Source organism: Pseudorca crassidens, chromosome 10, assembly GCF_039906515.1.
Source record: "Pseudorca crassidens isolate mPseCra1 chromosome 10, mPseCra1.hap1, whole genome shotgun sequence".
In the NCBI taxonomy this organism is placed as follows: domain Eukaryota; kingdom Metazoa; phylum Chordata; class Mammalia; order Artiodactyla; family Delphinidae; genus Pseudorca; species Pseudorca crassidens.
The window spans coordinates 103,706,595-103,994,952 of record NC_090305.1 but is presented as its reverse complement, the minus strand read 5'-3'; the positions used below and the strand labels follow the sequence as shown (position 1 = coordinate 103,994,952).

At 50.6% G+C, this 288,358-nt stretch overlaps 2 protein-coding genes, 2 long non-coding RNA genes and 1 other non-coding gene across 13 annotated transcripts; 3 read left to right on the top strand and 2 right to left on the bottom strand.

Annotated features, from left to right (window-relative positions):
- Positions 1–3,736: 3,736 nt before the first annotated feature.
- Positions 3,737–4,908, bottom strand: LOC137233152 (uncharacterized). Its single transcript, XR_010947323.1, has 2 exons — positions 4,432–4,908; positions 3,737–3,881 (listed from the first exon to the last, which is right to left on the bottom strand). It is a non-coding gene; the product is annotated as an uncharacterized lncRNA (long non-coding RNA).
- A 12,699-nt stretch (positions 4,909–17,607) lies between these two features.
- SLC6A6 (solute carrier family 6 member 6) lies at positions 17,608–97,558 on the top strand. Of its 2 annotated transcripts, XM_067755593.1 has the most exons (15): positions 17,608–17,896; positions 30,097–30,134; positions 56,326–56,568; positions 58,501–58,635; positions 59,716–59,950; positions 69,391–69,523; positions 76,075–76,209; positions 77,357–77,460; positions 77,593–77,717; positions 81,429–81,541; positions 86,222–86,359; positions 87,267–87,369; positions 87,950–88,050; positions 90,640–90,810; positions 93,456–97,558. In XM_067755593.1, exons 3-15 carry the CDS (start codon positions 56,340–56,342, stop codon positions 93,594–93,596), a joined length of 1,863 nt encoding a protein of 620 aa, XP_067611694.1. In that variant the 5' UTR covers positions 17,608–17,896; positions 30,097–30,134; positions 56,326–56,339; the 3' UTR covers positions 93,597–97,558. The 2 variants fall into 2 exon arrangements, with proteins under 2 accessions (XP_067611694.1, XP_067611695.1); XM_067755594.1 differs by lacking the exon at positions 30,097–30,134.
- Positions 97,559–125,381: 27,823 nt separating this feature from the next.
- Positions 125,382–282,145, bottom strand: GRIP2 (glutamate receptor interacting protein 2). 8 transcript variants are annotated; one of them, XM_067755585.1, is made up of 24 exons: positions 282,043–282,145; positions 218,364–218,444; positions 217,959–218,097; positions 217,018–217,163; positions 216,241–216,327; positions 215,627–215,702; positions 214,283–214,428; positions 213,284–213,431; positions 213,007–213,176; positions 210,775–210,900; positions 210,298–210,447; positions 207,504–207,690; positions 206,849–206,994; positions 206,033–206,113; positions 204,408–204,474; positions 204,164–204,309; positions 147,363–147,507; positions 145,083–145,222; positions 144,274–144,453; positions 143,088–143,262; positions 141,394–141,499; positions 139,441–139,584; positions 138,468–138,614; positions 125,382–127,497 (listed from the first exon to the last, which is right to left on the bottom strand). In XM_067755585.1, the coding sequence occupies exons 1-24, from the start codon at positions 282,095–282,097 to the stop codon at positions 127,339–127,341; spliced, it is 3,147 nt and encodes a 1,048-aa protein (XP_067611686.1). In that variant the 5' UTR covers positions 282,098–282,145; the 3' UTR covers positions 125,382–127,338. The 8 variants fall into 8 exon arrangements, with proteins under 8 accessions (XP_067611686.1, XP_067611688.1, XP_067611687.1 ...); XM_067755587.1 differs by having other exon boundaries at positions 217,959–218,094; XM_067755586.1 differs by lacking the exon at positions 282,043–282,145 and adding an exon at positions 242,026–242,198 and having other exon boundaries at positions 217,959–218,094.
- On the top strand, positions 127,414–138,314 carry LOC137232796 (uncharacterized). Its single transcript, XR_010947186.1, has 3 exons — positions 127,414–127,552; positions 128,188–128,370; positions 138,004–138,314. It is a non-coding gene; the product is annotated as an uncharacterized lncRNA (long non-coding RNA).
- Positions 274,656–274,762, top strand: LOC137233204 (U6 spliceosomal RNA). The gene has a single exon (XR_010947366.1). It is a non-coding gene; the product is annotated as a U6 spliceosomal RNA (small nuclear RNA).
- Positions 282,146–288,358: the final 6,213 nt, after the last annotated feature.

Here is a 288,358-nt window from a genome sequence, read left to right as displayed (position 1 = left end):
TCTGGCTGTGGCCTGTGTGGTCCTGTGTCATCCTGCCCTTGCCATCCCTGATGTCATCCCCTGTCACTCTCCCCCTCACTCTCCCTGCTCCAGCCACACACGCACACACACACGCACGCGCACACATATGCACACACATGCACACGCACGCACGTGCGCACATATGTACACACATGCGCACACATGCACACACGCACACACACTGGTCCAGAATACACCAAGCTCCCTCCTGCCTGGGCCTTTGCACTGGCTGTTCCCTGTGCCTGCAACACCCTTCCCCTCAATTACCACACGGCTGTCTCTTGTCACTCAGGTCTCAGCTCTGATCCCAGGGGGACTCAGTAGCTCAGTGCTGTCCCAGGGACCCCAGCACTTTCTGACTTCCCACCCTCGGCAATGACACCTTCCTCAGCATGTCAGAGACACCTTCCCTCATGGACACAGATGACGGCTCCAGCTCTGGTTACCAAGTGCCCTCAGCTGGGAGAGACGGGGCAACAACTTCCTCCCCTGAACAGTGAGGTGTCCTTCTCTTCTCCCCATGAGGAAAACCTTTCCCAAAAGCCCCTCAGCAGACTCTCTCTTACGTTTCATTGGCCAGAACCTGGTGGCACACCCACCCCAGACCTGTCACTGGCCATGGGCAATGGGGAGGCTTGTGCTCCCTCCCCCTAAAGCAGAGTCCTCTTGGCCACGGGGGGTGGCTACCGGGGAGACCACGCCGGGGTGGTTCTCCCACGTGTCTGGAACTTGGAGATGACAAAGCTCATTTTGCATCTGTGCCTTCTTTTCATTCTTCCAACAGGCCAAGGGAGCAGCTGGTAGTCTCAAGTTCCATTTTACAGATGGGCAAATGGAGGATCAGAGAGGCAGAATGACTTACTGAGTCTTGGCTGGTCCAACTCCAAATCCCCTGTAAGTACAGAAGCTGCAAGGGCAGGGTGGGAAAAATGTCACGGACGTCCAGGAGCTGGGGGTTCCTTGGGACTGGGAAATGCAGCAGGCTTCCCGGAGGGGGTGGCCCTCGATGGTGCCTGGAGAATGGAGGGTGTTCAGCAGGGACTGGACAAAGTGTCAGATGAAGAGAACAGAGTGACCAGGGCAAGGAGGGGCAGAGCAGAGGGCACATCTGGGCACCAAGGAGGGGGAGACCTGGAAGGAGGGTGTGGCCAGATGTCAAGGCCTCCTGGAGCACCAAAGGAGGGGCTGTTCTCTGTTCTGCAGGTAGCGGGGAGCCACCGAAGGTTCTGGGGGCCGAGCCTTGCAGAGCGAGCTGAGAGAGGAGGACTAGAGGGGTGAGATGGAGGCTAGGAGACTGTGGCAGAGGCTGACACAGAGCTGCGCACGTGGAGAGGACAGTCGGGGGCCACTGCTTTGGGGAGAAAGTCTCGACTTCCGGGGGATTGGGCCTCATCTGTGAAGTGGCATCTGCAGTGCCCCCGCCTCGTGGGGCTCTCACGAGGACTGAAGTTCTAACAGCGCCTGCTCATGGGGGCCTCCCCTGCCTGGGCCCTGTACTGAGAACTGCACTTGCTTCTCGTCGCACTGAATTCCTGCAGCCCCCTGTGAGGGTCGCGTTATTTGAAAAGCCTCCTCCACCACACACAGCTAGGGAAGGGGCCTGGCCGCGGTGTCCTGGAAATCGGGGCCTTTGCCCCAGCTGTCATGTGACCGCGTGCCTGAAGCCCGGCTGAGTCAGGCCAGCCCAGCTCAAGGGACCTGCAGTGGCCTCTGATGACCTCACCCACCTCCAGCCCACCTCTGGGCCACCTCTCGGGTCCCCCATCCCTGTCTCTGTCCCAGCCTCATCTCCCAGCCCCAGCTCCCTTCTAAGAGTGCCTCTTCCCTCTGGCCAGGCAGAGGGATCTGAGCTTCCTGGAGGCCAAGAAGACAGGCTTGGTGCCAGGCGCCTCCTGCCAACCCCAGGGCACACCAATTTTGGTCTCAAGGAAACCTCCCACTTGGAAGAAGTACCTGGAGTCGGCAGTGAGCTGAGGATTTCCTTCCACTGCTGACTGATGCAGTTCTATCAGTCATGGAAATTGGCACAGGGTACAGCTGTTCGCAGCAGAACCACCGTTGGCAACAACGGCCTCAGGTAAGCCTCTGGCTGGCGTCTTCTGAGATGCTTTGGGTGCAGGATGGGGGGGTTGCCGGCTTCTCAGGTTCGCCTAGGTTTGGAGGCCCCTTAGGCCTAGATGCTAAGTCTCTGCTGCCTGATAGTCCCCTGTTAGGACACTGGGACTCCACTGAGGCTTGTCTCCTATGGCTTCTTGGGCTGAGAGCCCACCACTGTTCCATCCTCCCCGTGAGCCTGGGGAGGGGGTGCAGGGGGTACAAAGAGGGCCAGACTCTGCCCCCAGCCTCAAGGAGCACAGGAGTAATTGCACAAAATGCACAATGGTGAGACAAATTACCAAGCTCTGTCCCCTAATTCAGGAGGAGCCCTCTGCTTGGCCTGGGGAATAGGGGGGTGGACCCACAGAGGGGCTGCTGAAGCAAAGGCATAACAGTGGGAAAAGCCTAAAGGAAGGAGAATCCTTTCATGTGGCCGGTCAGAAGAGTTTAGGGGAGGCAGCTGGCAGTCCCGGTGGAGAGGTAGGCTTATGAGAACTTGAGGGCTGGGCTGAGGGATTTGATCATTCGAAGGGCAATAGGGAGCCACTGAAGGTTCTTTAGCAAGAGAGTGACATGTGAGTTGGCTTTTCCCCGGGAGCTCAAGTGGAAGTGAGCCAGTGAGGAGGGTTCTGGCAGAGGCCGGGCAGGAGGCAGGGCCTGAGTCAGGGACAGGCCTTGGGCATTGCATCCCCATGGCCTGGGGACAGGGACTGATGGGGCATTTAAGCCCCAGTGAGGATCAGGAAGAGGCCAAGAGAGGGGACCCTCTAGGAGTTCAAGATGGCTGGGCTTAGCCCCTTTCTGGCACAGGTAGGGTAACCAAGGTCCGAAGAGGGCCAGGGTCCCGCAGCAAGTCTGTGGCAGTTCCGGGCCCCAACCCAAGGCTGCGAGCTCCTCAACCCAGGCTCTGTCTGCTCAGACAGCCACCCCCTGCCCCCACCGCTCTGGAATCAGGCCGCCAGGATTCCAGTCCTGGAATTCCAGTCCTCCCAGGTTCTGTCACACAGGGCGGATTGCTTCATTTCCCTGTTGGCAAAGTGCAGACGATCACAGCACCTGCCTCGCTGGGCTTCCGTGAGGATTAAATGAACTAACGCGGTCGGTCGGAGAGCTGAGAATAGGAGCTGCACTCGGGCAGGGCTCAGGGGCCTTCCCGCCACCGTTACCCTGTCCTGTGTCCCTCGTGCCCCTCACCTTCCTTCCTCCACTCCACAGACAACTCTTCCCCCTTTTTCTTTTCCCCTTCTTAAAAAAAAACAGAAAACAAAAAAAAACAGGTATTCACCTGGTCAGGTGTGTTTCACGAAAACAAAAAGATCAAACTCACAGCTCCCTGGGGGATCCGCCAGCCAAGGGGAGCCTCTCCCACCCACATGCTGATCACTGAGCCCTCCCTCCTCGAGGTCCCCCTGCTCCTTCTGCCCAAAGAGTCTGAAGCTACCACAGCTCCACTGCACAGGGGAAGAGGCCATAGCCCAGAGAGGTGAGGTCATTTGCCCAAGGTCACACAGCTTGGACGTATGAGAGCTGGGGCTGTCCTACCCCAGAGCCTGTGTGCTGGGCCCCAGTGCTATGCTGGGGCGAAAGGCTAGCCCTTGGGGGCATTTACCCAAGAAGATTTCACTCATTCATTGGTTCATTTATTCATTTGTCCATGGTCTCTGTGTCTCTTCATGGATCTCACGTTTCTTGAAGATGTAGACTGTACTGTTTACTTCTGTATCCCCCAGACCGTCGGGGCATAGGAGGTGCTCCTAATAGAACTGAAGAAATGCATACATAAGAGAATATTGGGGAACATAATACGTCCACACTGCATGCCTTCCCTTGCTCACCAGCTCACTCCCTGAGCCACTGTGCTCAGACTTCCATCCCCTGCACTCCACAGAATCCCATCTCCAGGGCCATTGATGGCTGGCCTCCAGGTGGACACATCCAGTTGTCACTGTCAATCCTCTTCCACTGACTCGGTTAACCCCTCCTCCTCCTTCATGATTCCCATGCTCTTCCCTGGGCTCCCAGGACATGCCCTCTTCCCTCAATCGCCCCCACTCGTCTTCAGGCCCCTTTATGAGCTCCTCTTCTGAGGTCCACTCCTTCAAGGCTGGGGTTCCCTTCTCTCTCAACATGCTCTCTCTTGGGTGTTCCCATGGATTCCCTGGGATCTAAAACACTAGTCAAGGAGGGCATGAAGGGTACCTAACCCCAAGCCACCAACAGGAGACCCTCTATAACTAAGACATGGAGAAGGGAACTAATCTCAGGTGAGATGAAATTGGTGGTAAAAATCACCAACCCCACAAGAGGCCTCACCTTCTTTCTTTCACCTTTGACGCAGGAGCAGGAGAAGACCAGCACTTAGTGGGCATCCTCTCTGTGGTAGGCACTGTCCAAAGTGTTCCTTACTCCTCCCCAGCCAAAGAGGATTGGAAGAGGAGGTATTAGTTAGCTCTAGCTGCGTAACAAACATCTGGAAACTAAGTGGCTTAAAATAGTAGCGACTTATTTGGCTCACAATTTCATGGGTTAGCAATTTGGGCTTGGCTCAGCTGGGTGGTTCTCTGTTGGCCTGAGTCTATGGTAAGCTGGTGGGCTTCTCCACATGGTCTCTCATCTGCCAGTGGGCTAGCTGGGCTTTTTCATGTGGCAGGGGAAAGGTTCTGAGACAGCAAGAGCAGAAGCTGTAAGGCCTCTCATGGCCCAGACTTGAAACCGGCACATCGTCACTCCCGCTGCATTCTATTAGCCTGAGCAAGTCACAGGGCAGCCCCGAATCATGGCGGTAGCAGCAGACCCGACCTCTTAATGGGGAGGACTACACAGCATCAGGGTCATCTGCCAATCTGCTGCGGAGACAGTCTTCATTTTACAAAGGAGGCTCGTAGTGACAAAACAGCCGGGTGGACTCCAGCCCACTGACCCTCCCAAAGACACAGACCTGTGGGCCTTTGAGCTCGGAAAGGCAGGCCTCACCGAAGAGGCTGTTCAGAGGGGTCCCAGGCAGGCCGGTGACAAGCAGGCGCTTGACTCAAGAGGAGGATTAAGGACACTAAATCCGTCCCGAGGTTTGAAGGGTGGCCAAAGCAGCAGGGCACCGCTCCAAGTGCAGGCCTCCCTCCAAGGGAGGGGAGCACAGTGGCCTCCCCACCCGACTGCCTGGCTCCAGCCTTGCTGGCCCAGCCCACTGGGAATCTGAGTAGCCAGCATGTGCCAGGCCCAGGCATCTGATGACCGGCAATGGTTCCTGCCCAGACTAGCAGGGCACACAGGTGCCACTGACAAGAGCCCTTGGTGTTTCCCCTGTGGGTGTCCTAAGGGCCAAGCCTGAGAAAAATGAGGCTTTGGAGTCTGCCTGTGTAGAGCCCAGCCTTCCTGCTTCCCAGTAAGGGTCAGGCCTTGGGCAAGCTACTGCTTTCTCTGGGCCTCGGTTTCCTCCTCTGTAAAATGGGATTGAAGATGATGCTTTCCTCACAGGAAGGTGACAAAGATTCAGGAAGACAAGCACATAAAGTGCTTCACTCTGGGCTGGGCAGATGCAACATTGTCCAGAAATGGTAGCCGTCACCAGCTATAGCCTAGGGCCCTCAGTCCTCTCTCCAAGGCCCGAGCCCCAATGTGACTGGGGATTAGAAAAGCGATGTGATGCCTATACCACATAGTACACGTCACCCCTCGGGGCTGGAGCAGCCCGCATCCATCAGACTGATTTTTCTACGGTGGAGCTTGACTATTCAAGGCACCTGGGCTCAAGTTTCCAGACAGCTTCATAGGATTTCAAGTTTTCCCACTAAATCAGTTTTTTTTTTTCTCAATTTCATTTTTCAACAAATTGATGGCTGTGAGAAGCACAGATAAGGGGTCCTTCGGATCATCGTAATTATTCCTCAGCAGTTCTCAGTCCTGGCTGCATGTTAGAATGAGGTGGGGAGCAGGTTAAAATGCAGATTCTCGCACCTGACACCAGACCAAAGGAATCAAGTTTCAGGAAGTGGGTCCCCAGGAACAGCATTTAAAAAACGCTTCCAAGGTGAGTCTGATGCATAGGCAGGGATGAACCATATTCTAGAGATTATAAAACAGGGAAGGGGCTTCGCTGGTTTAGGAGGGTCAGGGAATACTTCTCCGAGGGCGGGACCAAGCTTGAGCAAACTGACTGGGTAAGAAAGGGGAGGAAGAAGGTTCCCAGCAGAGGGGACAGTGGGCACCAACTCCTCAAGGCAGGAAGACACTCAACGGCAACTTAAGGGAACGGAAAGGTCCCGGGTGGGCTGGAGCAAGGGCGAGCTGCCTCCTTGGGTTCTTCTTTGGTGGGGTTCAGGGGGTAGATTTGAGACCGGGACCTTCCTGAGGGCGAAATCTGTGCAAAGAGGCTCTTTCTTCCCAGAGAAAAGGGAGCAGCAAGACCAAGGGAGGGGAATAAATTAAAATCAACACATGGGGACTTCCCTGGTGGCACAGTGGTTAAGAATCCGCCTGCCAACGCAGGGGACACGGGTTCGAGTCCTGGTCCGGGAAGATCCCACATGCCGCAGAGCAACTAAGCCCGTGCACCACAACTACTGAGCCTGCACCCTAGAGCCCATGAGCTGCAACTAGTGAGCCCACGTGCCACAACTACTGAAGCCCACGTGCCTAGAGCCTGTGCTCCGCAACAAGAGAAGCCACCACAATGAGAAGCCCGCTCACTGCAACAAAGAGTAGCCCCCGCTCTCCGCAACTAGAGAAAGCCCGCGCGCAGCGACGAAGACCCAACGCAGCCAAAAATAAGTAAATAAATAAATTTATAAAAAATCAAATCAAATCAAATGAGCATGTGTCGGGCTGGGAGGCGTCCCACAATCCGATAACCCAATGGGTTTTAAGTGTTTTTAAGTTATTTTGGTGGCTTTTTGTCAAACAGAATATTTTGCCACTGTCCCTGTAATGGTTGGAGGCAAGTGATGGTGATGTAGGGGATCTGGGGTCCTGCCCCCTTTGACCTTTGCCACCAACCCTCCCCAGGTCCCCTTGAGACTCTGAGGAACCCAGTTTGAAAACCCCAGGGAACCGAGGCTCAGAGAGGTATGATGGGATTGCCCAAGGTGCCCCCAGTCACGAGGGCAGGGCTGGGGCAGGACCCTGGCCCCCTGGCTCCCTTTCCTGTGCTCCTATGTCCTGGGCAGAGTTCCCCAAATCTTTGTCAAGTAGGTCTCCCTGTACAAGTTTTTCTTTTGCTACAACTCACTTATGGGTTGAACTGTGTCCCCAGAAAAGATATGTTGAAATCCTAACCCCCAGTACCTTATTCAGAAGTAGAGTCTGTGCAGATGTCATCAAGTTTAAGATGAGGACATTAGGGTGGCCTTTATCCAATGTGACCAGGGTCCTTATAAGAAGAGGGAAATTTGGGGACTTCCCTGGTGGTCCAGTGGGTAAGACTCCACACTCCCAATGCAGGGGGCCCAGTTCCATACCTGGTCAAGGAACTAGGTCCCACACGCATGCCACAACTAAAGGTCCCGCACGCTACAACTAAGAAGCCTGCATGCTGCAACTAAGACCCGGTGCAGGCTAAATAAATACATTAAAAAAAAAAAGAAGAAGAAGAAGAAGAGGGATATTTGGCTGCAGAGGAGGGTGGCCATGTGAACTCAGAGACACATGGGAAGAAGGCCAGGTGACCCCCGAAGCAGAGATGGGAGAAATACAGCAGCAAACCAAGAAACGGCAAAGATTGATAGGAACAACCAGAAGCTAGGAAGTGGCAAGGAAGGTTTCTGCCCAGAGCCTCAGAGGGAGCACAGCCCTGCTGACACCTTGATCTCAGACTTCTGGCCTCCAGAAATGTGAAAGAAAACATTTTAGTGGTTTTTAAGCCATCCAGTTTGTGGTACTTTGTTACGGCAACCTTAGGAAACTAATATACCTCCTAAAGCATTACTCATTTAATTTTTTTCCTTCAAACAGACTCGTTTTTAAACAACACATTTTGCTAAAAAGCACACATTTTGCTGAAAAGTAAATCTCCCATCGCTGCTAGAAATGGAAGACCATGATCCTTTCCATAAATAGTAGGTGCTTTAAAAGTAAAGACAATGAAAACTGGCTAATCTAGCTGGAGGAAGTTGCCTGACGGCTCTGATCTGGGGATGTCTTTGTTGGAAAAGAAGACGAACAGTTGACAGAGGGCATTGAAGACACACAAGCCCCCAGCAGAGACGTCTCCACATATCAGAGGGAGGAAATGAGAATTGAAGAGAGAAAACTCCCTTATTACCCGAAAATGTCTCATCCTGAGATGTGTCCAATGATTAGAATTTCAGGGGTGGCCATCCCCCACCAAGCCCATCCTCCTCTTATGTTTGAGGAAACTGAGGCCCAGAGAACTTCAGTGATTTGTCCAAGGTCACACAGTGTTGGTGGCCAAGGTTGGATTTGAACCGAACTCCTATGTGCTTTCCAGGAAATTACATGTGAGAGACTTCTTGGTCCCATCCAGCAGCCCTGGGTCATGCTCGGGTGGCCATTGACCAAGCACAGGGACACAGAGTAGGGGCAATAAGCTCTGAAGGCCAAGCAAACAGACTCAGCCTGTGTGTCCTAATCCCATAGCAGTTGTAGCCAAGTGAAGGCCATGCAGAATTATTACTATACTTCAAGGCAGTTGGACCTGAGCAAAACTTGGCTCACACCGAGGGTTATAATTCACGTGATGATCACAAGATTTTTTTACTTCTTGCTTCATTAGACTGTCCGTATTGAAAATCAGGGTCGATGCAGGCAGCCGTCCTTGTCCTGTTACATATAGTCACATGCTAAACAATGGAGGTCATGGGGCCCATCCCCAAACCAGGCATCTCTTTCCCCCTCGTCTGACCAGGTGGCCACCCTCTTCCCTCTCCCTCTGCTTCTCTCTCTTCATCTCTTAGCTTCCATTGCCTGCTATGGCCCCTGTGAAGGAGCAAGGCTTAGAACGTAGAATCTGATACACTTGAGTTCAAATCCCAGCTCCACTGTGTGGCCTTGGGCGGGTGGCTCATTATCTCTGAGCCTCAGTTTCCTCATCTGTGAAATGGGTCCCTTCCTCTGAGGTCATGTCTGTGAGCATTTGACTCAGTGCCTGGCACATGGCAGAAGCTCAGTAAACACTGATTTTCTCCATCTGCCAGGCTGCAAGCTCCTGGTTTCTCTGCCAAACCTCAACTGCCATGGGAGTTTTCAACATCACCAGCCATAATACTAATTGTGCCTCTTCATGAGCGAGTCCTGTTCCTGCATTAACCCATTTCATCTTCCCATCAACTGTGTGCAGGCCATACTGTTACTGCCCCAGACAGAGGGGCACACACCTCAGAGGACCTCTCTGGGACCCTCCCCTGCTGCACACCTTCCCCCAGAATGAGGGTTCTGCAGGGTCAAAGGGAGGTGTACATACGGAGCCGGCACGCTACAGTACCCCAGCCCCGAGTGCTCCAGTGTCAGCCCCTCCCCCATCCATCCACTTGAGGGTGGAGAGGTCCACGGTGTGCACCAGGCCCGAGGGTGGACAAGCGGGGCTCCGCGAGGGAGTGCGGGTGTGGCTGAGGTGGAATGGGAGTCCGGGTTGTCCATATAGGTGAGTGTGCCAAGCTGCTCAAGGGTGAGGGCAGAGCCAGGGGTGGCAGGAGAGGGGTGAGGGGGGCCACCAGCCATGGCCACAGGCGGAGGATGGGTTCTCCCCTGCCCCCACTTGAGGTATAGAACTCCAAGGAGACTGAGAAATTTTTATTCAAACCTGGCCCCTGGGTCGCCATGAAAATACACCTGCCAAGGTGAGAGAGCAGGATAGCTTCTAGTTAAGAGCGCAGTTGCTTGATGTGTAATTTGTCAATATCAAGACAGATACATGTGGGTCTCTTTGAAGCCTGGGGGCAGCCCCACCAGTGTGAGGAATGGCCTGGTGTCATCTCTGTTTTCTCAACTGCCGACCCATAGAGGACAATGCATTTGTCAAATTAAGGAATGTGCTGGGCCCAAGGCTTTCTATACACAAGTGGAGAAGACCAGGCTTAAAAATAGCAAATAGCGTCTAAGCACAAGCGATGATAACACCCCTGGAGACCAGGTTCAGGGCCCATGTGGCAGCCACCTCCGCCCTCACTGCCTCGGTTCCCCCCCTTGCACAAGAAGGGCATTGGCTTCTCTCCTACCCCAGGGCCTGACTAGGATCCCCCTTGGCAATCTAGACCTAGACCTGTCTCTTCCCTTCCCGTCCTCTAAAACGAGCCTCCTACCCCAGGTCAGGCATCTGAGATCTGACAGATAACCTCCTATATCTCCCTTTCCCACCGTCCTCCACATGGGCTTCTCACTTGCTCATGCCAGCTGGCTTTGCCAACTTGGCAAAAAGAATCAGAATGATGAAATCATAAGGACTCACCTTGTACAAGCCCTGACCTTCCCAGTAGCCCTGGAAGGGGCTCTAGTGCCATCCTCATTTTACAGATGGACAAACTGAGGTTCAGTTAGGGACTGGTCCCTTGCCTAAGGTCACAGCTGGTAAGGGGCAGAGCCTAGAACCAAACACACGTCTCTCTGACCCCTAGAGCCCACACATCTGCCCTACAGCCAGAAATCACAGAGAAGAGGGGCCTTCTCGGCACTGCTGTGTGTCCTGGGACAAATCACTTGTCCTTTCTGAGCCTCCATTTCCCCGGAGAAGTGGCCACGGAGGGCGCCTGGGGTCACCTAGAGCTGATGGATTCTGGGATTCCAGGAGTGGAGCTGGGGCGGCTGGCATGCCAGGGGCCCACCCTGTCTGGCTCAGATGACCAGTCCTGAGGGCCCAATCAAGCCAGTCTTGGATCAGGCCATAAGTGGGAACAAAACAGTCAGGGAGCTTGCCTCCTCAGCTTTGTTTATTGTCTGGGAGCTGGGAATATTTTGAATTGTTGTGTTTGGGGAGGGAGGGAAAAATAACCAAATATAAGAAGGCAGCCAGCGAGAGGCCTAGGCAGGAATGCAGAGGAATTAGGCCTGCCTGGGTATGTCTGGGAGACGGTGATGCTCCCAGAGGCCCAGCACCCTCTGGATCAAGGATCCTCCACTCTGACGAGACATTCAGATTGCCTGGAGAACGTCATTAAAAAAAAAAAAGCCTCATTTCCTATTAAATTAGGATTTTGGAGGGAGGGTGGGACCCGGATAGAAAGATTTTTTAAGCTTCCCGGGTGATGGGGTTGGGCACCGAGATTGAGAACCAGTTCTGCTCTCGGCAGTGCCCGGCAGACGGCTGGGGAGACACAATTGCTGGCCCTGACCCAGAATTCCAGATTCGGGAGGGCGGGGCGTGGCCTGGGACTGGGCTTTCCTCACAGGTTCCCAGGCACTGCTGCTGGTCTGGGGGCCACACTTTGAGAGCCTCCCCTCTGTACTCTCACGATTCAAAGCGTGGTCTGGGGAGCAGGGGCATCTGAGCACATCAGAAATTCAGAACGTCAGACCCCATGCAGGACGGTGCCGTCGAATCTGCCTGTGAACCCGTGCCCAGGAGACTGTATGCACTTCACAGTTGAGGATCCGACCTAGGTCGCCTTGGCTAGCCATTCATGCCACAGATGGGGAGACCAAGGCACTGAGAAGCAGAGGCCCTCAGGGCTACAGAGCCATTAAAGATCGCTGGTGCTTTGATCCAGCTCTCTCCGGGGAGGGGCTTCCATGTGGGGTTGAATGCACAGCCCTGAAGATGGGGGAGGGAGGGGCTTTAACCCCAGCTACACAAACGGTTAGTTTGTGGACCTAAGTGTGTAGGAGGGGGTACCCGGCACAGGGGTGGCGAGGCATCTGTAGGCGGCTACGGTCCCATTCATTTGTTCAGCAGAGGTCTGGGGGCACCTACCAAGGGCCAGGCACTGCTCTAGGCCCTGGGACCCAGCTAACTCAGCCCTGCTGTGCGAAGCAGGCAGCCCAGATGTGGAAGCAGATATGAACAGGTGGACATAAAAGCGATCAAGGTACATTGACATGGTTCTCTGAGTCAGGGTGAAAATATAACCAGGGAGGAGACATTGGCCTAAATGAGGGGAAGGGGCCAGCCCGGGAAGGGCTGGGGGGAAAGTATTCCGGGAGGGGGAGCAGCCAGCAAAGACCCTGAGCGAAGGAGTCTGGGGTTTGAGGGAGGCCTGAAGGGCTGTGTGTGTGGCTGGAGGGGAGGAAGAGGTGAGTGACAGAGCTGGGGGGCGGGTCTCAGAGGCTGTGAGGAGTGTGGGCATGGGGCCAGCGGGCAGGGCATGGGCTGGTTCAAAGCAGGAAAAACTCAGGGGCTCTGGGGCTCTTCCATTTGATTTTTCCTGAGGTATTCATCGCATTGAGTGATGCGTTCAGATCTAACGTGTGTGGGTGTTTGCAGATGTACACACCTGAGGGGGCTTCACCAGATCAGGAGATGGCACCATTCCAACGCAGAAGGTGGTCCTTCCAGCCAGCCCCTCTGCCGCCCCAGGGGCAACCACTGCTCCTATTTCCAAGACCATAGTTTCGCGCTCCTGATTTAGAGTCCATATAAATGGCCATTTAAACGGTGGTGTGTGGTGCCTGGTGTTTCGGCGATCGCCCCTGCTTTGGGGCCTCTCAGGAGTCCATCTGTTTGTCTATTTTGCACAGCCCTCCTATGGATGTTCCGTCTTTAGGCCCTTGCGAATAGTGCTGCCATTCACATGCTTGTACAGTCCTGCGTGGGCGTCTGTTTTCATTTCTCTTCGGTCAATGCCGAGGCATAGAATTGCTGGCAGATCGTTTAAGTGGATTTTTAACCTTATGAGAAATTGCTGAACTGTTTTCTGCAGTCTCTGTGCCATTCCTGCCTCACCAGCCATGGAGGAGAGTCCTGGATCCCTCCAGCTGCCGAGTGGAGATGGGCCGGGTGGGAGGGGACACAGGGAGGAGGCCTGCAGTCACCAGAGGGAGATGAGGGTGGCCTGGCCTGGGGAGCTGAGAACCTGGACAGCTGAGCTGCGTGGTGAGTGAATACACAGGCGCACGTGTTCCCTCCCCACAGGTTTGTCTCCTGCACTGACACTGTCCCCTTCCCTGGGGCAGATTTGCTGTTCCCACCAAGGGAGAGGGGGAAGGGCACCCTGGAGGCCTGCCACCCACAGACCGCATCCAGGCAAGGGCTTCCTGGGATCCTCTGTGCTCCGGCCTTGTGCTGGGCACTGCCAGGGACCCCTGCCTACTGGGTGCTCCCAGTCGGGCTGAGATCCAGGCTGCTGGAGGGCAATGGGCAAAGCGCTTTGGGGGAAGGAACAGCATGGGGGAGGGAAAGGTGTGGGCGAAGGCCGGGAGGTAGAAAAGCCCAAGACACGCAGGCGGGAGGGTAGGCAAGCGCCTGGTTAACCAAAGGCTAGACTGTGTGCAGCGCCCTGTGTGAGCCTCCACTTACTCCTCACAGCAACATGGCATAGGGGTTGTGACCAGTCTGGTTTGACAAATGGGGAAACTGAGGCACAGGGTTACACGATTCCCTCTGGGTCCCACAGCCCCTGAGAGATGAAGCCGGGATTTGGCAGCAGATAGGAGGAGGGTGGGTGGGCGGGAAGCAGATTGCTGAGGCTAGATGTGCCAATAAGGCCTCTATGGTGCCACCGTCTGTCCGTCCACATCCAGAGATGTCGACACGGCCGTGCCCGGGAGAAAGTGACCAGGATGGGGACCACTCGGCCACTCCATCACCATCCCTTCCTCTCTTCAGGGAATGAGGTTCTGAGAGGCATGGAGGCGCCAGATGACCCTCGGCAGGGCTGGTGCCAGGGCCTCCCTGCACTGGCCGGATGGCCCAGCATGGCTGGACCCTAGCAGTATTTCAGCAACTCTTGTTGATCGCCTGATAGACGGATGAGACGGACTATTCCCTGGCAAGGGACGAAGGGTTTTGTTCAAAGCCCTGGATCGATTTTACTTTATTATTGCCAGCTGCTGAGAAAAGCATCATCGAGCAGCTTTTTCAAAATCTCATTCACTGCCTTTGAGTCCAGGGCCTTCCGTGAGCTCTCCCCGCAATCGATTTCGGTTCTTGGAATGGGAGGAGTTTAGTCCCCAAGGAATTTCAGGCCAGGATGTGGCTTCTGAAGTAAACCTCTGCCTGGGTTTCCTTGAAGGTCCCTCCTCCTGCCAACATGTTCACTTCCTTGGTGCTCACAGCCTTGTCCTGGAGCTTCAGACACCCAACTCTGGCAGGGGGACAGGGACGTGCACAAAGGACACCCGGGTCTCACACTCAGCCCTTCGCAGGGAACTGGCCGGGTGGGGGCTGGCCCCTGGGGAGCCGCATCCCCATGTGAGGGGGTGGTTGATGCCTCTCGGCTCCAAGTGACAGTAGGTAAGTGCCCTGAGGTGGCTTCATCTTGCCACCTTTTCCAGAGAAAGCAGACATTCAAGTTTGTAAAATGTCAACTCTTCCAAACTTTCATTCACGGCAATTAACTCAAAATATTTTAAAGCTCAGTGGAGGCCAAAGAAGTACATCTGGGAGCCGGACTCAGTGCAGAAGCACCAGCCCCGGCAAGTTTGAGACCTCTTGTCACAATGGCTCAGTGATGCCGGACTAGATCTCCTATTATGGGTGAGGAAACTGAGGCCCAGCGGGCATGCAGGCCCAAGTCCCAGCAGAAGGGGGCTGGAACCTGGGGGTTTCTGGCCTCCATGCTGGCTCTCCCCACCTCGCCCGGCCCTTCTCTGCCTCTTGCTGCTTCGCCTTGGGGTGGAGGTTGGAGCATTTCCTGGTGCCTTTCCTCCTCCTCCTCTCTCTCTCCCTCTCCTGCCCTCTGGGGTTGGGTTGCGGTCTGGCAACCACTAAAGGCCCCAGAATCCCTTCAGTTAAGAGTGTGGCCTCTGGAACTAGATGGCCTGCTGAGTGGCCTTGGGCAAGTTACTTAATTTCTCTGTGGCTCAGCTTTCCTTTCTGTAAAATGGGGGAGATTAATAGTACCAACCTCACAGGGTGGTTGCAAGGACTCGGCAGGTTAAGGTAGTTAAATGCGTCGTACAGCGCCCGGCATGTAGCTAAGTGCCGTACAAGCGTTCGTTAAAATAAATGCAGCGAACATTTGCTGAGCACCTGCTGTGTGCCAGGCCCAGGTCTCCATGGAGGCACAAAGGGCAAGGCCCTGTCCCTCGTGGAGGTGATGGTCTAGAGGAAGAAGGCAGGTGGTTGAAAGGGCCTCATCCGTGGTCCTGCACCGATAGCGTCTGCACTGCACCGGCCCACCTGGAGGTCAGCCGATTCAACAGGCCTTTCCAAATGGCAGCCGTGGACATGCCGCTCCCCATCACAGGTCCAGTGGCCTCCACTGCCCTTGCAGTGGCCCTCAGGCCCACGTTTCCTTTGCTTAGGGCCCCCCACTCCTGCCAGCAGGCCTACGCACAGCAGATTCCTCTGCCTGGAACACGCCCCCTCTCCCTTCCCCTCAACCCTCTGGCTTAGTCACAGCCTCCTCGTGGTTCAAACCTCAACGCCAGGGTCACTTCCCTGCGCTGTGACCTGCCACTTTGCGCTGTGTGCAGTGACACACAGGGGGTCTGGGGAGTTTTTGCTTGCCATCTGCTCCTTCAGCTCACGGGGGAGCCTCACACACATCAGGAGAAGGGGACAGGTGTGGGGACTCAGTCGCTCGATCTCCAGCTTTGCTTTCCTCACCTATAAAAGGGGGGGCGGGTACTCTGAACTCAAAGGAGAGAGCTGAGTGCCCAGAGTAGATGCCACCCGGGGTGGCTGGGGTGCTAGAGGCACTGCCGGTCCCTCGGTGCTTCCTGGAGGAAGGGGCACCCGGGCCAGCAGAGAAGGGCAGGGAAGGCTCTGGAGAAAGTTGCAGGAGGGTATGTGCCAGTGTCTGGCTTGGCTGGAGCTGCCATGGGGGCAGCCTCTAGAAAGTCAAGATGGAGCCAGAGAGCAGGAGCCTCAGTGAGGAAACCAGGGAGGGATGAAGGGTCACCCCCGAAATCCTGCTCCTCGCATCCCTGTGTGCCGCTTCTGGGGCCGCTCCAAAGAGGGGGTTACACAGCGCTTTCAGGAGGTGGATACAGGCGGGGCCAGGTCTGGCAATGGGATGGCACTCTATGGGGCCTGTTTGGTATTTCTTCTTTCAACCTCTATCTAAAAGGTTCTCTGCACACAGCCTCCCAGGTGCAGGGACGGAGTGAGAGAAAGTGAGAGACCAGCACTGGGCTCAGAGAGGGGAAGGGCATGCTGGAAGTCACAAAGCACTTCCCTCAGGTCTGGCCAGGGCGTGGATGTGGAACGTGGTCTCTGAGGACCTGCTCATGCAAATAAGGACAAGAATAATGGCACTTTCCCCATTTTAAAAAATTTTTATTTATTTTTGGCTGTGTTGGGTCTTCCTTGCTGCGCGCTGGCTTTCTTTAGTTGCGACGAGCGGGGGCTACACTTCATCGCGGTGCACGGGCTCTTCACTGTGGTGGCTTCTCTTGTTGCGGAGCACCGGCTCTAGGCATGCGGGCTTTAGTAGTTGTGGCACTTGGGCTCGGTAGCTGTGGCTCGCGGGCTCCAGAGCATAGGCTCAGTAGTTGTGATGCACGGGCTCAGTTGCTCCGTGGTATGTGGGATCTTCCCGGACCAGGGCTCGAACCCATGGCCCCTGCATTGGCAGGCGGATTCTTAAGCACTGTGCCACCAGGGAAGTCCCACATTCCCCATTTTCATTTAAAAATAGACACTCACTTGGCACTTCTGTGCCGGGAGCTCTTCTGAGCTCTTTGCACTGTTAACCTTGGGTCTTCATAGAAGCCAGAGAAGATAAATTCCATTATTCATATTTCCATTTTACAGATGAGGAAACTGAGGTAAGGAAGAGAGCCTGAGTAGTCCCCCAAGGTCAGCCAGCCAGGGCAAAGCCAAGAAGCCGGGGTGGTTTCACATCACTTTCTCAGGCCACCCTCCGGCCTGGGTGAGGCGGGAGGGTGGAGTGGCTGTGCCTGGTTTTGGGGGGGGAGGGGGGGTTGGGGGGTGCATACAGAGGCTCAGAGAACCTGGATGCCGCCCAGGAAGACGCAGTGGAGTGCTTCAGACCTCACCACTCAAGGAGCCCTGGCCCCACCCCATGAGCCAGGTGGGTGGCGAGTGGTGAGCTTGGTGGCTCGTGTTGGGAGGGAGCGAGTAGGTGTCGTGGGCTCTCTCGTTCCTAATCGGAAGACAGGAGGGGGCTGAGGACCCGCTGCACTCACTCCTCGGCTCCAGGGTTTGGAGTAAACGGTTTCCTCGGAAAGAGCGCTCTTAAGGGGGTAGGCAGGGGACCGAGTGCTCGCCCGCCGCATGAGGGTGTGTGCACGCGCGCTCGGCGAGCCCGGGCTCTTTGTGTCCGAGCCCGAGCGCGCGTGCGTGTGCGGTGTGTGTGCGTGCGTGTGTGTGCGTGTGTGTGCGTGTGTATGTGTGTGTCCGCGTGTGGGGCGGGGCTGGCGCCCGGCCCCGCCCCCGCCCCGCCCCCGCCCCGGCCAAGCTGGTATTTTTCCACCCAGCAGGATGGGTGATGCTGAGAGCTGCCTGCTCAGACAACAGACACGCGAGGTCAGGAAGAAGCCGCTTATAAATTACCGCTTCCTCCGCGCCGCCGCCAGCGCCGAGCTTCGGGTCCTGGCTGCAGCACCGCTCGCTGGCCGGCGCCGAGTCCCGAGGACCACGAGCTCAGAGGCCGAGCCCAGCCTACAGGGAGCGCCGAGCGCGGACCCCGCGGGCCAGAGATCGAGCCGGCTGGCAGCCCTCGGTGAGCGGAACCGAGCGCAGACGAGTGCAGCGACGCGGCCGCCCCAGGTACCGAGGGAGAGGGAGCCGGGCGCGCGGAGCCCCCTCCCCATCCCCGCGCCCCAGCTAGCCCCGACCTCCTCCCCGCCCAGGGACCCCGTTCCGGCGCCCCTTTCACCACCCAGGGAGGGACGGAGGGTCGCCCGCTCAGTCCCCCTGCGGGGCTGTTATTGTTTCCCGGGCGAAGAGGCTCGGGCTTCTCGTGCAGGAGCCAGGTGTGTGTGTTTGTGTGTGTCTCTTTTGGTGTCTCGATCTCACTGGGGGTCTACATGTATCTCCGTGTGTGTCTGTGTGTTTCTGAGGGTGGCTGTTTCTCCATGTTCCCAGCAGCATGCACTTGTGTGTCCCAATGTGTGCCTGCTGTTCTGTGACCTGAGTTGTACATGTGTGTGTTCTAGTGTGTGTCTGTGATACCTGTGTGGCTGTGTCTTCAGATGTTTGCTCTTGTGTGTCCTGGAGTGTGTCTGTGTGAACCTGTGTGTGTGTGGCTGTATCTCCGAGTACGTGGCTGTGCACGTGTGTGTCCCAGAGTGTGGCTCTGTCTCTGGGTCCCTGGTTTCGGACACTCATGTGCTCTCGACTGTACCCGAGGGAGTGTCCCCGGTGCCTAGAGGGCCACACAGCCAGAGCTGGTTCTCCAGGGCAGGCGCTGAGTGGGTAGAGGTGACAGGGCGGCATGGCTCCAAGGGTGCTGCCTGTGTGCAGCGTGCAGGTGGCAGTGCCAACGTCCAGCAGCCTTCAGTGGCAGGATCCAGGCCCCGAGGGACAGCTGGGAGCCAAGTGGACAGCGGGCAGGGAGAGCAGGACACATCCATCTCTAGACCTTTCCCTTCCTTCTGGGGGTTCCTCTTTTGAGCTGGAGGTTCTGGTCCCCCTCCCACTAGGAAAGCCAGAGAGAGGATCTCAGAGATTTCATCCTCCAGCCGCTGAGGTTTCGTCCTGGACTGGAGGGGGACCTCTGGGCTACCCTCCCTGGCACTCAGAGGGAGGTGTGTGCTGGGCAGGGCCACCGGCCTGGCTATTTTGGTCACTGCCCAGCCTCTGCCAGATCCTGGCCTCCCCCAAGACCAGCCCCAAAAGCTTGGGAGGCAGCCTGGACCCCCATTTCCTGCCTGGAGAAATAAATCAGCTCAGTAACCCCCCGGACACTTGAACAGAGGGTCTCGGGGCTGAGGTTAAGAGGCACGTGGCTCCATTTGGACTTGGGTGAATTGGCCCATGCTTTGGCACCGCTGATGTTCAAATAAATGTCATGGGGGAGATCTTTTTTAAATTTCTTTTTAATTTTTTCTTGGCTGGAAAGGAGGGGATCTCATCCAGAGTCTCCCAGCCAGAAGGAGTTTATTTTTATGGGAAAGAGCGGGTGAGCGCTTAGCAACCGCCTGCCTCCCTCTCGACCAGGGAGTCATCCGGGGAGTGTGGGGTGGGCACAAGGGAGGTGAGGTGTGGGGGCGGAGTGGGGGGAGGAATTTCATCAGGATGGTTTTGGGGGCGTTTGGACGGGGCCCGAGGGCACTGGCTGAGAACCCATCATAGCGTAGGAGTGGGGGACTGGCTAGAGGTCTTGGGCCTGGCTCAGCCCCCTGTTGACCTTGGGCAAACTTTTTTTGTCCTCTGTTTCCTCATCTGTAAAATGGGTGGAGTAAAGTGGTTATGGGGTAAGCTGAGAACGAAAGGCAGGAGCTCTTCCCCAGGGAGCTGAGTCCAAGTACTGTGCCTCTGTCTTAGTCGGCAGGCGACCTTGGGTGATTCCCTCAGCCACTTTGAACCTCAGCTTCGCTGTCTGGGCAGCAAGGACGCCAAAGCCGGCCTCACTGCGTCCTTGAGGGGATTGAGGGAGATGAGGCTGAATAAGCCTGTGGTAAGCTGTAAAGCCGGGCTCGGCTTCGGAGCTGCCGATTAGAGGGTGTCACGAGGTCCTAGGTCACTGTGGTATGTGGCAAGGGCCAAGGCTCACTCTCGAGCTCTTGTCCTTCGGGGATGTCCTTGTACTGACCTGTGGCGCAGCCACAGTCACCTCCCCTGCCCCTTCCCTCCCAGCTCATCCTGTGGACATGTGGTCCCATCCGCTTTGTGGAGTCGGGAGGCCCTGGCGAGCGGGTAGTGCCCCTTTTACAGATGGGCAAACTGAGAGCCGCCCAGAGGACTTTGCCTTTATTGCACAGCAGCAGGATTGGGCTTCAAAGGCTTTCCCTGGGCCAGCCGCGAGTTTGGGCTCTGTGGGGCTTTAGTCCCTGATGTCCTGGGGAGTTGAAATTGGACCAGAACCTGGGGAGAACAAGGGACAAAGGCTCCAGGTCTTCGGGGTTGGAGGGTGAGGGCGTGGGCCCCATTGGCACCTGGATTCTACCCCTGGTTACTCATTCTCCCTTCTCTGTGCCTCTCAGGGAGCCCTGCCACTCTTCCTACTCAAGTGTCAGCCCCCCACGAGGCAGTGTGGGCTCTGGGGATGGTGTTTTCTATCACCTGTCAGCCTATCAGCTTGTCAAAGGATTTGGGAGCTTGTGAGACTTCATCTGGAAGTCTTTCCAAAGGTCCCGAAATGATAAGACACTTGTGAGTCATTCAACACATTCCTGTGTATAGGAAAGAGGTGAAAAATAAATTACAAGGAACACCTGGGATGCAGCCTGGTCACAGCTGGAAGGGGTCTGGGTGGGAATTCGGGCTGGCCTTGGAACCCCAGGGCCACCCGCCAGGTGTGGGCTGACCACCGCCCCCCACTCCCCGAACTTCTGCCGAAGGTCATAAGTGAGGGTCGGATTCTTCGGGGCTACATCTCCGAAGAATGCAATCCCATGCTGCAATCCTGTCTCCAATCTCCATGTTGGCTAACTTATCTTGGCCAAAGTGTTCGTTTGAATTTACGGGTTCTGGGGAGGAGCCCTGGGTGTGGAAATGCCCAGGGTGGCCTTCAAGTGTGAATGGGAGCTCTTTTATAACATGCCTTGTTTCTTTGCTGTTGTCAGTTCTGGCCAGGCACTGGATTTGGGGTAGAATATTGGCTTTCGAGGATCTCATAGCCCAGAGGGAGACGGGCAGCACGGCAGCCGCTGTGACCACGCTGTGCGTGGGTGCCGGTGCTAAGCGTGCCTAGGTGGCAGGGTCGCAGGCAGAAGGCATTTCCGCTTCTTAGAGGAGGTGATGCTGCAGCTGGCAGCTTCTGTGGGCAGAGGAGCAGGGTGGGCTGGCATTCCGGGATGGGGGCATAACAGGTACAAAGGGACAGGGCATGAAACAGCCAAGCGTGTTTGTAGAACAAGCCTCGCAGGGACCCAGCTGGAGAGAGGAATAAGCCAGGTGTGGCGGGCCTTGAGCGCTGGGTAAATGGGGTTAGGCTTTATTCTGAAGGCAGCAGAGATAGAAATAGCATCAGGCTGGGTTTGGGGACAGCAGTGTCGAAGCCAGTTAAACCCGGGAGTCCGGGAGACCCTCATGGTGAGTGAGGAATTAGGCTGAGGTCCAGGACCGAAGGTGGCCGGGCCACTGCTAGTCAGGGCACAAAGCATTTTCCATGCCAGCGAATCTTGCCCTGAGCTCTTTTTGTAAACATGGGGTGAAGGCCCGGACATGCTGTCTAACAAGTACACAGGCCATTAACTGTGCCTCTGACCTCCCCGGAGCACACAGCCCTGGGGCCTTGGGTGAATTACATCTGTCCTGGACAAGGCTTCTTTTGGGGTTTCCCTGCCCACCTCACCTGCTCAGAGGCTCCTTTTGGAAACCTAAGCTGAGGGGCAGGGATTAGGGGTGCTGGGGAGAGGGCAGAGAGAATGGAAATTGCTCTTCTGTTTCTAAAAACCAACATAGAAACAACAAATCACCCAACACAATCAAAGGGGGAGGGGGGGTGTGGGGGAGGGGCAGGTCGCCTTAACTCTAGTCAGGCATCAGAATTACCTGAGTGACTTTGTACAGATTCAGGTTCCCAGGCCTGGACATATGGAATCTGAATCCCCAGTGGGTGGAGGCTAGGAATCTATATGTTTAAGTTTTCAACTGTGACTGTTAGAAATATGAATATGAAAATTGAGATATAATTTGCATTCAGTGAAATGCAAATATTCTGTTACAGTTTGTTGAGTCTTGATACACCCGTGTAACTACCATCCAGATCAAGATATAGAAAATTTCCAGCTCCCCTGGAAAGTTGACTTGTGCCCTTCCCCTCCCAGAGGCAACCAGTTTCTGATTTCTATCACCATTAGTTTTGCCAAGCCTAGAACTGGATGGATTTGTATGGTATATACCCTTTTGTGTCTGGCTTCTTTCTGCTTGATGATTTTAAGATGCATTCATGCTGTTGAGTATATCAGTAGTTCAGTCCTCTTATTGCTGAGGAGTAAACCATCATATGGATGCCTCACAGTGTGTTTATCCACTCTCCTGTGGATGGACATGTGGCTTGTTTCCAGTTTGGGGTGATGATGAACGAAGCTTCTGTGAGCCTTCGTGTACAAGTCTCTTTGTGGGCGTATATTTTCATTTTTCTAGGAGTGGAAGTGCTGGGGTGTAGGGTAGATGTTTGTTAACTTTATGAGAAACTGCCAAAAGGGTCTCTTTTAATTACGAAAACAGTAGATCTCAAGCAGTACAGCACTGTACAAACAAAAGGTGATTCTTAAAGATCATTTTTTTTTAAAATGCAATCTAGTCTTCAGTCATCTGTCCATCATCTCTATCTTCCTATAATAACAATAAAAGCCTTTAAGATTATACATTTTCCTCTGCATACAGCTTTGACTGTACCCCTCAGATATCTAGATGGACATATATATTCCTTTTTATTCTTTTCAGATCAGTTTTCATTTCAGTTTTGATTTCCTCTTTGACCCAGGGTTATTTAGGATCATCTGTTCAGCAAGCTAGCTGTAGTTCTGTTTTGTTGTTAACGAAAATGACATCATACTGTTCTTGGTTCTGCCACTTAACACTATTCAAACAACAGACCATTGTGGAACGGTCGCTTGTCAGAACATACAGATCTCCAGGCCATTCTGAACAGCTAGTCTGCATGTGGGAATCACTGACCGAGTCTGGCTTGTCTTAATCACCCCGAGTACTGCCACCTTAGTGAATGAAACGCTTCCACCCAATGGCTTTGAACTTACTCTGAAGGTGGGCAGAGAAGCAGCCCAAGGCAGCTCAGTATTCTGAGATGGGAAGGAACCAATACTTTTTCAGCACCACTAGGTCCTATCTCCCTTCCTGCATTTAAGCCCTGTGCCTGACTTGGGGGTTCTTATCTCCATCTTCTGGAAGAGTTCATCCAGTCTCAGAAAAGTGACTTACCGCCCCTCACACAGCTGGGACCTGGGAAGGAGAACCAGAACCCCTGCCCATCCTCGTTCCACTGCACATGCTTTTTACTGAGCACCTACAAGGTGTCTGGCATAGGGCCAAAGCCAGAGGGAGGGATAAAGAGACAGAACAGCCCCTGGGCTCAAGTAGCTCACAGTCTCACAGGAGGGGAGAAGATCTGTATCAGGAAGAGGTTAATGAACAATCCCAGCGGATTATGCCAAGGGCAGGCAACCCAGGCAAGGTGTCAGGGAGGGTGCGCCGTCCACTGGCTGGGAGTGTGGGGACTTTGGGGTCATGGAGTTAAGCCTCCCTGCCCACCCACTTAATGGATGAGGAGACTGAGGTCTGAATGAGGCCTAGATCAACAAGAGGGCCATTATTCACAGACTTAAGGTTCTCCCCCCGCCCCCCCCACTCCGGCCCACCTGCCATTCAGTGCTGATGAAGTTACGGACAGTGTTTTTACTTCTGTCTCACGCTTTCGATGACTCTTCACAGCTCTCCGATCCTGATTGTGTCACAGCAGTGGGAAGGGGGATGGAAGGGCTAAGCCATACTGATCCGAACGATTCCTTGGGCTTGGCTGTGCACGAGACACCTGCAGCATCTGGAACAGGGCTTCCTGGGCAGCGGGACCACCTGCTCAGGGCAGAGTGGAGAGCCTGGCTCTGGTGGGCAGCTCTGGCCACTGTGTGGGACAGAATGGAGGCAGTTGTGAGAGGGCTGGCGAGTGTCCCTGCTGGAGGGCGGGGCAGCTGCCTTCTGGTTCCGCTCACCTTGGGTCCTCACTGGACAGACACCGGCCCCCAGCTTTGCCCCCGCCCTCCTCCACTGAGCGGAGGCTGGGACCACATCTCTGTGGGGTCCCTAGTGTGGACATTCTGAGAGTTTTTTCCTTCCCACCGCTCTGCTTTGCACACGATGAGGGAATTCTACCATCCACTTTCCTGCAGAAAGTCCTTAACACAGCCAGGTTGCTGTCACCTGGTGGCGGTGGAGGGGTGTGGTTGGCCTTGGGTTTCAGCAGAGTCATGCTTCCTGGGGGAGGGGCTTCAGAAGGGGGCGGTCCTGAAGGCTCTGCCCTTTTGCCCCATGGCCATTTGGCACCTGGAGACAGTCAGCCCTGATGGCGGACTCAGGCCATGATTTTAAGAACATTCATTCTATCACCAGATGGCACCTGGTGTCTCCTCTCTGGGCGGATGCCACCACAGCTCAAGACAGCAACCTCCTCACCAGCCTCCATGCCTCCTGGGCTCTGTAGCGTCGGGGGCCAGCTCTCAGCATGTCACTCTCCTGCTCCCAAGCCTTCTGTAGCTCCCTAGTGCTTTGTGAAATCAAGTCCAAACTCCTTAGCCTGGCATTCAGCGCCCTTCATGATCTGGCTCCTGGCCAATGTTTATTGTCATCTGCCACCACTTCTCTCTGTTCCCTGTGATCTGGCTGGCTTCTGCCCTTAGTCCGAGCCTCAGGCTCTCAGCCCTGCCCAGACCTCAGCCCGAAAGGCTCTTCCTCCCTTCCCTCCTAATTCCCACTCTTCGAGGGCCAGCGTGAGGCCACCTGCTTCGTGAAGGCTTCCTGGAACCCCTTAATGGTGCGTGGCACATCGTAAGCACCCAGCAAAGATCCTCTGAGTCAAAGTGGACTTAACCTCGCCCTGCTCTGAGCCCTGTGGACCTTCTGGCTGGAACCCAGACCTGTGTGGTCTTACCTTTTTTCCAGCCACCTGACCAGAGGCATATCAGGGGAGTGACAGTTGCCCCAGCAGCCAGCCAGCACGGGGCCTGGCACACAGTAGGTGCCCAGCACAGAAATAGAGGCCGTCTGATTCCCTCTTTCCGGAAATGAGAGCCTATGATTTGAACATCTGAGTGGGTCCAAGCTTGGAAATTATATCCACCCATCACTATCTATCCTTCCAACAAATGTTTTTTCTGGACCCTGTCGTAGTCCCTGGGGATGTGGCAGGTAAACAGGATGGACCAACTCATGCTGTCAGGGAGCTGACCACAAGAGTTAAGTGAATTGTTACAGGAACACTGTGACACCAGGATTTGGATGTCCTTGGCCACTGACTTGCTGTGTGACCTGGGAAAGTCCTTTCCCTGCTCTGTCCTAACCTGTAAGGAAGCTTCATGTTTGAGGGAAATACCTGCTGGGTGAAGGGGGGAAAGACCCTTGTTTCTCTCTGTTGGGGAGCACGTGTCACTACATGGGTGATGGTCCTGTGGGATTTGATTGTAGTCCCATTGGTTTTCAGGATGTTTTAGCCCTCGCTCTGAAAGCGGGTACCCGATTTGGGGACTGGAGTTCAGAGATGCTCTGAGCAGAGCTGTAGCAACAGGATTTTAGTGGAAAACACTTCCTTGGAGAAGAAAGTGGGGTTTCTTTTAAAAATATTTATTTATTTATTTATTTGGTTGTGCTGAGTCTTAGTTGCGGCAGGCAGGCTCCTTAGTTGCGGCACGTGGGCTCCTTAGCTGCAACAGGTGAACTCTTAGTTGTGGCATGCACGTGGGATCTAGTTCCCTGACCAGGGATGGAACCCGTGTCCCCTGCATTGGGAGCATGGAGTCTTAAGCACTGCACTACCAGGGAAGTCCCAGAAAGTGGGGTTTTATTCCATCATTGGTAGAAGAGTATAGATCAGAATAGACCTTTAAAAAAAAAAAAAAAAAAGACCCAACCTGCCAGCCTCTGTTGCCGGGACTGAGCAGAATCTGTTTCTGCTTCCACTTCTCACCAATGCAAGGTGTGGGCTGTTTGCAAACGATTGCATCCCAGGCCTGAGACAACAGTACTAGTCGCTGCAAAATCGTCCGCCACGGGCAGCTCCAGGCCTCCTGTATGGTTTGTGTTGTCCACTCAGAGTTTTATAAAATCGAGACAGTGTTTTTTCAATGTGGGTTTTTTTTTTTTTTTTTTTTTTGCATCTGCCTCTGGCCATTTGGTTTCTCTGAACGGCCCTCCGTTGCTTGGGACCCGGCTGCCTTGAGGCAGGGACATGCTGCCTGTGGATCCTGGGCAGGTGGGAGCCTTCCTGCTGTGTTCCTTCAGCAGGACTGATGGTGCAGCGTAGGGAAGAGGGATTCCTACCCCTTTCAGGGGACCCGTAGTGCTTTCAAGGGGCATTTCAGGGCTGGAGCAGGAGAAATCCAGCCACCTCTACCTGCGCACTGCTCTGTGGGGGGCTGGGGGGTGGCCTGGCTGCAGCACGCACCTCCCAGGGCAGCCCCCTCTGCCAACCTCTGCTGGGAGTTCCGGGTGGCGCTGCAGGTGGAGAGGTGATTTGCCTCCTTGAATGTAAAGCGTTCAGCCTTCTGGAGAGCAGACCAGGCAGCCGGTCTCCGCCAAAACCCGCACATCTGAGATCTGTCATTTTTTCGGTGTATTTTGTTGCCGTGGCTGAACCGTGAGTTAAGTCCGATGGTCCTCACCTACTCGCTAAGCCCTGTGTCCCCTCCCCTCTCCTGAGCCGTCTGGGGGGCTTGTTAGTTGGGAGGCCGGGGAAGCTGGAGAATTTTTCTTCCCTCTCTCAACATTTCATTACCTTTGACCCCTGCCTGCCATTCCCCCAGGCCTAGGGGTTGTGAGTGCATCTTGGCTCTGCCCTGGGATGTTGCAAGAATGACAGTAGTAATTATAATGTATACCAGCACTCCTCAGACTTGGAAGATGTAGGCCTCACTCGCGATCTTGTTAAAATGCCCCTTCCCCGGCAGGAGGGCTAAGGTGGGGCTGAGATTCTGCATTTCTAACCAGCTCTCAGGTGCTGTGATGACGGTCTGTGCGGGTAGGGCACACACTGAGTAAAGGAGGCTAATCATGGCTTTTGCCACACTCTGTAAGCCAGGCCCTGTGCCTTATAAGCATCATCTTCCTAACCATCACAAAAGGTACCATCGTTCCCATTTTGCATGTGAAAAGCTGAGGCCCCAGAGAGAGCAGGTAACTCGCCCGAGGTCACACAGCTGGGAGGCGGCTGAGCCAGGCCAAGCTCTCTGGGCCAGTGCCACCTTGGAAAGGCTGCTGGTGGGGAAGCCCTTTTCTGCTGAATGGTGTCCATGGTCCAAAAGCCACAGGAGGCTTTTCAAGGCAGCCAAGTCGGATGTAAATCAAGGAGAGCCAGGGGCCAGCCAGGCCGCGCTGACAGCAGGGTGGCCCAAGGCAGTGTATCAGGACCAGGCCCGCTGCGGGATTTGGTGCTGGCGTGCGGCCTGGTTGGGGGAGCAGCTGGGGGATGCTCACAGCTCCTGTACGACCGGCGTGGGGCCTGCCTGGAGCCCAGAGGCACCAAGTCACACTTACTGCCTCCCCAGTATTTAGATAACTCCCAGGATGCAGGGCTGGCTGGAAGGGTCAGCAATGGGACAGGCGGAAGCTGGGACCTGTACTTTAGTTGTTTAAAGGCTGGCTCATCCTTGGAATCACAGGGGCACTTTCCCTTAATTGGCGGTCTGCTATGGGGACTGAGGGGCTGTGGTCTGCCTGGCTGGGCCTTCATTTTTACACTAGACACCTGCCCCAAGCAACTGGGAAGAGTAGAATAGGTTTAGAGTCTGGGTCCTCAAAATGTGGTCACTGGACGAGCAGTCTCAGCATCACTGGGAGTTTGTTAGAATGCAGTATCTCTGTCCCTACCCCAGCCCTGCTGGCTCAGACCCTGGGTAGTACCCAGTCCTCTGTGTTTTAACAAACCCTCCAGGCTTAACTTTGAGAAGGGCTGATTTCTCCATCTCCAGCCAAATGCCCAGGGCTAGGGGAAGATCAATCCTAACCTTTGCAATTGGCTAGAGTGGCAGGGCTGCAGGAGGACCGCAGATGTCATTTCATCTGTGCCTCCCTTTTCTGATGGCCTGAGTGTCAGAGAGATAAAGAGACATGCATAAACTTACACCGCAAATTCAAGGCAGACTTGGGTCTGGGTTCTTAGGGTTGCAAGTGGCAATAATCAGTTCAAACATTTACTGACTCCTTTAACAGAAAAGCCCAGAGTCGTACTTCAGGTATGGCTGGATCCAGATGCTGAGAGATGTCACTGGGGCTCAGTTTCTTTCTCTCCCTTTCTGGCTCCATGTCCCTCCTCTGTTGGCCCCATTCTTCTTGGGGTGCCCCCAGCTGCACAGGGTGTTGCCCGCCCGCACCCCCAGCAAAGCCATCCCAGCCTAGAAATAGCTTTCTTTTTTCCCAATATTTTCAGCCCAAGTCCCTGTTGTCACTCTCAGTGTCCAGTCTTGGTCATGTGCCTGTCCTGGAGCCAATCATGACAGCCCTCTGATTGGCTCAGCCTGGCTCATACACCCAACCCTGGAAATAGGAGGTGGGCTCAGCCCACCCAGAACCCCATGGGCTGAGAGTGGCATGTGGGGGTCTCCAGGGGGAATAGATGCAGGCTGTCCCCAGAAAAAAGGGTCCAGGTGCCAGCACAGTAGCTAGAGATACAGGGACTTGGTGCCACTTTTATTCTCCTCTGAGTTGGACTCATGCAACTGCTAATGTCTCACCTCAGATAAAATTATACTCTCGTTCCTCTGGTTCCTTTAACATTGTGCCTGTAATTGTGCAATGAACATGCTACCTTCATTTCCCCTTTGTCCCTCTTCCCTTGGTATGGTCCTGGATAACCAGGAACACATCGCCACTTCCACCACCCACACCTGCTGCAGACATTACTAATCCACCCAGACTTCACAGAGCCGTGCCTCCACCCAGAGAATGAAGCCTCGATGGCATCCGTGTCAGCCCCTGCTATGTGATTCCAGGCTCCAGGAGAGTGGCAGCCTCAGCTGTTTTGTTCACTGCCGGGTTCCAGTGCCTAGAACAGTACCTGGCATATAGTAGATGCTCAATAAATAATTGACTCAGCATTCCTACACGCAGTGCCTCAGACACAGTGGGTGCCCGTGTGAGCCTGGTGAATGTGGAAGCCCAAACACGGCAATGAGATTGTCTAATTTTGGGGACAGGGGGCTCTGTAGACTGCTGGACCCCAGTTCTGAGTCTGGGGAAGAGGCTCCAAGGGCAGGGCTGCAGGTACAAAGAGGAAAGAAGTGAGCAGCCCTGGAGGCCTCTCTGCTCTTCCACCACAACCCCCTTCCTTCCCTGCTAATCTGTTTAACTTGTTCATTGAAGTGTAAGCTCTTCCTTGATAAGGAAGCATTTCCTGGTTTTCTGCATTTTTTATTCCAGGAAACCAGGAGAGCCTTCCAGCACAGCTCTGCCGGTGGAATGAGGCAGAGGTGATCTGCCCCCACTTGCGTTGTTTCCCAACCAAGTCCAAAAGAACAGAGGTGGTCTATTTAAAAGAAAAAAAAAAAAAAAAGCTTCAGGGGTCAGTCACACTTGGGGAGTGCTTGGCTCAGCACGGTTCAGCAGGCTTCCTTGGCGCAGCGATGCTCAACCTCTAACCAGGTGATGAGTATCAGGTTCTCCATCTGGCTTCGGTGCATCCCTGTGCTCACAGGGGACGGTCACTCACAGACCTAGGCAAGTGGCTGAGCTCGTGGGGGGCTTGGGGGAGCGCAGACTTTTGGGTTAGGGCTGGGGAGCTGCTTACCTGTTCTCAGCCAGCAAGAAGAGCCTTTCCCCTCCTGAGTGCAGGCTGGGCCACCCACCCCTCCCAGCTCTGGTTCTTGCCACTGACAATTTCAGGGATGCTGGCGAGAGGTGTGTGAGCGTGTGCCTGTGTGTGAACACGTGGTGTGTGTGTGTGTGCATGCATGTGCGAGTGTGTGCAGGAACACCCGGACGCCTGGCTTTCCCCCGCCCCAGCCCCACTGGGTGTGGACGGGGCCCCTCCCAGTTGTGTGTGCTGGGTGGTCACGCGGAATAGAGTCTGGGTCCTGAGTACATCGCACCCTGACCAGATCTCTTCTTTCCTTCTCTGCCTTCTGTCCTTGCAATAGGTCCAGAGCGACAGCGCTTTGTGAGGAGCCTCCAAAACGTAAGTGGCATTTGACCTCCCCCTGGTCTCGGTGTCTCGCCACGGGTGGCAGTGACCCACGGTGGGCGCTCAGGAGCCCAGAGGAAGAGACAGAAGCCCCGAGGCCCCAGGACCTTGTCCACAGGTCACCTCTGGGTGGCGGGTCCACGGCCCGGCTTGGCCACCTGTGCACATCGGTGGCAGGGAGGTAGCCCTGCAAATGGGCTGAGCACTGATTTCGGAGTCCTGGCCTGGACCCCAGACTGGCTCTGCACCAGGCGGTGAGGAGGCCTTCGTGGACTTGATTCTAAGGTTCGGGGTCAGAAGCGTGTGAAAGGGTGAGCTGCTTGGCTCCCAGCAGACAGGATGCTCTAGGAATCGGGCTGCTGTCCCAACTATCTCTTTATTGAACGTTTTATTTTTAAAAAATTGAAAACCTTCAAGAAAGTTGCACGAATGTTACAATGAACTCCTCTAAGTCCTTCACTTAGATTTTCCCATTGTTAACATTTGCCTCCTTTGCTTCCTTGCTTTAATATATGCTATGAAAACAGTCACATTGATATCCTGGATCACTGGGGAGTTTCAGGCACGCTGCCCCTCTACCTCTAATCCTTCAGCATGCATTTTGTAAGAGCAAGGCCATTCATTCTCTTATATAAGTACACAACGATCAGCCCTGGAACATTTAACATTGACACAATTCTGTTATCTAATCTAAGAACTTAATGACGTTTTGCTGATTGTCTAGTATTTATAGAACCTCCCGCACCTCCACCCCAGTTCAGGATCACAGTAGCGTTTTTAAAAGGGGTTTAATGGAGCAGGAACCTGACTCAGTCACTTTTCTGCAGCTGCCTTCTACACCTTGATTTAAACATCCTCACTGTAGGGGCTTTCAAAGAAGTCTTTGACTCGTGACATTCAGTAAGAAGTATACTTTACAGCAGGATGCTGCGTGTACTTAACACACGCGTGAAACTGAAACGAAAGTTTCACGAAATAAAACTCGTAGCCTCACCGTCTGCAGGGCTCTCTGTTCTGTTCTGTTCTCTTTTATGAAAACGATAGCCCTGACCCTCTAAGTCAATAGATTGCGCGACCCACTAGTACACCCTGCTCTGGAATTTGGAAAACCTGGCTTCCTGGGCAGAAACTTCTCGGGATCCAGCTCCCCCAGGTCCGGGGCCGGGTTTGGTTGATTGGGGTCCCCTAGGAAGCCAGGACTGGGAGGAAAGCCTGGAGACCCTTGGCCTCTTGCTGCTGGTGGTGGACCCGATTCCACCCCAGTCATCAAGCTCCCAGCCCTGGGTCTCTGTCAGCGGCAGCTGCAGGCCTCCGGCACCACCCAAGACCTGCTCTTCATGCTGTGACATCAGATGCGGAGAATCAGGCTGGCGTATCCCTGGTGGTCAGGAGATGCCCCGCTCCGGGTCAGCCTCCAGAGTCACCACTGTCATAAATAGCAAGAGGAATAATCGCGAACATTTACGGAACTCTTTAACAACGTTCACCATGCTGCCGAGGGTTTAATGACAGCAGCAGATCTTATCCTGCACCCGTCCTGTGCTGGGCGCTGTGGTTCCACCATTTATTGAGCGCTTGCTCTGCCTTAGGCAGTGCTAGCACCTTAGTCGCCTGCAGTCCTCACAGTAGCCCTGTCAGGTGGGCACTGTACAATGGTGGTCCCCATTGTACAGATGGGGATACTGAGGCTCAGAGGTGGTGACCTGCCCGCCCCCTCACCCCCAGGTCACACAGGATTTGAACCTGGTTGATCTGACCCTGGTGCCAACACCATCCAGCATGGCCCTCCCCTCCCCCTCCCCCAGGCTGGAGCAGACTCTGGTCCAGCCCCTTCCTGAGGCCTCTCACTGGTTAATGAGTAGCCCAGGGCAGCCAGGAAGCCAGGTGCCTGCTGCTGTGAAGCTGGAATGTGAGTTCTGCTTCCAGATAAAGAGAATCTTGTGCAAGGGGCTTGGCCTTTAGAGGCAATAAACAGAGGCCGGCCACGGTTCCTCTCCCTGAGGCTTGCTGATCCGTCCATACTTGGTGGGAGCCCATTTTACAAGAGAGGCCGCTGAGGCTGAGAGGCCTGTGTGACGCCTCCTCCAAGCAGCCCTTTTGGTTTAGTCTTGCCAGAAGTGCTCACTGCCGCCTGACATGGCAGGCAGTGGGATTTGGAAGGAGGTGTCTTTAGAGAACAGTTGTCATCTCTGAAGTCTGAGCCCTGCTGGGTGTGCGGCCTTCACTTCCCACCTGCGAAAGGGGATGGTGATCGCTCTGGAGCCCCCGCAGGGTCAAAGAGCTGACAGATGTGTGCATGTCCGTTGGGTGTTCAGCAGACCCTGGGGTATTAATGAACCCGCCAAAAATAGTATTCCTGAGCTGGGGGCAACCGGGTAGTAGAAAGTCCTTGGAGCTGGAGAGTCAGACAGCCCAGGTTCAAATCCTGGCTCCATCCCTGGCCAGCTGTACAACCTTGAGAGGGCAGTCAGAGCCTCTCGGAGCCTCCTCTTCCCCACCTGTGAAATGGAACAGTAACAGCCCCGGGAGGAGCAGAAAGTGAGTATGGGATCAGGGGTAACGATCAGTCATCACAGTGGGGTTTAGAAGCGCGCAAGGGGCCTAACAAAGTCAGTGCCCCGCACCCAATAGCATTTCTTTTATTTATTTATTTTTTTATAAATTTATTTATTTTATTTATTTATTTTTGGCTGCATTGGGTCTTCATTGCTGCGCGCGGGCTTTTTCTAATTGTGGTGAGCGGGGGCTACTCTTTGTTGCAGTGTGTGGGCTTCTCATTGTGGTGGCTTCTCTTGCTGCGGAGCACGGGCTCTAGGCGCACAGGCTTCAGTAGTTGTGGCTTGCGGGCTCAGTAGTTGTGGTGCATGGGCTCAGTAGTTGTGGCGTGCGGGCTCAGTAGTTGTGGCGCACGGGCTTAGTTGCTCCGCGGCATGTGGGATCTTCCCAGACCAGGGATCGAACCCGTATCCCCTGCACTGGCAGGCGCATTCTTAACCACTGTACCACCAGGGAAGTCCCCCCAGTAGCATTTCTTATCTCATCTCTCACGTGGGATCCCCTGAGCAACTCCCCCCCACCTGAAAATCAGATCCACCCTCTTGGGTGCCCAGGAATTTTAGGGAGGGGCTTGTCGTGAGAATTCCAGCGGGGCCTTCTCCACCTGTGCCTCCCCCGACCTCACCGCCCTCCCTCCGCAGCTTGTAAACTCTGGCAAGGGAGGGGGTGTCGGTACGACCTCTGACCATCCACCAAAGCACTCGCTGCCTAGAAGGGCCAAGACAGTGAGAAAATGGTATTTATTGTTTGTTTACCCTGATTATAAAAGTCATACAATTTTTCAAAAATTGAGAGAGGGTTGGCATACGTCGATGTACATTTAAGGTGTACAGTGTGTTGATTTGGTCCATTGCGATTGCGGTATGAGTGTCACCGTAGCATTAGTTAACACCGCCATCCAGTCACTTAATGATTTCTTCTAGTGTTGAGAAGTAATATGTTTTTCATACAGAAAATTTGGAGAGCACAGAAAAGTCAAAACAAGAAAATAAAATTCATCTCTATTCCTACCATCCAGAGATAAGCACCTAATGGTACATTTATCCACGTTTGGGTAATATACCCTATTTAAAATTTTCCTTTCCAAATTGAACTTGTAGCATGGCTCTTTGGGAGCCAATTTCTCCCAGCACACCCTCCAACCTATTTCTGATAGCGTTTTGGGGTCTTGGGTCTTCCAAGTCCAGGTTTGGCAAACTTCTTAAAGGGTTGGATAGTATGTATTTTGGGCTTGTGGGCCATGGGCTCTCACCTCTGCTATTGCAGCTAGAACCCAGTCCAAGACAATAGGCAAATGATGGATGGAGCTATGGGCCAATAAAACTTTATTTACAAAAACAGTGCTGAACCTAGCCCAGGGGCCACAGTTTGCTGACCCCCTGTTCTAGTTTGTTTTGATTTGTTTGGGTAAACCATCATTTATTTAAGTAATCCCCTAGTGAGGAGAGATTGGCTGTGTATAGTTTCTCTTTTTTGAAAACCACTCTGCTGTGAACATTTTTTTTTCTATTTTTAATTATGGTAAAATACACATAACATAAAATTTGCTGTCCTGACCATTTTTAAGTCTACAGTTTAGTGGTGTTAAGTGTCTTCACATTGTCGTGCAGTCCATCTCCAGAACTTTTTCATCTTGCAAAACCGTGTGCAGTAAATTACACATTGGTCTGGTCAGGAAACTGGGATCGCTAGCATGAAGGGAGCGTGCATTTTTAAGATGCTCGCACTTGTTGCCAAATTACTGACCCTCCAGAAATTGCTCTAATGTCATCATTGACAGCCCTCAGTCCTTGAGAGAGAGAGGTGGCACGTTCCTGGTGAATGTGCTTTCAGGGTCTTAGGGGGCAGAAAATTTAAAACAATCCATCCTAGAGGAGCTGCTCCCAGTCTGCCAGCCTTCCTTTTTTGGGAAGAACATAAAAACTCAGGAAATATAAAATGCTATGAATCCTAGGCCTCCTCCGAGGCTGATAAATACACCCTTTAGAGGGAGGAGAGGTGTGTTTAAGACCTAATCTCACCATGAGCCTGGGTGTAAATGTCTTTTGGCCTCTACCTTGCTGTGTGACCCAGGGCATGTCACTTAACCTCTCTGGGCCCCAGGGTCTTCTGTCAAAATAAACATGGTGTAGAATCTCCCTTCTGTGGTTGTGGTGAGGATCAGGGAAGAAAAACTATGAACCTTCTCAGTACAGTGACTAGCCCATAGCAATTACTGAAAGTGGTACTTATCACTGTAATTGGTCTTCCTATTGCTACTGTTACTGTTAATACTTTTGATACCTCTATCAGGGTAGGCTGAACATATGGACAATAGCGTGCGCAGCTCTTTGCAATTCTCAAAAAGGTCTCCCATCTTTCATACTTGCATTATCGTATAGCGTAGTTATTACTGTCGCCACATAACAGGTGAGAGATGTGAGGCTCAGGAAGGCAGTGGCCAGCTTGAGGTCAGCCGTGTTTCAGGTCGGGACCTGGGGTGAGCCACGTCTTTGGCTTCTTAGTCTTGAAGTCAAAGGTGCTGGGAGACGGGGCCTCTGGACCACCAGGCCAAGCAGGAGCCGCGTCTTCTGGCCTAACCTGTGGCGGGAAAGCTTGGGCCTCAGGTGGAGAGAAGATTCCTTGGCTGTATCTTCCTGTCTTGGCTCTTACCCCAACGGGGGTCACACAGGGATTTCTTCAAGGAGAGAGATTATTATTTTAATGTGTGTGGTTCTTTCCCCACACCACCAATCAATCCTCCAGCACCAGCTGGGCATCCTACGACTTAAGTCAGTGTTGACGATACTGACGCTGTTGGTGTGGAGGTAGTCTCAGGTTCCCCAGGTGAAGGGCTCAGTCCCACAAGACTGCCCCCACCCCCGACTTTAGCCCGAATGGCTGTGAATCGGAGGGTCCCACGACCCGCTCCTCGGGTTGGATTAATTTGCTAGAGCAGCTCACAGAACTCAGAGAAACATTTTACTTACTAGATCACCGGTTTATGACGGAACGATATAACTCAGAAACCAGATGGCAGAGACACACAGGGCCAGGTGTGGGGAAAGCGAGGAGTTTTCATGCCCTCTTCAGGCGCCCTTGTCCCTGAATCTCCACGTGTTCACCAACTGGAACCTCCCCAAACCCTGTCCTTTTGGGATTTTACGGAGGCTTCATTACCTAGGCGTGATCCATTCAACCTCCAGCCCCTCTCCCCTCCGCAGGGCTGGGGGGTAGTGGGACTGAAAGTTCCAGCCCTCTAATCACTGGTGGGTTCTCCTGGCAACCAGTCTCCTTCCTTAGCTCCCTCCTAAGTCGCCTCATTAACATAACAAAAGACACCTTGATCCCTCTCGCCACTTAGGAAATTCCAAGGGTTTTAGGAAGTCTGTGCTGGAAACGCGGATGAAGACCAACTTTATCTTTTTTATCGTAAATCACAATATCACAGTCCCCCACCCACCCAGTTTTTGAAACTGACAGGGCCTTTCAAAAAGAAGAGCGTCCCACAGTGGTGAAGCCTGAGGGGTTTCTGAAGGATGCTGCTAACTGCTAGCCTGTGCTCAGCCACCAGACAGCAAGTCCAGAACCTGGGCTCCTAAAGCAAAGCAGGCACCTCCCAACCCCTGGGGCTGCAGTTGGCCTCTGGCCTCGGAGGGCCTGGCTCCCTGGGGCAGTTCCCTCTAGCACCTCCATTATGTACCCATTTGCTGGGGGACCTTGGACAAGTCACTTCCCTTCTCTGGGCCCTAGGGCTTCCCCACGTGTAAAACAAGGGTCTGGAATCACCTCCCTGGGGTGGCTGCTGGCGTGGCAGTGCCGAGCTTTGGCTATGAGTGTCAGCTCTGCCATTTCAGAGTCCGGTGCCCTAGCGTAAGGGGTCTCCCTTTCCGAGCTGGGTGTTCTCTGTAAAAGGGGCGAACGTGCCTGTGCCCCCCCGGGGTCTGCAGGCTTAGGAAAGAGGCCGCCTCCACCACAGCCTGGCCGCTGCTGGCACACCCTCCGTGGGGCCTTACACGGGGACCCCTGGCATCCCCTCACTGCTCCTCCCCCCAGAGGGAGTTTGGGGTTGGCCTGCCCTCCTGCCCCTCATTCCCACCCTCCTCACCCCCGAGTCCCCCTCCTCACTCCTCTCCTCCCCGAGCTCCTGCTCTGTGGGTCCACGAGGGCCCACGCCTCCCTCCCTCCCTCCTGCCACAGTGAGGGGGACGTGGCTTTTCTTTCTGTTTTGGGGGTCCAGTGCTGGGAGCTTCTGCTTGTCTTGCTGCCCCCCTAGTCTTTTCTGGGCATCTTGCCTGCCCCTGACCATCTCCCTCATGTGAGTGCATTCTCTTGTCCGTTAAGTTCCTGAGGTCCAGAGAGACGGGGTTCTGATGAGGAATCTAAGGCTGAGTCCTGATGATCGGTGGGAAGGATGCCATGATCGATTAGCGATGTCTGTTGGGGGCGCGGGATAGGAGAAGGTGGCCTGTGGGTGGTACACGACCCCCTTGGTAGCAGACACCTGCTTTGGAAAAAAGGAGGAGCTGAGAGGACTGTGAAAGTTCTGTGCAGCCACCAGGCAAGAGTCTTCTTCTGGGTGGGAAGAAAGAAAGGGACACGACTATGAGATAGGGTGACCCTCAAATCCTAAGTTACTTAATTCATATTTAGGTGGAGGTTTTCGGACTAGGCACCCAGAGTATTTGATTCCTTTTATTTTCTGGGTCTATTTTTGCTAGATGTGGGATGGTGGGGTGAGAACACATCAAGACCCTCTGGATGAGGTTGCCAGATAAAATGCAGGTGCACCTGAGAGGTGCAGCGACCTGCCCAAGGTCACACAGCACCTTGACGTTGGGCACCTCTCCTCTGCTGCTTCCTGGCTGTGTGACCTCAGGTGAGTCCCATCCACTGCCTGGGCCTCAGTTGCCCCATCTGTTAAATGAGGACCGAGATCAAGATGCCCAGCGGGTGAACTGGCGCACGTAGGAGAAAGCAGCTTGGTGTATTGAAAAGTTGATGAGCTGATTTCTTATATATGTGGCTTATGAATAATAGCTGTAATAAAGTGCTTTCAGGGAAGGGTTAGTCACACTAAACAGACCAGACATTGAGTGAAGTCTCTCGCCCTAAAAGAGACAAAACTAGAAAAGCTTGGAAGGTGGCAGGTGGCTGTGCTTCTGGGCAGTGATTCCTGACACCTCGGACCCCTGGGCTAGCTGATCCCCATGTGGCCAGCCCTGAGAGTGCCACGGCTGGGCACCTGGCCTGAAGTGCTTCTGGGGAGAAGGGTCCCCCCAACTTTATTAAATTAATTTTATTTCATATTCATAAATATTATGACAGGTGCTGGTGATACAAATATAAGCAAGATAGTGTCAGTTTTTTAGAATTTTACAGTCTAGTAGGTGAGACTGTGTGAAAGTGTAAATTACGTTAAATTTTGGTGATTTCTTTTCCAGTTTTATTGAGAATAAATGACATACATCACTGTATGAATTTCAGAAGTACAGCGTGATGGCTTGATTTGCATATATTGTGAAAACGATTACCACAGTAGGTTCTGTTAACGTCCATCACCTTGTGTAGATACAACAGCCCCCAACTTAAGGTCATGGGGCCAGACCTTTGACTTCCCTTGGGCCTTTCCAGTCCATTGAGAAATTCGCATGTTTTCAAACCCTTTCCAGCTCTGCTGAGTGGGGGAAAGGCCCAGGCAAGAACATTTGATGTCAGGGGAAGTTTGGGGAAAACCTGTAAGCATCTGAAAACCGAGAATTGAAAGTCTGCTCATTCAGTCATCAGGGAGTTATGGACTTGTCCTGTGGCTCAGGCCCCCGCTGGGCCCTGGGGACCCAGAGATGAGCCTCACCCTGTCCAGCCTGGGAACTGCCTGGCCTGCAAATCGGGCGTCCATTGGCGGGGTCTCTTGAAGATGCTTGGGCACCCAAAGTTCAAAGAACTTTCCCAGAGGCCTTGAATGACAAAGCATGCCAGCTGGGCACAAAAGGGGAAGGGCATTACTGGTGAGGAAGCAGCCTGTGGAAGGGCTGGCAGAGCGTGAAAGAGTGGAGCGAGGACCCCGGGGCCGAAGGAGCCTGGAGTGCTAGGGGGCTGTGTTCTGGGGTGGGAGGAGGAGCCGGATGGGTGTTGGTGTAGCCTGGTGACCCCCAGTGCCCTGCTGAGTGCTTGGTCTTGATTCACTTTGGGGAACCAGCCTGGAATCAGAGTCCTTATTTAATGCTTCCAGGTGTCCCTTAAAGGTAGTAACTGTTTAGTTGTTCTGACAACTGGCTTCTGCTCAGGAAGAAAAACAAACAAGCCCAGCCCTCACCACCGAGACCGCTTGTAGGGGAATCACAGGCGCGGCCAGAGGTCCCAAGAGGAAACCCACTCTAATGAGATGTCTAACCTAGTTTTGCTGATTCACGTGGTTTGGGGAGCACACGAAGTGCCTTGGGAGGGGATGGCGGTGCCAGCGGACTTGGCTGCTGGTTTGACACAGAACGCCGGATGGAGAAACTGTTTATTTGGTATTTTCCCTGCTTGACAGATCAGCCCTGGGTGTTTGCTTCTGCCTCTCCCAGCACTTAGCTGGATGATGCTAACAACGGGTGGAGTCCGTGTTTGTTGATTTAACTGCATGAAATGCAAGGTGGCTGATCTCTCTGGTTCAGGGCCAAACTGTTTCTCCTGAGAGCAAAACCAGGCTTGTATTGAGGCCCTCCCTTGTACCTTCCCTTGTGTTATGTGAGGTGGCCCATTTTACAGATGGTGCAACTGAGGCCCCAAGGGGAAGAGACATGCCTGAGGTTACTATTTGCCGCTGACAAGTGGCAGAGTTAGGTTCCAAATAAAATCTCTGATGGTGACGCAGAACAGGCAAAAGCGGAACCAGGCAAAGGGTATTTGGGGAACAGAGTCTCACTGGCGGGGTTGGGAGCGGGAGGCTCACTCTTGGGGAATTCAGAGAACAAAGCTGGAGAGGCGAGGAGGGTCTTTCCTCTCCACTGACATTACGCGGGGGAGGGAATTTTGTACAACTCAGCCATCTGGGGGTCAGCCGTAACTGACTGACCAAAGAAAGAGATGAGTCAGTTAAAAAGGACAACGGATTTCTCGACTATTTATAGTTGTGGCCTAGATCTCAGGTATCCTTGCCCCCAAGGAGTAAAAGCAGACTTTTTCAGATGGCCCAGGCTCTGCACAGGGTGAATAAGCTGATTAAGTCCCAGGCTGCAGTGGATGGGACACTTTGAGGGGGGTCAGGGTGAGAAAGGTCAGAGGAGGTAGGGGTGGGGGGATGCTTCTGGGGCTGAGAGGGTGCAGACAGGCAGGTACACCATTTCCAAAAGCAGTGCAGGCTATCAGACCCCACCCCTCCCTTCCTTTCATCAGTTCACTGAGATTAGCCGCATCCCTGGACATTAGCTCTGGGCAGGCTGAATTTAAAGGGTTAAAAGCTCTTGCTGGCCTAAGGGGCCAGTATTTAGCCATCCCAGCAGGTGTACAGAATTAAATGGGAAGGTCCTGTAGAGCACACAGCCTCAGTGAGGTGGATTCTTTTTGTTGCTGCTGTTCTGTGGTTGAGGCCGCTGGGTCCTAGTCCATGAAGATACGTGTGATGTGGGCCCACTCAGGAGATTCTAATCCTAGCTGGTGAATTTTCCAAATGACACCCCTACCTCCTGCTGGCCTCAGTTTCCTCCTGTGTCAGGTGAAGAGGGGGACCTCCTGGTATCCAAGGTCATAGCCAGGAGATGCCCCAGAACCCTGTGGTCGAAGACCCAGGACCCTCGAGTCTTGCCTCTTCCTGGCTGTGCAACCCTGGTTAAGTCGATTGATCTCTCTGAGCCACAGATGGGTAAAATCCGTCATCTCATAGGGTGGTTGGAAAGGACTGGGTAAAATAGGGAACCCAGGTGCCAGGTGGTGCCCCAGACACACTTGGGCGCTCAGCCTAGGGAGCTGGTATTCCTCTCTGGAACTGACTGTGCAGCTGGAGGATTTTTCCATACATTTAAGGCATTTCAAGTGTGCTTTTTCTCCTATCAGACTCTCTGAAAATGCTATAAGTCTCATTACCTTTGGACTGGTTATAGGAAAAAAGTGAACAGCCATAGTCAGTGAAAAGTGATTTAAGGAAATAAAAATATTTAGCATATTTTTAAAAAGTTACTATTAGCTAGAATCATATCAAGTGGCCAACACAGTGCCAGGTACATAATGTCAGCCGCAATTATTATTGTTTCCAGGATGTAAGAACAGCTGGAATTAGAACAAAGGGTTGCTATGACAGTGGTAGACCAGGCTCCTCATTCACTGCCGCCTGGGAGGAAGCTGGGACCCTTGCACTAGAGCCCCCAGACCAGGGGAGGAAGAAGACACGAGGATCACAGCTGAGGAATGAGCACCTCGTTCCGCTGGGAGATGGGCGGGTGCGGGGGATGGTCAGGGAAGTCTTCCTGGAGGAGGTGGCATTCGAGGATGGAGAAGAGTGGAGATGTGCATTCCAGGGCCTGGAATGGCCTGTAAAATGCACCAGGCTGTGACAGGCTAGGGTCTTGAAGGCAATGGTGTGTAGTGACGGTAAGCTCTGTGATCAAGGAACCCTCTCTCTGGCTTTAGTTCTGCTAAGGGATGTTCCTAACTGGTGGCATTTTTCTGGAGAACGAAGTCTCTGGGCACCTGGGCTGTGTTGGAAGGGGCATTGTGACCTCATGAGCAAATATTCTGAGACCCAGAGCCGAGGTGCTGGGCATCTTCTGTACTCTCTCTGGCCTCCGATGGCGTCCCATTTCCCAGTGCCTGGGGTAAGTCACATTTGCTTGTCCACCTGTGTCTCTGTTTGCACACAGAGCCCCTGTCCCCTTAGAGAACCACCCTGGGCTGTCTTCTATGATTCAAGCTTGTGAGGTCTCCGACAGCTGCAGTCGCCTAGGAGATGGTGTTCAGGGAGACTGCCCCAAAGTGGGAGCAGGAGACAAATATGGGAGCCCTTCAGTGCTTACAAGTTCTGACCCAGTGGTCCCGCTGGGGGCCTGGTGGGAGGAAGGTCTTCCTCAGAGGCATCCAGCTCGGAGCAGGCCATGGCTCCCCTGGCTGGAACTGCTCCACCAGGTCACCCACCCCAGACCAGCAGTGGGACCCTCTGTTTACCCACCTCCTCAGCCCAAATGCTTGCGTGATGGAGCCTCTCAGCCCCTGAGCTGACTGCAAGTAGGTCGCCGGGTGAAGAGACACGGCAGTCCCTTGGGGTCAGGGGCCTCGCCTCCATGGCACTTGGGGCTCTGGATTTCCTAAGCCTGGGAAAGGGTCCTCAAATAAGTAAGGAGTCGATCTGGTCCAAGGCATCCAAACAGCAGCAGCTGGCGGGAAGGGGCACTGGCTGTGGAGAGCTCAGAGCTGAAACCTTGGAGACTGAAGCTCGTGCACCTGGGCCTCAGTTTTCCCACCTGTAAAATGGGCAGATTAGGCCAGATGATGGTGCTGAATTTCATGAACTAGTGCCTGTTCAAAAATCATATTGGGGTTGAGGAGCGGAGTGGCCCACCCTCGGGCCGTACACCTGTCATTTTACCCCTTCACAGCAGTTCTATAAAAGTGACCATCTGGTCTCACTCCGATGCTGTGAAAGAAAGACAATTTTAACCTCCCCTCCAAACAGGAAGGCTGCAGTTTCAGAAGGTGGGGGCACATGTGTCTAAGAAAGAGCCCTGGCAGCCTCCAGGCTTAGCCTCTCACTGCACCAAGGGCTGGAGGAGGTTTCGGCCCAGTTGGCCCCGCCTGGTGTTGGGCAGCTCGGAGTAGAAGCTCTGAGAACCACCCCAGCCCTCGCTGTGACTCGCCTTCCTGCTGCTCGGCCCTTCCCCAAGACCAGCCTCAGTGTGAACAGACGCTCGTCCTCACGCAGGACATGGTGATATCACCTGTCTGTGTGCCCGCCCCATGCGGAGCAGCCCGCCTGCATCAGCTCACACGGGGGTCCTTCCACCCTGGGAGGTCGAGGCTGCTCTTGGCCGTGACTTACAGCTCAGGAAGCAGGGTCACCCTGAGCCTCCTGGCAAGCCCCCTTCCCTTTCAGGCCTCAGTTTCCTCATCTGTAAACTCTGGGCATTGGGCTCCTGGGTTGATCTGTCACTCCGTGATGGCCAGGAGAGGGGTCTCACATACCCAGGGACCTCCAGCTAGGATCCTTGGGCTTTCGAGGCTGCCAGGAGTTGAGGGGTCACAGAATCTGATTTCTGCAGCTTCAACCATCCTGGGGGACACCAGCGAGACCACCTTCCCCTCATGAAGGTTTTCTTGACTGCCGCCCAGGGTCTCTGGCTGTGACCAGGGGGATGGAGGGAGGCTGCTTGGCCACTCTTCGATTAGCTGGTCTGTAGTTCACGCCATGGGTTGTCACGGCCACTCTGTAGCCCCGTTTCCCAGCAGCAAAGCCTTTGTCTGCTCTCAAGTTCAGGTCCAGCCCCTGTAACTTCCACCTCCCCTGCTTGGCAGGTGCCACCGCCCAGGGGCCCAAAGGGTACCAGCACCTTGTATGGGGAGCTGCCTGAAGTGCTCTCTAATCCCACCCCAAGACTAGGCCAGGGAGGTGAGGAAGGTTTCCATATCCAAGCTCAGATCCCCAGGGAGTACCAACCCAGGAGACCCCAGGGTCCACCAGTCCCACCCACTGTGGAAGAGGACAGGAAGTTGGAATAAGAGGGAGCAGGGGTGTTAGGGTGACGCCCCGAGTCTCATAGCTGGTTGACCCTGGTCCTGGCTCTTTGGGGTATCTGTCAGGTTCCCAGTAGGCCTGGCACACAGGAGATGCCCAGTAGGGCCTTGGCTGTGAGTCCAGGCTGCCGCTGGTCTCAGGGAGAACATGCGTGAGTTTGTTCGCCATCCTGATGCTGATAGCACACACGTTGTCCGGGTGCTGTTCTAAGTGGTCTGTACATACTCGCTTATCTAATCTCAGCAGCCCTAAGAGGCAGGTCCCCATTCACTATTACTGTCCCCATTCTACATTTGAGGAAACTGAGGCACACAGGGTTTATTGATGACGTACGTTTTCTTCTGCTGGGGAGACTGCCTTCGCTGAGGGAGAGAGGGCTGTGTGTACACGTGTGTGAGGAGGGACAGGACACTGCACCTCCAGGCTTGGGGTCTCCTGGTTGGAGGGTCTAAGCCATAGCCCAGAGAGAGCAGGCCTTGCCTTGGTCAAGCAGCTGTCACTGGCAGAGCTGACCCCACCAGGGCCTTGTGCTTGGGTGGCTGGCATTTAAAGGACAGGGGTTTCTTTTGGGAAGACCCCACCTTCTGCCTCCACCTTAGAAAAAAGTGACTGCCAGGATGACAACCAAGGGGTCCCTGAGTCCCAGGCGGTGTGCCGTGCACCTCGTCCCTGTCCTTGGAGAAGCTGCCTGAGGTCTGCTCAGCTGGACTCTGCCCTTTACCAGGCTTCAAAACCAGGTCCTGGCTTCCTTTGTGTGTCCCACTCCCAGGGTAGGGGGCTCTCTCTGATGCTTGTCCCTCGAGGATCACATATACCCACTCAACTCCCTGCCCCAGAGGCCACAGGTAATGCACCTGCCAGCCCTCACCTTCAGTTCTCAGCCCCCTTTTCACTTTAGTAAGTGGATATAAAGGCGCGCTGGCCTTGTCCTGGGTTCAGTCCTGGCTGTCACTCACTCACTGGGTAACCTTGGGCCAGGTCCTGTCTCCTCTCAGAGCCTCAGTTTCCTTATCTGTAGAACGGGGCAAAAGTGCCCGTGCCCCGGGGTGCTGCAAAGAGCAGCGGCAACAGGGAAGATCAAGTGTGGGGTGGCCCTGGGCCCACCAGGGCTGGCAGAGGTGAAACCCAGCCGGCCCAGCCTCCAGCTGCTCACAATCTGGCGGAGGAGACCACGCACGTGCGCTCACACACACACACACACTCACGTGCTCAGGTGCACTGTCATCACCAACAAGAGTCCTTTTCATTGGTTGGTTTTCTTTTGCATTTTACCAAGAGTCTCCCAGTCCATTGGCACCACTGTCCCTGGCCTCACCTGATGCTGAGAGTCGCTTGGGGGCTCATTTAACAGCTTTGAAGATTCAGTCAGGAGAGGTGGGTGTTGGGGGGAGCCGTCTGCATGTTCAGCCAGAGCCCCAGGTGATGCTGGTGTTGAGGCCTGTGTGAGGGTCTTGGGCATCTACTAGCTCTGCCCGAGAGCCCAGAGACTTCAGCCAGGGATGGCTTTATAGATTAGGAGGCCCATTTTACAGGAGGAAAAACTGAGGTTTCCCAAAAAGAACTTTGAACTTTGTCCAAAGTTGCACAGTTCTGAACAAGAGCCCAGCACCTGGGAGCTGGGGGTGGGAGAGTGACACTGGCCAGAGGAGGTGAGGGAAAGAGTGGGGTGGGCAGGAAGGGCTTCCTGGAGGAGGCGACACTTGGGCCAGGTCTTCAAGGTGGGTGGGATCCACCTAAATATAAGGGAGCCCACAAGCGAAGCACAGGGCGGAAGGGGATAATGCTGGGGAGAATGAGGAGGGCCCAGGATTCATGCAGGACAAGAGGAGAAATAAGGCGGCAGGGACTGCGGACAGGGCCAGACATGTAGAGTGAGCCTTGGTTTCCAGGTGGGGAAATTGAGATGATTAGTCTCCAAGCAGCTGGGATAGTTCCACTGATAGTTCTTGAGCTAAGGGCGACATGGCAGGCAGTGGGGTCTGCCAGAAACAAGCTTGGCTAAGCTGGTGGGAGCAGAGTTCAGGGCGCGCCTCTGGGGAGTTTCCAGTGGCTGGGTCCGCCTCGTCTTGCGGCGCTGCGTGAGTGGCAAATCCCCCACACCGTGCTCTTGGCAGGCACCACGGAGGCATAAGTGGATCACAGTGAAAGGTTAGGGGTCATGGAGGCTATGTGGGGCTGCCTGGGAGGTGGTCTGCACGTGTAGGAAGACCACAGTTGAGGAATGTCAGCCACCCCTGGAGCCCGCCCCGCACCCCTGGGGTGGATTTTAATGATGAGTTTTTCTTCTAGCCAAGCAGTAGCTGCTGTTAGGCACCATCTTGTAGCCCTGGAAGTCGCCGCTGCTGCTGCACCAACATTCACCAACCTGACGGAGTTAGATATGAATCCGGTCCACTCAGGTTTGGAATAAGACCTGTACTTTCCGCCTCTGGCACCCACTGTGCTCCACTGGGTGGGGGGTGTCGGGAGCATCCCCACCCTCCATCAGCTCCTTCCAGCCTCAGTTTCCCCTCCAGCTCTGATGGTCTGTCTGTGAAAGAGGCTGATCCTCTTTGTTGATCCGCCGTGGGTCCAGGGCCTCGGTTTTTCTATCTAGAAAGTGGGCTTGCGTTCACACATGCCAAGACCTCTAAGGCCCCAGCTGGAGCTTTCAACGTTTGTGCAGGATCCACTGGGATCTCCAGCACTGGGCAAACCTTTAGGGAACCAGAGAGAATTCACTTCAAACTCATTTTTGGAAGATGCTCGGGGAACACATTTAATGAAAATTGATTTCCTAAAGATTTGGGGCTCATCTCTCAATAAAAGGCAAAGCTTTGTGGAGTTTTGACCCTTTGGGGGGAACTGTGCTCACATGCCAGGGATACATGTAATAGAGTTACATCTATAGCTCTTTGCTCCATCACCCTCATCGAGGGGCCTCACAGTTGCAAAGTGGAAGAGACTTGCTCCTGCACTGAGTGTCCCCAGAGTCCTGAGCCCTAAATGTTCCCTCTGACAAATACTCATAGTGCCAGGCCTTGTACTGGGTGTTGGGAAGCAGGCCTGGGGAGTATGGGGCAGAGGTGGAGGTGGTGTGGCCTGCGGAGCCCAGGGGAGGCACTAGAGGGTCCTCGGGGCCACCATCCTGGGGGGTTGCCTGTGAGTTACTCGGGGAGCAGCGTGCTGGGCTAAGGCAACAGCAGGAGCCGAGGTGTGGAGGGAGGCGTGGGAAAGCACGGGCTGTGTGGGTTCAGAGGCCCCTGGGCATCTTGGGTGGGCTCTGGATGGTGGAGGATGCTTGAAACTTGACTTCCAGACAAATGGAGTAAAAGCCCAGGCAACAAGCCCCTCTGCTCTGCGGTGGGCGCAGTGGCAGCCCGTGCCAGTGGATCACCCCCTCTTCCTTGCTGAATGAATCCCAGGCTGTTTCACTCCACAGGCACCAAACTCTCCTTGAGCTAAATTTCTAAGTGAGGGAGAGGTAAGCGTGGAGCTGGGCAGGAAAAAGAAAGTCCTTCCTCTTTGAGAAGAGACATGATTAAAAGAGGAACAGTGAGAACGGGGAGCTTGTTTACAAACACTAATGAGCTACGAGTTGTCACAGTGTAGACAGGATGTGACGCCCATTTTACGGAAGGTGACACCGAGGCTGAGAGCAGTGACTTGCTCAAGGCCCTACTGCAAAAGCTGCCCTGGCTGGTTTCCCTGGAGCTGTAACTTCCAGCGGAGCCCTGGTGACAGAGTGGGGGATGGCCGGCTCTGAGCGAGCACTGGGCCACGCGTGCCCTTAGCTGGCCTTGCCCCCAGGGCCTTTCTCTCTCCAGTTTCTGTAGAGGGAGGGAGGGGCCTGCCCTCTGTTTGCTTTTTACAGCCAGCTAGAGAGGAGTGAGGAGGTTAGGGTTCTTACAGCTTGAAAGGGGAAGTTTGAGGAAACAGAAACCGAGCCTTTCTTTTTTCTCATGTCTCTTTTTTTTGTGGCCTCCAGAAATAATCCTGGGCTCTGCAGAGCCTGTCTCAGGGTCCTGGTTGACCTACTCTACCCACACTTCCGGCAGAGCCCGGCTGGGGCCCGGGCGGTGGGGAAGCAGGCGGGGAGAAGAGTGACAGGCTTGCGGCTGGTGAGTCAGTGGCAGGAGGCCGTTGCCTGCTGACTCACCGCCCTGTGCGTGAAAACAGGCCCCCTGAGTCCCCCGCAGCCACGGCGCCCTCCCGGCTCCCTGCTTCCTCTCTTTCACCTGATTGGTGGTTATAGCGCGTGCTGGCAATCTCAGTGGCATTTGGGGTCCAAGCCCCCTCAAACGGATTCGTGCAGCCTGACTGTTCCTGGACCTCCGCCTTCCCTCAGGGACCAGGTCCAGCCTGGCCGCGGGCCCAGCCCAGGGGGTGTCACGGGACCTGCTCCTTGAAGCCTCACTCCAACCAGACGCGTGACTCCTGTCCTCCTCCTGAACTGAGAACCATTTTTGTGATATTGTGACAAAATGAGGCCCCCACCCCCTGGGTATTAGCACCCTGAGGGCAGGAAGGCGGTAGGTGCTCGGTCCAGGTAGGGCAGGTGGGGCTTCTCCTGGAACCAGTCCGAGGGAAGTGACGTGTCCCAGATCATATAGCGTCAAAGACTGACCCTGTTCTTTCCAAAACCCATGGGTTTTATCCACGGAGGGGCCAGGGGGCTAGACTCACAAGGACATTGTCTTCTCTCGGTCACCCATGTCACGGTCCTTGGCCGAGGGACAGCAGTTCTGGCCGCGATCCTTGGCGGGTCCCTCTTTGCGAAAGATGGCGGTCACTTCAGCCTGTCCCACAGGTGCTCGGCTCACGGTGAGGAGGCCGGCGGCTCTGAGGTGTCGGGGTTCAGGACTTGGGCTCTGCAGGCCCCAGTAGAAAGTCCCTACTGGCAACAGCTTACAGAGGAAAGCCCAGCATGGGCCCTCGAATCCCTTCAGGGTGGGAGGGAGCCAGGTGGTCAGGGACAGCCTGAGTTGAGCACTCCTTGGGGCAGCACAAAGCTCTCCAGGGTCCCTCACCACCCGCTAGATAAATCCAGGTTCTGACCTGGCCTCCAGGCCTGGCTTCCTCTCCGGGTCGCCCCATGCCCTGTCCCCCTTGCCCTGTCCCACACCGGCCTTCCCTCTGTTCCTTTGCCGTGCCCAGTGTGGCCTTCTTCACACACGCTGTCCCTGCTCTGAGAACACTGTTCCCCCAGATGTTTGCCATGCAGATCCCAGCTTCAAGGTGGTTGAAAGCACAGACCCTGAAGCCCATTGATTGCTGTGTGACTTTGGGCGAGCGACTTCACCTCTCTGGGCCTCATTCCTTCATCCAGGCTAGTGAGAGGAATAGATGAATTGGTACCTGCAAGGGCTTAGCACAGGGCCTGCCCAGAACCAGTCTTTAGTGAGCGTCTCCACTATGAAACGTCACCTCCTCAGGGGGTCCTCTGACTCCCTGTGCCCTCGTCTTGCTTGGTTGTCTTCTGCTCACCGGTCCCAGTCGTAAATATTTATTCATGTATGTATTTAGTGTCTGTCTTCCCTTCTGGAATGTCAGCTCCAGGGCTCACCTCCGAGTCCCCAGTCCCTACCGCAGGGCCTGGCACCTAGTAGAGGATGCTCTCAGTAAATATTTATTCGGTACTCACTGCTCGCCGGAGCTGCCCTCTCTCCGTCTTATCCCCAAATATCCAAGAGGCACAGGGGAAGTGCTTGGCCTGCAGGACTGGAACTGGAACCAGACCCAGTTTTCTGACTCTTCACCTACTGCCCTGTCCCCTGACTCGGTGGCCTACTGGGCCAGTGCCTGGGGCACCTCTGTTTTGGGTGTGTTGTGTGCCCAGCTTGCGTTCCCCTCGAGGGCAGCGCCGGCCTTCCTGCACCTGCTGCCCGCCCATCCCCGGGCCACCCGGCCACAGAGCAGCCTGCTCGCGCCTTCCTCCCCCAGCCCGCCTGCAGGGTTGGTGCCGGAGAGAGGAGAAGGCTGTACATTGGGCCCACATCCTGCCCCCCGCCCCGGCGTTGTCCTAGAGGCCAGTTCTTTGGAAAACCTGCCCACCTTCACCCACTTTTTCCTCTGCGAACCATAGATCAAGAAGTACAATCTGCTCTATTAGGTCCCTGTACAGAGGCCACCTTACCCTGGGGTGTCACCAACCACGTGGAGTCAGGATCTAGGTGCAAATCTTGGCCTCGCCTGGTGGCTGTGTGACCTGAGCCAGACCCTCCCCTTCTTTGAGCCTCAGCTTCCTGATCTGTGAAAAGGAAGGCTCCGTGAGGCTTGGGGCGAAGTCAACGCTCCTGTAGGTTGAAGGCCGAGCCTGAGCCAGGCAGGGTGCTCTCAGCAGAATGGGGGTAGACATGAGCCTTCGTGGGGGGAGGGGAGGGCCTTGCCCACAGACGCTGAGCCCAGGAGATAACAGACCCTGTCCCCAGAGCTGCCGTGCTGAAAACAATTCCCCAAACAGAACTCACTTTCACTAGGACCACAGAATTGTCGCTCATTGTTTCGACTTTGTTCCTGGCAAAACAATGCCGGGCTTCCTGGATGACCTCACTGGGGCGAGCCATCGGACCTTGGAGGCTGGGCTGGTCAGCATCTCCAGCCGAGCCTGTCCTGCCCTTTGCTGCGACTGCCTTGGGTGAACTGAGACAATGGTCTGACCAAAGAGGACAAACTGGGTGTGTGGCCCACACGACGTTGTAGAAATTGGAAGTTGTATGTGCACATACGTCTCAGATTTCAACACCTCTCCAGAAATTGGAGGATCTGGCCTCAGTGGCCTCGATCCCAAAGGCAACCACAGTAGCTGGAGCTGAGGAGAGCTGCCCGTGGCATATTCTGCAGGCCCTTCCCCACTGGCCTCCATTCTTTGCCTGCCAGGTCCCTGGAGGCCTTTGAGCTTGTCATGCTTGAGTTAGCCTGAGTTAGGAATAGATAACCAAGACAGAAGGATACAGACCTTCTGATTGAAGGTCAATCAAATGATCAAATGATTCAATCAAATGATCAAATCTTTTAAAGGTGTACCTTTTCATGAAAAAGAATAAAAAACCCTTTTTTAAAATTAATTCCTGCTTTCTTTTCAAAGTCAGCTACCCTAGGAAGTGAAATAGTGCTCTTAATACACGTTTTTTTTTTTTTCCCTTTGGTGCTTAACCGTTAAATACTCTCTAGGGCCAGGATTGTATGTAAGCAGCGTGCCTGAGGCAGACATTACTAATTGATCCTGGCCCTCCTCCTTACTGAGCCTGTCCCCCACCTGCAGTCTGTGGGGACAGTGCTCGAAGGAGCCCCTCCAGGGCTATCAGAGAAGTTTGGGAGAGACTCTTCCTGTTTGCTAGAGGAAGCCTCGGGTCCATGGCTCCATCCGTCCTGCCCCAGTCAGTGCGTTCCATCGGCCTGCTCAGCCCACCCCTGTGGCCCTGGGCGCTGACTGCCGCACGGGTCCCCAGGCCCTGCCCTGTCTGTCTCCGTCACGTGGCCCCTCACTTCCCTGTTTGCCTTCACCTACTTCCCTAATTTTTCAGCATAGCCCAGTAGCTTGAAGCTGGCGTAAAGGCGCCAGACCTGATTTCACTTTGTGACATATCTAGAGCAAGTGATCCAAAACAGCCGCGTGGTTGAGAACATGGAATTGAGAGGCCGAAATAGCCCTGGGAGCCCTTCGAAGCTTCAGCGGCCTTTTGCTTGCTTTGTGACCCTGGGCAAGTAACTTCACCACTCTGGGCCTTGTCAGCAGAAGGCAGATGGTAATGGCCACCCATGGACAGGGTTAATTGAGAAAATGCTTGCAAAGCGCTTAGCACGGTGCTGAATAAGTGTGCGTGCAGCCAGTGCCCAACAAATGCAGCTTGCTTTCTCAGGATACGATGCCTGCCACATAATGTAGTAAATCCCAGTGTGATCAGATGTTTTCTTCAATAACAGCTAATATTTATTAATCACTTGTATGTACCAGGCACTGTGCTCAATATTTTACAGGCATCATCCTAGTTGATCCCTATAAGGCGAGTTTTATTTTTACCCCCATTTTTTTAACCAGTGAGGAAACTGAGGCACAGAGAGGGTTGTTGCTTGGACAGGTCACTCAGCTTAGTTGTGGCCTCTGTGAGCCCAGAACACTGGGTCTGGAGTGGAGACGGGGGACAAGGAAAGGAGAGAGGAGGAGGGACCCTGCTCTGGAAAGGGCAGACAAGGGGTCCAGCCGCTTGCTTGTTTCCATAGCAGGCCCAGCGGGCTGCAGGCTCCCTACCTGTGAAATGAATGGATCTGTCGTCCAGCTGTCCTCCTGCCCCAGTTTGGGGATTCTGGGAGTCGCTTGCCAAACCCCAGATGTCAGGCCCAGAGATTGATCCTATAGCCCAGCTGTGGGCTACGCCCTTTTGGGGTGGGGAAAGTATTCCAAAAAGGAAACAGAAGTACCTGCCCTCTTATTTAAAAACCCTGTAGGGACTCCTGAATGACAACAGGGGACTTGAGTCATTGTTCTTGACAGGAGAGAGCCACATGGGAAACTGTTTACTTGAGAAAGTTCAAGTTCTGCAGGGGAGGGCAAGGCAGAGAGCTCCCCAGCTTCTGGGCTTGGTTCCCCCAAAGCCTTGGGCTGAGGTGGCAGGTGTGGGGGAGGGGCCTCAGTAGCATCTCAATTTCAAGACCCAGATGGCTGGTGCGTGGGCCCCCGGGGTCCCCAGCACTGCCCTGCTGCTGGCTCTGTACCTCTGCAGTCCTTTCCCTCTGAACTCAGTGTCCCCGTCTGCAAACCCTGCAGAGGCTGCTCTCTAACCTTCTCTCCAGTGCTTTCAGCGTTGGGCAGACCAGCTGGGAATTCTGCCTCTAGTCTCCTTCCCACCTGTGTATCCTCAGCCAGGCCACTCTCTTCCCTGCTTGAGCCTCAACTCCCCCCATCCGTAAGACGGTCCTAAAAATCCCGTCTGCAGTGTCGAGGGTGTTTGAAGAGTGCATAGAAAATTGTGTATAGACAGCTCAGCACAGAATTAAAGTACTCAAAAATTTGGTAGTTTTACATTGGGAGGAAGCAAAGGAACATCTTGTCAACCCACGGCATCTCTGGCACTAGGTTGACTCTGTCTGAGTATGTGTCACAAGCCAACCCGGTGATCTGCACGTTGGTCTTCAGGCACCGGAACCAGGCCCTGGCTGTGATGTCCACCCCAGGAACAGAGTAGGAGTTTCAGCTGGACAAGAAGGGAGCCTTCGTCGTGGAACCTCTGTATTGGAGCCGATTCTAATCACTTGTAGCTGTAATAAGCAAATAGGAAGCTCTTAAAATGGGGAATAATGTATCACGGTTGCTAGAAAATAGCCCTGGGCCTGGCGCCAAGGAAAACAGCGCTCAGCGGCGGCCTGCAAGGCAGCGAGCGTCTGGGACACCTCGGAGGGGGCTCGTTCCCAAGTGCTAGCTGCACTGGGGGCGCGATGTTGCTGTGTGACAGGCGAGAGAGAGTTAGTGAGTCTCTTGGGGGTCTGCAGAGTTGGACGGGCTGGACTGGCCAAGGGACAGAGGCGGAGCTGGGGGTTCCAGAACGTCATGGTCGCTGTCACTCCCAGCTTCGTGACCTCAGCAGTGTCACTTGGCCTCTCTGGGTCTTGCTGATCTCACCCTGAGTAGGACTGAGGCCTTCCATACCTCATGGTCAGTGTGGACCCCAGAATAATTAGTGCAATAACAGAGTAGTACTGGCAGATACTAGTTCAGGAGCACTTGCCATGGGCACCCCCTCGTTCAGTCCTCGTAACATCCCTATGAGGCGGCCACAGTTATCCCTCTTTACACAGGAGAACACTGAGGGCCAGAGGGTGGAGTAACTTGCCTGAGGTCCCTCAGCCAGGAAGTGGCTCTCAGCTTCTAGGCCGGGTCTCACCCTTTGATTCCTGCAGGGGCCAGGCTGCCACCAGGGGGCCTAGAGCAGCCATGCGGGAAGCCCGAGCCTGAGGGGTGGGCTGAATGAACTAAAGCGGTAATGTGGGACCAGTGTCCCAAGGAGAAGGGGCCTGTGCTGAGACCCAGTAGCTGTGGTGAGGCGCGTGTGTTTTCTTCCGGGAGTGACGGAGGGTTGCGGTGGGAGGGCATTATGATCTGAGTCTGCTTCGTAAGTTGCCTTCAGCTGCTGTTTTGAGAACAGATTGTAGGGGTGGGGTGGGCAGAGTAGCAGCAGGGAGACCCAGGAGGAGGCTGCAGGGGATGCCCATGGAGGGCTGTCAAGCCTGGAGCCGGTAGTTGCCATGGTGATGGAGAAGTGGGTGGATGCCAGGAATGTACAGGAGGCGGAATCCACGGATCTTGCTGCTGGGGCTTCCTCGGACACCCCAGAGGAGCTTGGAAGGAGCCCCCCTGACAGGGAGTTGGGGTGTCTGCACCTGGGTCAGACCACATCCAGGCGTGAGTCTTGGGCGAGTCCATGGACATCCCTAGGCTATGTGTTCTCAACGGCCAGGTGAGCCTGTGATGGCAGCAGCCACAGGTGGGACAGGTGGCAGTGATGCAGGAACACATCTGCAGGTACACCTTGGCAGTGAGGAGTGAGGAGACCACTACAACACCAGGACATGACAGGCCTCACCCCCGATCCTGGTTCAGGTACAGGCGTCGGGAAGATGGGGTCCTGAGTGCGGAAAAGGGGGCCGGAGGTCTCATCTTATATGGAACCAGAACCTGGAGCCAAGGGTCTTAGGGAGCTTGTTGCTGCTCCCTGCCTCATGTTTCTAGAGGGTTCTCTGAGGGCCAGAGTGGCAAGTGGGCCTGGGGCCCAGAGGGCAGAGCCAGGACTCAGGGTAGCTTTCGCCAGTGCCCCCAGCCCATGTGAGCAGAAGCCGGACACCTCCCCCCTCCGTCTGGCTGACCTGGTGAAGTGCCTTCCGGCCCCGCGATCCAAGGAGGGCCCTGAAGGGCGGCACCGGCCCTTCTTGGAGGAGGCTCAGGGGTCATTCCCTGGAAAACATCCCCACTAGGAGGGAGTGGAGTCCCACATCCTCCAATTATGCTCCCATCCAGCCGGCCCACAATGGGCTGCTCAGATAACTATCGGGGGCTGCACGGATCAGCGCTGGAACAATGCTGGCCGCCCGGGCTATTTTTACAGCAGCCGTGCGCTCGGCAGAACCCCGCGTCGCCCCGAGGGAGCGGGCAAAGAAAGGCCTGCGGATGCCGTCGCCGGGAGACAGAGGAAGGCCCAGTGAGCCGCCCGGCGGCTCCAGGAAGCCTTTTCTTGGTCTGCTCACCGCCAGATAGCGAAACAATCGGGGTCCCCCACCCCCAGCCAGGAGAGGAAGGAGGCGTGGGGGAACGGGGGTTCTGTTGTGCTGCGTGCCTCTTCTCCTCAGAGCACGGCCCTGGAGGGCCCACTGCTGGGGCCAGGCCAGCGCGTCCCCTCGGCAGCCCTCGCCCTGCCCTGCCCCAGTGCCTCTGGGCCACACGCCGAGGACCTGCCAGTGTCATGGGGCTGGGAAGCGGCAGAGCTGGGGCTGGTACTTGGCCCCAGCTGCTTGCAGACACACTCTGGGAACCAGCTACCCAGCAGTCCTTGCCTGACGACCTACTGTGCGCCAGCTCGGGGCACCGAGCCGTGGACAAGGCAGGTCCCTGTGCCACGGAGCCTCTGTTCTAGTTGTGGAGGAGACCGCTAACAAGGAAGCAAGGAAGGGATTTTCAGCTAGTGCCACTGTGACGGGAGGACTCAGACGCCCCTGGACAGGTCCAGTGAGCCGGGGTGATGGCCGCCTCTGGTCCAGCTGGAGGTCACTGTAGGGATCGTGAACCCAACGTGGCCCACCTTCCAATTTTGTAAGAAAACCTAGAAATCTCGCCTTTTCTCTGGAATCTGGTATTTCAGTGTTGGCCACTGATTTGGATCACGAAAACAAGCAGGTTGTGTTCAGAGCTGCTTAGCTATGAGTCGGTCACCTCTGCCATCATCCTTTTCATTCTGCAGGTGGGGAAACTAAGGCTCATCTGTCCTCGTGGTCCTCTGCCACGTGGGGGTAGAAAGCACCCTCTCCCACTGCGCTGGGACTTGGGATGCTCTTGCCCTCAAGGTCGAGCTGCCAGGCCGGCGAGGACTCGGGGACCTGAAGAAGTACAGAGAGCAGGGGCGCTGCGCTGGCCAGTGGCCGACCTCCTCCAAAATGGGGTCCCAGCAGGGGTGGGCTGAGGGTGACTGTGAACGGCTCCTGGGGGCTTAGAGATTTGATATCCCCTGGGGCCTCCCCTCGCGAAACCCACAGGGTAGTCAGAGGGCCAGGGCCCTGGATGATACAGGGGTCAGAGCAGGCCAGAGCATGGAGAGAGAGGGCTGGACACGTGGGGATTAACCCGCATTCTTCCATAATCCTGACCAGTGCAAATCCCTTATTTCTTATGCCGCAGAGATGTGACTGGTTAATAAGTTGCAAATCTATTTTATAAGCATCCATTTTCTGTATGTGATGGAAACTCTGTTTTCAAATATCGTTTCCATTCCAGCCTGAAACCCCATTCCTCACTTGTCTGTGTTTATCCATTCTTTAAACAGTGAGGAACGAGCACCTCCTGTGGGCCAGGTCCTGTGCTGAGCTGTGAGTGAAATGGGAGGCGTCGCTCTCTGTGCAAATCTGAAATTTGGAGATCATTTCTAGAAAATGCAGGCAGGCTGTTATTCGGAAGCTGCCCTAGACCTGCCTGGAGGGTGCTGTATTCTGCAGAGATGCTGCCAGGGCTGGGTGGCTTCATGCTTATCTCCCTGCAGGTGGAGGGTGCGGTGTGACATTCGGGGATGCCGGGCGTGGGCCCCGCTACTTCTGTTGGGAATGGCACCTGTCAGTCCCCGGATCACTAGGTCCCCCAATCACCTAGGAGGTCAGAGGAGTGGACAGACGAGGCGGCAGCAGGCCAGAGCCGGCCAGCCGGGTTGTGTTAAGACAAACAGGGTGTCCCTTACCGACGCACGTTGCACTCTGTTCTGTCCCCCACAGAAAGCGAGGAGAACATGGCCACCAAGGAGAAGCTGCAGTGTCTCAAAGACTTCCACAAGGATATCCTGAAGCCATCCCCAGGGAAGAGCCCAGGCACACGGCCTGAGGATGAGGCTGAGGGGAAGCCCCCGCAGAGGGAGAAGTGGGCCAGCAAGATTGACTTTGTGCTGTCCGTGGCTGGCGGCTTCGTCGGCTTGGGCAACGTCTGGCGCTTCCCGTACCTCTGCTACAAAAATGGTGGAGGTGAGCCTGGGCTGGGCAGAGAGTGGCATTGGAGGAGAAGGGTTGAGCCAGAGCGTGGGTGGCCTCCCCATGCCTGGCTTTCCAGGCTCCCACCTTCACCTCCCCCGGGTCAGCCTGCTTAGCCCCCAGCCCACTCCTCAGAAGCAGGAGATGAGCATGACTAGGAATCAGGTGGTGTTCTGTCAGGGTCTTACTGTGTTACCTTGAGCAGATCCCTCACCCTCTCTGATCCTCCAGTTTACCATCTCTGAAGAGTGCCATGAGGCCAGGCCGGAGTCTCCCAAGCCTCAGATATTCACACGCCCCCTTTGTAAATTCCCTCACAGCTCTGCACCTCCCCACTCTTCCTTCCTTACTTTATAACTTTTTAAACCTTTGCTTTTCTAACTTAAACCAAATGTAGTTCAAAAGCAAGCTTGGTTTCCCACCTTAAATGTAAAAAGCCAGTATCATTTGCCGTAATGGAAAGGTGGTATCCAGGAAGAAAAAATACAGTGAAGATTTTTAAAATTTGTGATTTTCACTTTTTTCCAGTTTTATTGAGATAGAATTGACATAAAACCCTGTTTTAATTTAAGGGATACAATATGATTTATGTCTATATTGAGAAATGATCACCACAGTAAGTCTAGTTAACATCCATCACCTCACATAGTTACAGATTTTTTTTTTCTTGTGATGAGAACTGTTAAGATTTTGCTGTCTTAGCAGCTTCCATTTTTTGTTTTGTTTTTTTCTGGCCACGCCGTGCGGCATGCGGAATCTTAGTTCCCTGACCAGGGATCAAACCCGTGCCCCCTGCGTTGGGAGTATGGAGTCTCAACCACTGGACCGCCAGGAAGTCCCTTAGCAACTTTCAAGTGCGTAGTCCAGTATGTTGTTACTGGAATCACGATGCTATACATGACACGCCCAGGACCAATTTATCTTATAACTGGAAGTTTGTCCCTTTAGACCCCTTCACTTAGGTGAAGGTGTTTTTTAAGTGTACATTCTCTGTTTGGTCAGCTGGTTAGTTGGTTGGTCTGAGTTTTTTGGGTTTTGTTTTTTTACCTGTTGAAGGCTCTGAGCTAGAATCCTCTCCTGTTGGAGAAGTTCAAGTTGGTCAGACACGATGGAGACTTTCTTGCTGACACAGTAAGAACTGGTAGTAAGAACTCACTCCCAGCTCCTCGTGGCGGCCCATGGCCAAGGGCTGGCGCTCCGGCAGAGCCGGGCATGCGCGAGCTGCTCCCGTCAGGAGAACCACCTTTCGGGAAATTCTGCCTTCGAGCCTGATTACTTAACCTTTTGTAGGTCTCAGGTGCCTCTGGGACTCTGATGAGTACCCTACACGCTCCCCAGAACAAAGTACATACACATAGACCCAAGTTGCCCACAGTTTCAAAGGGTTTATGGACCCGCTGAAGCCATTAGTGGACACCAGGTAGGAACCCTTGCCCAATTCTTTGCCCCTCCCTCGTCCCCTGGCTCCCACCCCCGGCTGGAGAGGCCCACCTCTCGCTTCCCATCACCCTTCCTAACAAGTTCTTCTCAGCTTCCTGCCCTGGGGGCCGGGGAAGGCTAGCTGAAGGCGTCAACGAGGCCCGTTTGACACGGGTGTTAAGGGCTGAGCATTCCTTCTTCGGGTGGACGGATGTGGGGAAGGCAGGCAGGTGGGCAGGCACCGCAGCTTAAACAAAGGCTCAGGGACTTCAAGCACCTGGTAGATTTGCAGAAGGCAAGAGGGCACCCGGGAAGGGTGATACCGGCTGGACAGGTGGGCAGGACCCGGAGAGGTTTCAGCCAGGTCCAGGAGTTTGGCCTTTACCCTCATGTCCCTCACCCATGCCCTCTGATTCCATTGGCCGGGAGGGCTTGGGAAGGAGACCTACAGCCTCGGCCCCGTGACAGCCGCCGCCTGAGCCTCACCCCACTCTTCTCTCTCTGCAGGTGCATTTCTCATACCATATTTCATTTTCCTGTTTGGGGGCGGCCTGCCTGTGTTTTTCCTGGAGGTAATCATAGGCCAGTACACCTCTGAAGGGGGCATCACCTGCTGGGAAAAGATCTGCCCCTTGTTTGCCGGTGAGTGTGGGACATAGGTCACCTGGGGCCTGGTGTTCATCGGTTCAGCAAATTTTTATTGAACACCTACTGTTTGCCAGGTACAATGGAGCCTCATGCAGGCCGCGTGGCACCGTGCCTGACGCAGGTCACGCCAGCACCTTGTACACGTGATGCTGCTGCTCGTTCCACACTGCTGTTCCCGCCTCTCTGGGTTGTTAAAGGATAAGGGAGCCAGTAGCTTCTAAGCAGCAGAGGGTAGAAGAGAAGCCTTTCAGGAACCGTTCTGTCTGGCTTCAAGTCCCAATTCCTCGTTTTGCTAATTCTCGTGACTTTGGGAAAGTCACTTAATCTCTTTGTGCCTCAGTTTCCACAACTGTAACATGGAAATAATATGCTTACTTCAAGGATTGCTATGAAGACAAAACGACATAGCCATGTAAAAGTGCTTTGTACACATAGTAAGCCCCAAACCAGTGGTAGCTTTATTATTATTATAACATTTAGTCCTGTGCCTAGTTCCTAGTATGCCCTCATAAGATAATACTGTCATGATTATAATTGGCAGGGGTGGGAGAATGTGTGAGTCTGTTCACTCAGTCATCCGTGTAAATCTACCCATCCATCTATCCATTAAACCTTTCTTTCATTAAACTAGTCAATAGTTAGGCAATCCATCTATCCATCCAACCATCCTCCATCTACCCATCCACTCGTTCATCCGTCCGTTCACCTACCTAACCTTCCCTTCAACCACCATCCATACATCCATCCAACCAAGTGAATATCCATCATTCCAACATCCATCCATTCATCTATGCATCCATCTAACCGTCCATCCGTCCATCCATCCATCTATCCATCCATCTATCCCTCTTTCATACATCCTTCGATTCATCCAACTATCTGATTTATCTAAGCACCCATTCCTTTACCTATCCATCCATCCAGTCATCCATTCATCCTACAGATATTTGCTGGTCCCTGTTGAAGGGCCCCTTCTGGCCCCAGGCCTGCAGGTTCCAGGGTTTTCTGGTTGAGGGTGTGGCTGTGGTGGGTCTGGCCTCCCTCTGATGCTCGTCTCGCTTATCACACTTGCAGGCATCGGCTATGCCTCCATTGTGATTGTGTCCCTCCTGAACATATACTACATCATCATCCTGGCCTGGGCCATGTACTACCTGTTCCAGTCCTTCCAGTCGGAGCTCCCCTGGGCAAACTGCAACCACAGCTGGAACACGCCCCAGTGCTTGGAAGACACCTTGCGCAGGAACAAGAGCCTGTGGATCTCCCTCAGCACCACCAACTTCACCTCCCCCGTCACCGAGTTCTGGGAGTAAGGCTGGCCTCGCGGAGGACGGAGGGGGCAGGGGAGGAGGCAGTGGACAGCCCACTCCCTCGTCTTCTCCCCAGGGATGTGGGAGCCACTCTCTTGGGGCGGGGTGGGCGGAAGGAGGGGTACAGATCTGGAGATAAATCCATGCCTTTGGTCTCAGACAGGCCTGGACTCGAACCTCAGTTCTGCCATTTTACTGGCTGTTTGACCTCCAGCAAGTCACTGCCCCTTTCTGAGCCTCAGTTTCTTTAACTGTCAAATGAGGGGAATGAATCGTTCCTACACCCATGGGATCTCTGTGAGGATTGTTTCCCAAAGGCAGGTATATGTTCTTATGTTGTCTGAAAATGATATAGTTTTCTTAATGTATTTTAGAAAAAATATAGTTAGCACATCAAACCTGTTTTTGCACAGAGAAAAATGCATATATGAAGCTGAAGTAGTTACTCAAGTCAAGAGGTGAGTAGCTAGCGTGAAAAATATGTTCAGTTAGCATTTGCCGGGTAACACCCATCCCCACATTCAAGCAGCCATTTATTTTACTTGGCTCACGGCTCTGCTGTTTGGCAGTTTGGGCTGAGCTTGGCTGGGCAGTTCTGGTCTTTGCTGGGTTTCCTCGCTAGTAGGTCAGCTGTAGGGCACCAGGGTAGCTCTTCTGGAAGTTGGCTGGCTATTGGCTGGGGTGCCACAGGCAACTGGTCCCTATGGTCTCATTACCCTGCAGGCTAGCCTGGGCTTGTTCCTAGGTGGCTCAGCATTCCAAAAACAACAGATGGGGAAGTCCCAGTGCAGGAGCACTTTTCAAGCCTCTGTTTGCACCATTTTTGTTAATGTCTCCTTGGCCAAAAACAACCACAAGACTCAGACTCAAGAGGTGGGGCAATAGGCTCTGTCTCTTTATGAGAGGAATGGAGAATTATGGGCACTTTTGCAGTTTTCCACAATAGAGTCAGTAACTGCTGAAGTATACGCATAGACCAAACATCAGAAAGGCAGGACGTGGAGGCCTGAAGTTTGGGTAGCTCTTAGCTGACATACCGGGAAGTCCTTCTAACACAGTGCTTGGAGATGAATCAAAAATGTATTAGTGCATTGCTTTTCCTGCCCTCCATGAGCTATTAAATTGACTGCTCAGTAGTCCCTTCGATCCTGGAAATAACAGGTGAGGCCTTGCGTGGGGTTGAGAGCCAGGGGCAGGGGACGGTGTTAAGGAAGGGGGCGGCCCCTCATGATCGCAAGATGAGACTCCCTCTCTTTTGTGTGTGGATTTGCTGCTTCAAGGTGTCTCTCCCCCTCTTAGAACCTGGCCCAGGAGCAGGCCCACAGAAGAGGGAGTTCACTGCTGGCTGGTCCCAGCCAAGCGTTAGGACCAGGGCTGGGGAATCTTAGGCCAGAAAGGTCCAGTCGGCCTCACCCAGGTGGTCCACGTCCGTCTCCTGACACGCGGGCCTTCAGTATGTGCTCACGAGTACCCGGGCTCCTGGAACTGGGGCTCTTTTCCATGGACATATTTCCCTCTTGCAGACAAAAACCATTACAGACACATCCCCCCCCTTGCTCCCCACCCTCTGGACAGCTGAGTTTATAGACAAAGAAATGCAGGTACTTCATTCTTCTCACTTGAATGGGGCCCGAGACCACAGCCCTGTCCGTTCTTTGCCGTGCCTGGCACAGCCTGACCACCTAGGGCCCTGGCACTCGCCCGGCTACTCAGGTGCCCACCGGGGCCTCGTTGCCTCAGGCATGGTTTGGCTACCTGGGTTGAAACCCTTGTTCTGCCATTTCTAACTCAGGCAGGTGCCTTTTCCTCTCTGGGCCTCAGGGTCCTCAGCTATACTTGGGGAGATCATAACCCTGCCCTCCTAGGGTTGTAGGGCCGCCCTAATGGAACAAGTTCATGTATGGCCAGCCCTGAGAGCCTGCTTGATAAATGTGGGCCATTACTCCTAATTTAGTGTCCTCATTGTGGATAAAACTGCCCCCTGGGGACATTTGAAACTCAACTTCAGAGGGACTAAGAATGGCCCATTCTCAGGTGCCCGTATGGTCCCGCTATTACAAAGGGGCTGTGCCCTGTATCTCAGGCCCGAGGGCTCTTGGGAAGGAGCTCACGTGAGCCGGGAGGTCCATACCTGTGCCTCCTCTCCTGCCTGTCCCCCAGCCTGGGCCCTCCTGGGGGGTTCTAGGCCTCCTGCCTTCCAGAACCCCCGTTCTGAGTGCCCGAGCTCCCTTTCCTGAGCCAGAAGACATGGACAGGATTTATCTTTGGAAACATCCTGGTCCTGCAGTCACCTTCCCAATCCTCACATGGTCCACATAGACTCGCCCAGTCCAGAGAATGTCGGCCGCCCGCCTGGCCGCCCCTCCCGCTCTAGCCTTCGCACCCTCCCCTGGGCCCCGGCAGGGTTCTGTGAGCCCACCTGAACATTCACGCATAACCTTCCCTCTTTAGAAGCCTAGGGAGGACTGGGGTCCACAGAGGAGAGGAGAGGACCTTCCTGCCACCCGTGAGAGTGGAGAGGCTGAGGCCACCTGCCTTCAAGGGCCTTCCCTTCTCTTGGGCATGAAAGAGGGGGAGGGAACGAGAACTCGTGTGGAATAACTGACTCCCGTGAGCATCGTCCCAGGGACTTGCCCCTGTCATTTCGTCCCATCTTTGCAGAGGCCCTTTAAGTAGGGAACATATCTAAGAATCATCCCAAACTCCTTTCTGCCTCAAACCCCACATCCAATTCGCCGGTCCTCTTGGCTCTCCGTTTAAAGCATATCCAGAGCCTAGCCCCCCTCCCCACTTGCACTGCCGCCCTTCCCCCACAGGACCCCCTCATCCCTCTCCCGGACCCAGCATGGCCTCTTATTGCTCTCTCCACCTTACCTTTGCATCTCTGCAGTCAGCTGTGAATCCAAACACGTCATTTCTCGGCTTAGAACCCTCTCGTGGCTTTTTCCATGATCATCATCTTGCCCAGCCAGGGAGGATTAAGTGAGTGTTTCAGCACTGAGTAAGTGCTCACTGAGTGCTGATTCTTATTCATTCCATGTTTGCATCCACCTGGCTGTGTAGCTTGGAGCAACAAGTCACTACCCTTCTGGCCTCATTTCCCAATCTGCAAACGGAGGGGCCATGTGCGCTGGGCTTTGGGGGATGAGTAGGAGGTCACTAGGCTGGAAAAGAGAGAGGGAAAGACATCCTGGACAGAAGGAACAGCCATGCTGAGGCTCAGCGTTCGTAAAACACATGAGTAGCAGTGAGTCATTGGTTTGGCCGGAGGATAGGACACATGGGGCCAGGGAGAAGGATGGAGGCCTTGGATGTTAGGCAGATAAATTTGGGCTTTGTTCTCTACGAGGGGGAGCCACGGAAGCTAAGGAGGAGGGAAGGGGAGTCATGGGATTGAATTTGTGTTTTCTAGACTTACTCAAGGAACACACTGGTGAGAGAGAGGCTGGGACATATATTAAGTGCCTACTGTATACAGAGCCTCAGAGGGCTCAGCCCTCAGTATGTGGGTTCCCTTTAAGGTGACACTTAGCTTATATGATTTCCCCTGAAAATAGCCACCAGCCCAGCAGTGACTAACTGTGGGATCTCCACTGAGGGAGAATTGCTGGGAATTGACTGAGGTGTCGCTGGCCGGTACCCACTGGGCTGCTGAGCAGTAAGCATCCTCTCCAGGCTGGTCTCCGGGCCCCTCGAGCCAAAGCCCAGCCCCGGCCATCACTGGCTTCACCTCTCTCATCTGCACCAGACACGCGGGCCCCTGAGCTGGCCCTTCTTTCGGCAAAAGAGGCCTGACAGTGCTCGGGAGCTACCTGGGGTTCCAGATAACAAGACACCACAGAGCTAAGCCTTCCTCCTGGCTCTGGACAGGAAAGGCCCTGGTCGACCATCCCTACCAGCCCCTCTGCCCGCTCTGGTTTTACAAGAGGAGCTGCTGGAGAGCCACGGGCCATGCTCCTGTCTCCCAGAGCAGGGACAGTGACTCTGGCCCGGGGTCCCTGCTGCTTGGCCTCCGTGCAGTCACCACCTCTCCAGAGCTCAGAGGTAGCGTGGTCCTAACACCTCACAGCCTGGCTCAGTGTTAAAGAGCTAGAACAAGCGGTATGCTGACGATGGAGCCTCTGGGCGTGGCTTATTAGGTGGAACGCTGAGGACCAGAATGGTTAAGTGACTTACCCAAGGTTACACAGGCAGCTACACATAGCAGAGAGCTCAGCCCTGGTCTCCAGTACTGGACGCCACCTCCAGGGTCTGTGTCCCCACCGGCCGTAAGTCCAGGGCAAGTCCACGGTCACAGGTAACATTGTGCCATGTGTGTGTGACCCCACTGTCAGGTTGCGCGTGGGGTCTTCTCTTGGCCTGGGTCCCCACGCCTACCCCGTCTGCAGCACTAAAGCACTATCAGCGGGAGCTGGTGAGATGCCCTTCTCCCTTGAAAGCCACCTGGGCCCCTGAGACAGTCATTTCACACTGGCTTTATAATTTAACTCTGAATCGCTCTGTGAGGGGGAAGCAGAGCTTCTGCCCCCAGTCAGCCTCATCCTTGCTCGCCCCTGCTCTGAGGTCACCTCAGTCCCGAGGGTCCTGCTTCGCCCCCAGCCCTGGAAGACGGGTGGGGCCAGATCTGGCTAAATGCCCTCCATCATCCTGGAGCCATGCCTTCCTCCCCGGTTCCTCCAGAGCCCCCTGGGAGCTCAGCACATATCATTAGACTTTATTAGAATCAAAGAAATGAGTCATATTTGCAAACAAGCCCTGCTCAGCCAATCTTCCCCTGCAGCTATCGGAAGGGAGAGACGGCGGAGAGAGCCCTGTGCGGCCCCATGCTTGGGGCGGATGGGCTCTTTTATAATTGTTGCCTCCGCCAGTCTCCAGGGAAGAGCCATCGCCAATAAATGGCTGGCCGGCAGTCAAAAGGAAACGATTTGGCCCACTCGGAGGACGTATTTACATCTCTGAGTGCCGGCTGGACGGCAGCGGGGCGGCCGACTCAAAACAGACGTCCAGGCGATTCTTTTTTGGATCCCACCCTGGAATGAATCATTACTATTCTTGGACAAGAATGCAGCTCACCTCTAGGTCTCCTCCTCTCTGTATGAGAGATGCAGGGAAGCCTGGGATGCTGGGGCCCCTGTCGAAGGGAAGCATGGTACCCAGTGCATGGGTGGCTGCTCCCCAGGGTGGGATCAGAAAAAGGAACCAGGCCTAGGGTTGATTTTTTTTTTTTTTTAATCTGGGTAATTTCAGATGAATTACTGCACCTCTCTGAGCCTCAGTTTCCCCATCAACCAAATGGGTATAATTAATTTACTCAACTAATGTCTATTGAGCATTCACTGTGTGCCAGGCACTGTTCTGAATCCAGCAGTGGTCAAGAGAGACACAGGTCCTGCCTCCATGGAGATGACATTCTAGTAGGACAGACAGACATTAAACAGATGATACCAGTAAAATTGTAATATACAAGCGATGATAAGTGATGTAAAATAAAGCCAGGGCTGGGGAAGGAGAGTGACCAGGGATGCTTTTTACAGTGGGTGGCCAGGAAAGGCTGCCCTGGTGAAGTGGCATTTGAACAGAGACCTGAAGGTGGTGGGGTGGCATGTCATGTAATGAGTGGCCAAGGGAACAGCCAGTTCAAAGGTCCTGAGGCAGGAGCGTGCTGGACCTGTTCAGGAAACATTCCAGAAGCCAGTGTGGCTAAAGGAGGAGGGGAAGGGGCCACGAGGATGAGCATTGAAATGGGACCGCTACACACGGAGCTTGTCCTGGACAGGTCCCATTTATGCCTATGGTCCCAGCCTCTTATTAATAGGCACCACCCTCGCTCTTTAAGATGTCTGGGTCTGAATGATAGAGTATTTGGTCACCTTATTCAGGGAGGCAAAAAGGAATGGGGCAGGTAGGTGGGAGCCATGGGGGTTGTGGAGCAGAAGTGGGGTGTCACCTGACTTGGGTATTGCCAGATTCTGTCTTAATCAGAACAGACTGGGGGTGAGAGTGGGGGCAGGAAGACCAGTGAGGAGGCTGCTGAAACAGCCCTGGGGAGCAATGGGGCCTGGACAGGGGTGGTGGCAATGTTGGGGCGATGTGGCCAGATTTGGGGTAACTTGTGCAGCCTCCAGGCGAGGTTAGGAGGCATTGGTGAGGGGCAGTGCACCATGGCAGTCCCTCTGGGGCACAGTACTCTACAGAGTACTGAGCACTCCCATGCACCAGAGGGAGAAGGGTCAACAGATCCTGGTCTGTGCCTCGTGGCTGAGCCTGTGCGGGCCCGACAGGGAAGGGTCCTTCAAACTGGGTCCCTTCAAGAAAGGGTTCAGATGGACTCACACAGTCTCCGGCCTCCTCGGCTATCCCTGAGATGACTTTGGAAAGGATGTCGGTTACTTTGGCCCCGAGCCTACAGCGGGCTCTGTTACGACAACTGCTGTTTGATGAGACAAGTTCACTCCATTCCTAGAATGTCTGCATGGCCCCATGCAAGCATTTTTAAGAATTTAAAGTAATTTTTATAAAGGTGATATGAGCACGTTGAAAACATTCAAATAGTTTAAAAAACATATTCACTGCCAAGTGAGTCCCCGCACCACCCCCGCCCCTGCATCCCCCGGGGCAGCGACTGCACCATTGTCTTGTGTGTCCGCCAGAGTCTGCGAATCTGAGCACGTGTGCCCGCCTTCCGCACAGTGAGGCAGCCTCAGCACTGTTCTCTGTTCACTTATCTCGCCCCTGGGACGTCACCCCTTATCAGCACACAGGGAGAGTCCCGAGGTCTTAAGGGCTGCGCAACATTTCGCCAGGAGCCTGCTCAGTGCCTGCTGGGCCCCGACCCATGGCCATCTGGATGGTTTCCAGTCATTTGCTCCCTCCGACAGAGTGGAGATGAATCGCTGGGGGTGGACCCTGTCGTTGGCCACACCTGCAGATGTAACTGTAGGAGAGTCTTAGGATAGAACCCCTGGGTCACAGAAAACGTGCCTTAAACTGTCGCAGGAGGGCACCGCAAAGGGGACTGCCACCAGCAGTGGAGAAGCAAGTGCGTGACTCAGTTTCCCTCTTGTGGCCTCCGTGGCTGGTCAGCTGCCCAGAGCAAGGCCGTGTGGCAGCCTCCCGTCCATAGTGGGCACCACAGGTTTGCCCAGCACGGTGGTGGGAGAACGCAGAAGGGCACCAGTGACCTGGCGCGGGCTGGGTGTGGTCAGAATTGGGGCTCTGGGGCTTCAAGCTCTTGGCCAACTTGCCCTAAAGGAGAAAAGGAAAGGCCGTCTTGTGACTGGGCACCCCCTCGGCATTGGCTGAGCCCCTGCTGTGTGCCTGCCGTGGTGTGTCTAGAGTCTGGTAGGCAAGACAGACTCTCACCTGAGGGCGACGTCCAGTGTGAGAGGGCGGCCTGGGAGACAGAAGGACGCTGGTCGTCCGGAGCATCATGGGAAGCCTCCCTGGAAGCACGGGGATGGTGTGCCTGGCGGTGGAGCGGTGCCTACCCGACGCAGCCCATTCACAAGGAGTCCTTGGCTGCTGCCCAGCAGGCCCTGGGCTTTCATTGAAGGCGCCGAGCTCTGGAGGCTGCACAGGGAAGGGCTTTTTGTTCTAAAGCTGCTGTAGCCGCCAAACCCACGTGCTTGGCAGGGCCCCAGCCGGGACACGGTTGGCCCACAGCCTGCCTTGTGAGGATGCCCCCTGCCCTGAGGCTCCAGTGACCCCTGTTGAAGCAAGGCCTGGAGAGATTCTTTTCAAAGTTTAGCCTCTGTTTTCTCTCTTAACCAGAGGGGCAAGGTAGTGGAGTCCAGAGAACACTGGCGTTGGGAATCAAGACAGCCCGGGTGTAGGGTGGCAGTTCTGCCACCTGGTGGCTGTGTGTCCGTGGATGATTGGTTCTCCAAACCTCAGTTTTCCCCATCTGTAAAATGGGGCAAGTGACTTCTAATCCTTGGACCAGATGAGGTAAATTAGAAAAGCTCGTTGATGGAGCCCCTTGATGTCGGTGTGACCAGAAGAAAGGCCTCACTTGAATGCCAGTTGAGGTGGGAATCTTGGATTTATTCAAGGTCCTTGTGTTGAAGCTTCTTTGGGAAAAAAGGAAAAAGCAATGAGAAAGTGTCCTGGGCCAGTGGGCCTTCCGAGCCCTGACCGTGGGGGTCATCCCACAGACTAACTGAGAGCTGGGGATGGTCTGGGGGCAGGAGCTAGTATTCGTGTTTTACAAAAGAGGAAACTGAGGGCGAGGTCGCACGCCCCTCCTGCCTCTCGTCCCTGAGACTGTGGCCCTCGAACCGGGAGCTGACTCGTTAGAGGGAACCCAGCTTCTCCCCAGGGAGCACGAGCCCCCATCTCCTGTGACTCCTGTGACGGTGGCAGTGGCCCTTGTGGACCGATGTCCCTGTGCTCGGCGTGGCTGCCCTTGGTCACTGCCACAGCAGTCGGAGCTCTGGGACCGTGGGGACACTTTCTGGGCATTAGGTCTCGTGGTCTCTCGGCTGCCAGCGTCCTGCGTCATCCCACCCCAGCTTCAGAAGGCTCCTGCCCCTCGGGGGTGTGTCTGAGTAGGTGTTGCGTGTGTCTGCCTTGGTCAGCAAATTTCTTGGACTCCGAAGAGCCAGGCTCTGCCATGTGATGCTGGTCGGGGTTGGTGGCTGCCTCGTGCTGCTTATCCTTCAGACCGTCCACTCACCTCCTTCTGAGCCCTTCACAACCCTGGCAGGGAGCAGGGGAGGAAACGGCACTACTTAGGTAGGTGTCTGGAGCTGCACTGGGGTCTCTGCGCCACGACAGTAACAACCGCTGAGGTTTACCGACTGCTGGCTGCATCCCAGGCCAGTATCTGATACTTCGAGTGAGCTTTCTCCTAACCCTGTAAAAAGGTGTGTGAGTGGCCTACAGCCACAGATAGAACAAACACTCTGCCCCCTTGAGGCTTACCTTTTAGTGAGAGATCCAGGTAAGAAACAGGGGCGAGTACAGTAAAAGAGGGACAGGACAGAGAATGTTGGGGGAGGGTAGTTGTTCCCATTTTAGAGATGAGGAGACTGAGGTCGGGCAGTTGGATAACTAGCCCCAAGTCAGTGGTTGCATGGTGGAGCCCCGTGGGAACCCAGTGTTTGGCCCACAGTGGGCACTGAGGAAGGGTCTGCGAGAATCAATCACACATGAATCAGCACTCGATTCACAGATGAGGAAACTGAGGCTTAGGGGTTTAACTTAACTTGCCCGAGGCCTGGCTGGGTAGAACCCAGGTTCGCCTGACTCAGGAGTCCAAAGCTATACCCTCGTTGGCCTCTCCCACGACTCTGTGACACAGGTGTTAACTATTTCCCTAGACCAATGGGATTCCACAGCTCGGAGGCAGGATTTGAGCCCCAGCCTGTTGGAATCCAGGCATCAGCTCTCTCGGCCCCTGACCGGGCCCCGTCTGACTTGTGGCTCTGTTTGCTTGAAGGCGCAATGTGCTGAGCTTGTCTTCTGGAATTGACGAACTGGGCGCTCTGAAGTGGGACCTTGCTCTCTGCCTTCTCCTCGTCTGGCTGGTCTGTTTCTTCTGCATCTGGAAGGGCGTCAAGTCCACGGGCAAAGTGAGTTGTGCTCCTGTCCCTCCCCTGCCTCATGGAGACCGGCCCCCATCTCCTGCGCCCCCAGGCCTTCCTGCTCGAAACTGGTCCTGATCAACCAGTCCTCCCAGCAAGTACAGAGCCCTGGTGTGTGGCATCTGCCCACCTCATGATGTAAATATCCCCACCAGGTCCAATTACAAGTTATTGATGGTTCAACGACCAGCTAAAAAAGTTCCTGCAACTGAGCTGTCAGCTCTCCTGAGCCTGCACAGGCTCCCACACACCCCTGGTTCCCCATCAGGGAGTGGGCAGCAGCTTGAATGTTAGCAGGTAGCAAACCTTGGAGATGCCACTGATAAGGTAGCTGGTAACTGCATTGTTAATTACCAGCTTCTCTAGGACCCCATGCACCCTTGTAGCCTCAACATCCCCTGGGGGCTCGTTAGAAATGCAGACCTGTGGGCTGACCCCAGGCCAACAGAATCAGAAGCTGCCTTTGAACACTTTCCCCAGATAATCCAAATGCACACTGAGGTTTGAGAAGCACCAACTGGGATTTTTGCTGCTAAATCAGATTAACTGAATTATCTTACGATTTGCATTTCAGCTGGTAGCTAAGATGTTAGTTATTAAGGAAAGCTTTCACTGATGATTAAGTCGTTCGCTCATAACCAAAGTGTTAGTTGTAACTGAAGTATCTGCTGCTGTTTAATATATTACATGATGACCAAGATGTTAGCTATTAGCAAAGGTGGTAGCTGATAATTAAAATGTTACCTTATAATTCAGGTTTTAGGTGTAGCGGTATATTGTCAATAAGAAAATGTTAGCCTGTAACAAAAATGTTACCTGTTAGCAGAGCACAGCAATTACCTGATAACCAAGACACTGGCTGATATGACACCATAGTTTTTCTGATGACAGAAATCCGTGCAGAGGGTTCTGTTGGGATCACAGGTGTGAACCCAGGGCACTAACTAAGCCACAGCAAAGGTGTTGGCTGATCTGCCCTACGTGCCCCCCGTCTGTCATGCCCCGACCCCCGTCATTTGCATCTCTATAGGGGGAAAATCTCTTTAAGATCAAAAAGCCCTCAAAGGTCAAAAGAGTAAGTTAAGGTGGCATTTGAGGGACATCGATGGGCAGTGGGTGAAGTCATTTGGAGAAGGGGCCTTTGCTGTACACATTCACCCCAGACAAAGAGGCCCTTAGGCAAAGTCATGGATCTGAAGAGACCCCAACAGTACTCTGGGACACGCCGGGTAAGAGGTGGGTCCCTGGTGGTGGAGGCAGAATGAGCATGGAGGCCTGCGCGCCCACGCCCTCCGCCAGTTTCTCTGAATAGAGCCACCTGCGTGCGACCCTAAAACCCAATCTGGAAAGGAAGCGGGCCAGGCTTCAGAAATCTGCACGGGCACACCCCCGCTGACATCACCCACCCCGAGAGGCAGGAAGAGGGGACGTGGCGTATTCCCGCCGCTCCTTGGGACGCACGTCCTCCAGTCTTGTTCCATGTCCTCCACCGTCTTGTGTGCGAGCGGTTTCCTTACCACCTCTCTTTAAACAGTGAGGGAACTGGGCTGGGATTCCTTAATGACTTGTCCAAGGTCGCCCCTCCCTCTGAGCTTCAGTTTCCTCATCCAGAGATGGGTGAGGGTTAAAGCAAGCTGTGTCAGCACCCGGCACAGTGCTCGGCACAGACTGTGCAGTAGGCGCCAGTCCCCGCTCCCCACGTGGAGGCGAGCCCATCAGGAAGCTCTGTGGACCCTGGTCCCGAGCAGTACTGCGGACACACTTACGCACGTGTGCTTAGAGCCTCTGCCATCTGCCGGGCGCTGCCGTGGGCATGGGGCCCGGGGTGCACAGAACAGACAAAAATCCCTACTGTCCAGGAACTGACAGACTTGTTGGTTGCAACAAGGGGAAGGTGTAAACCATACAGGAGTCAGTTGGCCACAAGAGCTATGGAGGAAAACAGGAGTGTCAGGTGCAGTTTCAAGGGGGTTGGCCAGACAAGGCTCTCCGAGAAGGGCACTTCGAGGCAAGGATCTGAAGGAAGTGAGGGTGAGCCGTGCAGAGGCCCGGAGGTGTGAATGACCAGACCCTCGGGGAGCCCCCAGTCTGATGGAGGAGCTGATGTCCCCTAGGAACGGTGAGCAGTGCTTGAGACACTTGCTGGGGCCGGAGAGTAGAGTCAAAGCGGGTGTAGGGCTGCATCGGGGGCGGGCTGAGGGACGTGACTTGCTAGAGGTCCCCCTGCCCGCCCCCAGAGACGAGGCTCCAGGCCCCCAGGGGCGGGTGTGGTTCCCAGAACAATAGCAGGGCCTGGGCCAGCCGGGAGAAGCCAAGACAAACACAGTGAGGCTCAGTGGACTTCCTCAAGCCCCTCCGCCTGCCTATCCGCCCATCGCCAGCCGGGACTTCCAGCCCTGGCCACAGACCAGGCTCGCAGCCGCCATGGGGGCTGGGCCCACGGGCAGCAGGACGGCCTCATCCTGGCCAGGGCCTCGCTCCAGGGGCTGACCCTGGTGTGGCAGGGGGTGGAAGGAGGGAGCACCGGGTCCTGGGAGGCTCAGGACCTGAGTTCAATCACTTCGCCTCTCTGGGTCTCAGTTCCCTTTTTTGTAATATTCAGCCTTCTGAGGGTCTGACACTTGGCCCCGAATTTGCTGCTGCTTCATTCATTCAAGAAATGGAGATAATGGCGGCAGATGCTCTGTGGCACGTGTGTGCCAGGCACTGTTCTCAGTGCTGATTATTACTTACTAGTTCATTTAATCTCCTGATGCCTGAGGTATGTGTGGCTCTTACGGCCATTTTACAGATGCGGAAACAGAGGTGCAGAGAGGTTAATGAACTTGCCCAAGGCCACACAGGTTGTCGTGGCCACACAGGTGGGATTTGAACTCGGGCAGCCCAGCTCCTAGCCTCAGTGCCCGTCGCCTGCTCTCCGCCCTCAGCCCTGTGCTGGCCTGACGGTCGTGTCCGATGCGAGTCCCAGCACGTAAGGTCCAGGGAGGTGACACAGAGGCCCAGATCCTCACACAGGAAGTGCAGCTCTGTGGACCCAAATGGCAGTTTGGTCCCAGACATGAGCACAGGCGCTGGCCTCTCCATCACCAGCCTCCACGGCAGCTCTTCTGTCCAGTGCTTAGAAACAGGCAGGGGCGGCCGGCAGAGCCAGACCTGGTTTGGGGTTTCAGCTCTGCCCCTATAGCCTACATGACTGGAGGCCAGTCCTTTTCCCCCTCTGAGTCTCGGTTTCCCCTTGTGTGAAATGAGTAGCGGTACCCACCCCCCAACAGGAGTGCTGTGAGGACCCTCAGGACCTGCCCAGGCGCTGGTTCCAGACCCTCGGCCTCAGGTCTCTGGACTGAGTGACCCACGCTGCCCAGGCCTTCTTCTCAAAGGAAGCTCAGGGCAGCAGGAAACAAGCCCATCTCCCCCCTGCCTGGCCAGCCACCCTCTCCCGACCGTCCCTAAGGAATGAGGAAACGTTGTCCTTGTAAGTTTCCAGGGCAGTTGGGCCACAGGGCTTTTGGGTCGAGGGCTCAGAGGAGCCACGGAGGTTTGCCAGCAAGAGTGGAGAAGTACCACATCCCGTGGCAAGGCCTGCTGGGCCCCCCCCAGAGGCCCATTGGTGGTGGCTGGCACCAGCATCTCCCACGAGCATCCCTGGAGAGTCACGGAGAAGTTGAGAGAATGGCTCCCAGGGGCTTGTCCTCAGCAACAAATTCTGCAAAATAAGGGTGTCTTTCCAAAGAGGCGGCTGGGTGGCATAACCAGGTGGGCTGTTGTGTTCTGGGTTTGGGGAAGACAGCGGACACACACACACACACACACAAGCCAGCTGGCCTGGACCACATCCCACCTCTGCCACCTACTGGCCCTGGGCCCCCGAGCAGCTGACGTGACCTCACTGGGCCTCCGTGTCCTCATCTAGAAAATGCAGGTGATAATAGTCCTACTTCTTCCAGTTGTGAGTTAACACGCATAAAGCTCTGGCATAGCGCCCGGCACACAGCAAGCGCTATATAAGTGCTTGTGAAATGAATTAAATACGTGGAAATGAGGGAAGCCACCCCCACCCCGGGAGGTGTCCTGTGTCCCTGACACAAAGCCCTCTGGCCACAGCCCGCACACCCGCCCAGCCCAGGGGGCCCTCAGGCTTTGAAGCAGCTGCCCTCCGCCCCGCCGCTGTCAGCAGCCATTGTTCTCCGGGCCCTGAGCTAGGGGCCGTGGGCCTGTCGGCAGGAAGGGAGGAACGGCCTGCGGGCTGGTCTTCTTTCTTCTCTCACCCCTTCCGTGGCTTCCTGACCTGCCTCCACCCTCCACGTCTGCCTTCCGGTCCCTGGGAAATGGAGGGCTCTCTGCCTCGGGAGAAGACAGTAAGGTGGCTGGGGAAACTGAGGCCCGGGGGAGAGGGGCGTCCAGGGAGGGTGTGGCAGAGGCGGAAGGAGGGTGGCCCTTTCAGCCTGGGATCCTCAGGAGGACCTGCTGCTAGGGTGAGTGGGGAAGCCACCCGCTGGGAGGGTGCAGAGGTGCATACGGACCCCAGTCTGTGCAACCCCAGCTGACCCTCTCAGCCACTCCACCCCTCCCGCTGGCAGAGCTGGAGGAAACCTTAGAGCCCAGCTGGTTTGAGCCCCCCAACTTGGCAGGTGGGGAAATGGAGCCCAGAGAGGGGCAGTAACTTGCCCAAGGTCTCACAGCAAGCTTGTCACTGAGCCTGAATTCTGACCTGAGCCGTAGAGCCCTTGGGGAGTCCAGCTTCCCTCTGGTCTTTGGGAGGATTGAATGAACTCTCTGGGCCTCAGTTTCCTTGCTTTCAAGATGGGGTTAGGGCAGGACCAGGTGAGTGTAGAAGTCACTGCACTTGGATTAGCACTAGGTACACAGTAAGCACTCAATAAATGCTGGCTGGTGATATTGACTGAAGGCAGCTGAGCCCGACAGGCCCTGAAAGCTTCCTTCTTTCCTTTTTCCAAAGCCCCCTGCTAGTTGTTTCTACTCAAAGGGATGGCAGCTGTCTGAGAACTGGGCTCCATTATGGCAGCTAGGCGAGGTTCAGGGCTCTATCACCCCCCCGTCGGTGTCTGTTACCTGCCTGAGTCCAGAAGTGCCTGGCAGTGTTCTGGCACTGCCCCCTCCCCCAACGCCACGGGCCTTTCATCCTGTTCTCGGTCTCAGTTTCCTCACCTGTAAAATGGGTGCATTGGCCATGCAGTGGTCCCTCCCTGGGCCCCTGGCCTCAAGGCCCTTAGAGGGGGTCAGGGGCTCTGTGAGCTAGTCTTAGCATTTCCACTGGTCACCACGGACTTTTGCATGTCCTGCACCGTGCAGTAAGATGCCTCATGCCTTGGCTCGGGGCTGACCCTCTGCCTGCTGGGTGCAGGCCTTGAGCACAGTGGTGGCTTGGAGAAGTCTGGGAGCCCTGCCCAGTCTCAGTTCCTTCTCCAGCAGCAGGTTAGCCAACGTACCGATTTGGGGGTGTGGTGAGCATGAAGTGGGCTGGTGCTGGGGAGGCCTGGCTCAGCCGGTGCCCTGCTGAAATAGCAGGATTTCACTGTCCATTCAGCCAGGCATCTTCGAGCTCCTCTCAGGTGTAAACCCTGCCTGGGAACTTCTTGTGTTGAAGAAGAAGTTGGGAAAATCCATCCACGAACTGAGGCTACAGGAGGTATGAAGGCTGGTGCTTTCGGGACAAGAGGAGTAGAGAAAGTAGGGCGGGGCCCTTGGAGATGGAAAGGCCTGGCCCGGGTCATCTCTGGTCCCCACCTCGATTGACCTAGGCCTGCCTGGGACGTGCTGCGTGACCCAGGGAAGGCTGTGGCCTCCTGCACCCCCAAGGAAGTGGAGGCCTTCCCCATCCTTGTTTCCCCTCTCCAGAAGTTCCTGTTAGCTTCCTGCACAATCACATGGCCAACGACAGGCCCCATTTCTTGCTCAAGCACCTAAGCGGCCACCTAGGTGCCATGCACTGTTTTGACCACGTTGTGAGCCTCGTTCCATTGAATCCTTGCCTAATCCCTTAATGAGGGCCTTCTATTACTCTTACCTCCGTTTTACACGTGAGGCCACAGGCCCAGAGAGGTTAAGCATCATGCCCAAGTTCACACAGCATGTGAGGGGACAGCGGGGATTTGAACCTACACTTACCTGGTTCTGAACCATGAGTCATACTAATGGTTGTAATGTTAGCTGATCTGTGCTACGTCCTGTGGGCCAACCACTGGGCATACACACTTAATAGTTTACTGTCGTATTGTGCATTTTCCTTCTTCACCTGCTAGAATGTCGGTTCCATGAGGGCAGGGATTGGTTCCCTGTATTTCCCGGGCCTAGTAAATATTTATAGATTTTTTTTTCATTGAATCTCAGTACATCTATGAGGTAGGTACTTGTATTATACCCAGGTTACAGGTGAGGCACGTGAGGCCCAGAGAAGGTAGGCAGCATGCCCAGAGTCACCCAGCAAGGGAAGTATCAAGCTCCGCTCCAGAGTGCCTGCCTCGGAGAGGATGTTCGAATTTAATAGCAGCAGGCCCCCTCATCGCTCTCGTCCCTTGCAGGTCGTCTACTTCACCGCCACTTTCCCGTTCGCTATGCTCCTCGTGCTGCTGGTCCGGGGACTGACGCTGCCCGGTGCAGGTGCAGGCATCAAGTTCTATCTGTACCCCGACATCAGCCGCCTGGAGGACCCACAGGTACTGCAGGGCAGCCTGGCCCCCCTCCTACCCGGGGCCGGTGTGGGGAAAGGAAGCTGAAGCAGTGTCTGTGGTTCTGGGCACACAGATCTAGCCGGGCCGTCAGCCCTGGTGCTTTTCCACTGGGCTGTGGCGGGCTGTTCACGGTGCTCGTGGGCCATTCCGGCTGTGTGTATCTTTTCACATCGAGGACTCTGGAGGCAGGCCCATTATAAAGTTTCTTTAGGTATTGTGCCAGGTAAGGGAGAGAAGTCGCTATGAGCTGTTCTCCTCTGCCACAGCGGCCTTGAGGGCTGCATCGTGGGGGTGGGAGAGTTGGGCTTCCTTGTCTGAGGATGGAATTCGGAGTTGGTAACCACTTAGAAGGTCGGGCCGGGGGGGCAAATACTAAACGTCCACCTCCAGGCACTCAGCCACATGACCGCAGGCAGTTGAAGAGTTTATTGGCCCATCTGGGGTTCTGGGGACCTTCTGTCCCCAGGGTCCTCAGCCTTTAGGTTGCCTCCAAGGGCCTGTGATGCTTCGGGTCTCTTCCCCACTGTCCTCTCGCCCTGGGCAGGAGGTAGTTGGGAAGGGCTTGGCCATCGTCAGAGGACAGCTGGGGAGGCAGCTCTCCTGGCCGTCAGGAGCCACTTGATGAAGGTTCTGGAGAACAGCTTTGCCTGCATAATCCATTCAGGAATTCCTCCCCCTTCCAACTCGGGGGCCCCAGACAATAACAAGTACAATAATGGTAGCAGCCTTGACTTACAGGCTTACCATGTGTCTGACACTGGGCTAGATCTTAACTCTTTGAACCTGCAAAATAGCGCTGTGGGGCAGGGCAGTGGAGCCCATTTTACAGATGTGAAAACTGAGGCTCCAGGAGTCATATTTACATCATTCCACAGTTGAAATCCAGGTCCCTCTGCTTCAAAAGCCAGCCTCTTAACCCTGATGCTGAGTGACTGGGGGGCTTCTTAGACTTCTGGGATTCCTTGCAGCTTGGATTCCAGCGCAAACGCTCTAATTGCATCAAGAACCTGCATACTTCGAGGCGCTGTCCTCGGGGCCCGGTGGCCAGGGACCCGCACCACCTCCTCCAGGCAGCCGGCTCTAAAGTCTCCTTTTCTCTCTCCTTGCCACCCTCCCCCAACACCCTTCCCAGGTATGGATCGATGCTGGGACCCAAATATTCTTTTCCTACGCCATCTGCCTGGGGGCCATGACCTCGCTGGGGAGCTACAACAAGTACAAGTACAACTCGTACAGGCAAGTGTCGCACCAGCGGGCCTGGTGGGCCTTAGAAATGATGATGATGTTTAAAGAAAAAAGAGAAGAAGTAGGGAGCGTGGCTTCCTTGTGTTGTGAATTAACTTGCTCCCTGACATATGTGTAACATAGGGACTGTATGCTGCTGGGATGCCTGAACAGTGGTACCAGTTTTGTGTCTGGCTTCGCAATTTTTTCCATCCTGGGCTTCATGGCACAAGAGCAAGGGGTGGACATTGCTGATGTGGCTGAGTCAGGTATGGTGGTATCGGTGGCAGTGGTGGTGGGCACTGCCACCTAGTGTGTAAGCCGAGTACTGCAGGCATGAAGCCAGACCCCCCAGGGGGCTTTGTGGGGGGGATGAGCCTGGTTTCTGAAATGGACCCCCCCCACCAAGACGTCCCCCAAGTATCAAAGAGTATAAAAGCTAAATTTTAGACACTTCCAGTTGCAATTTTGCCCAAGGGGCGGCAGAAACATTGGGGTTGGTTAAGTTGGGGAATATTCAGCTATTCTCATGTGGTCTTTCCCCCTCCCTGTCCTTCTCCAGCAAACTCCTGGTTTCAGCAACAGAAACCACTTCCTAACTCAGGCCCAAGGCAGCCACCAATCGGCATTCCATCACCACCTTCTCAGCTTTGGTTTCTGTATTTTGCACTTTGCTCCCAGCACGCCCCCCTCTAAGCGAACCCATTCATTCATTCCACCGCTGTTTCTTGATTTGCTGAGTCTCTGCCCTGTGTCAGGCACCACCGTAGGCCCAGGTGGGGGAGGGACAGGGGGTGTGGCAGGCCACCCTCTGGGACGGTGACAGGTCCAGTTTGGGGGAAGGTTGTTGGGGACACCATCACCCCCCTGGGGTGTGGGCCCCATTGGTGGGGCACTTCCTGCAAGACACCTGCCAGTGGAGAGACAGTCTTAGAATCAGAGTCTTCAAAGCCTGGGGTCTTAGGCTGGGATCCTGGGGTTCCAGCGAGATGGTTCTGGAACCCGAGAATTGCGAGGGCTTCAGCTGCTAGAATCCTAGAGCGTCAGAAGCACAGGTGTCCCAGTTCTAAGACGTGCCTGTGGGCGCTCCCAGTCCTGGACCCCAGCTCTGCGGCTGCAGGGGCTTCGAGGTGGGAGTGAGAACCTTATTCCCAGGGTCCCCAAGGTCCGCCTTTCCGGCCTCTGCGGCCTCCCCTCATCCTGCCCAGGTCACTTGGAGGGTGGTTGTTGCTGTTTCACAGCCTGACCACCTGACTTCCCACAACCTCTCAGGGGCCACTTGGAAGCAGGTGAGGGCCCTAGGCTGAGGCCCCTCCCAGGCCCAGGGGAGAGCGTGAGGTCCTAATTCCAGGGATCACAGACCAGGATCAGGCACAGCTGGAGTCCCCACATGGCGCTACCCTTGCCCTTGTTGGAAACAAGGGCTGGTGTCCTGGTTCCCCAGCCAGGGACCCTAGTGTTGGGGGTTGGGCGCCCCAGCATCATGCATTCACATGTCACCACGGCCGATGAGGTCAACGGCTTGAGACCTAGGGCCGTGCTTGGGCTGGTCAGGGTCAGAGCTGGGGTCTCCTGGACAGGTCCCTCTGACACAAGGATATCCCCCTGCAGCCTCCCCATCCCACCGTGCACACATGCGACCTCAGGGCTCCTCCGGCCTCTCAGAGCCGCAGGCCCCGCTTCCCCCCTTACTCGGTGAAGATGCTCACTGCCCTGCCCCCTCCTCCCACGCCCAGTGCTGCAAGACAGGCCTGACAAGCCCACGCCTCAGCCCCACAGCTGTCTCCACTGCCCCCGCTCCCAGATCGGACCTTCAGACATAGTTTTCCTTCCCTGAGAGCCCCCAGAGGCAGGCCAGAGACTGAGGACACAAAGTATTTCCAGAAGTGAAATAACCACACGCGTGTGGGACTTTGGCAGAGTGACGAAGGGGAGACAGTTGACATCTCCTTTGCAAATGGCTTTTTTTTCCGCTTGAGGGCTTGCAAACCAATTCTGATTGATGGGGAATCGCCAGGAGCATGGAGGGAATTTGGCAGTGGGAGATTATGAAATATGTGAAATAGATCTTTCAATAGATCTGTCAGTATATGAAATAGATCTTTCTCTGTGGACAGCTAGATACTTTTATATACGTATTCATCGTCAAGATAAGTTGTTTCTTATTCCCGTCCACTTCAAAGACCTTGTCATTTATTCCCCACGGTGATGTCTGAACAGCCGACACATCAAGGGTGATTATTTCGCTAATAAGCTTTTAACAAGCACCATATTGAGCGAAGTGCATTGGAACAAGATAATTATTTAGCCGAACGGAGTGCAAATTGCAAATGAAGCCTAGAGCGGGGCATCTCTGCTGCCCCAGGGGCTCCAGCGGCTGCCGTGTCTCCCCGACTTCTCTCTCTAGTTCCCGTGCTTTCAGAGAAGGATGCTCAGACCCTCCCCCGGAGGCTGGCTTGAAAAAGGCAAAACTGAAATACAGAAACAGCCGTTGAGAAGCTTCAGGGCCCAGCGGGCGGGCGGGGGAGAGGTGGGGCGAGGGCCCCATTTTACATCTGTCTCGCAGCGGCTGGATTGATTCCTCCCGGTGCCGCCTACCAGTCGGGCCGGAGCTGACCTGGGGGGCCCAGGGGGCCCCAGCCAGGTGGAAATGCGGGTACTACTCCAGCTGGGGCTTTGGGGTTGGGACGAGCACCCTTCCACCTCTTCCGGGGGTTTTCCACCATCGCCTCCGAGGACATGGTCACAGTCACCGTTGGGCTTTCCTCACGTTGGGGGACTCTGGCTGTATAGGGTCTCGCCCTCGCCACCACGCGTGTGGTCAACGCCGTACGATGTGGTTTCTGGCTCCAATTTATATCAAAGTTTTTTTTTTCATTCTCAGACCATTCATTTGGTTCCTGATACCTGTTTCAAATATCCTGCCCTCCAGCCCTCCTCGTTTCACATTTCTTGCCTTTTTTTAATTGTTTTTGAGTTGTGGATTTTGCTCTATTTTTTTTCAGCCCAGGCCCTCCCTGTCTCCTTTCTTTGGCGGCTCCCGACCTTCTGGTGGACCCACAGGTCTCGGTTACAACTCCGTCTTTCCCCCGGTGTCTTCTCTCAGGCCGACTGGAGGCGAGAGGGGACGTTTCCAGTTGGAGGCACCCCCAGAGCCGGTGGGGCTCCTGCCTCCAAATAGTCACGGCCCTCCCTAGAGACCAGAGCCCTTTACCAGGGAAATGGCACCAGCACCCAAGAATCTGAGCAGGAGAAGCCTCGTTGGGGTTCACGTATGGGAACCTGCCCCTCACTTCTGTGGGGAGCCTGAGGCCCCGAGAGGGCGTATGGTGACGTGATGCGGAGGTGGTGGGCCGAGGACTGGACTGCAGCCTGGGGGGCTCTCCGCCTGGGGTCTTGCCCTGCACTCGCCTCCCTCCAGCTTTGGGCCTTGGCTGTGACGGTGCTCCAGTGGGTGCACAGATGCACCCGCAAGAGACATCGGCCCCGCGGGGCGTGGTTCTGTGTTCTTTTTTCTGGCCCCTCATTTAGTGTTTCAGTAGAAAGCTTTTCTTTGCAAACAGGGCGTTAGTAGTCAGATAACTCTAGTAGTCAGGACGCTCCCTGTTTTTGCTTCCTTCCAGCAAACGTTGGTGTGATTCTCTGGTTTGGGGGAGGTCCTCCTTTCCCAAGCCGGCAGACCGAGTCCCAGGCTTGGTCCTATTTCCTACCCCATAACCGGTGTCCGCTCGGAACCTGGCGTGTGAGGAGGCCACCTGTGCTGCTGCATAGGAGACAGATGCTAAAACGGGGCCCCGCCTGAGCCCCGGCGCGTCCCACCCCACAGTGAGACAGGCCTGGCCTCTTACCCCAGGCAGGACCCTGCATCTGGGGCTTGGGAGACCCGCCTCAGACCTGAGTGTCTTGTGTGGCTCCGGGGCTCGGGGCGGCTTGGGCGCTGATGTCTCCCCTCTGCCCCTCCCCATCTTCTCTTCCGTTAGGTCCTGGCCTGGCCTTCATTGCCTACCCGAAAGCTGTGACAATGATGCCGCTGCCCACGTTTTGGTCCATCCTTTTTTTTATTATGCTTCTCTTGCTTGGACTGGATAGCCAGGTATGTACAGAGCGAGGGGATGGCCCCTGGGTGGGACCGCCTCCGCCCCCCTCCACCCCCCCGAACCTGGTTCTGGAAGAGCCGCCCTCTTTGTGCTGTGAGTGAGCTGCTGACACCCCTTCACACCCCTCTGCAGACCTGCAGCAGCTTCGGCCAGCGAAGGTTCCTCTGGGACCCCAGGAGTGGAAACAGCCCCAGGGCAGCAGCAGGATGTTGTCTGCCCCAAAGCTCGAGCCTTTGACCTCGGCACGGGGAAACGGACAGCCACAGGCTGTGGCCCACAGAGAGCCATGAGTGCGACTAGAAGGGCTAGGCCTTAAAGTAGTGGCGTGTGCCGTGGAGCATGGGGCGCCCAGGCAGGCCAAGGGGGGACGTGGCACACAGGCCGTTCGGGCAAGGGGCCAACACCTCTGTCTAGGGCATGAGGTGGTCACTGGCCAGGCCATCACTGGCAGTCCTAAGTGTGGCCACAGCAGCTGGAACCACGGCTGTATTCGCTGCTTCCTGGGGCACATGGGTCCGCGATCTTGGCCCCCACGGGGAAACTGATCCTCCGGAGCCTTGCCAACACCCATCCTGCCCTCTGGCCTTCCCAGCTTTCTGCCCCCTCTCCACAACAGGCAGGACTCCACGTACACCATGGTCATTTCCTGTGCTTCTTAACCCCCACGTCCCATCCCTCCAGGACTCAGGCCTCCCCCCGACCCCCTGGGGATGTCAATGAGAGCCAGCTGGGGTCTGCATCTGGCTTTGGAGTAACACTGTTCCCAGCCCCCATGCTGCTCTGTGTCATGGAACACGTTTCCTCCCCCACTCTGAGCCTCAGTTTCCTCATCTGATAAATGGGTATGATTATACCTACATTGCCTTGTGGGAAATGCCAGGCACAGTGCCTGGTAGGGAGCAGTCAGTGGTGCTCGGAGGACCGTACAGTGAGCCCCTGGGACACCTTCCCTGGAGATAGGTGTGTTTTCTCTGAGGCCTTCTCGAGAGCACAGGTGTGGCTCCAGGGGTGGACAGTTAAGGTGTGCAGGGCGGGCTGGCCCTGTGCCCATGGCCACATGGGCCTTCATCTGAGGTCAGGCACTGGAAGGCAGCCTCGTCTGCAGGCTGGGCTCCGGCTGCCTCACAGAGGTCTGGTCTCACCCCGTGAGAGGTGGGGGCCTGCTCCTGTTCAGGAGAGGGCTTTGCCACTGCCCCCTGGGCAGCAGCCTCAAGGCCCGTGCCCGGATGGTCCCCGGGGATTCAGAACCGGGTAGGAAGAAAGTCTTAGAAGGTCAGGCAGCGGAGGGGAGGTGGTCCGCTAGCAAGGTCAAGAGAAGAGTGGAGGATTTGGCGGAAAGAGGACCAGGATTATCAGAGAAGACGGAAGGAAAACATTTGGGAGACTGTAAACAAAATACTTGTGCAGTTGTTGATGGGCTTGAGCTGTGTAAACAGCAGGAGGGCTCCATCCGTCATTCCTAGTTAATGAGTTTGGCCTTCAGAGGCCCCAAGCAAATGGCTTTTATCACTTCTTCCAGAGCTCTCAGTGAAAGCCAAAGACAAAAACAGAAAGAGGTTAATAAATGACAAAGCGTGACATCTCCATGGGCCCAAAATTGGCCTCTTGGGATACGGAACTGCTTCGTGAACAGGCGGAGGGGGTTATTCATTAGATTTCCCCTGGTTGAGGGTGTGCACCTCTGAGCCAGGCCCACTGCGGCTGTTTGCTTAGGGAATCTCAAAGCTCTCAAAGCCAGCCTCGCAGGGAGCCGGTGTTCTTCTGCTTCAGAGCATGGAACTCATGGCACTGAACGACCTGCCTAATTGATGTGCCAGGAAAGGGCATGGTGGGATTCGAACCCTGGCATCCCTCCCCTGCATCTGTGTGCTCTGTGAAGTCAGGGACGTGGGGGAAGGTTTCGCAGATGCCAGCGACCACCTCGTACAGCACCAGCAGTGATAGGGGCCCTGCCCTGCGAGCTGTCCACTCGGACCGGGCTTCACGTGTCATAACACAGAATCAACCATCGTAACCATTTTTAAGCGCCCAGCTCAGGGCGTTAAGTACGCTCACGTTGTTGTGCAGCCGTCACCACCATCCATCTCCAGAACTTTCTCATGTTCCCAAACTGAGACTCTGTCCCCACTAAACACGAACCCTCCCTCCTAACCTAGCTTTTATGCATCCGCTCCTTAATCCACACAGTGTCCCGATGCCTGGGAACAACTGTTCCCCGGAGCCGAGAAAACTGAGGCTCAGAGGGAACCGGCCCCGGGCTGAGGCCACACCCAGTGGGTTAAGGACTGGAGTCATGGCTGCCTGTCCCCAGACCTGCCAGTTCGTCCCTGCTAGTTGGCCTTTCCTTTGAGTTCCCCCCAAAGAACTCCGTTCTTCGGACATGCAGGGATCCACAGCCAGTCTCAGGCAGGGGGAGCGTGAGCCTCGCTCATTAGAGGAGGGGGTGTTCCTAGCATTTGGGGAGAGCACTGTGTTTGCCTGAGGGGCCATCGTACCGCTATGTGTTTCCCAGGGAGAGGGAGTCGGACTGTCACCCATGTGGAGGCAGATGCTCGCTAGCTGGCCCGCCCGAGGGGGACACAGTCTGTGAACAAACAGCACAAGGAGAAGAGAGCTGGATTCCCTCTCGCCCAGGAGCTCACCCATTCAGCCCCTGATGTGCGTTAGCAGGAATCACCCCATTGCCAGTCTACTCTGATGATTTCCCATCTTTCCCATCACCCCTGTTGAGTACGCAAGATGCTCCCATTTTACAGAGTAGGAAGCTGAGGCTCAGAGAAGTCAGGGTCACACCACTATTAAGTGAGGGAGGTCTCGAGAGGCTGGTGGAGCGGGTGAGGGCTGGGGTTGGTGTCCCCCAGAGGTGCAGTGAACTTGGAAACAAGGAGCTTGTGCTGCTGTTGGCCCTGACTCTCAGTGACACTGGATCTTCCTGTCTTTAATTTTCCAATCTCAAAAAAGGAAAGAACCTTTGTTTTTTTTGTTTTGTTCTGTTTTTAATTAATTCATTTATTTTTTATTTTTGGCTGCGTTGGGTCTCCGTTGCTGCGCGCAGGCTTTCTCTAGTTGCGGCGAGCAGGGGCTACTCTTCGTTGTGGTGCGCGGGCTTCTTATTGCGGTGGCTTCTCTTGTTGCAGAGCACGGGCCCTAGGCGCGAGGGCTTCAGTAGTTGTGGCGTGCGGGCTCAGTAGTTCTGGCTCGAGGGCTCTAGAGCTTAGTAGTTGTGGCGCACAGGCTTAGTTGCTCCGCGGCATGTGGGATCTTCTCGGCCCAGGGATCGAACCCGTGTCCCCTGCATTGGTAGGCGGATTCTTAACCACTGCACCACGAGGGAAGTCCCAGAACCTTTGTTTTTAACTGCTTTTCAAGCTTAATGTTTGAGCTGCAGGTCTGCTCTAATCCAGTGACAATTTAGACTCAGAACCCCTTTGGCTGACACATCAATCAGAGGTCAAATCATCAGCCCCCTGTTCTCTTTGGACCCCTTTCAAGAGCCTCTTGATCATCTTTTCCCTGAATTTCCAGCCCCTTTGGGCACATGAAAGGGACTTGCTCCTTGTGTATGTTCCTCGATCGTCCCATGATGCTTCCCAAAGGAGCCAGCGGTTGGCCGTGTCTTGTAGGAAGGCTGGGGAAACCTCCTTCCCCAAAGCCTCTCCCAGATGAGAGAGCAGACAGGTCGAGGTTTTAGCTTGTTAACGTTTAAAGGAATCAGATGGCCTCAGAGGGTGTGTTGGTGGGCAGAGCAGTTTGGCTGCAGCCACCCCAATTATAAGTGCATCTGCGTGCCTTTAACTCTGAAGTGTACGTCTAGACTGTGCTACAGATACTTGTGCACACATGTCTAAAGACAGACGGACTCGGGGGAAGAGTCCTGCCCAGGTCAGCAGCCGTGGAGGCTGGACACCGTCTGCAGGGCACTGGTTAGATCCATGATGGTAAGCGTCCACAGGACGGAGTTTTACGCCACCATTTAAGAACCGAGGCAGCTGCATGGACTGATGTGGGATGACCTCCGGGATAAATCATTAGGTGCAAAGATGAGATGATTTAGAAAGATTGAGGGTCACCCTAGAAAGTTACTCATGGACTGGCGTTTTCGATCAGCTGTTTTACCTTTGGGAGCCCAGGGATGGGTTCCCGGGGTCACAGGCTGCATTTGGCTCACACACATGGGCCTTTGGGCGCGCACGCACGTGTGCAAAATCCCCCCACGGGCCCACGATCCCCACAGGGTTAAAAACCACCATGTGAACTGGATGGGGAGCTAAGGCCCAGACTTGCCTGGGTTACCACCCATTGGTCACGTGCTGCCGCGCTGCCCTTTGCGCCAGGCCCGGCCGGGCGCTCAAGGCCCAGAAATGATGGGGCACCGCCCTTGGCTTCAAAGATGACCCAGACCAAAGTGGGAGGTTGCCGCGTCGATGCACGCGTGCCAGCGGGCATGCCCGGCGGAGGGTCAGCACGGACCTCAGAGAAGCGCTCAGGGCCGCAGAGGTGTGGAGTATTTGGACAGCTGCGCGTGGCCCGCCAGGCCTGGCTCAGCAGGCAGGACTACTCACCACACGGAGCCCAACGGTGTGGACTCCACCCCACAGCCGACCTCGCTGGGGCCTTGTCTCTGAGCTGAGGGGCTGCTGGACCTCTGCCACTCACCCCTCTCCTTTCCTCCCCAGTTTGTGGAAGTGGAAGGACAGATCACGTCCTTGGTCGACCTTCACCCATCCTTCCTAAGGAAGGGTTTCCGCCGGGAAATCTTCATCGCCTCCATATGTTGTGTCAGCTACCTGCTGGGGCTGACCATGGTGACGGAGGTAGGTGGCTCTCTCCCCTGGCATGAGGGCCTCCCCTGGCGGGGCCCTTGTTGGTCTAAATATGTTTCAAAGGCCAGTTCAAGGCCACGCCACCTCCCCGCTCCCCCCGTGGAGGCAGCTGGGTGAGAGCTGAGCTCCTGGCCACCCTACTTCAGGAGTCCTGCCCCATCCAGGACTCCCTGCCCCACTTCCCTGTTACCCTGGCAGCACAGTGGCCACCCTCTGCCCTCTGTCCTATCTCATCCGCAGAAGACTGAGAAAGGGGTACTTCAGCCGAAATCCATTTTAACCACAGCTCTGTCCCTGCCCCCCCGGCCCCCCCCACCCCCACCGCACTGTGTGCAGTGGCCCTTCTCAGGCCTGCAGGGGAGGCGTGTGAGCATGAGAGCCTAAGCCCGGGCCCGGGCTGATCCCTCCTGTGCCCCTCACCCATCTCTCCATACTCTCCAGCAGAGGGTTGCATTTGCCCCCAAATTTGGGGTTTCACATCACCGATTTTCCTTACCAGAAGGAAAAATAAATGCTTTTCTCGAAGTGTCTGTAAGAAACACCCCCTGAAAGGCAGGCCACAGGTTCATACACTGAGCAACAGGGTCTCACTGAAGTCTTCTGTGTTGACCACAGTGAGTGTTAAGCCCCTCCTTTGGAAACAGGCTTCAGAGAACCCATCATTTTTCGCTAAGAAAGACATGTTTTGCTTTCTTTTCTGTGTGTGTGTATCTTTTTAATTAAATTTGTCAAACATGAAGTTAAGCATCTGTTTAGACATGTATCTGGTCCTTACACCCTCTGCACTTTTTTTTTCCTTGGATTTTCTATTTCTTATTGACAGGCCAGATCTCTTTATATATTGAGGGAATGAGATGCCAAATAACAAACCCACCTTCTCTGGTTTTTTTCTTCACAGGGTGGCATGTATGTGTTTCAGCTCTTTGACTACTATGCAGCTAGCGGTGTATGCCTTTTGTGGGTTGCATTCTTTGAATGTTTTGCTATTGCCTGGATATATGGTGAGTAGAGATGTTTGCATATCTTACTCAAGTCTCTCCTTTGGGCTTCTCTATCTAGAAGCTTCAGAAACAGAATTCTAGTGGGAATTTCATTTTGAGTCAGACACAGAGTCGCTCCCTGCCTGGACTTTTCCTCTCAAGGCCGCCCCTTCCAGCACAAATAATATGACCGTAGCCACACCGAAGATTCTCCCCATGCTGAAGGTGCAAGGTGTGAGTGGATGCTTTGACAAACACAGAATTCGGCCATGCCAGGGGTCTGTCTTTGATGAACCACTCTAGGGTCCAGGAATGGTCCATTCTGACTTCCTCGAGACCTTGGAATGGCCACACCGGGTTTTGGGGGTCTGCGTAAAGTTACCAGAAAAATACCGGATGCCCAGAGACATGTGAATTTTAGATCATTTCAGATAAACGTCTGCCAACACTTGGGATTTGTGATGCAGGACCTGGATGAGGCCCTGGAGACACCCCCTCCCCGCCACCCCCCCCAGGGCCCTTGAGCCCCTGCTGTGCTGTTCCCGGGGCGGATGCTGCATCGGACACCGGGTCAACATCTGTCTGCCTCTGTCTCTTGCAGGCAGTGATAACTTTTATGACGGTATTGAGGACATGATCGGCTATCGGCCTGGGCCCTGGATGAAGTACAGCTGGGCCGTGGTCACTCCGCTTCTCTGTCTTGTGAGTGTCCTTCCGCGCGGCCGCGGGCAGTAGCCGTTCCTCCCCGGGGCTTGACAGTTTCACCCGCTAACGCATCGTTCACTCAGCATCTGCTTAGTGCTGGCCTCTGACAAGCCTAGTGACAGCTGTGCTGGGGAGGGGCCAGGCTGCTCCGGAGGGTTCCCTGTGCAGCATGAGTAGGAGCTTGTCAGGAGGAGGGAGCCGGAACGGCAGTGCTGGCAGAGGGGCGCGAGTCGGGCGCGCCAAGAAATTGCAGGGTTCCATCACTGAGTATATGACCTTTCCTCAAACGCTTCCAGAGTTCATGGGCACAGTCAGGGTCACTGATTAAGTTGAGGGGCCTTGGGGAATGTCGAATGGAGACGTCATAGACCCTGGAAATGCAGTGTTTCCCATGGAGGGCGGGGCTCGTGCCTGGAGAGGGGAGGTCCCAGCAGAGAGGAACCCTGGCCTCTCCCAGGAACAAGGAAGCTTAGTAGCCACCAGGACCCAAGGGCAGTGGTGTGCACGTCCCCCTTCGCACCAGGGTTCCTGCACCTGCCATCTGGGGATGCGGCCTTGGGGCCCAGGCACCCGTTAGGCTCCGCTAGGAGGCTCTGGCCAAAGGGAGGTCCTCTGCAGCAAAAGCTGCTTCCTTGCCGGTGTTTGAAACCTATCATGAGCTTGGAGCTAATTGCAAGGAAAGACGTCTGCTATGCTGCTCTCAGCTCAGACCGTGGGGAGCACAGATGGCAGAAATGTTCCTTGTGTTTAGGAACCAGGTGCCGGGAGATAAATGGGCTCTCCCCTCTGTGACCTCTGTTTCCAGGCCTTTCCTCACAGGGCCCAAGTTCCTGCATTTGTAAAACAAGGAGACCAACTGATGCGGGGCTCAGTGGCAGCGACCGTCTTAGGTTGTCACTTTATTACTGAACACGGTCTCGGCCTTTTCATCTGAGATGCAGATTTTCCCCACAATATAAGGAAGCTGTAGCAGCCAGTAACCATGATCGGGGAGTGCATTGTTGGTGGTGAATTTAGGTGGGTGCAAAGCCCGTGTTCTCATCCTCACTTAATGATTTATTTGTGGGCAACTCCCCTCACCACTCTGACCATGGGATTCCTCCTCCCTCCCTCCCTCCCTCGGGGATTGGATAGGTGAGAGGCTGCATTCTGAGGTGGCGGGAAGAGTGACACAGGCGGACACGCTGCTTCCCGGGTTGGGTTGGGAGGGCAGAGCTGCCCTCCCTTGGGACCCTCCCCCTCTAAGCGTCACCCCACACGTAGGACAGCAACAACAGGGCCAGGCATACAGTAGGTGCCTAATGAAGAGCATTCCCCCCACCCCCTCACCAATTCTGGTTTAGATAGGTTTGTCTTCCCTTCAAACCCCCCTTATTAGATAATGAAGGTTTAAGTCATTTTCACTGGGTTCTACACGGAGAGGCTGTAGTTCTGACCGGAAGCAGCCCTCCAGCCAGCCTAGCGTGCAGGCTTTGGGGCGCAGAGCTGACTCCACCCCACCCCTATGTTCCTTAAGAATTAAAAGCCACTTCTGTTTTTCCTTTTGACACCACCATTTTGAAGTATCACTGATCATTGGTGAGTCTGACCCTCCCAGAGGAAAAGACAGTCCTAGGGAGGATCGCAGGCCCGGGCAGGCAAGGCCACACTGAGAGTGCAGGGGAAAGAGCCTGTTTGGCTGGAAATAGGTCTGTCAGTCAGTGATGTGGACATGCTTAAGGGACAGAGCCCTATGCTGTGTTCTGATAATGGACCCCTGGGCGCAAAGGTGGTTAAAAACCAACCTTCAAGATAAAGACAAGCTGATCCTAAAATATAGTTCACTTGAAGTTTTTGGATGCTTATTTTTAAGATTAAAAAATGCTTAGGATTATTATAAATCAATATTTATCAAAAAGTAAACGTTTTTGATAAATGGCTTGGGCGTGGCTTAAGCTGGACCCCCCAACAGGGCAGCAAGGCCCAGGTCCACACCCTGCCTTGGGGGCTGGGCCTGGGGCTCAGAGAGGGAGGTGGAGGGGTGGCAGTGGCCGAAGGGAAGCTGTGTGCCCCCAGAGCTACACCACATGTCAGGGAAACGGGGGAATGAGACAGACACACCTTCCGCTCTCATTGACTCAGGCTGGGTGGGGAACGAGTAATTGTGATCATGAAGAATTGAAAAATCGAGCTTTCTGGGAAGGGAAGTGTGGGCACCTGACTGAGCCTGGGCGGGGCCTGGGCAGGACCATTAGTGCAAATTTAGGATGAGGAGAAGGTGATCAAGAGAGAGGTTCCCAGTGAGTGGGAACAGCCTGCCCAGAGACCCCAGGGCAAGCGGCTGAGAAGCTGAAAGGAATTCTAGGTAGCTGGAGTATAGTGGCAGAGAAAGAGGCAGTGGGTAGGTGACAGGGAATTGCCGGCCAGACAAGGAGTTTGCATCCCGAAGGTCCTGGGGAACCGCAGAAGGGTTTTGAGCAAGGAGGCGGCTTGATCAGGTTTACCCTGGGGGCGGCCCTCCTGCACCAGAGGGAGAAGGGTGTGAGCCTCTTGGGTGGAGCCTGCCCTGGTCCCAGAAGCCCCCTGACCGCCCCCGTCTCTCCACAGGGATGTTTTATCTTCTCTCTCGTCAAGTATGTACCCCTGACCTACAACAAAGTCTACGTGTACCCCAACTGGGCCATCGGGCTGGGCTGGAGCCTGGCCCTGTCCTCCATTGTGTGCGTCCCCTTGGTCATGGTCATCCGCCTCTGCCAGACGGAAGGGCCGTTCCTCGTGGTAAGCACACAGGGCCCCGAGTCTGGATTTGGGGTGGGGGCAGGTTGCTGAAGGCCAGCCAGCTGTCAGTTTGCTGTGTGACCTTGGGCAGGTCACTTGCCCTCTCTGAGCGCCAGACCTCTCACCTGCCCTGTGGAGTGGTTGAGATTGTGGGCAGGAGAGTGTATAGTGGGAAAATGGGCAACAGTGACACATTCAAGGGCCGGGCCGGGGGCCGGAGAGGTGGTGGCAGCTTTGGATTCCAAGATAAGAGCCGGGGCTTCACCCGGGAGCAGTGGGGGCCAGGTTTCCCAAGTGGTGAGACGGGAGACAGGAGCTCACGAGCAAGGCTGAGCTTCAGCCAGAGGCCTTCCCTGGCCCTGGAGCCAAGTTTCAGACGAGCCCAGCCCGTGCTGGTGTTCCCCTCGCCAGACATGTGGCCCCATCTGCTGCCCGACCCTCAGAAGCCACCTGTGCACCGAACAGACCCTCCAGCTCCCAGGCCCCTGTGCCCACCAGTCTCCTCCCTGCGCCTCCCTCCCGCCACCATCCTCTCAGAAATTCCTCCAACAATCCTGGAGATTCCAGGCCCTGGCAAAAGTCGGGGCTCTTTCCAAGAAATCCTTTTCTTAGACTCTCCCTTAACCTTTGGGCTTGGGCCGGCTCCAAGACGGCACTGTTTTGTTCTGGGCTGTTTTTATTGTTATTCTCTTAAAAATCTGGAGCCAGGATGTCCTGGGGCCCTGGCTCCCTCTTGGGCTGGGCTGGTTTCCTTGTGGGCAGGGGATTGACCTGGGGGTGTTGTTGGTGGGGAAAGATGCCGGGCCGGGCAGAAGAAGACCAGACCAGCCTTCCCGAGACAGAGGAAGTAGGCAGGGGTATGTATGCCAGGAGGAAACCATGAGGCTGGGGTCTGTCTGAGCCAGGAGGACGCTTGGGGTGTTCCTGCAGCACTGGACCCATTGTGTTTTCTCAGAGGACACAGGGAAGGACCCCAGTATTCAGCCAGAATGCTGATTGGCCCTATCGTGTGTCAAAATACTGAAATACTGGGCCTGGGACAGACCCAGCCCCTCCCCCAGGAATTTCCAGAATGTCCCTACCACCCAGAAACCAAAGGGTTAATGGAGGGCACAACAGGGGGTGTTGGATGTCTGTCCTGATTACTCAGTGCCCACAGCTACACCCAACAGGTCACTGACTTGTGTCTCTTTGAAGCCTAATTTTAAAATATTGTTCCATCCCAAGTTTAGAGGTTTGGGCAGAGTGGGGTTGGTGCGGGGGAAGGATTCGAGTCCACCCCAAATTCACAACCGGTCCTCACCCCCAAACCTGACCGTTAACCAAAGCCCCCTCCTCTGAAGGCACCTGGCCACCATCCACCTGTCTTCACCACATGCCCCTCGACCACCTACCTGCACAGGTTGCCAAGGGGTCCTCCCAGCCATGAACTTCTCTCTGAGCTCCATCCCGGGAGGATTCCAATTATGTCTGCACCTCCTGCATAAACGGGGCCCCAGGTAGCTGCCCGGGGGTGTTTGCCTCGTGTCCCCAGTTCGGGGCGCACACCCATTGTACAGATGTCAGGAGAGGCAAAGCGATGAAGGGGGGGCAGGGCCCTCCCCTCCTGCTGGGTTCCACCTTCGCCCTGTACCTGGGGCCTCTGGTCTGTTTCCTCCAGGGCCCAGGCAGCCAACCCAGGTGGGGAGGGGGACTGGGGAGCTGGGGCTCGGGAAGTCGAGGACCATCGCAGGATGCAGTGATGCTCTCAGCTCTGGCTCCCGTTTTCAAGGAGATGTGGGCCTGGGGTGGCCAGACCTGTGGTTTTTAAAGAGTAGATGGAAGTCTGGATTTTCACATGAAATATCGTAGCTTTTAACAAGCAGCTTTTGAAAATTGTTCTATACCTAAATTGAACGTAAATGCCGAGATAGAGGGTTTCTTGTTAGCACCTGCTTCCTACTTAAGCCGCTGAGTGGACGCTTGGCGGGAGGTGGGCTGGGAGGCGGGAGCTCTGAGTTCAAGTCCCAGCTCTGCTGTTGCTTTTCTGGGTGCCCTGGGGAGGGCTCCTTCCCTTACTGATCCTATCATCTGGCAACCTGGGGAGGACAAACTGCTGTGTGCCTGGCAGTGGTCCAGCCTCTGTCCCCTCTGTTGGGAGGGGCAGCACAGACCCAGGCAGTGGTCTCCAGACCCTCAGTGGGGAAATGGAGAAGGCAGGACATGCAGCTTGTGGGAGACGGAGGTTCTCCTCGGGGAAAGTGGGAGCCATGGGAGGCTCAAGACAGTTACCCAACCTCGGGCATACAAATTGCAGGAACTCAGCTGCTTTGCAAGTCAGAGAAATAGGGGAACGAGAATCACAAGGAGCTGTATTTCAGCTCCATGGGACAGAGAAGGGGGAAAGAGTTTGGAGGCGTGAGTCTCCTGTCCCTGAGGTGTGTAAGCAGGGCTTGGCCAAGGAAACTACCGGCGGGCACTCTGCCCTCATTCAGGGCCTGGAGGGACCTTAGTTCAAGTCCTCTATTTGCCAGTGGATGAAATGGGTGGTCCAGAGAGGGTACTAGTTTGGCAAAGGCCACAGAGCACACTGGCAGGACCCGAGGTGAAGAGGGAAACCGGGCCCGCTGACCTGCCTCCCCGTGCCTGTCCCCTTCTTCCTCCAGAGACTCAAGTACCTGCTGACACCGAGGGAACCCAACCGTTGGGCCGTGGAGCGAGAGGGGGCGATGCCCTACAGCTCCCGCATGTCCGTTAACAGCACGCTCAGGAAACCAACCCACATCATAGTGGAGACCATGATGTGAGCTCTCTCCCAGTCGACGGGCTGCTTTCCTGCTGTTTACTAACATTAGATTCTTATAGGACCAGGTTTACAGAGCTTTATATTTGCACTAGGATTTTTTTTAATTGTCACAGAAAATGTTTGTGTGTGCGTGCGTGTGCGTGTGTGTGTGTGTGTGTGGTGTCGTGTCGTGTGTATGTGTATTTTGTTTTGATTTGGGGGTATTTTGTACAAAAAGAATACCCACGGGCAGCTGCCCGGGCTGAGGCAGAGCTTTCGTATGGAATTAGGTGTATTTTATGGGAACTGGTCAATTTTTCTTTGTATTTTTTTAACATATAACTGTGTATACACGTAGAGATTGCCCTGCACTTTTGCCACTTGAATTGATCTTGCCAGCAATAGATCTTGTTTTCAAAAGCAATTCTTCGGTGCTGTGTAGCTGGCAGAAAGTTCTGCCCCCAAAACGCAGGGTGGAATTTTCCTGGGACAGCAGACCCATTTTAAAGGGCTAGTACCTTACCAGCCTGGTTCAAGTGAAGCAAACAGCCATCGGGCCAGACCCCGAGGGGCTGGAGAAGGGAAGGCTGTCGGGAGGCGCCTCACGACACTTGTCTTAGCCAACAAGAGAGATGCCAAAATAATGAACCAACCTCTCAAATATAAAGGGACTCAAAGCCCACAGATGAGGCCCAACAGGAAAAGTGTGATGCTGAGAGCACTGGGAACCGTTGCATCAAGAGCAGAGTCCCTTTTATTTCGAGACTGAGGCGGGGATAGTCAGAAGGGCTGTCAGAACCGTCCGTGTGCGAGGGAGCGGCGTCCTTCCTGGCGCGTCCCAGGGAGGGAGTGGAGGCTACCCAGCAGGAGCGGGGGTCTCAGGGCTGCAGACCTCACGCAGATGGGGCTGTGGCCTGGATGGGGATTCCGATCAGCTTCTGGTTGTTCCCTCAGCCGACATCTCTCGCAGCTGCTTGTAGGGGAAGCGTGGTGTACGTATTTGGTGAGGGGCGAGGGGTGAGCAAGTGGACCAAAGGACGTGGCCCCAGGCGCCCGGGACCCCGGGGAGGGGGCGGTGCTCTTCTTTCCTCAGCTCTCCACCCTCAGCTCTCCACCCTCAGCTCTGTATTCATCTCAGAGGCTCTTGTTGAAGACCCCAGCCCGGGGCGGCCCTGGCGCCTAGCAGGGAGTGCCAGGAGCGAGCTTTCATTGGGGTGAGGTGATCCCCAAACTTTCCTGCAAATTCAGGCACAAGTACAACCCACGCTGGTAACCTGGGAGATAAGGAAACTCTTTATTCCCCCTTCACCGCAAAAGCTGGGGTCGGGTACGCACTATGTGGGGATCGAGGTCAGGAGGTGAGTCAGGGTTGTTCGGGGGCAGGCACCCCAGAACTGGCATTCCTCCCTGAACCAGGACGGAAGGCACTCCACCTTTAAAATCCCAAGTACGGACACCCCTCCACCCAGCCCGCATTTGGATCTAAACTGTGCCATTTAAACAGAAACTTCCAAGTTCAGGGTGTAAAGTAAACGGAAACGTTGTCACGCGGAAACGGCAGTGACTGCCTCGGGGGTGTGGAGAGCAGGATCCGGCTCTGGCGTTCAGAGCAGGGGCTCTCTGAATCCTGGGACCCCCTCCCCAAATCCGGGCAGGGGAAGAGTCTCGGGTGTCCCCCTCCCAAGGGGCAGAGACGATTCTGAACCTCTCGTCTTTAGCAAGCATTCACAGTCCGCTGTCTCCAAAACATACACCCTGCTAAACAGCACCCAATCCTATTCCAAACCGTCAGCAAGTCTGTGTGCCTGTTTTACGATGCATTTATGGTTGCTACTGTATCTGATTGATTGTATTGTTTTGGGGTTTTTTCCTGATTTTATCAAGTAGGAATGTGACCTGTTCTCCTTTGTCTTATGGAACATTAGTAAACTAACCACTGTCGATGACTGGGGACAGGTTACGTGCGGGGGCGAGGAGGGCCACAGTGTTTCGGGTTCGTAGGCAGATTGCAACATTCTGGAAATAGCCCGAACAAGGCCTCTTCTTATAAGATTCTCAGACCAAATTCTAGACCAAAGACACATGCAGACCAAGTCCCCAGGCCCTGCCTGGAAGGAAGGTCAGCCACTTTCCCAAGCCTGACCCTCGCCCATCTCCCGAGCACCTGTCTCCACTTGTGACCCTCCTGTCTGATACCCTAGCTCTTGTGTATCAGCAGAACTCTGCTCTGTGAGTACAATGTGTAATGGTGTGTGACTTCTATGTCTCCACATAAAGGAAACTTGTCATTGGAGCTCACGACTCTGGTCCGCCTGTCTCTGGGCAGTCCGCCATCCATGCTCTGCCTGGGATGGGTTGGAAATTCTGATGCTTGCAGCCAGATCTGGAAGGGATGCAAGAGAGAGGTTTAAAGGATGTTTTTAGCATGCACAAATGGGTAATGGCCCCAGGATAATCTCACCTGGGGAGATGCTCTGTCCAGCTGGGCCTGGGCCCGGTTAGTCCCTATGGTGGAACCGTACGGTCACTGATAGAGAGGCTTCCTGGGCCCCCCGGTCAGCACCCTCGTTGTCAAAGGGGCATGTTCTCCCTGAAGACCAAAGACCAGCCTTTATGAAAAAGGACATGCTCCGTCCCCAGAGTTCAGGGACGCGGTGAACTGCAACCCACCCTGTGACCATGCTCATGGGCCAGCTGGATCCCAAGCTATGGCTTAGTGGGATGGGAGCTGGTCCACCCGGCACCCTCCCCTCAGCAGCCATCTGGAAGTGAGGCACTGAGACGTCTGTTGCACCACAGGAAACTGAGGGGTCCAGACAGAGCCCCTCAGACAGGATTTAGCCTGAGGTCACGTGGGAAATTCCCAGGTGGCCGGAAGTGGCCTTGGATGATTTCTGGGCCATACACAGCTTCCTCTCTGTAGCTCCAGTGCCACATTCTCACCCCAGATCCCCAGCACACCCCAAGACAGTGGGGAGACAGAGGGGAGAGGGAGCCCCCCTCAGCCTAGCCCAGAGTGTTCTTGTGTCCCCAGGTGCCAGCACACGGCGGTCAGGGCCCCAGCCAACGTCTCCCAGCACTACCCCTCCAGCTGGGGCAGCCAGTGCTCTGGCAGGCGTGCCTCCCTTCCACACCAAGCCTCAGACACAGTCTGGGAAAGGACCCAAGAGAAACCCCCTCAAGGGGGCTAGAGGTCCCATCCAGCCCTCAAACCCAAGGTCAGGTGGGCCAGGCAAGGCTGTCCACGTGGATGCTATGAATATCACTGTGCAAAACTCCAGCAAGCACAAACCCACAAAACAACAAAGCTCAGACATCAAAACTTGGAGAGGAGTGTAGGTACCCAGAGGCCAGGAAATAGCATTCCCCCCCTCCTCTGTGCCCCCTCTCAGTGCCAGGCTTTCAGACTGCAGCTCGGAAGCTGGGTTTCATTGTTCTCTTACGGGTGTCACTACAGGCTATTCCGCCGTGTTCCCTGAGGGATTGGAGCATCTTGTTATATACTTGGCTTCAAATCGAGATGTTGGCTTAATTTTTTTTTTTAAACCCAATTAATTTTTGAATCCCTAGCAACTGTGACTGTATTTAGCACAAGAGAATGCCGAGAATGTGGGTCTTGCTTCCTTCCAGAAATATGTCTGGCTCACCAGAACTTTTTTTGAAACTTCAAAATATTTTTAAGATATTTTAAACTTTTGTAAAAAAAAAAAAAAAATCAACCAACAAGAGACTCTTCTGAGGAGGAGCATTTGTATTTGAATAAAATCCTTGGTGTGTAACTCAGTCTTGCAGTATACAAGCTTTTATGTATAAATGTTTTCTGATATGAATTCCTGTATTTTGCAGGGGTTTTCTTTTCTTCTTTGGCTTTTTAGATAAATATGTATACCTATATTTTAAATTCATCTTTGCTTTTTTTTTTTTAGAGGAGTTTGTAATCACCTTATAACATGAAAATAAACATTTCCTTTTTAAAATCCAAAACGTGTGGGTTCTGTTCTGATACAGCTGTTTCTCTTTACATTTGGCAAGCACTTTACTGTTTACAAAGGGCTTTCATTTCTGCCCCGGGACATTCCTCAGAGCGGGGTGTTATTCTCTGAGGTTGGAGACATTGAGGTAGAGGTTCAGGAGGGGACAGTTTGCCTCAGGGCGCATGAGTCCCTGAAAGAGTGGGGAATCTCCCCAGATTCCGGCTCCGCTCCAGCTGCTTCTACTGATGTCCTGCGACTGGGAGGTCTCATCACCTGAGCCCGCGGCTGTCATCTGGAGTGAAGCACCGCCCCCTTCATGCTGATTGGAGGCGGTACTCACCACGCACCAGCACCAGGTGGTATCACTTACACCCAAACCAGGGCTCTGACCTTCCGGCCAGGAGAGCGCAGGCTGCTGGGGGGCTGGTAAGTGACCAGCCCTGGAGGATGGTGCCGCGGACACTGGGACCTCAGAAGCGAGGGCAGTCAGGACCCCAGAGGTCAGTGGTTGGCACAGACGTGGTTGGCCTTGGGAGTCATGAGCCCAGCCCGCTGTTACAAATGGGGAAACGGAGGCTGGGAGAGGGGCCTGGCTTGCCTGGGTTCACAGAGCAGGTCCACGTTTGAGGCAGCCTTTGGGCCCGCTGGCCCAGCCACCTTTGTGAGTGTGCGAGGTCAGGGGGATTTGCAGGGTCTTTTCCCCAAATCCCCAGACCAAAAAACCTTTCTCGGTAACTCATTCTACATAGACAATGCTAGAGTGAAATCTCCCTCCCCACTCTTTCTGTCTGTCTCCCTCCCTCCCTTCTTCCCTGAGTGTCTTGGTCACCTGGCCTGTGTTCACATCCTGGTTCCATCCCTGACTACCTGTGTAAAGTACTTAACCTCTTGCCTCCTTCACTCCTCTCTGATGTTGAGATCATAATACAGCTCCCTCCGAGGCTGTTGGGGAGGATCTATAAGGGGATTGCTTTTTTTATTGAAGTATAGTTAATTTGCAAAGTTGTGTTAGTTTCAAGTGTACAGCAATGTGATTCAGTTGTACACACATATATACTTTTTCAGATTATTTTCCGTTATAGGTTATTATAAGATATTGAGTAGAGTTCCCTCTGCTATACAGTAGGTCCTTGTTGTTTATCTATTTTACGTAGTGTGTATGTTAATCCCAAACTGCTAATTTATCCCCTCCATCCCTTTTTGTAATTATAAGTTTGTTTTCTATGTCTGTGGGTTGATTTCTGTTTTGTAAATAAGTTCATTTGTATCATTTTTCTATACTCCACAAATAAGTGGTGTCATATGGTATTTGTCGTTCCCTGATTTACTTCGCTTAGTATGGTAATCTCTAGGTCCATCCATGTTGCTGCCAACTGCTTTATTTTATTCTTTCTAAAGCTGAGTAATAGTCCATTAAATATATGTACCACATCTTCTTTATCCATTCATCTGTCAGTGGACACTTAGGTTGCTTCCATGTCTTGGCCATTGTAAATGGTAATGCTGTGAACATTGGGGTGCATGTGTCTTTTTGAATTATGGTTTTCTCTGGATATATGCCCAGGAGTGGGATTGCTGGATCATATGGTAACTCTGTTTTTAGTTTTTTAAGGAACCTCCATACTGTTCTCCAAAGTGGTTGCATCAATTTACATTCCCACCAACAGTGTAGGAGAGTTCCCTTTTCTCCGCACCCTCTCCAGCATTTATTGTTTGTAGATTTTTTGATGATGGCCATTCTGACTGGTGTGAGGTGATACCTCATTGTAGTTTTGATTTTCATTTCTCTAGTAATTAGCAATGTTGAGCATCTTTTCATGTGCCTGTTGGCCATCTGTATATCTTCTTCGGAGAAATGACTATTTAGGTCTTCTGCCCATTTTGTGATTGGATTGTTTTTCAATATTAAGCTGTATGAGCCGTTTGTATATTTTAGAAATTAATTCTTTGTCAGTCACATCGTTTGCAAATATTTTCTCCCAATCCGTAGGTTGTCTTTTGTTTGTTTGTTTATTGTTTCCTTTGCTGTGCAAAAGCTTTTAAGTTTAATTAGGTCCCATTTGTTTATTTTTCTTTTTATTTCCACTACTCTAGGAGACAGACCCAAAAAAATATTGCTGCGATTCATGTCAAAGAGTGTTCTGCCGATGTTTTCCTCTAGGAGCTTTATAGTATCTGGTCTTACATTTAGGTCTCGAATCCATTTTGAGTTTATTTTTGTGTATGGTGTTAGGGCGTGTTCTAATTTCATTCTTTTACATGGAGCTGTCCAGTTTTCCCAGCACCACTTATTGAACAGACTGTCTTTTCTCCATTGTATATCCTTGCCTCCTTTGTCATAGATTAATTGATCATAAGTGTGTGGGTTTATTTCTGGGCTTTCTATCCTGTTCCATTGATCATTATGTTTGTTTTCTGTGCCAGTACCATATTGTTTTTAATAAATTTATTTTTGGCTGCATTGGGTCTCCGTTGCTGCGTGCGGGCTTTCTCTAGTTGCAACGAGCAGAGGCTCCTCTTCGTTGCGGTGCACAGGCTTCTCATCGCGGTGGCTTCTCCTGTTGTGGAGCGTGGGCTTCAGTAGTTGTGGCTCGCGGGCTCTAGAGCACAGACTCAGTAGTTGTGGCGCACAGGCTTAGTTGCTCTGTGGCATGTGGGATCTTCCTGGACCAGTAATCGAACCCATGTCCCCTGCATTGGCAGGGGGATTCTTAACCAATTTGCCACCAGGGAAGCCCACTATGTAGCTTTGTAGTATAGTCTGAAGTCAGGGAGCCTGATTCCTCCAGCACTGTTCTCTCTCAAGATAGTTTTGGCTCTTTGGAGTCTTTTGTGTTTCCATACATATTTTTAAAAATTTTGTTCTAGTGCTGTGAAAAATGCCATTGGTAACTTGAGAGGGATTGCATTGAATCTGTAGATTGCATTGAACAGTATGGTCATCTTAACAGTATTGAGTCTTGCAATCCAAGAACACAGTATATCTTTCTGTTTGTTACAGGGAATTCTTGCAAAGCACTCAGAACAGTGCTTGGCCTGCAGCCAGGCTGTAGGACCAGTGCCGCCTCTCTGTCTTGCCTGGCCTGGCCCACACCTCCGTCCTGTTGCAGAAGAGCCCCAAGCCTGTCCCCCTCCCAGCGCTAGGGAGAGCAGCAGTGCCCTGTGCACAGCTCTGGCCCCCAGCGACTCTGGCCCAGCCACATAAATGCACCCGGTGTGACCTGGAGCCTGCCTGCACACCCTCCAAGACAAGGTGCTCACTCCCTCCTGCATAACTGATGGCGAGAGGCTCTTCCTCTGCTCACAGAGCTGTGGTTCTTCCAGCCAGACCCAGCCCTGCGCTCTGGGCTCATCCTGCCCTGGAGCCCATTTGGAGACTCAGCGTCATCGCTGGGCCCCGACCCAAGCTAAAGGGACTCCATACAGCAGACCCAGCTCTCACCTGCCTCAGTGGCTTCCCCTGCACACAGAACAAAATCCGTAGTCCCCACTCAAGCCTCACGCCTGGGCCCTGCAACCTGGAGCCCCACACCCCTTCCTGGCCTCCTTTCTCTTCCTGAGCCCACCAACCTCATTCCACCTCAGGGCCCTTGCACTTGCTGTGCCCTCTGCCTGGGACACTCTACCTCTAGATATCAGCACAAATGTCACCCCGACCCCTGAACTAAAGCCCCCGGTCACTCTGTCCCATGACTCTCTGGTTCTCTCCGCTGCACTGTCTACCTCTTAGAATAATTCCTTATGACTCACTCACTGTTTCACTGTCTTGCACAAGAATATAGCACTCCTGTATGCAGACAGGTCCTCATCTGTCTTGTTCATGAAGTTTGCCAAGGCGGTAGAATGATGCATACTATATTAGTGCTTTTTGAATTAATGCATTAATCAAAAGCAGGTGAGATGTGACAAGATCCAGAAGAAAGATGACTCTTGCCAACCTCTGATTTTCTTCTTTATTTTAAATTGACGAATAGTTCATTTAAAATACTGTTAGGTTCTGAAATACCCCGGAGTGATTCAGATATATATGTATATATAAATTTAAATATAGGGCTTCCTTGGTGGCACAGTGGTTAAGAATGCACCTGCCAGTGCAGGGGACACGGGTTTGAGCCCTGGTCCCAGAAGATCCCACATGCCGTGGAGCAACTAAGCCCAGGAGCTACAACTGCTGAGCCTGCACTCTAGACCCCGTGAGCCACAACTACTGAAGCCCGTGCGCCTACAGCCTGTGCTCCGCAGCAAGAGAAGCCACTGCAATGAGAAGCCCGTGCACCACAACGAAGACTAGCCCCCGCTCGCCGCAACTAGAGAAAGCCCGCACGCAGCAACGAAGACCCAACGCAGCCAAAAATAAATAGACAAATTTTAAAAAATTAAAAAAATTAAAAATAAACTAAATTTAAATATATATTCTTTTTCAGATTCGTTTCCATTATAGGTAATTAGAAGATATTGAATCTAATTCCCGGTGTGTATACTAGGACACTGTTGATTATGCATTATGTGTATAGCAGTCTGGATCCCTTAAACCCAACCTCCTATTTATCCTTCCCCCACACATGTCTCCTTTGGTAACCGTAAGTTTCTTGTCTATTTCTGTTTTGTAAATAAGTTCATGAGTATCATTCTTCTAAATTCCACATGTAGGTGATATTATAAATATTTCTTTTCTCTGACGTCTGTCACTTAGTATGAATATCACTAGGTCTATCCATCTTGCCAAAAATGGCATTATTTTATTCTTTTTGATGGTTGAGTATTCTATTTTGTGTGTATGTGTATATATATACACACACATGCCACATCTTCTGTGCAATTTGTCTCTCACTAGACACTTAGGTTGCTTCCATGTCCTGGCTATTTTAAATAGCATTCCTATGAACGCTGGGGTGCATGTGTCTTTTCGAACTATGGTTTTCTCCAGATACATGCCCAGGACTAAGATTTCTGGATCGCTAGGTAGCGCATGTTTTGGATTTTTAAAAATCCTACATACTTTTCTCCATAGTGGCTGTTCCCAGTGTGCATTACAACCAGCGGCCGAAGAGGTTCCCACTTTATCCATATCCTCTCCAAAATTTATACTTTGTACTCATTTTGATGATACACATTCTGACTAGTGCAAAGTTATCTCAATGTAGTTTTCATTTGCATTTCTGTAATAATTACTAATATTGAGCAGCATGTCATATACGTTTGTATTATTACAGTGTGAGTAAACTATCCCTTTTGAAATTTGGCTTCATGAAACTCTGTGTGTTTCGTTTTTTTTCGATTACCTAACCCAGGTCATTTTTGAGGACACGTGTCATTAAAATCCCCACAGGCTTTGTGAATATTAGGTGCCCTGAATCACCGGTTGTAAAGTTGTTGTTACGTTAAATGTCCACAAGGCGGCAGCATTTCTTCGCCCCCAAATGCTTCCTGGGCAACTAAAAGCTTTAGGAAGAGTCATCTTACTGGGCTGTGAATTAGAGGGCAAGGTGCCAGGGGCAACACCCAAGGGCTTGTGTGTCACTACTTCTTCCCCCGTTCAGATTCAGGCCCCCGAATATTCCGAACCCTTGCCAAACCAACCTGCTGGTGGTGCTGGGGTGTGTAGGTGGGGTGACTGCTGGCAAGGAGGCTGGATGTGGGGACCCCACCAACCAGCAGCCGTGGAGGCTCGGTCACTTTTTGAAGCTCCTGCAGCCCAGACGGTCCACCAGGGTTTGGGTGCACTTGGCTTCCTTTTAGCTGTATGAAGGCCCACCTAGATTCTGAAATTTTGGTTCCACCCAGAAAGGAAGGGACACGACAGCTTTAAGGGGCTGCATTTGCAGGCACACCCTCCTCAGGTGTCTCCGCTCCACCTCAGTGCACCCTTGGGACCCCAGGCTGCTGAGGCTGCGGGGATGTGACACCAGCGCATATCACTGAGGCAGGAGGCGAAAAGTGTACTCACTTCTGTCCTTCGGCGTTCATTTTTAGTTTAATTCTTATGGTATGTTGCGTTAGGGGTAATTTACAGTGTGGTGTTTGGTGTAGGTGTACAGCAAGCTGATTCAGTTACACATGTAATATAGCTGCTCTTTTCCAGATTCCTTTTCCATATAGGTTATTGGAGAACGTTGAGTAGAGGTTCTGGTGTTGTACAGTAGTCCTTGTCGAGTGCGTGTTTTATATATATGTTTATAGGAATTTTACTGTGTATGTGTTCATGTGAACCGCCTAACTTATATCTCCTACCCCACTTTCTTTTTGGTAACCCTAGGTTTATTTTGAAAGTCGGTGAGGCTGTTTCTCTTTTGTAAACTAGTTCAGTTGTATGTACATTTCCATTCCTCCTATAAGTGATATTATATACTATGGGTCCTCCTCTATCTGGCTGGCTTCACTCAGTGTTTGGGCATCCCAGGTCAACCCATGTCCCTGCTAATGGCATTATTTCATTCTTTTTCCTGCCTGAGTAACAGTCCCTTGTATACACGTAGGACCTCCTGTTTATGTATTCATCACTCGCTGGACTATTTTGTAGTTTTTGTGCCTTCGCGATCGCAAATACTGCGGCAGTGAACGTTGGGGTGCATGTATCTTGTTGAATTCAGGATTTTCCCGGGTAACGCACAGGAGTGGGACAGCAGAAATATATGGTTGTATTCTCCTTTGTTTTCTAGCAACTGGTATACAGTGCTTTCTAGTGGCGGTTATCAATGTACATTTCCACTCAACGAGTGGGAAGGTTCCTTTTTCTCCACACTCACTCCCCCATCGATTGTTTGGAGACTTTTTCGTACTGGTCATTTTGCATGCCGCGAGGCGATGCCTCGCTGCACGGTGGGTTTGCATTTCTTCAATATTGAGCGATGTTCTGCATCGTGTCGTGGTGTGAATTTTTTTTTAAACAGTGTGAGTAAACTTTCCCTCTTGAAATTTGGCTTCCTGAAAGTCTGTGTTTTTGGAATTATTTTTCGGTTACCTAAATCAGCTCACTTTTGAGAACACGTGTCATTAAAAGCCCCACAGGCTTTGTGAATATGAGGTGCCCTGAAGCACCGGGTGTAAAGTTGTTGTTACGGAAAACGTCCACAAGGCGGCAGCATTTCTTCGTGCCCAACTCTTTCCTGGGCAACCGAAAGCTTTAGGTAGAGTCATCTTACTGGGTGTGAATTAGAGGGAGAGGTGCCAGGGGGAACACCCAAGGGCTAGTGTGTCACTACCTCTTCCCCGTTAAGATTCTCGGCCTGGAAAATTCCGAACCCTGGCTAAACAACCCTGCTGGGGGTGAGCGGTGTGTAGGTGGGGTGACTCCTGGCAAGGAGGCTGGATGCGGGAACCTCACCACCAGCAGCCGTGGAGGCTCGGTCACTTTTTGAATCTCCTGCAGCCCAGATGATCCCCCATGGTTCTGGTGCACTTGGCTTCTTTTTATCTGTATGAAGGTGCACCTAGATTCTGAAATTTTGGTTGCACCCAGAAAGGAAGGGACACGACAGCTTTAAGGGGCTGCATTTGCAGGCACATCCTCCTCAGGTCTCTCCGCTCCACCTCAGTGCACCCTTGGGACCCCAGGCTGCTGAGGCTGCGGGGATGTGACACCAGCGCATATCACCGAGGCAGGAGGCGAAAAGTGTACTCACTTCTGTCCTTCGGCGTTCATTTTTAGTTTAATTCTTATGGTATGTTGCGTTAGGGGTAAATTACAGTGTGGTGTTTGGTGTAGGTGTACAGCAAGCTGATTCAGTTACACATGTAATATAGCTGCTCTTTTCCAGATTCCTTTTCCCTATAGGTTATTGCAGAACGTTGAGTAGAGGTCCTGGTGTTGTACAGTAGTCCTTGTCGAGTGCGTGTTTTATATATATGTTTATAGGAATTTTACTGTGTATGTGTTCATGTGAACCGCCTAACTTATATCTCCTACCCCACTTTCTTTTTGGTAACCCTAGGTTTATTTTGAAAGTCGGTGAGGCTGTTTCTCTTTTGTAAACTAGTTCAGTTGTATGTACATTTCCATTCCTCCTATAAGTGATATTATATACTATGGGTCCTCCTCTATCTGGCTGGCTTCACTCAGTGTTTGGGCATCCCAGGTCAACCCATGTCCCTGCTAATGGCATTATTTCATTCTTTTTCCTGCCTGAGTAACAGTCCCTTGTATACACGTAGGACCTCCTGTTTATGTATTCATCACTCGCTGGACTATTTTGTAGTTTTTGTGCCTTCGCGATCGCAAATACTGCGGCAGTGAACGTTGGGGTGCATGTATCTTGTTGAATTCAGGATTTTCCCGGGTAACGCACAGGAGTGGGACAGCAGAAATATATGGTTGTATTCTCCTTTGTTTTCTAGCAACTGGTATACAGTGCTTTCTAGTGGCGGTTATCAATGTACATTTCCACTCAACGAGTGGGAAGGTTCCCTTTTCTCCACACTCACTCCCCCATCGCTTGTTTGGAGACTTTTTCGTGCTGGCCATTTTGCATGCCGCGAGGCGATGCCTCGCTGCACGGTGGGTTTGCATTTCTTCAATATTGAGCGATGTTCTGCATCGTGTCGTGGTGTGAATTTTTTTTTTAAACAGTGTGAGTAAACTTTCCCTCTTGAAATTTGGCTTCCTGAAAGTCTGTGTTTTTGGAATTATTTTTCGGTTACCTAAATCAGCTCACTTTTGAGAACACGTGTCATTAAAAGCCCCACAGGCTTTGTGAATATGAGGTGCCCTGAAGCACCGGGTGTAAAGTTGTTGTTACGGAAAACGTCCACAAGGCGGCAGCATTTCCTCGTGCCCAACTCTTTCCTTGGCAACCAACAGCTTCAGGTAGAGTAAACTTCCTGGGTGTGAATTAGAGGGGAAGGTGCCAGAGGGAACACCCAAGGACGTGTGTGTCACTACCTCTTCCCCCGTTGAGCTTCACGCCCCGGAAAATTCCGAAGCCTGGCTATAGCACCCTGCTGGGGCTGCTGCGCTGTGTAGGTGGGGTGACTCCTGGCAAGGAGGCTGGATGTGGGAACCCCACCACCAGCAGCCTTGGAGGCTCGGTCACTTTTTGAATCTCCTGCAGCCCAGATGATCCCCCATGGTTCGGGTGCACTTGGCTTCCTTTTAGGTCTAGGAAGGCCCACCCAGCTTCTGAAGTTTTGGTTCCACCCATAAAGGAAGAGACACGACAGCTCTAAGGGGCTGCATTTGCAGGCACATGGTTCTCAGGTCTCTCTGCTCCACCTCAGTGCACCCTTGGGACCGCAGGCTGCTCAGGCTGCGGGGATGTGACACCAGCGCATATCACCGAGGCCGGAGGTGAAAAGCGTGCCCATTTCTGGCCTTTTGTATTCATTTTTAGTTTAATTCTTATGCTATGTTGCGTTAGGGGTAATTTACAGTGTGGTGATTGGTGTAGGTGTACTGCAATCTGATTCATTTAAACATATAATATATCTAGTGTTTTTTGGATTCCTTTTCCCTATAGGTTATTGCAGAACGTTGAGTAGAGGTCCTGGTGTTGTACAGTAGTCCTTGTCGAGTGCGTGTTTTATGCATATGTTTATAGGTATTTTACTGTGTGTGTGTTCATGTGAACCGCCTAACTTATATCTCCTCGCCACCTATGTTTTTTGGTAACCCTAGGCTTATTTTGAAAGTCTGTGAGTCTGTTTCTGTTTTGTAAACTAGTTCAGTGGTATGTATGTTTCCATTCCTCCTATAAGTGATATTATATGCTATGGGTCCTCCTCTGTCTGACTGTGTTCACTCAGTGTTTTGGAATCCCAGGTCCATCCATGTTCTTTCCAGTGGCATTATTTCTTTCTTTTTCCTGGCTGAGTAACAGTCCCTTGTATACACGTAGGACCTCCCCTTTCTCTATTCATCACTCGCTGGACTATTTGTTTTTGTGTCTTGGCGATTGTAAATAGTGCCGCAATGAAAGTTGGGGTGCTTGTGTCTTTTTGAATTATGGATTTTCCCGAGTAACGCCCGGAATTGGGACTGCAGATGATAGGTTCACTCTCTCTTTAGTTTTCTAGGAACTCGGATACGGTGCTTTCTAGTGGCGGTTATCAATGTACATTTCCACTCAACGAGTGGGAAGGTTCCCTTTTCTCCAGACTCACTCCCCCATCGATTGTTTGGAGACTTTTTCGTGCTGGCCATTTTGCATGCCGTGAGGCGATGCCGCGCTCTACGTTGGGTTTGCGTTTCTCCAATACGGAGCGATGATCTGCATCGTGTCGTGGTGTGAATTTTTTTTTTTAAACAGTGTGAGTAAACTTTCCCTCTTGAAATTTGGCTTCTTGATAGTCTGTGTTTTGGGAAATATTTTTCGGTTACCTACGTCAGCTCACTTTTGAGAACACGTGTCATTAAAAGCCCCACAGGCTTTGTGAATATGAGGTGCCCTGAAGCACCGGGTGTAAAGTTGTTGTTACGGAAAACGTCCACAAGGCGGCAGCATTTCTTCGTGCCCAACTCTTTTCCCTGGGCAACCGAAAGCTTTAGGTAGAGTCATCTTACTGGGTGTGAATTAGAGGGAGAGGTGCCCGGGGGAACACCCAAGGGCTAGTGTGTCACTACCTCTTCCCCGTTAAGATTCTCGGCCTGGAAAATTCCGAACCCTGGCTAAACAACCCTGCTGGGGGTGCTGCGGTGAGTAGGTGGGGTGACTCCTGGCAAGGAGGCTGGATGCGGGAACCTCACCACCAGCAGCCGTGGAGGCTCGGTCACTTTTTGAATCTCCTGCAGCCCAGATGATCCCCCATGGTTCTGGTGCACTTGGCTTCTTTTTATCTGTATGAAGGTGCACCTAGATTCTGAAATTTTGGTTGCACCCAGAAAGGAAGGGACACGACAGCTTTAAGGGGCTGCATTTGCAGGCACATCCTCCTCAGGTCTCTCTGCTCCACCTCAGTGCACCCTTGGGACCCCAGGCTGCTGAGGTTGCGGGGATGTGACACCAGCGCACATCACCGAGGCCGGAGGCGAAAAGCAAACCCATTTCTTTCCTTTTACTTTCTTTTTCAGCTTAATTCTGATGGTATGTTGCACTAGAGTTGATTTCCAAAGTGGGGTTTGGTGTAGGTGTACAGCAAGCTGATTCAACTACACATAGAATACATCTAGTGGTTTTCGGATTCCTTTTCCATATAGGTTATTTGCGAACGTTGAGTAGAAGTCCTGGTGTTGTACAGTAGTCCTTGTCGAGTGCGTGTTTTGTATATATGTTTATAGGTATTTTACTGTGTATGTGTTCATGTGAACCGCTTAACTTATATCTCCTCGCCACCTATGTTTTCTAGTAACCCTAGGTTTGTTTTGAAAGTCGGTGAGTCTGTTTCTGTTTTGTAAACTAGTTCAGTGGTACGTGTGTTTCCATTCCTCCTATACGTGATATCATATGCTATGGGTCCTCCTCTGTCTGACTGAGTTCACTCAGTGTTTGGGCATCCCAGGTCCACCCACGTTGCTTCTAATGGCATTATTTCATTCTTTTTCCTGGCTGAGTAACAGCCCCTCCTATACACATAGGGCCTCCTCTTTATGTATTCATCACTCGCTGGACTCTTTGTTTCTGTGTCTTGGCGATTGTAAATAGTGCCGCAATGAACGTTGGGTGCTTGTGTCTTTTTGAATTATGCATTTTCCCGAATAACGCCCGGAAGTTGGACTGCCGAAGTATAGGTTCACTCTCTCTTTAGTTTTTCAGGAATTGGGATACAGTGCTTTTTTCTAGTGGCAGTTACCAGTGTACAGTTCCACTCACCGAGTGGGAAGGTTCCCTTTTCTCCACTATCAGTCCCCATCGATTGTTTGTAGAGTTTTTGATGCTGGCCGTACCGCCTGCTGCGAGATGATACCACTTTATACTCTTGATATGCATTTCTAGAATAATCAGCGATTTTCCACTTCCTGTCGTGGTCGGGTTTTTTTTTTTTTTTTTAAACAGTGTGAGTAAGCTTTCCCTTTTGAAATTTGGCTTCCTGAAAGTCTGTGTGTTTCGAATTTTTTTTCGGTTACCTATCCCAGGTCATTTCTGAGGACACGTGTCATTAAAATCCCCACAGGCTTTGTGAATATTAGGTGCCCTGAAGCACCGGTTGTAAAGTTGTTGTTACGTTAAACGTCCACAAGGCGGCAGCATTTCTTCGTGCCCAACTCTGCTTCCTGGGCAACTAAAAGCTTTAGGAAGAGTCATCTTACTGGGCTGTGAATTAGAGGGCAAGGTGCCAGGGGCAACACCCAAGGGCTTGTGTGTCACTACTTCTTCCCCCGTTCAGATTCAGGCCCCCGAATATTCCGAACCCTTGCCAAACCAACCTGCTGGTGGTGCTGGGGTGTGTAGGTGGGGTGACTGCTGGCAAGGAGGCTGGATGTGGGGACCCCACCAACCAGCAGCCGTGGAGGCTCGGTCACTTTTTGAAGCTCCTGCAGCCCAGACGGTCCACCAGGGTTTGGGTGCACTTGGCTTCCTTTTAGCTGTATGAAGGCCCACCTAGATTCTGAAATTTTGGTTCCACCCAGAAAGGAAGGGACACGACAGCTTTAAGGGGCTGCATTTGCAGGCACACCCTCCTCAGGTGTCTCCGCTCCACCTCAGTGCACCCTTGGGACCCCAGGCTGCTGAGGCTGCGGGGATGTGACACCAGGGCATATCACCGAGGCAGGAGGCGAAAAGTGTTCTCACTTCTGTCCTTCGGCGTTCATTTTTAGTTTAATTCTTATGGTATGTTGCGTTAGGGGTAAATTACAGTGTGGTGTTTGGTGTAGGTGTACAGCAAGCTGATTCAGTTACACATGTAATATAGCTGCTCTTTTCCAGATTCCTTTTCCGTATAGGTTATTGCAGAACGTTGAGTAGAGGTCCTGGTGTTGTACAGTAGTCCTTGTCGAGTGCGTGTTTTATATATATGTTTATAGGAATTTTACTGTGTATGTGTTCATGTGAACCGCCTAACTTATATCTCCTACCCCACTTTCTTTTTGGTAACCCTAGGTTTATTTTGAAAGTCGGTGAGGCTGTTTCTCTTTTGTAAACTAGTTCAGTTGTATGTACATTTCCATTCCTCCTATAAGTGATATTATATACTATGGGTCCTCCTCTATCTGGCTGGCTTCACTCAGTGTTTGGGCATCCCAGGTCAACCCATGTCCCTGCTAATGGCATTATTTCATTCTTTTTCCTGCCTGAGTAACAGTCCCTTGTATACACGTAGGACCTCCTGTTTATGTATTCATCACTCGCTGGACTATTTTGTAGTTTTTGTGCCTTCGCGATCGCAAATACTGCGGCAGTGAACGTTGGGGTGCATGTATCTTGTTGAATTCAGGATTTTCCCGGGTAACGCACAGGAGTGGGACAGCAGAAATATATGGTTGTATTCTCCTTTGTTTTCTAGCAACTGGTATACAGTGCTTTCTAGTGGCGGTTATCAATGTACATTTCCACTCAACGAGTGGGAAGGTTCCCTTTTCTCCACACTCACTCCCCCATCGCTTGTTTGGAGACTTTTTCGTGCTGGCCATTTTGCATGCCGCGAGGCGATGCCTCGCTGCACGGTGGGTTTGCATTTCTTCAATATTGAGCGATGTTCTGCATCGTGTCGTGGTGTGAATTTTTTTTTTAAACAGTGTGAGTAAACTTTCCCTCTTGAAATTTGGCTTCCTGAAAGTCTGTGTTTTTGGAATTATTTTTCGGTTACCTAAATCAGCTCACTTTTGAGAACACGTGTCATTAAAAGCCCCACAGGCTTTGTGAATATGAGGTGCCCTGAAGCACCGGGTGTAAAGTTGTTGTTACGGAAAACGTCCACAAGGCGGCAGCATTTCCTCGTGCCCAACTCTTTCCTCGGCAACCAACAGCTTCAGGTAGAGTAAACTTCCTGGGTGTGAATTAGAGGGGAAGGTGCCAGAGGGAACACCCAAGGACGTGTGTGTCACTACCTCTTCCCCCGTTGAGCTTCACGCCCCGGAAAATTCCGAAGCCTGGCTATAGCACCCTGCTGGGGCTGCTGCGCTGTGTAGGTGGGGTGACTCCTGGCAAGGAGGCTGGATGTGGGAACCCCACCACCAGCAGCCTTGGAGGCTCGGTCACTTTTTGAATCTCCTGCAGCCCAGATGATCCCCCATGGTTCGGGTGCACTTGGCTTCCTTTTAGGTCTAGGAAGGCCCACCCAGCTTCTGAAGTTTTGGTTCCACCCATAAAGGAAGAGACACGACAGCTCTAAGGGGCTGCATTTGCAGGCACATGGTTCTCAGGTCTCTCTGCTCCACCTCAGTGCACCCTTGGGACCCCAGGCTGCTGAGGCTGCGGGGATGTGACACCAGCGCATATCACCGAGGCCGGAGGTGAAAAGTGTACCCATTTCTGGCCTTTTGTATTCATTTTTAGTTTAATTCTTGTGCTATGTTGCATTAGGGGTAATTTACAGTGTGGTGATTGCTGTAGGTGTGCTGCAATCTGATTCATTTAAACATATAATATATCTAGTGTTTTTTGGATTCCTTTTCCATATAGGTTATTGCAGAACGTTGAGTAGAGGTCCTGGTGTTGTACAGTAGTCCTTGTCGAGTGCGTGTTTTATGCATATGTTTATAGGTATTTTACTGTGTGTGTGTTCATGTGAACCGCCTAACTTATATCTCCTCGCCACCTATGTTTTTTAGTAACCCTAGGTTTATTTTGAAAGTCGGTGAGTCTGTTTCTGTTTTGTAAACTAGTTCAGTTGTATGTATGTTTCCATTCCTCCTATAAGTGAAATATATGCTATGGGTCCTCCTCTGTCTGACTGTGTTCACTCAGTGTTTTGGAATCCCAGGTCCATCCATGTTCTTTCCAGTGGCATTATTTCTTTCTTTTTCCTGGCTGAGTAACAGTCCCTTGTATACACGTAGGACCTCCCCTTTCTCTATTCATCACTCGCTGGACTATTTGTTTTTGTGTCTTGGCGATTATAAATAGTGCCGCAATGAAAGTTGGGGTGCTTGTGTCTTTTTGAATTATGGATTTTCCCGAGTAACGCCCGGAATTGGGACTGCAGAAGGATAGGTTCACTCTCTCTTTAGTTTTCTAGGAACTCGGATACGGTGCTTTCTAGTGGCGGTTATCAATGTACATTTCCACTCAACGAGTGGGAAGGTTCCCTTTTCTCCAGACTCACTCCCCCATCGATTGTTTGGAGACTTTTTCGTGCTGGCCATTTTGCATGCCGTGAGGCGATGCCGCGCTCTACGTTGGGTTTGCGTTTCTCCAATACGGAGCGATGTTCTGCATCGTGTCGTGGTGTGAATTTTTTTTTTTTAAACAGTGTGAGTAAACTTTCCCTCTTGAAATTTGGCTTCTTGATAGTCTGTGTTTTGGGAAATATTTTTCGGTTACCTACGTCAGCTCACTTTTGAGGACACGTGTCATTAAAAGCCCCACAGGCTTTGTGAATATGAGGTGCCCTGAAGCACCGGGTGTAAAGTTGTTGTTACGGAAAACGTCCACAAGGCGGCAGCATTTCTTCGTGCCCAACTCTTTTCCCTGGGCAACCGAAAGCTTTAGGTAGAGTCATCTTACTGGGTGTGAATTAGAGGGAGAGGTGCCCGGGGGAACACCCAAGGGCTAGTGTGCCACTACCTCTTCCCCGTTAAGATTCTCGGCCTGGAAAATTCCGAACCCTGGCTAAACAACCCTGCTGGGGGTGCTGCGGTGAGTAGGTGGGGTGACTCCTGGCAAGGAGGCTGGATGCGGGAACCTCACCACCAGCAGCCGTGGAGGCTCGGTCACTTTTTGAATCTCCTGCAGCCCAGATGATCCCCCATGGTTCTGGTGCACTTGGCTTCTTTTTATCTGTATGAAGGTGCACCTAGATTCTGAAATTTTGGTTGCACCCAGAAAGGAAGGGACACGACAGCTTTAAGGGGCTGCATTTGCAGGCACATCCTCCTCAGGTCTCTCTGCTCCACCTCAGTGCACCCTTGGGACCCCAGGCTGCTGAGGTTGCGGGGATGTGACACCAGCGCACATCACCGAGGCCGGAGGCGAAAAGCAAACCCATTTCTTTCCTTTTACTTTCTTTTTCAGCTTAATTCTGATGGTATGTTGCACTAGAGTTGATTTCCAAAGTGGGGTTTGGTGTAGGTGTACAGCAAGCTGATTCAACTACACATAGAATACATCTAGTGGTTTTCGGATTCCTTTTCCATATAGGTTATTTGCGAACGTTGAGTAGAAGTCCTGGTGTTGTACAGTAGTCCTTGTCGAGTGCGTGTTTTGTATATATGTTTATAGGTATTTTACTGTGTATGTGTTCATGTGAACCGCTTAACTTATATCTCCTCGCCACCTATGTTTTCTAGTAACCCTAGGTTTGTTTTGAAAGTCGGTGAGTCTGTTTCTGTTTTGTAAACTAGTTCAGTGGTACGTGTGTTTCCATTCCTCCTATACGTGATATCATATGCTATGGGTCCTCCTCTGTCTGACTGAGTTCACTCAGTGTTTGGGCATCCCAGGTCCACCCACGTTGCTTCTAATGGCATTATTTCATTCTTTTTCCTGGCTGAGTAACAGCCCCTCCTATACACATAGGGCCTCCTCTTTATGTATTCATCACTCGCTGGACTCTTTGTTTCTGTGTCTTGGCGATTGTAAATAGTGCCGCAATGAACGTTGGGTGCTTGTGTCTTTTTGAATTATGCATTTTCCCGAATAACGCCCGGAAGTTGGACTGCCGATGTGTAGGTTCACTCTCTCTTTAGTTTTTCAGGAATTGGGATACAGTGCTTTTTTCTAGTGGCAGTTACCAGTGTACAGTTCCACTCACCGAGTGGGAAGGTTCCCTTTTCTCCACTATCAGTCCCCATCGATTGTTTGTAGAGTTTTTGATGCTGGCCGTACCGCCTGCTGCGAGATGATACCACTTTATACTCTTGATATGCATTTCTAGAATAATCAGCGATTTTCCACTTCCTGTCGTGGTCGGGTTTTTTTTTTTTTTTTAAACAGTGTGAGTAAGCTTTCCCTTTTGAAATTTGGCTTCCTGAAAGTCTGTGTGTTTCGAATTTTTTTTTCGGTTACCTATCCCAGGTCATTTCTGAGGACACGTGTCATTAAAATCCCCACAGGCTTTGTGAATATTAGGTGCCCTGAAGCACCGGTTGTAAAGTTGTTGTTACGTTAAACGTCCACAAGGCGGCAGCATTTCTTCGTGCCCAACTCTGCTTCCTGGGCAACTAAAAGCTTTAGGAAGAGTCATCTTACTGGGCTGTGAATTAGAGGGCAAGGTGCCAGGGGCAACACCCAAGGGCTTGTGTGTCACTACTTCTTCCCCCGTTCAGATTCAGGCCCCCGAATATTCCGAACCCTTGCCAAACCAACCTGCTGGTGGTGCTGGGGTGTGTAGGTGGGGTGACTGCTGGCAAGGAGGCTGGATGTGGGGACCCCACCAACCAGCAGCCGTGGAGGCTCGGTCACTTTTTGAAGCTCCTGCAGCCCAGACGGTCCACCAGGGTTTGGGTGCACTTGGCTTCCTTTTAGCTGTATGAAGGCCCACCTAGATTCTGAAATTTTGGTTCCACCCAGAAAGGAAGGGACACGACAGCTTTAAGGGGCTGCATTTGCAGGCACACCCTCCTCAGGTGTCTCCGCTCCACCTCAGGGCACCCTTGGGACCCCAGGCTGCTGAGGCTGCGGGGATGTGACACCAGGGCATATCACCGAGGCAGGAGGCGAAAAGTGTTCTCACTTCTGTCCTTCGGCGTTCATTTTTAGTTTAATTCTTATGGTATGTTGCGTTAGGGGTAAATTACAGTGTGGTGTTTGGTGTAGGTGTACAGCAAGCTGATTCAGTTACACATGTAATATAGCTGCTCTTTTCCAGATTCCTTTTCCGTATAGGTTATTGCAGAACGTTGAGTAGAGGTCCTGGTGTTGTACAGTAGTCCTTGTCGAGTGCGTGTTTTATATATATGTTTATAGGAATTTTACTGTGTATGTGTTCATGTGAACCGCCTAACTTATATCTCCTACCCCACTTTCTTTTTGGTAACCCTAGGTTTATTTTGAAAGTCGGTGAGGCTGTTTCTCTTTTGTAAACTAGTTCAGTTGTATGTACATTTCCATTCCTCCTATAAGTGATATTATATACTATGGGTCCTCCTCTATCTGGCTGGCTTCACTCAGTGTTTGGGCATCCCAGGTCAACCCATGTCCCTGCTAATGGCATTATTTCATTCTTTTTCCTGCCTGAGTAACAGTCCCTTGTATACACGTAGGACCTCCTGTTTATGTATTCATCACTCGCTGGACTATTTTGTAGTTTTTGTGCCTTCGCGATCGCAAATACTGCGGCAGTGAACGTTGGGGTGCATGTATCTTGTTGAATTCAGGATTTTCCCGGGTAACGCACAGGAGTGGGACAGCAGAAATATATGGTTGTATTCTCCTTTGTTTTCTAGCAACTGGTATACAGTGCTTTCTAGTGGCGGTTATCAATGTACATTTCCACTCAACGAGTGGGAAGGTTCCCTTTTCTCCACACTCACTCCCCCATCGCTTGTTTGGAGACTTTTTCGTGCTGGCCATTTTGCATGCCGCGAGGCGATGCCTCGCTGCACGGTGGGTTTGCATTTCTTCAATATTGAGCGATGTTCTGCATCGTGTCGTGGTGTGAATTTTTTTTTTAAACAGTGTGAGTAAACTTTCCCTCTTGAAATTTGGCTTCCTGAAAGTCTGTGTTTTTGGAATTATTTTTCGGTTACCTAAATCAGCTCACTTTTGAGAACACGTGTCATTAAAAGCCCCACAGGCTTTGTGAATATGAGGTGCCCTGAAGCACCGGGTGTAAAGTTGTTGTTACGGAAAACGTCCACAAGGCGGCAGCATTTCCTCGTGCCCAACTCTTTCCTCGGCAACCAACAGCTTCAGGTAGAGTAAACTTCCTGGGTGTGAATTAGAGGGGAAGGTGCCAGAGGGAACACCCAAGGACGTGTGTGTCACTACCTCTTCCCCCGTTGAGCTTCACGCCCCGGAAAATTCCGAAGCCTGGCTATAGCACCCTGCTGGGGCTGCTGCGCTGTGTAGGTGGGGTGACTCCTGGCAAGGAGGCTGGATGTGGGAACCCCACCACCAGCAGCCTTGGAGGCTCGGTCACTTTTTGAATCTCCTGCAGCCCAGATGATCCCCCATGGTTCGGGTGCACTTGGCTTCCTTTTAGGTCTAGGAAGGCCCACCCAGCTTCTGAAGTTTTGGTTCCACCCATAAAGGAAGAGACACGACAGCTCTAAGGGGCTGCATTTGCAGGCACATGGTTCTCAGGTCTCTCTGCTCCACCTCAGTGCACCCTTGGGACCGCAGGCTGCTCAGGCTGCGGGGATGTGACACCAGCGCATATCACCGAGGCCGGAGGTGAAAAGCGTGCCCATTTCTGGCCTTTTGTATTCATTTTTAGTTTAATTCTTATGCTATGTTGCGTTAGGGGTAATTTACAGTGTGGTGATTGGTGTAGGTGTACTGCAATCTGATTCATTTAAACATATAATATATCTAGTGTTTTTTGGATTCCTTTTCCATATAGGTTATTGCAGAACGTTGAGTAGAGGTCCTGGTGTTGTACAGTAGTCCTTGTCGAGTGCGTGTTTTATGCATATGTTTATAGGTATTTTACTGTGTGTGTGTTCATGTGAACCGCCTAACTTATATCTCCTCGCCACCTATGTTTTTTGGTAACCCTAGGCTTATTTTGAAAGTCTGTGAGTCTGTTTCTGTTTTGTAAACTAGTTCAGTGGTATGTATGTTTCCATTCCTCCTATAAGTGATATTATATGCTATGGGTCCTCCTCTGTCTGACTGTGTTCACTCAGTGTTTTGGAATCCCAGGTCCATCCATGTTCTTTCCAGTGGCATTATTTCTTTCTTTTTCCTGGCTGAGTAACAGTCCCTTGTATACACGTAGGACCTCCCCTTTCTCTATTCATCACTCGCTGGACTATTTGTTTTTGTGTCTTGGCGATTGTAAATAGTGCCGCAATGAAAGTTGGGGTGCTTGTGTCTTTTTGAATTATGGATTTTCCCGAGTAACGCCCGGAATTGGGACTGCAGAGGATAGGTTCACTCTCTCTTTAGTTTTCTAGGAACTCGGATACGGTGCTTTCTAGTGGCGGTTATCAATGTACATTTCCACTCAACGAGTGGGAAGCTTCCCTTTTCTCCAGACTCACTCCCCCATCGATTGTTTGGAGACTTTTTCGTGCTGGCCATTTTGCATGCCGTGAGGCGATGCCGCGCTGTACGTTGGGTTTGCGTTTCTCCAATACGGAGCGATGATCTGCATCGTGTCGTGGTGTGAATTTTTTTTTTTAAACAGTGTGAGTAAACTTTCCCTCTTGAAATTTGGCTTCTTGATAGTCTGTGTTTTGGGAAATATTTTTCGGTTACCTACGTCAGCTCACTTTTGAGAACACGTGTCATTAAAAGCCCCACAGGCTTTGTGAATATGAGGTGCCCTGAAGCACCGGGTGTAAAGTTGTTGTTACGGAAAACGTCCACAAGGCGGCAGCATTTCTTCGTGCCCAACTCTTTTCCCTGGGCAACCGAAAGCTTTAGGTAGAGTCATCTTACTGGGTGTGAATTAGAGGGAGAGGTGCCCGGGGGAACACCCAAGGGCTAGTGTGCCACTACCTCTTCCCCGTTAAGATTCTCGGCCTGGAAAATTCCGAACCCTGGCTAAACAACCCTGCTGGGGGTGCTGCGGTGAGTAGGTGGGGTGACTCCTGGCAAGGAGGCTGGATGCGGGAACCTCACCACCAGCAGCCGTGGAGGCTCGGTCACTTTTTGAATCTCCTGCAGCCCAGATGATCCCCCATGGTTCTGGTGCACTTGGCTTCTTTTTATCTGTATGAAGGTGCACCTAGATTCTGAAATTTTGGTTGCACCCAGAAAGGAAGGGACACGACAGCTTTAAGGGGCTGCATTTGCAGGCACATCCTCCTCAGGTCTCTCTGCTCCACCTCAGTGCACCCTTGGGACCCCAGGCTGCTGAGGTTGCGGGGATGTGACACCAGCGCACATCACCGAGGCCGGAGGCGAAAAGCAAACCCATTTCTTTCCTTTTACTTTCTTTTTCAGCTTAATTCTGATGGTATGTTGCACTAGAGTTGATTTCCAAAGTGGGGTTTGGTGTAGGTGTACAGCAAGCTGATTCAACTACACATAGAATACATCTAGTGGTTTTCGGATTCCTTTTCCATATAGGTTATTTGCGAACGTTGAGTAGAAGTCCTGGTGTTGTACAGTAGTCCTTGTCGAGTGCGTGTTTTGTATATATGTTTATAGGTATTTTACTGTGTATGTGTTCATGTGAACCGCTTAACTTATATCTCCTCGCCACCTATGTTTTCTAGTAACCCTAGGTTTGTTTTGAAAGTCGGTGAGTCTGTTTCTGTTTTGTAAACTAGTTCAGTGGTACGTGTGTTTCCATTCCTCCTATACGTGATATCATATGCTATGGGTCCTCCTCTGTCTGACTGAGTTCACTCAGTGTTTGGGCATCCCAGGTCCACCCACGTTGCTTCTAATGGCATTATTTCATTCTTTTTCCTGGCTGAGTAACAGCCCCTCCTATACACATAGGGCCTCCTCTTTATGTATTCATCACTCGCTGGACTCTTTGTTTCTGTGTCTTGGCGATTGTAAATAGTGCCGCAATGAACGTTGGGTGCTTGTGTCTTTTTGAATTATGCATTTTCCCGAATAACGCCCGGAAGTTGGACTGCCGATGTGTAGGTTCACTCTCTCTTTAGTTTTTCAGGAATTGGGATACAGTGCTTTTTTCTAGTGGCAGTTACCAGTGTACAGTTCCACTCACCGAGTGGGAAGGTTCCCTTTTCTCCACTATCAGTCCCCATCGATTGTTTGTAGAGTTTTTGATGCTGGCCGTACCGCCTGCTGCGAGATGATACCACTTTATACTCTTGATATGCATTTCTAGAATAATCAGCGATTTTCCACTTCCTGTCGTGGTCGGGTTTTTTTTTTTTTTTTAAACAGTGTGAGTAAGCTTTCCCTTTTGAAATTTGGCTTCCTGAAAGTCTGTGTGTTTCGAATTTTTTTTTCGGTTACCTATCCCAGGTCATTTCTGAGGACACGTGTCATTAAAATCCCCACAGGCTTTGTGAATATTAGGTGCCCTGAAGCACCGGTTGTAAAGTTGTTGTTACGTTAAACGTCCACAAGGCGGCAGCATTTCTTCGTGCCCAACTCTGCTTCCTGGGCAACTAAAAGCTTTAGGAAGAGTCATCTTACTGGGCTGTGAATTAGAGGGCAAGGTGCCAGGGGCAACACCCAAGGGCTTGTGTGTCACTACTTCTTCCCCCGTTCAGATTCAGGCCCCCGAATATTCCGAACCCTTGCCAAACCAACCTGCTGGTGGTGCTGGGGTGTGTAGGTGGGGTGACTGCTGGCAAGGAGGCTGGATGTGGGGACCCCACCAACCAGCAGCCGTGGAGGCTCGGTCACTTTTTGAAGCTCCTGCAGCCCAGACGGTCCACCAGGGTTTGGGTGCACTTGGCTTCCTTTTAGCTGTATGAAGGCCCACCTAGATTCTGAAATTTTGGTTCCACCCAGAAAGGAAGGGACACGACAGCTTTAAGGGGCTGCATTTGCAGGCACACCCTCCTCAGGTGTCTCCGCTCCACCTCAGTGCACCCTTGGGACCCCAGGCTGCTGAGGCTGCGGGGATGTGACACCAGGGCATATCACCGAGGCAGGAGGCGAAAAGTGTACTCACTTCTGTCCTTCGGCGTTCATTTTTAGTTTAATTCTTATGGTATGTTGCGTTAGGGGTAAATTACAGTGTGGTGTTTGGTGTAGGTGTACAGCAAGCTGATTCAGTTACACATGTAATATAGCTGCTCTTTTCCAGATTCCTTTTCCGTATAGGTTATTGCAGAACGTTGAGTAGAGGTCCTGGTGTTGTACAGTAGTCCTTGTCGAGTGCGTGTTTTATATATATGTTTATAGGAATTTTACTGTGTATGTGTTCATGTGAACCGCCTAACTTATATCTCCTACCCCACTTTCTTTTTGGTAACCCTCGGTTTATTTTGAAAGTCGGTGAGTCTGTTTCTCTTTTGTAAACTAGTTCAGTTGTATGTACATTTCCATTCCTCCTATAAGTGATATTATATACTATGGGTCCTCCTCTATCTGGCTGGCTTCACTCAGTGTTTGGGCATCCCAGGTCAACCCATGTCCCTGCTAATGGCATTATTTCATTCTTTTTCCTGGCTGAGTAACAGTCCCTTGTATACACGTAGGACCTCCTGTTTATGTATTCATCACTCGCTGGACTATTTTGTAGTTTTTGTGCCTTTGCGATTGCAAATACTGCGGCAGTGAACGTTGGGGTGCATGTATCTTGTTGAATTCAGGATTTTCCCGGGTAACGCACAGGAGTGGGACAGCAGAAATATATGGTTGTATTCTCCTTTGTTTTCTAGCAACTGGTATACAGTGCTTTCTAGTGGCAGTTATCAATGTACATTTCCACTCAACGAGTGGGAAGGTTCCCTTTTCTCCACACTCACTCCCCCATCGCTTGTTTGGAGACTTTTTCGTGCTGGCCATTTTGCATGCCGCGAGGCGATGCCTCGCTGCACGGTGGGTTTGCATTTCTTCAATATTGAGCGATGTTCTGCATCGTGTCGTGGTGTGAATTTTTTTTTAAACAGTGTGAGTAAACTTTCCCTCTTGAAATTTGGCTTCCTGAAAGTCTGTGTTTTTGGAATTATTTTTCGGTTACCTAAATCAGCTCACTTTTGAGAACACGTGTCATTAAAAGCCCCACAGGCTTTGTGAATATGAGGTGCCCTGAAGCACCGGGTGTAAAGTTGTTGTTACGGAAAACGTCCACAAGGCGGCAGCATTTCCTCGTGCCCAACTCTTTCCTCGGCAACCAACAGCTTCAGGTAGAGTAAACTTCCTGGGTGTGAATTAGAGGGGAAGGTGCCAGAGGGAACACCCAAGGACGTGTGTGTCACTACCTCTTCCGCCGTTGAGCTTCACGCCCCGGAAAATTCCAAAGCCTGGCTATAGCACCCTGCTGGGGCTGCTGCGCTGTGTAGGTGGGGTGACTCCTGGCAAGGAGGCTGGATGTGGGAACCCCACCACCAGCAGCCTTGGAGGCTCGGTCACTTTTTGAATCTCCTGCAGCCCAGATGATCCCCCATGGTTCGGGTGCACTTGGCTTCCTTTTAGGTCTAGGAAGGCCCACCCAGCTTCTGAAGTTTTGGTTCCACCCATAAAGGAAGAGACACGACAGCTCTAAGGGGCTGCATTTGCAGGCACATGGTTCTCAGGTCTCTCTGCTCCACCTCAGTGCACCCTTGGGACCGCAGGCTGCTCAGGCTGCGGGGATGTGACACCAGCGCATATCACCGAGGCCGGAGGTGAAAAGCGTGCCCATTTCTGGCCTTTTGTATTCATTTTTAGTTTAATTCTTATGCTATGTTGCGTTAGGGGTAATTTACAGTGTGGTGATTGGTGTAGGTGTACTGCAATCTGATTCATTTAAACATATAATATATCTAGTGTTTTTTGGATTCCTTTTCCATATAGGTTATTGCAGAACGTTGAGTAGAGGTCCTGGTGTTGTACAGTAGTCCTTGTCGAGTGCGTGTTTTATGCATATGTTTATAGGTATTTTACTGTGTGTGTGTTCATGTGAACCGCCTAACTTATATCTCCTCACCACCTATGTTTTTTGGTAACCCTAGGCTTATTTTGAAAGTCGGTGATTCTGTTTCTGTTTTGTAAACTAGTTCAGTTGTATGTATGTTTCCATTCCTCCTATAAGTGATATTATATGCTATGGGTCCTCCTCCGTCTGACTGTGTTCACTCAGTGTTTGGGCATCCCAGGTCCATCCATGTTCTTTCCAGTGGCATTATTTCATTCTTTTTCCTGGCTGAGTAACAGCCCCTTCTATACACGTAGGGCCTCCCCTGTCTCTATTCATCACTCGCTGGACTATTTGTTTTTGTGTCTTGGCGATTCTAAATAGTGCCACAAATGAAAGTTGGGGTGGTTGTGTCTTTGTGAATTATGGATTTTCCTGAGTAGTGCCCAGGAGTGGGCCTGCAGTAGTATAGGGTTGCTCTCTCCTTAGTTTTCTAGGAACTCGGATACGGTGCTTTCTAGTGGCGGTTACCAATGTACATTTCCACTCACCGAGTGGGAAGGTTCCCTCTTCTCCACACTCACAGCCCCATCGATTGTAGACTTTTTGATACTGGCAATTTTGCCTGCTGGGAGGCGATGCGTCGTTACACTTTGGATTTTTATTTCTCCAATAATGAGCGATGTTCTGCATCTTGTTGTGGTGTGTGTTTTTTTAAGTGTGTGTAAAGTTTCCCTCTTGAAATTTGGGTTCGTGAAAGTCTGTGTATTTCGAATCCTTTTTCGGTTACCTACCCCAGGTCATTTTTGAGGACACGCGTCATTAAAAGCCTCATAGGCTTCGTGAATATGAGGTGCCCTGAAGCACAGGTTGTAAAGTTGTTGTTCCGGGAGTCGTCCACAAGGTGGCAGCATTTCTTCGTGGCCAACTCTAGTTCGTTGGCAACCAAAAGCTTTAGGAAGAGTCATCTTACTGGGCTATGAATTAGAGGGGAAGGTGCCAGAGGCAACACCCAAGGACTTGTGTGTCTCTACCTCTTCTCCGTTAAGTTTCACGCCCCCGAAAATTCCGAACCCTGGCTAAACCACCCTGCTGCGTGTGCTGCGGTGTGTAGGTGGGGTGACTCCTGGCAAGGAGGCTGGATGTGGGAACCCCACCACCAGCAGCCGTGGAGGCTCGGTCACTTTTTGAAGCTCCTGCATCCCCGACGGTCCCCCATGGTTTGGCTTCACTCAGCTTCGTTTACCTGTCGGAGGGCCCACCTGCAGCTGGTGATTGTGGTTCCATGGAGAAGTGACAGAAAGTACAGCTCTTTGGGATTCTCCTTTGTGGGCACATCCTCTCCTGCTCTCCCACCTCCACTTCAGTCCAGCTTTGGGTCCGAAGGCTCCTCATGCTTAGGGTATATGATACCAGCCTAGATCACCCTGGCCGGAGGGGAATGTAGTAGGCATTTCTTTTCTTTTCTTTTTTAATTTAATATTTATGGTATATTGGTATACAGTTGATTTACAATGTGGTGTTTGTTGTAGGTGTACAGTAACCTGATTCATTTATATGTATAGTTATATCCTTTTTTGTTTTGTTTTCCATATAGGTTTTTGCAGAACGTTGAGTAGACTTCCTTTTGCTGTACAGTAAGTCCTTGTTCATTATTTTTTGTATATTATTGTGTATATATTAATCTAAATGTCCTTATTTATTTCTGCCCCTGAGCTTTCCTGTTTGGGAATCCTAAGTTTGTTTTCTAAATCTGTGAGTCTGTTGTGTAAATAAGTTCATTTGTATCATTTTTTTAGGTTCCAGCTATAAGTGATATCATATGCTATTTGTCTTTCTCTGACTGACTTCACTTAGTCTATGATCATCCTTGTTCCATCCATGTTTCTTCCTTTGGCATTATTTAGTTCTTGTTTATGGCTAAGAGTCCATTGTACACAGGTACCATATCTTCTTTATCCATTCATCTATATGTGGGTATTTTGGTTGTTTTTGTGTCTGGGCTATTGTAAATAGTGCTGCAATCAACAGTGGGGTACATGGGTCTTCTTCAATCATGGATTTCTCCAGAAATACACCCCCATGTGGGACTGCTGGAACGTAGGGTAGCTCTCTTTTTAGTTTTATAGTAATTTCGATACTGCCCTTTATAGTGGCTGTTACCAATGTACATCCCCACGAACAGTTTAGGAGGATTCTTATTTCTCCACACCGTCTGCAGCATTTAGTATTTGTGGACTCTTTGATGATGGCCATTGTGACTGCAGTGAAGTGGTAGTTCCTTGTAGTTTTGACTTGCATTTCTCTAATAACTAGTGATGTTGAGCATCTTTTCTCGTGTCTGTGGACCATCTGTACGTGTTCTTTATGAAATGTTTATTCTTCCTATTTTTTATTGGTTTTTTTGGTTGTTGTTGTTTTTTATAAGCTGTTTGTGTATTTTGGAAATTAAGCCTTTGTCATGAGATCACTTCCAAATATTTTCTCCCCATCTCAGGTTGTCTTTTCGTTTTGTGTATGTTTTCCTTTGCTGCACAAATGCTTTCAAGTTTTGTTTAGGTCCTATTTCTTTGCTCCTCCTTTTATTTCTATTGCTTTGGGAGACTGGCCTATGAAAACATTGTTATGTTGTATGTCAGACAATATTTTGCCTATGTTCTCTTCTAGGAGTTGCGTAGTGTCGTGTCTCATATTTAAGCCAATCTGAGTTTATTTTTGTGCATGGCATAAGGGAGTGTTCTAATGTCATTGATCGATCGATTTACATGCAGCTGTCCGACTTTCCCAGTACCACTTGCTGAATAGACTGTCTTTCTCCATCGTATATTCTTACCTCCTCTGTCGAAAATTAATTGACCATAAGTGAGTGGGTTTTTTTCTGGGTTTTCTATTTCTGTTCCATTGATCCATATGTCCATTTTGTGCCAATACCATGCTGCTTTGATTACTGTAACTTTGTAGTATTGTGTAAAGTTTGGGAGGATTACTCCTCCAGCTTTGTTCTTTTTCCTCAGAATTACTTTGGCAATTCTGGGTCTTTTGTGGTTCGATAGAAATTTTAGGATTATTTGTCCTAGTTTTGTGAAAACTGTCATGGGTAATTAGATAGGTATCACCAGCCTATGTTTTTTTTGTTTTAAAAAGAAGACACACTAATCCAAGTGCTTTTAAATAATTTTATTTAAAAAGATCATCCCAACAGCACCCCCCGCCCCCCACTCCCACGTCACTGCAAGTCGGTAGGGCAAATGTACACGTGGGCCCCAAGGAGACCCCAAGTGGCCTTTACAGTGCCACCCCTTGGCATGTTGTGCTTCCCGAGAGCCCTAAGAAAACCCCATATAGAAAAATACAAGGAATATGCTCCAATCTCAGCCAGAGAAAAATACATCTTTTAGGGGGTGGAAGGGGCATGTCCCAGGGGCTGTACCCAAAATGCATAGGCAGGCAGGACGCTCACTGGGGGACAGGTGTCAGGAGGTGTCAATTCTGGGGGGGTGAACAATCCCCATGAGAAGACAGAGGAATATTGCATATGAGAAGGCCGGCGTGGCCAGGAGATCCACCCGCCGGGCCTGGTTGCATACGTCTGGGGGAACCGCAGAGGCCTCAGCCCGAGGAGGGCAGAAAACTGTTCAGGGTCGCTGCATCGTCCTCGGCTGCTGTTGAGCGTAGCTTTCCCAAGCCCAGCGGGCAGACATGGTTCTGCCCTGACAGGCAGGCCAGTACCTACTCAGAGACTGTCAACCCCTTAATTGTCCAGAGGGGGTCAGACCAGAGGGGTTCAGACAGCAACGAGAAGGGACCCAGGGTGAAAGGAAGAGATGTCTTGACTCCCTATCGAGTCCCTTGAGTGGAAGAGCCTTTTTCAGGCCTCCAGGGGATTCAGGGGTAGAGGAGGATGAAGGTGGGAGTGGGCACCCCGTTTTCCTGAGACACTGTTAAGAGCTGGGCAGGGGCAGAACAGGTCCCAAGACCTGGCTGAATCCTTTCTGCCCACCTCCATCTCAGGGGCCACAGCCCAGACCACCAGGTGGAGACCCCGGGCCCTTCTCAAAACCAGAAGGGTTTCTGGACTGCAGAAAATGAGGAAAGCGATGTTAAGGGATACTGGTGCTTCCAGATTTCAAGTGAGAATCAACTTCCTTGAATGACCACTTTGATCACTGTCACTGCTGGGTGTGAGAAAGGATGGCCTGTCTCCCCTGCCTGTCTGTCTGTCTGGCTCTGCTTCTCTCTCCTCCTTCACTGATTTATTAGGCTAGGAGCTCTATCATCTTACATATCCTACTTATTTCCATGGTTTTCCCATCTTCACTGTAATAGCAGCTGAATGGAACCCCCTGGGTCTTTTGTCCTGAAATGACTCCCACCCACCCTGAGGGGCCTGGGCTAAGACGGGTGTATTCATATGGTCCAGTGGCCACACGTCCTACTAAAGCAGCAGGAGGGGCTGACAGCCCAAAGCCTGACACCAAGCTCGCCCAATGGGCCCAGAACTGAGGTCTCAAACTACAGAGGCTTCGACCAGAGTCTCAGAAATGAAAGAACCCCTCAAAGGGCCAGTGCTTCCTGGGAATCCAGACACCCCAGTTCAGAGTCTCCTAAGTGGGGATGCTGGTGAGCCCTGAACACCAGACTCTGGAGAAGGGAAGTGGCTGGACTCTTCCGCTGAGCAGCCTCCTTCCTGGTGGGAGGCTGTCCAGATGAAGTAGCCCCCACCCTCCCGCGACCGCACAGGTGGGATCAGGTCCCGCCTTGCTCACCTCCTGAGACAGGGCGCTCACTCCTCCCTCACAGCACTCAGGCTCCATGGCTCTTCTGGGAGAACACTCCTTACGTGGAGCTGAGCTGTCCCCGCACTAGACGCTCTTCCCAGGGGTTCTGGAGGTACCTGGGGCAGCCCCTGTACGCCCAGCTGAGCAGCCTGCCTTGACCCCTACTGGGCAGGCCCCACACTGGGCATCTTGGAGGTCCAACTGGAGAAAGACCTCGATATCACCGCAACTGGGCCCGGCCCCCTGTTGCCGCAGACATGGAGAAGAGTCTGGTCAGAGCCTGCCAGATGACAGATGGACGAGTGGGTGGCCACTTCTTCAGCCTGGCTGCATGTGTGGGCGCCAGGATCTTCCAACGTGTCCAGACCATGTGCTGACTTCAAAGCATCCGTGGGCCTCTGGGGCCTGGTGCTCGTGGGGCCCGGCTGCTCTGGGCCAGCGGGTTGCGGCTGATGACCAGCTCCACGACATCGCCCGCCTCGGCCAGGAGCGGCACCGTCAGGCAGCAGTCAAGGTCCCGCGTGTGAACGTGGTTGACCTGCACATGCACAGCCATGGGGCAGATGGCGTCAGCTCAGCATGCACTGAAGTAGGTGAGAATTTCCTCAAATACAGACCCTGCCCAGCCCAGACACAGGGTGAATCTTAACACTCACACAGAGGAAGGCACTCTCATTTCAAGTCTTTCAACCCTTCCATGCATCCTTCACCCTCCAGCACCTGCATGTCTCCATTTTTTTTTCTCATCTGAAAAATCTTATTTATTTTTTGTGGTACACGGGCCTCTCACTGTTGTGGCCTCTCCCGTTGCGGAGCACAGGCTCCGGATGCGCAGGCTCAGCAGCCATGGCTCACGGGCCCAGCCGCTCCGCGGCATGTGGGATCTTCCGGGACCGAGGCACGAACCCGTGTCCCCTGCATTGGCAGGCGGACTCTCAACCACTGCGCTGCCAGGGAAGCCCCTTATTTATTTATTTTTTAAATGTTTCTTTATTGTGGTAAAAGTCACATAAAACACTATTTTAACCATATTTAACTGTACAGTTCAGTGGCACTAAGTGCATTCACATTGTTATGCAACTCTCACCATCATCCATCTCCTGAATTTTTCACCTTCCTAAACTGAAACTCTGTCCCCATTAAATACTAACTCTGAAATCCGCCCCCAACCACTGGCCCCTGGCATCTACCAGTGTACTTTCTGACTATATGAATTTGGCTATTCTAGGTACCTCATATAAGTGGAGTCAAACAGTATTTGTCGGGGACTTCCGGGAAGATGGCGGAAGAGTAAGACGCGGAGATCACCTTCCTCCCCACAGATAGATACACCAGAAATACATCTACGCGTGGAACAACTCCTACGGTGCACCTACTGAACGCTGGCAGAAGACCTCAGACCTCCCAAAAGGCAAGGAACCCCCCACGTACCTGGTTAGGGCAAAAGAAAAAACTAAACAGAGACAAAAGGATAGGGACGGGTCCTGCACCAGCGGGAGAGAGCTGTGACGGAGGAAAAGTGTCCACACACTAGGCAGCCCCTTCGCGGGCGGAGACTTCGGGTGGCGGAGTGGGGGAGCTTGGGAGCCGCGGAGGAGAGCACAGCAACAGGGGTGCGGAGGGCAAAGCAGAGAGATTCCAGCGCAGAGGATCGGGCTGACCGGCACTCACCAGCCGAGAGGCCTGTCTGCTCCCCCGCCGGGGCGGCCGGGGCTGGGAGCTGAGGCTCCGGCTTCTGTCGGAGCGCTGGGAGAGGACTGAGGTTGGCGGCGTGAACACAGCCTGCAGGGCGTTAGTGCACCGCGGCTAGCCGGGAGGGAGTCTGGGGAAAAGTCTGGACCTGCCGAAGAGGCAAGAGACTTTTTCTTCCCTCTTTGTTTCCTGGTGCACGAGGAGAGGGGATTAAGAACGCTGCTTAAGAGAGCTCCAGAGACGGGCGCGAGCCACGGCTAAAAGTGCGGAGCCCAGAGACAGACATGAGACGCTAAGGCCGCTGCTGCCGCCACCAAGAAGCCTGTGTGCGAACACAGGTCACTATCCACACCCCCTTCCGGGGAGCCTGTGCAGCCCGCCACCGCCACTGCCAGGGTCCCGGGATCCAGGGACAACTCCCCCGGGAGAACGCAGGGCGCGCCTCAGGCTAGCAATGTCATGCTGGCCTCTGCCACCGCAGGCCCGCCCCACACTCCGTGACCCTCCCTACCCCCCCCCCCCCCCCCCCCGCCCCGGCCTGAGTGAGCCAGAGCCTCCGAATCAGCGGCTCCTTTAACCCCGTCCTGTCTGAGCAAAGAACAGACGCCCTCCGGTGACCTACACGCACAGGCAGGGCCAAATCCAAAGCTGAGCCCCTGGGAGCTGTGAGAACAAAGAAGAGAAAGGGAAATCTCTCCCAGCAGCCTCAGAAGCAGCGGATTAAAGCTCCACAATCAACTTGATGTACCCTGCATCTGTGGAATACATGAATAGACAACGAATCATCCCAAATTAAGGAGCCCTGTGGATGAAAGGCTCTTGGTGCTGCAGCCAGGAGTCAGTGCTGTGCCTCTGAGGTGGGAGAGCCAACTTCAGGACACTGGTCCACAAGAGGCCTCCCAGCTGCACATAATATCAAACAGCGAAAATCTCCCAGAGATCTCCATCTCAACGCCAGCACCCAGCTTCACTCAACGACCAGCAAGCTACAGTGCTGGACATCCTATGCCAAACTAGCAACACAGGAACACAACCTCACCCATTAGCAGAGAGGCTGCCCAAAATCATAATAAGTCTACAGACACCCCAAAACACACCACCAGACGTGGACCTGCCCACCAGAAAGACAAGATCCAGCCTCATCCACCAGAACACAGGCACTAGTACCCTCCACCAGGAAGCCTACACAACCCACTGAACCAACCTTAGCCACTGGGGACAGACACAAAAAACAACAGGAACTACGAACCTTCAGCCTGCAAAAAGGAGACCCCACACAGTAAGATAAGCAAAATGAAAAGACAGAAAAACACACAGCAGATGAAGGAGCAAGATAAAAACCCACCAGACCTAACAAATGAAGAGGAAATAGGCAGTCTACCTGAAAAAGAATTCAGAATAATGATAGTAAAGATGATCCAAAATCTTGGAAATAGAATACACAAAATACAAGAATCAGTTAACAAGGACCTAGAAGAACTAAAGATGAAACAAACAATGATGAACAACACAATAAATGAAATTAAAAATACTCTAGATGGGATCAATAGCAGAATAACTGAGGCAGAAGAACGGATAAGTGACCTGGAAGATAAAATAGTAGAAATAACTACTGCAGAGCAGGATAAAGAAAAAAGAATGAAAAGAACTGAGGACAGTCTCAGAGACCTCTGGGACAACATTAAACGCACCAACATTCGAATTATAGGGGTTCCAGAAGAAGAAGAGAAAAAGAAAGGGACTGAGAAAATATTTGAAGAGATTATAGTTGAAAACTTCCCTAAAATGGGAAAGGAAATAGTTAATCAAGTCCAGGAAGCACAGAGAGTCCCATACAGGATAAATCCAAGGAGAAATACACCAAGACACATATTAATCAAACTTTCAAAAATTAAATACAAAGAAAATATATTAAAAGCGCAAGGGAAAAACAACAAATAACACACAAGGGAATCCCCATAAGGTTAACAGCTGATCTTTCAGCAGAAACTCTGCAAGCCAGAAGGGAGTGGCAGGACATATTGAAAGTGTTGAAGGAGAAAAACCTGCAACCAAGATTACTCTACCCAGCAAGGATCTCTTTCAGATATGATGGAGAAATTAAAACCTTTACAGACAAGCGAAAGCTGAGAGAGTTCAGCACCACCAAACCAGCTCTACGACAACTGCTAAAGGAACTTCTCTAGGCAAGAAACACAAAAGAAGGAAAAGACCTACAATAACGAACCCAAAACAATTAAGAAAATGGGAATGGGAACACACATATCGATAATTACCTTAAATGTAAATGGACTAAATGCTCCCACCAAAAGACACAGATTGGCTGAATGGATACAAAAACAAGACGCATATATTTGCTGTCTACAAGAGACCCACTTCAGACCTAGAGACACATACAGACTGAAAGTAAGGGGATGGAGAAAGGTATTTCATACAAATGGAAACCAAAAGAAAGCTGGAGTAGCAATTCTCATATCAGACAAAATAGACTTTAAAACAAAGACTATTAGAAGAGACAAAGAAGGACACTACATAATGATCAAGGGATCGATCCAAGAAGAAGATATAACAATTGTAAATATTTATGCACCCAACATAGGAGCACCTCAATACATAAGGCAAATACTGACAGCCATAAAAGGGGAAATCGACAGTAACACATTCATAGTAGGGGACTTTAACACCCCACTTTCACCAATGGACAGATCATCCAAAATGAAAATAAATAAGGAAACACAAGCTTTAAATGATACATTAAACGAGATGGACTTAATTGATATTTATAGGACATTCCATCCAAAAACAACAGAATACACATTTTTCTCAAGTGCTCATGGAACATTCTCCAGGATAGATCATATCTTGGGTCACAAATCAAGCCTTGGTAAATTTAAGAAAATTGAAATTGTATCAAGTATCTTTTCCAACCACAACACTATGAGACTAGATATCAATTACAGGAAAAGATCTGTAAAAAATGCAAACACATGGAGGCTAAACACTACTTAATAACGAAGTGATCACTGAAGAAATCAAAGAGGAAATCAAAAAATACCTAGAAATAAATGACAATGGAGACACGACGACTCAAAATCTATGGGATGCAGCGAAAGCAGTTCTAAGAGGGAAGTTTATAGCAATACAATCCTACCTTAAGAAACAGGAAACATCTCGAATAAACAACCTAACCTTGCACCTAAAGCAATTAGAGAAAGAAGAACAAAAAACCCCCAAAGTTAGCAGAAGGAAAGAAATCATAAAAATCAGATCAGAAATAAATGAAAAAGAAAGGAAGGAAACGATAGCAAAGATCAATAAAACTAAAAGCTGGTTCTTTGAAAGGATAAACAAAATTGATAAACCATTAGCCAGACTCATCAAGAAAAAAAGGGAGAAGACTCAAATTAATAGAATTAGAAATGAAAAAGGAGAAGTAACAACTGACACTGCAGAAATACAAAAGATCATGAGAGATTACTACAAGCAGCTCTATGCCAATAAAATGGACAACCTGGAAGAAATGGACAAATTCTTAGAAAGGCACAACCTGACAAGACTGAATCAGGAAGAAATAGAAAATATGAACAGACCAATCACAAGCACTGAAATTGAAACTGTGATTAAAAATCTTCCAACAAGCAAAAGCCCAGGACCAGATGGCTTCACAGGCGAATTCTATCAAACATTTAGAGAAGAGCTATCACCTATCCTTCTCAAACTCTTCCAAAATATAGCAGAGGGAGGAACACTCCCCAACTCATTCTACGAGGCCACCATCACCCTGATACCAAAACCAGACAAGGATGTCACAAAGAAAGAAAACTACAGGCCAATATCACTGATGAACATTGATGCAAAAATCCTCAACAAAATACTAGCAAACAGAATCCAACAGCACATTAAACGGATCATACACCATGATCAAGTGGGGTTTATTCCAGGAATGCAAGGATTCTTCAATATACACAAATCAATCAACGTGATACACCATATTAACAAATTGAAGGAGAAAAACCATATGATCATCTCAATAGATGCAGAGAAAGCTTTTGACAAAATTCAACACCCATTTATGATAAAAACCCTGCAGAAAGTAGGCATAGAGGGAACTTTCCTCAACATAATAAAGGCCATATATGACAAACCCACAGCCAACATCGTCCTCAATGGTGAAAAACTGAAAGCATTTCCACTAAGATCAGGAACAAGACAAGGTTGCCCACTCTCACCACTCTTATTCAACATAGTTTTGGAAGTTTTAGCCACGGCAATCAGAGAAGAAAAGGAAATAAAAGGAATCCAAATCGGAAAAGAAGAAGTAAAGCTGTCACTCTTTGCAGATGACATGATACTCTACATAGAGAATCCTAAAGATGCTACCAGAAAACTACTAGAGCTAATCAATGAATTTGGTAAAGTAGCAGGATACAAAATTAATGCACAGAAATCTCTGGCATTCCTATACACTAAGGACGAAAAATCTGAAAGTGAAATCAAGAAAACACTCCCATTTACCATTGCAACAAAAAGAATAAAATATCTAGGAATAAACCTACCTAAGGAGACAAAAGACATGTATGCAGAAAATTATAAGACACTGATGAAAGAAATTAAAGATGATACAAATAGATGGAGAGATATACCATGTTCTTGGATTGGAAGAATCAACATTGTGAAAATGACTCTACTACCCAAAGCAATCTACAGATTCAATGCAATCCCTATCAAACTACCACTGGCATTTTTCACAGAACTAGAACAAAAAATTTCACAATTTGTATGGAAACACAAAAGACCCCGAATAGCCAAAGCAATCTTGAGAACGAAAAACGGAGCTGGAGGAATCAGGCTTCCTGACTTCAGACTGTACTACAAAGCTACAGTAATCAAGACAGTATGGTACTGGCACAAAAACAGAAATATAGATCAATGGAACAGGATAGAAAGCCCAGAGATAAATCCACGCACCTATGGTCACCTTACTTTTGATAAAGGAGGCAGGAATGTACAGTGGAGAAAGGACAGCCTATTCAATAAGTGGTGCTGGGAAAACTGGACAGGTACATGTAAAAGTATGAGATTAGATCACTCCCTAACACCATACACAAAAATAAGCTCAAAATGGATTAAAGACCTAAATATAAGGCCAGAAACTATCAAACTCTTAGAGGAAAACATAGGCAGGACACTCTATGACATAAATCACAGCAAGGTCCTTTTTGACCCACCTCCTAGAGAAATGGAAATAAAAACAAAAGTAAACAAATGGGACCTAATGAAACTTAAAAGCTTTTGCACAGCAAAGAAAACCATAAAGAAGACCAAAAGACAACCCTCAGTATGGGAGAAAATATTTGCAAATGAAGCAACTGACAAAGGATTAATCTCCAAAATTTATAAGCAGCTCATGCAGCTTAATAACAAAAAAACAAACAACCCAATCCAAAAATGGGCAGAAGAACTAAATAGACATTTCTCCAAAGAAGATATACAGAGTGCCAACAAACACATGAAAGAATGCTCAACATCACTAATCATTAGAGAAATGCAAATCAAAACTACAATGAGATATCATCTCACACCAGTCAGAATGGCCATCATCAAAAAATCTAGAAACAATAAATGCTGGAGAGGGTGTGGAGAAAAGGGAACCCTCTTACACTGTTGGTGGGAATGTAAATTGATACAGCCACTGTGGAGAACAGTATGGAGGTTCCTTAAAAAACTACAAACAGAACTACCATATGACCCAGCAATCCCACTACTGGGCATATACCCTGAGAAAACCATAATTCAAAAAGAGTCATGTACCAAAATGTTCATTGCAGCTCTATTTACAATAGCCAGGAGATGGAAACAACCTAAGTGTCCATCATCGGATGAATGGATAAAGAAGATATGGCACATATATACAATGGAATATTACTCAGCCATAAAAAGAAACGAAATTGAGCTATTTGTAATGAGGTGGATAGACCTAGAGTCTGTCATACAGAGCGAAGTAAGTCAGAAAGAGAGAGACAAATACCATATACTAACACATATATATGGAATTTAAGAAAAAAAATGTCATGAAAAACCTAGGGGTGAAACAGGAATAAAGACACAGACTTACTAGAGAATGGACTTGAGGCTATGGGGAGGGGGAAGGGTAAACGGTGACAAAGCAAGAGAGAGGCATGGACATATATACACTACCAAACGTAAGGTAGATAGCTAGTGGGAAGCAGCCGCATAGCACAGGGAGATCAGCTCGGTGCTTTGTGACCGCCTGGAGGGGTGGGATAGGGAGGGTGGGAGGGAGGGAGACGCAAGCGGGAAGAGATATGGGAACATATGTATATATATAACTGATTCATTTTGTTGTGAAGCTGAAACTAACATACCATTGTAAAGTAATTATACTCCAATAAAGATGTTAAAATGAAAAAAAAATAACCCATCTTCCACATCCTTCAAGGACTAGAAGTGAATACAGACCAAAAAAACAAAACAAAACAAAAAAAAAACGGTATTTGTCTGCACATCATGTATATTGGAATGCATTTTTAAGGTTAACTTAATATATGTCTTGCAAACAGACTGGACCTTTTTTTCCCCCCGTGCTATACAGTAGGCCCTCACCAGCCATCTACTTCATATATAGTAGTGTACACACATCAATCCCAATCTCCCAATCCATCCCACCACCACCCCCACTTGGTGTCCATATGTTTGTTTTGTACATCTGTGTCTCTATTTCTGTTTTGCAAACAGGTTCATCTCTACCTTTTTTTCTAAATTCCACATATATGTGTTAATATATGATATTTGTTTTTTCCTTTCTGACTTACTTCACTCTATATGACAGTCTCTAGGAATAAACCTACTAAGGAGGCAAAAGACCTGTACTCACAAAACTATAAAACACTGATGAAAGAAATCAAAGACAACACAAACAGATGGAGAGATATACCATGTTTTGGATTGAAAGAATATTGTGAAAATGACTATACTACCCAAAGCAATCTACAGATTCAATGCAATTCCTGTCAAATTACCAATAGCATTTTTCACAGAATTAGAACAAAAAATTTTACAACTTGTATGGAAACACAAAAGACCACAAATAGCCAAAGCAATCTTGAGAAAGAAAATGGAGCTGAAGGAATCAGGCTCCCTGACTATACTACAAAGCTACAATAATCAAGACAGTCTGGTACTGGCACCAAAACAGAAATATAGACCAATGGAACAGGATAGAAAGCCCAGAGATAAACCCATGCACCTATGGTCAACTAATCTATGACAAAGGGGGCAAGAATATACAATGGAGAAAAGACAGCCTCTCCAGTAAGTGGTGCTGGGAAAACTGGACAGCTCCATGTAAAAGAATGAAATTAGAACACTCCCTAACACCATACACAAAAATAAACTCCAAATGGATTAAGGACCCAAATGTAAGGCTGGACACTATAAAACTCTTAGACGAAAGCATAGGCAGCACACTCTTTGACATAAATCACAGGAAGATCTTTTTTGATTCACCTCCTAGAGTAATGAAAATAAAAACAAAAATAAACAAATGGGACCTAATGAAACTTAAAAGCTTTTGCACAGCAAAGGAAACCATAAATAAGACGAAAAGACAACCCTCAGATTGGGAGAAAATATTTTCAAACGAATCAACAAAGGATTAATCTCCAAAATATATAAACAGCTCATGCAGCTCAGTATTAGAAAAACAAACAACCCAATCCAAAAATGGGCAGAAGACCTAAATTGACATTTCTCCAAAGACAACATACAGATGGCCAAGAAGCACATGAAAAGCTGCTCAACATCACTAATTATTAGAGAAATGCAAATCAAAACTACAATGAGGTATCACCTCACCAGTTAGAATGGGCATCATCAGAAAATCTACAAACAACAAATGCTGGAGAGGGTGTGGAGAAAAGGGAACCCTCTTGCACTGTTGGTGGGAATGTAAATTGATACAGCTACTATGGAGAACAGTATGGAGGTTCCTTAAAAAACTACAAATAGAACTACCATATGACCCAGCAATTCCACTACTGAGCATATACCCAGAGAAAACCGTAATTCAAAAAGACACATGCAACCCAATGTTTATTGCAGCACTATTTACAATAGCCAGGTCATGGAAGCAACCTAAATGCCCATTGACAGACGAATGGATAAAGAAGATGTGGTACATATATACAATGGAATATTACTCAGCCAAAAAAGGAACGAAACTGGGTCATTTGCTGAGATGTGGATGAACCTAGAGACTGTCATACAGAGTGAAGTAAGTCAGAAAGAGAAAAATAAATATCTTATATTAACACATATATGTGGAACCTAGAAAAATGGTACAGATGAACTGGTTTGCAGGACAGAAATTGAGACAGAGACGTAGAGAACAAACGTATGGACACCAAGGGGGGGAAAGCAGCAGGAGGGTGGTGGTGGTGGTGGGATGAATTGTGTGATTGGGATTGACACATATTCAGTGATGTGTGTAAAATTCATGACTAATAAGAACCTGCTGTATATATATTAAAAAAAAAAACTACAATGAGGTACCACCTCACACCAGTCGGAATGGGCATCATCAGAAAATCTACAAACAACAAATGCTGGAGAGGGTGTGGAGAAAAGGGAACCCTTTTACACTGTTGGTTGGAATGTAAATTGATACAGCCAATATGGAGAACAGTATGGAGGTTCCTTAAAGAACTAAAAATAGAGTTACCATATGACCCAGCAATCCCACTCTTGCGCATATACCCAGAGAAGACCATGATTCCGAAAGACACATGCACCCCAATGTTCACTGCAGCACTATTTACAATAGGCAGGTCATGGAAGCAACCTAAATGTCCACCAACAGAGGAATGGATAAAGAAGATGTAGTACATATATACAATGGAATATTACTCAGCCATAAAAAGGAAAGAAATTGTGCCATTTGCAGAGACGTGGATGGACCTAGAGACTGTCTCCATTTTTTAACATCACAAGCAGACCACACGCTGAGCCTCCTGCCTAGAATGTGGGGCATGGGAAAGGGTGTGCCAGGGATGCCCCACAGCTTCTATCTGCCCACTCACATTTCCCAGGCTCCCTTGCTGTTAGTGAGATCACATGACTTAGTTGCCATGAAGTCCGAGGCATTTACTAGAGGGTGGAGCCTCCACCAATCCAGGTGGAGCAAGGCCCACACTGGCCCACAGTGGACATATCATATAAGTGATAAATAAATGTTCATGTGTATTAAACCACTGAGATTTGGGATTGTTTGTTCCTGCAGCATAATTTAGCCTAACCTCACCAATACAACTGTGTTGTCATTCCCTTTTTTCAGATAAGAAACCTGGGGCTCAGAGCTTCCCTGGTGGTGCAGTGGTTAAGAATCTGCCTGCCAATGCAGGGGACACGGGTTTGAGCCCTGGTCCAGGAAGATCCCACATGCCATGGAGCAGCTAAGCCCGTGCGCCACAACTACTGAGCCTGCACTCTAGAGCCCGTGAGCCACAACTACTGAAGCCCACGCACCACAACGAAGAGTAGCCCCAGCTCACCACAACGGGAGAAGGCCCGTGCACAGCAACGAAGACTCAACACAGCCAAAAACAAACAAACTAATTAATTAATTAATTAAATCTATAAAAAATACAGGATTATTTTTTTTTAAAAAAAAGAAACCTGGGGCTCAGAGAGAGGAGGCAACCTGCTCAAGGCCACTCAGCCAACGTAGAAGTCAGGCTTTCTCCCCACTATGGGGCTAGGAACGGCCACTCCATCGATAGTGCCACCACCCAGCATTACCTGGAGGACCCTGTCAAAGGGCCGGAGACCCCCACGTTGAGCTGGCCCATCAGGGCGCACAGTGTGGACATAGACGCCCTTCTCCAGGAGGCCATCTGAGACACTAAAACCGAAGTCACTCCGTACAGGGTCCTTGTGCAGTGTCACCTGGGAACAGGAGGAGGAGACCTCTGGAGCCCCGATCTTTCCCCCAGCCTCCCACAGCTGCCTAAGCCCCTTGGTCTGGCATCTGATGCCTCCGGGACCCAGCCCTAGCCCACCTGGCTGCTCTTCCATGTGTGTTACTGCCTCGGCATCGTGCCCAAGCTTTGGCTTCTGGAGCACCCCCTCCCCTCCACCTCCACTGACCCTCCATCTACAGCACTCAGTCACAGTGGAAGCTGTAGGAAAAGGAGTTCCTTTCAGTTCTTTTTCAATCTTCCTGCTTCCATTCCAGGAGAAAGTCTCAGTGGGGTGGACGTGTGTTTTCACCACCCTTTGACACGTCCCATCTCCCCATCCACCAAAGAGCTGGCTTCAGGCTCAGAGCCTTCTGAAGGTTATTATGGGCTGAGAGGGCTTTTTTCTCTTCTGTGTTTTGTTTTCCTAGACAGTAGCCTATAGATGGCAAAAACACTGGCCTCTCATTTAAGGTACTGATATGCACGCACACACACATATATATATATACACACACATATAGAAGCCTTTATATTATACATGCACACGATAACTTAAGTGGGGAAAAAGTGAGTCTACTTAAAGTATCACAAGTGAGTGTGAGTGTGAGTGTGAGTGTGAGTGTGTGTGTGTGTGTGTGTGTGTGTATCGCCCAAATGGCAGGAGTTTTGGAAAACTCTACCTTCTATAAAATCTGTGTTTTATTGGTGGAGGAGAATGAAGCCCAGAGAGGGGCGGGGCCCACCTGGAGCTATGCGAATACCCACGGCATCAGGACATGCATCCAGGCCTCCTGTGCTCCCCCAGCACCCACCTTGTGCATCTCCAAGGGTGTCGGCAGCAGCACCTCCTGCATTTCTTCTGGGGAAGCTCGTATCTCCTGGTTCCTCCTCCAGGGCCGGTGGCCAGGCCTGCCCTCGAGGGCCACGTTCTGCACGGTGCCTGTCATGATGGATGCCTGTAGGGACACAGCTCTTCACTCAGATGCTTCCTGCTCTGTGTGCGGTCAACATCTATGGACACCTACTGTGTGCCAGCCTTCAAGGTCACAATGGTGAACAGAATAGATGAGGTCCCTGCCCTCCTAGGACTCTCAGCCCAATGATGAGCAATCAGAATAATAATCATTGGCATTGAATTATTAGCACTTATACTGCGTTGGACTCAGTTCCAAGCACTTGACACACAGAACTCATTTTATGCTCTACAATATTATAAGCCAGGCAAATAACATCCCCCCCCCCCCGCCCATTTTACGGAAGAGGAAACTGAGGCTTAGAAAGATTAACATTTGAACTCAGAGTCTGGCTCCAGGGTCGAGGGTCTTGACCACTCTGCTAACTTGCTAATCACAAAAATAAAGAAGATGAAATTACACATGGCAGTAAATGTCACAGAGGCCAAGGTACACAGAATGTGAGAGGCTGGAACAGTGAAACTGGTCAGTATGAGGGATCGGGAAAGCTTCTAGAGCCGAGATCTGAACGATGAGCAAGAAATTGGGAGGAAGGAGAGTCCCCGGCAGGAAGAGGAAACAGCATGTGCAAAACCCCAGCAATGGACAGATGTGGACGGAGGCCCTGCATTTGAGAGAGTGCACAGGATGGGGCTGGGAGGGCAGAAGCTTAACCCTGCAGCACGTCCTCAGTGGCAGTGCTGGGGCCCCAGGGCAGTGGCTGGTGCCACGGAATGGGGGGAAGACGCAGTTAGGGGCAAGTGGGACTGTCAGTGGCCAGCTAGAACAGGGGCAGATGACATGGGGTGGAGAGTGGTGACACAGGACGCCTGGGAAGAGAGACAGATGGAGAGACAGGCGGGGGGGGCGGGGGGGAGATCCATGGTGCAGCCCCAGAGGACAGTGTTAGGAATTGCATAGACCATAAAAGTACAACTTAATCCCTGTGGGAGGCAGGTAAGTGCTTACAGGTAAATTCCTATCTTTAAATGCACGATGTTAGGGAGCAAGAAAGACTGAAGACTAAGGAGTTAAGAAACCAGGAAAAGTATCAAGATTTAAAGACAAAGTCGAAGGAAGGGACTATGGAAGCTAGACATACAAAAGAGTAAGATAGGAAACAATGAAATATGAGACATAGTTAACAAAAACAAAACTTGGTTCCTTGATGAGCCTAGTAATTGGCAAGGCTGATAGAGAAAAAAAAAGGCTCAATCAATAATTTTAGGAACAAAAATAGGGCAAAAGCACAGATAAACAGAGTGTAGATTACTGCTCTCAGAATATGAAGGAGCTTCAGAATTGACCCAATGAGATCCTCCCTAGGTCTCCCCAGGCAGCCTTTTCCATCGTGGGCAAGGCTGACCTCACAGAAAGCCGCACGCACCTCTCGGCCTCTCACGTCCCATGCTGTTACTGATGTTGACATCCACAAGCTTCCACTGGGCATGCTAACGACATGCACACACAGACCCCAAAACTGCCCTTATGCAAATGTGCACACTGACACACGTGTTCTGACAATACTCAGCACTGTGCATGCGTGAGCGTGCTCACCTGCATGCACACACACATGCTCCCAGTGCGCACACACACGTTTTATGCCAAACGTGCTCACATGTGCACACACCCCAATTAATGTGCCACACCACGGTGCTCACACTTGCACACGGGTCCATCCACAGTCTGTATGCACGTGAAGGCACCTTTACACAGAGGGTGCCAGGAGAGTACCCTTGTACGTGTTACACAAGAGCACAATGCCATCAACGTGCCACCTCCCACGGGGGCCTGGGGGGGGGCAGGGCGTACCTCCAGCTCCCTCAGCAGCTCCGACTGACCGCATGACTCCAGGTCTTCAAGGGCTTCCCCGAACATGCGCCAGAAGCCCTCCTCGCAGGTGGGGCCAGGGGCGGGGCTGTAACGTAGGAACCAGAGAGCGTCAGCTCCTGGCGGGTGGGCTGGGGCCTGAGGAGTCTTCCGGGCCCTGGGGCCCTGCGTTGGGCTCAAGGGGCCATTGGGTGGGCGGGCAGGAAGGCAGGCGTCCTCGGTGGCAGTGCCGGGGGCCCGGGGTGGTGGTTGGTGACACGGAATGGGGGGAAGACGCAGTTAGGGGCAACCAGGACTGTCGATGGCCAGCTAGAACAGGGGCAGATGAGACGGGGTGGAGAGCGGTGACACAGGACGCCTGGGAAGAGAGACAGACGGACGGACAGACAGACAGGAGATCCATGGTGCAGCCCCAGAGGGCAACCCCAGGCCCCACCCAGACACAAGGCATTGCAGGACAGTGACAGGGACAGAGCTGGAGCTGTCAAGGACACAGATGGATGGAGACGATGGAGTATTAGGGCTGGGGAAAGGGCTGTGCCACCCTATAACTTCCATCACGGGAGGTATGGCCCGTTACCAGCTCTAAAATCGGGTCTCATCAGAATGGTAACAAGCCACGTTTTCACGTTCACCGTTTACAAAGCCCTTTGCCGTCTACAAAGCCCTGGACGTTATCAAGTGTGCTTTGGTGTGCAAAGCACTCTCTCTCACGAAGGCATGCAGGCTTTCCTCTCAAAGGGAGCGGCCAGGACAGTGACGCAAATTAGGTGCCTCCTTCCCTTCCCGTTTCAGAGATGAGAAGACAGACTGAAGGCCATCTGCTCCATTCAAGTCAGTTCTACAAACGTTTTGAGCCAGGCCCTCTCCTGGGCACAGGGCTATGGAGGGGAATAAGGTGAAGGCCCTGTTCTTAAGGATCTGAGGGTCCCTCATGGAGCGTGTGTGAGCAGCTACTGGATGCCTGGCTGAGCTCGGGATGCCAAGTAGAAGACACGACAGCCAGGTGATTAACAGGTAGACCACCAGTGCCACCAGGAGGCTCACGTGAGCAGCTGTGGGTACCAGCAGAGGGAGGGAGGATCAGGGAAGCCTCCCAGAGGCAGGTCTAAAGGATGAGTAGGCATCGGCCAGGAGAGGGGAGGGGACAGCATTCTAGGCAGAAGGAACTGCCCGACCAAAGCAGAGCCGTGGGAAGCTGGTGGCTGGGGCTGCATGAGGACCAGCATTTCTCCACCGGGTGTGCTCCCCGCAGGAGCATCGAATTCACCACAGAAACCACCACGTCCCCAGCCCAGGGCTGGCGCTCATAACCATGACCCGAGGGCCACTGCAGGAGGCCATGACCATCTGGGCCGAGTCGGGAGGGTGTGGGTCCGAGCCCTCAGTGTCTCTGGGAACAGCTGAACACCAGGTGTGGGGAGGGCCGGCCAGGCTGCCTCTCCAGCCTCACACCTTTGCCCCTGCTGTGCCCTCCGGCCAGCGTGCCCTTCCCCCGCCTCAGCCTTCTGAGATGGCTCTGCTCCACACTTCCTCTCCTCTCCCAGGAGGTGCCCTCCTGAGGCCAGACAAGACTTGCCCATCGCCCCCATCGCCTTGGCACAGGGACTGGCTCCCCGCGCCTGTCCTGGCCAAGAGGGTGAGCCGGTGTCCCCCGTGGAGTCCCCACCACAGACCTAGCTGGTGGCCCCCAGTCCTCTTCCTCTTCCTCCTCGGGGAAGCTCTCGTTGGCAGGGGCTGGGGTGTAGCTCGTCCTCCGGGGCTCGGTGGGTGGGGGACTGCTTCTCAGCCGGCTGCACCGCCACTCATGGGGGGTCACGCCCCGGGCTGCCGCCTGTGGAGTGTAGGAACCTGGCAGGTGGACAGAGCGGGCGCCTATATCCTCTCTGTGCCCTTAGCTTGCCCTCCTTCCTGCCCCATCTCTAGCTGTGCTGGGTGGCCCAGGAGAGGTCTTTGCCCTCTCTGGGCCTGCCTGACTACCCAGAGTCCCCTGAGGACCCCTGCCACCCGGACTCCTACCCCAGAACCCCCTTGATCTCCTGATCAACAGCAGACTTAATGCTGGGGCTCCAGGATCCTGTCCCAGCTCCACGGGGCTCGGCCTGGCCGATCCCTGCCTGAGAGGGAGGTCCACTGTGTTAACCATCCCCTTCTCCCTGCCAGCTCTGAAGGTCTTGCCCCAGGGGGTGATGCTGAGAGATGCTCACCCACTTCTGGAGATGGAGAAGCTGAGACTGAGATCGGGCAGATATCCAGTGAGTGAGGACCAGGGCCGAGGGCCACCTGAGGCTACCTAGAGGCCTCACTCCACTACTCCCTGAGCTGGGCCTTGGGGAGTCCCTGTGGTTCTGGGTCCCAGAGGCCAGAAGGCCAGCCACCAGATTCAGATGCCCCCCAAGGGCACCCATGGGTCTCAACATGCATGGGCAGGGGAGCTCCCCCAGGGGGAGCCCTGGGGGTGTCCACCTAAGAGGGTCTCATAGGATGGGGTGCGAGGGGCTTTCTGCCTTCCCGCCTTCAACGGGATGCAATCAACACTGAGCACTTGCTGTGTGCTGGCCATCGGGCTGGGAACGAAGGAGGCAGAAGTAAGACCACTTGGTCCCAGGCCTCGTGGGGGGATCTGAATGGGCAGCTGCAGTGCTGTGGCTGCCGATCAAAGCCCAGGAAGGCCTGCAGTCCACACTCTCAGGAGTGAGCGGCCCTCAGAATGGCTAATGGGGCCCAATCAGGTCTGCCTTCAGGAAGTGTCCCTAAAGGATGAGGCCAGCAGAAGGGGAGCAAGAAGGGTTAGGCGGAGGGAACAGCCCCTACAAGGGCCCACGGAGAACACGGTGCTTGTCCAAGGGCCTGAGGTGTTACCTGGGCCCCCAAAGCCACCCTCAGTGGCCAAGCTGCCCCAGGACTCCACTGCGCTGTCCACACTGGGCACAGTGGACGAGGATCGGGCTGCCAGCAGGCCGCCTTTCAGCGCCTCTGGCGGGTCCTCATCCGCATCGCTGGCTTCGCTAAGGCTGCCCGATTTGCGGGGTAGGAGGGGGCCTGGGAGGAAAAGCGGGTGTCACTGCCACTGGCTTCTGACCTTGGAGACAAAGGTGCTCAACGAGCCTCAGTTTCCCCACTTCGCCCTGGTTTGGGAACTCACAGGCCCTGGGCTCCCTGAGCCTCCTGCTGGGCAAGCTGACAGGTGAGATGGGAGGCACGCCAATAGGCAAACCCGTTTCAGAGATGTGAAAACTGAGGCTCAGAAAGGCTGCACAGCATGCCCAAGGTCACACGGTGAGCAACAGTGGAGCCCAGATTAGAAGGAAGGCTTTAAAGCTCAGGCTCCATCCACTCCCTACCAAAGCATGGGAGACAGATTCAGGGGAACCTGAGGAATGTATGAGTGATGGCCACAGGCAAAACAAGCAGGCACCTCAAGAGGCAGGAGGTGATGAAGAGCATGGTTCAGGCCCAGAGGGCCCCGCACTGGCTGGATGACCCCAGGCCCATTGCTCCCATCACTCTGAGCCTTGTCTCCTCTGTCTCCACTGCCCCAGGTACCCTCCCACCTCCACGGGGTGAGCAACAATTCAGTGAGGTTGGGCCTCACAAAGCTTGGCACAGAGGCTGAGGGATCTCTCTTCCTAAATGGGCTGGACGGCGCCCAGGTGTGGGGTGAGGCTCACGGTCTAGCTGCTTCTTGATCTTCAGGGTGACGGTCTCACCGGCCACCTGCAAGAGGTGGATGGCCTCACTCAGTGGCCGGCCCTTGAGGCTAACACTGTTGATGGCCAGGATACGGTCCCCAACGTGGATAGCGCCAGTCCTGGAGAGGGGGCACAGGGTAGAGGATGGGAGTTAGGGCCTTGAAGTGGGGGTCTGCCCTGGGGGAACTCAGGAACCCCAAAGCACAAGCCTGGCTGACCCCAGTTAAACCCACCCTGGGTGGGGGGGAAAGCAAGTGTGATTGTATTAACAGAAGTATGAAGTCTAGCATCTGGGAGGGGATTTTCCTGCTCAAGTGTAAAAGTTAGGTTCTGGAACCAGTGTCCAGCATGAGTTTTGAGGATGGTTTGAATGCCACATACTAGCTGACAACTACTATGTGGTCTTAGGCCAGTTCTTTAACTTCCCTGAGTCTCAGTTCTTTCATCTGTAAAGTAAGGGTGATAATACGTATTTTATCAAATTATAATTGAAGGATGGATGGGTGGAATGAATTCACGTTTCCCTCCAGCTGAAATCCATGTGTAGCCTTTCCCTCTCCTTGGGTCTGTTTCCCCACCTAGAGAATAAGCCTAAGCCCCAGGGTCCAGCTGACTTCAGAGAGGGCTATGGGCGGGGGGATGAAAAGGCCAAGCAGTAGCAGTGGACTAGCCCAATGGTTTTCTACCTGGATACTATTAGAATTACCTAAGGAGCTTTTTAAAAAGTGCAGATGCCTGGCCCCTCCCCCTGACCAATGAAATCGTAACTCTGGGAGCAGGGCCAGGGAAGATAATTCTGAGAAGCAGCCAGGGCTGAGGGTGGGGAAGGGTGGTTGCAGCAGGTGCTGAGAATGCACCTGACCTGGGTGGGGGAGAAGGAAGCAGTGGACTGGAGTGGGGGGTCTTAAACTCTAAATGTAGATTTTGCCCCCAGGTGGGAGCTCACGGAGGGTCAAGCCCCTCCACGCCCAGCATTGCCCAGCAAGCTCCCTGAGGGCCTAGGGGAGTGACTGAGTCAGAATATGGTGGATTTGGGGGGAAGGCCAGAGCTGTGCCATCCAGTACGATGGCCACCAGCCACATGTGGCTATTGGGCTTCTGAATTGTGGCTGGCCTGAACGGAGACATGCTGGACGTGTAAAATACACACCAGATTCTGAAGACATAATATGAAAGAAGAATGTAAAATACTTTGTTAATTATTTTTATATTGATTACATGTTGAAATAAGTACATATTTAAGATCTAAAAAATTTCTTTTTACTTTTCTAATGTGGCTGCTAAAAAGTTTATAAATAAATTTGTGGCTCACATTATACTTCAGTTAGACAGCGCTGACCTGGATCGGCCAGGCAAAGGCAGACAGGTTGTCTACTGTGCCCTGTAGGGCTGGCGCACAGTAGGTACTCAGAAAATGCCAGAGTGGATGAAGACATTTGAGGTCAGAACCGGTCCCACTGGCCTCTGCAGTCTGCTGGACACCCAGCAGGGGGCGATCCAGGAGCACAGACGCCAACAGGTTGACGCCTCAGCCCCAGAATCCCTCCCATCCTCCTGCACCACCCCACCATGGTTTCGCCCCTTGTGCTGTGTCCTCCTCCAAGGGGCCATTCTGCCTGCCAGGCTGGGCGAGGCTTCCCTTTTACAGAAAGCTCTTCTCAGTGCCTGGAGCTCACTGCAAAGCTGTCCAGAGAAAGGCTGTCTCACCCACACTGGGGTTGCCTCCCTGTGACCCTCGTGGGGACCAGTTCCACTTCTGGGCCCAGATCCACCTGCTTCCCCCTCCAAACTGGACAGCCTGGACACCCCTCTTCTCACATCTCTCCCTTCTGCCACAATTTCAGGGAAACTTTGTAGGGGAGAGGATAGCAGGGACCCCTGCCCCAATGCCTCGAGAGGTGCCAGGCTGCGCTGGGACCCAGGTACCAGGGACATGGCCCCTGTACTATGAAGGCACATAGCAGGTGCTCCAGAAAGACTCACATGCTGACTTTCCAGAAATGGGGTGATCTCCAGGTTTGGGGGAGCAGAGGGATGAGCATACATTTATCCAGCAGTTACCTGAAGTCAGGAGGTCTGCCAGGGGCTGGCCCGCATCTGAGGAACTGAGGCGCAGAGAGGGATGGGACAGGCCCCAGGTCACCCAGGCCATCGATGTTGGAACAAAGGTAAGATCCAGTTTGGCTGATCCCAAAGCCCAGCTCCTGCCCCATGGGGTCCCTGGGCTCACCTGTGTGTCCCCACAGAGCCCCGGCTCACCTCTCAGCCAAGCCACGCTTGGTGAGTCCTGAGATGACAATGGGATCGAAAGGCTCCTCTGTGCCTGAGATGGTGATGCCCAGGGGGCCCCCGTAGCGTTTCAACTCCACCGTGTAGCTGATGGCACCTGTGGTCTCCTGTTCATCTGCAGGGGGGGTAAGCATCAGGGCTGGGGGACACCCATCAGGGGTAGGCCGTAGGAATGGGCACTCCCAGAGCCCCACCAAGCTTTAATGCACTTACACTCATCATACTCATCCATTAATTCACCCACTCCCTCAGACATTAATTCACTGATTTACGCAGCCACTAATACACCGATTCCCTAGGCCACTAATACACCCATTCCCTCAGCCGTTAGTTCAACCATTCTCTCAGATTTAATTCAGCCATTCCCTCAGCCATTAATTCACCTATATCCCTCTGCCAGTAATACACCCATTGCCTGAGCTATTAGTTCACCCATTCCATTATGCCAATAATACACCCATTCCGTCACCCATTAATTCATTCATTTCCTAAGCCACTAACAAATCCATTCCCTCAGCCAATAGTTCACTCTTTCCTTCATGCCATTAATACACCCATTCCCTTAGCCTTAATACACACATTTTCTCAGCCATTACTTCACCTATTTCTTCACCATTAAGCCTCCATTTCCTCTTACATTAAATCACTGATTCCCTCATCCAACAATATGTGTTGGATACCCACATTCCCTCAGCCATTAATATACCCATTCCCTCATGCCATGAATACACCCATTCCCTTAGCCATTAATTCACCCATTCCCTCAGCCAATAATTCACCCATTTTATTAGCCATTAATACACCCATTCCCTCAGGCATTAATTTACCCATTCCCTCATCCAGTAATTGACCCATTCCCGCATGCCATTAATACATGCACTCCCTCAGCCATTAAATCACCTAATCCCTCAGCTATTAACACACTCATTCCCTCATGCCATTGATTCACTCATTCACTCACCTATTAATACACACATTTCCACATCCATTACTTCACACACTCTCTCCCATTAATTCACCTATTTCCTCAGCCATTAATACACCCAATTCCTCATACTGTTAATTCACCCATTTCCCTCAGCTCTAATACACATACTGCATAGCCATTAATTCACCCCTTCCCTCAGCCATTAATTCATCCATTCCTACAGGCATCAATACACCCATTCCATCAGGCCATTAATACAACCATTCCCTCGGCAACTAATACACCTGTTCCCTAAGCCATTAATTCACCCATTCCCTCAATCATTAGTTCACCCATTCACTCATGGTAGTACCGCATCCAATCCCAAAGGCACTGTCATACCCATTACCACAGCCATTAATTCACCCATTCCTTCATGGATTTAATACACCAATTCCCTCAGCCATTAATTCATCCATTCCCTCAGTTATTGATTCTCCATTCTCTCAGCCGTCAATTCACCCATTCCATCACCCATTAATTCCCCCATTCCCCCAGCCATTAATTTACTCATTTCGTCAGCCATTAATTCACCCATCAACCAGGCATAATACACTAATTCCCTCATGGCATTAATACACCCATTCCCTCAGCGGATTAGTTCACACATTCATTCATGCCATTAATAGTCCCATTCCCTCAGTCATAGTTCATCCATTCCCTCAGCCATTCATTCAGTCATTCACTCTGCAATTAATTCACCTCTTCCCTCAGCCACTAATTCCCTCAGCCATTAATACAACTCCCTCACGACATTAACACCCATTCCCTCACCAATTAGTTGACCCATTCATTCATTCATGCCATTAACAGACCATTCCCTCTGCCATTAACATACCCATTCCCTCAGCCGTAATTAATCCACTCCATTATTTCACCAGTTACTTCAGCCATTAATTCACCCATTTAATCAGGCATTAATTCACCTACTCCTGCAGCCATTAACACACCCATTCCCTTTTCCTTTAATATATCCATTCCCTCATGCCGTTAATACATCCATTTCCTCATGCCATTAATTCACACCTCTCCTAGCCATTAATTCACCTCTTCCCTCAGCCATTAATTCACCCATTCCCCAGCCATTAATTCACCCATTCCCTCAGTCATTAATACACACATTGCCTCATGCCATCATTTCACCCATTCCCTCGGCCTTTATTCAGCCATTCCCCCAGCCAACAATTCACCTATTTCCTCAGCCATTAATTCACCATTCCCTCAGCCTTTAGTTCACCCTTTCCTTCATGCCATTAATACACCCATTCACTCAGCATTTTTAATTCATCGATTCCCTCAGCTATTAATTCACTCATTCCCTCAGCCAGTATTTCAAACATTCTGTCAGCCATTATTTCAGGCTTTCCCTCAGCCATTAAGTCACATTCCCTCAGCCACTAAAACACCCATTCTCTCAATGATTTTTTTCCAAAGCACTTTACTTCTATTAAACTCACATAACTCTCATAACAACTTTAGATACAGGTGTTATTTTAACCTTCATTTTGCAGATGAAGAAACTGAAACACTGAGGTAAGTTGTTCACAGTGACAACTTAGTAAATGGTGCAGTTACAAGCAATCTGGCTCTAGATTCTGTGCTCTGAAATAGAAGACTCTTGCCTTTCTAGAATATATGTAATCTGGGAGCTCTTACATTAGGTGAAAATGTCAAGTTATGTCATTATTGGGGTAAAATTGAGTTTTTTTGTTTTTAAAGTTTCTAAGGATCAGATTTATCAAAGCTGCATTGAATATCTACTGATATCCATTGTTCCTGCTCTTACAGAGACAAAAAAGCAACTGTCCCCTGGGATACAGAGCCAGGAACAGCAGTGAGAAGACACCTAACCAAACAAACACAAATCAGCAGAGTAACACAAGAAAACTGCTGGGTCCAGCCCTGCCTAACAGCCTCATTAGTGCCCCTACCTAAATATGTCTTATTTTCACTAATAACTTAGAAAATATCTGGTCAGACAGAATGGCTTGCCTTTCAGAGCAGTAAATAGGTATATCTACCAATTACATATACTGGGAGAAACAAGAACATTTCCAAACACATCACTTTTGAAAATCTCAACAGTAATATTCCCTTGTCAAATAGAAATAATCTAATATTCACTTCTATTTTTTTTCATGGAAAGGCACTTTTTAAAAATTTATTTAATTTATTTTTGGCTGCATTGGGTCTTCACTGCTGCGTGTGGGCTTTTTCTAGTTGTGGTGAGCGGGGGCTACTCTTTGTTGCAGTGCACGGGCTTCTCACTGCAGCGGCTTCTCTTGTTGCAGACCACAGACTCTAGGCGTGTGGGCTACAGTAGTTGTGGCACGCAGACTCAGTAGTTGTGGCTCGTGGGCTCTAGAGCTCAGGCTCAGTAGTTGTGGCACACAGGCTTAGTTGCTCTGCAGCATGTGGGATCTTCCCGGACCAGGGCTCGAACCCGTGTCCCCTGAATTGGCAGGCGGATTCTTAGCCACTGTGCCACCAGGGAAGCCGGGAAAGGCACTTTATTTTAAATATAGCAGTGTGTACATGTCAATCCCAAACTCCCAATCTATCCCTTCCTGCCCACCATCCCCCTTGGTAACCATAATTTCGTTCTCTTAAGTCTGTCAGTCCATTTCTGTTTTGTAAATAAGTTTATTTGTATCTTTTTTTGTATTCTGCATATAAGCAATATCATATGATATTTGTTTTTCTCTGCCTGACTTACTTCACTTAGTATAATACTCTCCAGGTCCATCCATGTTGCTGCAAGTGGCTTTATGTCATTCTTTTTAATAGCTGAGAAATATTCCATTGTATATATGTACATCTTCTTTAACCATTCTTCTGCTGATGGACATTTAGGTTGCTTCCATGTCTTGGCTATTGTAAACAGTGCTACAGTGAACACTGGGGTGTATGTATCCTTTCGAACCATGTTTTTCACTGGATGTATGCCAAAGAGTGGAATTGCTGGATCAGATGGTAGCTCTATTTTTAGGGTTTTTTTTTTTTTTTTTTTTTTTGGCGGTACGCGGGCCTCTCACTGTTGTGGCCTCTCCCGTTGCGGAGCACAGGCTCCGGACGCGCAGGCTCAGTGGCCATGGCTCACAGGCCTAGCCGCTCCGCGGCATGTGGGATCTTCCCTGACCGGGGCGCGAACCCATATCCCCTACATCGTCAGGCGTACTCTCAACCACTGCGCCACCAGGGAAGCCCTATTTTTAGTTTTTTTAAGGAACCTCCATACTGTTCTCCATAGTGGCTGCACCAATTTACATTCCCACCAACAGTGTAGCAGTGTTCCCTTTTCTCCACACCCTCTCCACCATTTACTGTTTGCAGATATTTTGGTGATGGCCATTCTGACTGGTCTGAGGTGATACCTCATTGTAGTTTTGATTTGCATTTCTCTAATAATTAGCGACCTCGAGCATCTTTTCATGTGCCTGTTGGCCATCTGTATGTCTTCTTTGGAGAAATGTCTCTTTAGGTCTTCCGCCCATTTTTTGATTGGGTTGCTTGTTTTTTTGATATTGAGCTACATGAGCTGTTTGTAAATTTTAGAGATTAATCCTTTGTCAGTCGCATCGTTAGCAAATATTTTCTCCCATTCTCTGGGTTGTCTTTTTGTTCTGTTTATGGTTTCCTTTGCTGTGCAAAAGCTTTTCAGTTTAAGTAGTCCCATTTGTTTTTGTTTTTACTTCCATTACTCTGGGAGATGGATCGAAAAAGATATTGCTGCAATTTATGTCAGAGTGTTCCACCTATGTTTTCCTCGAAGAGTTTTATGGTATCTGGTCTTACATTTAGGTCTTTAATCCATTTTGAGTTAGTCTTGTGTGTGGTGTTAAAGAATGTTCTAATTCCATTTTTGCACATGTAGCAGTCCAGTGTTTCCAGCACCATTTATTGAAGAGATTGTCTTTCCTCCATTTTATAGTCTTGCCTCTTTTGTTGTAGATAATTGACCATAGGTGCGTGGGTTTATTTCTGAGCTTTTTAACCTGTTCCCTAAACGATTAATTCACCTATTCCCTCAGCCATTAATACACCAAGTTCCTCATCCCAATACATCCATTGCCTCAGCCATTAGTTCACCCATTCTCTCGTGCCATTAATGAACCATTCCCTAATGGGTCACCAATTCCCCCATGCTATTAATGATTCCCTAAGCCATCAATTCATCTATTCCCTCAGCCATTAATACACCCATTAATTCACCCCTTCCCTCAGCCATTAATTCACTCATTCCCACAGCCACCAATATACCCATTTCCCCAGCCATTAATGATTCCATTTACTCCACCACTAAAACACCATTACCTCAGCCATTAATTCAGCCATTCCGCCAGCCATTAATTCAGCCATTCCCTCAGCCATTAACTCACCTATTCCCTCAGCCATTAACTCACCTATTCCCTCATGAAATTGTTATATCCAGCTGTCAGCCATTAGTTCACCCATTCATTCATGCCATTAATAGACCCATTCCCTCTGCCATTAATGCACCCATTCCCTTAGGCATTAATTCACCCATTCCCTCAGCCATATTTAAAACATTGGCTCAGGCATTAATATAGCCATTCCCTCTTCCTTTAATATATCCATTAGCTCATGCCATTAATACATCCATTTCCTCATGCCATTAATTCACCCATTATTACACACATTCCCTCAGCCATTAATTCACCCATGTCACCAACATTGAGTCACTATATCCCTAAGCCATTAATTCACCCATTCCCTTAGTCATTAATTCACCTATTCCGTCAGCCATTGGTTAACCTTTCCTTTGTTATTAAAACACCCGTTCCCTCAGCCATTAATTCAGCCATTCCAACAGCCATTGATTCACCTTTTCCCTAAGCTACTGATTGAGCCATTCCCTCAGTCATTATTTCAAACATTCCCTCAGGCATTAATTCAGCCATTCCCTCAAGTATTAACACACCTATTCCCTCAGTCATTAGTTCACCCATTCATTCAGGAAATTAAACCCATTCCCTCAGCCATAGTTCACCCATTCCCTTTGCCATTAGTTCACCCATTCCCTTAGCCATGAAAAACCCATCCCCTCAGCCATGAAAAACCCATTCCCTCAGCCATAGTTCACCCATTCCCTTTGCCATTAGTTCACCCATTCCCTTAGCCATGAAAAACCCATCCCCTCAGCCATGAAAAACCCATTCCCTCAGCCATAGTTCATCCATTCCCTTTGCCATTAGTTCACCCATTCCCTTAGCCAGGTAAACCCATCCCCTCAGCCATTAATACACCCATTCCTTCATCCATTAGTTCACCCTTTCCTTCATGGCATTAATACACCCACATCGTCAACCTTTAATTCATCCAGTCAGGCATTAATTCACCCATTCCTTCAGCCATTATGCCATTAATTCACCCATTCCGTCAGCCATTAATTCACCCATTCCCTCATGACATTGATACACCTATTGCTCGGCCATCGTTCATTTATTCCCTCAAAAACTAATGCATGCATTTCCTCAGCCATTAATTCACCCATTGCCTCAGCCGTTAAACCGCACATTCCCTCAGCCCTTAATACACCCATTCCATCTGAATTTAAATCACCAATTCCTTTAGCTATCATTATACTCATTCCCTCAGCCACTGATTCTCCCTTCCCTTTAACCATTACTCAACCATTCCCTCAGCCTTTGAAACACCAGTTCCCACAACTGTTAATACACATATCCCCTCCAACCATTAATTTACCCATTCCCTCAGATATTAATTCAGACACTCCCAGAAGCCAATAATTCAGCCAGTCCTGAATCCATTAATTCAGCCATTCCCACAGCCACTAATCCACTTATACCCTCAATCAGTAATTCACCTATACCCTCAGCTATTTTTCCACCGATTTCTCATGCCTAATACACACATCCCCTCATGATTATTTCACACATTCTCTCAGCCATTAATACACCCTTTCCTTCATCCATTAATATACCCATTCCCTCATGCCGTTAATACACTCATTCCCTCAGTCATTAATTCATCTATTCCTCAGCCATTACACATTTCCTCATGCCATTAATTCGCCAGTCCTCTCAGCCATTAATTCACCCATTCCCTCAGCCACTAATACACCTATTCCCTCAGCAATTCCCCCATTCCATCAGCCATTGATACACCCATTCCTTCATCAATTAATACACCTATCCCTCATGCCATTAATACACCCATACCCTCAGGCATTAAATCGTCTATTCCCTCAGTCATTAATACACACATTTCCTCATGCCATTAATTTACCTATTCCCTCAGCCCTATACACACATTCCCTCACCCTTTAATTCACTCATTCCCTCTCCATTAATTCATCCATTCCATCACACATTAATATACCCATTGCCTCATGCCATTAATACACCCATCCTCTCAGCCATTAATTCACCCTTTCCCTTAGCCATTAATTCAGCCAGTCCCTCAGCCATTGATTCACTCTTTCCCTGCATCATTAACTCACCTATTACCTCAGCCATTAATACACTCATTCCCTTAGCCATTAATTCACCTATTCCATCAGCCATTAATACACCAATTCCCTCAGGCCTAATAAACCCATTCCTTTAGTGATTAGTTCACCCATTCCCTCATGACATTAATACTCCCATTCCCTCATGTCATTAATAAACCCAATCCTTAAGCCATTTGTTCACCATTCCCTCAATCATTAATTCACAGATTCCCTGAGCCATTAGTTTATCCATTGCCTCAGCCCTTACTACACACATTCCTTCACCATTAATTCATCCATTCCCTCACCTACAAATACACCCATTTCTTCAGGCCATTAATTTACCCATTTCTTCAGCCATAATACCCACATTCCCTTAGCCTTTAATTCATCCATTCAGTCCTTATTTCACTCATTCCCTCAGCCATTAATTCACCCATTCCCTAAGCCACTAATTCACCCATTCCATAAGTCATTAATTTACCCATTTTCGGCTGTTATTCAACTATTTCCTCAGCCACTTATTCAACCATTCCTTCAGACTTTGATACACCAGTACCTTCAGGCATTAATACACACAATGCCCACATCCATTAATTCACTCTTACCCTCAGCCATTAATTGTGGTATTCTCTCAGCCATTTATTCAGCCAACGCTTAAGCCATTAATTCACCCATTCCCTCAGTCATTAACTCACCTATTCCCTCAGTCATTAATACACTCATTCCCTCAGCCATTACTTCACACATTCCCTCAGCCATGAATTCACCCATTCTCTCAGCCATTAATATACCCATTTCCTCATGTCATTAATTCACACAAGCTGTCAATCCTAATACAAACTTTTCGTCAGCTATTAATACATCCATTCTCCCAGCCATTAGTTCTCCCATTCTCTCAGCCATCAATACACCATTTCCTGAAGTCATTAATTCACCCATTACTTCTGCCATTAATTCACCCATTCTTTCTGCCATTAGTTTACTTATTGTCCAAACCACTAATGCACCCAGTTCCTCAGGCATTAATTCATCTATTCCCTCAGCCATTAGTTCACCCATTCTGACAGCCATATTCACCCATTTCCTAAGGCATTAGTTCACCCATCCCTTAACCACTAATACACCAATTTTTCAGCCACTATGCAGCCATTCTCTCAGCCATTTATTCACCCATTCCCTCAGCCATCAATTCATCCATTCCCTAAGCGATTAATACATTCATTTCCTCAGCCATTACTTCACACATCCCCTCAGTCATGAAATCACTCATTTCTCAGCCATTAATATACCCATTTCCTCATGCCATTAATTCATGCAATCCATCAGTCCTAATGCCTTTTCGTCAGCTATTAATACATACAATCTCTCAGCCATTAGTTTACCCGGTTCTCTCAGCCACCAATATACCATTTGAGGAAGTCATTAATTCACCCATTACCCCTGACATTAATTCACACATTCTTTCTGCCATTAGTTCACTCACTGTCTAAGCCACTAATGCACCTAGTTCCTCAGGGATTGATTCACCCATTCTCTCAGCCATTAGTGCACCCATTCTGACAGCCATATTCACCCATTTCCTGACATTAGTTCACCCATTCCCTCAACCACTAATATACCAATTTTTCAGCCACTATTGCAACCGTTCTCTCAGTCACTTATTCACCCATTCCCTCAGTCATTAATTCAGCCAATCCCTCTGCCATTATTACACCCATTCCCTCAGTCATTAATACACCAATACTTTTATGCCTCATATACCTACCCATTCGGTCACTGATTAGTTCACCCATATCCTCAGCTATTAATTCAGCTAATCCCTCAGCCATTAATACACCCATTCCGTCTGCATTTACATCACCAATTCCTTCAGCTGTTAATTCACTCATTCCATCAGCCACTGATTCTCCCTTCCCTTTAACCATTACTCAACCACTCCCTCAGCCTTTGAAACACCAGTTCCCACAACCACTAATACACACATCCTCCATCCCTTAATTTACCCATTCCCTCAGACATTAATTCAGACATTCCCTCAGCCAATAATTTATCCAATCCCGAATTCATTAATTCAGCCATTCTCTCAGCCATTAATTCACTTAGAACCTCAGCCATTTTTACACCAATTTCCTTATGCCTAATACACCCATCCCCTCAGGAATTGATTCACACATTCTCTCAACCATTGATACACCCATTTCTTCATCCATTAATATACCCATCCCCTCATACCATTAATACAGCAATTCCCTCTGTCATTAATGCATCTATTGCCTCGGCCATTAATACACACATTTCCTCATGCCCTAATTCACCACTCCTCTCAGCCATTAATTCACCCATTCCTTAGTCATTAATACACCTATTCCCTCAGTGATTTGTTCACCCATTCCCTCATTAATAGTCATTAGCTCGGCCATTAATTCACCCATTTCCTCAGCCATTAATACACCCATTTCTGCATGCTATTAATTTACCCATTCCCTCAGCCCTATACACACATTCCCTCTGCCTTTAATTCACCCTTTCCCGTAGACATTAATTCAGCCCACCCCTCAGCCATTAATTCACCCATTACCTGAGTCATTAAATCACCTATTCCTTTAGGCATTAATACATATATCCCATCCATTATTTTACTCATTCTCTCAGACATTAATTTACTCGTTCCTTCAGACATTAATTCAGACATTCCCTCAGCCAATAATTCAGCCATACTCATCACCATTAAGTAAGCCATTTTCTCTTCCATTATTTCACCCATTCTTTCAGCCACTAATACACTTATTCTGCAGCTATTCATTTATCCATTCCTTCAGCCATTAATTCACTAATTCTGTTAGGAGTAGTTCACCCACTCCCTCAGCCAAAATTCACCCATTCCCTCAGCCTTTAGTTCATCCATTTCCTCAGCCATTAATTCTCCCATACCCTCAGGCAATAATTCACCCATTAACTCAACTATTAATTCACTTTATCCCTCAGCCATTAATACACCTATTGCCTTACCTATAATACACCCATTCCTTCAGTCATTATTCATCAATTCCCTCAGCCGTAAATACACCCATTTCCTCATGGAATTAATTAACAAATACCCTCAGCCCTAATACCAACTTTCTATCAGGCTATTTTTAAAAACTAATTAATTAATTAGTTTTATTTTTGGCTGCTTTGTGTCTTTGTTGCTGCACACAGGCTTTCTGTAGTTGCGGCGAGTGGGGGCCACTCTTCGCTGTGGTGAGTGGGCTTCTCATCGCCGTGGTTCCTCTTGTTGGGGAGCTCGGGCTCCAGGCGCACGGGCCTCAGTAGGTGTGGCGCTTAGGCCTCAGTGGTTGTGGCGTTTGGGCTCTAGAGTGCAGGCTCAGCAGCTGTGGTGCACGGGCATCGTAGCTCCGCGGCATGTGGGATCTTCCCGGACCAGGGCTCGAACCCACGTGTCCCACACTGGCAGGCGGATTCTTAACCACTGCGCCACCAGCGAAGTCCTAATTCACCCATTCTTTCTGCCGTTAGTTCAGTCATTCTCTAAGCCACTAATGCACCCAGTCCTTCTGGCATTAATTCACCTATTACCTCAGCCATTAGTTCACCCAGTCCATCAGCCACATTCACACACTTCCTAAAAAATTAGTTCACCCATCCCCTCAAATTGTAATACACCCATTTTCTAGGCGACTAGTGCACCCATTCTCTCAATTGTTAATTCACCCATTCTGTCACCCACTAATTCAGCCAATGTCTGAGACATTCTCTCGGCCATTAATTATACTATTTCTTCAGCCTTTCCCCCATTCTCTCAGCCATTAATACACCCATCCCTTCAGCGATTAGTTCACTCATTAGCTCAGCCATTATTTTACCCCAACCTAATGCCGTGAGTTCACCCATTCCTTCAGTTATTATTTCAACCATTCCTTCAGCCATTCTTTCAGCCATTAATTCAGCCAATCCCTCGGCATTATTTCGGTCATTCACAAAGCATTTGATATACCAATTCCCTCAACCATTAATACCACACTCCCCCATCCATTACTTATCCATTTCCTTAGCCATTAATTCAGGCAATCCCTCAGCCATTAATTCACCCATTCCATCAGCCAATAATACACCAATTCTTTCTTTCCTAATACACCCATTCCCTCAGCAATTACTTCACCCAACCTCAGCCATTACTTCAGCCATTCCCCCCAGCCTTCAATACACCAATTCCCTCAACCATTAAAACACACATTATTTCATCTGTTAATTCACCCATCCCTCAGCCATGAATTCAGGCAATCCCTTAGCTTTTCATTCACCCTTCCCTTCAGCCATGAATTCACCAAGTCTCTTTCCGCCATTAATTCACCTATACCTTCAGCCATTTATACACCAATTCCCACAGGTCTAATACATCCATCCCCTCAGCGATTAGTTCACCCATTCCTTCAGCCATTAACACATCCATTCCCTCATGCCATTACTTCATCTGTTAATTCAGCGATTATTTCACCCTTTGCCTCAGCTATTATTCAATCATTCCCTCAGCCATTAATACACCCATTCCATCCACATTTAAATCACCAATTCCTTCAGCTGTCATTACACTCATTGCCTCAGCCAGATTGCCCCTTTCCTTTAGCCATTACTCAACCATTCCCTCAGCCTTTGAAACACCAGTTACCGCAACCATTAATACACACATCCTCCCATCCATTAATTTACCCATTTCCTCAGTCATAACTCACCTATTCCCTCAGGCATTATTTCACCCATTCCCTCAGTCATTTATACACCAATACTTTTAAGCCTAATATACCCATTCAGTCACTGATTAGTTCACCCATATCCTCAGCCAGTAATTCAGCTAATCCCTCAGTCATTAATACACCCATTCCATCTGCATTTAAATCACCAATCCCTTCAGTTGTCAAGTCACTCATTCCCTTAGCCACTGATTCTCCCTTCCCTTTAGCCAGTATTCAACCATTCCCTCAGCCTTTGAAACACCTGTTCCCGCAATCATTAATACACACATCCCCAACATCCATTAATTTACCCATTCCCTCAGCCATTATTTCACCCATTCCCTCAGCCATTAATACACCCATTTCCTCATGCCATTAATTCATGCAATCCTTCAGTCCTAATACAACCTTTCTGTCATCTATCAATACTTCCATTCTCTCAGCCATTAGTTCACCATTCTCTCCATTATTACTTCACAGATTCCCTCAGACATTAGTTTATGGATACCCTCAGTGTTTAAAACACGCATTCCCCCAGCCATTAATTCATCCATATCCTCAGCTATTAATACACCCATTACCCCAGGGACTAATATACCCACTTCCTCAGTCATTATTTCTCCCTTTCCCTCAGCCATAGTTCACCTATTCCCTCAGCCATTAAGTCATCCAACCTCTTCACCATAAATTCACCTACTATCTCAGCTATTCCCTGAGCCATTAAAACACCCTTTCCCTCAGCCATGATTCCCCCATTTCTCAGCCATTAATATACCCATTTCATGCCATTAATTCACACAATCTGTCAGCCCTAATACAAATTTTCTGTCAGCTATTAATACATCCATCCACTCAGCCATTAGTTCACCCGTTCTCTCAGCCACCAATACACCATTTCTGGAAGTCATTAATTCACCCATTCTTTCCGTCATTAGTTTACTCATTGTCCAAGGCATTAATGCAACCAGATCCTTAGGCATTAATTCAGACATTCCCTCAGCCCATAATTCAGCCAATCCTGAAATCATTAATCCAGTCATTCCCTCAGCCATTAATTCACTTATACCCTCAACCATTAATTCATCTATACCCTCAGCCATTTTTACACCAATTTCTCATGCCTAATACACCCCTCCCCTCACCGATGAGTTCACACATTCTATCAGCCATTGATACACCCTTTCCTTCATCCATTAATATACCCATTCCCACATGCCATTAATACACCCATTCCCTCAGTCGTTAATTCATCTATTGTCTCAGCCATTAATATACACATTTCCTCATGCCCTAATTCATCCCTCCTCTCAGCCATTAATTCACCCATTCCCACAGCCATTATATATCCATTCCCTCACGACAATAATACACCCATTCCTTCAACCATTAGTTTACCCCTTCCCTCATCCATTAGTACACCCATTCTCTCAGGCATTAATTCACCCACTCCCTCAGTCATTAATACACACATTGCCTCCTGCCATCCTTTCACCCATTCCCTCAACCATTAATACACCCTTGCACTCAGACGTTAATTCACCCATTCCTTAGCCACTAATACACCTATTCCCTCAGCAATTTGTTCTTCCATTCCCTCATGCCATTAATAGAGTCATTAGCTTGGCCATTAGTTTACCCATTTCCTATGTCATTATTTCACTCATTCCCTCAGCCACTAATTCACCCATTCCCTCAGCCAATAATTCACCCATTCCTTTAGTTGTTACTCAGTTATTCCCTCAGTCATTCCTTCAGCCTTGGATACACCAATTCCATCAGCCATTAACACACAACCCCCACATCCATTTATTCGCCCATTCCTGCATCCATTAATTCACTCTTTCCATCAGCCATTAATTCTGGTATTCTCTCAGACATTAAATCAGCCAATCTCTCAGCCATTAATTTGCCCATTCCCTCAGTCATTAACTCACCTATTCCCTCAGCCATTAATACACTCATTCCCTCAGCCATTACTTCACACATTCCCTCAGCCATTAATATACCCATTTCCTCATGTCATTAATTCACACAAGCCATCAGTCCTAATACAAACTTTTTGTCAGCTATTAATACATCCATTCTCTCAGCCATTAGTTCTCCCATTCTCTCAGCCATCAATACACCATTTCCTGAAGTCATTAATTCACCCATTACTTCTGCCATTAATTCACCCATTCTTTCTGCCATTAGTTTACTTATTGTCCAAACCACTAATGCACCCAGTTCCTCAGGCATTAATTCATCTATTCCCTCAGCCATTAGTTCACCCATTCTGACGGCCACATTCACCCATTTCCTAAGACATTAGTTCACCCATCCCTCAACCACTAATACACCAATTTTTCAGCCACTAATGCAACCATTCTCTCAGCCATTTATTCACCCATTCCCTAAGCCATCAATTCATCCATTCCCTCAGCCATTAATACACCATTCCCTCGTGATAATGATACACCCAACACTCAGCCATTGTTTATTTATTTCCTAAAAAAATAATACATGCCTTCACACAGCCATAAATTCACACGTTGCCTCAGCCATTAATTTATCTATTCCCACAGGCATTAAAACAGCCATTTCCTATTGCCGTTAATTCACCCATTCTCGAGTCCCTCCCATCAGGAAGGTTGCACGAGCTTCTTAGATAGCCTCATCCACCAGAGGGCAGACAGGAGAAGCAAGAAGAACTACAATTCTGCAGCGTGTGGAACGAAAACCACATTCACAGAAAGATAGACATAAGGAAAAGGCAGAGGACTTTGTACCAGATGAAGGAACAAGATAAAACCCGCAGAAAAACAACTAAATGAAGTGGAGATAGGCAACCTTCCAGGAAAAGAATTCAGAATGATGATAGTGAAGATGATCCAGGACCTCAGAAAAGGAATGGAGCAAAGATTCAGAAGATGCAAGAAATGTTTAACAAAGACCTAGAAGAATTAAAGAACAAACACCTAGAAGAATTAAAGAACAAACAAACAGAGATGAACAATACAATAACTGAAATGAAAAATACACTAGAAGGAATCAATAGCAGAATAACTGAGGCAGAACGGATAAGTGACCTGGAAGACAGAATGGTGAAATTCACTGCTGTGGAACAGAATAAAGAAAAAAGAATGAAAAGAAATGAAGACAGCCTAAGAGACTTCCGGGACAACATTAAACGCAACAACGTTCGCATTATAAGTGTCCCAGAAGGAGAAGAGAGAGAGAAAGGACCCGAGAAAACATTTGAAGAGATTATAGTTGAAAACTTCCCTAACATGGGAAAGGAAATAGCCACCCAAGTCCAGGAAATGCAGAGAATCCCAGGCAGGATAAACCCAAGGAGAAACATGCTGAGACACATAGTAATCAAATTGACAAAAATTAAAGACAAAGAAAAATTATTGAAAGAAACAAGGGAAAAATGACAAATAACATACAAGGGAACTCCCATAAGGTTAACAGCTGATTTCTCAGCAGAAACTCTAGAAGCCAGAAGGGAGTGGCATGATATATTTAAAGTGATGAAAGGGAAGAACCTACAACCAAGATTACTCTACCTGGCAAGGATTTCATTCAGATTCGATGGAGAAATCAAAAGTTTTACAGACAAGAAAAGCTAAGAGAATTCAGCACCATCAAACCACCTCTACAACAAATGCTAAAGGAACTTCTCTAAGTGGGAAACACAAGATAAGAAAAGGACCTACAAAAACAAACCCATAACAATTAAGAAAATGGTAATAGGAACATACATATCAATAATTACCTTAAACGTGAATGGATTAAATGCTCCAACCAAAAGACAAAGACTCGCTGAATGGATACAAAAACAAGACCCATATATATGCTGTCTACAAGAGACCCACTTCAGACCTAGGGACACATACAGACTGAAAGTGAGGGGATGGAAAAAGATACTCCATGCAAATGGAAGGCAAAAGAAAGCTGGAGTAGCAATACTCATTATCAGATAAAATAGACTTTAAAATAAAGAATGTTACAAGAGACAAGGAAAGACACTACATAATGATCAAGGGATCAATCCAAGAAGAAGATATAACAATTATAAATATATATGCACCCAACACAGGAGCACCTCAATACATAAGGCAACTGTTAACAGTTATAAAAGAGGAACGACAGTAACACAATAATAGTGGGGGACATTAACACCTCTCTTACACGAACGGACAGATCATCCAGACAAAAAATTAATAGGAAACACAAGCTTTAAATGACACAATAGACCAGATACATTTAACTGATATTTATAGAACATTCCATTCAAAAACAGCAGATTACACTTTCTTCTCAAGTGCACACAGAACATTCTCCAGGATAGATCACATCCTGGATCACAAATCAAACCTCAGTAAATTTAAGAAAATTGAAATCATATCAAGCATCTTTTCTGACCACAATGCTATGAGATTAGAAATCAATTACAGGGGAAAAAAGGTAAAAAACACAAACACAAGGAGGCTAAACAATACATTACTAAATAACCAAGAGATCACTGAAGAAATCAAAAAGGAAATCAAAAAATACCTAGAGACAAATTACAACGAAAACATGACAATCCAAAACCTATGGGATGCAGCAAAAGCAGTTCTAAGAGGGACGTTTAGAGCGATACAAGCCTACCTCAAGAAACAAGAAAAATCTCAAATAAACAATCTAACCTTACACCTAAAGGAACTAGAGAAAGAACAACAAACAAAACCCAAAGTTAGCAGAAGGAAAGAAATCATAAAGATCAGAGCAGAAATAAATGAAATAAAAACAAAGAAAACAATAGCAAAAATCAATAAAACTAAAAGCTGGTTCTTTGAGAAGATAAACAAGATTGATAAACCATTAGCCAGACTCATCAAGAAAAAGAGGGAGAGGACTCATATCAATAAAAATAGAAAAGAAAAAGGAGAAGTTACAACAGACACTGCAGAAATACAAAGCATCCTAAGAGACTACTACAAGCAACTCTATGCCAATAAAATGGACAACCTGGAAGAAACGGACAAATTCTTAGAAAGGTATAACCTTCCAAGACTGAATCAGGAAGAAATAGAAAATATGAACAGACCAATCACAAGTTATGAAATTGAAACTGTGATTAAAAATCTTCCAACAAACAGAAGTCTAGGACCAGATGGCTTCACAGGTGAATTCTATCAAACATTTAGAGAAGAGCTAACACCCATCCTTCTCAAACTGTTCCAAAAAAGTGCAGAGGAAGGAACATTCCCAAACTCATTCCACAAGGCCACCATCACTCTGATACCAAAATCAGACAAAGGTACTGCAAAAAAGGAAAATTACAAACCAATATCACTAATGGATATAGATGCAAAAATCCTCAACAAAATACTAGCAAACAGAATCCAACAACACATTAAAAGGATCATACACCATGATCAAGTGGGATTTATCCCAGGGATGCAAGGATTCTTCAATATACACAAATCAATCAATGTGATACACCTTATTAACAAATTGAAGAATAAAATCCATATGATCATCTCAATACATGCAGAAAAAGTTTTGACAAAATTCAACACCCGTTTATGATAAAAACTCTCCAGAAACTGGGCATAGAAAGGCCATATACGACATAATAAAGGCCATATATGACAAACCCATAGCAAACATCATTCTCAATGGTGAAAAACTGAAAGCATTTCCTCTAAGATCAGGAATAAGACAAGGATGTCCATTCTCACCACTATTATTCAACATAGTTTTGGAAGTCCTAGCCACGGCAATCAGAGAAGAAAAAGAAATAAAAGGAATACAAAGTGGAAAAGAAGAAGTAAAACTGTCACTGTTTTCAGATGACATGACATGATACTATACACAGAGAATCCTAAAGATGCCACCAGAAAACTACTAGAGCTAATCAATGAATTTGGTAAAGTTGCAGGATACAAAGTTAATGCACAGAAATCTCTTGCATTGCTATACACTAACAACGAAAGATCAGAAAGAGAAATTAAGGAAACAATCCCATTCACCACTGCAACAAAAAGAATAAAATACCTAGGCATAAACCTACCTAAGGAGGTAAAAGACCTGTTCTCAGAAAACTATAAGATACTGATGAAAGAAATCAAAGATGACACAAACAGATGGAGAGATATACCATGTTCTTGGATTGGAAGAATCAATATTATGGAAATGACTATACTACCCAAAGCAATCTACAGATTCAGTGCAACCCCTATCAAATTACCAACCTCATTTTTCACAGAAGAAGAACAAAAAATTTTACAACTTGTATGGAAACAAAAAAGACCCTGAATACCCAAAGCAATCTTGCGAAAGAAAAATGGAGCTGGAGGAATCAGGCTCCCTGACTTCAGACTATACTATAAAGCTACAGTAATCAAGACAATACGGTACAGGCACAAAAACAGAAATATAGATCAATGGAACAGGATAGAAAGCCCAGAGATAAACCCACACACCTAGGGTCAGCTAATCTATGACAAAGGAGGCAAGGATATACAATGGAGAAAAGACAGTCTCTTCAATAAGTGGTGCTGGGAAAACTGGACAGCTCCATATAAAAGAATGAAATTAGAACACTCCCTAACACCATACACAAAAATAAACTCAAAATGGATTCGAGACCTAAATGTAAGACCGGACACTATAAAACTCTTAGAGGAAAACATAGGAAGAACACTCTTTGACATAGATCACAGCAAGATCTTTTTTTTCCCCCAGTTTTAGCTGCTTTAATTGTTTAAACTCATTGTTTGGCATTCTTCCATGTTTTTTTTTTTAACATCTTTATTGGAGTATAATTGCTTTACAATAGTGTGTTAGTTTCTGCTTTATAACAAAGTGAATCAGTTATACATATACATATGTTCCCATATCTCTTCCCTCTTGTGTCTCCCTCCCTCCCACCCTCCCTACCCCACCCCTCTAGGTGGTCACAAAGCACCGAGCTGATCTCCCTGTGCTATGCGGCTGCTTCCCACTAGCGATCTATTTTACGTTTGGTAGTGTATATATGTCCATGCCTCTCTCTCACTTTATCACAGCTTACCCTTCCCCCTCCCCATATCCTCAAGTCCATTCTCTAGTAGGTCTGTGTCTTTATTCCTGTCTTACCTCTAGGTTCTTCATGACATTTTTTCCCCCTTAGATTCCATATATATGTGTTAGCATACGGTATTTGTCTTTCTCTTTCTGACTTACTTCACTCTGTATGACAGATTCTAGGTCCATCCACCTCACTACAAATAACTCAATTTCGTTTCTTTTTATGGCTGAGTAATATTCCATTGTATATATGTGCCACATCTTCTTTATCCATTCATCCGATGATGGACACTTAGGTTGTTTCCATCTCTTGGCTATTGTAAATAGAGCTGCAATGAACATTGGGATGCATATGTCTTTTTGAATTATGGTTTTCTCAGGGTATATGCCCAGTAGTGGGATTGCTGGGTCATATGGTAGCTCTATTTGTAGTTTTTTAAGGAACCTCCATACTGTTCTCCATAGTGGCTGTACCAATTCACATTCCCACCAGCAGTGCAAGAGGGTTCCCTTTTCTCCAACCCTCTCCAGCATTTATTGTTTCTAGAGTTTTTGATGATGGCCATTCTGACTGGTGTGAGATGATACCTCATTATAGTTTTGATTTGCATTTCTCTAATGATTAATGATGTTGAGCATTCTTTCATGTGTTTGTTGGCCATCTGTATATCTTCTTTGGAGAAATGTCTATTTAGTTCTTCTGCCCATTTTTGGATTGGGTTGTTTGTTTTTTTGATACTGAGCTGCATGAGCTCCTTGTAAATTTTGGAGATTAGTCCTTTGTCAGTTTCTTCATTTGCAAATATTTTCTCCCATTCTGAGGGTTGTCTTTTGGTCTTGTTTATGGTTTCCTTTGCTGTGCAAAAGCTTTGAAGTTTCATTAGGTCCCATTTGTTTATTTTTGTTTTTATTTCCATTTCTCTAGAAGGTGAGTCAACAAAGGATCTTGCTGTGATTTATGTCATAGAGTGTTCTGCCTATGTTTTCCTCTAAGAGTTTGATAGTTTCTGGCCTTACATTTAGGTCTTTAATCCATTTTGAGCTTATTTTTGTGTATGGTATTAGGGAGTGCTCTAATCTCATACTTTTACATGTACCTGTCCAGTTTTCCCAGCACCACTTATTGAAGAGGCTGTCCTTTCTCCACTGTACATTCCTGCCTCCTTTATCAAAGATAAGGTAACCATATGTGCATGGGTTTATCTCTGGGCTCTCTATCCTGTTCCATTGATCTATATTTCTGTTTTTGTGCCAGTACCATACCGTCTTGATTACTGTAGCTTTGTAGTATAGTCTGAAGTCAGGAAGCCTGATTCCTCCAGCTCCGTTTTTCGTTCTCGAGATCAGCAAGAACTTTTTTGATCCACCTCCTAGAGTAATGGAAATAGAAACAAAAATAAACAAATGGGACCTAATGAAACTTAAAAGCTTTTGCACAGCAAAGGAAACCATAAACAAGACCAAAAGACAACCCTCAGAACAGGAGAAAATATTTGCAAACGAATCAACAAAGGATTAATCTCCAAAATATATAAACAGCTCATGCAGCTCAATATTAGAAAAACAAACAACCCAATCCAAAAATGGGCCAGAAATCCTAACCAGACATTTGTCCAAAGAAGACATACAGATGGCCAAGAAGCACATGAAAAGCTGCTCAGCCTCACTAATTATTAGAGAAATGCAAATCAAAACTACAATGAGGTATCACCTCACACCAGTTAGAATAGGCATCATCAGAAAATCTACAAACAACAAATGCTGGAGAGGGTGTGGAGAAAAGGGAACCCTCTTGCACTGTTGGTGGGAATGTAAATTGATACAGCCACTATGGAGAACAGTATGGAGGTTCCTTAAAAAACTAAAAATAGAATTACCTTATGACCCAGCAAACCCACTACTGGGCATATACCCAGAGAAAACCATAATTCAAAAACACACATGCATCCCAATGTTCACTGCAGCTCTATTTACAACAGCCAGGTCATGGAAGCAACATAAATGCCCATCGATATTTAGGATATTTAGACGAATGGATAAGGAAGATGTGGCACATATACACAATGGGATATTACTCAGCCATAAAACGGAACGAAACTGGGTCATTTGTAGAGATGTGGGTGGATCTAGAGACTGTCATACAGAGTGAAGTAAGTCAGAAAGAGAAAAACAAATATCGTATATTAACTCATATATGTGGAACCTAGAAAAATGGTACAGATGAACCGGTTTGCAAGGCAGAAATACAGACACAGATGTAGGGAACAAACGTATGGACACCAAGCAGGGGAAAGTGGCGGGTGGTGGTGGTATGAATTGGGAGATTGGGATTGACATATATACACTAATATGTATAAAATAGATAACTAATAAGAACCTGCTGTATAAAAAATTAAATTCGGAAATTCCAAAAAACAAATTCACCCATTCCCTAAACATTAATTGACCTCTTCCCACAGACATTAATTCATCCATTCCCTCAGCCATTAATACACCTTTCCCTCATGATACTGATACACCCATCCCTCGGCCATTGTTCATTTATTTCCTCAAAAACGAATACATGCATTCACGTAGCCATAAATTCAACCATTGCCTCAGCTATTAATTTATCTATTCCCACAGGCATTAATATAGCCATTTCCTTATGCCATCATCCACCCATTCCCTTGCCATTAACTCACCGATTACTTCAGCCATTAATTTACATATACCCTCAGCCAAAGTTCACCCAATCCCTAAGCCATTAATTCACCTATTCCTTCCACCATTAATACACCGATTCCCTCAGTCTAATACACCCATTCCCTTAGTCATTAGGTCACTCATTCCCTCATGACATTTACCCCTTCCTTCAGCTCTTATACACACATTCCCTCAGCCCTTAATTCATCCATTGCCTCTCCATTAATTCACCACTCCTCTCAGCCATTAATTCATCCATTCCATCTCCCATTAATATACCCGTGCTTCATGCCATTAATACACTCATTCTCCCAGCCATTAATTCATCTATTTCCTCAGCATTAATACAACCATTGTTTCCTGCCATTAATTTACCCGTTCCCTCAACCATTAATACACCCTTTCCTTCAGTCGTTATTACTCATTCCCTTAGCCACTAATACACCCATTCCATAGCCACTAATTCACTCATTCCCTTGGCCATTAATTCACCCATTTCCTCATGCCACTGATACATCCATTCCCTCATGACATTGATACACCCGTCGCTCAGCCATTGTTCATTTATTCCCTCAAAAACTAATACATGCATTTCCTCAGCCTTTAATTCACCCACCACCTCAGCCCTTAATTCACTTATTCCTTCAAGCCATTACTTGAACTATTCCCTCAGCCATTAGTTCAGCCATCCTCTCAGCCTTTGATACACCAATTCCATCAGCCTTTAATACACACATTCCCACACCCATTAATTCACCCATTCTCTCAGCTATTAATTCACCCATTCCCTCTGCTGTTGATAAACCTCAGCCACTGACATACCTATTCCTTCATGCCATTATTCACCATTCCCTTGTCCCTAATAATGATTCCCTCAGCCAGTAATACACCCATTATTTAGGCGAATAATGCACCCATTCTCTCACCCATTAATTCAGCCAATCCCTGAGACATTCTCTCGGCCATTAATTAAACTATTTCTTCAGCCATTCCCCCATTCTCTCAGCCACAAATACACCCACATCTTCGGCCATTAATGCACCCATTTTCTCAGGTATTAATTTACCCGCTGTGTCAGTCATTAATACAGCCAATGCCTCAGCCATTATTTCAGCCATTCCCATAGCCTCGATACAGCAATTCCCTTAACCATTAATACACACTCCTCCATCCATTAATTCACCCATACCCGTCTGTTAATTCACCCATCCCTAGCCATTAATTCATCCATTTCCTCAGCCATTAATTTACCCATTCCCTCTACCATTAATTCACCCATTCTTTCCACCTTAGTTCACCCATACTGTAATCCACTAATCCACCCAGTCCTTCAGGCATTAATTCACACATTCCCTCTGCCATTAGTTCACTCATTCCCTCAACCACTAATACACCCATTTACTAGGCCTTCAATGCACCCATTCTCTCGGCCATTAATTCAGCCATTCCCTTAGCCATTAATACACACATTTCTCCATTTCATTTTTTTATTTTATTGTTTAAAAATTTTTTTTTGATGATGACCATTTTTAAGGTCTTTTTAAGTTGCTCCAATATTGCTTCTGTTTTATGTTTTGGTTTTTGGCCACGAGGCATGTGGGATCTTAGCTCCCCGACCAGGTTTCAAACCCGCACCCCCTGCATTGGAAGGCGAAGTCTTAAACACTGGACTGTCAGGCAAGTCCCTCTCCATTTCACTTAAATCATACACTCCGGCACCCATTCCCTCAGCCACTCATACACCCATAACCTAGGTCACTAATGCACCCATTCCTCCAGCCATTACTTCAGCTAGTCCCTCAGCCATTAATACAGCCATTCTCTCAGCCATTAATTCACCCATCTCTAAGTCATTAACTCACCTATTCCCTCAGCCACTAATATACTCATTCCTTTAGTCATTACTTCACACATTCCCTCAGCCATAATTCACCTATTCCGGCAACCATTAACACACCGATTCCCTAATGCCTAATACACCCATTCTTTTGGCAATTAGTCCACCCATGCCCTCATGCCATTAATACACCCGTTCCCTGTCTCATTTATAAACCCATTTGCTCAACCATTAGTTCACTGTTACCTCAATCATTAGTTCACAGGTCCCTGAGCCATTAGTTTATCCATTGCCTCATCCCTTAATATACCCATTCCTTCAGGCACTCAATCACACTTTCCTTTAGCCACTAATCCTCAGCCATTATTTAAGCCATTCCCTCAGCCTTTGATACACCAGTTCCCTCAGGCACTAATACATACATTCCCACATCCATTAGTTCACCCATTTCCTCAGCCATTAATTGAGACAATCCCTGAGACATTAATTCAGGCATTCTCTCCACCATTAATTCAGCCAATCCCTCAGCCATTAATTCACCCATAACCTGAGTCGTTAACTCACTTATTCCTTCAGCCATGAATACACTCATTCCCTCAGTCATTACTTTACACATTCACTCAGCCATTAATTCACCTCTTCCCTCTGCCATTAATACACCAATTCCCTCATGCCTAAAAAACCCATTCTCTTAGCCATTAGTTCATCCATTCCCTCATGCCATTATGGAGCCACTGCCTTGACCATTATGTAACCCATTCCCTAAGCCATTAATTCATCTATTTCCTCATGCCATTCATTTACCCATTCCCTGAGCCATAATACACAGATTCCTGCAGCCTTTAATTCACCCATTCCGTCTCCATTAATTCACCACTCCCCTCAGCCATTAGCTCATCCATTCCTGAACTCATTAATATACCCAATGCCTCAACCAATAATATACCCATTCCGGGCTTCCCTGGTGGCGCAGTGGTTAAGAATCCACCTGCCAATGCAGGGGACACAGGTTGGAGCCCTGGTCCGGGAAGATCCCACATGCCGCGGAGCAACTTAGCCCGTGCGCCACAACCACTGAGCCTGTGCTCTAGAGCCTGTATGCCACAACTACTGAAGCCCATGTGCCTAGAGCCCATGCTCCACAACAAGAGAAGCCACCGCAATGAGAAGCCCGTGCACCGCAACAAAGAGTATCTCCCGCTCACCTCAACTAGAGAAAGCCTGCGTGCAGCAACGAAGACCCAACGCAGCCAAAACTAAATAAATTAAATAAATTAAAAAAAAAATATATATATATATATATATATACCCATTCCATCATGCCATTAAAACACCTATTCCCTCAGCCTGTAGTTTACTCATTCCCTTAGCCCGGTAATCAACCATTCCCTCATGCCATTAATTCACCCTTTCCCTCAGCTCTAATCCAAAGATTCCCTCAGCCATTAATTCACCCATTCCCTCAGCCATTAATACACCCATTCCATCCTGCCATTTAAACACCTATTCTCTCCACCTTTAGTTCACCCCTTCCCTCAGCCTTCAATTCACCCATTCCCTCAGCCCTAATATAGATTCCCTCAGCCATTAATTCAGCCTTTCCCTAAGCCATTAACTCACCCATGCCTTCATGCCATTAATTCACCCATTCCTTCATGCCATTAATACACCCATTCCCTAAGCCATTAATTCACCCATTCCCTCTCCATTAATTCACCACTCTTCTCAGCCGTTATTTCATCCATTCCCTCAGCCATTAATACACCTTTCCCTCATGATACTGATACACCCATCCCTCGGCCATTGTTCATTTATTTCCTCAAAAACGAATACATGCATTCACGTAGCCATAAATTCAACCATTGCCTCAGCTATTAATTTATTTATTCCCACAGGCATTAATATAGCCATTTCCTTATGCCATCATCCACCCATTCCCTTGCCATTAACTCACCGATTACTTCAGCCATTAATTTACATATACCCTCAGCCAAAGTTCACCCAATCCCTAAGCCATTAATTCACCTATTCCTTCCACCATTAATACACCGATTCCCTCAGTCTAATACACCCATTCCCTTAGTCATTAGGTCACTCATTCCCTCATGACATTTACCCCTTCCTTCAGCTCTTATACACACATTCCCTCAGCCCTTAATTCATCCATTGCCTCTCCATTAATTCACCACTCCTCTCAGCCACTAATTCATCCATTCCATCACCCATTAATATACCCGTGCTTCATGCCATTAATACACTCATTCTCCCAGCCATTAATTCATCTATTTCCTCAGCATTAATACAACCATTGTTTCCTGCCATTAATTTACCCATTCCCTCAACCATTAATACACCCTTTCCTTCAGTCGTTATTACTCATTCCCTTAGCCACTAATACACCCATTCCATAGCCACTAATTCACTCATTCCCTTGGCCATTAATTCACCCATTTCCTCATGCCACTGATACATCCATTCCCTCATGACATTGATACACCCGTCGCTCAGCCATTGTTCATTTATTCCCTCAAAAACTAATACATGCATTTCCTCAGCCTTTAATTCACCCACCACCTCAGCCCTTAATTCACTTATTCCTTCAGCCATTACTTGAACTATTCCCTCAGCCATTAATTCAGCCATCCTCTCAGCCTTTGATACACCAATTCCATCAGCCTTTAATACACACATTCCCACACCCATTAATTCACCCATTCTCTCAGCTATTAATTCAGCCAATCCCTCAGCCATTACTTCACACATTCCCTCAGCAATAATTCACCCATTCCTTCAGCTATTAATTCACCCATTCCCTCTGCTGTTGATAAACCTCAGCCACTGACATACCTATTCCTTCATGCCATTATTCACCATTCCCTTGTCCCTAATAATGATTCCCTCAGCCAGTAATTCACCCATTCCCTCAGCCCTAATATTGACTCCCTCAGCTATTCAGCCATTTCCTCAGCCATTAATATATCCACTCCCTCAGCCATTAATATACCCATTCTCTCAGCCATTAACTCACCCATTCCCTCGGCCCTCAAGCAAGCTTTCCGCTACCTATTAATTCATCCGTTCTCTCAGCCGTTACTTCACTCACGCTCTCAGCCACAAATACACGATTTCCGTAAATCATTAATTCACCTATTCCCTCTGCCATATTTCACTCATTCTATCCACCGTTTGTCTTTCCACTCATTCTCTAAGGCACTAATGCACCCAGTCCCTCAGGCATTAATTCACCTATTCCCCAGCCGTTAGTTCACCCATTCCATCAGCTACATTCACCCATTTCCTAAGACATTAATTCACCCATTCCCTCAGCCACTAATATACCCATTTCCTAGCCCACTAATACATCCATTCTCTCAGTCGTTAATTCAGTACCCCCTCAGCCTTTAATTAACCTATACCCTCAGGTGTTAATTCAACCATTCCCTCAGGCATTAATTCACCTATTCCCTCAGCTATTAGTTCAGCCATTTCATCAACCACATTCACCCATTTCCTAAGACATTGGTTCACCCATTCCATTAGACTCAAATACATCCATTCACTCAGCTATTAACTCACCCTTTCCCTCCGCTATTCCCTCATCCATTAATACACCTATTCTTCAATCCATTAATATACCCATTCCCTCATGCCACTAGATCACCCATTCCCTCATCCACTAATACAGCCATTCCCTCCACATTAATTCACCCATTCCCTCAGCTGTTATGACTCATTCCGTCAGCCACTAATTCATCCATTCTGTCCACCATTAAGTCAGCCATTTTATCACCCATTATTTCACCCATTCTTTCAGCCACTAATACATCTCTTCCGGCAGCTATTCATTCATCCATCCCCTCATCCATTAGTTTACTGATTACCGTAGGAATTAGTTCACCCATTCCCTCAGGCAATAATTCACCCATTAACTCAACTATTAATTCACCTTATCCCTCAGCCCTTAATACACCCATTCCCTGAGCCATTGATACACCTATTCCTTCATCTATAATATACCCATTGTCTCATGCCATTAATACAACCATTCCCTCAACCACTAATACACCCATTTTCTAGGCCACTAATGCACCCATTCTTTCAACCATTAATTCACCCATTCCATCAGCCATTAATACACCAATTGTTTTATTCCTATACACCCATTCACTCAGCAGTTAGTTCACCCATATCCCCGCCATTAATTCAGCCAGTCCCTCAGCCATTATTTCATCCATTCTCAAAGCCTTTGATACACCAATTCCCTCAACCATTAATACACACATTCCCCCATCCACTAATTCACTCATTCACACCTCCATTAATTCACCCATTCCCTCAGCCATTTATTCAGTTTTCTCTCAGCCATTAAGTCAGCCAATCCTTCACCCACTAAATCTCCCATTCCTCACCATTAATTCACCCATTCTCTCCAACATTAAGCCGGCCATATTCTCATCCAGTTTCACCCATTCTTGCAGCCACTAATACACCTCCTGCAGCCATTCATTCATTCATTCCCTCAGCCATTAATTCACTAGTTAACTTAGGAATTAGTTCACTTACTACCTCAGCCATTAGTTTATCCATTCTCTCAGCTATTAGTTTACCCATCCCCTCAACCATTAATTCACCTATTCCCTGAGCCTTTAATACACCCATTCCCTGAGCCATTAATACATCTATCCCCTTATCTATAATATACCCATTCCTTCATGCCATTAACACACCCATTCCTTCAGCCATTAATTCATCTATTCCCTCAGCCATTAATACACTCACTTCCTCTTGGCATTAATTAATGCATACCCTCAGGCCTAACACAAACTTTCCTTCAGCTATTAATTCATCCATCTACTCAGCCACTAACCCACCATTCCCGTAAGTCATTAATTCACCCATTTTTTTCTGCCACAAGTTCAGTCATTCTCTAAGCCACTAATGAACCTAGTTCCTCCAAGCATTAATTCACCTATTACATCAGCCATTAGTTCACCCATTCCATAAGCTACATTCGCCCATTTCTTAAGAAATTAGTTCATCCATTCCCTCAAACAGTAATACACCCATTATTCAGGCGAATAATGCACCCATTCTCTCACCCATTAATTCAGCCAATCCCTGAGACATTCTCTCGGCCATTAATTAAACTATTTCTTCAGCCATTCCCCCATTCTCTCAGCCACAAATACACCCACATCTTCGGCCATTAATGCACCCATTTTCTCAGGTATTAATTTACCCGCTGTGTCAGTCATTAATACAGCCAATGCCTCAGCCATTATTTCAGCCATTCCCATAGCCTCGATACAGCAATTCCCTTAACCATTAATACACACTCCTCCATCCATTAATTCACCCATACCCATCTGTTAATTCACCCATCCCTAGCCATTAATTCATCCATTTCCTCAGCCATTAATTTACCCATTCCCTCTACCATTAATTCACCCATTCTTTCCACCTTAGTTCACCCATACTGTAATCCACTAATCCACCCAGTCCTTCAGGCATTAATTCACACATTGCCTCTGCCATTAGTTCACTCATTCCCTCAACCACTAATACACCCATTTACTAGGCCTTCAATGCACCCATTCTCTCGGCCATTAATTCAGCCATTCCCTTAGCCATTAATACACACATTTCTCCATTTCATTTTTTTATTTTATTGTTTAAAAATTTTTTTTTGATGATGACCATTTTTAAGGTCTTTTTAAGTTGCTCCAATATTGCTTCTGTTTTATGTTTTGGTTTTTGGCCACGAGGCATGTGGGATCTTAGCTCCCCGACCAGGTTTCAAACCCGCACCCCCTGCATTGGAAGGCGAAGTCTTAAACACTGGACTGTCAGGCAAGTCCCTCTCCATTTCACTTAAATCATACACTCCGGCACCCATTCCCTCAGCCACTCATACACCCATAACCTAGGTCACTAATGCACCCATTCCTCCAGCCATTACTTCAGCTAGTCCCTCAGCCATTAATACAGCCATTCTCTCAGCCATTAATTCACCCATCTCTAAGTCATTAACTCACCTATTCCCTCAGCCACTAATATACTCATTCCTTTAGTCATTACTTCACACATTCCCTCAGCCATAATTCACCTATTCCGGCAACCATTAACACACCGATTCCCTAATGCCTAATACACCCATTCTTTTGGCAATTAGTCCACCCATGCCCTCATGCCATTAATACACCCGTTCCCTGTCTCATTTATAAACCCATTTGCTCAACCATTAGTTCACTGTTACCTCAATCATTAGTTCACAGGTCCCTGAGCCATTAGTTTATCCATTGCCTCATCCCTTAATATACCCATTCCTTCAGGCACTCAATCACACTTTCCTTTAGCCACTAATCCTCAGCCATTATTTAAGCCATTCCCTCAGCCTTTGATACACCAGTTCCCTCAGGCACTAATACATACATTCCCACATCCATTAGTTCACCCATTTCCTCAGCCATTAATTGAGACAATCCCTGAGACATTAATTCAGGCATTCTCTCCACCATTAATTCAGCCAATCCCTCAGCCATTAATTCACCCATAACCTGAGTCGTTAACTCACTTATTCCTTCAGCCATGAATACACTCATTCCCTCAGTCATTACTTTACACATTCACTCAGCCATTAATTCACCTCTTCCCTCTGCCATTAATACACCAATTCCCTCATGCCTAAAAAACCCATTCTCTTAGCCATTAGTTCATCCATTCCCTCATGCCATTATGGAGCCACTGCCTTGACCATTATGTAACCCATTCCCTAAGCCATTAATTCATCTATTTCCTCATGCCATTCATTTACCCATTCCCTGAGCCATAATACACAGATTCCTGCAGCCTTTAATTCACCCATTCCGTCTCCATTAATTCACCACTCCCCTCAGCCATTAGCTCATCCATTCCTGAACTCATTAATATACCCAATGCCTCAACCAATAATATACCCATTCCGGGCTTCCCTGGTGGCGCAGTGGTTAAGAATCCACCTGCCAATGCAGGGGACACAGGTTGGAGCCCTGGTCCGGGAAGATCCCACATGCCGCGGAGCAACTTAGCCCGTGCGCCACAACCACTGAGCCTGTGCTCTAGAGCCTGTATGCCACAACTACTGAAGCCCATGTGCCTAGAGCCCATGCTCCACAACAAGAGAAGCCACCGCAATGAGAAGCCCGTGCACCGCAACAAAGAGTATCTCCCGCTCACCTCAACTAGAGAAAGCCTGCGTGCAGCAACGAAGACCCAACGCAGCCAAAACTAAATAAATTAAATAAATTTAAATATATATATATATATATATATATATATATATATACCCATTCCATCATGCCATTAAAACACCTATTCCCTCAGCCTGTAGTTTACTCATTCCCTTAGCCCGGTAATCAACCATTCCCTCATGCCATTAATTCACCCTTTCCCTCAGCTCTAATCCAAAGATTCCCTCAGCCATTAATTCACCCATTCCCTCAGCCATTAATACACCCATTCCATCCTGCCATTTAAACACCTATTCTCTCCACCTTTAGTTCACCCCTTCCCTCAGCCTTCAATTCACCCATTCCCTCAGCCCTAATATAGATTCCCTCAGCCATTAATTCAGCCTTTCCCTAAGCCATTAACTCACCCATGCCTTCATGCCATTAATTCACCCATTCCTTCATGCCATTAATACACCCATTCCCTAAGCCATTAATTCACCCATTCCCTCTCCATTAATTCACCACTCTTCTCAGCCGTTATTTCATCCATTCCCTCAGCCATTAATACACCTTTCCCTCATGATACTGATACACCCATCCCTCGGCCATTGTTCATTTATTTCCTCAAAAACGAATACATGCATTCACGTAGCCATAAATTCAACCATTGCCTCAGCTATTAATTTATCTATTCCCACAGGCATTAATATAGCCATTTCCTTATGCCATCATCCACCCATTCCCTTGCCATTAACTCACCGATTACTTCAGCCATTAATTTACATATACCCTCAGCCAAAGTTCACCCAATCCCTAAGCCATTAATTCACCTATTCCTTCCACCATTAATACACCGATTCCCTCAGTCTAATACACCCATTCCCTTAGTCATTAGGTCACTCATTCCCTCATGACATTTACCCCTTCCTTCAGCTCTTATACACACATTCCCTCAGCCCTTAATTCATCCATTGCCTCTCCATTAATTCACCACTCCTCTCAGCCACTAATTCATCCATTCCATCACCCATTAATATACCCGTGCTTCATGCCATTAATACACTCATTCTCCCAGCCATTAATTCATCTATTTCCTCAGCATTAATACAACCATTGTTTCCTGCCATTAATTTACCCATTCCCTCAACCATTAATACACCCTTTCCTTCAGTCGTTATTACTCATTCCCTTAGCCACTAATACACCCATTCCATAGCCACTAATTCACTCATTCCCTTGGCCATTAATTCACCCATTTCCTCATGCCACTGATACATCCATTCCCTCATGACATTGATACACCCGTCGCTCAGCCATTGTTCATTTATTCCCTCAAAAACTAATACATGCATTTCCTCAGCCTTTAATTCACCCACCACCTCAGCCCTTAATTCACTTATTCCTTCAGCCATTACTTGAACTATTCCCTCAGCCATTAATTCAGCCATCCTCTCAGCCTTTGATACACCAATTCCATCAGCCTTTAATACACACATTCCCACACCCATTAATTCACCCATTCTCTCAGCTATTAATTCAGCCAATCCCTCAGCCATTACTTCACACATTCCCTCAGCAATAATTCACCCATTCCTTCAGCTATTAATTCACCCATTCCCTCTGCTGTTGATAAACCTCAGCCACTGACATACCTATTCCTTCATGCCATTATTCACCATTCCCTTGTCCCTAATAATGATTCCCTCAGCCAGTAATTCACCCATTCCCTCAGCCCTAATATTGACTCCCTCAGCTATTCAGCCATTTCCTCAGCCATTAATATATCCACTCCCTCAGCCATTAATATACCCATTCTCTCAGCCATTAACTCACCCATTCCCTCGGCCCTCAAGCAAGCTTTCCGCTACCTATTAATTCATCCGTTCTCTCAGCCGTTACTTCACTCACGCTCTCAGCCACAAATACACGATTTCCGTAAATCATTAATTCACCTATTCCCTCTGCCATATTTCACTCATTCTATCCACCGTTTGTCTTTCCACTCATTCTCTAAGGCACTAATGCACCCAGTCCCTCAGGCATTAATTCACCTATTCCCCAGCCGTTAGTTCACCCATTCCATCAGCTACATTCACCCATTTCCTAAGACATTAATTCACCCATTCCCTCAGCCACTAATATACCCATTTCCTAGCCCACTAATACATCCATTCTCTCAGTCGTTAATTCAGTACTCCCTCAGCCTTTAATTAACCTATACCCTCAGGTGTTAATTCAACCATTCCCTCAGGCATTAATTCACCTATTCCCTCAGCTATTAGTTCAGCCATTTCATCAACCACATTCACCCATTTCCTAAGACATTGGTTCACCCATTCCATTAGACTCAAATACATCCATTCACTCAGCTATTAACTCACCCTTTCCCTCCGCTATTCCCTCATCCATTAATACACCTATTCTTCAATCCATTAATATACCCATTCCCTCATGCCACTAGATCACCCATTCCCTCATCCACTAATACAGCCATTCCCTCCACATTAATTCACCCATTCCCTCAGCTGTTATGACTCATTCCGTCAGCCACTAATTCATCCATTCTGTCCACCATTAAGTCAGCCATTTTATCACCCATTATTTCACCCATTCTTTCAGCCACTAATACATCTCTTCCGGCAGCTATTCATTCATCCATCCCCTCATCCATTAGTTTACTGATTACCGTAGGAATTAGTTCACCCATTCCCTCAGGCAATAATTCACCCATTAACTCAACTATTAATTCACCTTATCCCTCAGCCCTTAATACACCCATTCCCTGAGCCATTGATACACCTATTCCTTCATCTATAATATACCCATTGTCTCATGCCATTAATACAACCATTCCCTCAACCACTAATACACCCATTTTCTAGGCCACTAATGCACCCATTCTTTCAACCATTAATTCACCCATTCCATCAGCCATTAATACACCAATTGTTTTATTCCTATACACCCATTCACTCAGCAGTTAGTTCACCCATATCCCCGCCATTAATTCAGCCAGTCCCTCAGCCATTATTTCATCCATTCTCAAAGCCTTTGATACACCAATTCCCTCAACCATTAATACACACATTCCCCCATCCACTAATTCACTCATTCACACCTCCATTAATTCACCCATTCCCTCAGCCATTTATTCAGTTTTCTCTCAGCCATTAAGTCAGCCAATCCTTCACCCACTAAATCTCCCATTCCTCACCATTAATTCACCCATTCTCTCCAACATTAAGCCGGCCATATTCTCATCCAGTTTCACCCATTCTTGCAGCCACTAATACACCTCCTGCAGCCATTCATTCATTCATTCCCTCAGCCATTAATTCACTAGTTAACTTAGGAATTAGTTCACTTACTACCTCAGCCATTAGTTTATCCATTCTCTCAGCTATTAGTTTACCCATCCCCTCAACCATTAATTCACCTATTCCCTGAGCCTTTAATACACCCATTCCCTGAGCCATTAATACATCTATCCCCTTATCTATAATATACCCATTCCTTCATGCCATTAACACACCCATTCCTTCAGCCATTAATTCATCTATTCCCTCAGCCATTAATACACTCACTTCCTCTTGGCATTAATTAATGCATACCCTCAGGCCTAACACAAACTTTCCTTCAGCTATTAATTCATCCATCTACTCAGCCACTAACCCACCATTCCCGTAAGTCATTAATTCACCCATTTTTTTCTGCCACAAGTTCAGTCATTCTCTAAGCCACTAATGAACCTAGTTCCTCCAAGCATTAATTCACCTATTACATCAGCCATTAGTTCACCCATTCCATAAGCTACATTCGCCCATTTCTTAAGAAATTAGTTCATCCATTCCCTCAAACAGTAATACACCCATTATTCAGGCGAATAATGCACCCATTCTCTCACCCATTAATTCAGCCAATCCCTGAGACATTCTCTCGGCCATTAATTAAACTATTTCTTCAGCCATTCCCCCATTCTCTCAGCCACAAATACACCCACATCTTCGGCCATTAATGCACCCATTTTCTCAGGTATTAATTTACCCGCTGTGTCAGTCATTAATACAGCCAATGCCTCAGCCATTATTTCAGCCATTCCCATAGCCTCGATACAGCAATTCCCTTAACCATTAATACACACTCCTCCATCCATTAATTCACCCATACCCGTCTGTTAATTCACCCATCCCTAGCCATTAATTCATCCATTTCCTCAGCCATTAATTTACCCATTCCCTCTACCATTAATTCACCCATTCTTTCCACCTTAGTTCACCCATACTGTAATCCACTAATCCACCCAGTCCTTCAGGCATTAATTCACACATTCCCTCTGCCATTAGTTCACTCATTCCCTCAACCACTAATACACCCATTTACTAGGCCTTCAATGCACCCATTCTCTCGGCCATTAATTCAGCCATTCCCTTAGCCATTAATACACACATTTCTCCATTTCATTTTTTTATTTTATTGTTTAAAAATTTTTTTTTGATGATGACCATTTTTAAGGTCTTTTTAAGTTGCTCCAATATTGCTTCTGTTTTATGTTTTGGTTTTTGGCCACGAGGCATGTGGGATCTTAGCTCCCCGACCAGGTTTCAAACCCGCACCCCCTGCATTGGAAGGCGAAGTCTTAAACACTGGACTGTCAGGCAAGTCCCTCTCCATTTCACTTAAATCATACACTCCGGCACCCATTCCCTCAGCCACTCATACACCCATAACCTAGGTCACTAATGCACCCATTCCTCCAGCCATTACTTCAGCTAGTCCCTCAGCCATTAATACAGCCATTCTCTCAGCCATTAATTCACCCATCTCTAAGTCATTAACTCACCTATTCCCTCAGCCACTAATATACTCATTCCTTTAGTCATTACTTCACACATTCCCTCAGCCATAATTCACCTATTCCGGCAACCATTAACACACCGATTCCCTAATGCCTAATACACCCATTCTTTTGGCAATTAGTCCACCCATGCCCTCATGCCATTAATACACCCGTTCCCTGTCTCATTTATAAACCCATTTGCTCAACCATTAGTTCACTGTTACCTCAATCATTAGTTCACAGGTCCCTGAGCCATTAGTTTATCCATTGCCTCATCCCTTAATATACCCATTCCTTCAGGCACTCAATCACACTTTCCTTTAGCCACTAATCCTCAGCCATTATTTAAGCCATTCCCTCAGCCTTTGATACACCAGTTCCCTCAGGCACTAATACATACATTCCCACATCCATTAGTTCACCCATTTCCTCAGCCATTAATTGAGACAATCCCTGAGACATTAATTCAGGCATTCTCTCCACCATTAATTCAGCCAATCCCTCAGCCATTAATTCACCCATAACCTGAGTCGTTAACTCACTTATTCCTTCAGCCATGAATACACTCATTCCCTCAGTCATTACTTTACACATTCACTCAGCCATTAATTCACCTCTTCCCTCTGCCATTAATACACCAATTCCCTCATGCCTAAAAAACCCATTCTCTTAGCCATTAGTTCATCCATTCCCTCATGCCATTATGGAGCCACTGCCTTGACCATTATGTAACCCATTCCCTAAGCCATTAATTCATCTATTTCCTCATGCCATTCATTTACCCATTCCCTGAGCCATAATACACAGATTCCTGCAGCCTTTAATTCACCCATTCCGTCTCCATTAATTCACCACTCCCCTCAGCCATTAGCTCATCCATTCCTGAACTCATTAATATACCCAATGCCTCAACCAATAATATACCCATTCCGGGCTTCCCTGGTGGCGCAGTGGTTAAGAATCCACCTGCCAATGCAGGGGACACAGGTTGGAGCCCTGGTCCGGGAAGATCCCACATGCCGCGGAGCAACTTAGCCCGTGCGCCACAACCACTGAGCCTGTGCTCTAGAGCCTGTATGCCACAACTACTGAAGCCCATGTGCCTAGAGCCCATGCTCCACAACAAGAGAAGCCACCGCAATGAGAAGCCCGTGCACCGCAACAAAGAGTATCTCCCGCTCACCTCAACTAGAGAAAGCCTGCGTGCAGCAACGAAGACCCAACGCAGCCAAAACTAAATAAATTAAATAAATTTAAATATATATATATATATATATATATATATATATACCCATTCCATCATGCCATTAAAACACCTATTCCCTCAGCCTGTAGTTTACTCATTCCCTTAGCCCGGTAATCAACCATTCCCTCATGCCATTAATTCACCCTTTCCCTCAGCTCTAATCCAAAGATTCCCTCAGCCATTAATTCACCCATTCCCTCAGCCATTAATACACCCATTCCATCCTGCCATTTAAACACCTATTCTCTCCACCTTTAGTTCACCCCTTCCCTCAGCCTTCAATTCACCCATTCCCTCAGCCCTAATATAGATTCCCTCAGCCATTAATTCAGCCTTTCCCTAAGCCATTAACTCACCCATGCCTTCATGCCATTAATTCACCCATTCCTTCATGCCATTAATACACCCATTCCCTAAGCCATTAATTCACCCATTCCCTCTCCATTAATTCACCACTCTTCTCAGCCGTTATTTCATCCATTCCCTCAGCCATTAATACACCTTTCCCTCATGATACTGATACACCCATCCCTCGGCCATTGTTCATTTATTTCCTCAAAAACGAATACATGCATTCACGTAGCCATAAATTCAACCATTGCCTCAGCTATTAATTTATCTATTCCCACAGGCATTAATATAGCCATTTCCTTATGCCATCATCCACCCATTCCCTTGCCATTAACTCACCGATTACTTCAGCCATTAATTTACATATACCCTCAGCCAAAGTTCACCCAATCCCTAAGCCATTAATTCACCTATTCCTTCCACCATTAATACACCGATTCCCTCAGTCTAATACACCCATTCCCTTAGTCATTAGGTCACTCATTCCCTCATGACATTTACCCCTTCCTTCAGCTCTTATACACACATTCCCTCAGCCCTTAATTCATCCATTGCCTCTCCATTAATTCACCACTCCTCTCAGCCACTAATTCATCCATTCCATCACCCATTAATATACCCGTGCTTCATGCCATTAATACACTCATTCTCCCAGCCATTAATTCATCTATTTCCTCAGCATTAATACAACCATTGTTTCCTGCCATTAATTTACCCATTCCCTCAACCATTAATACACCCTTTCCTTCAGTCGTTATTACTCATTCCCTTAGCCACTAATACACCCATTCCATAGCCACTAATTCACTCATTCCCTTGGCCATTAATTCACCCATTTCCTCATGCCACTGATACATCCATTCCCTCATGACATTGATACACCCGTCGCTCAGCCATTGTTCATTTATTCCCTCAAAAACTAATACATGCATTTCCTCAGCCTTTAATTCACCCACCACCTCAGCCCTTAATTCACTTATTCCTTCAGCCATTACTTGAACTATTCCCTCAGCCATTAATTCAGCCATCCTCTCAGCCTTTGATACACCAATTCCATCAGCCTTTAATACACACATTCCCACACCCATTAATTCACCCATTCTCTCAGCTATTAATTCAGCCAATCCCTCAGCCATTACTTCACACATTCCCTCAGCAATAATTCACCCATTCCTTCAGCTATTAATTCACCCATTCCCTCTGCTGTTGATAAACCTCAGCCACTGACATACCTATTCCTTCATGCCATTATTCACCATTCCCTTGTCCCTAATAATGATTCCCTCAGCCAGTAATTCACCCATTCCCTCAGCCCTAATATTGACTCCCTCAGCTATTCAGCCATTTCCTCAGCCATTAATATATCCACTCCCTCAGCCATTAATATACCCATTCTCTCAGCCATTAACTCACCCATTCCCTCGGCCCTCAAGCAAGCTTTCCGCTACCTATTAATTCATCCGTTCTCTCAGCCGTTACTTCACTCACACTCTCAGCCACAAATACACGATTTCCGTAAATCATTAATTCACCTATTCCCTCTGCCATATTTCACTCATTCTATCCACCGTTTGTCTTTCCACTCATTCTCTAAGGCACTAATGCACCCAGTCCCTCAGGCATTAATTCACCTATTCCCCAGCCGTTAGTTCACCCATTCCATCAGCTACATTCACCCATTTCCTAAGACATTAATTCACCCATTCCCTCAGCCACTAATATACCCATTTCCTAGCCCACTAATACATCCATTCTCTCAGTCGTTAATTCAGTACTCCCTCAGCCTTTAATTAACCTATACCCTCAGGTGTTAATTCAACCATTCCCTCAGGCATTAATTCACCTATTCCCTCAGCTATTAGTTCAGCCATTTCATCAACCACATTCACCCATTTCCTAAGACATTGGTTCACCCATTCCATTAGACTCAAATACATCCATTCACTCAGCTATTAACTCACCCTTTCCCTCCGCTATTCCCTCATCCATTAATACACCTATTCTTCAATCCATTAATATACCCATTCCCTCATGCCACTAGATCACCCATTCCCTCATCCACTAATACAGCCATTCCCTCCACATTAATTCACCCATTCCCTCAGCTGTTATGACTCATTCCGTCAGCCACTAATTCATCCATTCTGTCCACCATTAAGTCAGCCATTTTATCACCCATTATTTCACCCATTCTTTCAGCCACTAATACATCTCTTCCGGCAGCTATTCATTCATCCATCCCCTCATCCATTAGTTTACTGATTACCGTAGGAATTAGTTCACCCATTCCCTCAGGCAATAATTCACCCATTAACTCAACTATTAATTCACCTTATCCCTCAGCCCTTAATACACCCATTCCCTGAGCCATTGATACACCTATTCCTTCATCTATAATATACCCATTGTCTCATGCCATTAATACAACCATTCCCTCAACCACTAATACACCCATTTTCTAGGCCACTAATGCACCCATTCTTTCAACCATTAATTCACCCATTCCATCAGCCATTAATACACCAATTGTTTTATTCCTATACACCCATTCACTCAGCAGTTAGTTCACCCATATCCCCGCCATTAATTCAGCCAGTCCCTCAGCCATTATTTCATCCATTCTCAAAGCCTTTGATACACCAATTCCCTCAACCATTAATACACACATTCCCCCATCCACTAATTCACTCATTCACACCTCCATTAATTCACCCATTCCCTCAGCCATTTATTCAGTTTTCTCTCAGCCATTAAGTCAGCCAATCCTTCACCCACTAAATCTCCCATTCCTCACCATTAATTCACCCATTCTCTCCAACATTAAGCCGGCCATATTCTCATCCAGTTTCACCCATTCTTGCAGCCACTAATACACCTCCTGCAGCCATTCATTCATTCATTCCCTCAGCCATTAATTCACTAGTTAACTTAGGAATTAGTTCACTTACTACCTCAGCCATTAGTTTATCCATTCTCTCAGCTATTAGTTTACCCATCCCCTCAACCATTAATTCACCTATTCCCTGAGCCTTTAATACACCCATTCCCTGAGCCATTAATACATCTATCCCCTTATCTATAATATACCCATTCCTTCATGCCATTAACACACCCATTCCTTCAGCCATTAATTCATCTATTCCCTCAGCCATTAATACACTCACTTCCTCTTGGCATTAATTAATGCATACCCTCAGGCCTAACACAAACTTTCCTTCAGCTATTAATTCATCCATCTACTCAGCCACTAACCCACCATTCCCGTAAGTCATTAATTCACCCATTTTTTTCTGCCACAAGTTCAGTCATTCTCTAAGCCACTAATGAACCTAGTTCCTCCAAGCATTAATTCACCTATTACATCAGCCATTAGTTCACCCATTCCATAAGCTACATTCGCCCATTTCTTAAGAAATTAGTTCATCCATTCCCTCAAACAGTAATACACCCATTATTCAGGCGAATAATGCACCCATTCTCTCACCCATTAATTCAGCCAATCCCTGAGACATTCTCTCGGCCATTAATTAAACTATTTCTTCAGCCATTCCCCCATTCTCTCAGCCACAAATACACCCACATCTTCGGCCATTAATGCACCCATTTTCTCAGGTATTAATTTACCCGCTGTGTCAGTCATTAATACAGCCAATGCCTCAGCCATTATTTCAGCCATTCCCATAGCCTCGATACAGCAATTCCCTTAACCATTAATACACACTCCTCCATCCATTAATTCACCCATACCCGTCTGTTAATTCACCCATCCCTAGCCATTAATTCATCCATTTCCTCAGCCATTAATTTACCCATTCCCTCTACCATTAATTCACCCATTCTTTCCACCTTAGTTCACCCATACTGTAATCCACTAATCCACCCAGTCCTTCAGGCATTAATTCACACATTCCCTCTGCCATTAGTTCACTCATTCCCTCAACCACTAATACACCCATTTACTAGGCCTTCAATGCACCCATTCTCTCGGCCATTAATTCAGCCATTCCCTTAGCCATTAATACACACATTTCTCCATTTCATTTTTTTATTTTATTGTTTAAAAATTTTTTTTTGATGATGACCATTTTTAAGGTCTTTTTAAGTTGCTCCAATATTGCTTCTGTTTTATGTTTTGGTTTTTGGCCACGAGGCATGTGGGATCTTAGCTCCCCGACCAGGTTTCAAACCCGCACCCCCTGCATTGGAAGGCGAAGTCTTAAACACTGGACTGTCAGGCAAGTCCCTCTCCATTTCACTTAAATCATACACTCCGGCACCCATTCCCTCAGCCACTCATACACCCATAACCTAGGTCACTAATGCACCCATTCCTCCAGCCATTACTTCAGCTAGTCCCTCAGCCATTAATACAGCCATTCTCTCAGCCATTAATTCACCCATCTCTAAGTCATTAACTCACCTATTCCCTCAGCCACTAATATACTCATTCCTTTAGTCATTACTTCACACATTCCCTCAGCCATAATTCACCTATTCCGGCAACCATTAACACACCGATTCCCTAATGCCTAATACACCCATTCTTTTGGCAATTAGTCCACCCATGCCCTCATGCCATTAATACACCCGTTCCCTGTCTCATTTATAAACCCATTTGCTCAACCATTAGTTCACTGTTACCTCAATCATTAGTTCACAGGTCCCTGAGCCATTAGTTTATCCATTGCCTCATCCCTTAATATACCCATTCCTTCAGGCACTCAATCACACTTTCCTTTAGCCACTAATCCTCAGCCATTATTTAAGCCATTCCCTCAGCCTTTGATACACCAGTTCCCTCAGGCACTAATACATACATTCCCACATCCATTAGTTCACCCATTTCCTCAGCCATTAATTGAGACAATCCCTGAGACATTAATTCAGGCATTCTCTCCACCATTAATTCAGCCAATCCCTCAGCCATTAATTCACCCATAACCTGAGTCGTTAACTCACTTATTCCTTCAGCCATGAATACACTCATTCCCTCAGTCATTACTTTACACATTCACTCAGCCATTAATTCACCTCTTCCCTCTGCCATTAATACACCAATTCCCTCATGCCTAAAAAACCCATTCTCTTAGCCATTAGTTCATCCATTCCCTCATGCCATTATGGAGCCACTGCCTTGACCATTATGTAACCCATTCCCTAAGCCATTAATTCATCTATTTCCTCATGCCATTCATTTACCCATTCCCTGAGCCATAATACACAGATTCCTGCAGCCTTTAATTCACCCATTCCGTCTCCATTAATTCACCACTCCCCTCAGCCATTAGCTCATCCATTCCTGAACTCATTAATATACCCAATGCCTCAACCAATAATATACCCATTCCGGGCTTCCCTGGTGGCGCAGTGGTTAAGAATCCACCTGCCAATGCAGGGGACACAGGTTGGAGCCCTGGTCCGGGAAGATCCCACATGCCGCGGAGCAACTTAGCCCGTGCGCCACAACCACTGAGCCTGTGCTCTAGAGCCTGTATGCCACAACTACTGAAGCCCATGTGCCTAGAGCCCATGCTCCACAACAAGAGAAGCCACCGCAATGAGAAGCCCGTGCACCGCAACAAAGAGTATCTCCCGCTCACCTCAACTAGAGAAAGCCTGCGTGCAGCAACGAAGACCCAACGCAGCCAAAACTAAATAAATTAAATAAATTTAAATATATATATATATATATATATATATATATATACCCATTCCATCATGCCATTAAAACACCTATTCCCTCAGCCTGTAGTTTACTCATTCCCTTAGCCCGGTAATCAACCATTCCCTCATGCCATTAATTCACCCTTTCCCTCAGCTCTAATCCAAAGATTCCCTCAGCCATTAATTCACCCATTCCCTCAGCCATTAATACACCCATTCCATCCTGCCATTTAAACACCTATTCTCTCCACCTTTAGTTCACCCCTTCCCTCAGCCTTCAATTCACCCATTCCCTCAGCCCTAATATAGATTCCCTCAGCCATTAATTCAGCCTTTCCCTAAGCCATTAACTCACCCATGCCTTCATGCCATTAATTCACCCATTCCTTCATGCCATTAATACACCCATTCCCTAAGCCATTAATTCACCCATTCCCTCTCCATTAATTCACCACTCTTCTCAGCCGTTATTTCATCCATTCCCTCAGCCATTAATACACCTTTCCCTCATGATACTGATACACCCATCCCTCGGCCATTGTTCATTTATTTCCTCAAAAACGAATACATGCATTCACGTAGCCATAAATTCAACCATTGCCTCAGCTATTAATTTATCTATTCCCACAGGCATTAATATAGCCATTTCCTTATGCCATCATCCACCCATTCCCTTGCCATTAACTCACCGATTACTTCAGCCATTAATTTACATATACCCTCAGCCAAAGTTCACCCAATCCCTAAGCCATTAATTCACCTATTCCTTCCACCATTAATACACCGATTCCCTCAGTCTAATACACCCATTCCCTTAGTCATTAGGTCACTCATTCCCTCATGACATTTACCCCTTCCTTCAGCTCTTATACACACATTCCCTCAGCCCTTAATTCATCCATTGCCTCTCCATTAATTCACCACTCCTCTCAGCCACTAATTCATCCATTCCATCACCCATTAATATACCCGTGCTTCATGCCATTAATACACTCATTCTCCCAGCCATTAATTCATCTATTTCCTCAGCATTAATACAACCATTGTTTCCTGCCATTAATTTACCCATTCCCTCAACCATTAATACACCCTTTCCTTCAGTCGTTATTACTCATTCCCTTAGCCACTAATACACCCATTCCATAGCCACTAATTCACTCATTCCCTTGGCCATTAATTCACCCATTTCCTCATGCCACTGATACATCCATTCCCTCATGACATTGATACACCCGTCGCTCAGCCATTGTTCATTTATTCCCTCAAAAACTAATACATGCATTTCCTCAGCCTTTAATTCACCCACCACCTCAGCCCTTAATTCACTTATTCCTTCAGCCATTACTTGAACTATTCCCTCAGCCATTAATTCAGCCATCCTCTCAGCCTTTGATACACCAATTCCATCAGCCTTTAATACACACATTCCCACACCCATTAATTCACCCATTCTCTCAGCTATTAATTCAGCCAATCCCTCAGCCATTACTTCACACATTCCCTCAGCAATAATTCACCCATTCCTTCAGCTATTAATTCACCCATTCCCTCTGCTGTTGATAAACCTCAGCCACTGACATACCTATTCCTTCATGCCATTATTCACCATTCCCTTGTCCCTAATAATGATTCCCTCAGCCAGTAATTCACCCATTCCCTCAGCCCTAATATTGACTCCCTCAGCTATTCAGCCATTTCCTCAGCCATTAATATATCCACTCCCTCAGCCATTAATATACCCATTCTCTCAGCCATTAACTCACCCATTCCCTCGGCCCTCAAGCAAGCTTTCCGCTACCTATTAATTCATCCGTTCTCTCAGCCGTTACTTCACTCACACTCTCAGCCACAAATACACGATTTCCGTAAATCATTAATTCACCTATTCCCTCTGCCATATTTCACTCATTCTATCCACCGTTTGTCTTTCCACTCATTCTCTAAGGCACTAATGCACCCAGTCCCTCAGGCATTAATTCACCTATTCCCCAGCCGTTAGTTCACCCATTCCATCAGCTACATTCACCCATTTCCTAAGACATTAATTCACCCATTCCCTCAGCCACTAATATACCCATTTCCTAGCCCACTAATACATCCATTCTCTCAGTCGTTAATTCAGTACTCCCTCAGCCTTTAATTAACCTATACCCTCAGGTGTTAATTCAACCATTCCCTCAGGCATTAATTCACCTATTCCCTCAGCTATTAGTTCAGCCATTTCATCAACCACATTCACCCATTTCCTAAGACATTGGTTCACCCATTCCATTAGACTCAAATACATCCATTCACTCAGCTATTAACTCACCCTTTCCCTCCGCTATTCCCTCATCCATTAATACACCTATTCTTCAATCCATTAATATACCCATTCCCTCATGCCACTAGATCACCCATTCCCTCATCCACTAATACAGCCATTCCCTCCACATTAATTCACCCATTCCCTCAGCTGTTATGACTCATTCCGTCAGCCACTAATTCATCCATTCTGTCCACCATTAAGTCAGCCATTTTATCACCCATTATTTCACCCATTCTTTCAGCCACTAATACATCTCTTCCGGCAGCTATTCATTCATCCATCCCCTCATCCATTAGTTTACTGATTACCGTAGGAATTAGTTCACCCATTCCCTCAGGCAATAATTCACCCATTAACTCAACTATTAATTCACCTTATCCCTCAGCCCTTAATACACCCATTCCCTGAGCCATTGATACACCTATTCCTTCATCTATAATATACCCATTGTCTCATGCCATTAATACAACCATTCCCTCAACCACTAATACACCCATTTTCTAGGCCACTAATGCACCCATTCTTTCAACCATTAATTCACCCATTCCATCAGCCATTAATACACCAATTGTTTTATTCCTATACACCCATTCACTCAGCAGTTAGTTCACCCATATCCCCGCCATTAATTCAGCCAGTCCCTCAGCCATTATTTCATCCATTCTCAAAGCCTTTGATACACCAATTCCCTCAACCATTAATACACACATTCCCCCATCCACTAATTCACTCATTCACACCTCCATTAATTCACCCATTCCCTCAGCCATTTATTCAGTTTTCTCTCAGCCATTAAGTCAGCCAATCCTTCACCCACTAAATCTCCCATTCCTCACCATTAATTCACCCATTCTCTCCAACATTAAGCCGGCCATATTCTCATCCAGTTTCACCCATTCTTGCAGCCACTAATACACCTCCTGCAGCCATTCATTCATTCATTCCCTCAGCCATTAATTCACTAGTTAACTTAGGAATTAGTTCACTTACTACCTCAGCCATTAGTTTATCCATTCTCTCAGCTATTAGTTTACCCATCCCCTCAACCATTAATTCACCTATTCCCTGAGCCTTTAATACACCCATTCCCTGAGCCATTAATACATCTATCCCCTTATCTATAATATACCCATTCCTTCATGCCATTAACACACCCATTCCTTCAGCCATTAATTCATCTATTCCCTCAGCCATTAATACACTCACTTCCTCTTGGCATTAATTAATGCATACCCTCAGGCCTAACACAAACTTTCCTTCAGCTATTAATTCATCCATCTACTCAGCCACTAACCCACCATTCCCGTAAGTCATTAATTCACCCATTTTTTTCTGCCACAAGTTCAGTCATTCTCTAAGCCACTAATGAACCTAGTTCCTCCAAGCATTAATTCACCTATTACATCAGCCATTAGTTCACCCATTCCATAAGCTACATTCGCCCATTTCTTAAGAAATTAGTTCATCCATTCCCTCAAACAGTAATACACCCATTATTCAGGCGAATAATGCACCCATTCTCTCACCCATTAATTCAGCCAATCCCTGAGACATTCTCTCGGCCATTAATTAAACTATTTCTTCAGCCATTCCCCCATTCTCTCAGCCACAAATACACCCACATCTTCGGCCATTAATGCACCCATTTTCTCAGGTATTAATTTACCCGCTGTGTCAGTCATTAATACAGCCAATGCCTCAGCCATTATTTCAGCCATTCCCATAGCCTCGATACAGCAATTCCCTTAACCATTAATACACACTCCTCCATCCATTAATTCACCCATACCCGTCTGTTAATTCACCCATCCCTAGCCATTAATTCATCCATTTCCTCAGCCATTAATTTACCCATTCCCTCTACCATTAATTCACCCATTCTTTCCACCTTAGTTCACCCATACTGTAATCCACTAATCCACCCAGTCCTTCAGGCATTAATTCACACATTCCCTCTGCCATTAGTTCACTCATTCCCTCAACCACTAATACACCCATTTACTAGGCCTTCAATGCACCCATTCTCTCGGCCATTAATTCAGCCATTCCCTTAGCCATTAATACACACATTTCTCCATTTCATTTTTTTATTTTATTGTTTAAAAATTTTTTTTTGATGATGACCATTTTTAAGGTCTTTTTAAGTTGCTCCAATATTGCTTCTGTTTTATGTTTTGGTTTTTGGCCACGAGGCATGTGGGATCTTAGCTCCCCGACCAGGTTTCAAACCCGCACCCCCTGCATTGGAAGGCGAAGTCTTAAACACTGGACTGTCAGGCAAGTCCCTCTCCATTTCACTTAAATCATACACTCCGGCACCCATTCCCTCAGCCACTCATACACCCATAACCTAGGTCACTAATGCACCCATTCCTCCAGCCATTACTTCAGCTAGTCCCTCAGCCATTAATACAGCCATTCTCTCAGCCATTAATTCACCCATCTCTAAGTCATTAACTCACCTATTCCCTCAGCCACTAATATACTCATTCCTTTAGTCATTACTTCACACATTCCCTCAGCCATAATTCACCTATTCCGGCAACCATTAACACACCGATTCCCTAATGCCTAATACACCCATTCTTTTGGCAATTAGTCCACCCATGCCCTCATGCCATTAATACACCCGTTCCCTGTCTCATTTATAAACCCATTTGCTCAACCATTAGTTCACTGTTACCTCAATCATTAGTTCACAGGTCCCTGAGCCATTAGTTTATCCATTGCCTCATCCCTTAATATACCCATTCCTTCAGGCACTCAATCACACTTTCCTTTAGCCACTAATCCTCAGCCATTATTTAAGCCATTCCCTCAGCCTTTGATACACCAGTTCCCTCAGGCACTAATACATACATTCCCACATCCATTAGTTCACCCATTTCCTCAGCCATTAATTGAGACAATCCCTGAGACATTAATTCAGGCATTCTCTCCACCATTAATTCAGCCAATCCCTCAGCCATTAATTCACCCATAACCTGAGTCGTTAACTCACTTATTCCTTCAGCCATGAATACACTCATTCCCTCAGTCATTACTTTACACATTCACTCAGCCATTAATTCACCTCTTCCCTCTGCCATTAATACACCAATTCCCTCATGCCTAAAAAACCCATTCTCTTAGCCATTAGTTCATCCATTCCCTCATGCCATTATGGAGCCACTGCCTTGACCATTATGTAACCCATTCCCTAAGCCATTAATTCATCTATTTCCTCATGCCATTCATTTACCCATTCCCTGAGCCATAATACACAGATTCCTGCAGCCTTTAATTCACCCATTCCGTCTCCATTAATTCACCACTCCCCTCAGCCATTAGCTCATCCATTCCTGAACTCATTAATATACCCAATGCCTCAACCAATAATATACCCATTCCGGGCTTCCCTGGTGGCGCAGTGGTTAAGAATCCACCTGCCAATGCAGGGGACACAGGTTGGAGCCCTGGTCCGGGAAGATCCCACATGCCGCGGAGCAACTTAGCCCGTGCGCCACAACCACTGAGCCTGTGCTCTAGAGCCTGTATGCCACAACTACTGAAGCCCATGTGCCTAGAGCCCATGCTCCACAACAAGAGAAGCCACCGCAATGAGAAGCCCGTGCACCGCAACAAAGAGTATCTCCCGCTCACCTCAACTAGAGAAAGCCTGCGTGCAGCAACGAAGACCCAACGCAGCCAAAACTAAATAAATTAAATAAATTTAAATATATATATATATATATATATATATATATATACCCATTCCATCATGCCATTAAAACACCTATTCCCTCAGCCTGTAGTTTACTCATTCCCTTAGCCCGGTAATCAACCATTCCCTCATGCCATTAATTCACCCTTTCCCTCAGCTCTAATCCAAAGATTCCCTCAGCCATTAATTCACCCATTCCCTCAGCCATTAATACACCCATTCCATCCTGCCATTTAAACACCTATTCTCTCCACCTTTAGTTCACCCCTTCCCTCAGCCTTCAATTCACCCATTCCCTCAGCCCTAATATAGATTCCCTCAGCCATTAATTCAGCCTTTCCCTAAGCCATTAACTCACCCATGCCTTCATGCCATTAATTCACCCATTCCTTCATGCCATTAATACACCCATTCCCTAAGCCATTAATTCACCCATTCCCTCTCCATTAATTCACCACTCTTCTCAGCCGTTATTTCATCCATTCCCTCAGCCATTAATACACCTTTCCCTCATGATACTGATACACCCATCCCTCGGCCATTGTTCATTTATTTCCTCAAAAACGAATACATGCATTCACGTAGCCATAAATTCAACCATTGCCTCAGCTATTAATTTATCTATTCCCACAGGCATTAATATAGCCATTTCCTTATGCCATCATCCACCCATTCCCTTGCCATTAACTCACCGATTACTTCAGCCATTAATTTACATATACCCTCAGCCAAAGTTCACCCAATCCCTAAGCCATTAATTCACTTATTCCTTCCACCATTAATACACCGATTCCCTCAGTCTAATACACCCATTCCCTTAGTCATTAGGTCACTCATTCCCTCATGACATTTACCCCTTCCTTCAGCTCTTATACACACATTCCCTCAGCCCTTAATTCATCCATTGCCTCTCCATTAATTCACCACTCCTCTCAGCCACTAATTCATCCATTCCATCACCCATTAATATACCCGTGCTTCATGCCATTAATACACTCATTCTCCCAGCCATTAATTCATCTATTTCCTCAGCATTAATACAACCATTGTTTCCTGCCATTAATTTACCCATTCCCTCAACCATTAATACACCCTTTCCTTCAGTCGTTATTACTCATTCCCTTAGCCACTAATACACCCATTCCATAGCCACTAATTCACTCATTCCCTTGGCCATTAATTCACCCATTTCCTCATGCCACTGATACATCCATTCCCTCATGACATTGATACACCCGTCGCTCAGCCATTGTTCATTTATTCCCTCAAAAACTAATACATGCATTTCCTCAGCCTTTAATTCACCCACCACCTCAGCCCTTAATTCACTTATTCCTTCAGCCATTACTTGAACTATTCCCTCAGCCATTAATTCAGCCATCCTCTCAGCCTTTGATACACCAATTCCATCAGCCTTTAATACACACATTCCCACACCCATTAATTCACCCATTCTCTCAGCTATTAATTCAGCCAATCCCTCAGCCATTACTTCACACATTCCCTCAGCAATAATTCACCCATTCCTTCAGCTATTAATTCACCCATTCCCTCTGCTGTTGATAAACCTCAGCCACTGACATACCTATTCCTTCATGCCATTATTCACCATTCCCTTGTCCCTAATAATGATTCCCTCAGCCAGTAATTCACCCATTCCCTCAGCCCTAATATTGACTCCCTCAGCTATTCAGCCATTTCCTCAGCCATTAATATATCCACTCCCTCAGCCATTAATATACCCATTCTCTCAGCCATTAACTCACCCATTCCCTCGGCCCTCAAGCAAGCTTTCCGCTACCTATTAATTCATCCGTTCTCTCAGCCGTTACTTCACTCACGCTCTCAGCCACAAATACACGATTTCCGTAAATCATTAATTCACCTATTCCCTCTGCCATATTTCACTCATTCTATCCACCGTTTGTCTTTCCACTCATTCTCTAAGGCACTAATGCACCCAGTCCCTCAGGCATTAATTCACCTATTCCCCAGCCGTTAGTTCACCCATTCCATCAGCTACATTCACCCATTTCCTAAGACATTAATTCACCCATTCCCTCAGCCACTAATATACCCATTTCCTAGCCCACTAATACATCCATTCTCTCAGTCGTTAATTCAGTACTCCCTCAGCCTTTAATTAACCTATACCCTCAGGTGTTAATTCAACCATTCCCTCAGGCATTAATTCACCTATTCCCTCAGCTATTAGTTCAGCCATTTCATCAACCACATTCACCCATTTCCTAAGACATTGGTTCACCCATTCCATTAGACTCAAATACATCCATTCACTCAGCTATTAACTCACCCTTTCCCTCCGCTATTCCCTCATCCATTAATACACCTATTCTTCAATCCATTAATATACCCATTCCCTCATGCCACTAGATCACCCATTCCCTCATCCACTAATACAGCCATTCCCTCCACATTAATTCACCCATTCCCTCAGCTGTTATGACTCATTCCGTCAGCCACTAATTCATCCATTCTGTCCACCATTAAGTCAGCCATTTTATCACCCATTATTTCACCCATTCTTTCAGCCACTAATACATCTCTTCCGGCAGCTATTCATTCATCCATCCCCTCATCCATTAGTTTACTGATTACCGTAGGAATTAGTTCACCCATTCCCTCAGGCAATAATTCACCCATTAACTCAACTATTAATTCACCTTATCCCTCAGCCCTTAATACACCCATTCCCTGAGCCATTGATACACCTATTCCTTCATCTATAATATACCCATTGTCTCATGCCATTAATACAACCATTCCCTCAACCACTAATACACCCATTTTCTAGGCCACTAATGCACCCATTCTTTCAACCATTAATTCACCCATTCCATCAGCCATTAATACACCAATTGTTTTATTCCTATACACCCATTCACTCAGCAGTTAGTTCACCCATATCCCCGCCATTAATTCAGCCAGTCCCTCAGCCATTATTTCATCCATTCTCAAAGCCTTTGATACACCAATTCCCTCAACCATTATTCCCCCATCCACTAATTCACTCATTCACACCTCCATTAATTCACCCATTCCCTCAGCCATTTATTCAGTTTTCTCTCAGCCATTAAGTCAGCCAATCCTTCACCCACTAAATCTCCCATTCCTCACCATTAATTCACCCATTCTCTCCAACATTAAGCCGGCCATATTCTCATCCAGTTTCACCCATTCTTGCAGCCACTAATACACCTCCTGCAGCCATTCATTCATTCATTCCCTCAGCCATTAATTCACTAGTTAACTTAGGAATTAGTTCACTTACTACCTCAGCCATTAGTTTATCCATTCTCTCAGCTATTAGTTTACCCATCCCCTCAACCATTAATTCACCTATTCCCTGAGCCTTTAATACACCCATTCCCTGAGCCATTAATACATCTATCCCCTTATCTATAATATACCCATTCCTTCATGCCATTAACACACCCATTCCTTCAGCCATTAATTCATCTATTCCCTCAGCCATTAATACACTCACTTCCTCTTGGCATTAATTAATGCATACCCTCAGGCCTAACACAAACTTTCCTTCAGCTATTAATTCATCCATCTACTCAGCCACTAACCCACCATTCCCGTAAGTCATTAATTCACCCATTTTTTTCTGCCACAAGTTCAGTCATTCTCTAAGCCACTAATGAACCTAGTTCCTCCAAGCATTAATTCACCTATTACATCAGCCATTAGTTCACCCATTCCATAAGCTACATTCGCCCATTTCTTAAGAAATTAGTTCATCCATTCCCTCAAACAGTAATACACCCATTATTCAGGCGAATAATGCACCCATTCTCTCACCCATTAATTCAGCCAATCCCTGAGACATTCTCTCGGCCATTAATTAAACTATTTCTTCAGCCATTCCCCCATTCTCTCAGCCACAAATACACCCACATCTTCGGCCATTAATGCACCCATTTTCTCAGGTATTAATTTACCCGCTGTGTCAGTCATTAATACAGCCAATGCCTCAGCCATTATTTCAGCCATTCCCATAGCCTCGATACAGCAATTCCCTTAACCATTAATACACACTCCTCCATCCATTAATTCACCCATACCCGTCTGTTAATTCACCCATCCCTAGCCATTAATTCATCCATTTCCTCAGCCATTAATTTACCCATTCCCTCTACCATTAATTCACCCATTCTTTCCACCTTAGTTCACCCATACTGTAATCCACTAATCCACCCAGTCCTTCAGGCATTAATTCACACATTCCCTCTGCCATTAGTTCACTCATTCCCTCAACCACTAATACACCCATTTACTAGGCCTTCAATGCACCCATTCTCTCGGCCATTAATTCAGCCATTCCCTTAGCCATTAATACACACATTTCTCCATTTCATTTTTTTATTTTATTGTTTAAAAATTTTTTTTTGATGATGACCATTTTTAAGGTCTTTTTAAGTTGCTCCAATATTGCTTCTGTTTTATGTTTTGGTTTTTGGCCACGAGGCATGTGGGATCTTAGCTCCCCGACCAGGTTTCAAACCCGCACCCCCTGCATTGGAAGGCGAAGTCTTAAACACTGGACTGTCAGGCAAGTCCCTCTCCATTTCACTTAAATCATACACTCCGGCACCCATTCCCTCAGCCACTCATACACCCATAACCTAGGTCACTAATGCACCCATTCCTCCAGCCATTACTTCAGCTAGTCCCTCAGCCATTAATACAGCCATTCTCTCAGCCATTAATTCACCCATCTCTAAGTCATTAACTCACCTATTCCCTCAGCCACTAATATACTCATTCCTTTAGTCATTACTTCACACATTCCCTCAGCCATAATTCACCTATTCCGGCAACCATTAACACACCGATTCCCTAATGCCTAATACACCCATTCTTTTGGCAATTAGTCCACCCATGCCCTCATGCCATTAATACACCCGTTCCCTGTCTCATTTATAAACCCATTTGCTCAACCATTAGTTCACTGTTACCTCAATCATTAGTTCACAGGTCCCTGAGCCATTAGTTTATCCATTGCCTCATCCCTTAATATACCCATTCCTTCAGGCACTCAATCACACTTTCCTTTAGCCACTAATCCTCAGCCATTATTTAAGCCATTCCCTCAGCCTTTGATACACCAGTTCCCTCAGGCACTAATACATACATTCCCACATCCATTAATTCACCCATTTCCTCAGCCATTAATTGAGACAATCCCTGAGACATTAATTCAGGCATTCTCTCCACCATTAATTCAGCCAATCCCTCAGCCATTAATTCACCCATACCCTGAGTCGTTAACTCACTTATTCCTTCAGCCATGAATACACTCATTCCCTCAGTCATTACTTTACACATTCACTCAGCCATTAATTCACCTCTTCCCTCTGCCATTAATACACCAATTCCCTCATGCCTAAAAAACCCATTCTCTTAGCCATTAGTTCATCCATTCCCTCATGCCATTATGGAGCCACTGCCTTGACCATTATGTAACCCATTCCCTAAGCCATTAATTCATCTATTTCCTCATGCCATTCATTTACCCATTCCCTGAGCCATAATACACAGATTCCTGCAGCCTTTAATTCACCCATTCCGTCTCCATTAATTCACCACTCCCCTCAGCCATTAGCTCATCCATTCCTGAACTCATTAATATACCCAATGCCTCAACCAATAATATACCCATTCCGGGCTTCCCTGGTGGCGCAGTGGTTAAGAATCCACCTGCCAATGCAGGGGACACAGGTTGGAGCCCTGGTCCGGGAAGATCCCACATGCCGCGGAGGAACTTAGCCCGTGCGCCACAACTACTGAGCCTGTGCTCTAGAGCCTGTATGCCACAACTACTGAAGCCCATGTGCCTAGAGCCCATGCTCCACAACAAGAGAAGCCACCGCAATGAGAAGCCCGCGCACCGCAACAAAGAGTATCTCCCGCTCACCTCAACTAGAGAAAGCCTGCGTGCAGCAACGAAGACCCAACGCAGCCAAAAATAAATAAATTAAATAAATTAAAAAAAAATATATATATATATATACCCATTCCATCATGCCATTAAAACACCTATTCCCTCAGCCTGTAGTTTACTCATTCCCTTAGCCCGGTAATCAACCATTCCCTCATGCCATTAATTCACCCTTTCCCTCAGCTCTAATCCAAAGATTCCCTCAGCCATTAATTCACCCATTCCCTCAGCCATTAATACACCCATTCCATCCTGCCATTTAAACACCTATTCTCTCCACCTTTAGTTCACCCCTTCCCTCAGCCTTCAATTCACCCGTTCCCTCAGCCCTAATATAGATTCCCTCAGCCATTAATTCAGCCTTTCCCTAAGCCATTAACTCACCCATGCCTTCATGCCATTAATTCACCCATTCCTTCATGCCATTAATACACCCATTCCCTAAGCCATTAATTCACCCATTCCCTCTCCATTAATACACCACTCTGCTCAGCCATTATTTCATCCATTCCTTCAGCCATTAATACACCCATTGTCTCAGCCATTAATACACCCGTTGCCTCCTGCCATTAATTTACCCATTCCCTCAACCATTAATGCACCCATTTTATCTACCATTAGTTCAACCATTTCCTGATGCCATTAATACACCCTTTCCATCAGCCTAATTCATGTACTCTCTCAGCCACTAATATACACATTCCCTCAGCCACTCATACACCTATTCCTCCATCCATTAATACAGCTATTCCCTGTGCCATTAATTCACCCATTACCTCAGCCATTAATTCACCCATTCTCTCAGCCATTAATTCAGCCATTCCCTCATGCCCTTACTCCACCCTTTCCCTCAGCCATTATATCATCCATTCCTTTTGCCACTAATACACCCATTCTTTCATGCCATTAATACACCTATTTCCTCAGCCATTAGTTCAAACATTCCATCAGTCATTAATTCACCCATTCCTCCCGCATTAACACATCCATTCCCCCATGCCAGGACTTCAGATAGCACCAACTGAGGCCATCTTCTGCTTCCAGAAATGTCTCCTTCCACTCAAACAGCTATTCTAAAAAGGACAGAAATGTGGAAGCAGCATTTAATAATAAAGATTTCACACACCACACAAAATAACAAGGATATGGTGGTGATGATAATATCGACGGTAAGAAAACCCCAGATTTCCAGTTTTTCTTAAAAAAATTTGAAAGCTGCCCACAAGTGATCCTCTTTCCCAGGGTAGGAGCTGGCAGCAGCTGCCCGTCTGAACAAGAGATTCTCTCCCCTTCCTTCTGTCTACCCAAACTGTATTGTTTTTCTTACCTTCAGCCCAATTCACTCACTCCTGTCAGCTGTCCAGCCTCAGATGTGTCTGAGTTTGCAGCCTCGGCTTACTCACAGCCACCCATGGAGCGGTACATCTCCCACCCACACCCATTCACCATCCCATCCAATCATTTGCCCACAGTGGCTTTGCGCAGGGCTTGTTGGATCCAAGCTGCCATCAAACTCCAGCCAACCTCGCAAGGGCCCTTGGAGAAGCCCAGACCCGGGGGTAGGGAGGAATCTGCCATCCACCCCACTGCATCCTCATTCAAGGGGTCTCCACCAGCAGCCCCTGGGTGGCACCCACCACGCTCCCTCCTTGGCTGCAGGGAGCCCCGGACTGCCAGCTGGGCACTGTCTGGTCTGCGCGGGCAGGGTCGGGGGCTGGCGGTGGAGCGGTCAGGGCCCTCACCGGAGTTGTCCTCATCCTTGCGGATCTTCAGCTTCACCAGGTCCTCACACTGGCGCAGGATTTGTACAGCGTCCTCCATGGGGCAGTTGTCCAGGCGGATGTTGTCGATGGCCAGCAGCTTGTCACCCGGCTCAAGGGTGCCCGTCCTGCAGAAGCAGGGTGAGGACAGGAAGGAGCCTGGCACACGCAGGCCCCGAGCCCATCCTCGTGGGCCAGCCCCCCGCCCTGCCAGGGGCTCCCCTACCTGTGCGCCACGCTGCCTTTCTTGATGTCGGAGATGACCAGGGGCTCCCCTCGCTTCCTGCTGGCCGCTGGAGGGAAGGAGCCATGAAGCCCACCTTTGGTCACTTCAGCCTTGGGGGGCCCAGGAGCTGGGCGTAGACTTGGAGCCACGCGCCCTGCTCCCACAGCTCCCTGGCTGGCTGACTGTGGGCAAATCAGCTCCTCTCTCTGTGCCTCAATTTCCCCTCTGTAAAATGGGGATGAGGCCACAGAGTTCACGGGGACATCAGAGATTAACTAGACAAAGTGCGACAACACCTCCCACGCTCAGCCCATCTCCCAGCAAACGGAGCTCCCTGAGGGGCTGTGTCTAGCTGGTGTCTGTGTCCCCAGCACCTGGCACAGGGCCAGGTCCCAGAACTAGGTGACTTCAACAATTGAGTTCTTCCTTCCCCTGCTGCAGGGAATGCTGGCTGCCACGGCTCACAGCAGGATCCCGCTGGGGAATGGCTTTTGGCTGAGGGAGCAGCCTCACCCAATAAAATGCCTGCACCCAATGACTGGTTCACGTAGTGGTGCCAAGGCGAGGCTCCCAGCCTCGGCTCAGGACAACTCCCGTGGCCTCCCCAGCAAAGAGCTCCCCGTGGGATTGGCCGAGCCCTCTACTGGGACTACATCGCAGCACAGCTCCTCCCTTTGCCTGGTCCTGAGGCCTCCTCCGCCCACAGGTGTTGACCCTGAGAGCCCTCCTCAGTAAGGTCCCTGCAGGTAATTCCTAGCGTGAAAAGCTGTTTCCCAGGGAGCACGATCTAAGACAATGGGTGGCTGAGTTTTCCTGCAGAAAGAATCCATTTGGGCTAATGAGTTTTTCCATGAGTGACCAGGTGTAAGGCGGTCCTTCTAGCCCATGCAGCACCTTTGCAAATGAGACAAAGGTGCCCTTTCTAATTAGTCTGTTGAGAAAATGTTAGAAAACTGTAAGTGTACCTTGAATGGGCACCTTGTGTCCTGTACAACCTGGGCAACTGCACCTGGTTGCCCTGCCCAGCGGTTCCTGGGCTGGAAGAAGCTTCTCCCCCTCGATTGCTTAAACTCCCACCACCACTGACTGCAGGGTCCAGGGCAGGAAGGAGCTGCGGCAGCAGCCCTTCTGGACAGTTACCCCTCCGGGGCATGACGAGGAGATGGCAGGAGATGAAATCAGAGGACTTCGGCTTTTCCTGAGTGAGATGCAGGCTGGGGAGGGCTCTGACTGTTCCCATGCTTATGTATTCTACCTTTCTCTTTCCATTCTGCAGTCCCTCACTTTCATTCCTTTGACAAACATGAATTAAGCACCTACTGTGTTCTAGGCCATTTCTGGGCCCTGGGAACACAGAGGCAAACAGAAAACTAAACCTGGCCTGTATGTCTGGCGCCTTACAAACCACTTCACTACCCCCGGAGACTAAAAAGGCCAGGAGATTCCCATTGTGCAGAATGGGAAACCGAGGCCTTGAGAAGCCTTGCCTAAGGACACACAACCGGGCACTGCGGTGGAGGGAAGCCACGTCAGACAGCCCTCCCTCCCACCCAGAGCCTTCCCGCCCGGCCAGGTGCTGGGCGTTTTCTCGGGGCAGGCGGAGAGCGTGCGGGGAGCGGACTCACAGCTGATGGTGATGCCCAGCTCCACGCCACGCCTCTTGGGCAGCTTCACGTGGAAGGTGCCGCTGCTCGGGATGACGGACTCTGGGTGCAAACAGACACACACCCACGTGAGACTCAAGGGAAGGGCCTCAGGGAGTCCCTGCCCCACATCCATTCTGGTCCAGTGGGGAGGGACCCCAAACAACCCCATCCTGCTTCTTGCACCCACAGATGAGGAAACTGAGACATGGTGCACTGACTTGTCGGAGACAAGCACCCATCAGGTCAGAGCAGTCAGGACTAGAACCCAAACCTTACGGCTGCCGCCTCTCCGGGGGCCCCATGGCCCAGCCCAGTCCGTTCGGATCCAGCAATGACTTACTGGACGCCTCTCATGGGCCGGGCCTCAGCTGGTGCTTTCACACGCTTTATCTCGTCTAGTCTGAACAACACCCCTTGTGATAGAGGATTCCATTCCCTATTTTACACTGGGGGGAACTAAGGGTGGGGGAGGAAGGGTCCTGTCCAAAGTCACACAGTGTCCAAATCACAGAACCAGAATTCTAACCGAGTTGTTTGGGGTTCTCTGCGTAAACCCTCATCCCACCCCACCCCCCAGCTCCTGTTCCACTGCAAAAACCCTCATCAACCCCCACACTGGCATGTGCAATTCCTTCCACCCCGGCGAGTGCCTTTCTCCCACCATTAGTGCTGGGGACACACTGCAAATGCGGGGAGAAGGATCAGGGCAGGGCGGGAGGTTGGGGGGAGCAGGGTAGTGAGAGGAGGGAGCACAGGGTCCCGAAGGAGAGCAGGAAGCTCGGGGCACCCACTCACCGGCAACGTCAAACTCCACCTCCAGCACGACCTTGTGGGCCAGCGCCGCGTCCCGCAGCAGCTGGTTGGCTTCCTCCATCGTCCCGTCCTCGGTGGCAACGCCATTGATGGCCAGGATGCGGTCCCCTACCTGCAGCAGCCCACACCTGAACCGGACAGCCCGGCAGAGAGAAGAGGCCCCGTTGGGAGACAGGAACATTGCGCAGGAGCAGGGCCAGGCCCCAACCTGGGCCCCGCCTCCCGGGCGGGGGTGGAAAGCTCAGCTCCACCCTGTGCCAGCTGTAGATCCTCAGGCAATTTACCACAGGACTCTGGCTAAAGTGTGACCTTGCTGGGCCTCAGTTTCTCTGTCTGTCCAATGCGGATGATGCCATGCCTTAGGAGATGTATATAGAGGACTCTGACTTCAGTCACACAGGGGTTCACGTCCTGGGTCACTCGAGTTGTGTGACCCTAGGCAGGTGAAATCAGCTTCTCTGAGCCTCAGATTCCTCATCTACAAAATGGGGCTGGTAACGGGGTTGACGTGATAGTTGATGAGATACAACTGTGCAGCCAGGCTTGGTGTATGACTTGGTTTCCCTGGCTGCCCGTAAGCCCCCCACCCCCGAATTGGAGAGTGGTAGGCCCAGTGGGTTGGGGGCAGTAGGCTCACCTCTCCGCCGGGCTGTCAGGCTCAATAAAACGCACGAGGGGTGGGGAGGACAGGGTCTCGGTGGCGAAGATGCCTCCCTGCAGCTGGAGACCGAAGCCGCTGAGGGGGTCTCCGCAGAGCACGACCTCGGTGGTCTCTGTGTGCACAATCTGGCCGCCTGGCCCCACGGTGCTGGAGGCCAGCGACACTGCGGGGCAGGCAGGCACGGCGCTCAAGGCACAGCCCCAGGGACGCCTTCCTGCCAAAGCCCATCCTCCCTCGGCCCAGACACCTGAAGTCAGAGAGGTGAGTGAGCGGGAGGCCTGACTGGCCCGGGGTGGGGCGGGGCAAAGTCGAGGCCCATTCTAAGCCTTGGTTTCCTCACCTGAGCAATGAGATCACGAGTCCCACCTGGCAGAGCTGTGGCAAGGATTAAGGAAGACAGCTCTCGGGACTGCCGTGTTGTAAAACAGAGGCTCTGAGGGTCGGTGATACTATGTCATGTCATGTTGTGTGATGTTATATTTCAATTTGTTTTATTATTATATCATATACCAAATATCACATTATATTACTGTTAGATACGATAGTATATATTATGCCATTTTTGGTAACAGCTTTATTGAGATACAATTTGGCTACCACAGTATACACCCACAGAGTGTACAATTCAACACTCTGTTTTTAGTATATTGAATACTTAGTACGTTCAAGTTGTACAGCCATCCTCTCACTCAATTTTGGGACATTTTCAATCCCTTAAAGAAACCCTGTTGCCTTTAGTTAATCACCCAAATCCTCCCATCTCTTCCAGCCCTAAGCAACCACTAATCTACTTTCAATGTCTTTAGAGTTGCCTATTCAGGACATTTCATATCAATGGAATCATACTATACACGGTCTTTTGTGTCTGGTTTCTTTCAATTAGCATAATGTTTTCAGGATTCATCCATGCAGCACATATCAAAACTCCCTTCCTTCTTGAAGCTGGCTAATATCTAACTGTATGATGATAGCACATTTTTAAAATCCATCCATTGATGGACATCTGGGTTGTTTCCACCTTTTGGGTATTATGAATAACACTGTATAAACATGTGTAAATATGTTTTTGGGTGAACATGACATATGTTTTCATTTTTCTTGGGCATTTACTTAAGAGTGGAATTTCTGGGTCATATGATAACTCTGTTTAACTATTTGATATGTTATTTAATATATTTTATTTTATATTCCATATATAAAATACATCTGTATTATTAATATGGATAAGGATATCGATAAGGATATCAATTATTAAATAAAACTTATTATATTTCTTTCTATTAATTATACTGTTGTGTCTTTATATATTATTTTCTTATATATTATATATACATTACAATACATGTAACACTTTATTGTTGGGTATATTGTGTTATTATATTTATATTCACTATTTTTTTCACTATTGATTTTTTCATTATTTCATTATTTTTTCACCTCAATGATAAGATTGTACCTGGAACATTGGAGGTGTTCAAAAAATTTTATTTAACTAATTAATTGTTATCATCAAGGAAGGAGACAGGTAAGGGGTCCCAAGAGTTCCCAGGCTCCATAAGCTCCTGCCTGTGAACGACACTTCTGAATCTTTTCACCTACACACCCCCTGCTTCAGTGGGTGACAAAGGTGCTGGTAAAGAGGTATTGTATCTCTCATCTGACTCTGAATTCTGTTTCCCTTTCCACCTTGGCTGCCAGGAAGCTCATATCCATATTTCGCTCCTTTCAGGTGCCAGATGACTTATATTTCTCTTTTCCCTCACCTGGTTCAATCCTAAATGGCCCAGTCTGACCTTCCGTTCTTTCTGGAGGCCTCCCCAACTCACATGGAAGGAGGCTGGGAACACTTTCAACATCAACAAAGGAAAGATTCTTCCCAGGAAAGATTTCAAAATTCTGGGCATTCTTGTGACTTTTGCTACTTCCACATGTTTCCTGCATTATCATTCATCACTATTTTTCTTTACATTTATTCATCTTTAAAAATACTTAAATACAGGCTTCGCTGGTGGCGCAGTGGTTGAGAGTCTGCCTGCCGATGCAGGGGACACGGGTTTGTGCCCCGGTCCGGGAAGATCCCACATGCCGCGGAGCGGCTGGGCCTGTGAGCCATGGCTGCTGAGCCTGCGCGTCCGGAGCCTGTGCTCCGCAACGGGAGAGGCCGCAACAGTGAGAGGCCCGCGTACCACAAAAAAAAAAAAAAAAAAAAAAAACCTTAAATACCTTCATTTCAAAAGGAACTATATATAGTGATCATAAATAAAGAGAAATGTTTATAAGCAAAAGTTAAGTAGAAATATATATCTAATAAAACTAAAAATTACTATATTCTGGATGGCTAGTTTCAGGCCTGTGTGTCTCTGTCTTAGGGAAAATTAACAAATGTCAGAGAGGTGGTAAAGACAAAGTAACACCACACCCTGGAATGGATCAGAGGGCTGAAGGAGAGAAAAATGAAATGGAGTTACTGTGAGACCTTCGTGCAAATCTGAAAAGGCATCCTTTCCTCAAGACACTTTGCCACCACCTGCTGGGAATTTTTCATAATAAAAATACAAGACAAAGTGTACAAAGTAACTGTCACCCCTCAGGTGTGCCCTTGTGCAGTGCACAACCTGCCCAACCATCCGCAGCAGCCTGGTGTACCACGCATGCTATTTGATGCCCCCCACCCACCCCCAGCCCTGCCCCAAATACCCCATACCCTTTGGCAAATCTCTCTCTCAGGCACAGAGGCAGCCCAGAGGGGAGGGAAGAGACCATGGCTTACATGAGCTCTTGTGTTCTCTTCTTCGCTGCCTCCTCCGTCCCATTGTGGTCCGGGGGCTCATGGGCTGGGATCCGCGAGGAAGGGTGCTGGGATTGGTGCAGGGAAAGGCGTGGTTCATGGTCGGTGAGGAAAAGGGAGATGAGGACAAGGCTGGGGGAGATGAGAGCACAGAACAATGAGCCCCAGCAGAGCCCTTCACCCTGCCTCAGGGAGACACAGGGATGCCTTCCCCCCTCCACCGTGCTCGCTGTGTGACCTCTGCGAGCCAGTCTCTCCCACTCTGGGCTTCAAAGCTTGCAGGGTTTTCACAGACCTGTTGAAACCCAGCTTCCAGACAGGGGCCCATCTCGTCACTAATGTGTGAGGTGATGCTGTGAGGACCCCTGACTTCTCTGAGTCTTGGCTTCCTTCCCTATAAAGCAGGCTCCAGCCCCTCCCTAGGAATAGGGGAGAGTGACAGCGGGGAGGGCACTTTACATCGGCTCTGGTCCTGGCTGGCAGGGGTGGCCCAGGTGGGTGTCCTGCAGTGGCCAGGCCGGGGGCTGTGGCAGGAGGGCATGCAGGGGTCCCAGCGATGTGGCTGCTCACTCCTCTGCACCTTCACTGTGGCGGAGAAAGAGGAGAGACAGACGTTGGGGGCTGAGCAGGTCTGGATCACCACACCCATGAAGGATGAGCTCCTGCCCGTACAATGAGGGGAGGAGAGCAGGAAGAGAAGATGCAGAGTTTCCCAAGCCAAGCCAGGCATTCGAGATTTTGCCGGCACGTCCTGGATGCCCACCGTGTGCCGGGCACTGTGCTCAGGGCTCAGCCCGAGAGGCAGGGACAGGAGAGGGAAAGCTGGCTCAGATCAAGGCCCACAGCTGGGAGGTGCTGGAGGAGCAGGATGTGAACCAGGCTGACTGGCTTTGGAGCTCAAGAACTGACCGGTCAGCTCCAAGGAGTGCAGTTTGCCGACGATGACCAGCTGCAGCACCTTCGGAGTCTGCCGCAGTGCTGCAGCCTGGGCCGGGGGCTGGGCACGCAGGGCACCAGGGCCTGGCATTTCTGCCCCGTGCTGGGCTCTCGGGGGCCACCTGGGTCCCTGTTGGGTTGGCCCAGGCCTGCCCGGACCTGCATCGCAGTCTGAGGCTGTTCCCGCTTCCTCCCCTCCACCTTCCACAGGCATCAACCCCAGCGAACTCTTTACTCCAGCTAAGCATCTGCTTCCCAGGGGACCCCGCAGACCCTCTACCAGATCCTGCCCCCCTCACATCCCCAGCATCCCCCTCCTACCCACTGCCCCAGGCCCTGTACTGGTTCTTCCTTCTGCTGCAGGACTTGTGGGGGGATGTCCAGCCTGGTGCAACATGTTCTTGGAGGGATGGGTGAGGTCTCCCGGTGATCTCAGCCCACTGACTCTGCCTCCCTGTTTGGTGACTCCAACCCCACCCGGGGGCTGGGCCACCTCTGGGGCTAGCAGCCGGGTCCAATCCTGGCTCCATCACTGACCAGCTGTGGGACTGGGATAAGTCACTTAGCCCCCCTGTGCCTCATTGTCACATCTGTAAAATGGGACAAATCCCTAGGGAAGCTGGGAGGATCAGAATGAGTTAGCATGTATGATGTGCTTACAGCAGTGCTGGGTGCTTAGCAGAGGCTTATTCAGTGAGAGCCAGGGGCACTGTCAGCAGCTGTGTGCTCTTGGAAGGACCTGCCCTACTGGGCGCCTCAGCACCTCTGTACCAACCTTGTAGACTTGTCATGTGGGTGAACCCACATGACCCGTGGGAAGCCCAGGCACCACAGCAGGGGGTAGGGGAACAGAGGACGGGACTTCAAGCCCCAAAGCCTCCTCCATCAGCCCCTGCTGTGGCTTGTCGGGGTCCTTACCGACCCTGGCAGAGACCAGAGATGCCGGTCCTCACACATCTGATCTGCAGAATTTTTCTCTTCTGGAAGATTGGGGTTGCAAAGGGTGGGGCAGGCAGACTCCATCCTCGCCCCCCTCCCCCACTGTGCCCCAAGGGCTGGAATTCACAGCCTGACCCCCTTGACCAAGCCTGTGCACTCGGGGTCTTGACGCCTACTTACAGATGAGGCAGCTGAGGCTCAGAGAGGCAAAGCACCTGTCCAGCTGTTAGGGACGAAGCTGGGATGTGAACTCGAAATCCAAGGGTTAGGCTGCTGGAAGCACTTGCCTGCCCTGAGCAGGAGGCTGCCTTCCTCTGACCACCCTCCAGCCTGCCCCAGGCCCCCGCTCTGCCCTCTGGGACCCCAGACCATCTGCTCCCTCTGCTCTTAGAACTGCCCAGCGCCTAGGTCCCTGGTCCAAGCTGGGAGCCCCGACCCCTCACAGGGGTGGCTCTAGGCCCTCCGTGACTGCTTGGCTGCCTCCTCTGGACCTGCCGAGGGCCCTGAGCTGAGTCCAGGGTCCAAACTCTGAGTAGCACAGGGCACAGAAGACTGTCCCCTCCCTTGTTCTAGCCCTTATACTTCTATTAATATAACCAGTGATGGAACTAGCTTTTGGGCCAACCATGCCAGCAAGCTGTCAAATCAAACAACCAAGTTGTTTATCCGCCCCACCTCCCCACCCTTAGCTGCTGCACTTGACAGTTCGAGCTTCCCTGTGGGAATGGACATTTGTTCCAGTAAATTTTAGCCTGCCCAAGGCTTTGGTCCATTAGCCTTCAGGTTTGAGCTCTGAGGTCTGCCAAGGGGACCCACCTGCCTCTGAGGGCTTCAGGGGCCGCTGACTCTGGGGCGCAGGTAGGATCTCCAGCCGCACTTTCTCCGACACGCTAGCCAGGAGCTTGGTGGCTTCAAGCAGCGAGCAGTGTTCAGTGCTGGTGCCATCGATGGACAGGATGCGGTCTCCGGCATGCAGGGCCCCACTCCTGGCCAGGTCAGGGAGCAAAGGGGGAGGCTGGTTCAGCCGGACAGAGCTCTGGGCAGCTCTCCCCCTGCAGCCCCCACGCCGTGGCAGCTCTCAGTGGGTGCCCACCTGTCCACCACACTGGCCGGCTTGATGCGGTCGATGGTGATGACTGGATTGTTCCGGTGGGAGCCAGTGGTGAGCGAGATCCCCAAGGTGGACCCTGGTGTCTTGGTTATTTCCACTATCAAGGGCCCTGAAGCGTTGGCCACTGTGTCTGGTAAGTGGAAGGAAAGAAGAGTTTGAGATGCAAATATTGAGCACCTTTCTCCATCTCGACTTAACCCTCACTGCCAGGGAGGGATCACTGCACCCACTTTACAGACAAGAAAACTGAGGTGCGTGGAGGCAAAGACCTCATCCAAGGTCACACAGCCACTCAGAAGCAGATGAGGGGTAGGAATTCAGGTCTCAGGGGCTCTGAGCCCAGGCCTTTGCTGGACAATATTAATTTGCTCGCATATATTCGAGAGCCGACTGAATACACGGAACTGTGGGTTTCACTACGAGCATTCCCCCTTTCAGAAAACGGCATCCCATTCACCCACCCAGTGGCTGGAAAACAAAACCCTGCTCCTCCTACTCTCACCCCCACCCCCATGTCCAAACATCAGCAAACCAGGCCAGTGGACCTTCATTGTACTTCCCGAATCTGACCCCGTCTATCCCCCAGCTCAGCCCCTGGCCCAGCCACCATCACCTTTCTCTCACCTGGACAGCTGCAGATTAGAGGGCATCACGCAGCCTTCCCATCTCTCTCCCTGATTTTTTTACACACTTATCATCATCTGACACACTCTATATGTGATTTATTCCATCTATTGTCCGTCTCTCTCCACCAGAATATCCCATGCGAATGGAGACCTCATCTGTGTTGTTCTCAGGTGGATCCCCAGTGCAACAAACAACACCTGGCAGAGTATTACTACCCAGAGAGGCTCAGAGAGGCTGTGACTGGGCCAAGGTCACACAGCCTTTGCAGTGGTGAGGATCTATACCTGCTACCCCCTTCCCTCTATCCCTGGGCCTCTTCCTGCTCCAACTCTAGCCCTTAGGCCCCCAACTCACCTGGAATGGCCACATCATACTCCACCTGGAAGAGTGCCTCGTGGCTGCACTGCCGCAGGGTGGCCAGAGCAGTGGCGTGGCTGGCCCCATGCAGCAGTATCCCGTCAACGCTGAGTAGCCTGTCCCCCACCTTCAAGGAGCCCTCCCTGTGGGGAAGGGCCCGGTCAGTCAGCCTCACCCAGTGCGAGCCAGAGAACAGAGGGAGGGCAGGGTGCGGGAGAAGGAGAAAGGGACAGAGCGGATGAGGGAAGGAATGCACATGTGGGTGAAAGAACCAGGGAGGTTATGTGGAAGCAGCTGAATAACTGAAGCGGGCACTGAAGACGGGGGTCGGGTCAGCTCCGACCCCTCCCAGAGGCGCTTAATAAATTCAGTCCCAGCTCAGCCCTCCAGCGTCTGAGCTGGAGATGCCCTTCGAGGTCACCACCAGGGCCCCGACAGGGTCCCAGCCCTGCCGGGCCACTCAGCATCAGGGGCGGGCAGTCTGGAGGCTTCGAGCTGCCAGCACAGCGGTCCCTGCCCAGGTCCCCACCCTGGTTCTCAGCAGTGATTCTGGGCTGGTGAGAAACATGCCTGGGAAGGAATTCCACTGGGCCCCAGGGGAGGGGCATGAGGTGTTCACCTTGGTTTGGGTCACATCCCAGCTCTGGAATGCCTGCCCAAACAGGTGGCCAAAGCTATTCTGGGAGGTTCTATGAATAACTCATCACAGACCCGTCCCAAGGTCAGGTTTAGATTTCTGACAAGGCCTTTCCAGGCATTTCTTAAAATGGCCAGGAATCTCCCGCTGGGAGGTCATGGGGTCAGGAGTTGGAAGCTGGGTGTGTTCCTACTCCACACTCTCTCCTCCTGGTGCTTCTGAGCTTCTGAGCGGGGCTCAGGCAGGGCCAGGCTGGCAGCGCAGCCAGGACTGGGGAAGCTGCATCACAGAGAACCACAGTGACGCTGGTCACCATGCCCCACACTTCCTTCACAGCAGCTCTTAGGGGCTGCACTATTGGACCCACTCCACAGACAGGAAAATGAAGGCCAGGGAAGGGGTAATATGACACTAAAGCTCACTCTCCATCCCCATCCCGCCCCCGCCCCGCCCCCCCCCCCCCCCCCACTGCCTCGAGATAGCAGGACCTTGGGGAAGAAAGGTTGGGGGAAGCTCTCATTTGGGGTTTAGTGCTGGCTCCACCAATAATCTGCTGAGCGACTCTGGGCAGGGGTGTCCCCTGTCTGGACCTCAGTTTGCTCATCTGGAGAATGTGTATGATGTCCCTTCTGCCTTCTTCCTAGGGGAGCTGGGGGAGGGCAGTGCAGGGTGAGGCTGTAAGCTGCATCCCGGCTAAGGCTCACCTGTCGGCAGGGCCGCCGGGCCGCACGTAGGTCAGGACGAGCGGCCGGGACTTGTGCCCGTCTTCATGAGCACCTCCTGGACAGAATTCGACAGTCATCTATCCACTCCCTCCCTGGCGCCCGGAGGCCCCAACCCAGACCTTAAGCAGGCTTCCTTAATTAAATCTGCTTGACTCTGTGCTTGCTTTTCATAGTCCCTCCTATGAGATATCAACTGCAAATCCCACCCAGAGTTCGGACAAAAAGTAGGGAATAGGACCAAAGTCCTCTCTCTATTAAACAGCTTGCTTCCTTTCCTGTGACCTCATCCTATTTCCCTTTTTCCCCTCGTTGCTAGGCAGCTCCAAACTTCATTTTCTGTTACAACTTTTCCCTCTCACTCCCCCCAATCATTTGTTGCTTGGCCAATTTTTCCATTTAATACTTGATTTTAATGGTTGCTTGGCCACTTTGTTGCTTGGCCAATTTTTCCGTTTAATACTTGATTTTAATGGTTCTTAAAAGTCAGAAGGAAGATTATACATGTATGTAATTCATTAGAGCAAAATAGAACATACATAGAATTGGCATTAGCCTTCCCGTCCCTTGACCCCAAATGTGACTCTTACACTGACCTCTGAGGACAAAGCCAAAGCTATTGCCCTCCTTGTAGAGGGAGACATCCACTGTCTTTGAAACGATCCCTGGGTTGTTCTCAGGGGCTGGGGAGAAATGGAGGACTCCTTGAGTCCTTCAGTTGCATCACCAAGCTGGCAGATGTCCCCAAAGCTCATTCCAGGAGAGTTGGGTGACCAGTCAAAGACATTACAGGAAGGGTAAATTCCCCTTGCTCCATTTTACAGGTAGGACAAGTGAAGCTTAGAGGCACACTCTTCCCTAAAACCCACTCAGTCCACCACTTAGAGAGGGGAAAGGGCCAGCCCATGCTCCCACAGAGATAACAGTAGAACTCAGGCTTGAGTCCATGGCTCACAGTCTTAGGCCAGAGCTGAATTCCAGACAGTTACTCAAATTTCAAGACTTCAGACCAATTTTGAAAATTCAGAGCTAAGCTAAACCCTAGGCCACTGTACTCAGTGCAGCATGGGAGGGCGGGGAACAATTTATTCAGTGACATTCCTAAAACCTTCCCTCCTAAAGGAGAAGCATCTGGAAACTAAATATGCAGGATGACAAGGGGTTATAAGCAGGTCCCTACCACCTCCTGGTGACAGCGTACTGCAGCTGTAGGCAAGGCCCCAGGTGCAGCATGGGTGTTTGTGGCCAGTCCCCAGGACCAGTCCACCCCAGCTGGCATGATGCCCACCCACCACCCAGATGCTGGCAAGGAGGCAGCTTTGTCCACCCATGACCAAGGCAGTGGAGAAAGTTCCCGGTCCAAGGGCACCCACCGGGCGGGGGCAGCTCATACTCCACCTCCAGCACCACACGCTCTCCCACATTCTTGAGCAGAGTGATGATCTCATCGTGGCGGAGCCTGGTCAAGTGGATCCCGTTTACTGACCGAATGTAGTCACCCACATTCAGCAGGTCACTCCTGGGAGAAAGGAGGCCAGAGCACACGCGTGGTGACAGGTGCTGGCATTTCATGTCCCCCCTCCCACTGAATCCTTATGGTCTCTGGATCCCCATTTTACAGATGGGCAAGCTGAGGCTCAGAGAGGTCAGACATATCCAGGGTCAGACAGCGAGTGAGTTAGGAGAGTGGGGATTCTAACCTAGACCTGCCCGACACCCAGGCCAGCTTTTCCCCTGATGCTGGTCTGCCCGCTTTCCCTCCTGCTGAGGTGTCACCCTCATAGTCATAGCTCTAACCGGCCCCAGACAGCCCACAGAGTGGCCAGATCATCACCCCCTTTGCTATTCCTTAATGCTCTTCCTGGGCCCAGAGGGGCAGTGATAGAGAGGCTAACTCCTAGGTTTCATGGAACTCATGGTCCAAGGGACCCCAGAGGTAAAATAATAGGTGCAGGCAGTGTGTGCAGAAGTGGCACACAGGGCTGTGCCAGCAGAGCTGATCGCCTGCCTCAGCCTGGGGTGCTGGGGGCTTCCCAGAGGCAGTGTGGGGGGATGAACAGGATGCAAAGGCCTGGAGGGCCCAAGAGCGGCGAGCATGGGATGCTGTGGCCGAGCTGAGTCAGCTCTGGTGCAAAGGGAAAGAAGCAGCCGGGGCCTAGAATCCCAGCCTCCACTGGGGGCCTTCCCTCCACAGACACCAAGCTCTTAGGTGCTCCAGGAAACAGCTGTCTGATTGCTCTGCGGAAAGCCCTAGTACCCTCCTCCACTGCCGCCTGGCCCCCTTCCTGCTGCCCCCACTGAGCCCACTTCTCACCTGGCTGCGAGCCCCCCAGGCCTCAGGTTGGAGACCCTGGGCTTCCCATCCTTGTCGGTGCCACCCGAGATGGTCAGGCCCAGCGTGCTGCCTTCCTTCTTCGTCAGCTCCACCATGGTGACCCCTCGGAACTCCTCTGCTGACAGATAGGGGGTGAGTGGGCAGCGTGGGGCAATTCTAGGCCCCCAGCTCCAGGACAAGTGAGGCCAATACTTGGTAAGTCCCCTCAGTACCCTTGGCTGCATGACACTGGGTGAAATCCTCCTTACAAAGGAGGATCAGAGAGGTTAAGTGACTAGTCTAAGGTCACAAAGTGATTTAGCTGCAGAGACAATGCTGTCTGACCCCCACCTGGAGCTCTCTGTGCTCCAGGACAGAGAAGGGGAAGGAGAGGAGGCTGGTTACCTGGAATGCTCTGCCTGCGGCACGCCAGAGCCACATCAGCCCCTCCTGCGTCCTTGCCTCCTTTGGAGTAAGGCCCATCGTCTGCAGGAGAGAAAGAAAGGCCCTGAGTTCCGCTGTCATTTCCATCAGGCAAAGCGCTCCTGCCTTGGGAATCTTCTGCTTCGTGGATGTGGCCTGTTAGAGGGGTTCCTTCCTGCCACCAGCTCCACCTGAGTCTCCGCTGGGGGAGCCTCATGGCTTCTCCCCGCAAGGGCAACTCTGTCTGTGCTCTTAAGTAACGCTCTTTGGAGCACCCACCAGACTGGGCTCTGCACGACGGTCCAGTGATTAACCATCTCCACAACTATCATTCCACATATACAGAAAGAAGCTGAGGCTCAGAGAGGGACAACTTGTGCCCACGGTCACACAACCCTTGGCCACGAGAGCCTCTGCTAATAGCCAGGACCAGACCCCAGGCACCCCTGCCCACCCTGCCCCATGCTCCAGGCTCCCTTGACCAGGTTCTTTTTGTCACATTCCTTCTACAAGTCTCTTCTCAGCCCTGGACTGAGATGGGTAAGGTCAACTGGCAAACCGTCAAGCGGGCCACCCCTGCCCCTCCAGGCACTGTACACCCCCCCAGGCTTCTGCTGCTGTCTCAGGCCTCACCCAAGCCTACACCCCGCCCCCCTCCCTGCTCTGCCCCCACGCCCATTCACCAGCTGTGGGCAGGCCACTCCCTCCCCAGCCCCCTGGCCACAGCAAGGCCTCTCACAGGACTGTCCCCCTCATCACTCTTCAGAGGAGGGGGAGAGAGGGGGCTAGGGAGGAAATCAGCCCCAGTTGGGGGCAGAAGCCTCTTATCCCATCCCAGCCACATCCTTTTCACGAGGTGGGGAGGGGCTCAGATTAGCGTTCAGCCAGAGGTGGTGTCAACCTGGGTCAAGATCAGGCCACACCCCGGCCAAAGTCCGGGCTCAGTCAGAACCAGAAATCTACAATCTACAGCACGTTTCTCAACCTCAGCACTATTGACATTTCTTTTTTGCTGGATTGCTGTACGATGTTTAGCAGCATCCCTGCCCTCTAACCACTAGATGACAGTAGCATCCCACCCCAGTCACCACACCAAAAATGATTCTAGACAACCCACACTGTCGCCCCCAACCCCGCCCTGCCCCTCACTGAGAATCACTGCTTTAGAGTCAGGGGTGGGGCTCAGGCTGGGTCGGGGTCAGGTTCAGCTTGGGGTCAAGGCTGTAGCTCAACCTGGGTCCAAGGAAGCCTGAGAACCTTCACCACCTGCAGCTCTAACCATTGAGAAATGGCTTCTCCGGACCAGGGATAGGTTCCCTTAGCTTTGCCAGAAGGTGGGAAATAACGAATCATTTCCAGGGCCCCGGGAATTGGCCCCCAGCAGCTTTGCTCACCTCCCCCACCCCTAGGCCCTGTGTTCACATCCACAGCCACGGATTCAGGCAACACCCCATTAAGTATAAAGCCTCCTATTACGGTTCCCTAATTTGCACTTAATTTAGATTCAACAAGACGTTTCTGAGCTAATAAAATTAAAAAGACTGGGTTCTATCAACTGTGTGACAGTGAACATCTCTGGTATTTCATGTGGGCAATTCTGGAATTAAAATCTGTCTTATCCCATGCAAATTAGACTCTGCCACTGGAAAATCCTTCTCTCCCCGGGCTCTCCTGGGAAGACCAGAGATAAGCTTGCTGGCTCCAAGTTTAGGAGTCTGGAGGTGGGGGAGGGGGAAGATTATCTCCTACGGACAAGAAAGCAGAGAATCAAGTTTGCCAAATTCAGAGCCGTAGAATCCCAAAGAATGGAGCGGAACAGCGGTGGGTTAACGCTGATTCTGAAGCAGAGGGTGCGGGATGTTGGCTGCTGAAGCAGAACACCCATTTCCTGCGGTGTCTCTGTGGTGTGTCTTCAACACTACCTCTCTGCCCTTTCCTCATCCCAATATTCAAATTTTGATCCAGTGAATGACACGGTGCCAAACTGGGCTGCGATGGCACACTTGGCACAGCTGAGATGTGGGGGTCTGCTGCCTTTGGGCTCAGCTGTCAGACAGGCCTGACTGTGTGATGATGCAAACCAAGACTCATACAACTGTGCGCAGAGTCAGTGGGCAATAAGTGAGGACTTGAGAGACTCTTCTGTAGAGAACGCACGTGCATTTTAGGGTGTGGCCTTGATGACCTCTCTCGGCGGTGGAGGCCACTCAGGATAGCTGATGGCCAGATACGGGGCTTCTGGATATCTAAGACCCCTGCCACATTCAGAAAGGCACCCATAAGGAATGCTACAATGTCTGCTGATGCTTGTTCAGAGGGGACAGTGCCCCACTCTCACAAACACCCTCAGGTCAGGGGGAAACAGGCAGCATTCAAACCAAGAACCAAGGCAAGGACAGAATTGCTAGTTAACCGTGTGACTTGAGTCTCTATTTCTTTATCTGTAAAACGGGGGTGTCTCCCCCTATCGCTGGCTCCAACCAGCCCAGGCATGAGAATTTGAGGGAATTATTTTATTTATAGAAAACCCCAGGAGGGTTCGGACCCCAGTCCTCCTCCCTCGGAGAACATGCCTGCTCTCTCCCGCTCTCTCTCTATTTTTTGTTCTGGGACCTGGTAATTATATGCTTATAGATGAAGGCTTTTCAAAAACATCTTTCCCACCAATTTTCAGCTGGAAAAGTGCACAAAAAACAGAGATATTTTTATCCGAGTGTTTTTCCTGTCTCCTCCTTCCAGCAATGGGCAATTATGAGCTTTTTCCTTCAGTCAATCTGTCCTGTAAGAACTCGCTTCAGAGGGAAATTCATTTCGCAGCAATGCCAGACCATCCGGCCGACTCAGGCTGGGCAAGTCGGGGGAGCAGGAGGGAGAGACACCGTGCTGAGCACAGACCGCACACCTGGTCCCCGGCCCCCAAGCTGCAGCCCGGGTGGATGGGTTTCTTTTTTATTTTATTTCTCCTGAAAGCATTGCTAATTTGCCTTCATTACCTCCGTTTCTCTGGAGCCCCAGGGAGCCACTGAGCTCTGAGAAAGGGAACAAGGAAGTCAGCCCTTGGCCAGGCTGCCTTTGTCAGGGTCCCGCCTAAGCAGGACAGGGCCTTGGGAAGCGGGGGCTGGGGAGGGCTGTCGATGGGGGCGTGACTGATGCCTGGCTCTGCGGGACTCCAGGAGGGAGCGTTCACCATCAGAGAGGGGCCACTGGGAAAACCAATGCCTGGAGGCTCAACTTGGGCTGAAGAGAAAATAACCGCTTGACAGAAAGCCAGCAGCAGGGCCAGCCGGCCCAAGTGCCACTGAGGAGAAGGGGGCCCCCAGTCGCCCCTGGGTCCAACCACAACTGCACACAGCGGCCCATTGCTGATTGCACTCCGACAAGTGATCGGCCAATCCTGGATGGGTCGGCCCCACCTCCGAAGTCATCGCTGGCTCGATGGAAAGGGTAGGATGGGCTTTGGATCCTAAATCTGCTGCCGACTGGCTAAGGGATCTGGGACAAGTCGCTTCTCCTCTCTTGAGTCTCGGCACAGTGGAGGAGCCAGTGCCCACCTCATGGGTTGGTGGGAGGCATCAGCGAGGTTATGTGGTACACAGAGCCAGGACACATGGAAGTTCTCTCCCCGGCCCTTTTACTCACTTCGTTAGAAAGATTTTCCCATTAGTAATGGTATCAACTCCTCCTGATCAAGTGCCAGGTGCTGTGCTAGGTGCTTCGCAAGCTTTGCCTCACGTATCCCCATCACCTTCTGAGGTGGGATGATCGTTATTTCCATTTCACAGATGGTGGAGCTGAGGCACGGGCAGGTTAGGCGACTTCCCATTGTAAGGGGCAGGGTCAGGATTTGAACCCAGGCCATATTCTAAGAAATTTTAAATTATTACCACTTTATCCTCATGATAATCTTATGTGGTGGGTGTCACGATCATCCCCACATTATACATGAGGAAACTGAGGCACAGAGAGGTGATTAAGGGAACTGCCTGGGGTCACACAGCTCCTAAGCGGCAGAGCCATGGGCCCCCTCCTGCCTTCTCCCCTCACCCCATGACAGTCCTGGGGTGACTGAGGACTGACATGTTGACCGGCACTGACATGTTTAACTCTTCTGCGAGCTCACTAACAATCCCATTTTACAGACAAGGAGACTGAAGCCCAGACAGGCCACTCAGCTGGGGAGCTGCAGAAGACAGACTGGAATTGGTCTGTCTGGCCCCCAGCAGACCACATCCTTAATCCTCAGCTCTGCTCTCTCCCTCCAAACACAAGGGCAAAAGACCCCAAAAGAGGGGCACCCAGGGAGGCAGCACCGGCGCCGGAGGCCCACGTTAGCGCTCGGGCACCCACAGGCTGGACACGACCAGAGAGGTTGCCAGCCCTGCAATCCCTCTTCCACAAGGTGTGCGGGGCCCCTGGCACTGGGCCTTGCGCCCACGCTTGGGCTGACACCCCCCTCCATGGGACCACGATGGCCCCAACGTCATGTGGGGCAGGGATGCAGGCTCCAGAGGGGCCGTGGCCTTCTGGGTCTGTGCTCTCCCACGTCCCTCTCAAACCCACAAAACTGGGTCACCAGCGGAGCAGTGAGGACTCAGTCCACCCGGCGGAGAATGAAAGCAAACGTTCTCCCCACAACTGACAGTCCCCAGGCCTCCCTGACCTCACCTCCTAATGCTCTCTCCTGGGTTGCCTCCACTCCAGTGCGCTGGTCTCCTCACCATTCCACACACCAGACTCAGGCTCACCTCAGGGCCTTTGAACTGGCTGTTCCCTCTGCCAAGAATGCTCCTTTCCAGACACCCACAAAACCCCCTTCCTCACCTCCTTCAGGAACCTGTGGAATCTTCACCTTCTCATCTTTCCCAAGCGGCCTGTTTGAACTTACCCCTACACTCCCAACACCTCCAGAACTTCCCATCGCCTTCCTTACCTAGCAGACCTCACTTTTTTTTTCTTTTAACTTAGTGATCTCATTTCCTATCTGCCCCTTCCCACTATGATGTCAGCCCTGGGGGGCTGGTTTTTTGCCTGTTTTTTGCCTGTCTGTTCACTGCTGTTTTTGGCATAGAGAGCCTGGCACACAGTAAATTCTCGGTAAATCATGTGAAATTCAATTCCCACTTACAGATTAGGAGAATGGGGATCAAAGAGGTGGAATGAGTTGTTTAAGGTCGTAGAATCAGGAAGAGGCAGAGATAGGATGCAAACCCAGGCCTCCCTGGGTCTGGAGACCTTGGCCTCCGTGGTCTGGGAACTGGGGTTTTTCCCACAGCCATGGCCCTGAGGAGGTCAGGCCTGACAGAAGATCCAGGTGGTTCTGGTGAGGGCCCCCCAGAGGAGTGGGCAGTTCTGGTGAGGGCCCCCCAGAGGAGTGGGCAGCTCAGGCCATGGCAGAAGTACCCTCCCACCCACCCCGACACACACACACCCTGTCTGAGCCTTCCCAGGAGCTGGGAACAAAGACCACTTGGTGGCCAGGAGTCAGAGGAGGGTGGACACTGTGGGGCATGGGAGTTTCCTGCCCGAATCTGCTTTCAAGCCTACTGTGTGCCCCAGGCCCAGTCACATCCCTTCCTGCAGGGGCTCAGGGTTAGTGGGGTGAACAAGCCTCCCAGGACCAAGACAGCATGGCCAGGGCATGGGCCTGAGAAAGGACTCGTGCTGGCAGAGTCCATCGGGGAGGAGAAAGGGCCCTGGGCACTGCGTCCCACTGGCCCCAAACCCCAGCCTGGCTCTCCCTGAGGAGCACTGCATGTGGCCTGACTGCTCAGGGTCTCAGCCTGCTCTGTGAAATGTGGAGGGTGCAGGGAGTGGCCACCTGTTGGGGACGTTTGCTGAAACTATTGGAAACAGGTTCTCTTTCCTTGAGGAGGATCAAGCTGTCTGACCATAAGCTCTAAGGTACTAGGGGCCCTCTGGGAGCCTCAAGGAGAGGAGTCTGTGTGGAAATAAAGCTCACCTAAAAAGAAGCAGAGACCTGGAGTCCTAATCATGTTAACTGAGCACCTGGATCCCACTGTGCCTGAAGCTCCCTCTTTAGACTTTTCTTTAAAAAAGCCTCAGTGTTGACACCAAGTGAGACACGTGTGATCATGAAGCTCTGTGACCTGGGGAGGAGACTAGGGTGGGGGCTGCAGGGGTGAGGGTGGGGGTCAAGGAAGTCATCAGAGAGAGAAAAAGCCAGGGAGATCATGAGGGGCCTTGAATGCCAGGATAAGAAGCTGTGATCAAACCTGAGTTTTAGCAAACTCCCTCCTACAGCAGCATGGAGGGGGTGGGGTGCGGTGGGGGATGAGGGCCAGGAAGCCAGGGAGGAGACTGGGGCTAAGGTCTAGGCAGGCGATGCTGAGGCCTGAGCCTGGGTAGAGGGGGCAGCTCCATGAGGAAGAGGAAGACACCTCCTTGGCGGTGCCCCAGATGAGGTCTCCAGGGCACTGCTGCCCTTGTGGCTCTGACCACTGCAGGACCAGGTGACCCCACTTCCTGGGCCTGATGTTGAGAGGACAGATGTGCCCAAGCCAGGAGGGCAGTGGAGTCGCCAGGAGGGGGCAGGGGCAGACCGCATGGGGTCGAATCCCAGCTGTGCTACTTCTAGCTTTAGCCTTGGACAAGTCACTTAACACCTCTGTGCCTCAGTTTCCCCAACTGTAAAATGGGGAGAATAACAGTGCTGAATACACAGTGGTGTGAGGATTAAATGAGAAAATGCACAGAGAGAGCTCCGAACAGAGCCTGGCACGGAGTAAGGTCTCAACAGCTGTAAGCTACTATTATTAACCACATTATTATGATCTGGGGACCTAGGGGTAACCCTGTCTCTGCCCTCTGCGACAGGCGGGGAGGTGGGAGCCTAAGTTCACGGGCCCTCGGAAGCATGGTTGGGGGAGCTCTGCTATGAAAGTCATCAGGGGGCCAATCCCGGCTCAGCCACTATGGGCCTTGGTCAGCCACTGGCCCCTCCGAGCCTCAGCTTCCCCATCTGTCTGTCCGCTGGGACCACAGTCCCTACCCTTGGAGCTGCTGCAAGGACGTAACACCAGGAGTACATCGACTATGGGAAGGCATTGACAGGACGGCCAGGACATGGAGTGAAGGGTGACCTAGCCAGCCCCAGAGCCCCTCCCAGGGTCCCAGCCCCGGGCCCACCCAGGAATGTGGCAGCTGAGCAACACCTGTCCCCTCTGCATTCCCAGAGCCTGAGGCTCACCGACCAGACAGCACCACGCCGGGGCCTCTGCCTCTTGCCATGAGCCCATGTAGAAGCTCCCTCCAAAGCACCCTGACCAGGGAGCCGGCGCCCACAGCTCACGCAGGGGCAGGATGCGTCTCCCTGGGGCACGCCTGAGGCAGGAGCGCTGCCCTCCAGCCGTGCCATGCAGGACAGCCCAGCGGACTCAGTCCCGCAGCCACGGTCAGACAGACAGCCCTTTCCCCTGCCCACCGGCCAGGTGTCCCATGCCTGCCCTCCCTCCAAGCTCTGGGTCTGGGAGTGGCTGTCCCAGGCTTTGCCATCCCAGGCCCCTCTCTGGGTGGCAGTTCCAGAGGGATCAGAGGGTTCGGCCCCGCCACTCTGCCTACTGGTCCCCGTTACTCACCCGCCTCTCCAGGGGTCTCCCGGCTGAGCCCACACAGCATGTCTGCTCGTCTCCCCGGTGCCACTGACTCCCTTGGGAGCCAGGGAGGGGCTATGGGAGGGGAGCTCAGAGCTCCCACTGGCTGGGCAAGAGTCCACCCACTGCAGCGGGCGGCTCTCTGCTTAAAGGGGACACGGCCCTTGTCACGGCTGATCCTTGGATGGGGTTCAACACCCCCCCCTCCAGCCTGAGTCTGGGCAGGGGTCTTTGAAGATGGCAGGCCTCCCCCAGGGTCCCCAGGCAGACAGACCCCTGAGGCCAGCTCTGCCCCTGACTCGCCCTGGGTCTTTGGTAAACGATTGCCTCCCAGCCCAGACTCAGTTTTTCTACCTGGAAAAGAGGAACAGGGCCTTCCAAACTTTTTTTTTTTCTTTTTTTTAAGTAGCAGATTCCAACAGAGTCTTGCACAGAATTCCCAGGACATAAGCCGGATAAAACGCAGCCGTGGAACGACGCCAGGGTGTGTCTCAGTTTAGAAATCCTTGCACTCGCAGTCCCCTGGGCCCTTCCACTGAAGTTCCAGCTACCTCTCCCAGGCCTCGGTTTCCTTCCCTGTAAGGTGGGACTTGGGGAAGACCAGCCCAGCAGCCTGTTATCCAGAGCATCCCCCAGCTCTGTGGGAAGACAGAGCGAGCTGTGCATCCCGGGTTGATGGGCAGGGGCAGCTGGTCACAACTCCAGCCCCGGCTGGGCCTCAGCCCGGCACACTCCTAGCTTCCTCCGCACCAGCTCAGGATGACCCTGACGGACACCCAGGGCCCCTCCTCCAGCTCTCTAGCTGCTCCTGCTCTCCACCCACCAGTGCGTGTTGCTACCACCTGAGAGCCAGACACCGCAGAGGTGCTGGGGAGAAGGATGGGCGATAGTGACTCGGGGTGTCAACAGCCTGTACAACTAACGACTTATTGCATCCAGCTGAACGCAGCAGAGAACGAGACAGATAAGGTCCCGGCTCCCATGGAAGCTCTCAGATGCATGGGAACAAGGGGGCTCAAAATCACCTCTGTCCTGCAGCAAATGGGAGGGTGCAGCCCCGTGGTTAAGGACCAGGGACTGCATCTGAGTTTCTTCCTCAGCGGGGATGCCCACCGCAGAGTCCAGCCCACAGTTCCTGGGCTGCCCATGCTGGCTCCTGCCAGCCCCACTAATGGCACATTCAGAACAATCCAGGCTCTGAGTATGGGGTGGGGTCACTTGTATGCCTGTATCCACAGGTCATATTCCTTGCCCCCCTCCCAAGGGTGCTGTCCTCTTTGGATGACTTTAGGTATGTCTCAGGGGCAGGGACCCTTGGGCCAGTAGTGAGGCCAAAGGTCAAAGAGAGATGCAAAGGTCCCAGCCATGGGAGGGATGGTGAGCACTGGGTCAGACTGGGGGGACCTGAACTGGGAGGCGTTTGCTGGGAGAATCGGACCAGGCAGGAAGGGAATGTAGACTCTCAGTGTGGTCCACGGTGCCCTGCAACGGTCACAACAAGGCTGTTGATGAAGACCCTGACAATCCCCAGGGCACTGAGAGCCACCCTGGAGCAGTCCCAGCTCCATACCAGGCAGAAAGGGACACGGCTCTTAACAGACCCTCGCCCTCTTTCCCCCCATTTACAGCCGCTTCAGGGAGGAGGGCTGTGTGGTGCACAGACCTTTGGAGTTCCGTCCACCCCCTCTCGTAGAAAATATTTGCTCTCTGTACAGACGCATTTAAATGAGCGATTAAGACGGAAGATCCAAAACCTTGCCGTGGTTCTGTCTCTCTCGCTGCTCCTTTGGAATTTACTTTTGTGGACGAGAAGCTCCTGGAAAGGTCATGCCATGGATTATGGGAGAGCTTCCACGCAGCATTTCTCTGCGCACCTGCTGTGCCAGGCAGTGGGGACTCAGACACCAGGAGACAGGCAAGGATCAGCATCTTCCCTCTGTCCTCTGTTCCTGTCAGCCCGCCAAGCACATTTTCACTTCATTCATTTTATCCAAAGGTGGGTTTGGAAGCAACTGTTGCTCCATTCTGGAACAAGGTAGGGTTTAAATAAATATTTGGCACAGAAAGGTTAACTGACTTGCCCAAGGTCACCCAGCTGTAAGTGTGGAGCCAGGTTCACACCTAAGAGGTCTGTTCTTAAAGGCGCTGCTATGTGCCTCTCAAGATAAAGGGGTCTGGGAGTGCAGATGAGGGGCAATCAGCTCTGTCAGGGGTCCACCGAGGAGGTGTTTTTGAGCCTGACTTTGAAGGATGGGAAGGAAGGTGCCATGAACACAGTCCCAAGTGACAAGTGAGGAAGAGACCAGGCAGGAGGTGCAGCTGGAGCCAGGCCACAGGCGGCCTGGCCACACTCGCTCCTCCAGGTGTGGTCTGACAACCAGCAGCAGCAGCAGCATCACCGGCACTGCCAGGGGCTCCTCAGCAATTCCGGCTCCCAGGCCCCACCCGGACCTGCTGAACCAGAAGCTGCATTTTCACCAGCTCCCCAGAGGATGCATACGAAGTTTAAGAAATGCTGTGTTATGGGTTTGGCTTCTATCCTGCAGGCAACGGGAACCACAGATGGTTGCAGAGCAAGGGTGTGAGAGGCTCTGCAAGGACCTCAGACACAGAGCGTCTCTGAGAGAGAAGGGAGGAGGGCCTGAGATGAGCAGCAAGAGTCCCTTCTGGGAGCCGAGAGTGGGTGAAGCTGCTGCTGGGCCTTGCTCCAAACACGACCCCTCTCTCCCAATGCGGCCAAACCCTGGGGAAGCAGAGGGAAAGGGAGACAGACTGCTGGGCCTGCACTGTGGCTAGAAGCCAGGTTTGCTAGGGGCCCGGCCTACCAGCAGCTCCTGGTCACAGAGTGTGAGTGTTCTACATTTCCAACACTGTGGATGACAGTGATGGGGGCTGGGCCGCCTGGGGAAGGTGGCAGGGCCACTGAGCTGATAGGCAGCCCCTCCATGGTCAGGAGAGGCCCTGACACCATGTCCTCAGGTTTTATGAGACAACTGAAAGATGGATTGCTGTATGACCTGGGGCATGTGTCCAAACCTCTCTGGGCCTCAGCTTCCTTAGCTGCACAATGGGAATAACAAAAGCACCAACTTCTAGGGTTAGGGAGTCTACATATTGGGTCAGGAAGCATTTATCCATCCACTTTCCTGCCAAGAGTCTCACACCAATGCCTTGCATGGATCCACGCCAGAAAGGCAGAACTTCAAGGTAGACGAGCGCACTGGCCAGATGCACCCAGGTTCAAACCCCAGCCCTGCCACCCAAGAACCTTGTCGTTCCGGGCAACTCACTTCTTTCTGCCTGAGCCTCTGCTTCCCAACCCGTGAGGAGTGAGGGCGAACAGACCTCGGAAGGTCTGCCCAGCACACACTCTTGCCCTCTTCCCCACGTGCGGCCAGGCCTGCAGGGCCTTCTCAGAGTCTCCTAATGGGGAGCCACTGGCACCACTGCTGAGCGGGCTGTCCTCACACTGCAGGACACCGGCATCCCTGGCCCCCGGCCACCCAGGGGTAGTGACCCCCACAAGTGGGAACCACCCCCATGCTGCACAGATGGGAAAACCGAGACTCAGAGAGGACGGTGTCTGAGGCCCCCCAGAGCAGAGAGGGGCCTGGACCCTGGCCTCTTTCCTTCCTCTCAGGCCCCAGGGCTGGTTAGTCATAAGCACAGCAGACTGCCAGGGACCCTGAGTGACAGCCGGAAATGAAGTCTGGGTGGGAAGGACGCAGAGATGGCGATTCAATAACAAGATATAAACCCTTTGTTGTTGTTCTGCTGCTTCTCCCTTCGTCCCTTTCTCCCTCCCTCCCGCCTCACACCACCCCGAGGGCCAGGCCAGGACAATCCCTCCCCTCTCCTGGTTGTAAGACGTTCCCATAAGGTGGGCACTGTTGCCCCCATTTTACAGACGGGGACACTGAAACCCAGTCTGTGATGCCACCAGCCACAGGTGAGGGCCACGAGGTGACCCCGCCTTAGGGGGTGCTGTCTGGCTGTGGCGCCCCACTCCGCCAAGCTGCCCCATAGCCCCAGCCCCATGGGCCGTCACCTGACTTCAGGGGTAATGCCACACCAGTGGGCTGCACCCAGGCTAGGCCCCCAGGCCCACACCTGCCAGTTCCCAGCACCCTTCACCGCGGCTTTCCTCTGGCCCTGGAGGGCACAGGGGCAGGCAGGGCCACGGGGTAGCAGGGGGCTGCAAGAGCAAAGAACAACAGGCTGTATGCAGAGACCAGGGAAGGGCAAGGCTCGGGGGGGAGGTGAGAGGACCCACAGCTGGTTCTTTGCACAGAACCTCTGTATCAGGCCGTGTTCTCAGCATTTTACACGTATCTTCTCATTGCATCCCCACCTCAGAGACGAGGAAACAGGGGCCCAGAGAGGTGAAGCCACTTGCTCTTAGTCACACAGAGTGTGAGGCATGAGCAGGGATTTAAGCCCAGGCCCTGCTGACACCACCTACACAAGCACCCCATCCACAGCCCCCTGAGAAATGCACACTCACAGATACAGGAAGAAAGAGAGGGACTGTTGGGCGGCGGGGTCCCCAAGCTGCTGCTCTTGGGGAGTCTCTCTAAATCCTCTGACTAGGGAGGGCCAAGGGGCCACAGGTCCAGGCCTGGCCACAGATGGGGCAGCTCCTTGGGGCTCCCTCTTGGCCTCCACGCTTGACACTTGCAATGGCTTCCCTCCTGGAGGAGAAACATGGGGCCATAACCGTGCAGGGGGCCTCTCTGAGCCTCAGCTCCCTCCTCTTAATGATGAAGATGTCTGTGTTCACAGGGTTTTGTTGAGAAACTCTGTGAATAAACAAAACGCCTGAAAAACTGTAGAGTGCAGGGCCCGTGGAGTTGGTCAGTGTGAACACGGCCTGGCCCTACCTCTCTGGTCACTCAGTCACACAAAAGCACCCACTACCTGCCAGAAACTCAGCTGGGCGCGAGGTTTCCAAGCGGGCAAAGCAGATGTAGAGCCTGCCTCTCAGGCTGCTGGTCTAGCAGAGGGACAGAGATCAAAGGAGAAAACCCTGCAAATACAGGTAAGTCATCGAGATGGTGAGGAGGGCGAGGGGGGCCAGGACAACATGAGGTGGGGGGTCGGGGAGCCTCTCAGAGGAGGTGCCTCTAGGCTGAGACAGGATGGGAAGGAGCCTAGGGCGGCTGCAGGGAGAAGTCTCCAGGCGAGCGTGGGCTGTCTGGGGAGCAGGCAGGAGGAGGAGAGAAGTCGGGATTCTGCTCCAGATGCAGCACCAGGGGAGACACTGCAGGGTTTTAAACTGGGTCCTGTGTGATCTGACTTGTTTCCAAATGGCAGCAGAAGGGATGGGCTGCAAGGGTCCAGACGGCATGGGGGGGACCAGGGGCAGGGGGAAGCGCAAGGCACTTCAGGGGCAGGAGACCTGGAAGCCAATTTTCTCTGTGCCTCAGGCCTGTCCCTTCCTGCTCTGAGCCTGTTTCCCTTCTGATGACGAGGGCCAGCAGTGCGAGTTTGGGGACCTGCCAGGGTTAGAGGTCAAAAGCATGGAGTCAGGATGCATCGCGATGCAAAACAAGAAGAAAAGGGAAAACGGGGATGATGATGAACAGGCAGGGCACCAGGCGTGAAGGAAACGGCCCCAAATTCATGCAGAGCCGCTCCACTCACTGGTAAGCAGAGAAGTGAAGGGGAAATGATGCTTCTCCCACTTGACTCTTCAGGGTGGCAAACATGAGAAATGCAGGCGAGACCAGGCGCTGGTGAGCATCGTGGAGATGGAGAGGCAGAGGCACTGCTGGGGGGCAGAAAACTGAGGCAGGCATGAGAGAGCCAGCGCCCTCCCTCCTGGTAGTTATCCTTGGGTGACCCCCCCCCCCCCACGGATCCCTAAGCGGGAATAGGAATGTCATTGGTGAAGATGACCTGCATCTCCATCCTGCGGGAGGGGACAGGTAATGCGATGGCCACACCCCATGGAGGTGTGGAGGACAACCCAGCTGAGAAACACAGCTGTGTGAATAGGTTTAGAGACACAGTGTGAGTTAAAGGGAGAAAGGAAGGGGGGAGGAGGAAGGTGAAGGGGTGGGGAGAAGGGAGGGAGGACAGAGCAGGGAAGAGAGGAGGCAGGGAGAGGGCAGGAAAGAGAATGATATTTCCCTGTACTATCACTTATGTAAACTAAAAACATACATAAAGCACTACATGTGCTATAAGGGCACATACATGTGTAAAGATCTGTTTCACAGAGTGAAGGTTTCGAGGGAGGTAACTGGGAGTGGGGGTAGGGCATGAAGGAGACAAAGTAAGATAAAACAGCCAGAGCAGGTGCCAGCTGGCTCAGGACCAGGTGTGCCACACACTGAGGAATTCAGCTCACCCCCCAGAGCCTGGGATTCAAAATAAAAAATAAATAATTGCCTTGAATGGCATGTTAAGAAGTCGAAGCTCTCTCCTGAGGATACTGGAGAGCCATGGAAGGGTTTAGAGGGAGGGAGGAATGAGGACAAGCTAGGTTTAGAGGGAGGGAGGAATGAGGACAAGCTACGTTCCTTAGAAAAATAACTGAACTGGGTGCTGAGAGCGCCCCTGGGTGGGGGTGGGGGCCTTGGCTGACCCTCCTCCCCACGGGGACCACTCAGACTCTGCCCACCTGCCCTCTTGGTGCCTGAGCAAAACGGGAAAATAAGTGGGCAGGCTGTCAGGGCTCAGCCCCGTCACGCGTCCTCATCTCAGGGTGCCAAGGACACCATGGCAGTGCCCTCCCCAACCCCCCCACACGTCCAGCCCTAGAGAGAACCCTGGGCTGGGGGTCAAGAGACCCAGGTTCAAGGCCCAGCTACTGCCCACACAGGACCAACTCTGTGCCAAGAACATTACACATGATGCAGAATGTAAGTGTCTCTTGTGGAAAGGACTACACTCAACAAGGATTCACTACGAACCCAAACAAAACAAAGGGGGCCAAACAGTCAGGCCACTCAGGGGCATCAGGGAAAGCTGCCCGGAGGAGGCGGTATCTAAGCTAAGTCTTGATGGACATAGGAACCAAACCCTCCAAGACGATGCAGGGAGGGAATTCCAGGCAGAGGGGCAGCCTGGACAAAGGGTGAGAGGGGGAAGGTGCGAAGTATAGTAGGGAGAGGCACCAGCCCGCATGGCTGGGGTCGGAGGTCCCGCAGGAGCAGGTGGGCTGGGCAGGCAAAGGGGTGGGTCCTGACAGATGGAGACCTGCTTCGGGGGAGAGAATGCACTGAATGGGGCGTCCCGGCACTGTGGCCGCCTCATGGATGACATTTAAGAAGGGGCGGGCTCTCCTGAGCCCCCTCGATAAGATGCTGGCAGGGTGACACATGGAGGGCCTGGGCAGCCACACGACTGAGCTGTCGGGAACGGGGCAGGAGTGGAGCACACAGGAGCCTGAGGACAGCAACGTCCCTCGCGGCTGGTGATCGATGAGGCTTTAGGAGCAGCAGGTGCAGCCCCTCATCCTGTGCCCTCGGCAACCAAGTGGTGCAGGAGGTTGGACTCAGGTTCAGCCTGTGGCCAATACTGTCCCTGGACTCCCATCACCCACCCTCTTGATCAAGCATTACCCTTTGAGGCTTCCCTGGTGGCGCAGTGGTTAAGAATCCACCTGCCGATGCAGGGGAAAAGGGTTCTATCCCTGATCTGGGAAGATCCCACATGCTGCTTAGCAACTAAGCCCATGCTCCACAGCTACTGAGCCTGGAGCCTGCAGGCCACAACCACTGAGCCCACACGCCTAGAGCCCGTGCTCCGCAACGAGAGAAGCCACCACAATAAGAAGCCCGCACACAGCAACGAAGACCCAATGCAGCCAAAACAATAATAATAATAAATAATTTTTTTTTTTTTTTTTTTTTGCGGTACGCGGGCCTCTCACTGTTGTGGCCTCTCCCGTTGCAGAGCGCAGGCTCAGCGGCCATGGCTCACGGGCCCAGCCGCTCCATGGCACGTGGGATGTGGGATCTTCCCGGACCAGGGCATGAACCCGTGACCCCTGCATCGGCAGGCGGACTCTCAAACACTGCGCCACCAGGGAAGCCCAATAAATAAATTTTTTAAAAAAAGCATTACCCTCTATGTATAAATGCCCTAGAAAAAGGGTATTTACACAAGGTTTTACCACTTTATTGAGTACAGTGTCTCATGGAATCTTTCAAGAGCCCTTTGAGGTAGGCATTGCTGCTCCTGTCTTACAGAGGGAAAACTGAGGCCCAGAGAGGGGAAGGGACTTGGCCAAGGCCCCCAGCTAAGATGGGCTGAGTGTCAGAGCGTCAGACTCAGATGCTCCCTCCTTGGGTCCTTTACATGGGCTCCTCCTTCTTCCTGGAACCCCCTTCCCCCTCCATCCTTAGAGCCTGACCGAAATGCCACCTCCACCAAGAAGCCTGCCCTGACCACACCAGGTGGGTCCCCTTTACCCTCTCCCAGCCTTTCCTCCAATGCATTTGCTCACTGTTCTTTTCCACCAAAGAGGGGACCCTCAACTGTCTTGCTCATTGATTTTGACCCTATGCCCAGGGCTGGGCCTCACACCCAGTAAGCGCTAAATAAGTGTTTGCCAAATGAATGAATGAGAAATAAATGATGACTATACATCACCTCTGGATTGCTATACTGGAAAGAAACCAATAATTCATCCCTCTACAATCTGATGCAGGAATCCTTTCTGCTGTCTGGTAGAGCTTGCATACCTCCACAAACAGGGAGCTCACCACCTCCTGAGCAGCCCACCCTATTCCTGAACAGTCATGAGGATGGGAGTCACTCCATTATCCTAAGCTAGAGCCTGTCTCCCTGTGGCTCCTCCAGGCCGCTGCCCCAGGACCAGCCTGCAGAGACCCAGCGGCCATGCCTGGACCCAGGTCATGGCATCTGAGCCCTGTAGGGAGAGGCCACAGTTTAGAGTCTGGATGTGGCTCCAGTGGGGTCCCATCAGCTCCCCTCCTACCTTGAGGCCCTCTCCTGGGTGTGTGGCTGGAAAGAGCAGGTGGCCATCCAAACCATCCCCCACCCCAAGTCTGGGGCCAGGCTCTTTAATCCACACTGGACATCAGTGTGTTTTTAACTTCCAGTGGCATTTGCTTCAGGCCCATGAGGTTGGCACAATCACCTCTTTTTACAGACGAGGAAACTGGAGTCCAGAGGGGCAGGAGACAAGAACCGGGGTGTCTGGCTCCAAAGCCTTAATCCCAGCCCAACAGACACACATTCTCAAAAGGGCTTTGTGTGATAGTCTTACTTTTTGTCCTCCTGGTGGACTACTTGAAAGAGAACCCTGCAGTTGTGGACTCATTAGTGGTAGAAGCTCAAGCAGGGAGAGAATTTGCGAAGGCCCATCCAAGGAGCCCGTACAGCCCAGCTGAGACTATACCAATGAGATCCAGGCAGAAGGACCCCACTGGTGGAGGTGGGGGGCAGGGGCTGCAGGGCTGGGGTGGGCCCTGGCAGAGGCCACTTATTTGAGGACAAGGCTTGACACTGAGATTTCTGGGCCAGCGCCTGCTACCTGAGGTACCCCACATTCCACGGCCCCCTCAGCACCATTTAGGAAGAATCCTTGGGAGGTCGCCAACCGGTGTCCAAAACTGGCCATCCTCCTGTGCAGCCTCGTCTCCCACCATTCCCAGCACCCTGAGCCCATTCCCACCTCCAAGCCTTCACACTCTCAGTAACCCAAGAATGCGCTGGCCCTAATCCCTCCTCTGCCTGGCCAAATCCTGCAAGTCCCCCAGGGTTGCCCACTGTCACCTCCTGGGGGATACTCCAGCTGGTTGGTGTCCCATCTGCGTTTCCAAAGCCCTCGGGCATCCCTCAGTCCCACTTTCAACTCCCCGGACATCCCCCTCTGCCTTGCCCTTCCATCCCCGGATAAGCCTGACTCCTAAGAGGTGATGAACATTCCACGTTGCCAGCACCGCCCCCTCCAGCAATGGCAGCATGGGGGCCTGAGAGGGGACCCTGGGTTCAGGTCCTATCTCACCCCTGACCGGCTGGGTGACCTTGAACAAAACTGGCCTCAACCTTCTCATGTATAAAATGGGGGTACATGCGTGGGCTGGGGCAGGAGCAGGACCTGTAGTCTCTGGGGGCTGCTTCAGCTCCAACCTTGCCAGCCTGGGACACCCTCACCTCCGTCCCCAGCTTGGGCTCCAAACGACCCAAACCTCAAACAAACTTTCCTCAACAGACTATTTTGCAAATGGGGTACCAAGACTTAGTGAGGGGCAGGGACTGTCCTTAAGGTTAGCTGCAGGGACCCCAGCTGCCCCAGTTGTGTGGCTGTAAGAGGTTGCTGGGTAGATGCCTGCTCCCCTTGTCCACTCACCTGCCCACACATCTGCTTATGAGTCGCTGTCACCTCGGCCAAGATGGCGAAATGCAGGGGCTGGAGAGACAAGGTTAGCCTAAGGAGAGCGATGGGCGGATGGCGGGGAGGGTGAGCAGGGTTCCAGCTACGGGACAGCAGGGTGGGGGCACACAAGGGAGACTGAGGGGCAATTCCCAGGAGGAGCAGGGAACTGCTCCAGGACCACGGAGAGGGCGGTTATCCAGCCAGCCCTGCCTGACAGATGTTCTTTCTGCTCCATCAGCCCATCTCCCCAGGGAGGAGACAGGACCGGCAGCCTTCACAATTATCTGGGCAATTAAGACAGGCAGATGGTCCTGCTGGACTGAACATTCAAGCCAGCGAACGGACACAATGCTGGGACATTGGCTAACAAGATCAGCACTGGTGCTGGTGGATGACACGGCTGCTCAGCTTGGAGGGGGAACCCTGGGGGACCCCATCACTGTTTCTGCAGGGCTGTCCTGGGGCGGGGGGAGCAGAGGGAGGGCGGATAACCTTGGGGGAGTCTGGGGAAGACAGACCAGTAGCTACACGCTGGGAACGCAACAGAGGGGTCCCCTGCTCCTGGTGGGGAGGCCAGATAACTGACCACTGAGAAATATGCCCATAGTGAGATGTTTGGACTTGGAAGTCAGAAGGCCTGGGTGGGTGGGTGGGTGGGGTGGGGCCGGTGCACAGACTCCACCATTTCCTTCCTGGCTGTGTGACCTTGGAAAGTTGGAAAGTCACTTCCTCTTTAAGCCTCAGTTTCCTCACCTGTAAAATGGGGCGATTTAGTTCATAGCTCACAGGACTGTTGTGAGGATGAGAAAGTACACATGAAGTACTTAGCACAGCACCTGGCAAACAACAAGTGCTTAATAAATGCTTGGGAAACAAAGAACAGGTCCAGAGGTTCACTCCAGGCTGCTGGGATTCCAGGAATTATTCCAGGGATGAGAGTTTACCCTTGGCTTCTTGATAAAGGGAGAAGCCCCGAGGTCTCTAGACACCATAGGTGATCTGAAATTCTGGTGCTCCCAGCATCAAGGAGGGCAGAGGCCGGGGAAGTGGTTGCTGTCTAGGCACTGGTCGGAGGAGGCTCGTTTCCACATCGAGAGTCAGATTTGAGACCCCAGCGCAGCTGCCGCAGTGTGAGAAATGCCGGGAGCCGGATGTGGAGGAGAGAGGCAGACAGAGGAGAGTCTCATTATGGAGGGGAAGGAAGGAGTGAATAATTCATCACAGAGGTGCGCCACAGAGTGGGGGCAGAAGGAGAAAGCTTGGGAGGGCCCGCGCAGGAGGCCGCACTCAGCCGGCGGGGGGATTACTATCCTGAATAACCTCATCACTGGGCTTCCCTGGTGGTGCAGTGGTTAAGAATCCGTCTGCCAATGCAGGGGACACGGGTTTGATCCCTGGTCCGGGAAGATCTCACATGCCGCGGAGCAACTAAGCCCGTGCGCCACAGCTACTGAGCCCGTGTGCCACAACTACTGAAGCCTGCACGCCTAGAGCCCGTGCTCCACAGCAAAAGAAGCCACCACAATGAGAAGCCCGCACACCGCAACAAAGAGCAGCCCCCGCTCGCCGCAACTACAGAAAGCCCGCGCGCAGCAACGAGGACACAACGCAGCCAAAAATAAATTAATTAATTAAAAAAGAAAAAAAAAAAAGCTCGTCATCCCTAGACTGCCCGTGGCTCCTCCAGAAGCACAGGGGCCAGACCAGAGGCCCCTCACCCATCCTGCTCCAGCCTTGCCGGCCTGAGGACACCCAACACGTCCACCGTCCCAGGGCCTTTGCACTGGCTGTAGCCTCTGCCAGCCGCATTCTTCCCCTGGATAGCCACCTGCCTCCCTCTCCCACCTCCGTCAGGGCTTTGCACTAATGTCACCTTCTCAGTGTGGCTTTCCCTCAACACCCCATTTGAAACTGTACCCCACTACTCACACACCCCATGCCCTCTCCCTGCCTCATCTTTCTTCACAGCATGTGTCACTACCAAATAAGGGAAATATATTACCCTTATTCGTCTTGTCCCTTGGCTGTCACTCCTCCTAGAAGGTCAGCTCCATGAGGGCAGGGATTTTTGTCCATCTTGTTCCCTGTTGTACCCTCACGGTCTAGAACAGTACCTGACACGTAACAGGTGCTCAGTAGGTATCCTTTAAATGAGTGGATGGCACAGGGTATTCTCCTGCCTCAACAAACATCGACTGAGCCCCAGCTCCTCACCTCTCACCTGGACTCCAGCCCAGTCTCTCCCCGTATCCCTGCCTGTGGTCAGCACAGGAGCCAGAGCCCATTCTAACACTCAGAACTGTCCTCCACTCCCTGCTGCTCACAGGCCTTCCATGGCTCCCACTGCCCCCAGGACAAAGTGCAAGCTCCACAGTCTCCCACCTCCTCTGCCCTGGTTCCCTTCTGTGCCAAACCCTTCATGCTGGCCAAAGTCAGCTGACCGCTTCTCTAAGGCAGCTCTTTTAAATCTCCAGGCATTGGTACAAGCTGTTCCCTTTGCCTAAAAGCTCTCTTCCTCCCTTAGCTGCCTGGAAAACTCCTACTCATCCTTAAAGACCCTGCTCTGGGAGCTTCCCCTGACCTCTTGCAAGCAAAATCATTGCTTCCTTCTCCAGGCGCCAATGGGACTCTGTCCGCCCACCTCCCTGATGTCCTGACATCATCTACAAGTCGTTTCTCCCCGGGTCTGAGCCCTTTGGGTCAGGAACTGCAGGTGGTCCCCTTCTGGTGCTCTGACACCTAGCACTTTGAAAGTATCATCTCAGTGGTCCTCGCAGCCACTCGGTATTAATCCCATTTCACAGATGGGAAACCAGAGATCCAGAGAGGTGAAGGCACTTGCCCTGGTGGCACAGCTGGGACTTACACTTGGCCACTGGCTCCAGGACCTGTGTATCCTGCCTTGGCACATCAGCACGCATCAAATTAAATCTCTCACTCTTTGAATTGAATGTAACCATTTCATGCCTCCAGAGGCCCAAGCCTGGCTCAGGGGTGCAGCACTTGGGTGTTAGAGTCGGTCCAGCTCTGCAGGCCCCTCCCCTCCTCAAGCCTCTGCTTCCCTACTGTCCAGATGTGGAAAAAAAGGCCACTGTCAGGACTGAAGTGGGCAAGGGGTAGACACTGAGTGTCCAGCACGGTAGAAGTGCTCCCACTGCCGTGTGCACACAGCAGGGGCTCCCTCGGCCTCTTGGGCTGTGGCAGAAATTGGCAGGCCAGCCGGTCTGCACCCCTTTCTCCAGTTCCAGCCCCGGGCAGGAAGCACTGCTCCTCAATTTAAGCAAAGCCTCAAATCCCAGTCTGGGGGACACGGGAGAGGTTGCAGATAGCTATGGGGCCCAGGGACCCCCCACTTAAGCAGTCACAGGGTGAGGAACTTGGGGGTCTTACCCAGAAAAGATGGAAAACAGGAAGGTTTGTCTATTAAAAAATATGGGCTGGAAGTGGGAAGATGTGTCCTCACGCATTAAAAAAAATACTTTGGCAAAGAAGAAGAAACACCTCCCCTTCCCCCAGCCTCTTGAATCCCTCTCCCCTGAGAATTCCCATTTTATTTATTTATTTTTTCATTTTTTTGGCCGCTGTGCAGCATGCAGGATCTTAGTTCCCCGACCAGGAACTGAACCTGTGCCCCCTGCAATGGACGCACAGAGTCTTAACCACTGGACCAGCAGGGAAGTCCCGATAAATCCCATTTTAAATGGATGTGCAGGCTCACTATATGGGCGAACAAGGTCCCTGTGCTTCCCTTCGAGCCCCCCTGAAGGAGTGGAGATGCCATGGTACCTGGCAGCCACCAGCACACAGTGTGCCCTCACAGTCAGGCCGTGCTCCCTTCTGCTTTCTTTGTTTCTTTCCTGTTAGAGGCTTGCTGGTCCCAGACACAAGCAGCCTGGGGTCCGTGTGTTTGTGGGGTGGGGGTGGAGGGTTGAGGGGGAAGAGGAAGCTCAGCTGCCGATGGGAAGATGAAAATCAAGATTACCAGGAGTCCACTGTGTGCCAGTCCCTCCCCCAATCTTTCCTAACCGTCACTGCAATCTTGGGAGGGTGGCTTGTCTTGGGTACATTTTACCAATGAGGAAACTGAGGTTCTGAGTGAGCCACACAGGAAGAAAGAGCCAGGGGCACGATTTGAATCCAGGTCTGTCGGGGAAAATACAGGCACTTCCTGAATCTCCAAGACCCAGAACCTGATTCATGGCATGTAGTTGGCTGTTCTCCATATCCTGGGGAACACTCAAATCAGAAGCAGGTCAGACTATCCCTGCATGTATCTGTCTACCCCTCCAGCATGGGAGGATTCCACTGGGTTCTCTGGGGCCGTGGACCTGAACAGGAGGATAACAGTCTTGATGGCTGAGGGGAATTCTCCCTTGGGGACAGTCCCAGCACAGGGGTCCCTGGGAAGCCCCAAGGGAAATACTGTTCTTAATGCTACTCTGTCCCCAGGGAAGGGGCTTCCAGGGACCTCTGGGATGTCAGACCACCAGTTGTCCGTGGCCAGTGCAGGGTCTAGAGCCCTTTGTCATCCCACAGACCCTGCTACCTCTTGACCGCTCCTGAAGCAGCACTTCCCCCCATGTAGGTCCCTCAGTGTCTAGAAAATGCTCATGGCAGTTATAAGAATTGGCTTGAGAAAACCCCTGGATGTCAGCTGTGTGGCCATGGGCAAGTTACTTAACCTCTCTGTGCCTCAGTTTCCCCCATGTACATTCAGGATAAGGACAGGGCCAACCTTGCAGGGCTGTTGTGAGGAATCAGTGAGTTAGCAGAACGTCTGGCACACAGTAGCACTGAATTAATGTCAGTTACTCTTGTTCTTATGAACAGTACAATTATTCTTAGTTCTGAGGCCTGAAGCATAGAGGCTGCGAATCCACCATCACCTGCCACCCCATGCTGCAGATGAGACCACAACACAGGGAGGCCACAGCTGAGACCTGGGGTCACAGGGCCTGGAGGCCTGGACTCCCTGCTCTAGACACTCCTCCCTCCCCCGACTCCCACCACAGCCTCGCCTCCTTCAGGAGCCCCCTTCTGGGGCTCAGGCACCCAGGTCCAAGTCCTGCATTTGCCCACGGCCCCCTGCCCCAGCTCCCCACCTCGCCCTACACACACACACACAAACACACACACACACACTAGCTCCACCCGGACAGCCCCATGCCCTGAATCAGGAGAAAAGGAAAGGCCGCCAGGGACATGCCATGTGAGGGGGCGATGAAGGAGACGGTGGCAAAGAAAAGTAGAGAGCAAGGGAGACAGTCACAGAGAGAGCAGGAGAGGACACAGACAGGGACAAAAAGAGCAAGAGAGAGCAGGAGAGAAGACAAGGAGCAGAGAGGTCGGCTCAGAGGCAGAGAGGTGGAGGGAGGAGAGAGGGAACCAGACAAAGAGAGACAGAAAGAGACAGAGGTGGAGGGAAAGATGAAGAGACGGAGTTAGAGAGACTCAGACAGACAAAGAGATGGAGACATGGGGAAACGGCCAGGGCAGAGAAAGGAGTCACACGCACAGATTCAGGGACAGAGACCCAGAACCCAGCGGCACACAGGCAGATAGGGTCGAGGCGGAGCAAGGGGTAACAGGGTGGGGAGGGGAAGCCGGGACTCTCCAAGGCCCCTCGGCCACCGCCCTCCATCCAGACCCGGGTCCAGCCCCAGTCCCCGGGGCCCCGTACCTTTGGGCCGCCGCCTCACCACGCCCAGACGCCACTTGAGTGACACAGCCAGCATCACGCTGCCTGCCCTTGGGGCCCAGGGCCCGGCTGCCTGAGCCGCCCGGTGCTGCGCCGCGTTCCTCGGAGCTGCCTGCGCTACTGGCAGAGGCTGGGCACTCCCTGCTCCGCCCTCCCCAGTTGCTAAAATAGATAATCCTCCCCGGAGCCAGCAGCGGTGGCATCAGTAGGGCCCTTCCTCCCCCACAGCCCCGGCCTGGGGAGTGCGGTTCCCGGCTCCCGGCTGTACCAGACCCGGTGGTAAGCCTCCACCGCCGGACCTGGTCCTCTTCCTCCCAGAGTGCTCGCCTCGCCCACCCCTTCTTTTGCCAAAAATCTGCCAATCCCCCTCCCTCCTCCCTAGGCTGGGCTGTTCGATGCCCCCAGGCCTTTGCACTGCAGGCCCTCCCCCAGGAATGCTCCTCCTCTCCGGCTTGACGCCTCGAATTTCTCTGCACAAGGAGGCTTGCTCAGCCTTCAGACATCCCTGCCTGCTGGAGTCCTCGCCTGCTGGGTCTCAGTAATGCTTTTCATACTAGGTTGAGATTGACCCCCTCCAAGCCTGGAAGCCACTGCAGACAAGGACAGGGTCCCCTGAGGTCAGCACAGGCATCTCAGGGGCCATCAGTGTAGAATGCTGAGTCCGAGGCCCTCCCGCTTCAACACCAATTGCCACACTTACCCCGGTTTGTAAAACAGGATAATGAGAGAATCCCCACCCAAGTGGCTGGGTGGGTGGAGTCGATGGATACCTATGAGTGCTCCAGGCATCCAGCAAGTGCTCAATAAATGTATCTGGCGTCCCTTCCTGTCTCACACACAGCTAGCCTCCTTTCTGATCCCCCCCTACCCCCCACCCCCCCGCCTAGCCCCTGAGGTGGGCAGGACAAGCAGCATTACACTCAGAGACACGCAGGGGCGGCAGGGGGCTCAGGGTCACGGAGCAGGTGCGTGGCAGAGGTGGACTGGATGCTAGGCTCTGGTCCCTCCCCACCAGGGCAGCTCATGCTTCCTCGTCCTTTCTCCAAACCACTGAGGCCCCAACAATGGATCAGGCCACAGAACACCTTCACGGGGAGGGCCAGATACCCTCTCGGGAATCACAGCACCACACAAATCAGAGTTCGTGCTTGAACCAGCAGCTGGGCCTCCATTCAGAAAGTCGGAGGTTTCTCCCGCACGCAGACTTCCTGCCAATCCCTGTCACTCTGCAATAATCCCACCTCCAGGCCTTGGCCCCGTGTTCACCAAGGTGCAGGCTCCCCACTATGGATGGAGTGCAGGGCAATTTCAAGTAAACAGATCCAGCAGTTACTAGAAATGAATTACACAGTGAGACACTGATTCCCTCCTCACTGATCTCCCAGTCCTTCTGAGTCCACCCAGGAGTCTCCATTTGGTTCTGTCACATCATAATGCCGCCCTGAAGTTTGCAGATCAACCTGTTTTAACAAAGAGAGCAGGCCCTAGGCTCAGAGGGCCTCCCCGGCGTGGATTCCAGCCATATGCATCGGGAGACTCTTGCTGGCAGAGGTCGGGCTTGGGAAAGCCCTCCTGGGGCGACTCAGTGAGGCCAGCATTCCTGGGTCCTTTCTACTGACTCCAGTGAGGAATTCTGTCCCTTCATCCTTACGGCGAGGGTGGCAGAGGCCACTAGGGGGCAGCCCAGAAAGATGGAAGCGGGCACCGGAGAGAGATCACACAGCTCCTTCCGGAGACACGAGACAGGGTGTGGGCCACCCCCATCCCAAACCTACCCACTCCACTGCAAGCCCTCCCGGGGGAAGGGAGGCCCGGCGTCTCGCTGAACTGTAAATCTCCAAGAGAGCTGTGCAGAGTGAGGGGAGAAATCAGAGAACACAAGCCTTCGAGGATGGGCAGGCCTGAGTTTGAATCCTGACTCAGTGTGCCCCACTGAGCTTCAGTTGACGTGTTTCCCAACTCTTCCCAAGTTCAAAGTGACGTGGGTTGTCTCCATCTAAAGGGGCACAGGATCCACTCAGAAGTCACTGAAGTCCAGCCACTCGGAACTGATTTGGGAGGTGGCTCCCTGGGTGCCAGAAGACCCAGGTCTTACCAAGAAGCTCCCTGGCACTGTGTCAGGTGCTACCCAAGGAGCAGAGCGGGGAGGACGTGGTCCCTGTCCTCTAAGAGCTCCCAGCTCAGGAAGTTTCCCCATCTGCACCCTGGGGACAAGAATCTGCACTGCGTGATGATTTTACATATTGGAGCATCTGTATACAGTAGGTGCTCAACGCTCACCTCCTCTCCCCACGCGCAGTCCAGCTTCTCCTCTAGACCATGAGCTCTCCGAGAACTGGCACCTGCACGGACCCCTGCTCTTTCTGCCTCCTGTTCCCTCTTCTTCTGGCAGCATCATCCCACTTTCCTGGAGGAGCTGCTCCTCCCCTGCACTCAGGCTGGATGGAGCTCAGCCCCCCAGCTCCGGGAGGGCCCTTGACCCAGAGCCTGCAAACCAGCACACTCCCAGCCTGGCCACGGTGATGGGACAAGCACACAACCCAAGTCAACCCAGTGAGAGACGATCCCGGGACTCAACCAAACGCCTGGGAAGGGGAATCCTGTCCACTGCGGGGTGCAGGGAAGTGGCGTCATGCTGGAGCTGCTAGTGGCCACTGTGACACCAAAACAGAAGGGGGGTGGTGAGAATGATCACATCCTGATGATGAGGTCACCTCAGCACCTGGAGCCCACTGTGCCTGATGTCAGTAATATCCCTTTTCTGTTACTGTAGCCAATAAATTCCCTTCTTTGCTTAAGCCAGTTGGGTTGGGGTTTTGGTAACGTGGACCCCCAAAGAGTCTTCCTCATCTCAGGTTCCAGTGCAGAACAGGGGCTCAGCAAATGCAGAATGAATGAATGAATGAACGAACAAGCAAACAGAACATAGATTGATATGCTCCTCAAACTCTGCCTTTAGTGGTGGTCCCAAAGCCTGGACTTGAGTTGAAGGAGGCCACAGCTGGATGATGGGTTCCTTGCTGGCACAGGAGTCCTGATTGTCAGGACTTGAGAAGGGAGATTGGGGATTCTGGTTTCCAGCCGTCGAGAGCTTGCCTGTTATCTGAGCTGCAGCTGCCAGGTGCTCCACTCCATGGTCCCCAGATTTTCACAGGACTCCTTCTGCAGAAATGGTGGCTTCAGGGAGAGTGTGGGAGAGCACATGACCCCGTCAAGGAGATGAGACCAGGGATGAAAGAGCAGATCAGCCCAGGCAGGGAGTCAGGAGGCCTGAGTCCAGGTCCCAGCCAGCCCTGGGCTACAGGGTAGCCCCAAGCAAGTCTCTGCTGTTCTCTGGCCTCATGGGCTATAGTCCATGGCCTTCCCTGGGTTCACCCTCCCTGTGAGTCTCACTTCCTCTGCCCCAAGGCCCGGAGATGTTCCTCCCATCACCTAAGGTCACACAGCCACTGAGGCAGCCAGGTCAGGATTCAAACACAGGGCCAACTGACTTCCCTCCAAAATGAGGTGACAGAGCCCAGGAGATGGGCTAAGAGAAGGAAACCAATCACAGAGGGATCCAGGCCAGGCTCCACCCTGGATTCTGCTTTTCCATCCCTGCCTCAGCCTCACAAAGCCCCAGAGGCCACGGGTTGTTGCCACCCCCACCTGCTTCCTGAAACAAATTTGCATCTCATCAGACATATCTTTCATCTTCTCAGCCTGGCCCTTTCTTCCCCAGGGGCCAAGTGGTGTGACATTTCTGCCGCCCAGCTCTGCTGATCTGAATAAGACAGAGGCCCCAGGCTCTACAGGTGGAGGAGAGGGGGTGGGGGCAGACCTCTCTTAACCACTTCTCCAGGCTTCGGGAGGGAGAGGACAATGGCCATCCATCCATCCATCCATTCACTCTTTCAACAAATGTTTTTTTTGCTTGGTTGGTTTTTTAAAAAATTATTTTATTTATTTTTGGCTGCGTTGGGTCTTCGTTGCTGCCCGCAGGTTTCTCTAGCTGCGTCGAGCGGGGGCTGCTCTTCGTTGTGGTGTGCAGGCTCCTCACTGTGGGGGCTTCTCTTCTTGCACAGGCTCTAGGGCCGCGGGCTTCAGTAGTTGTGGCGCATGGTCTTAGTTGCTCTGCGGCATGTGGGATCTTCCTGGACCAGGGCTCGAACCCATGTCCCCTGCATTAGCAGGTGGATTCCTAACCACTGCACCACCAGGGAAGCCCCTCAACAAATGTTTTATTAAGTGCCTTCTGTATGCCAGGCTGGAAGGTACAGCCACAAACAGAACCAAGCCTTCACAGTGCTGATATTCTAGTAGGAAGACAGAGAGTAGATGACCAATGTAAGAATCAAATAAATGTCACAGGATGTTAGAAGGTGAAATATGCTAGAAATAAATGGAGCGGAGTGAGGGGTATCTGAGCACAGAGGGAGATGTTGCCAATTCTAAAGGGGGTGGTCTCCTCAGAACCCAGACTGGTCTCTAAATACCTTTTCCCACTAAAAGGGTCCCCAGGGCTCCTCCGAGAAGAGGCTGATTACAGGACTGGTGCAGGGAATGTACAAGACGAGCCTGGCACAACTTGTGTTCCCATAAAGTAAGGACATGCTTGAAGGCTGACGGGGAGGATTGAAAGGACACAGAAGCCAGCTTGAAGGGCTCCCACTGGCCACATGTGGGCCAAGTTGAGCATCAGAAAGAATAATGACTGCAAAACTGTAAAAATCCATGTGTTCAAAATTCTCAAAAGAAAGAAAAACCTCCTTGGTTCCTTTGGAGGTAGTCCAGGCACCAACTGAGTATTCTATAAGCAGAAAATGCAGGTAAAGAATGAAGCATTTATCCTGTCATCCTGTATGAACAGTATTTTAGGGGAACCTAATAAGGGAAAGTCATTCTTTATAGAAGAACGACTGCAAATAGGTGCAGAAGAAATAACAGAATGGAAATCCTAATGAAATAAAGGATCCAGCATTGGACATCAATGGAATGTTGAACAGAACTATATGACACAGGGACCAGGCAGACAGCACTTGAACCCCTGGACTGATCTTAGCATCACCAAAAGTGGAACATTGTGGCACATGTGCGTCTTGATAGGATGTGGAAGGAAGCCCAGAGCACCACCTGTGACATAGCCTTGCCTGCAAAATCGGACCTGAATTAAATCCAGCTCTAGATCCAAATCCTAGTGGACAGAAAGTACAGGGGACAGAAGAATGTATTAATGACACCGTGAGGCCATTCCACAGGACAAATGACGGGTTTTGCCAACAAATAATTAGAGTGGAAAAAAAGAAAAAAAGAGGGAGAAGGCACTGTTATAGATTAAGAGAGATTTGAGAGACCGATCAACCAAATGCAGTTCTAGGACCTTGGCTGGATCCTGATTTGACAAAACCAAGTGTGAAAAGACATTTTGGGAGACAACAGGGGAAACTGCACAAGGACTGAATAGGAGGCAAGATTAAAAAATATGGTGAATTCTGTTGGGTTGATGCTGTTATTTTAATTATATATTAAAAAAAGTCTTTATCTGTTGGAGATACAGATGAAAGAAAAAAGTTCACGATTTGCCCTTAAAATGCCTCAGGGGTATTCCTGGGTTACATGTGCCATTTAGAAGTAAATGAAACATTGAAATATAAAATAAAAAGAAATAGGGGGGTCCTAAAAGGCCTCACTAAGTGGGGGGCATTTGAAGAAAGGCTGAAAAGGAGGGGATCATGGGGGGCTCTCCAGCAGGGAGGGGCCAGAGACAGCCTGCAGTAACCAAGGAGGAGGGGGTGCACCGGGGGGTAGAGGGGGTGTAAAGCTGGGCCTCCTAAGGACTCTGGCTTTTCCTCTGGGGAAGGCAGGAGCCACTGTAGTGCACGGAGCAGAGGAGGGATGTGGCCTGACCTGTGATTTAACAGCATCCTCTAGCTGCTGGAGGGAGAAGGGACACCAGGTGGCGAGGGTGTAGGTAGGGAGGGCAGGGAGGGGGTCCCTGCACACGTTGGGGGAGGGCCAAGGGTCCCTGGCCCCAGGTGGGGACAGAGGAAGTAAAGAGACGGGTGGAATCTGGTATCTTTTGAAAGTCAAAAAGCCTTTGTCTGCCAGGGTTAAACATTTGCAGAATGGGAAACAGTCTTAGGAGTGTGAGCTCTGGGGTCCAAAAGGCCTGGCTCAGAGGCCAGCTCTCCCCCTACTCTCGCGTGGTTGCTTCCCCACTCTGGGCCTCAGTTTCCCCATCAGTATAATGAGGAGGATGATTAAGAACTCAGACAATCATTAAGCTGCTCTGTGGAGACAAACGAGGTGAAAATGTCCTGCAAGCTGGTAAGGGCTCGGCATGCGTTGCCAAGAGGGAAACAGCCTTTACTGAGCACCTACAAGGTGCCCGGCACAGAGTTCAGGGCTCCGAAGGCATCAAGCCTCACCTTATGACAAGTGATATCACCTGGGGAGCTTAAAACAACTATGGCTGAATCAGAGACATTTCGGGTGCCAGGATGGAGAATCGCTGTCTCATTGCCACCCTGTAACAAAGTCAGGGCACGGGTTTTCAGATAGGGAAAGTGACTGCTCCAGCATCACACAGCTTCCAAGTGGCAGAGGAGGAATTTCCAACACAACCCAGCCTACTACCCTCTCTGCCCATCCCCTGCCGTCCACCCTCATCAGAGCCGTTCTGAGCAGAAGCAGCCCCATGGGAGGCTCAAAGGCCACCAGGCGAGCAGCTTGTCCGTCTGATGGTTCTGAAACTTTCCTGAGCCAGAAACAAAATGCCACCAAGCATTTTCCGAGTGGGCCAGGATGGCTGTCCGACAGGTGCACCCACAGGGCCACCTGCCAGGAAACAGGGGGCATATGCCTGCTAATAGTCCTGGCACTGCCTTCACGGCGCAATAATTAGGAGCAAACGCCTGGGCAGGCACACGGAGTATGCAGATTAAGTCGTGGGGCCCTTGGGTGGAGGTGACGGAAATGCTGCAATTATAGTAGGGCCCATGTGCCACAGGGGCTCCCCACTAGGCACGCCTGCACCCACGCCTTCCCCACTCTGACCCCCAGACCTCTTGCCCACTGAGTCCCCAGGAGGGGACGGCCTGGAGCAGGGAGGTTTAGAGTCCAACAGCACTGGGTTCAAATCCTGCACTTCCCTCATCCGTGAAGTGGGTATGACATCGCCCAAGCATCCCATGGTTGTAACAGCTTCACGAAATAACGCAGGTCTGGGGCTGGCCAGGGCTCTGTGAAAGGGACCTGCCTTATTATTACATGCCAGGCGTTTGCTCTCATACTACAGTTTCCTTGTCTGAAAAATTGGGATAAAAATAACTAAAGTTTGAGTTTTCCTCTGCGGTAGACACTCCCCAGCTTTTGCATACAGCAACCCCCGCCCCATAACCCCATGACGTGGGGCTATGATTAATCCCATGTACCTGGTATAGACCTAGGCACGTGGAGCAGGGCGGAGGGCCAGGGGTGCATGGCTCTGAGCCTGAAGCCCACAGCTAGGCTCCAGGCCCACCCTCACACCCACTCCGCTGTTCCTTCCAAACACAGATGCCTCTGTTGTGGTCCCTGTGAGAGTGTGTGGGTGCGTGTGATTAAATACAGCAAATGTGGGGAAATGAGGATCAGGGGCACAGCCCACACCAGGGCCTGGGAGAGCTTCCAGCCTCTGTGCCCTTCCTACCTTGTTTTCTACCATGTGGCCATCCCTGCAGGCGGGCAGCTCCGGGGCCTGCGCTTAGAGGCAGACCAGGGCCGGGCCGTCCAGGGCTCTGACCAGCCGTGTGACCCTCAGCTCCACCTCCCCTCGGCCATCGTGGGGCTATCACCCGGCATTTCGGGAGGTTCGGAAAGCTCGCCTGGGTCTGCCCGTTTTCCTTAAGTGGACACAAGGCTGCAGGGTGGGCAACACCACAGCCTGGGGGAGCCAGTGGGAGGCCCCCGGAGGGAGCCATGTCTGAGCATCACCCTTCCTGGGGTGGCCTGCAGGCCTGTGTCCCCCAGCCGGGCACACAGAAGACCAGGAGCCCTCACAACACTGCTGGGTACAAGCACAGGGGCTTGTACCCACCCACCTCATCACCGGCACAGTCCCCGTCCTGCTGTGCATTCACCCCAAATCCCCAACGTCAAGCACAGGAAAAGGAGGAGGCCCAAGGCTGCATAGCTCGTTAGTGGCAGCTACAGACTGAATGCTTGTGTCCCCCCAAATTCTTATCAGGAGGTGGGGCCTTCAGGAGATGACTGTCACGAATGGGATTAGTGCTCTTATAAAAGAGACCCCAGAGAGGTCCCTTATCGCTCCCCCTGCGTGAGGACACAGCAAGACGGCGCCAGCTATGGAAGTGGGCCCTCACCAGAACCTGACCACAATGGTGCCTTGATCTTGGACCTCCAGCCTCTAGAACTGTGAGAAATACATTTCTGGTGTTCATAAGCTACCCAGTCCGGGTATTTTGTTAACAGCAGTCGGAATGAACTAAGGCAGCGGCACAAGTGGGGCCAGAAATACCAATGCCTGTTACCCCGCCCCAACCCCTGCAGGCAGCACCCACATGCTCCAGCACCCAGAGGTGGCCCTGCCGGGGGCCCCAGATAAAGAAAGGGAGAATGTGTCCCAAGGGAGCCCTCTGGGCTCTCCTCAGAGAGACTGGCCCAGCTGTAGGATGGCCTCTACCTGTCCACTTGTCCTCAGGGCAGCAGTGTCAGCGATCTAGACTAAGTCTTGGGATGCTGGCCATTCAAACAAGCCACCACAGTGTGGGAATCAGAGCCCAGGCCAGTAGGAAACTGGGTGATAGCCCACGAGGGCACAGAGCTCCCAAGGATGGGGACACAAAGCCACACAACCACAGGAGACTGGATAATCGTCCATGAAGGCACACTACATTGAAACCCTGGAGCCCCAGAATGTTAGTCTCACGGAGCTCCAGGATGGTGGGTCCAGAGCCACAGAGCACTTATCATGGGACCACACCACACTGGGACCTGACCACAGGCCCCTGGAACAGCAGCAGACAGTGTCAGAGTTACAGACACAGAAGCCACGGTGGTGAGTGAACCCAAGCTACAAGTCATCAGATTTAGGGTGGGGACAGGGTAGAGGATGGCATCGTGGGACCCCAGGCCATGTCCAAAGGGACAGCATGAGTTATTGGTTTCTTGCCAAGCAGACTATAATCTCCCAAAAGTTCCTTTCCACAGCCCCTGACCCCTCCAACCTTGCCCTCAGTCCCACCAAACTCCTCTTCCCAGGGCTTTGGGTGAGAGAGGCAGTCACATGGCCACTGTGTGACCTGGGACAAGTTCCTGTCGGCTCTGGGCCATTTCCCCCACTGTAAAATTAGGGAGTTGGTCCTCTCTGAGGGTCAGTTCACCACCGGTAATCTATGAAATGATCATCACTCTTCTCTCCCTTTGGATAAGCTTCTGTGGTTCCCAAAGGACCTCATTTGAATGAATGAATGAGTGAATGAATGAATGGACAAGGCACCCTCCTGAAGTCTGACCACTGTGCTTATCTGGGCTCACCTCCTGTGCCCCTGGATCTCAGCCTCTACTGTCTGTCCCCTACATAAACCACGTCCTTCTGCTTTTCTCCTTCGTTTACTGCACAGCCACCTCCTTGGAAGGCCTCCTCTCCACCTTCCTAAATCCTCTAGACTCTGCCGGCCTATTCATGGGTCACCTCCCCCAGGAAGCCCTCCCTGACTCCTCTGGCCCTGGCTAACTTCTCTACCCGCACTGCTGGAACAATTGAACACTCCTCGGGACCCCACAGTTCCCTCCCTCACCGGTGTCCAGCCGTCAGCTTCACTCTCCTGGAGAGCAACAGCAGCCTCCTCAAAGATCTCCCTGCCTCCACCCCCACCTTCCCTAACCCACACTCCTCATGGCAGTCAGAAATCAGATCTCATCTTTCCCCTGCTTATACCCTCCCATGGCTCCCAGGACACTAGATGAAACCCAAATTCCTCAAAAGGCCTACAGGGTCCCATGTGATTGGTCCCCCGTGACCTCTGGCCTCATCTCTTGCCACTCCCTTCACACTGGCCTCCCCCCCCAACCCTGTTTTTCAACCACAGGGCCTTTGCACCTGCTGTGCCCTCTGCCTGGAACACACCCCATCCCTACCCTCCACTCCTGCTGTCTGCACAGCTCCCTCCCTCCCTCTTCCCTTTAGGTCCTCATTCAAAAATCACCTCCCTGTGATTCAGTGATTCAGCTGGGTTCCATCTGGGAGGCAGTCAGCCACAGTGAGGCTATTAAGCGCCAGACCCTTCCCTGGGGACAGGCGAGCCTCTGGGCTGAGGTGTCACATGTGTCCTGGGAACCAGGAGAGACAGCAAGAGGTTAGGGATGACATAAGGAACACCTGGAGTCAGAGTGAAGTCACCATACTCCTGGAGCTGCCCGGAGCCTCTTCTCTGCCTGAGGCTTGGGCAGCAGAGGCAACGAGAGAAAAAATAATGAGGACAACAACAGTGATAACCCAGTACCATTTATGCCCAGACCCCATGCGTTCGGTCATACTCCAGCAGTCATTCATTCACTGAAGAGATGCTGAGCAGCTCTTATGCGCCAGCAAGGAATAAAACTTGTAGCCCTTATATTCCACTAGGAGACAAAGACAATAAGCAGAACAGGGCTTCCCTGGTGGCGCAGTGGTGGCCAATGCCGGGGACACGGGTTCGATCCCTGTTCCGGGAAGATCCCACATGCCGCGGAGCAACTAAGCCCGTGCACCACAACTACTGAGCCTGCGCTCTAGAGCCCGCAAGCCACAACTACTGAGCCTGAGCGCCACAACTACTGAAGCCCACGTACCTAGAGCCCGTGCTCCACAACAAGAGAAGCCACCGCAGTGTGAAGCCTGCGCACCTCAATGAAGAGCAGCCCCCACTCTTTGCAATTAGAGAAATCCGCGCACAGCAACGAAGACCCAACACAGCCAAAAGATAAATAAATAAAATAAATAAATTTATTAAAACAATAAAAGCAGAACAAAGAAACAATATAATGTAGGTGGAAATAAGCACTGAAGAAAAAAAAGAGTAGCATGAGAGGATTGTGTGGGGGAGGAGGCTTCTCTGAGCAAATCTTCACACAAATGAAGGAAGTGGGGGACCCAGCCATGCAGATCTCTGAGTGAGGCAGAGGCTGCAGCCAGTGCAAAGGCCCTGAGGCAGGACTGCATCTGGTGTGTCTGAGGATCAGGAAGGAAGCCAATGTGGCTGGAAGATGAGTGAGCAAGGGAGTAGATGTCTCAGGACATCAGAGGTTATACAGCAGACTGCAGAAGGCTGGGGTGGCTGCAGGGAGGACTGTGGCTTTCCCTCTGAGGGAGGTGTGGGCCACGGGAGGGCGCTGAGCAGAGGAACAGGGGCTGTGGCAATGGGGTGAAGGTGGGGAGAAGACTTTAAGGACAAAGGTGTCTGACATTCAATTAGAAGATATGTGAGTTTGTGCAGTGAAACCCCCTCCATTGCTTCCTCCTGGCCAGCATCTTAGTCAAGTCTGCTGTTCCATGTCACTCTCTAAGGCTGTGTCTCAGCCTGAACCCAGATGGGCATTGTGTGGGCAGAGACCAACCAAGTGGGCAGGGATGTGACTCTTACACTAAAGCAGCAATAGCACGAGGACAGAGCCAGGGGCTGTGGAGGGAGGCTGCCCTGGGTGCACAGAAATCTTGGAGGGTATTTGGACCACATGGGGCTGGGATTGGAGATGTTGAGGCAATTACAGCCTCAGCCACATCGAGAGTGGAGCTATGCAAAGTGCAGCCTGAGGACACAGGCCTGCCCTTGCACTATCTCTTGCTGGACAGCAACAGAAAAGTTCAGAAACAATAAACGGTTAGCAATTCGACATTGCCACGATACCCAAGCTCCTGATCAGTGGCTTGTATTCTTCATGTCTTCTTGTTTTACTTCGTTTTTCAAGAATTCATTGCTAGTGTACTTTTCAAGTGTATCAGTCTCCAGTAGATAAAAAAGAAAAATAAAATACTGGCCCTTCGACAGACAGTCCGAGAAGCAGCGCTTTGGAGGAATTAACCAGTGACAAGAAGCTGGCGCCTAGCCCGATGTGTAATTCAACATAAAGTCAAGTTGCAAAATAAAAGTTTAGGTTTTGAAATGACACAAAACTTTTATGTGTGCTGAAACGGAAGTAGCTTTGTCAGATCAGGGTTTCTCAACCTGTGGCACTACTGATGTTTTGGACTGGATAAATCTTTGTGGTGGGGCTGCCCTATGCATCCTAGGACGTTTAGCAGCATCCATGGCCTCTACCCACTGGACGTCAGCACACCCCTCCCCGGTTATGACAACCAAAAATGTCTCCAGCCATCACCAAATGTCCCCAAGGAGGCAAAATCGTCCCCAGTTGAGAAATGCTGGCTTAGATGTTCTGATTCTGTGTGTGTGTGTGTGCACACGCACGCATCTAGGTGAATGTTTGTATGTGTAGCTGTGCTTCTGCGTACACATGTATGCATGTGTGTGTGTGTGTGTGTGTGTGTGTGTGTGTGTGTGTGTGTGTGTATGTGTTTACCCCTGGCACCCCTTCCTCACTCACAGGGCCAGCCTGCCTGGCCCCTATAGCCTGCAACCCCTAGTGTCACCCATTATTCTAAGGGCTGCCTGTCGGATCTCCCCTCCCTAAAGTTGGCCCATGGATGAGGCATGGCTACCACTGAGGACCAGTCTGAGAAGGTTGCCATGGGAACCTCAGAGATGCAGTCCACACAGGAGTAAAGCTGCCTTTAATGCTTCCTATACCACCTCAGCTCCCAGAGCCCAGGGGCAATAGAGCAGCAGCTGGACAGAAACCATCGCCTTCAGTCAGAGATTGAGACCGAGAGAAGTGGTCTTTGGGAACCATTGGTCAAGCTGGATGGCAGCCTGGCAAGGGGGCTGGTGGAGTAGAAACTCCTAAGGACACATCGGGGAACACAGCTTTCAAACCACAGGTGTCTGTGCTCCAGCCTGGGGTCTCTGATTCAGAGTGACCTGGGTGTGTGTGCTCTAACCTGGGGGTCTCTGATTCACAGTGACCTGGCAGGGCCTCAGGGTCTGCATTTTTAAAGCCCACCAGGTGATTTAGATGCACAGCAAGAGTTGAGACCTCCCTCTGAGGGCATCAGAATCCCTTGGGAAGGTTGATAAAAATGAAAGAAAGGAAGAAGGGAAGGGAGGGGAAGAGGGATGGAGGGAAGGGAGGGGTAGAGGGAGGGAAGGGAGGAAAGGAGGGAAGAAGGAAGAAAGAAAGGAAGGAAGGAAGGAGGAAGGAGGGAAGGAGGGAAGGAAGGAAGGAGGGAAAGAAAAAGCAGGTAGAGAGGGAGGGAAGGAGAAGAAAGAAAAAGTCTAACAAGTATTGGTGAGGATGTGGAGCAACTGGAACCGATACACAGCTTGGGGCAATATAAAATGGTACAACAACTTTAGAAAGAAGTTTGGCAGTATCTCTCCAAATATGCATATCCTAAAACATAATTCAATAAAGCTGTTAAGAATATGCTAACCCTGGACTTCCCTGGTGGCAGAGTGATTAAGAATCTACCTGCCATGACATGATATTATACATAGAGAATCCTAAAGATGCCACCAGAAAACTACTAGAGCTAATCAATGAATTTGGTAAAGTTGCAGGATACAAAGTTAATGCACAGAAATCTCTTGCACTGCTATACACTAAAAACGAAAGATCAGAAAGAGAAACTAAGGAAACAATCCCACTCACCATTGCAGCAAAAAGAATAAAATACCTAGGAATAAACCTACGTAAGGAGACAAAAGACCTGTACTCAGAAAACTATAAGACACTGATGAAAGAAATCAAAGATGACACAAACAGATGGAGAGATATACCATGTCCTTGGATTGGAAGAATCAATATTGTGAAAATGACTATACTACCCAAAGCAATCTACAGATTCAATGCAATTCCTGTCAAATTACCAACCTCATTTTTCACAGAATTAGAACAAAAAATTTTACAACTTGTATGGAAACACAAAAGACCCTGAATATGCAAAGCAATTTTGAGAAAGAAAAATGGAGCTGAAGGAATCAGGCTGCCTGACTTCAGACTATACTACAAAGCTACAATAATCAGGACAGCATGGTACTGGCACAAAAACAGAAATACAGATCAATGGAACAGGACAGAAAGCCCAGAGATAAACCCACACACCTATGGTCACCTAATCTACAACAAAGGAGGCAAAAATATATAATGGAGAAAGACAGTCTCTTCAATAAGTAGTGCTGGGAAAACTGGACAGCTCCATGTAAAAGAATGAAATTAGGACACTCCCTAACACCATACACAAAAATAAAACTCAAAATGGATTAGAGACCTAAATGTAAGACCGGACACTATAAAACTCTTAAAGGAAAACATAGGAAGAACACTCTTTGACATAAATCACAGCAAGACCTTTTTGATCCACCTCCTAGAGTAACGGAAATAGAAACAAAAATAAACAAATGGGACCTAATGAAACTTCAAAGCTTTTGCACAGCAAAGGAAACTATAAACAAGAAGAAAAGACAACCCTCAGAATGGGAGAATATTTTCAAACGAATCAACAGACAAAGGATTAATCTCCAAAATATATAAACAGCTCATACAGCTCAATATTAGAAAAACAAACAACCCAATGCAAAAATGGGCAGAAGACCTAAATTGACATTTCTCCAAAGACAACATACAGATGGCCAAGAAGCACATGAAAAGCTGCTCAACATCACTAATTATTAGAGAAATGCCTATCAAAACTACATTGAGGTATCACCTCACACCAGTTAGAATGGGCATCATCAGAAAATCTACAAACAACAAATGCTGGAGAGGGTGTGGAGAAAAGAAACCCTCTTGCACTGTTGGTGGGAATGTAAATTGATACAGCCATTATGGAGAACAGTATGGAGGTTCCTTAAAAAACTAAAAATAGAATTACCATATAACACAGCAATCCCACTACTGGGCATATACCCAGAGAAAACCATAACTCAAAAAGACACATGCACCCCAATGTTCATTGCAGCACTATTTACAATAGCCAGGTCACGGAAGTAACCTAAATGCCCATCGACATTTAGGATATTTAGACGAATGGATAAAGAAGATATAGTACATATATACAATGGAATATTATCCATAAAAAGGAACGAAATTGGGTCATTTGTAGAGACGTGGATGGATCTAGAGACTGTCATACGGAGTGAAGTAAGTCAGAAAGAGAAAAACAAATATCGTATATTAACTCATATATGTGGAACCTAGAAAAATGGTACAGATGAACTGGTCTGCAGGGCAGAAATAGAGACACAGATGTAGGGAACAAACGTATGGACACCAAGGGAGAAAGTGGCAGGGGGCTGGTGGTAGTGGTGGGATGAATTGGGAGATTGGGATTGACATTTATTCACTAATATGTATAAAAAAGATAACTAATAAGAACCTGCTGTATAAAAAAATAAATAAAATAAAATTCAAAAAAAATTAATTAATTTTAAAAAAAGAATCCACCTGCCAATGCAGGGGATACGGGTTCGAGCCCTGGTCCGGGAAGGTCCCACATGCTGCGGAGCAACTAAACCCATGCACCACAACTACTGAGCCTGTGCTCTAGAGCCGGCGAGTCACAGCTACTGAAGCCCACGTGCCTAGAGCCTGTGCTCTGCAACAAAAGCAGCCACCGCAATGAGAAGCCCTCCCACCACAATGAAAAGTAGCCCCTGCTCGCCGCAACTAGAGAAAGCCCACATGCAGCAACAAAGACCCAACACAGCCAAAAATAAATAAAATAAAATAAATAAATTTATTTTAAAAAAATGCTTACCCTACGGGCTGGCAACTGCACTTGAAGGTATGCACACAACAGAAATGTGTGCATCTGGCTACCAGGAGGCAGCAGGTTCAAGAATATTCAGAGCAGCATTTTTCATAAAAGTCAAAAATTGGAAACAATCTTGAAGTCCATCAATAGTAGAATAGATGAATAAAAATGGTGGTGCAGGCACTTCCGTGGCGGTGCAGTGGTTAAGAATCTGCCTGCCAATGCAGGGGACATGGGTTCGAGCCCTGATCTGGGAAGATCCCACATGCCGCAGAGCAATTAAGCCCGTGCACCACAACTACTGAGCCTGCGCGCTAGAGCCTGTCAGCCACAACTGCTGAGCCCATGTGCCACAACTACTGAAGCCCGCGTGCCTGGAGTCTGTGCTCTGCAGCAAGAGAAGCCACCGCATTGAGAAGCCCGTGCACCACAACGAAGAGTAGCCCCGCTCACCACAACTAGAGAAAGCCCGAGCGCAGCAACGAAGACCCAGCGCAGCCAAAAATAAAATAAATAAATAAATTTATTTTTAAAAAAAGAAATGGTGGTGCATTCGTGCAATGGAATACTACTGAGCGGTGAAAAAGAACACGTTGCTGTTACAACACAATGGATGGAGCTCAAAAACATGGTGGTGAGGGGAAAGAGCTGGACAGAGAAGACTACACACTATGAGATTCCATTTATGTGAAGTTCAAGAACAGGCAAAAACAAACTTTGTCGTGTAGTGATATATGTTGATACAAGGGGGTAACACCATAAAGAAAACGGAGAGAATGATCATCCAAAAAGTCAGGACTGTGGGTACCTCTGGGTGGAGGAGTAAGGGAGACGCCGTTTGAGATGAACCCCAGGGAACTTCTAAGGGGCTGGCAGTGTTCTATTTCTTAACCTGGGTAGCTACAAGGGTGTTCACTTTTCTTTATCTTTATACTCCTCCTCTGTGTTATAACCAGATGTTTATTTTACAATTTTATTTATTTATTTATGGCTGCGTTGGGTCTAAGTTGCTGCGCGCAGGCTTTCTCTCGTTGCGGCCAGTGGGGGCTACTCTTTGTTGCGGTGTGCAGGTTTCTCATTGTGTTGGCTTCTCTTGTTGTGGAGCATGGACTCTAGGTGCATGGGCTTCAGTAGTTGTGGCTCACAGGCTCTAAAGTGCAGGCTCAGTAGTTGTGACACACGGGCTTAGTTGCTCCGCGGCATGTGGCATCTTCCCGGACCAGGGCTCGAACCCATATCCCCTGCACTGGCAGGCAGATACTTAACCACTGCGCCACCAGGGAAGTACCTATTTTACAATTTTAAGTTGAAGGGAAACTAAAGTGTTGCCATCCCACTCCCAGCAATGCTGATTCCTGAGGCTTGGGTTGGGGCCTGGGGACGAGCATTTTAAACATCTCCCCACCCCCACCCCCTGGAGATTCTGATTCTCAAGGCCCTGTGGCTACACCAGGGTCTAAAACATCCACTGAGCATGTGTTGGGATGAGGAGTCCAGAAAGCCAGCCTCCAGTTGGCAAGCTGGACCATTGCTGGTAAGAACCCAGAGAACCGCCAGCACCATGGCCGGCCCACAGCAGGTCCATTTCATGCCGGTGCCCTAAAGAATGGCCTTGTGGGCTTAACGAAGGAATTCCTACTTGTGGGTGCCACTCTGGATGCGGGTGATACTGGAAGGGAGGGCGGGACACAGCTGATGAGTCACTGAGGGGCTGGCAGAAGGGCTAGCTGCCTACTGTGTCCACTCTGGGGGCCGCGCTGGGCGACAGCCCTTTAAGGAAAACAAAAAGGATGGGGTGGAAGCAATTAAGAGGCTGTCATCAGGGAGGCAGCTGGCATCTGCTCAGGCATCTGCCGAGACTCATTCTGTCTCTTCAGAGCCCAGGTGGCAGGGGGGCGGGGTGGGGGGACGGTACCGGGGAAGCTTCAGGCCCACCCTCTGTGAGAGAGGCCGCGGAAGACAGAGCTGCATGGATGCTATGAATCCTATCAGCCACGGGTGGCGCTGGTGAGTCTCAAACCCACCCCCATCACCACCAGAGGGAGTGGGCTACCGCCCAGCAGGCCCTGAATTGCTGATCGCCTGCTAAGTGCCAGGCTCTGGGGCAATGCTGGGGATAGAAGGATGGCAGAACCAGCCAGCAGCTGTAGGGCTCAGGGCGTGAGAGGGTGTAACAGGGAGCAATGGGAGGCTTTCCTACAGAGAGGATGCTGGGCTGAGGTCCACAGGATTAGTGGGGAGTAACCAGAGAAGCCCCCACCAGCCCCCGATGCAGAGAGAACAGCGTGCACAAAGTCCTGGGATGGGAGTAAGAATGAACACCCTTGAGTGCTCCCCTGAGGCAGGCTCGGCTCTGTGGCTTTCCTGCATTAACGCAGCTTATCGCGTGATGACACTCTCAGGCAAGCGCTACTATTCCCATTTTACAGATGAAGAAGCACAGAGAGGTTAGGTAACCTGCACAAGGTCACACAGCTCATAAGGAGCAGAGAATGAATTTGAACCCCCCGTGCTACGCTGCCTCTCATTTGGCTGTTTTCCTGCAAGAATGGACAGGAGGCCAGTGTGGCTGGAGCCCAGAGATGGCAGAGGGAAGCAGTGAGAGGGAGGGTGGAGAGGGTGGTAAGGGTGGGCCGCATGGGAGGATGCTGACCTTGATCCTGGCAGCAGTGAGGAGTCACTGAAGACAGGAGGAAGTGAGGGTATCAGACACAGGTTTTAAAGGTGGTGTCTGGCCAGGGTACAGCCAAAGTCGAGCAACGTTGGACCGTTCACAAACACCTCCTCTCTCGTTCTGCATTAACTGAGCACTTGAAGGCACCATGGTCTTTCCTACAGATGTCATGGTCTATATTGACCCCTGTTAGGTGGCAAGGACATCTCGAATACAAATGCACAAATTTTACAACTTGATGAACGCGAGGAAGCGCTTTCTGGCACGAGCCCCAAAGACCCCATTTAAGCCATTGTTTAATCCTCTACAAAGTGCAGTTAAGCCACTTCCACGGTTTCCGTTGCCGTTTTTGTTTTATTGAGGTCGATTTCACTGAAATGGAGTCTTTCCTAATTAAAATTTGCAGTGAAGATTTGACTCATCAATCAGTTCCTTTGCCCACAGCACACACACCACCAATTGCAGCAACTTCTGCCACCATGGATTCCCTGTTCCAGTCGTGATTTCTGTCAATTTCAATTCTCTCGGATCAGATTTTTGCAGATCTTAATGTTGGCATGGAGATTTAAATCTTCTGTTAATTTCTAGATCAATAACTATTTTTACTGTGCACGGTTTTAGCCAATGTCAGTTTTATTTTGTGTTGGTTATTTCTACTGGTGATGTTCATGACAGATTGGATTGGAGACAAATGGTCCGTGATTCCTTCTTAGGGAATCTGTGACAAGTGGAAACATGCTTGCAAACCAGAAAAAGAAAAGGACTCTGAAGACAGAGAGAGAGGTCCAGACCCAGACAGAGACCACAGGTAGAGGCTGCCAGGAAGAGACAGAAAGACACAGAGACAGAGACAGAGACAAAGAGGGGAAGGGAGACCCGTGAAATGACAGTTTAGCTCCTGACAGCTCAGCAGAGTCCAAACCAGCAGCCCACACTGCCCTGCTTCCTCTCTAGCCCCAGTCTGAACAGCCCCACCTCCAGGCTGTGGTCCTGCCTGGGAGGCCCTTCCCTTCTTGACACTCAGCTCAGGGTTTGCTCATCCCACTTCTCAGTAAAGTTTTATCAAAGTAAGAATCAAGGTCACTCGGATTGTATCCCAGCAGGGAGGACCTCTGGGCAGATACTGACCAGCTAACAACATCCCAGGTCCAAGTAAAACCAGGTCCACGGCTTCCCTGGTGGCGCAGTGGTTAAGAACCTGCCTGCCATGCAGGGGACATGGGTTCGAGCCCTGGTCCGGGAAGATCCCACACGCCGCAGAGCAACTAAGCCCGGGCACCACAACTACTGAGCCTGCGCTCTGGAGCCCGCGAACCACAACTGCTGAAGCGTGCGCACCTGGAGCCCATGCTCTGCAACGGGAGAAGCCACCGCAATGAGAAGCCCACGCACGACGACAAAGAGTAGCCCTCACTCACCGGAACTGGAGAGAGCCCGCGTGCAGCAGCGAGGCCCCGACGCAGCCAAAAATAAAATTAATTAATAATAAAAAAATTAAAAAATAATAAATAAATAAATAAAACCAGGTCCAGCCCTTGGCCTGGAGCCAAGGAAGTCCCAGCAAAAGGAGGACTGTGGATGTGGCAGAGGGAGCTTGGGCGCTGGGCCAGGCAGGCCTGGCTTTGAGTCTGTCTCTTCTCGGTTTCTAGGCCTCAGATCTCAGCTGCCTCATCTGAGAATGGGAGATAAACATCCAGCTTGCAGGGCGCATGTCAGACCTGGTTCTCATGTGAAGCACGTAACAGGCCCCTCTGCCTGGACGCTCTCTCCAGCCCCCACCCAGTTGGACTGGCTGGGAAGGTGCAGACCCGCACAGCTCTGGCTTCAGAGCAACAGCCCCCTCCTCGCCCCAGGCTGTGGGGCGAAGAGGTTCTGAGCTTGGAGTCCTTTCTGGCTCAGCCTTTGGCTGGGGAGGGCCCTTGTGCCGGGCAGACCTGGACTCTGAGATGGGCCAGGGCCAGGGCTGGTTGTGGTAGCTCTTCTCTTGCCTGCCTTCCCGATCCAGCATGAGTGGCTGTGTGGAGCTGTGTTAAAAAAGCCTCCGAGGCTGAGTCAGCAGGAAAGACTGCAGTGATCAACTGGCAATGGGCTGGGCAGTGGGGTCTTGTGTTCTCTGCTTCTCTAGTTGGTGCAATGAAAGACCAAGGGCCTAGAGATCTGAGTTTGAGTCTCAGCCACACCGTCACCTCTCTGGGCCTCCATTCTTCTTCTGGGAAATGGGCATAATACTATGATTGGTCTCATGGGAACTGTTGTGAGCATTAAGTGAAATAAATGGTGTATACATAGGTGCTAATAAACATTATGAATGAAAGGGTTTTTTTCTTTCTTATTTATTGGGTGAGTCAATGATGAGGTAAGAGAGCCCTGGGCTGGACTGTCTCGCATTGGGTGAGCCACGTCAGCTGCTTTCTCTCTCTGACCCTCGATTTCTTCATCCATAAAATGGGTCTGCTTCTTATAAGTTAAACATACACTTGGCCTGCAACCCCATAATCCCACTCCTGCATATTTAGCCAACAGAGATGGAAACATGTGTTCACACAAACCCTTTTCTATAAGGGCACCTGGCAGCTTAAGTCACAGCAACCCAAGACCAGGAACCACCCAAATGCCCACGAAAAAGAGACTGAATAAAGACAGTCCTTGGATACACTCGGCAAGAAAAAGAACGAGATACTGAGACAAAGCAGCATGTGGGGATCTCAAGACATGCTGAATGTGCAAAAACTATACACGTATGATCCCATTTCTATGAAACTCTAAAAAAGACAAATCGGGACTTCCCTGGTGGTCCAGTGGATAAGACTCCGTGCTCCCAATGCAGGGGGCCGGGGTTCGATCCCTGATTGGGGAACTAGAGCCCACATGCATGCCGCAACTAGAAGTCCGCATACACAACTAAGAGTCCATGTGCTGCAACTAAGACCCGGTGCAGCCTAAATAAATAAATATATTTTTTTAAAGACAAATCAAATTTATACTGATGAACAGCAAATGGGTGCTTGCCAGGGAGAGGCAGGAAAAGGAGGGGCACAAGATAGCTTTGGTGGGTGATGGGAACACTAATTATGCATGGATTGGGGCAGTGGTTATGCAGGTGTATACAACTGTCAAAACTTTCAAACTGTACACTGAAAATGAGGACATTTTACTGTATGTAAGTTATACCTCAATACAGTTAATTTTAAGAAGGTTCCCGAGACAACCTTCTTGCAAACTTTCCTGGGCCGGTCTGTGATCGGATATCACGTGACAGTGGACAGGCTGCACTTTGTCACCCTGCAAACAACTCTACAGGTGGGAAGGACTGGGGGCATTTCTTTGGGTGGTACCAGAAAAGAAGCCCAGGGTGGCGGCTGCCTTGGGATTCCCCCATGAAGGTGACAATGTCACAGCTCTGGGATCAGGCTGACATGGACTGGAATCCAGCCTCCCGCCTTCACCAACCTGCTATGCCACCTGGGGCAAAGCAGTTTCTCTTCCTGAGTCTCAGTTTCTGGAACATTCCTCTGGGTCAAGGTGAACAGAGCTCCTGGCTCTGGGCTGAACACCAGGCATGCAGTCAGCCCTCATCTAAACCGGGAGACCAGCACAGAGAGGGAGCACCTCCCCAGAGGCTCCCAGCTCCACAGTGGCACAGGTGGCCAGAAGCTCTTCCACACCATTCCTCTGGGCAGTGAGGCAGGCCTGTCCATCGCATGCATAATGGTCTCCTCTGCCACTAATTACCGTAATTCTCCTGTCAGTGTCACAGCATCCCCCTTTCCTCCAGCATAGCGGCTGATGGCTAAACCACCTCACGTCAGGGCACTCAGAGAGCTGCTGACCCCACCATGGGACTTCATGCCGATGCAGGAGCTGCTTCCCGAGCAGCCTGGGGGACTTCATAGGGTGAACTGCGTCCCCTGCCAGCTGGAGGACCCTGCAGGACAGAGCTGGCCTGGCCACCCCTGCACCCCAGAACCCAGAGCAGATGTGAACCAACACCTGTTAATGAGTAGGGAATGAAAACCACGCGCAATTCCCAGTGGCCCCAAAAGGTTCTCCTCCCTTCTCCTTCTGCTGAGGTCATGTGGCCTCTCCTGACCTTCCCTCAGTGGTTTCTCCCAGCCTCAGGTGAGAAGGCGACAAATACATCTTTACATTGCCACATGGTGCTTATTTAAATAAGCACCTTTGTTGCTCCGTGATGGTTCACTTTATGTGTCAACTTGACTGGGCTATGGTACCCAGCCGTTTGGTCAAACCCCAGTCTAGACATTGCTGTCAAGATATTTTGTAGATGTGACTGACATTTACAATCACCTGACTCTGAGTGAAGCAGATGACCCTCCGTTATGTGGGTGGGCCTCACCCCATCAATTGAACATCTTAAAATCAAAGACCGAGGTTCCCCCCAGAAGAATTCTGCCTAAAGAGTACAGCGTAGAAACCCTGCCTGAGTCTCCAGCCTGCCTGAGCTGCCCTATGGATTTCTGTATGCCAACTCCACCATCATGTCAGCCAATTCTTTACAATAAATCGCTTTTCTGATAAATATATAAATAGATAGATCTCTTATCCATTCTGTTTCTCTGGAACTAATACACTCCGAGCCCACTCTCCTCATCCAAATGAACTGAGGCCTCCACCGTGGATGTCAGTTGTTTCTGTTCATCCAACATCTAGACTCTGGTCTTCTGGTAACAACACTCTAATTTTGCTCTGGGGAGATGCCCTCCCCCACCCTCTGTCCATGCAGTTCATGGGGCTGACCTTGCCTCCAAGGCGGGCATAGCCAGGTGTAGCCGGTCAGAGCAGTTCATTCTCCAGGCCACAGTGACTGGCTGAGGAAAAGACATGTGACCCAACACTGTCCAGTGGGGGACGGCCCCAGAACTTTTGCTGGAGCCATCTGTGCATTCTTTTTCCACCGGACTGGAGAATGGTATGAGTCTGGAGCAAAGCCACCAGCACAGAGAAAGAAAGACAGGGAGTAGAGAGACAGAGCTCTGATGTCATCCTTTGAGCCCCTGGATTCAGCCCCTCCTGAAGCTGTTATGAGCATGTAAGTTCTCTTTCTTGCTTGTGCCAGTTGGGGTTGGGTTTCTGTCACTTATAACCCAAAGCTTCCTGCCTGATACTGCCTCCTCTGCAGGCTTGAGAGTGAGCAGGTAGCCATGGCTCAGCTGAGAGGGCCTGGTTTGTTTTCGACCCTGGTGTGTGCAAGCCTGAAGCAGAGCTGATGAGCAGAGCGGCCAAGGGAAGGCTGAGGAGGGAGGAGTGGGAAAAGAGACCGAGCACTGGGCTGCCAGGGGGACAGGCTGGGAGACAGGAGACAGCAGTTGGTGAATTTATCCCGTGTTGCTGTGGGTGTGATATACCTGCACTTCCTCTCTCCAGGGAACCTGCAGTAAAGTGACGTTTCCACTCCCACCCTCAGTGCATGATGGTCCCACTGCTCCACCTCCACACAGACACTCAGCAGTTTCAGCCTTTTCAACATGGGCCCTCTGATGGGTACCTCTCTGTGGTTTAATTCCCATTTCCCTCTGTGAGATGCTGCTGAGCACCTTTTCACACATTTACTGATCATTTGGATCTCCTTTGTGAAGTGCCTGTTCAGGTCTCTTGGCCAATTTGCTATTAGGTTGTCTGTCCTTTTCTTGTTGATTTATAAGAGCTCTTTATATATTCTGGATGAGTCCTTTGTCTGCTGGCAATACATGATACATATGACTGCAAGGTGGGCACAGAGAGAGACCACAGGCCATTCAAGAGACTCAGGCTTATTCAGGATGAGTCTAAAAGAGGTCAAGTTGCAAAGCTTAGATATTTTAGGAATCTCTGACCCTCACACCTTGATTACATGAAGGACTCAAGCACAGGCCAGGGAGAGCAAGAAAGCAGGAGGGCCGGGGAAGGAGGAAGAGGACCAACAAGTATTTGCCCTGTGCCAGGTCCTATGCCAGAGGTGTCACTTGCTTTGCCTCATGTGCCTGTGCAGCCCTGGCCTTCCCAGAACATGCAGACCTGTCCGCACCTCAGGGCCACTGCACTGGCTATTCCCTCTGCCTGTGCAATTCCCTGCAGAGTGGGCTCCTTCTCATCATCCAAGTGTGTGCTTGACCATCACCTCCTCAGAGCAGCCTTCCTGAGGACCACAGCTGAGGGGGGTCTCCACTCCCTGAACACCCTGCCTTGGCTACATTCTCATTTCACGGCCTGTCACTAGAGTGGACATCCATTTGTTGACAAGGCGCTTGGCTGGCTCGCACACTAGGACGTAAGATCCATTGGGCAAGGTCCTGTCTGTCTTATTCACACTGTACCCGCAGGGCCTGAGGCAGTGTCTTCACATATCAGTTGCTCAGCAAACATTTGTCGAACAAACAAATGAACAAGTCTCATGACAAACCTGTCAGGTAAATACCAACACTGCCCATTTCACAGGTGAAGACACTGAGACTCAGAGGAGTCGGGTAATTTGTCCAAGGTCTCAGAAGGAGTGAGGGGAATCCCAGTCCTTCTGAGTCTGCAGGCTGCCCCTGCCCCCTGCCCCTCTCCACGTTTCTTTCAGCTCTGGGGGTGGCAGTTCCCTGAATTGTTATCCTGTCTTATAACTGGACTTCCTGGCTCCCAGATGAGCTGGGTGAGGGGAACAGAAGAACTGAATGCAGCGGGGAGAGCGTGAGGCTGGGGCCCCTGTCAAGACGCCAGCGCACGAACCAGAAACAGGTCAAGTATGCAAAAACTCGGCCCACCAGAGTGGCCAAAGCATCTCCAGAGATGCCCCGGGAGTCCCCCAGCCCAAACCCCACCAGCCTTGATGGGGAACTCACCCCCTCCCAGGTCAGTCTGGCCCAGTTCAGAGGGGAGCAAGAGGTGTTGGGGCCTTCCTTAACCTGAGCTTAGCTGGGAAGCCCGGAGGGGATGCCCAGCACTTCCTGAACTGGGAATTCTGAGCGCTGCTGGATACATGGCAAGAAATTAGGTTAAAGCAGGAACCATCAGCTCATTAGCCCCCTTGCTAGACTCCACACACACACAGAGCCTGCCTCAGAGCGACGCTGCCTACTGTCGCTGTCTGCCAGGATCTGGGTGGAACGGTACAAGTGAGATATTTTATGTATGTGTCGTGCATATTTATTAGGAAGAAGTAAATAAATTAGCTGCTTGCCATCTGCAACCACCAGCCCACATTAAGTTCCCTCCCTCCTCCTCCGCCTCGGGAGGGGCCACACCAGCAAAGCCCAGGTCCTGTAAAGAAGGGGCTCCTTTCTAGTAAGATTTTTCTCCAGAGTTTGAACAGCCCTAGAATTACAATTTTTCTGAAAAGAAATTGATATCGGGTACTATTCTAGGCCATTTGCCAACAGCTGATCCTCCCATCAAGCCTGGGAGGTGGGCATACTGTAATCCTCATTTTAAAGATGAAGACATGGAGGCTCAGAGAGGTCAGGTCACTTGCCCAGGGTGACACAGCAAATGAGTGGAGGAGCTGAGCTCAAGACAGGGGAGGCTGAAAGACTTCTGCATTGTACTGGGGAGAAAGGCTGGACCAGGAGGCAATTATATTCTAGTTCTGTTGCTAGTTGCTGTGGGGTCCAGCCTGATCCCTTAACTCTCCTGGCCCTTCTCTGTTGAATGGGAAGATGAAACACAATAGGACAGACTTCACATGGGGGAAAGGCAAATCGCCCCCCCCCCCCCCCCCCGTTGAAAACCTGAGTGGCCTTCAAGCACACCACGGAGGTTCCTGACTTCCCACACTTAAAGGGGCCAGACAACCCCCCACACCTGCCCCAGACTTGCTGTACAGCTCTGGGCACATCAGTGAACCTCTCAGAGCCTCAGTGTTCTCCTCTGTAAAATGGAAAAACAACTGGGTTGGGGAGGGCACAGGCTGTGGGGAAGAGGATCTCATGGATATGGAAAGCCTCGTAGGCCTGGTGGAGGCAGGCAGCAGGCTGGGGCCAAGGACAGAGGGGCAGGAGGGAACCCAGAATGCCTGATGGTGCTCCAGAGCCCAGAGACGGGCTGTGACTTGCCCAGGGCCACACAGCAATCACAGCCATGGGGAGTCTCAGACCATCTGCCTCCCAGGCTGCGGAGACAGCCCAGGGCACTGAGCCCAGCACCATCCAAGCTCAGCCTGGATCTGAATGTTTTATGAAGCGCCATAAATCTCTCCAGAATCACTCCTGCCCGCAACCCGCAAGCTCTGCCTCACTGCCTCTGCCTCTGCCTGCCTGCAGGCCCTTTTCATTAAATTAAGTGCAGAATCCAATGCAATTGCTTTTTATTTTCCCCAAGTGGCCACCTGCCACCTCCCTCCAGGGTGCCCGCAGGGCCAGGGCTGCTGCAGGGCACTCACACACACCCTCACAGACAGTATAGAGATTTCTAGATAAAAAATAATTTTTTTTTTTTTTTTTTTTTTGCGGTACGCAGGCCTCTCACTGCTGTGGCCTCTCCCGTTGCGGAGCACAGGCTCCAGACGCGCAGGCTCAGCGGCCATGGCTCACGGGCCCAGCCGCTCCGTGGCATGTGGGATCTTCCCGGACCGGGGCTTGAACCCGTGTCCCCTGCATCAGCAGGCGGACTCTCAACCACTGCGCCACCAGGGAAGCCCTAAAAAATAATTTTTTAAGATGTTTGATTTAGTATCTTCACAGCTGACGTTAGTGAGCCCCCACTAGGTGCCAGCACAGCCCCCTGAAAGCCCCAGGAGGCAGAATCGGCCCAGTTCACACAGAGGGACAGTTCAGAGCAAACACAGGCCCACAGGGTCCCCAGTTCCTGGGCCGAGGGAGTTAGGGGGTGGGGAGCTGCAGACACGCAGAGCCAGCTTGTCCTAGGGCCACTGTCAGAGAGAACAGGTGTGAGATGCAGCAGGAAGGAAACAGGTCAGACTCGAAGGAGGCCAGACGGCAACCCTGGTGCACTGTGCATTGAGCAAGTCTCAGCCCTCCGACTCCTTCACGAGGAGGGAACAACAGTAACAGCAGTTGTTCAACTGGGCACATAATGTGGGCCAGGCCCTGCAAAGGCTTCCCAGGACTCTCTGAAGAAATCCAGACTCCTCCCCTCGGCCTGCGGGGCCCTTCTGAGCCCTCTGGCCTCACCCCGCTCCACTCTCCTGCACGCTGGCCTCCATTCCTCAAACACACCAGGCACATTCCTGCCTCAGGGCCTCTCCCTGCTCTTCCCTCTGCCTGCAGAGCTTCTCTCCCAGGTCTTCCCTTGGCTGGTCCCAGCACAAATGTCATCTCCTCCAGAAGGCCCTCCTTGACCACCTCGTCACCCTTTACCATCTCATCCCACTTCCTTGTCTTCCTTTGCTTCTGTGAACTCTTATTTACTTGCTCACCTATTCATGGCCCAGCGCCCCTGCTCCGTAAGGACGAAGACTGTCTCGTTCGCTGCTGTAGCCCCAGCACCTAGAGCAGTGACTAGCACCTAACAGGTTGTGGTTAAACAACTGAAGAATGAATGAAAGCAGGGAAGGAAGGAATCAGCCCACACGGAGTCTGGTGCCGGGGCCAGGACACAGGCAGGAGGGAGGCAGCAAATGCCTGGGGTCCTGAAAGATGACGACAGCCCCTTCCCTGCCCCCACCCCGCCAAGGTTACTTCCCTGAATCCAAGGTGCTCAGGGGAGGGGGTGGCTTCCCAGAGGGAGCAGGGAGACCTCATGGGATACAGAGAGGGAGAAATGGTCTAGAACATGAGGAATAGCAACACTCCAGGAGATTATGTAGCCATTAAAAGTGACAAGCGTGAGAAATAACATCTGCAGAGGAAAAAGCCCAAGTGGAACTGCCTTACAGGCTGATGACAACCACAAGTAAGCTGAGTCTCACTGCGCCTCAGCAAAATGCTGGAAACAACTTTGTTATCCAACTTGAAGGGGAGAGGAGCAGGTAAATAAACTACGCCCCATACAGCCACTTGATGGGCATTCTGCAGCTAGAATAATCCAGGGAGATGGTGACCCTATAAAGCTAAGTGAAGAAAAAGCAAAACATAAAATGGTATATGTCATATGATCTAAACAAAAATAGACAGTGGAAGAAAGACTGGAAGGAAATGCACCAAAGCGTCCCTGGATAATGAGTTAGTGGAGGATGATTTTAGTTTTCTTCTTGGTCTTTATCCTTCTTTTCAAAATGGTCTACATTTAACAATAATTGCATGCTTAATCAGGGAGAAAGTAACTTAATTTAAAATGATACTCTTATTATTATATTTTTAATGATAGCAAGAGGGCAGAGGAGTGTGCACTTACCAGTGCTGCACGGGGTGGGGGGCTCTGCAATATCTTTTTTTAAATTGATATCGCTGTGTTTAATTATTTTAAATAGTTTGAATGCCCAAAAACATTTTACAAGATTTCTTTTTTGGAAATATAGACAAAGGAAGAACCAGGAAACTGGTCAACAGGAGGCCAGTCCCAGCTCAGGGACCAAGTGGGGCCTTCTCCCTTCTGGGCCTCAGTCTCCTGGTCTGTAGAATGGGGTTAACCATCTTTGCCTCCCATTGTTGCTATAGGATCCAGGCCTCTAGAGAAATGGTGTGCCCATGTCCAGTACTTAGCAGATGCTCAGTAAATGCTGGTGCCCTCTGCCCTCCAAGAAAAGGAGACCCCAGCCAGGGCCCTCCCTACTGCTACACTCCCATCAGGTAGGCAGGGAGTGGTCTCCAAACCCTTTTGATCTTGCACTCCCATCTACAGAAAATGTACATTCCTCTGCAGTAACATATGCATATTATGTATGTAATACCCATGTTTCACTATATCTGTGTATCACATCATACGATACACACATAGAAAAAATTAAATTGTGATAAAACATAAACGTAAAGCAAAACTCTTAATATTTTCTCCATCTTCCTCCTCAAGAAATGTCCCGGGTGTGGCAGCCACACCCCGCGATGGGGACCACTAGCTGAACCTGTGAGCTCCTGCAGGGCAGAGGTCACCGAGAGCTCAGGCAGCAAATCGTCCCAGCAAACTGTTGATGCTCACTCCAGAGCAGTTTGGAGGGGGGTTCTGGCTGGTTTACATTTGAAAGAAACAAAACAACCGCAAAAAGTAAATCACTCAAACCAGAATCTGACCCCTCCACTAAGAACCGGAGAGAGCTGGACCAGGTAATCTCTGAGGGGGGTCCTTCCTGCTGTCCCCAGGTATCACCCCTCCCCCAGCCCCTCCCCACCCACTTGATGGAGGTGGCCTCTCTTGGGAGGCCAGGCGGCCACAGTGATTTACACCCTCATAGGGCCCAGCCTCACTATAAAATACAGCTGCCCTCCAGGACTCCTGCCAACCCAGAGCCAGCTGCCCATAAACCCCAGACGTAAATCTCGAGACCCAGTTCCATCAGGACAGAAGGCAGACAGTAAATTCATGGCTCCAGGGCCTCTGGCAGCAGACCCTCCTGGGAGAATTCATTTTTCACCCTAGGATAAATTACCCTTGCTGGAGGGGAGAGGTGAAGAATTTGTTTATTCGGTTGAAAAAAATGGTTGTTTGAAGGGCACCCCCATGGGGCTCCCCAACGGGGCTGCCAGCTCCCAGGGCTACGCAGCCAGATGCCTCCAGGACTGGGGTCTCTCGGCAGGCCCCTCTCACTCAGCGCCCTAAAACGCATTCCTGCACATCCCCCAGCGCAGTGAAAGATACCGGCGTAACCCCCCAGGCCCTGAGGAATCCCTGTCAGGAAACCCTGAGTGTCACCAGGTCGGCCAGGTCCCCGCACGGTCCTCTGCCATGTCTGGCCTATTCCGCTGCCTGCTTCCCTCTGCTTGGGGCTTCAGCCTCCACCCTGCTGGACAGGCCTGAGGCCAAACCAAAGCCACTACCTATCTAGCTTGGGGGACCTTGAACAAGTAAAACCACCTCAAATCTTTATCCTTTTTGTAAAATCACACAAATTCCCTAAAGGAGCGTAAGTCAGAACAGCCATTTTGGAAAGCCTCGTGGCCTCGGGGCTGGGAGTGATCTATTTCTCATCCCCAGTCGGATATATCAGTGATCGCTTTATGTTGATCTTTTAAAAGTACCAATGTTTGAGTCACTCTTCTTTGTGTCCAATATATCTCCTAATAAAAGAGCAAAGTGCAGAAACGCATGGTAGCAGGCCACCACTTGTGTAAAACAAGGGGAAAGAATAGGAATGTACAGTTGCTTATTATGCATAGAAGAAACTTCTAGAGGCACACGCTAGAAACAGATGATGGTGGTTACCTCCTGTGAGAGAGGCGGGGACTTGGCAAACAGAAGACAGACGCTGGAGAATGACTCTTGGCTGATGTTTCGAGGTGTTTTTTGTTTTTTTTTATCTGAACCATGTGACCCTTGAGTTCTCACGCCAGTCCCCTGTTGATGGACAGCTGGTTTATGCCCTTTGGTTTTCTTCATTAACACTGCAAGGAACATCCTTATCCACTTTGCTTTATGCATCTGTTAGATTTGTCTCGAGAATACTTAGAAAAAGGATGGCTGGCTCAAAGGATATGAGCACTTTCCATATTGACAGGTAACTGTCAAACTGGCCCCCAAATGACCCTACCCGCTTGTTGCATACGTCAGTCTCTGCTCCCCCATGGTCTCACCAACAGTAGACGCTACTCATTTTTTCATTTCCCCTCAACATTGATATTGTGCTGTGGTTTCTATGAGCATTTTCCTAATGCTGACAGAATCATCCCCTGAGGTGGTGAGGTTGACCATCTTTTCATTCACTTTCTGGCCATTTGTGTTTCTTCATCTAGTAACTTCCTGCTTGCATCCATTACATCCTCCTAGACTGCTTATCTTTTCTTACTGATTTGCAGACCTCCTTGCACTCTGGATACTATTCTTTATCAGGGGTGTATGTTTTAAAGACTTTTCCTCCTGGTCTGTGGCTTGTCTTTGAACCTTGTGAATGGTTTCCCTGGTCATATAAAAGTTTTACATTTTTATGTGGTCCAATCTCTCCATTCTTCCTTTCATGGCATCTGCTTTTCGAGCTTCTATCTCCTCATCTGCTAACCTGGCCTTGCAGGGTTGATACAAGGAGTGAATAAGGCATCCAGCAATGCTGAGCAAATGACAAGGATAGTCATTTGGGGGGGGTCTCCCTGCCTCACCCTGCCTCCCAGCCCCCTCACAGCCAGCAGGAGCTTTTTGAAGATAATCACTCTCCTGCTTGAAACCTTTCAGCTACCTAAAGAAATGATGCTTAAACTCCTTTAGTGGGTGAGTTCAAGGTCTCATGCACTGAGCAAGTGCGTGAATGTGTCATCGGTGGGATGGGGGCTGTGGTGACCATGCTCCACAAGGAACAGCAGAAACGCAAGTCCAGGGTTGCCAGATCCTCTGAAGAAAGCTGCACATCTGTTTTTCCTATGTGAAATCTCCCCCTGCCTTCTCCCACACACACTTAAAATTTAATGGCAACTAATTTTTTTAAGCCACTGCCAGCGTCAAGCGAGGTCTATTTACGAGTTGGATGTGGCCATCTCTACCCTCACAATCTAGCCCCAACCCACCGTTCCCGAATTGTGCCCCACTCCCCGCACGTACACATACCTCATGCAGCTGACATGCAAGCCACACTGCACAGCTGTGGACACAGCATGTGTTTCTGAACTCTGTTTTGCACATGCTGATCTCTTGGCCTGAAATGCCCTTCCCTGCTCCTTTCCTTCCTGGACAACTCATCATTGCTCTTTGAAACACTGCTCTTTGAAACTCAAGTCAGGTGTCAACTTCAATTCCCCAACCCAGACAGAATTCCATGCTCCTTCCTTGAGCACCCCATCACTCATGACTCTTGGGACTGGAATTCCAAAGGGAGCAACCTGGGGTCACAGAAAGAGCCCTGGCTCGGGAGAAAGACATTCCTGGCATGAAATTCCTGCTCTGCCACGTCCCAGCAGTGCATTCTTGGGCAAGTGACTTAACCTCTCTGTGCTTCAGGTGCCCAACTGTGAGACAGAGATAATGAGCCCTATACGTGGTTGGGTTTCTGGGAAGAGAAAATGAAACGGTATAAGAAAATGACACGGCACATAGTAGGGACTTAACAATAGTTTGCGGAATGAAAGAATAAACTTTAAAAACGAACAAACAGTGCTCGCTTCGGCAGCACGTACACTAAAATTGGAACGATACAGAGAAGATTAGCATGGCCCCTGCACAAGGATGACACACAAATTCGTGAAGCGTTCCATATTAAAAAAAAAAAAAAAAGGAACAAATATTTCCTCAGAATGCTCTGAACTCAGCACATGGAAAAGTTAGCTAATTTTCCGGAATGGAGCCTGGGGGTTATCTAAACTCCTGTGCCTGCCCTTTATTGCCATCTCCTGATTTCAGAGAAGGCCGTGGACCACCTAGCCCTCAGTGGCATGCACTCTGAGGAGCCATTCAAGCCAAGGACTGCAGAGGACTGAGTCCCTGGAGTGTAAACTGAGGCAGACCAGCCAAAGGAAGAAGAGTGGGCACATCCAAGCCGCTGGTGTTTGGGAAGCACAGCAAGAGGCAGCAGCCCACAGGGCTCAGCCCCACATCTGTAGGCTCCGTGAGATGAGAGGCCTTCTTGGCCTTCAGTATACTGTGTGCTCATGTCTGGCATACAACAGGTGCTCAAAAAGTGTCTGCCAACTGAATGGATTATTACTTAAATAATACAAATAAGGATGCTTTGCAAAGCATAAACTGCCGTACAAATGCAGCTCCCCATGAGCGGGGTCGCTGCCGCCTCCACACTCAGGCCTGTGCTGGCCTGCTCCCAGGTTGGCGTCCCTGGGCTGGATACTGCAGACCCACAGATGGATGGGATGGGGTTTCTGCCCCGTGGAGCTCTGAATCTAGCGGAGGAGACAGATGAACAAACACACAGTTATCCTCCAACAGGAGAGGGGCCAGGACAAAAACATGGTGGGAGACAGGGGGAGGGGGCAACAGGAAGCTGCACCTTGGCCTGGTCTCAGATCGGAACTAGAGGAAACGATAATTTGCTGGGTGAAGGAGATGGTAGGGGAGAGGCACTCCAGGCAGAGGCAGCAGCCTGAGCAAAGGCTCAGAGGTCCGGGGCAGAGCAAGGTCTGTGCACAATTAAGGAGGAAAGAAAGGTTACTGCAGCCAGATCCCAGAGGGCTTTGAATATCAGAGGTCTCCAGCTTCAAAGCGAGTGTCGTTGGACCCCTCAGAGTGCGTTTGCATTGGTGTTCAGCATTTTAAAGTTGGGAGGTAGCACGTCAAACTCTGGTTTTTTAGCTTCTCTAGAAAAAAATTAGAAGATCTGGTGGGCTGAGCCAGGGCTCCTATAAAGTCTAACTCTCTGGTTCAACTTTGTCCCCCAGGCCCATTTCACTCCCTTTGCCCACAAATATTTATTCAGCAACTACTACGTGTCAGGCAATGTGCTAGTTCCTGAGGATACAATGAAGAATAAGACAGGCATAGTCATAGCCCTCATGGTACTTACATATTGGTGGGAGAGAAAGGCAACAAACAAGAACATGACATAAGGTCAGGCAGTACAAAGAGCTGGGAAGGAAAAGAAAGTTACAGGACTAAAGGGTGCAATTTTAGATGGGATGGCTGGGAAGGCCTCTGTGAGGAGGAGACAGTTGTGCAGATCTAAATGTAGTGAGTGAACCATGCCCATATAAGATGAAAGATCAACCCAGAAAAAGGAACATCGAGTACAAAGGCCCTGCGGCCTCCTTCATCTTTTGGGTCACTTGCCTTGCCCCTTTAAGCACTTAAGTGTGAGACCCCTACTCTAGGTAATGGAGCATAATGGGTAATGGGTAAGCAGGTGTAAACCACCCCCAGATGCATGTTTCAGATAAAAACACTTCTGGGGCTTCCCTGGTGGCGCAGTGGTTGAGGGTCTGCCTGCCGATGCAGGGGACGCGGGTTCGTGCCCCGGTCCGGGAGGATCCCACGTGCCGCGGAGCAGCTGGGCCCGTGAGCCATGGCCGCTGAGCCTGCGCGTCCGGAGCCTGTGCTCCGCAACGGGAGAGGCCACAACAGTGAGAGGCCCGCGTACCGCAAAAAAAAAAAAAAACACTTCTGACCAGTAGTGAGGGAGGCATGGGAAATAGGGATATGGGTGGAAGGCATTGCATGGTTTTTTCCCGTTGGAAAAAAGTAATAGGATGACAAGGAAAAGGCAGAGAAGGTTCATCGTACGTGGCACATTCAAACTTGAGCCCAGGACAGAGAAGCCAAGAGTGAGAGCAGGGAAATCCCCATTTCCTTCCTCACAAGCTGCATCACCTGCCAAGCCCTGCAAAGTGGGAAGCAGGGGTGGGAGGAGACAGACAGATAATGATAAATCTCCTGCAGCCCTGGAGCTGTTTGCTGTTGTTGTTGTGTTTTTTCCCCCAAGCCTACCTGGGCTGCTGCTTTAGAAAGTCAACTGCAAAGTAAACACTTTGATGGGGTTTTGGTTTTTTGTCTCCCCATCCCCTTTCTAAGCAAAATTAAAGGGTAGATTCCTCGTCCTTTTGCTCACAAAGTAGAAGAAAAAGAGATACTATTGTTTTAAAAGAGGAGAGGAGAGAAACCCTACAATCTTATACCATTCTTCTTGGCTGCGCCAGGGGAAGGAGGCGATTCTGCACACTGACATCATAGTCTGTGTCACGGGACATAACTTCCGCCACTCAAAGCTTTACGTGCATTTTTGAAGGTACAGGGAAATGTTTAAAATCGGCTTCAGTGTTGACACTGCAGTTGTTAAAACCAAACAAAAGATCCTTTCCCAAGTCTGGCTGGTTCTTCTTAAATTTATCTGGGCCCCCACTACCTGATTTAAGGCAATGAGCAGATGTTTCACAGCAGGAAGCGCATTAGCTCCAGATGCCGCCGCTTTGTTCTAGACGTGCACATATATATACTGGCAGACACACACACCACACACAGACACACACACACACACGCGGAGGACTTGGGGCAGCAAACGTTCGCAGCTCCCCTGCCAGCACTTGGCATGCCAGCATGGACCATGTGTAACCTCTGCCTGCAGTTCTGACACAGAGATGAGCAGCGGGAGTAAATAGCCAATCAGATCCCACCCCATCATCTTCCCGTTGTCTCCTAGGTAACAGGCAAAGGGCCACATCAGCTAGCTGGATACCACAGGGACTGGGACACACACACACACACACACACACACACACACAAGATCCCCTAAAAGTCCCTAATTGCAGAGCCGCTGAATGTGCCTGTCAGAACCCTGGACAGTTCCCCAAAGGTATTCAATGCCTTTGGTTCCTGCGCACCAGGCAGCCACAGCTCCTACAGCTTTCCCACCTCCGCCCCTTTACGCATGCATGCCATTCCTCTGCCGGGCATGCCTCTCCCCACTGCCATCTCCATCACTCAAAACCTTGCTCATCTTCGGATCCAGCCCAAGTCCTTGGTCAAGACTTCCGATGGCTCCCATCACAGAATAAAATCCACGCTCCTCCCCTGTGGTGAGCTGGCCTTTCATGATCTGGCTCTTCCAGCCTCCTCGCTCATCACTCTCCTCCCTCACTCCTTCTTTCTCTTCCTCCAACAGGTCACACCGGCCCTCCCCACATTATCCCCTGCAGACCAGGGCTCTTCGTGGTACTTGCTGTTCCCTCTGCCTACACAGCTCTTCCTTCTGCTCTTGGCATGGCTGAGCTTTCTTGTTCTTTAGTCTTGGCTCAAAAGTTACCTTCTCAGAGAGGCCTCCCCTGACCCCCTTGGCCACCCTACCTGAAGAATTCCCCTCCCCTGGGACTCTCCACCACATCACCTTATGTTCCTGTGTCGTCTTCATTACAATGCTGACTCTGAAACGATCCCATTCCTATTTACTTGTTTACTTGTGCTGTCTCCACCATTAAAATGTACAATCTGTTACGGCAGGGTCTTTGTTTTGTTCATGGCTGTATCCCCAGCCCCCAGAACAGGACCCAATAAATATTTGTTGAATGAATAAAAAGTCATTTCTTCCTGACTGCTTCTATATTTCCCCCTCTCTCTAATAAGAGAGCTGGACGTGATGACTTCTATTAAGCCTCCTGGCTAACATTCCAAGAGTCCATTAGAGAGCAGAAAGGACTGGCATAAGGAGGAAAATTAATCAGGCCACACCACGGGAAGAACCTGCCGGTGGAGAGCTGACCTTCTCCACTGGGTCACGGCGCTCTCCTCCCCTGAGTGGCCTCCCTGACAGGAACTGGCTGCTGCTTTCAACTTCACGTTCCCCAGGCACTGGGCACCTTGAACTTTTGTTTTCTGAGGGACTGGGAGCAACTTGAAGCTGAGGACTGGGTTTTATTTTTCTGATCCCACAAAGAGACCAGGAAGAGCCTGGGGGAGGGGGAGGGAGCCCTCTAGAAGCATTTACTGTAGTGAATAGAAGAGAAGGTGTCACTGTCTACAGGGCCACAAGCCTCAAGGTGGAGGTTCATTAGAACACAAGTCTCTCTCTCTCTCTCTCTCTCTCTCTCTCTCTCTCACACACACACACACACACACACACACACACACTCAAAAGCATCATGAAGCTAGAATCACAGAGTTCCCCAATCCCCGTGGCTGCACGTGTTTCTCTTCAAGGGACGTGACTACTACATAAGGTCCTAAAAACTGTGCAGTGATCCAAACACATATGCTGTGTAAGTGTGTGCTGAGCACAACCACACTTTTGGCCAACCTCACTGGGCAAGGCTGGGAGATGGATTCAAGTAGCCACATGATAGACACAACCCAGATTGGACCCCCCAAACCCCAGGAGTGGGGAGCCTCAAGCTGATCATTCAGAATCCAGAAACGCACCGAGTCCTGAGTTCTCCAATGACCAGTACACCAGACCACTTCTGAAGTGGATGTAAAGACCCAGAAAGGAAGAGCAGGATTAGTATTTCTTGAGCACCTACTACGTGCTAGGCCCTGTTAACACTGACTCTTCAAGACCACCTGCAAGGTTACCTTTCCCACTTTATGGATGAAAAAACCTGAAGCTCAGAAGAATTAAGTAGTGTGCCCAAGGTCACACAGCTAGCTAGCAGAGGGGCTCAGCTGGGAACATAAATCTGGTCTCCAAGTCCACTCTTCTTTCCCCAGGGCCTTAAATTACACCACATGATAAGCAGAGAAGCTGGTCTTGTTCAAAATGTCCTGCTGGCCGGAGCTCTCCTCTAAGGATGTCAGGCCTGTGCCCCTGTCTCTGCATCTCTCTCTGTCACACTCAAGCTTGGATGACCTCCCACCACAAGCCTCTCATCCAGCTGGACCCACATCTACATCTCAGAGTTTCTCATGTGAGACCCAGCCCATGGGATACAATTTTCCCATGGCCCAGAGAAAGCTGGGGATTTTGTCTTTTTAAAAAAGTAATTCCCTACTGGCACGGGTGGATGCACCAGCCACCCTCTGATTTACTGCTGAGGTCAAAGATCAACCTCAAGTAAGATTTTCCAAGGAAAACTCAAATGCTGGGTACCTCATGGCACTGAGGGAGGGAGAAGTGGCCTCCTCTCAAGAATGTGGCCAGTGGCAGGCAAAAGGGCTGCAGGCATCACAAGACCCACACACCTTATACGTGTCACCCTTGAGCCTCGTGCACACCCACATGAATCTCAAACATGCCACCCACGTGCCTGCACGCACACCACACACACACACCACCCACATGCGCCACACATGCCACACACACATGGGGAGTGGGGATCAGAAGCAAGAGAGCAACAACCTCCCTCTCAGGGCATCACAGCCCCCACTTCTGAGCCTGCTCTGGGCTGTGCGCTGTGCCCCGGCCAAGACTTCATTTCATCCTCCCTAGGCCCTTCCCTTACAGACACAGAAAGTGAACCTCGGAGAGAGGGAATGACTTGTCCAAGACCATAGAGCACGCCTGTGGCTGATTGCCGCATTTTCTGAAGTTTGATGATGGGCACCTGGCTCTGCTTTTTTTTTTTTTTTTTGTGGTACGCGGGCCTCTCACTGCTGTGGCCTCTCCCGCTGCGGAGCACAGGCTCCGGACGCGCAGGCTCAGCGGCCATGGCTCACGGGCCTAGCCGCTCCGCGGCATGTGGGATCTTCCCGGACCGCGGCACGAACCCGTGTCCCCTGCATCGGCAGGCAGACTCTCAACCACTGCGCCACCAGGGAAGCCCAAGATTTCCTTCTTAATTTACTCCACTCCTTGACTGGCAGCCCTGTCCATCTGCCTGCTCACTCACCGGAAAGGAAGGAAACCTGGGCACCCCCTGTGCAGGAGTTACACACCTGACTTAGCCTTGCGAACAGGACAGGAGGGGCAGGCACCCGCTCTCGCTGTCCTCCTCCTCCCTTCCCCCCATGCCCTAAACAGGAGCTTCTGGCCTCGTTTGTAAATGGATCCTTTCCCATGAACTGAGCCAGGCCCAGCTCGGGGGGCAGATGGGAAGGCGGGGGACTGGCACTACCAAAATCTTGCCGGTAACGTAGACTTAGGTTCACCTCCCAGCTTTACCGCCTACTGCCTGTGTGACCTTGCTCAAGAGGCATTCTTTCTGAAGCTCAGTGCCCTCACCTGTAAGGTGGAAAGAATAGCGCCCTCCTGAGGCGTAGAACTGAAGGTTAAAGACACAGGCGGAAGTGAGGGCCTGGGTACACAGTGCCCACTGCCTGTAAGTCCGCCATCGTGCCCACTAAGTGAGCAGAGGGTGGGCAGCTGCCATCCCCACCTCACTCTGCCCCCGACGCGGTGCTGGCAATTCTCAATCAGCACCGAAGCCGAACTTCCCTCAGCGGTGGCAGGACCTGGGCGCGCGTCCTTCTTCCTCCCTCCGCGGCCAGCGGCTCAGACGACAGGTAAGCAGTGGAGCAGCCCCGGAGGCGGCCGGGCGGAGGGGGCTGCGCCGCAGCGCTGCTGCAGGGCCAGGCCGCGCAGGGGGCAGTGCGGCCGGGTCCTCGCCCGCCCCGCACCCGCTCCCGCCTCTGGCCTCTTTGCAACTTTGAGCAACTGCAGACTCCGGGGTCGGGGCGGGGTTGCTGCAGGGCGTGCGAAGGAAAGTTGGGTCCCAGCGACTGCAGCCTCGGGATCCCAAGGCCCTCGCCGTGAGCGCCCGCACACTCGAAGCGCCGGCGAACTCTCGGGGGGCGAGGAGGCACGGGGTCGCCGAGCCGGCCCCGGCCGTTCCAGGAACCGGACCCGCGCGCCCGTCCTGGAGCGTCCAGAGCCTTCGCCGCAGCCCCGCGCGGTCGCACTGCCCGGGTCCCACCTCCGCGCGCCTCGTGCAGCCCCCTTGCCGGCTTCCCCCGGCCTGGATGCGCTCCGCACCGCATTTCCTGCGGTGACCCTTCGAGCTCCCCGCTTAAGGCGCTCCCCTCCCGCGCCTCGGAGGCAGGCGGACGCCCGCCCCCTCGCCTCACGCGGGACCCTCAGCGGACGCCCGCGGTCAGCCCCGCGCTGGGCCCGCCCTCCGCGCCCCCTGCCTCGCCGCGCCGGTGCTAACCGGCCTGGGCGGCGGCCGCATCCTACCTTCGTCCGGCAGCCGCTGCAGGCAGAGCGCGAGGTTCCTCCGCCAGCCCCGCATCCCCGCGGCCGCCCTGCGGCCCGGCCCGGCCTCGCCAGCCCAGCCCCGGCCCCGGCCCCGGCCCCGCCCCCGCCGGGCCCGGCGGCGCAGCGCAGCGCTGGGGAGGGCCGCGGGCCCAGGGCGCGGCGGGCATGGGCGGCTGCCGAGGGTCGTGGGGTCCGGGCGGCCGCCAGGCGCTCGACTCAGCTCCGGAGCCCGCGGCTGACCAGACGCTGCCGGAGAGCGCGCGCTTTCCCGGGCGCGGGGGCGGGGCGGCGGGCGCGGGCGGGGGCGGCGCGGAGCGAGACCGTGGGGTACCTGCAGCTGCTTGAGCCGGCTCGCCCGGCGAGCCTCCCACTGCCCAGCCCACAGCACGTCCCAATAACGCTAATTACCACGAATTAGTTAGTGAACGAGCGAAACAATGAATGATTAAATAAATGGGTGAATATGTGAGGGAATGAATGAGTGAATGAATGAGTTGAATAAGCAGGTGTACGGATGAGTGAGAAAATGGTGACGGAATGAATGAATGAATAACTGAGTGACTGACTGAATGAATGAGTTAGTGAATTGATGTATGATTTATGTAAATTAATGAGTGAATAAATGGGTGAAGGAATATGTAAATAAATGACTGAGTAAATGAATGAATTGGTGAATCAGTTAGTGAGGGAGTGCTCCCAGGCCTCAGGCCTGTACGAGGCAAAGGACCTTCCACAGGAGCCCTCACCCCTGCCCTGAGAGTGGGGTGTTCCAGTTGCATCTTGTGGAGGAGGCACAGGGGGCTCAGAGAGGGCAGGGCCTGTCCGTGGAGCCAGCAAAGGCTGGAGGCTGGTGGTGAGGAGGTGTGTCTGTCTGCAAGCTTTGTCCACTGAACCCCATCACAGTTCCCCTCCATCAGCACGGCAGCCACTGAGCTCACCAGGTCTCAGAGGCTCTGAGGAAGAACATGCAGGGAAGGGGCACAGTGGGTCCTATCCTTGGAAGTCAGATTTGCTTCTTCCATTAGAATGGGATGGAGGGGAGGTGTGTGAGCCATCCAGACAAAGGAGTACTACACAGCTATAAAAAAAGGAGGAAGGTACTCTTTGGAAGAGGGCAAAGTGAAGTACGTGTTTATAATATGCGCAGAACAAAGGGGGGTAGGCTCTACCTTCATATTTCCTCTAGTGTGTGGAAAATTATCTCGAGTGGACACACCGATGCCCTTGGCAAGGGGAGTCAGGTGGCTGGGGGCAGGTGGGAGAGACTCAATTTTCATTGAATCCTCTTTTGTGCCTCTTGAAATTTTGAACCCTGGAGATGCATTACCCATCTAAAATGTAAAGTTTTTAAATAAATTAAATCTTATGACAATATGAAAAAGCATTTGTACCTCAGGAAATGCTGCCTCCCCGCTGCCCAATCAAGTAAGCCTGTTTGCCTGGATGCCCTCCCTCCCACCTCCTGCTGTGGGAGGGAGAGGGTCTTGCTAGTCAACAGCAGAGTGAAATATGAACGTGGGGGTCAGTGTAGAGCACGCTACCACGCATGAGTGCTGGGAGGAAAACAACTGGCCTCTGCTTGCATCTTGGGTTAGTCTGTTTTGAGCCAGGTTTCCTTGGGCAAACGACTTTATCTCTTTGAGCCTTAGATTCCCCACCTGCAAACTAGGGACCATCATAATGTCCTAACAGGATCCAGGAAAGCTGGAGCCAGGTGCTTGTATTCCAAAAGGGAGTCCAATGGTGGAACCCAGGCATCTTGATCCTGTCAAGGAAGCCACCTAAACTTTGGCCTTCAGAAGTACCCCTTCTGTAAGGTAAGGGTGGGCTCTTATGTGATCTTAGATCCCCGATACATCTGCAAGCCCATTTTACAAAGGAGGGCAATGTGGCCCAGAGAGCTTAAGTGTCTTTTCCAAGGTCACACAGCCAGGAGTTGGCAGAACTGGCATTCAAACCCATATCTGCCCAGCTCCAAGCACCCCCAGATAGCGCTGCCCACACAGTCTATCTGATATAACTGTTGCCTATTTGTGCTCCTAAGACCCTCAGACGGGTCACATCCCAGCCCCATATTAATCTTGAATTATTAATCACTTCAGTAAGTAGGGAACAGGCCCAGGGGATTGGGGCGAGGGACGGGCATATCAGTACGCAGGCCCGTGTTTGCAGAGTGCTGACTCCACAACTTGTCTTAATGGCCGTGAGCTTTTGACCAGGAAGTGAGTCTCCCCCCGCAGCAGAACTGTGAATCACTGCTGTCTGCATCCAGATTGATGGCCTCATAGTCAGGATGCCCGCTGCTCAGAGGACGACGGGGCTGGGATCACTGATGGGACAGGCAAAGGTGCCAGCGCCCAGGTCAGGAGGCTCTGACAGAAAAGGTCAGTTAGGAAGGCAGGACAGAGGCCTGGTACCCCTCCAGTGGCGGGAGAGGAAGAGGAGTGATACGAGGACGATGGGCCATGTGAGTGAGGGGACAGTGTTCCAGTTACCTACTGCTGCATAGAAGGCCGCTCTAAACTTAAGTGGCATAAAGCAACCATGTTATTATGGTTGTGAGTTCTACGGGTCAGGAACTTGGGCAGGGCGGATGGAATGTCTCAGCTCCATGATATCTGGGCCTCAGCTGGGAAGGCTGGGGGCTGGAATCATCTGGAGGCTTCTTGCCGTGCTGGTGCCCGAGATGGAATGACTCCCTGTGGCCTGGGATTCCTCACAGCATGGTGGCCTCAGGGCAGCTGAACTTCTCACATGGGGCTCAGAGGTCCCAGAGCAAGTGTGCCAGCAGGACAGGTGGAAGCCACTCCACTTTCATGACCCTGCGTCAGGAGTCACGAGCATCACTTCCTGCTAATCCTCGAAGCAGTCACAAGCCTTCCGAATTCCAGGCACAGACTCCCCCTCTTGTGGGAGGAATGTCAAAGCATTTGCAAGCATTTCTGAAACCCGCAGAAGGGAAAAAATGTCAGAGGAAAGAAGAGGAGGAAGAGTAATAGAAGAAATCCTATTAACTGAAAGAGAAGAAAGAAAAAGTAAGAGGGATGAGGAAGACTCGCGGAGGAAGTCATTTGCCAGGAGGAGTGATCAGAGAAGTAGTGGTAATAGGAAGATGAGTGATGCTTGGAGAGGTAACATTAAGGATAGTGACAAGAAAATCAGTAGTAGCCTGAACAGGAGGAACTGTAGTAGGAATGGGAGGGTTAAAATAGGAGAGGCCATTATACCTGGGGCGGCGGGGAGAGGAGAAAGCGAAGTTGTGCAAACAGCAGGGCAATATTTGGGGAGTGATGCAAGGAAGTAGTAATAAGAATGGCAGCAAATTAATAACCTTGCAATGTAACAGGACGAGAGAAGGAAGGTAGTAGTAATGGGACGTTGTAAGCAGAGGAGGAGAAAAGGGAAGAGGAGCAATAGTGTGGGAGAAATGAATGCATGATGAGGGCGGGAGAAGCAGTAATGGGAGGTGGTGTGGAAGAGTGGTTTAGGACCCAGAAGGCTCTGGAAACAGGTGCCTGGTTTCAGATCCACCTCCAAACTGCGTGGCCTCTGGTGAGTTTCTGAACCTTACCTCAGTTTTCTTATCAGTAAAATGGGCATGGCGATAGTAATCACACCTCCCTGATGAGGCTGTTGTGAGGGTTGATGAGTTAATTTGTGTAACGCATTTAGTGCTTGGCTCATACGGGGCCTGCGTAAGTGTTAGCTACCGTTACTAGTTCTGTTAAGACCACGGAAATGGGAGAGGTATCCCGAGCCCACGACAGTCGCTGCAGGGGGGCCTGTCAGGGAAGCAGGACCAGCAGAATGAGGACTGTAAGCCTTGCCACGGAGAACAAGTCGGGGCAGAACTCAGCCAAGGTCACTCACCAAGGGATGGCACCCAGGCCGCACCCAGGCCTCCAGGCCGCAGGCCAGGGCTCTCTGGGGAGAAGGAGAGAAGGTTTGGGTCCAGGTGCTCAGGGCTGGTGCCCTAGAACATTCTTGACCCCAGACTCTGCCTGCACTTCCTGGGAACCAGCCAATCTTTGGTGAGGGGCAGGCACAATCTGATCCGGTGAAGCAGGGGGGCTGAGCAAACCACCGGCTGCAGGAAGGAACTATTACTACTTATCTTTCTCTTTATCGTTGAAAATATAAAGAAAGTAAGCTTTACTGGTATTTAATACATGGATTGAGCATGGTACATATATTTAATTTATACTATGTACATATTTAAGGGGTACATGCTCCCAAATTGTTTTACCAAAAGGGGCTGAGACCACAAAATTCAGAGAACCGTGTGTGAAGGTAATCATACCCGAGCCAGCCAGCCCTCCAGGGAGTTTGCGTGGAGTCACGCCCTAACAATTGCTCTGCAATTACTGCAGAGCCCCAGCAGGGCTCCGAGCGCCTGTCCAAGGCCTCTCTGGGCCTTGCTTCTCTTTCTAAGCCCTGAGTCTAGGGCTGGGCTCCCCATCGTCCTGAGCTTTTCTTTCACTCCTTCCCTGATTGCTGCCATCAAAAAATTGGCATCCTACATTTTTATATGTCCTTCCCCTTCCGAGAAAATAATCCAAATATTTCCAGATGGACTGCCAAGACGCAGCATTGGGCACTGGAAAAAGCATAAGCTTCTGAGTCACCCAGGCCTAGGTTCAAATCCCAGCTCCACTCAGTGGATCCTTGCCGAGCACCTACTATGTGCAAGGCACTGCACTTTGTGCAGGCATAGATCAGCCACTTGGACAAAATCTTTGCTCTTACAGCTTACATCCTAAGAGAACAGCTGATTTGCTGCATGACCTCAGGCAGGGTCACTGTACCTCTCTGAGTCTCAGTTTACTCATCTGTGAAGTGCGGCACATAACCCCCAACCTTGCAGTACAGCTGTGATGAAAGGAGGTCTGGAGTCTGGGGCATTCGAGGAATGTCATCTCAGGGGCCTAGACCTGGAAGGAAACTCAGCCCAACCCTCTATTCTGCAGCTATTGAGAAAAGCAGATGAGTGTTGGGTAGTGACTTGTCCAAGGTCACTCAGTGAGGTGGGGGCAGAGCAAGAACAGCCGAGGGGTCATCTGTTGTACTTTCCTCCAGTCTGAGGCTGTCTGCCTGGTCCAGCCAGGACTGAGGCCCATGATATTCCAGGGCAGAAGAAAGCACTTTGACTGCTTCTGCCGACTTCTTACCTCTCACTCTACCCCCCGAGGGGTCATGGGGGAAACGTACCCCGGCTCCGCTGGAGGAACAGCAACTTCAAGTGTCTGGGCTGGAAAAACCCGTGGGAGCCCCAGGCAGTCCAGCCTTTGAGTCACATGGCAAAAACTGTTCTTTAAATACCAATCCAGGTCCATCCACTTCTCTACAAATGACCCAGTTTCATTCCTTTTTATGGCTGAGTAATATTCCATTGTATATAGGTACCACAGGATCTAGAGACTGTCATACAGAGTGAAGTAAGTCAGAAAAAGAAAAACAAATATCGTATATTAATGCATATATGTGGAACGTAGAAAAATGGTACAGATGAACCGGTTTGCAGGGCAGAAACTGAGACACAGATGAAGAGAATAAATGTATGGACAGCAAGAGGGGAAGTGGCGGGAGGTGGTGGTGGGATGAACTGGGAGATTGGGATTGACATATATACACTAATATGTATAAAATGGATAACTAAAAAGAACCTGCTGTATAAAAAAATAAATAAAATTCTAAAATTCAAAAAAAAGCAAAAAACAAAAAACCAGTCCAGCCTCAGATGCTCAGGGAAGAGGCCCAGCACAGCGTGGGGAAGGGTGAGGAAGCATGCGCAGCACCAGGAGCTCAGCTCCAACCACAAACCAGCACATCTTACCCAGGAAAACCAAAGCCTGATCCCTGTCCGAAGACGAGTCGGTGGGCATGCTCTCACCCTTCCTCTGGCTACGGGGGCTCATCAAAGGATGATTTCATTGAATCCACAGAGGACCCTACTCCAGAGCCCTGGGATATATAATTTTCTCTATCTTGATACATTTGCAGGGATGTTTTACACCCTAAGATTGGGGGACCAGGAAACTGCCTTCCTTGCCTGACCCTCAATCCAGGTCACTGTCTATGGGCTTGGACTAAATGTCTCCAGAGAAATGTCTTTAAATAAGTAGATTCCATACTTGAGATGTGGCCAGAACTGCCCCAAACCATCTCTGTTTGCCCTGTCACATTTGCACAGTTAGGTTTTTTGTTTGTTTGTTTTATAAATTTATGTATTTACTTATTTATTTTTTGGCTGTGTTGGGTCTTTGTTGCTGTGTGTGGGCTTTCTCTAGTTGCAGTG

Excerpts from the sequence above, each read along its gene's own strand:
- GRIP2 (XM_067755585.1), bottom strand. The coding sequence starts at position 282,097 with ATGCGGGGCTGGCGGAGGAACCTCGCGCTCTGCCTGCAGCGGCTGCCG. Across the intron at positions 207,691-210,297 it reads AAGAGAACACAAGAGCTCAT|TGTCGCTGGCCTCCAGCACC; the intron begins GTAAGCCATGGT and ends CCTGCCCCGCAG. Across the intron at positions 145,223-147,362 it reads AAGCGTGGCTTGGCTGAGAG|GACTGGCGCTATCCACGTTG; the intron begins GTGAGCCGGGGC and ends CCCCCTCTCCAG.
- SLC6A6 (XM_067755594.1), top strand. The coding sequence starts at position 56,340 with ATGGCCACCAAGGAGAAGCTGCAGTGTCTCAAAGACTTCCACAAGGAT. Across the intron at positions 76,210-77,356 it reads GCCGCCTGGAGGACCCACAG|GTATGGATCGATGCTGGGAC; the intron begins GTACTGCAGGGC and ends CACCCTTCCCAG. Across the intron at positions 81,542-86,221 it reads TGCTTGGACTGGATAGCCAG|TTTGTGGAAGTGGAAGGACA; the intron begins GTATGTACAGAG and ends TTTCCTCCCCAG.